The sequence below is a fragment of the Erinaceus europaeus genome, chromosome 1 (genome assembly GCF_950295315.1).
Source record: "Erinaceus europaeus chromosome 1, mEriEur2.1, whole genome shotgun sequence".
NCBI lineage: Eukaryota > Metazoa > Chordata > Mammalia > Eulipotyphla > Erinaceidae > Erinaceus > Erinaceus europaeus.
In genome coordinates this window covers 190,831,189-191,119,546 of record NC_080162.1, presented here as the reverse complement: position 1 = coordinate 191,119,546, position 288,358 = coordinate 190,831,189, and the positions used below count along the sequence as shown (strand labels likewise).

General features: G+C 39.1%; 1 protein-coding gene and 3 pseudogenes across 1 annotated transcript; 1 reads left to right on the top strand and 3 right to left on the bottom strand.

Annotated features, from left to right (window-relative positions):
* Window positions 1-17,529: 17,529 nt before the first annotated feature.
* On the bottom strand, window positions 17,530-19,092 carry LOC132541448 (prefoldin subunit 6-like; annotated as a pseudogene).
* Window positions 19,093-82,015: 62,923 nt separating this feature from the next.
* On the top strand, window positions 82,016-267,965 carry NKAIN3 (sodium/potassium transporting ATPase interacting 3). Its single transcript, XM_060202332.1, has 6 exons — window positions 82,016-82,172; window positions 88,326-88,474; window positions 106,721-106,918; window positions 228,611-228,671; window positions 254,114-254,183; window positions 264,089-267,965. The coding sequence occupies exons 1-6, from the start codon at window positions 82,016-82,018 to the stop codon at window positions 264,096-264,098; spliced, it is 645 nt and encodes a 214-aa protein (XP_060058315.1). The 3' UTR covers window positions 264,099-267,965.
* On the bottom strand, window positions 240,216-241,132 carry LOC103117286 (zinc finger CCCH domain-containing protein 8-like; annotated as a pseudogene).
* An 11,078-nt stretch (window positions 267,966-279,043) lies between the features above and the next one.
* LOC132542608 (U2 spliceosomal RNA) lies at window positions 279,044-279,219 on the bottom strand (annotated as a pseudogene).
* Window positions 279,220-288,358: the final 9,139 nt, after the last annotated feature.

Genomic DNA, 288,358 nt, shown 5'->3' with positions numbered 1-288,358 from the left:
GAAAAAAATTCTTTCACTGATGCTAGGTTTAACTCTACTTGGACTTTTCGTACAAATACAGAACTTAAGTAATTATACAGATATCCTAAACAGAAGGATATCATGCCACTGGTATAAATTTCACTGCGAAGGACCTCATTAGTCAACTCTAAAGTCCACATTAATCTTATGTTTGTACTCCATAGTGATAGCAATTAGTGATGACTAGTTGATGTTTGAAGAGACAAACTATTTAGCAAATTTCATGTCATTATGATGAGCTCTAAACTATGCTTTTACATTTTTTAATTATGCTAAAGTTGATCTTTTTTCTCATGTAGTGAAGTAGTTTCTTATTTTATATCAGCATATAATTTTTATTTATCAGCAAGTATCAGTTCCTTGAGAAATATGAGTTAGTATGCTTTGAAAAAATATGGTTTCAGGGACTCAGGCAGTAGCGCAGCGGGTTAAGCGCACGTGGCGCGAAGCCCAAAGATCAGCTTAAGGATCCCGGTTCCAGCCCCTCTCTCCCCACCTGCAGGGAAGTTTTTTCACAGGCAGTGAAGCAGGTCTGCAGGTGTCTATCTCTCTCTCCCCCTCTCTGTCTTTCCCTCCTCTCTCCATTTCTCTCTGTCCTATCCAACAACAATGACATCAATATTAACTACAACAATAAAACAACAAGGGCAACTAAAGGGAATAAATAAATAAATATTTTAAAATATATATGGTTTCAGGTTTGTGATTATAGTATAAAATACATATAACAAACCAGCTGGTAGTGCCCCCAGCTAATTGCACATACCACTGTGTGCAAGGACCAAGATTCAAGTCCTTTCTTCCCACCTGCATGGGAGGATTCACAAGTGGTGAAGCAAGTCTGAGGGTGTCTCTGTTTCTCTCTCCCCCTTGCTACCTCCCCTTTCCATCTCAATTTCTCTCTGTCCTATCAAGTATTTAAAAAAGTGAGTATATGTGTTTGTGTGTGTGTGTGTGTGTGTGTGTGTGTGTATTAAACTCTAATAAGAAACATAAACAGGCATAGAATAAACATTTTCTGCTAATTAACAGTGTTCATTATTTAACCACAAGACCTGTTCTTCCTTTTCATTGCTTGAATCTTTGAAGGGCGCCCAAGAGACTGCTGCTCAAAAGGTTCAAAGCAATGTTGCTTTGTTATAGAGACCAAGCAAGCTATGGGAGCAAGACAACACCTGGGCAGTAGGTTGTACATGCCAATGAGCTCCCTCATTCTGCAACTCCTGCTGGAGAATGTGGTTTCTGAGCTCGAGTAGGAAGACACTAATCAGATTACTGCTGAGAAATCAGAGGCTCTTTCAGCCTGGAGTTTCCTGCACAAAAACAAAATAATGAAACAGCAATTAACAGACATCCCCAGGGATCTTCTTATCTGCATTTAGTACTCTATCACAAGGAGTCTATAGTCTTTTGAACTACTATTAGATGAGTCTAAATGGAGTTCTCAGCTAACTGTCCTGCAAAGGGGAAATACTATAAGCCCTGTACATTTGTCATTGATTCACTTGAGACAATCAAGATGGATAATGATAGTATAAATAGGACAGGTTGAAGAGCTGTCCTGGTACTCGATTGGACACACTGACTGTCAGGGACTTTGAGAACGAGATCTTCCGCATCTGCACAAGAGTGAACACTAACTGGTAGAGATGAGGAAGATGCAAAGGTCAAGGCTCTTTTATGTGACCTTTTTGCCCAAGACACTGTAAAGTGAGCACCTCAAGACATTTGTTGGATTTAGAATAAAGTTCAATGGAACACTCAGAAAGTGCTGTAGCACTTCTTTCCTTTGCCCTGCACATTACTGTGTGAACGTGCTTTACCCATTGCACATAAACGGCCTGACCATTCCAGCTTTTAGCTTAGACATCACATACCCTCAAAGCTGAAATGGAAACTTCTCAGGACCACAGAGTTGATTCAAGTTCCAAAGCCATTTAAATATGTGGGGTAAGGGGGACACTTGGTCTAAAATCTAAGAAACAAAATTTGTCAGATGTTATCTCCTAGTTTCTTTCCTGGCAGCTAAAACTTCTGACATATATCACATGACATCATTCTGTTTCTCAAGCATAATTCTGTAGGATGCTGGTGTATGTATGTAGTCCATTAAACAAGGACAATATTGTCTTTAATACTTACTGTTATTATATATTCTCAGACCCAGATAGTAGTTGTTACAGTGAGCTATTTTTAGGCTGCCAATTTTACTTTAAATTGGATAATATGGGGCTGAATTAAGACCATAGATCAGATAAGAGTCTTAGCTTTATGATTTAATTTCCTCTTTCTTCACCTTTATTACAATGCTAGATGACATACTCAAAATGCACGCAATGTTATTAATGAATTCACATCCCTTTGCTTTTGTTTGTTTCTGGTAAAACAAATTTGTCCTTGGAAACCCCACCCTAGTTACTTTAAAGCGATGTTGATTTATTTTCTCTACTAAGATCCCCTTTTGTTTCTTTTCTTGCAGTAAAAGTAGGCAGCTTGCTTTATCAAAAGTCATCTTAAAGATAATCCAAGTGTTGGAAGCTTTCTTATCTGGTTTTGGTAATTAAGAAAATCTGCCTTGGAGGCAGGCTGTGACACACCTCCTTGAGCACACATATTACCATATGAAAGGTCCTGAGTTCAAGCCTCCAGTCCCCACCTGCAAAGGGAAGCTTCACAGGAGTGGAACAGCACAGCAGGTCTCAACCTCTCTCTCTCTCTCTCTCTCTCTCTCTCTCTCTCTCTCTCCCTCCCTCTCCTCTCTCTCTCTCTCTGTCTTTATTCTCAATTTCTTTCACCCTCTACCAATAAATAAATAAATACTCAAAAAAGAATGAAAAGACAATGCTGGATGATTTTTTTCAGACAGGAGTACAGAGGGGAGGGGAAGCATCATAATAGTTATGCAAAAAGACTTTTATGCTTGAGGCTCCAAAGCCCCAGGTTCAATTGACATAATCATCATGAGTTTGAGCTGAGAAATACCCTGGTCTCTGTTTCTTATTATCTCTTTTTCTCATTAAAATAAAAAAATTAAATTAAATTAAAACTGAAACAAAAACAAAACAAACAAAAACCAAGCCAGAATGAGAGAGAGTTTAATGAAAGTTTAACTGTTTCTATGCCTGTGATAGAAATACCCATAGGAGTGGTTCTTCTCTGGGTCTCATACTGTGGTATGAAAATGAATAGATACTATTTTGTGCCTTGATGTAAAGAATGGGAAACTTGAATATATTCTTTGAATTAGGATGGAATGAATCATCTCATAGGGTAGTGATCCTTTGCCAAAGTAATGTTTTGAAGGTAGGGTGAAGATAATATTTCTTACCCTAGTCAAAGCATATAATAACTCCCACATACACATGGATATAGACTAAATTCTCTATTAGAATGGCCTTCAAAGCATGGAAGGATTGTTATCTTATTCTTTTTGTTATTATTATTATTATTATTGTAATCATTGTTGTCATTTCACTGTTCTTGATCAACCTCTTCAGACAGAGACAGATAGAGAAGGACAGCAAAGCACCAGAGTGGTGGGTACCGTTCTGGTTCAGTTGGTTTCAGGCTTGAAAGTGGCTGTTATCTGTGGCCCAGATAAACTCTCTTGTTGGCTCTGTCTTACTTTAGACTTGCCTTTTCAGGGTGTTTACTTAGTATATCTGAACTGTATTTCCTTTCTCTAGTTTCGTGTGTGCTGTTTCTTCTCTCCATATTTGCCTTTCCCTAGTAGGTGTCAAGATATACATACCCACATCTCAAGATCTAAAGCAAATACCATCGATTAAAATCAAACTATTATATATTATTTCTTTTTCTATGGCTGCTGTAATAGTGAAATTTAGTGATCATTAAAGAATTATAATTAAATATGACCCTATTTATTTCATAAATGACCTTATTTATTCATGTGAATTATGAGTTTATCTGAAAGGTAAAAAGAATGTCTTCATTAAGAGGTTAGATATATAAAGACAAAGTGATGAGACATACAGTGACATTGTATGTTTAGTATGTTTTGTATGGATAGTAGGTGCATGTTTACTTCATTATCTTTTCTTGTTTTCTGCTATATATATATTTAATATAAAAATATATCATTTTGATTATACCATAAATGTACACTTTTTTTTTTTGGTGCTGCCATCAAGCACTTCCTTTCCCAGTGCAGATTCATGAGCCTTCTTCTATTTTTTTTCCTTTTATTTTAAACATTTTTTCTTTTGTTGGGAGATTAATGTTTTATAGTCGCCAGTAAATACAATAGTTTGTATTTAAAATATTTGGACAGAGATGCAGAGAATCTGATATGGAAGTGGGCGATAGAGAGAGATGCAGAGAATCTGATATGGAAGGGGGCGATAGAGAGATGCAGAGAATCTGATATGGAAGGGGGCGATAGAGAGATGCAGAGAATCTGATATGGAAGGGGGCGATAGAGAGATGCAGAGAATCTGATATGGAAGGGGGCGATAGAGAGGGAGAGAACAAGAGAGAGATACCTGCAGCCCTGTCTGACTGTTTGTGAAGCTTGTCCCAGCAGACGGGCACCTGGAGGTTGAACTCGGGTCCTTGAGTATGGTGACCTGGGCACTCAGCCTAGCGGCCACCACCCACATAGGCACTCAGCCTAGCGGCCACCACCCACATGAGCACTCAGCCTAGCGGCCACCACCCACATGGGCACTCAGCCTAGCGGCCACCACCCACATGAACACGCAGCCTAGCAGCCACCACCCACATGGGCACTCAGCCTAGCGGCCACCACCCGCATGAGCACTCAGCCTAGCGGCCACCACCCAACCCCATCACTGTCACTTTATTTCTACCTGTGCTTCTCTATTCTAGTTTTTCAAGAAATTCAGAATTGTGACTTTTAAGCACATTTTTAAAATTAAGTAAACCAGATGTTTACATAATGAACACTAAAAAAAAAAATTCAACTTTGAATCAGTTCCTTTGTCTTATGATGGAAAGCTAAGTAATGACTTTAGATAAATTTTACATATGATTTTCCTATTTCTTTATGGATTTTTTTTTTGTATTTTAAATGATTCCTTGGATGTTGGTGTGCATTTGGAAAGTCTTTAAGTCTCTATTGTGTGCTATATCTGGCAGAGTTCAAGTACAAAGCCAATGAGTAATAACTGATAAGTGATTGATTTCTTTGCATAACTAACTGTATGTGCAGTCGTCCAGAAACAGCACTGAACTTGTGCATGCAGGCAGACTGCGACAGCTACACTCTTTCTAGAAAACATGCGGTTTGTTGCATTTGCTCATTAGGTACTTTGAAGGAAGGCCCAGAGGGAGATTGTTGTTAAAATTCGGGAAGGCTCTGGCTGGCCGGGCTAGCTTCACGGGCGGGTAACAGAGACGACCAGACACACGGCTGGGCAGGGAAGCTGTATTTCTTTATTCAGGAACAACGATTCATAAACTAAACCAAACTAATCACCAAACAGAACTCTGCTGTCTCTTTGCGGCGGCGCAAGCACTCTCTCTTACTCTGCAACTCAGGAACCCCTCTCACAAGCACTCTCTCTAACTCTCGAACTCTCGCACTCTCGAACTCCGGAACTCAGGAACTCTGTCTAACTCAGGAACTCAGGAACTCTGGCTAACTCTGGCACTCTCGAACTCAGGAACCCTCTCCCTTACTCTCGAACTCAGACACTCTCCAACTCATGAACTCAGGAACCCTCCCTCAGGGTTCCTTGGGGCGGGGCCAAGCAGGCCCGCGAAATTAATTGGACTGATCCAATTCTCTTGGTTTGGGGAGGGCTAGAACAAACCAATGTAACGCATACGACAATTCCCCCTTTTCTTTTTAACTAAATGACTATAGTATCAAGGGTGTGGGGTGAACAGAAACATATATAACCAAAACCAGCATGTTGCCAAGGGAAGGCCTGAGGGGGCCATATCTGAAAAAAAAACATTTCTTGCCTCTGGGGGGCTACTTGCCTCGACCGGGCAATTGCATGGGGGCGGGGAACGGCCTAGGGTCCCACAGGCAGCTGGCTGCAACTTACTTACTATGAAAAAATAATTGTCGTATGCGTTACATTGGTTTGTTCTAGCCCTCCCCAAACCAAGAGAATTGGATCAGTCCAATTAATTTCGCGGGCCTGCTTGGCCCCGCCCCAAGGAACCCTGAGGGAGGGTTCCTGAGTTCATGAGTTGGAGAGTGTCTGAGTTCGAGAGTAAGGGAGAGGGTTCCTGAGTTCGAGAGTGCCAGAGTTAGCCAGAGTTCCTGAGTTCCTGAGTTAGACAGAGTTCCTGAGTTCCGGAGTTCGAGAGTGCGAGAGTTCGAGAGTTAGAGAGAGTGCTTGTGAGAGGGGTTCCTGAGTTGCAGAGTAAGAGAGAGTGCTTGCGCCACCGCAAAGAGACAGCAGAGTTCTGTTTGGTGATTAGTTTGGTTTAGTTTATGAATCGTTGTTCCTGAATAAAGAAATACAGCTTCCCTGCCCAGCCGTGTGTCTGGTCGTCTCTGTTACCCGCCCGTGAAGCTAGCCCGGCCAGCCAGAGCCTTCCCGAAATTTTAACAACAAATGGCGCCCACGTGGATCTGACCTGCGCATCTCTCAGATAAGTAAAGACAATTTGGCTACCTATGCACTATGGCCTTCTCTTCTGCTTGTGGAGAGATCTCCAAAGGCCTCTGCTCTTTCTTCACTAGACTGTTTTGCTGTTTCTGGAACATTTATGTCTGGACCACTCTGTGGTTTCCACTCGCTCGGGCGAACTCAGAACAGCCAGCGGGAATAGCCAGCGGGCGGGAGGCGAGGCGCAGAGCTGCTGTTTCCACCTGGTGGAACAGCCAGCCAGCCGGCTGCGCCCAGACAACCCCACGCACTGCGTCTGCAACCCCGCAGCCCCGCAGCCCGCAGGAGGCCTACGCCACCATGCAAGAGCCCGATGCCAGCACGCTAGAGCCCGATGCCAACATGCTGGAGCCCGATGCCAACATGCTGGAGCCTGAGGCCAACATGCTGGAGCCCGATGCCAACATGCTGGAGCCTGAGGCCAACATGCTGGAGCCCGAGGCCAACATGCAAGAGCCTGAGGCCAGCCCACAGGAGCCGGCTCTCCACCGCGTGGCGCAGGGCACTGGACGCGTGATCCCTCCACACTGCTCGGCCACTGCGAACAGGGCAGCAGACATGGCAAGGCCATGGGGCAGGGCCGCGGCGTTCTATCATGGCCACCACCCCTGGGCACCTAGGCTCACGCCTTCTACAAAGATGGCCTGCCTGCCCTCTTTCTATGAATTCTGGAACCATCCCGGGCCTCCCGGACCCCCGGGCTCCCTGCCGAAACTGGGCACACGAGATCTCCAGCCGCCGGTCCGGTCTGAAGGCAGACAAGCTGGAGTACGCAGAGATTTGTGCAGAGATCGCAACCTGCAATTCCTAGAAGTGGAGCTGTGCGGGAAGCCACCTCCGGATGGTGAACCCCCCCCAACAACTAAGACAGTACAGATTTAAATTCGTGTTTAAAATGACATGTCTTCGTAACATAGGTTTCTCTCCTCGTGTATTAATGACTATGTTTATGTGTATGTTTAAAGTTTGGTAAACAGTAGCTTTAAGGCTAAATTCTTACTAGTCAAAGATAAATGAAAAAGGTTTTCAACGTAATTCTCATAAAGATAAAAATTAACTTACATTTAAAGTTTGAGGTAAAAATTAGTTAACAATCAATATATTTCAACTAAGTTGGTCTAAACAAAAGGTTAAATAGACTTGTTGATATGTAAAACACTACCTTCTCTATTAGAAATGGTAGATCGCACAATGGCTATGCTAATTATTCTCATTCCTGAGGTTTCCTCTCCGGCCCACACCTAGGGTGTGTCTCCATCTTGAATGGGTGTAACAAAAGGTTAAAAGACGTTGTTGATATGTAAAAGTCTCAAATTCCTTCTCTATTAGAAATGTTAGATCGTGCAGTAGATATGCTAATAACAAGTTTTGTTTCATAGTAAGTAAGTTGCAGCCAGCTGCCTTTGGGACCCTAGGCCGTTCCCCGCCCCCATGCAAATGCCCGTCGAGGCAAGTAGCCCCCCAGAGGCAAGAAATGTTTTTTTTTTTCAGATATGGCCCCCTCAGGCCTTCCCTTGGCAACATGCTGGTTTTGGTTATATATGTTTCTGTTCACCCCACACCCTTGATACTATAGTCATTTAGTTAAAAAGAAAAGGGGGAATTGTCGTATGCTTTACATTGGCTTGTTCTAGCCCTCCCCCTCCAAGAGAATTGGATGAGTCCTGTTAATTTCGCGGGCCTGCTTGGCCCCGCCCCAAGGGACCCTGGGAGAGGGTTCCGGAGTCCGAGAGTTCCTGAGTTCCCCAGTGACAGAGTTCCTGAGTTCCGGAGTTCGAGAGTGCGAGGGTGCGAGAGTTTCTGAGTTCGAGAGTAAGGGAGAGGGTTCCTGAGTTCGAGAAAAAAAGAAAGACTGCTTGCGCCGCCGCAAAGAGACAGCAGAGTTCTGTTTGGTGATTAGTTTGTCTTAGTTTGTGAATCGTTGTTCCTGAATAAAGAAATACAGCTTCCCTGCCCTGCCGTTGTCTCCGCGCGTCTCTGTTCACCACCGTGAAGCAAGCCCGGCCAGAGCCTCTGAAAATTTTAACAACAGGAGATTATGTAGCAAGCATTACTGGTAGGAAAGGTCTTCAGCTTTGCCTGATTAGGTTATCACTCACCTAAGTCAAATCACACTAATCCTTTGATCTGATTCTAACTAATTAAGAGCCTCTAGGTAGGAAAAGCCGAGAAGTTGGGCAACTACTTAAAAGCCCACTACTAAAGCAGTTTCAGGTCATAGTGTCGAATACATCAAAATAAGAACAGTTCTAGAGGGAAACTGAATCTGTAATTTTTCTGTTTTTCATACTTTGGACAAACTGAAATTAAAACCTTTCATTGACCTCAGTGTTTTTACTTTCTTTTTATTTTTTCAGTTCTTTCTTTTTGGTTTATCTCATTGCCAGAACTTCACCACTATGAGTTGATATTTCCACATAGAAATAGAAAGACATTGAGGACTGAGGGAGGGAGACACCACAGTACTGAAGTGTCCTGCAATGCACTGGGGTTGTAATTGAACCTGAGTTATATGCATGACAAAGCAAGCATACTTTCCAAGTGAGTTATCAATTCCTCAACAACCCCCAATTTTTATATTTTTTAAGGGGAGAAAAAAATCCTACTAGGTAACACATGAGTGAAAGTGTCTATTCTTGTGATAATAATAATATTGTTCTTCTTTTAGGAATAAGAGTAAAAGAATATTTGGCCTCTCCACTGTGTTCATTTAAATATGAGTGAGAGGGGCCAGGCAGTGGCGCACCTGGGTAAGTGCTTATACTACAGTGTTCAAGGACCTGGGTTCAAGCCCCTGATCCCCACCTGCAGGGGGACAGCTTCCCAAGTGGTGAAGCAGGGCTGCAGGTGTCTCTCTGTCTCTCTCCATCTCTATCTCCTCCTCCCCCTCAATTTCTCTCTCTGACTCTATCCAATAATAAATAAATAAAATTTAAAATAAATTAATAAATAAATATGAGTGAGAGTAAATATCCTTAAAACAACCAAAACCAGGCCAGGCTGCTGTCCATCCAGTAGAGTACACACATCACTATGCACAAGGGCCTGGGTTCAAGCCCCTGTTCTCCATCTACAGGGGGGATCTTTACCTGTCTTGAAGTAGTGCTGCAAGTCTCTCTCTCCCTTTTCCCCTGCACTCTCAATTTATCTCTTTCTCTAGAATGAAGGAAGGAAAATGGCCACTAGGAGTGGTGGACTTTTTGTGCAGGCACGGAGCCCCAGTGACACCCCCGGTGGCAAATAATAATAATAAAATATAAATTAAAATGTAAAATACATGGTGTATATAAGCACACACTGCGTTATAGATCATTCCCCTCTTTTTTTTTTCCTCCAGGGTTATTGCTGGGCTCGGTGCCTGCACCATGAATCCACCGCTCCTGGAGGCCATTTTTTTCCCCTTTTTGTTGCCCTAGTTGTTGCAGCCTCATTGTGGTTATTATTGCCATTGTTGACGTTGCTTTGTTGTTGGATAGGACAGAGAGAAATGGAGAGAGGAGGGGAAGACAGAGAGAGAGGGGAGAGAAAGATAGACACCTGCAGACCTGCTTCACCGCCTGTGAAGCGACTCCCCTGCAGGTGGGGAGCCGGGGGCTCGAACCGGGATCCTTACGCCGGTCCCTGCCCCGACTCCCCATTCCCCTCTTTTTAACAATGAAATTTATGCAAGATTGGATATCTAAAAGACAGTTCGATTTCTATGAAATGTTAGATTCCATGGCATCTCAAAGAGCCACATTGCTGAAGGAGAATTGTCTCAAGTTTATGTAAAGGGATTAACTGCTGAACTTCTCCTTTGCTGGAGACAAAGGTATTCTGCTGCTTCCACTTTCAGTTCTACTCTGTCATTGGTTCACTTTGTGATACAAATAATCTGAGACAAAAAAATCAATTGTTTGCTTCTCTAGACAGTTTTCAGAAGTATCTGAAAACCAATTTATAATTACAATTCATATATAACTTTCCACAATATAACTATTCTTTAAAAGCTACTTTCTTGTCTATAATTAAATCATAAAATCTTCTACTTTGAAATATATGCCAAAATCATTTTAGATGGTATATTAGATATATATGTACTATATAGATGGCAATATATATATATATGGCAATGACCTAAAAAATCAAGTCATTTGTCACTTCTGAGTTTTAAGGCACTTACTCTTACTAACGTATATAGTTACATCCAGAAGTAAGAATCTGTGTTTGTAGAAACTTTTTATTCATTTGCCCAATTCCAAAAATGTTGTTTAGGATACTAAAGGAAATTAATATAAAAGATAATATTCTTACACATAAAAATATGCTTATTGAGTCTATAATAATTTTTCTTTTCTGAGCATAAAACCCATATATACCTTGTGTTTATAGTAAACCATCAAACTTATTTATTTTGAACAGGCCTAGCTTTTGCATGGAGTTGATTTCTTTAGGAATAAATTCCATTTAAAATTTTCCATTTATGATATGAGAACATATTATAGTTTATAACCCTAAAAAAATTCTATCAGCAACTCCTATTCAACAGATAATACACTGTAAACAAAGCAAAGAAATATACATAAAGCAAACATGTCATGTGACTACATAAAGTAGTACAATATAAAATAAAAACATATGAGCCAAAACAGATAACAAAAATATTTTGAAGTTATAATAGATTCAGCCAATCACAAAATGAAAACTTCAAGCTAGAGAGCCATGGGAGTAAACAACAGTGAATATCAGTTGAAAGAAGCATAAATGAATAAAGGGTGATAGGGAGCCCCTAGTCCATACATATAGTTCCTGGATGAAATTCCAGTGAGAACTTAATTTATTCACTTACTGTCAAATGGATTTTCAAAGTGTTTTTTTTTTTTTCTTCAACTTTTGGTAAAAAGGCCTAATTGAAGTCTAAGAAATTTGGATTCACAACTATGTGGTGTTATTATTTCTTTTTTAATTTTAATTTTATTTATTTATTATTGGATAGAGACAGAGAGAAATTGAGAGGGAGAAGGAAATAAAGAGGGAGAGAGACAGAGGGACACCAGCAGCCCTGCTTCACCACTCCTGAGGCTTTCCTCTGCCTGCAGGTGGTTTGGCCTATGTACATGAGGATGTACTGTAATGGGAGCACTTAACCAGGTGCGCCACCACCTGGCCCTTGGTGTTATTAGTTCTTAGAACTAGTCAATAATATATCCTACCCTTTTGTTGTTGTTGTTTTCTGAGCTCTTTCATTTTTTAGTCGAAGGGATTAATGGTTTACAGTCAACAATAAAATAAAGTAACAAAAAACAAAAATACAGTAGGTTCTACATGTATAACATTTCTCAGTTTTCCACCTAACAATTCAACCCCCTCTTGGTCCTCTGACATCATGTTCTAAGACCTGAACCCCAGAGTCCTTTACTTTGGTGCAATACACCAAACCCAGCCCAACTTCTGCTTTATGTTTTCTTATTGTTTAACTTCCTTTTTTTTTAATTTATTGTTGGTGGTTTAATAATGATCGACACGATTGTGAGATAAGAGGGGCACAATTCATAAAAGTTCCACTATCCCCTTCATTGGAAGGCTCCCTATTCTTTATGGTAAAAATTATTTTTTTTATAGGAGTCAGGGTGGTGGTACACTTAACTGAGTGCACAGTGTGCAAGGACAGGGTTTCAAGCCTTTGGTCTCAACCTGCAGCGAGGAAACGTCCCAAGTGGTGAAGCAGTGGTGTAGGTGTCTCTCATTCTCTATTCCTGTCTACATCCCCCTTCCCTCTCAATTTTTCACTCTCTAATAAATGTCTCTATCATGTTTGTCTCTACCCAATAAATGAATAAGTAAGAGTTACTTTAAGGTATATTTATATACTGAAAGAAATAGAATAGGGTGATTTTCAGGCTAATACAGTGACAGAGATCTCACCCCAGGCCTCACATATTGCAAGTCTAGTGCTCTACCTGCAGAGTTTCCTCCCTAGCCATGGACTAATACTGTCACGTTGGACTTTGTAAAGGAAACTGATAACAGACTCCACCTTCTGTACCCCATAATAACCCTAGGTCCATGCTCCCAGAGGGATAGAGAATAGGAAAGCTTCCAATGGAGGGGATGGGATATGGAACTCTGGTGGTGGGAATTGGGTAGAATTGTACCCCTGTTATCCTATGGTCTTGTTGACCATTATTATTAAATCAATTTTTTAACAGAAGAGTAGGCAAGTACAAAACAGCCCACAATAGATGTCTGACACTCAGAGGAGGAAGCACTGAATATTTGGGGACTTCAAATAACCAGAGAGAAAATGTGGCAAACGTTCTCATGGAACTGTTTGAAAAATGAGAACTCCAGTCACTCTGCCAGGTTCTGGGAAAAGCAAGGTAGGTACAGAATTGTGTGGTCTAACTGGTACTACACAATTTAAGTGTTGAGTATGTAGGGAAACTTTGAACAGTAGGTGTTGACCTAGACTGGGGGTGGGGGGAAGTGAAGAGTAAGAAAGGCTTTCTAAAGCAAGTGATGTCTGGGTTGAGACGTGAAGGATATATAGACATGATCTAGATGAAGAAGAGAAAGAAGAGAGAAAAATAATGTGTATGAAAACTTGGGAGTGAGTGAAAATATGAAATCATGAGAGTTAAAAAAAATCAGTAGAGCAACATAGATCCTCCATATTGGTGAGAGGTAAGAAATTAATTTGAAGATAGGAGGCCAGATGGTGGTGTACCTAACTGAGCTCATGTTACCATGTGCAAAGACCGAGGATTAATGCCCTGCTCCCCACCTGCAAGGGGGATGCTTCAGGAGTGCTGAAGCAGACCATTAAGTGTCTCTCTTTCTCTCTACATGTATCATATATCTTCTCCTTTCTAGGAGAGACAGAGAGGGAAAGAGAGAGGAGGGATGAGGAGAGACACTGTGAATGGTAGATTTGTCATGTAGGCACCAATCCCCAGAGATAACCCTGGTGGTAATTGAAAAAAAAAAAATCTGTAGGTAAAGATAAGACAATCTGGTTTGACTTATTTTGCTGGAATATGTAACCAGAAGCTATCTGACTATGACAGAAGCAGTGAATTATCCATAAAATGCAACAGCAGTGGTTGTTGATGTTAGCGAGGATGTTTTCAGTAGAGGGCAGGTAGCGGAATTTGGGGATACTCTTACAGCACTTCACCCTCTTTTCCTCAACCCTTAAAAGGCAATTCCATCTGCTTGTGTAAAGACTTCAGAAAAATCAAACTAATGTTTGGAAAACCCAGAGAGTTACTGGAAATACCACCTGCAACCAGTCTTGCCATTTTTTTTTAAATTTATTTATTAATGAGAAACATAGGAGGAGAGAAAAAGAGCAGAGCGAGAGGGCCAGACATCACTCTGGTACATGTGCTGCCGGGGATTGAACTTGGGAACTCATGCTTGAGAATCCGATGCTTTATCCACTGTGCCACCTCCCAGGCCACCAGTCTTGGCATTTTCAAGCCGTGTTGCTCTGGGCTTCCTCTAAGAACCAGGTGTGCTGTATCAAGTGAGGCTCACCTCTATTGTCAGAATTCAGATAGGCCTTGTGCCAATTTAATCAACTGTGACATCTTCATGATAGTGAATAGGTTTGATCTTAATTTTCTGTTTCCCCCAAATAGTTAACATTGCGCCAGATAGTGAAATTTTGTTAGCTAAAAGTTTTCATTTTAGACGATTAATCTACCTGAGCAAGGAATAGTCCACAAGAACCAAACAGTTTGGAATCTAACAGATGTTAGCATCCTTCTGTCTTTCATAAGACTGAATAAAATTTCATTTTTATTGCAACATCTTATCACTGTAGTGACTATGGATATAGAATTTTATGTAGCTCTTCTTATCTTGCAACTCTTTGCATGAGAATTAACAGCTGTGTCACTGCAGTTTCCATTTGTTTTTAAAATATTTTCTCTTATATACTTGGTGCTCCTTCCTGCCTTCCTTCCTTCCTTCCTTCTTTCTTTTTTACAGAAAGCCACAGACTGGCAAAGAAAGAGGGAGGGGGAGAGGGAGAAAGGAAGAGAGGGAGGAAGAGAGAGGAAGAAAGAGAGAGAGAGAGAAAGAATGAAAGAAAGAGAGGGCGTAGCACTGAACCTTTCTTTGATGTGGTGGGATCCATTCAAACCTGGGTCACACACATGACAAAGTAGCACACTACCCAAGTGAGCCATTGCTATTTTATCAGCCTTTATCTACTCTTCTTTTCTATTCAAAATACACTGCAAAAATCAGGTAGCTCCTGCCCAAGGCTTAGAATAGAATAACAACAACGGAATTTATCCTAGTCAGTGTTTACTCCATCAGTCATCATCTAACCTACTATTAGGAGAATATTGCCAAACTTAACTAAATACTTCTGCATCAATTAAATCATACAACGAAAGACCGCATTCCCAAATATCTATAGTGAATTTCACTTATACTTCTTTAAGAGTCTTTAGCATAATCTGCTCTTATCTTTAGTAATAGTGTATATTTTGATCTTTTCTTCCTGTAGTAACAGAAAGGGACCCTGCAGTCTTTTGTATGTATAGCACCATAAAAGTGTCTCACGGCCCAACACTTTTTCAAAACTATTTTTAAATTAAGAGAGCAGAACAACAAGAAACAGGGAAAGAACACGAGGGAGCCCGAGAGCAAAGTGCTGCTTCAGCATCCATGGAATCCTTGCTGCTCCCGGCTGGTGCTATGAATGAACTCAAGTGTTTGTCATACATTCATTCAGAAGGTACTCTACCACTGAACTACTTCCCTGTCCAATTCTATCGTTCTTTATTCCTAACTCCTGACTTGGTGATAAATTATTTTAAGTCAAGATATTTTCCAGAAGGTGTGATCTCATGGACAAAGCAAGTTAAATAAAGTGATATGTTCTCTTACTAATGACACACTAGTAAACATCATGATGGTATTAGGTGCTGTGTTTCCAGTTGCCACCAATTAAAAACCAAAGTGTAGCCTGTAGACATTGACCTTAGGCTGACTGTTCTTGTCAGTGCAGATAGCAACTTCTTAACATATATATTAGAAATGTAGAGAATAGAGTAAATGGATATCACGGGAGTCGGGCTGTAGTGCAGCGGGTTAAGCGCAGGTGGCGCAAAGCACAAGGACCGGCATAAGGATCCCGGTTCAAACCCCGGCTCCCCACCTGCAGGGGAGTCGCTTCACAGGCGGTGAAGTAGGTCTGCAGGTGTCTATCTTTCTCTCCTCCTCTCTGTCTTCCCCTCCTCTCTCCATTTCTCTCTGTCCTATCCAACAACGACAACAACAATAATAACTACAACAATAAAACAACAAGGGCAACAAAAGGGAATAAATAAATAAAATAAATATTTTTTAAAAATGGATATCGCAATACTGAGGATGTTATAGAAGCTATAGATATTGTAGAATCTATTATAAGAATCATAGTGATTTTACACTGGCTAAAGCAATTTTTATTTTCTATGAAGACTCTTTATTGCTATTGCTACATCACTTTTATAGGATAAGATTTTAATAGGAGTTTTATCTTATGCATAGTCTTAATTGAACTCCTCAAACTTTTTAAGAAATTCAGAGAATGAATAGTAAAATATTTATTTTAATGAGACTTTGTTTGAATATAATCTTTTAAAAAATTTCTTAATTGGGGAATTAATGTTTTACATTTGACAGTAAATACAATAGTTTGTACATGCATAACATTTCCCAGTTTTCCATATAATACTACAACCCCCACTAGGTCCTCTGTCATCCTTTTTGGACCTGTATTCTCCCCCACCTCACCCCCACCCCAGAGTCTTTTATTTTGGTGCAATATGCCAATTCCAGTTCAGGTTCTACTTGTGTTTTCTCTTCTGTGAATATCTCAATATCCCCACAGGGCCCATAAAAAAATAAACATCTTTTTGAAAAGTAGAAGATAATGCATTTGCAAGAATATATTCCTCTGAGAAAAATATGCCCCCCCCCAGAATAACACCATTATATTTCCTTTTTCTTCAATTTGCAATTTAATTTTAGTCACACTTTATGCCCATATCTGCATGACAAAAAGGTGTGACATCTTTCCTTAAGCACCTCTTTATACTTTGAATGCCTGAAGAGACACTTAGGGAACCAAAGAGGGATAACAATTGTCAAGTCTCTTATTATAACAACTAAAATAGCACTCCAGTCTTCACCTCATTAGATCTCATTTGCAGATTGTTTTCTCCCTTGTGGAAGTTGTGGGAGGAATATTAGTCAGCAATTTGCATGGCAGCTCAGTAACACCATCTAGTAGATTACATGGAAGTATAACTATCTAAGGGCTTGTTGTTCTTGTTTGTTTTTTTATTTATTTATATTGTCTTCAATACTAAAGTGGTCTATCCAAATTGGTTCTTACGAATAGTCAGAGGCTCTGCTCACTCAAACCACCCTGTAGTTTAGCTGAAACTCACACAAACACAAGAGATCGTTGTTTTCAAAGACAGATAACTTTTTGAGGAATAATACAAAAAGTATTCTCATTTTCTCAATGTTAAGACAATACCAAAAATTACCCAAAATGTCTAGCCTCTTTTTTTTTAGCCAGACTAAAAGAAAAAAAAAAAAAAAACTCTCATGAGGTTTTAAAGAGACAAAGTTTTTGAGGTAAACCAGGATTAGTCTGATATGTCAGTTGTCTGAATGTTGTATTGAATCTTCCTGTTCTCTCATGATAGCGATAGGGTCCGTGGTTGAGTGTTACAACTGCCATTTTTGAGAAAATAATATCTGGAAAAAATATGACAGTGACTATACCTTTAATTCTCTGAACAACTCGTTGAAGTAAATAGTTACTCCCTTATGAAAGAGAAGGAAACAATCACAAGTAATTATGAATTTCTTCATGGGGTTAAATCTAGTATTAGGTCAAAACTGAAGTCTAATGTGAAAACATGCTCTCAACAGCTGAGCATTCAAAAAGAGTGCCTGAAAGGAAATAACGGGAAATTAGGACTGTCAAACTCTTCTTTTGGGTAACATTAAAACAATTTCCATTTTGCCATTATGATTCTCTACCCAGGGCAATAACTGCACCCAGTTTGATTAAGGATTAAGATTAACATTTCTTATGATTCCTTTCTGAGATAAGTACTGTTAGAAATGTGAGTAGGAAAAATCATGCAGAGAGAGAGAGGGGGGTGGAGAGGCAAAGCAGGCTTTATTAGGGAAAGTCTCTGTGGGACGATGCTTGGCACAGAGACTTCCAGAGAGAGAGTCATGAATTGGGGTGGAGAAAATTCAGGTATATACGGGATGCAAGTTCTGGGCATGTTGGGGATTTGAAGAGAGGGGCAAGAGAATGGGAAAGAGCAGTTTTAGGGTGGGGGAAATTCCATCTGCGTCAGGCCAGGTCACAGGTTGCAGAAGACCTTTCTGTTGCTTGGTCTTCAGTTATCAGGTAGAGCAGTGATAGTCTCTGAAGCGAACACTTCCTTTACTTAGTGTGGTTGGGAGAAAAGTGCCTCCTGACAAGGTGGGTAGGAATTGAGGTGTTAGTTAGAATTCTTTTCCTGTGGCAGGTTTCTACAAATCTTTTTTTTTTTAATTTTTTAAAAATATTTATTTATTTTCCCTTTTTGTTGCCCTTATTGTTTAACATTGTTGTGGTTATTGATGTCATCATTGTTGGCTAGGACAGAGAGAAATGGAGAGAGGAGGGGAAGACAGAGGGGGGGAGAGAAAGATAGACACCTGCAGACCTGCCTCACTGCCTGTGAATCGACTCCCCTGCAGGTGGGGAGCGGGGCTCGAACCGGGATCCTTACGCCGGTCCTTGCGTTTTGCGCCACGTGTGCTTAACCCGCTGCGCTACGTCCCGATTCCCCTACAAATCTTCTTTAAGTACTATGTTGTTCAACTTAGATTACTCTAATGTGATAACATGGAGTGAGGAGGTTAGACAATAGACATCTCTTTCTTTTTTCATTCCTTCCTTCTTTCCTTCCTTCTTTCTTTTCTTGTTTCCATACTTGTAATAAAGCTAAAGTATAGACCCTAGAGCTGCCTCATTCCCTCCCCTCCCCTCCCCTCCCCTCCCCTCCCCTCCCCTCCCCTCCCCTCCCCCCCGACCACCATGCCAGGCCTTCCTTGGATCACCTGCTTTTGCAGCCTGGACTCACTGGAACTCCTGCTGCAGTTGAGCAAAGGGTCGAGGTTCCAGAGTTGATCATACCGCTTAATTTCTGCTGTGATGCAGTCCAGCCTCCTCCCCACTGTGACTCGAGCCTCCCCCAGCTCTTGTTTGACTAACATTAGACCCAGAAATTTAAAGACCACATTGGACCCATCCAGCAAGGTCAGTTCCTCCTTCAGGATATTATTATCTGTTAGTTGTGCTTCAAACTTCTGCCACCCTGACATAGATTTATTTACTCAAGTCCCTCTGTGGTTGTTGGTATTTCTCCACTTCTCCCTGTAGCTTTTTCTGGATCATTTCAGCCATGGAAGGGACGAATACCTGTGGAGAGGGGCTAGGCAGTATCACACTTTGAAAGGACCCTGAGTTTCCTGTTGTGGCCTGTGAAAAGGACTCTTGAGAGGTGGCCTCAAGGGACACTGCTGCGTCTTGGGTCCAGGATATCAACTGTATCTCGACTTAAGGGAGTGGAGGGGCGACAGGAGACCCCGGAAGCCCTCAACCAAAACCCTTCCTACTCACGCTTTCCCTACAATATTCAAACATTTATTTACGTTTTACATGTCACTCATTTCTGGAGGCTGACCCCCAACACACACAGAAATTTTCTCAACCGAAACTGGAGACTTTATTCCACCAAACAAAGAATGACCAAAAAGCCAACAGGTTAAAAAAGGCATGGGGGAACTCACCAAACAGGGACTCTTAAAGAGAGAGGTAATAGAGCATCCCTGAGTTACTGGGATCCCAGCACTGTGAGTACCATCTGACTGTCCAGACTGCCGCACAATGTAAGTGTCTGACCAAGGAACACCCAAGGGTACTACATACATAGTCACTCGCTCTTCTAAAGATCAGATATGACACAAACAAATTTAGGAGTTGCCAATGTTGGCCTCAGAAGAAATGATGAAAGTTCAGCATAAGGAAATAAATAGATGAAGACTATGATGATAAATGGGTTGTTTCTAGACTGTGGGAATGGTGGGGAGGGCATGGTGTTTAGTCTGATATAAAGAAAGTCCAAATATTTACCTCATATGCTTTAACCAGACAAATAATTTTCTACTTCTTGAATTCATTTTCAATATGGAATGAACATTTTCTGGAAAAAAAAAAGTTGCGCGCTACTTTTCCATGTCTCTAGTTGTTACTGAAATATTTTTGACAGTACAGTGATATGATCATATTTGAATTTCAGAACTTTAACTTTGGTTCCAGGATAGAAAAATAGATGAGCAGAAATTAAAACTAGAATAAAAGAGACATTTCAATAGCTATGGTAGTATAGGCAAGTAGTTAATATAGTGACAACAGGAATGGACAAAGTGAAATGAAAAAATATATATCCTTATTAAAAAAAAAATAGGTAGAGAGTATTTCCATGAGTAGAACACGTGTTTTCCATGTGTTAAGACCCTATGTTTAATCACCTGTACCACATAAAAACTCTAAAGACTAAACTGGATGAAATTCCTTGTATGTTCTAGTGGTTCTCTGATATATATATATATATATATATATATCAAGACATAAAATAAGGGAGTTGAATCAGTAGAATTTTGCAGGCAAGAGGAGGTCCTAGGCTAAATCCCTGGTTCTATAATTTTCAAAGTAGCACTAATATGAACTTGATGAGGCAAGGCAAGATGGAATAACAACTCTCAGATTTCTATTTTAGATAATTATGTTAATAATGGTACTTAGTCTACAGAGAAATATTGGAGAAAGAGCAGACTGCTAGAGGATGATGGAGATGACATTTTGGGACATAAACCTTCCAGGTTGCAGGATATATATATTTAAAGTTCAGGAAAAGTTGAGGATGTATAATTTGGTATTCCAAACAACATAGTATGAAAGAAAGCTATTTTAAAGAATATACAAAGATGAACATAAAGAAATGAAATTGTGATGTATCATGAGCAAATACTAGGTAATGGAAATTAGAAACTGAAAAAAATTGCTGTCTTGAAAGTACTGTGTTCCATGTCAAATGGAATTGCAATTACAGAAGCCAGACCTTCCACCTTCTGTGTCCCATAAAGATCTTTGGTCCATATACCTAGAGAAGTTAAATGTTAGGAGATAATACCAGAGGACTTTAAACTCCAATTCCATCAAGACTTCAAGATCCGGAGAAAGAAGAGAGAGAGGGAAAAAAATTAGGACACTCAGAAATAGTAGGTGTGACTTAGAAAGGAAAAGAAGACAGAATGATAGGGAAAAAATGGATATATATATATATGTATATATATATATACACATATACATATATATATGTACATAGGTAGATGGTTATAGAAATAATAGGTAACTCATCTGAGATCTTGGGAAAATTAATACAGTTTCTAGTGGAGGGAATGGGGACACAGAACTTTGGTAGTAGGAACAGAGTATAAGATACACCCGTTATCTTATAATTTTGTAAATCACTAATAAAGTTTTTAAAAGATAATGTTACATTTGAAATAACTAACTTCCTTTAATCATCTTCTTTTTAAATGAACTGATTAAGTTTCCTTATGTTTTATTGGACAGTTAGTGAATGGCTTACAGTACAGTTGTTGACACCTGGATACAATGTCTCATCTCACCAAAACAGGTGTCAACAAACACTCTCACTCATCAACTAGGCCCATCATCTTGTACCTGAAAACCACCCTTCCTCCTCCCCTCTTCCCTTCTTGCCCACCCTCCCCCCAGAGTTTTTTGTTTTGGTGCTACATACCACCCATCCAAGTTCTGCTTTGTGTTCTCTCTTTTATTTGCTTCTTAAATTTTGTTCATGAGTGTGACCATTCTATATTTATCCTTCTCTTTTTAGCTTATCTTGCTTAATAGGATTCCTTCAAGTTCTTTTTTTTTTTTTTTTTTTTTTTTTTTACCAGAGCACTGCTCAGCTCTGGCTTATGGTGGTGCAGGGGATTGAACCTGGGACTTTGGAGCCTCAGGCATGAGAGTCTCTTTGCATAATCATTATGCTATCTACCCCTGCCCAGATTCCTTCAAGTTCTATCCAAGCTGAGGTGAAAAAGGTGACTTCATCATTCTTAATAACTGAGTAGTATTTCATTGTGTATATATATACCACAATTTTCTCAGTTACTCATCTGTTGTTGGACACCTGGGTTGCCTCCAAGTTTTGGCTACTACAAATGGTGCTGCTATGAACATACACATATCTTTTTGAATGGGTGTGTTTGTTTCCTCAGGCTATCTCCCCAAGAGAGGAATTGCAGGGTCATAGAGTAGGTACATTTCTAGCCTTCTGAGAGTTCTCCAGACTGCTCTCCACAGGAGGAAAACAATGGCAAAACTCTTTTCAATCTAAGTTTTTATAGGTGTGTTCAATGAATCAAATCCATTCATAAGGAAAACAAAAAGAAATGGAGCTACATAAAATTGAAAAGCTTTTGCACAGCAAAAGAAATCACCACCCAAGTACAGAGACTCCTTAAGGAATGAGAAAAAAAAATGGTTTTATACCATACATTACACAAAAAGTTAATAGCCAAAATATACAGAGCACAACTCAGCAAAGAAAAAAAAAAGAAAGTGGAAGAGGATAGCAACAGAATATTCACCAAAGAAGAGATCCAAAAGAGATTCTAACACACATATGAAAAAAAAAATATTCCAAATCACATAATAATATAATTTATTATTTGTATGGGGGGAGATAGAAAAGAGCACTGTTAAGTTGACATATTATAATGCTGTAAATAAATCCTGGGCCATTAGGCATACAAGCCCTATCCTCTAGTTCACTGAGATATCTTTCAGCCCTCTAACTTCCTTTAAATCTACAAATAAAACTAGCAAAAGTCATCTGCTCTGCTGAGTTTCATAGACCTGTTTGCCAGTGGAATAGCTCTTAAATGGGCTCAGAAAAGTGACAGCTGAGGAAAGAGCTGACAGCATCTGCCTTCCCAGAGCAGTAGTTTACTATCTTGATAGGCAGCAAAGCAGTCTGGGGCCAAGTTTGCTGCCATTCTGAAGCATGGCTATTGATTTGCCATTACACTTCCTGTTTTCCCATTTAGGAAATCTGATTCAGTAACTTGTTAGAATTTCAGTCTTAAAAGCCAGGACAGCAAGTCCAGTGGTAGCACAGTGGGCTAAGCGCAAGTGGCGCAAAGCACAAGAACCTGAAGAAGGATCCCAGTTCGAGACCCTGGCTCCCCACCTGCAGGGGAGTCACTTCACAAAAGGTGAAGCAGGTCTGCAGGTGTCTATCTTTCTCTCCCCCTGTCTTCCCTTCCTCTCTCCATTTCTCTCTGTTCTATCCAACAACGACGACAACAATAAAACAACAAGGGCAACAAAAGGGAATAAGTAAATACATATTTAAAAAAAGAGAAAATTTTTTTTAAAAAAAAAAGCTAGACTTTCAAGCATGAGAATATGTTATGGATTGCACTATCTTAGCAATAACAAGTTAAGTAAAATAAAATTTTAGCAAACTAAAAATTGAGGTGTATAGGTTTGTAGACGTCTCCATTTGGGGTTCTTCGGTGACTTGGAAAAATCACTCACACACACACACACACACACACACACACACACACACACACACACACACACCAAAAAGATAGAATCTCACTTTGTAAATTGTATCTGTACTTAAGAATAGTCATTCTGCAAAGACTGTATTTCTAGTTTTTTTTTTGAAATTGGAATACAGGCATTTTTCATGGTTATTCTAAAATGTCTAGACACAGCCACTCTATTAATCCTGGAGTTATCTTTAGATATTGGCATTCTTTATTTCTAAGTTACCTCAGCTACATCTTTTTAGGTTATGGAAATCTAGAAACAAAAGAACAATAATGAAATTGGGTAGTGCATATGCAAAATTACTGAAGAATTTCTTTCTTCCTTTCTTTCTTTCTTTCTTTCTTTTTTTGTTTTTTTTTTTTTTTTGTCTCCAGTGTTATCACTGGGGCTTCTCGGTGCCTGCGCTATGAATCTGCTGCTCCTGGAGGCTATTCCGCCTGGAAGACAGAGAGGGGGAGAGAAATATAGAAACCTGCAGATCTGCTTCACTGCTTGTGAAGTGACTCCTCTGCAGGTGGGAGCCGGGGGATACTTATGCTGGTCCTTGCGCTTCATGCCACCTGTGCTTAATTTGTGGTGCTACCGCTCCACCCCTTGAAGAATTTCCTTACAACCTTCTTCTGTAAATTAATATATTTTGAAAACTTTATTGGGGAATTAATCTTTTCGTTCAACAGTAAATACTGTAGTTTCTACATGCATAACATTTATCAATTTTCCATATAACAATACAACCCCCACTAGGTCCTTTATCATCCACTTTTGACCTGTGTCCTCCTCTGCCACCCCACAAACCCCAGAGTCTTTTACTTTGGTGCAATACGCCAATTATAGTTCAGGTTCTACTTGTGTTTGCTCTTCTGATCTTGTTTTTCAACTTCTGCCTGAGAGTGAGATCATCCCATATTCATCCTTCTCTTTCTGACTTATTTAACTTAGCATGAATTTTTCAAGGTCCATCCAAGATCGGCTGAAAACGGTGAAGTCACCATTTTTTATAGCTGAGTATTATTCCATTGTGTATATATACCACAACTTGCTCAGCCACTCATCTGTTGTTGAACACCTGGTTTGCTTCCTGGTTTTGGCTATTACAAATTGTGCTGCCAAGAACATATGTGTACACAGATCTTTTTGGATCTTTCATACTATTAAAAGTATCTCCCTGTGGAGTCGCTTCACAGGAGGTGAAGCAGGTTTGCAGATGTCTGTCTTTTTCTCCCCCTCTCTGTCTTCCCTTCCCCTCTCCATTTCTCTGTCCTACCCAACAATGACGACATTAATAATAACAACAATAAAACAAGGGCAACAAAAGGGAATAAATAAATAAGTAAATAAATATATTAAAAATATGTTGCTCAAAACCCATTCCCTAATTTCTGTGTTCTCCAGTGGGCAGAAAACTGAGAAGAGACAAAGAATGAACCTTCCTGCTTTTCATATTGTACTGTGACCTTGAATACTGTGGAGACCTTTGTGTCTGTAGCACCTAAGTTCCCAGCATACAGTGTGTTGTTCCCAGTAAATAGCTGTTGCTGGAGCAAATGATATCAGTTTGTGAGTGGTTCACCCTGTAAAATACACCAGGGAGGGCCAGGAGCAAGCACTGAGGGTGGACAAAAGATTTTCATACCTTCGATGTACCACCCACCTTAAGAGGAGTAGTGCCTTGGTTTAAGGGGGAGAGGGGATGGAAAAGAAGGAAAGGGGAAGAGAGGGGAGGGGAAAGGAGGGGAAGGGAGGACCAGAAAAATACACTATAAAGATGCTAGAGCAGAAAGAGTCCTGCACGTGGAACAAGGAGTATAAAAACTCTCCTGATTTCTGCTCCTTTGGGTTCACTTTTTGAGAATTGTTTTATTGTTGTTTGTTTGTTTTTACTAAGTCTTTCCCCCTGAGAATTTGAGGTCCTTTACTGAGGTAATGAGGATTGAGGATAAAACTATCTATCCTGTTCCTCAGCAGACATTAAGTGAAACAAATGGAAAAAGCTTTGTAAATATCCAAATAACCCAAAAGACAAAATAAAAGAGAAATGACTGAGGAGAAAACAGATCTCTTTGAAGTTTATCAAACATGTGCCTCTGTATTTATAGTCAGATTTTAATTATTTGCACTAATGAAGGGGAGGCAAGGCATGAATAATCTTGAGCACTTATGCTTGGTTTTGGAATTAAATTTGAATGCACTCTGTGTAGTAGTGTGAGAGCACGTTATCACATAATCATAAAATCACACTACAAAAATCCAGTCCTGTGGCACTTGCTTTGTGTAAAGCCTCTCAATCTCCCTGTGCATTAAAAGATATTTATTAGATTCCCGGTCCTGTAGCAGTTCTCAGGTAAGTATCATAAATACTGTGTGCTATGTACTCTCCTTTGCAAAAATTAACTTGGTAGTGAGGCTGTTTTGCAAGTTTCTTTGGCAAACTTTGGAAGCAGTCATTTGGTTTACTTGTTGGCTTTACTTGGAAAGAAACTTGTTGAGATTATTACTGGGGAACTGAGGCAGAAGTTATTCAAGGTTCTAAGTCATCACTGCCTGGCAGATTATATGTAAATGAGACTTCCCCATCCCGATAATTTCATAGTGCACTTTTGAATAAATGAATATATCATGCCATGGAGATATTGAGTCTTTAAAATAAGTGCAGTGTTCATAGTTTCCCTACCACTTGGTGATTTATCACTGATGAAACATGGGTTTTTGAAATAGTGTTAAAATAATTTATTTGTTTTCTAGCCTATGCATTTCTTGATTTGGTTAGTAATTTTATTCTCCCTGTGCAGCAATTGGCTGGTAAACTATTCCTTGTAACTTCAGGAAGTGAAGTATTACCTACTCGTGTCTTTCCCTCATGCCTACAAGCTACACTGTAATTCTCACCTGTCCTACTTTGCCAAAGGCATATTTTCAAATGTCAGAATCTTCTGGATATTTACACTTGATTGTATATCTGTAGCGAAGGGGTTACTCCTGTCACTTAAAATGGAGCAGGGCTGAGAAAAGGGAGTGCTAAGAAGTGAGAAGACCCTGTCACCCTTTCCTCCTGGTGGAATTCATCATTTCCCAGCTTCCAAGTGTTCATTTCAGTCAGAAATCATTCAAATCTTTGTGGAATTGATTCAGCACTGAGTTTGACTATGGTCAAGGTCACAAAGTTAAATTAATACCACAGTCAAGATGTAGCACAAAAGACACTTGTGACACTCCATCTTCTGCTCCCTTCTGAGTAGACTTCCAACATGATTTACTTGGGTTGTCTCTCCAACCCCCTGAGTAGTCATGACCCACTTTGTCAGAACTTGCCCTCTGTTCCACCTTCTGTTCTAATAATGAATGAAGAATGAAGATGGACCTGAGATTAGAACTTGGAGTCAGCACTCAGTGGTAAGGAAATTGTATACAGATCAGAAGGTTGTGTAAGGATTAGATGGGAAGATGAATGAGATATACTTTAGAAACTTGCTCATTTTAGGGGGTTGGGGATAGTGTAGCAGGTTAAACACACATGGTGCAAAGCGCAAAGCGCTAGGGCGGGCATAAGAATTCTAGTTCGAGCCCCCAGCTCCCCACCTGCAGGGAGGGAGTCTCCTCGCAAGTGGTGAAGCAGATCTACAGGTGTCTATCTTTATCTCCTTCTCTCTGTCTTCCTCTCCTCCCTCGATTTCTCTCTGACCTATCCAATAACAGCAACAGCAATGACAACAATAACAACTACATACAATAAGAGCAACATAACAGTAAAAATAGCCTCCAGGAACAGTGGATCTGTAGTACAGGCACAAGCCCCAGCAATAACCCTGGAGGCAAAAAAAGAAAGAAAGATACTTGCTCATTTTAGAAACTTAGAAAATGGAGAGTTTAATTTTTTGAATAGGTCAATATGGCTGACAGCTACGCTGCCCCTCTGCTTTTGGTGTCTTTGTGACAACAAAGAGTTTATGAGGCTGAGTTGCATGGTTCTCTGTGGAGGTGGGGGTATGTGATGGTGAATTTGTTACCCTGCAGCCTGTTTAATCTGTGCTGCTTAAAGACAAGAATATATTTAGTCATTCAGTACATCGCATTCTTCCTGCCTATCCCAGTATCTCAGGAAGAGATCTGCCTATTTAACTGAACTGAAGTTACCATGTGGATTAGGTAATGGCTAGGTTTTCTGAATTGAACATAGGATCAGGAATCATGGAACCTGGATTTTATTCCAAGTTTACTTTATTCTCAGTTAATTTTGTGAGTGACCTTGGGCAAACCACTTTCCTTTTTTTCCTTTTATTAATGGGAGATAATAGATTATATGGCTACCTCTCACAAAGATATAGTGAAGATCAATGAAAAGTATAGGAAAGACCACAGAGAACATAATTGGTTTTATAATCTGTAATTTAAAATGTGGACTATGATGATGTATTCACATTTAAAAGCTAGTTCTTATTCTTTCTAAAGAAAAATAAAAACTCAATAATGATTATTTTTAAATTAGTAAGAGGATGATCTAGAAAACTCCATTGGGTGACATTATAGGAGTTTTAATACATTAAATATAATACCAAATCTTCTAGTGAAATAATTAAAGGCAGATCAGGTATAAGTTAAAACTGTGATCAGCTCTCCTTGATATACAAAGAGATCTATTAAAGACTGCTAAAGATTAAAAGTTTGGGGTCTTAACCCCATCCTGCTTATGATGTAGATAGTAATTAGTCAACCAAATACCAGAATCTGTCTCACAAGGCTTCTTTCATGTCTGCATCCGTCAGCCAAAGGAAGATGAGGAAGACTCATCACCTCAGCAGTAGAGCTATCCATTGGGACTCTCAGACCACCATCTGGGAGTCTCTGTTGCTCTTTCTGCATCTGTAGACTTTCTCCACCACACCCTCACTGAAAGCTTCAGAATGACACAGGTTGGCATACACAAAGGATTTCTACCACTGTTCTACGAGATCTCAGGTACTCAGCACAACAAACTTAGGACAGTTACGATCCAAAATTTATAATTCTAGCAGAAACTGAGTCATTTAGTGCTAAGCAAATTAGAAGGAATAGAGCCATTTTCCCAGTTCAGTTGACTTTGTTCCCTGAATCTATGAGCTCAAGTTATGATCTGAATGTTCCCATTGTTGTCTCTTTCCCATTTCAAACTCAGCTCTTCTTAGACCACTCTGATTACTGAGGATGATGACACCCTTTTCTGTCTGACTGTATTGTTAACTATTGTTATCCCTTTGGAACTGCCCTCTTCAGGCCCCTGAATCTCCAAATTGAGTCTTAAACTGTATAAAAGCCGTGCTGACGGCTCTATCTTAGCCGACTGGGCTTCAGCGAATGACCTCTCCCTATTATACGATCCCAAACAGCCAGGCTCTTTTCACGGTGCTAGATGGAATAAAGACTCGTCACCCGACCTGTGCTGGATTAGCACAGTCAACGGCCAAGCCTTTCCCGCTATGAGACAAGTTCTCAAGGACTTCCCGCACAGTCATCACCACCCAGCTATCATCCACATTGGTCTCCAGCTCCCACTGATTCTGTGCTCGGAGAAACTAAGATGGAACTTTTGGAAAGCAAACTGGCATCTGTTCAGTGATCTTACCAACAAATCTATTCCTGCAATTCCAATTAACTCTGTCCCCTCTGAAGATTCCTACAGGTGCTTCCGCCAAGCCATCTTCAAAGCAGCTTCCCAAGCTATTCCTCATGGGAGACGTGCTAACTATACGCCTTGTCTTGATGCTGAATGCGAGTAACTACTAAAGCAGTATGATGAGTTGGGCGACCCAGATGCGGCCGACCATCTCATTGCCTCCCTGGATGCAGCACGTCAAGCCCGCTGGCAACAACTCACGGAAAGTCTGAACTTCACCCACTCAAGTAGGAAGGCCTGGAAGCTTCCTCATAGTCTGGGTGCCAGTAGCCAACCCTCTCCCATCTCCCATCCTCCCGTATCTCCAAACTCAGTGGCCAGTCACCTAACTCAAGTTGGACGTGCTAAGATCGACCCAGTCTGGAAAAGAGAAATTTCCCATGAGTGGTCATCCCACTTTTGTTTATCTTGTCCATCTCCAAAACTCTCTCCCTTTACACTGTCTGAACTGGAAGACGCTTTGAAGAGGGTTAAACCGGGAACGGCTGCTGGCTATGATAACATCACCCCAGAACTCATTCTTAACTTGGGTCCCGCGGCAAAGAAGTGGCTCACTACATTCCTGTCCCACATCTTGGAATCCGAATCTATGTCCAAAATTTGGCGTCGTGCGAAGATAATAGCAGTTTTGAAACCAAAGAAAGACCCAACACTGGCCGCCAGCTATAGACCAATTTCTCTCCTCTCCGTGTGTTACAAACTCCTCGAGAGGCTGCTTCTGTCACGAATTTCTCCTCTTACAGAGAAATTCTTATCACCCGCCCAAGCTGGTTTCCGCCCAGGAAGATCTACTTGCGAACAAGTTCTGGCCCTCTCAACTTACATTGAAAATGGATTCCAGAAGAATTTAAAGACAGGTGCTGTCTTTGTTGATCTCACAGCAGCCTATGACATGGTCTGGCACCGAGGTCTCCTAGTCAAGATCTCAAGATGCCTGCCTCCATGGGTGGCCAACACTATATCATTTCTTCTCCAAAACAGAAGATTCCGGGTGCATCTGGGTGACAAGTCTAGCAGATGGAGACTTGTCTCAAGTGGCCTCCCCCAGGGCTCTGTTCTGGCTCCTATGCTATTTAATATTTACATCAATGACCTCCCAGAAACTTCTTCAAGGAAGTTCATCTACGCCGATGACATCTGCTGTGCAACTCAGGCATCCAAGTTCGACATCCTCGAGGAAACACTCACGAAAGACATGTCTCTGATATCTGATTACTGTGAAAAATGGCGACTAATCCCTAGCACTGCAAAAACGGTATCATCTGTTTTCCATCTACACCATGCCTTGGCCTCGCGTGAGTTTAATGTGCAGCTTGACGATACGAGAATCCGGCATGAAGTCCAACCAGTCTATCTTGGCGTTACTCTCGATCGCACTCTGTCATTTCACGAACATCTCATAAAAACTGCAGCAAAGGTGGGCGCGAGGAATAACATCATTGCAAGACTGGCCAGCTCCTCATGGGGCGCGAGCGCTTCCACACTACGATCATCCTCTCTGGCATTATGCTATTCCACTGCAGAATACTGTGCCCCAGTATGGTTCCATAGCCCCCATGTCCACTTGGTCAATTCCAAATTATATTCCTCCATGAGGATAATTTCTGGAACCATCCATTCCACCCCGGTTCCATGGCTGCCAGTTCTTAGCAACATTGCCTCGCCAGATATTCGTCGGGATGCGGCATCATCTAAGTTCATTTCCCACGTCTACGCTCGACCGGACCTGCCAATATACGCGGATATCTTCGCCCACCCTGTCCAATGCTTGACGTCTCGTCATCCAATCTGGTCCCCTACGCCTACACTGAACTTCTCTGTTCCAGACTCTTGGAAACAGAGTTGGCAGTCAGCTGAGGTAAAGACCAAACACCTCATCACAGACCCCTGCAAGCGTCAACCCGGCTTTGACCTAGCACGTTATGACTGGGCCCTCCTCAATCGCTATGGAACAGGCCATGGCCGGTGCGCCGCTATGTTCCATCGCTGGGGACCCAGAGACGACCTGAACTGCCCCTGCGGCTACAGACAGACTATGATCCACATAGTCAACGACTGCCACCTCTCCAGATTCAAAGGAGGTCTTGAAACTTTACATCAGGCTCAACCTGACGCTGTTGACTGGGTACAGATGAAGGGCAAACGCTAGAAGAAGAAAAAGCTAATTAATTAGTATTTTATTTTCTCTAACTTATTTATTCCTTCTCACTAGTCTGCACTTCCTTGGTTGGGGTCAATAAGATAGGGGAAATGGAAACAAAGCAGTCTCATATCTTATTTCAGTCTAGTTTATCTCTATTGGGTAAACAGTTCATTTATACAGTGTATTCTTAACAGACGTGCTTCTTCCTACTCTCCCTGCTCCTTCTCGAACAGTTACTGGCTGAGAGGAAAGCATCTTGTCTCTCTGATGTTTAGAATGGGGAGGTATTCCAGAAGGGCCAAATAAAGTCCTTTGTGAAGTTTTGGGTTCATTCCATTCCCTTGCCCCAATACTGATCCTAGCTGTCTTATGGCTGCTCTTTGCTGAGATGGTATGGATTCAGTCCTGTCTCTGTTTCTTCTCTAACTGTGGCTGATGTCAACTCCTGTTGTATTCATTCAGCCAGATCGTGTTCCTAGAGAACTCAACACATCCCTCTGCTAAGCCAGGTCCCTTTTAGCCCTGACAAGTACCATTCACATTCTAATACACTTCCACATCATGAAAACCCTTTAAATAGGAATATCTTTGGCTATCTTTTGAATCTTTGGATTCAAAAATCACTTAGGCCATGCCCAAACAGCCAATCTGAGGTTCCCTGGTTCTCATAAGCATCCTTTATGCCAATGGACACTCTCATTTCTGATCTCTTCTGTGTAGCACAGGAGCACAGGTTGACTGAGAAGCAGTAGCCTAGCCCACTCATGCTTCAGACACACTGAGCTGCCACCTTTACTTGCTGTCACTTCTGCAAACCACAGTCATGCTACTTGTCACTCCAAATAATCAGAAATAAATTATTCAAAAGCATCTCAACTTAGATTGTCTTTTGTCAAAATTATTGGGTGGCCAGGTGGTGGTGCACCCGGCTAAGCACACACTTAGTACTACGTGCATGGACTGTGCAAGGATCTGGGTTCAAGCCCCCTGCTCCCAACAGCAGTGCTGAAACGTTTCTGCAGCTCTCTCTCTCTCTCTCTCTCTCTCTCTCTCTCTCTCTCTCTCTCCATCTCCCTGTCTTCTCTCAGTTTCTCTCAGTTCTAAATGAAGGAATGAATGGCTGCCTGGGACAGTGGGTTCATAGTGCTGGTACCAGGCCCTACTGATAACCCTGGAAGAAGAGGAAATATATATAGTTTTGGCTGTAACCTCCCCTCCCAGTCAAGGCTAGTGCCCACACCATCTTTCTCAGCTAGTATTTCCCTTAGACACGCCCATCATTGTTGATCCAAAGATAAACAGTAACAATTGTGTTATCCCCCACCCCATTCCTGCCATTTGTGTAGAAGTTGTACTTGCTTTGTTGCTTTTCAAGGACATGCTTTTACCTTAATTGTCAGATGGGCCTGACATACAGGTACTACTAGAATCTTTTGAATCATTTATGCAACATTTTTAATTGAATTGAGCTTTGTTCTTTGTGCTGGAAGTAAAACATAAATAAAAGGTTCCTTACATGTCGTAAAATCTAGTAAGTGGCTCAAAGTTGTTTTTATTTTACTTTCACAAAGTCCTAGTAGCTTAACTGGTCAATGAATTTATGTAAAAACATCTGTGTGCAAAGAACTTTGGGAAATATTCTGTGAATGAACTTAAGAGATACTCTCTGATGGAAAAATACTGTCCCTCCTTCCCTGGGCAGATGGCCTCACCAATGTATCTTGGAACCTCACCTCTCTAGAGCCCTACCCCACTAGGGAAGAAAGAAACAGGCTGGGGTATGGATTGAACTGCCAATGTCCATGTCCAGCGAAGGCATAATTGCAGATGCTAGAATTCTCGCCTTCTGCACCCCAAAGAGAATTTTGGTCCATACTCCCAACCTGGGAGAAATGATAGGGGGAGGATGTCCAGAGGGTTCTGAACTCCAACTCCATCAAGAAGCAGAAAGAGAGGAGGAAAAGGGGAGGGACATTTGGATATAGCCACAGGAGTTTGTGTGACTTGGAAAGGAAGATAAAATGGGATCATTAAAAAATGGGCAAATAGATGCAAATATAGACAGATATTTGTAGAAATAACAGTCAACCCATATCTGTGACCTTAGAAGAACTGCTCCAGCTCACTATGGAGAGAATGAGGAGACAGAACTTTGGTGATGGGACCAGTGCAGAGTTGTACCCCTGTTATCTTGTAATTTTGTAAATCAATATTAAATAACTAATAAAATTTTAAAAAAATAAAAATACTGTCCCTTTTTATAAAAAGTTGATGATTAACTATGGAAATAAACATAGGAAAGTATGTATCACAGATGACACAAGTAATACAATAACCGTACAAGTTAACTTATGTCAAGTGACAGAGAAAGAGCAATTCGTATGATTTAAAATATTTCAGAACATTACTGAGAATATAGAATTTTGGATGAATCCTTGAAATAGTCTGGAGTGCCGAAATAGTTGTGTATCATACTTGAGATTTGGAAAACAGGGCAGGAGAGATGAAATAGGAATGACTGTCCATGAGCAGACATCATAAAGGGCAGGAAGGACACATATCTCTGGGTGCTTTAATGGATAGGAAAAAATATAAGATTTGAAGGAAAAAATATAAGATTTGAAGGTTCCCAATGTCATGTTGATTTCAAACTTTCTTTAAATGGGCTTTTAGGGATATGTTGGATCTGACTTACGATTCAGGAAACATACTTTTTTATCACAGATTACTTTTTTTATCACAGAAATTCAGGCTGTAAATTCTGAGTGGCTGAGATGTTGATGCAGATCTATGTAGAGATGAAAATAAGGACACAAGAGACATCAGTAAAGGTTCAACTGGCAAGAATGTTTAATAAAGAGCAGAAGGAAGCTTAAAGGTCTATTCAGAGGTTCTTGTAGTTAGGTGGATCTTAGCCAAAGAAAAGTTCTGGTGGTGGGAATTGTGTGGAGTTGTTACCCCTCTTATCCTATGGTTTTTGCCAGTGTTTCCTTTTTATAAATAAAAATTTAAAAAATAAAGATAAAAAGACATGTCTGCCTTCAGATATCTCATTTGCATAGTCGCTTTGTATGTCTAACGATGCTGGAGCTGTCCATCCACACTGGGAAAGTTTAAGAGGCACAGTTGATACTCGGACCTCATTTCTTACATCTTCATCATCATCAGTCATTTTCTCTATATTATTTGCCCACTCTTTTCCAGTAAATTCACAAAATCCTCTCAGCAAGTACAATGGAACATTAATCAAAGTAAAAAAAAAAGTTAAATCCAGTAAACCATGTGAAAAAAAAGGTATTTGACACCACCCTAACCCCTTTTGAGAATGTATTGAATAAATGAATGAATTTGAAGCACTACAAGTGAATCTTTATGGCTATATGTAGCAGCCTACGGGATCATAAAGAAAGTTGCAAAGAACAGAAAGTCTAGATCTGAACAAAATCAGAACAGTGTGATGAGGGCCACCCCCATCCTCCATAAAAGAAAAAAGAAAAAAGTTTTCTGTGGGTTGAGTGTTTCTGCTCCCCTCCCCCACCCATCCCCATACACATACACTTTCAATGTATATGTTGAACCTAAAGTTTCGCTGGTGTAAGATTTGGAGTTAGAGTCTTTGGGAGATGGTGAGCAGAGCCCTCACAAGTATAATTAGCATTCATTTCTGAAAAGATGATTTCTCTTTGATCTTGACCGCATGAGTTGCAATGAGGAGATGGTAGTCCACAGCCTGCAAGAGTGACCTTACCAAAGATGCGATCTGCTGATATCTTGATATCCTGGTCTTTGTACTTCAAAGCCCCCAGAACTTTGATAAATAAGTGCTTATTGTTGGGGGTCAGGAGGCAGCGCAGCGGGTTAAGCGCACACGGCGCAAAGCGAGGACCAGTGAAGGATCCCGGTTCGAGCCTTGGCTCCCCAGCTGTGTGTGTGTGGGGGGGGGGGGAGCATTGCTTCACAAGCGGTGAAGCGAGTCTACAGATGTCTATCTTTCTCCCTCTCTGTATATCCAACCTCTCTCCATTTCTTTCTGTCCTATCCAACATCAATAACAACAATTATAGTAACCACAACAACTATAAACAACAAGGGCAGGAGTCGTGAGGTAGCGTTGGTCAAGCGCACATGGTGCAAAGCCCAAGGACTGGTGTAAGGATCCCCGTTAGAGCCCCCATCTCCCCACCTGCAGGGGAGTCACTTCACAAGCAGTGAAGCAGGTCTGCAGGTGTCTGTCTTTCTCTCCCCCTCTCTGTCTTCTCCTCTCCTCTCCATTTCTCTCTGTCCTATCCAACAACGATGACAACAATAATAACTACAACAATAGAACAAGGGCAACAAAAGGAAATAAATATTTTTTAAAAAGGGAAAAGATGGCCTCCAGGAGCAGTGGATTCATGGTGCAGGCACTGAGCCCCAGCAATAACCCTGAAGGCAAAAAATAAATAAATAAAATAAGTGCTCATTGTTTAAGACATCAAGTCAATTATAGCATCTCAAAACTAAGGTGATTTTTCAATTTTAATTAGTTTATAGTAAACCTGTGAATTTTGTACTTAATAGCACAGCTGTAATAATTAATTGTTCAATGTTTACTCTCTTGCCCTGCAGTTTAGGGCTAATCTCTTTTTATCATATAAATGACAATTATTCTTTGACTTCAATCACTGTTTATAACTCCCCTTAAGGAAACAACATACTGATTAGGGGCCAGGTGGTGGTGCACCTGGTTAAGTGCTCACATTACAGTGCACAGGGACCCCGGTTCGAGTCCCTGGTTACCATTTGCAGAGGGAAAGCTTTGCTAGCAGTGAAGCAGGGCTTCATGTCCCTCTCTGTCTCACCCTCTCTGCTCAATTTATCTCTGCTTCTATCTAATAATAAATAAAGATAATAAAAAAAGAAAATATATGCTGCTTATCTGCAAGGAGTGCTGTAAGCTGCCAATCTCCTACAAAATTTTCTGTATCTTTAGAGCCAAGACCTCACTCACACCAGGTGGCCCCCTCAGTGACTAAGTATGACTGAAACACTTATCATTGGCCTTTGCTATCCAACAGAGAACTCCAGTGAACAATACTTGCTGAGCTCCTTATTTAATCAGGCTTGACTGGGTAAGATATGCATTTCAGTTTCAAGTCTAAAGACTTCTATGTTCAGTCCTGTTTCTTTCCTTTTATTGGATTGCTGGAAAATTCATGGTGTATTTTTCTATGCTAAGGAAAAAAATATGTCTTGACTTTTCTGACAACCCAGTCGTTTCACAGACATTAAATTCAGTAAAACTTGTATTTTGGGGGGTTGGGCTGTAGCTCAGTGGGTTAAGCACACATGGTGTGAAGCAAGGACCTGCCTTAAAGATCCTGGTTGGAGATCTCGGCTCCCCACCTGCAGAGGGGGGTCGCTTCATAGGTGGTGAAGCAGGTCTGCAGATGTCTATCTTTTTCTCCGCCTCTCTGCTTTCCCTTCCTCTCCATTTTTCTCTGCCCTATCTAACAATGGCATCAATAACAACAACAATAATAATAACAACAACAATAAAACAACCAGGGCAACAAAAGAGAGGGAAAAAAACTGCATTTTTTACTTTGTCTTGGAATCTGTGTGGCATATACATACAAATACATGTGTGTGTGTGTGTGTGTGTATGCATATATATTTGTTTTATTGCCAAGGTATTATTGTCCCTCCCTTCTCAATTTCTCTCCGTATCTAACAAATAAATAAAACTTTAAAATATACTTAAATAAGAGAAAGAAAAAATGAGGGGAAGAAAGGAAAGAAAAGAGGAGGGAGAGAGAGAGAGCCCTCCAACACTGTCTCTCCACTTATGAAGCTTTCCCTCTGCAGGGGACTGGGGGCTTGAGCCTGATTTATGGTGTTACAGGAGATTAAACCTGAGGCTTTGGAGCCTCAGGAATGAGAGTCTTTTATATATTATGCTATCTCCCTGTGTCCCATATATTTTTCCCTGTGCAAGCATGTGGTAAAATTTTTTTTTCTTCTTCTAGGAATTATAAAGCAAGTAGACCCATGATGGAGGGCACGGCTGATGATTTTTTTAATCCCAGTGATGGGGTTCTAAACAGTTTAACAAAATGGAAGAACGGTTGGGATAAAATCTTTGTGGTTCAGCAGATGACTTACATATATAAAGCCTCAAGTCCCCGAAATCTTCATATACTCAGTTGTATCTCATTAAAAGTAAACAAAATATAATTTAAAGTGAAAACTCTAATATTGGTGTCTTGTCCCACCCTCCGATTTCTTGTTTTTTGTTTTGTTTTGTTTTGTTTTGCCTCCAGGGTTATCTCTGGCACTCAGTGCCTACATTCAGAATCCACTGCTCTTGTCTGGGAGGCCATTTTTCCCACTTTGTTGCCCTTGTTATTATTGTTATTGCTGTTGTTGTTGGATAGGACAGAGAGAAATTGAAAGAAGAGGACAAGACAGAGAGGAGGACAGAAAGATAGACACCTGCAGACCTGCTTCACTGCTTGTGAAGTGACGCCCCTGCAGGTGAGGAGCCGGGGGCTCGAACCAGAATCCTTGAGCCAGTCCCTGCGCTTTGAGCCATGTGCATGCTTAACTTTGGCACCCAGCCCCCAGCTTTCTTGTTTTCTACTTATTTCTAAGATTGGTTCTTAGACTTAGATTCCCCACATTCCAGTCATTTCCACACACACCTGCTCATGACTAATGTCTTTCCAACTAAACCTTCTTTGCTAAACAAGAGCTATTTTCTTTTTCTTATAGCCAAAATTTTTAAGTATGTTCGTGCCATGATTCTGGACCAAGTCTATTTTTAAAAAGCAGAAAAGCAAAACTTCAGCAAGCTGTGCTTTGTCCCTGTTCTCAAAAGCTTAACATTTACAGTTACTTGTGTTGAGAAAGAGTGGCATGTGGAATGTTTTCATGTAAAAAGAAAGGAACTTTAAATCAAAGTTTTTTTAAACCTTAAAAGTGACTTTCAATAAATTCTTATTTTCTTCTAGACTCTCATCTCTTTCAGAATATTTTAAAAAGCTATCTCCATTTTCCCACACTTGAAGTTTTCAAATTTACATGGGAGACAGGTCACTAGGCTGAGACAAGATAAAAATGCATCCTTCTTCTCTTAAATAGTTGAGATTTTTGAGAATCTGCCTGTTAACTCTTCACTTTAAAAAGAATCTATTCATGTCTCTGTTATATATCTTTCAGGTGTTCCTATTTAAATGGCTAAAAGTTGAAAAATTAATATCCAAATTAAGCTTTATAAACATCTCTTCTCGATGACACCAGAAAATTGCTTAAGCTTTTAAAAATTATTTTAAAAACATGAAAGCATATTTTTAAAATTTTTATTTATGAAATGGAAATATTGACAAGACTATAGAATAAGAGGGGTACGTTTCCACACAATGCCCAGCCCCAGAACTCTATGTCCAATCCCCTCCCTTGATATCTTCTCTTCTTTTTTAATTACAATTTATATAATTTTTATTTATAAAAAGGAAACACTGACAAAACCATAGGATAAGAGGGGTACAACTCCACACAATTCCCACCACCAGAGCTCCCTATCCCATTCCCTCCCCTGATAGATTTCCTATTCTTTAATCCTCTGGGAGCATGGACCAAGGGACATTATGGGGTTCAGAAGGTGGAAGGTGTGGCTTCTGTAATTGTTTCCCTGCTGAACATGCGCATTGGCAGGTCAATCCATACACCCCAGCCTGTCTCTCTCTTTCCCTAGTAGGGCAGGGATCTGGGAAGGCAGGCCAAGACATACTGGGGCTCACGTGGAGTAACTCCAGCCAGGAAGGTAAGCTGACCAGTTCTCCCTCTCCGGCTCTAAGGGGTCCAGAGATCAGAAAGGAGACACCGGGAGTATTTTGATATGAACACTCTCAATTTATTCAGGGGGTGGGCTTGGGTTTATATAGAGATATAAACAAAGAACATTCTTCAAATACGTCAGAAATTACAGGTTTCTTAAAGGTCAGCTTGCCCCTATGTTAGGGGGCTTGTATGACAAGAATTGATGCAGATACATAAAGGTCAAGATAATTAGTCGCCTGATTTAGGCATTTAATTACCCAAAGGCATTTGAGAGAATAGGGGTTAAACCAGTTAAAGTGAGATAGAGAGAAGATAAACAAGGATTGATGTAAATTAAGGACATCAAGGGACACTGTTAGGAGTGTGTGATAAGGTGTGTTCTCCTTTGTCATCAGAAGGTGAGGTGAACTTTGATTAAATGAACCTTAAAGCAGGCAGCCATGTGGCCTGCTGCTAGAAGGGATAAACTGTGAGATTTCTGTGGGCTTGAGAGTCTAACAGGGGCAAGCTGAGTCTAGGAGATGTTTCCCTCTTGGCTCATCTCTATGGAGAGAGGCTAACAAGCAGGGTGTCTTTCCAGACCTCCATCCAAGAATGGGAGAGCTCCCCTAAGCTCTACCAAGCTTTCACATAGTCCCACAAAGACATGTGGTGGGGTCCTCTGCCCTGGGAAGTCAAGTTGGCATCATGGTAGCATCTGGAACTTGGTGGCTGAAGAAGAGTTAAAAGAGAAAGCAGAACAAATCGTTGACTAATCATAAACCTAAAGGCAAGAAGACTGTGGATGGAGATCTGGAGTCTCCATTTTGGACAAGCTAGTAGGTCTATTTTAGGTCTATTCCAAAGGGCCCATGACTTTATTAGTTTTTGCCTGGGCCTGACATCTAATACACAGGTGAACTCAGGTAAAGCATATTGTCTAAAATAATACTGAAAAGTTCCATGGTTTATAATATTTAGTGAGGATTTTGTTTTTAAATTTGAGAAAATGAAAACTATTTATGATAATGCAGGAGTGTGTTTTCCTATAATAGAACACTTTGTTTTGCAAGCAACAAAACAACCACCTTATCTTAAATAAGAAAAAAAAAAGAATCCATTGGAACATATAACTGAATGGTTCAGTCTTTAGGCAATTTGATCGTTAGGAATATGATATTACTTGGGTTCTAGTTTCACTTCTTTACATTCTCCTTGGTATTTTACTGTGGCCATGGTGTTTTCTTAGGATAGAGTCTATGGTAGAAAAAAAAAAAAATGATTATAACGCTAGCCAGCCGGATAGCTATACTCCTTATTATCAGTTGCTTTTTCTATTTTTAATTTGTGGTGCATGATCTCATTCATGTGCTGTTTCACTGCTCTGAGATTGATTTTTTCTTTTTAACATTTCAGACATATATATGGAGAGGGTGTATGGTGGGGGTGGGGAGAACAATGGAGTCTTCCCTATTGCCTCACTGTGCACGTGGTTCTGAGGCATGAATATGCTGGGTGAGTTGTCTTCTGGCCCCACCCCAAGAAGATAATTTGTCTCACAATTCTAAGAAGAGCTGAGATTCAGTGTGACTCTGAATTACATCACATACCCACTGCAAACCAGTCACTGCAGACAGAGACATCAAATGCTCTGATTGTGCTGTTTAGGTCATAATTCCATTTCAGAGTACTGATGGTCTCAGCTTTTGAAAAAAAAATAATAATAATCACATGAACTCCCAAAAGAATTTACTGGTAAGTAGGGTGGAGGGGGCACAGTACAGGAAACAGACAAGTCATCCTTATCAGTGTTGCCATAGTAAGTTAGAAGCTGAATATTGTCCCTATAGATGCTACATCCTAAACCCTTGCACCTTTGAACATTACACTGAAGAAACAACACCAAAATAAAATGAAGATAAGGATTATACTTCCCATTTAGGTTTAATCCAGAAGGAAATAAAAGAAGGAATAAAGGAAGGAAGGAAGAAAAGAAAGAAAAAAAGAAGAAAGGGGTAGGGAAAAAGAAAAACACCTTAATCTTTTCTATCTTTATTTATAAAATGGAAATATTGACAAGACTATAGGATGAGAGGGGTACAATTCCACACAATTCCCACCACCAGAACTCTGTATCCCATCCCCTCCCTTGATAGCTTCCCTATTCTTTATCCCTCTGGGAGTATGGACCCACGGTTATTATGGGATGCAGAAGGTGGAAGGTCTGGCTTCTGTAATTGCTTCCTTGCTGAACATGAGCATTGACAGGTTGATCCATACTCCCAGACTATCTCTCTTTCCCTAGTGGGGTAGGAATCCGGAGAGGTGGGATTCTAGCACACATCGGTGAGGTCGTCTGCCCAGTGAAGTCATATTGTCATCATGGCAGCATCTGGAACCTGGTGGTTGAAAAAGAGTTAAGATATAAAGCAGAACAAATTGTCGACTAATCATAAACCTGAAGACAAGAATATTGCAGATGAAGATTTGGGGTCTCCTTTTTGGAAAAGCTAGTAGGTCTATTTTAGGTATATTCCAAGGGGCCCATGACCCTACTAGTTTTTGCCTGAGCCTCACATCTAATATGCAGGTGACCTGAGTTATTGTCTGGGGAGATGTTGTCATAGTTGGAAAAAGGAGTAGAAACCTGGATCAGGGAAGAGAGTAGCTCACAGATATTTGAAAAGTATATAAATATTGTTAACAGTAAACCCCACTGATTTGATCTGGGGCCCATAGTCAGCAAAGGAACCTGTGTAATCTTTGCATCCCTGTGGGCCTGAGCTCACATTCTGTGGTCATGGACAGGAACATTCTAGGTTGCACTAATTTCAGAAACACCTTCATCTTATATCTGCCTCTATCTTGGCAGTAGGTAGCCAGATGGAGACCCAGCTCCCCACCTGCAGGGGAGTCGCTTCACAGGTGATGAAGCAGGTCTGCAGGTGTCTGTCTTTCTCTCCCCCTCTCTGTCTTCCCCATCTCTCTCCATTTCTCTCTGTCCTATCCAACAATGAATAACATCAACTATAACAATAATAACCACAACAAGGGCAACAAAATGGGGGAAATGGCCTCCAGGAGCAGTGAATTCATGGTGCAGGCACTGAGCCCCAGTAATAACCCTGGAGACAAAAAAAAAAAGAAAAGAAAGAAAGAAAAGGAAAGGAAAAAGTTAATGATTATTTTAGCTAGAGTTATTCATAGGACCGAGTAGTCCAGAAATATGACAATACTAAGCCTAAAAATACTTATATAGTGTCATTGTGGTATAAGCCTACTTTCTGTAAGTAGCTTTATTAGCCCCAAAACTGTGAAAAATACTAAATATAGTAAATGATATTTTTCAGAGACATGAAGAAGGGAGGCACCACATGACTACAGAACAACAATTCACTAAACCCTTACTGAATATTCACTAAGCAGCCTTTATAAGGAAACACAGTTTCTAAAATGCATAGAAAATTCCCCTAAAGAATTTGAAGATAGGGGCCAGGTGGTAGTACAGCGGCTTAAACACACGTCACAAAGCACAAGGCTCAGTGTTAGGATGCCTGTTCAAGGCCTTGGCTCTCCAGCCGCAGAGGGGTGGCTTCACAAGCAGTGAAGCATGTCTGCAGGTGTCTGTCTTTCTCTGCCCCTCTGTCTAACCTCTCCTGTCTTGATTTCTCTCTGTCCTATCCAACAACAACAGTGATAACAACAACAATTATAAACAAGGAGAAAAAATAGCCTCCAGGAGCAGTGGATTCGTAGTAGAGGCACTGAGTCTCAGTGATAACCCTGGAGGCAAAAAAAAAAAAAAAAAGAAGAAAAGAAATGTCGGGCTGAGCTTCACTGATGGGAGACAGACGACCAGGGACTCATGGTTGAGCTGTACGCAGTATCTCTTTATTCACGCAGGACGCAGCGCAATCTATACCAAGCTAGACTAAACTAACAACCAATTAAAACGAACAGTGTTGTTTTTATATATACTTCCCAAGTAGGGTGTGAACAGGATGTGACGCAGAGAGGGTGGAGAGAAAAGTGACTGGTGAAAATCAGGGTGTGACAAGGAGAGGATCAGGGTGTGACAAGGAGAGGGGGTGGAGCAGGTGAGAATTCTACCACTAAACCACCAATGCCCTGGAGGGAAGGTGGTGCTTTATGTAAATGTAAAAGTGATTTATGTAAATAGACGGCAGTGGTTATGTAAATAGAATACAGTGGTTATGTAAATAGAATGCAGTGTTAAGCAGGGGGATTTAAACCAAATGAAACAGAAGGGGGTTTTAAAAGCAGAATTAGAAGATACCAACAAAGAAAGAAAATTTAAAAAGAACAAAAATTTAAAAAAAAGAGTTTGAAGGCTAGTTTCAACTATACTGTGAAATAGTGTGAAATGTGACATGGGAAAAGTGCAGAAAAAAGAAACAAGTGTCCAGATGTGGACAGAAATTATTTCCAGACAAGAGAACAAGGTAAAGAGCTATTTGAGGCTAAAAGGGGGACTTCTCTAGGGTGGGTGTGAGGGGCTAGCAAAATATCTCACTTGCTTAGTAAACTATTGTCATGTGTACATCCTGAATTTGAAGCTGGTCCCCACTGCACTGAAGGAAAAAGATTCACTGCTGTGGTCTCTCTCTTTCTCCTTTTCTCCATCCCCCCAAATAGGGCAAAGTGTCAATAGAGACTTTATCTTGGCAAGAAGACTGGGTGGGCTGGAAAAAAGAGATTGGGTGGAGAATCCAAAGGAAATGGGGGGGCAAGGGGTGGATGTGGGGAACCGAGTTTAATAGATCACCTTTATGGCAAGGATCAGGTTGTATTGGGGAAATATTAAATAGTTTTCATTTCTGGGATGACGTATTCATTCAGAATTCTGTTAAGAGGATTTTAAATGGCACAGAATATACAAGGAGAAAACAAACTACAAGGGGAGGTGGTTGCAACAGACCAGTCATAATAAGGAACGGGTGCTTATCTGCAATGATAGCAGTGAAAATACAAAGAAGAAGATGCCTAGTGTTCTGTGTTATGCTGTGAATAGATAGAATTTTATGAGCTTATGTGTTCAAGGTGGAGAGGGAAGGAGAAAAGACAGATAAGGTAAGAGTGATGAAATCAGGATGAGAAAGTGTGTATAAGAATGAAGTCATTGACAAAAACAAAATCTAAGAGGTAGAAATGGAAACTATAAAATTTGCACTTTTATTTTATTTTTGTTATTATTTGCATCACTTCATCTGAGGTGAACTTTCCCAGCCCACACATATCAAGATTCAGAGCAAATGAGAAACTTAATGTATTCTAGTGCATGTACTAAATGTCTATCCTAGACTATGTAATGTGTGTGTGTGTGTGTGTATGTTTCTTATGGGTATTTCCTAGACTATAAATGAATATTAATTTATACATTGAAATCTAAGTACTGAGATATTTGTAAACTCTTTTATTACACTGCAAGTGCCTTGAAGGAAGAACTTGTGTTTATCATAATTGCATAACAATGCATTGCATAAAGGGATTATTTGTAATTTGAGCTTATGAAGTTACATAATATATGAAATAACCTAGTAAGAGATTTGATAGAAACTACTCAGTTGTGGTCCGGGAGGTGGCGCAGTGGATAAATCACTTGACTCTCAAGCATGAGGCAAGCAAATGAGTTCAAGGTCCTGAGTTCAAGCCACGGCAGCAAATGTACCAGAGTAATGTCTGGTTCTTTCTCTCTCTCTCTTCCTATCTTTCTCATCAATAAATAAATACAATCTTTCTTAAAAAGTAACTGCTCAGTTCCACCTAGTTTCTATAGTTACTTCCAAATTGCATAATCACCAATTACCAAGTAGGCTATTAAGTACTACGATATTAATATATCCCATTCAGTTAATCAAATTGCAGAATGAGTTTTTTATAGCCCATTCATTTCAGGCATATTGACATCAGAAGTATGACTCGATTGTAAGTCAATAACATATCCAAAATATCTAAAATTATTGATCTAAGCTGTCTAAACTTTTTTTTCCCCATTAACCTACATCTATACAATTTGGAAAATAATTTAGAAAAAGTATTTTATCCTATCACATAAGATATGGTTACTATTCTTATATCATTACTAATAATGTGGTAGATTTCCAATGAATACATGCTGAAGCACAAACAGGACCCATGAGTCTTTTTTAAAAAAAATATTTATTTATTCCCTTTAGTTTTATTGTTGTAGTCATTGTTGGATAGGACAGAGAGACATGGAGAGAGGAAGGGAGGACAGAGAGAAAGATAGACACTTGTAGAAATTGAACCTGGAATATTAGACCTTCAAACATGAGAGTCTCTTTGCATAACCACTATGCTATCTTGCTATCTCCACCAGACTTTGAAGATACAATAAAGATTAATGAATTTAAAAAGGCACAGGTCCTGGTGCATTCTAATTAATCAAATGGATCTGTAGAAACTATCAGGACAGGATAATGTCCTCAGTGGATGTATGTGATAGCTGTAGCTCGAAGCTTGCGTTTTGCTTGAATGATGTGATGTTAATCTTTTTTTCCTGACACTTATTGATGTAATGGATAAAGGCTGTGTGGAACAGCATTAGAGGAGGAAGGTAGCTAGTGGCAGTAGAGCTGTCATTCCCTCCAGCCTCTTTCTCTCCCTCACTCTGGCTCCCTGTGCCTGCCTGCCTGCCTGCCTGCCTTCCTTCCTTCCTTCCTTTCTTCCTTCCCTCCTTCCTTTGTATTTATTTATTTATTTATTCCCTTTTGTTGCCCTTGCTGCTTTGTGTTGTTGTAGTTATTATTGTTGTTGTTATTGATGTCATTGTTGTTGGCTAGGACAGAGAGAAACGGAGAGAGGAGGGGAAGACAGAGAGGGGGAGAGAAAGATAGACACCTGTAGACCTGCTTCACCACCTGTGAAGTGACTCCCCTGCTGGTGAGGAGCTGGAGGGCTCGAACAAGGATCCTTATGCCGGTCCTTGCGCTTTGCGCCATGTGTGCTTAACCCACTGCGCTACCACCCAACTCCCTCTTTCTTTCTTCCTTTCCTTCTTCCTTTCTTTCTTTCTTTCTTTCTTTCTTTCTTTCTTTCTTTCTTTCTTTCTTTCTTTCTTTCTTTCTTCCACCTTCAGGGCTTTTGCAGGGGATCTGTGCAGCATTACGAATACACTGCTCCTGGTGGCTATCCCCCCCATTTTTATTGGCTAGGACAGAGAGATTGTGAGGGGAGGAGGACATAGAGATGTGGAAAGAAAGCTAGACACCTTCAGATTTGCTTCACCACTTGTGAAGTGAACCCCCCCCCCAGCCCCACAGGTAGGAGCCAGAGCTCAAAATGGGATCTATCCGCACGTCCTTGAACTTTGAACTTTGTACTATGTGTGCTTAATCCAGTGTGCTGTTGCCCACGTATCCCTCTCCCCTCCCCCACCTCCACCTTCCTTTTTCTTTAGCATACTAAGGATCTCACCCTTCTGAGCCATCACCCTCAGCGCAGTGAGCCTGTCTTTTGGGCTGACCCTTAGCCCTGACAAACAATTGTCTTCAGATTTGAAGAGAGGTTAGTGAGATAAGGCACAAGAGGAAATCAGAGTGATTTCAATTCACGCTTGGAACTTAACTCCATCTAACACTGGTGACTTTAAAGATCAAGAAGCCACAAGTCAGGGCTAGATGGTGGTCTACCTAGTAGAAAACACGTGCAAGGACTTGGGTTCAAACCCCCAGTCCCCATCTGCAGTGGGAAGGTTCACAGGTGGCGAAGCAGTGCTACAAATGTCTCTATCTCTCCTTCTTTATCACCCTTCCCTCTCAATTTCTCTCTATATATAAATAAAGATAAATAGGTAAACGTTGAATATAAAATTGTTTTAAAATAAGCTATTACAAAATTAAATTAAGAAGAAGGCACAGATCTGGGTGTGGTAGCTTCTAGTTGCTGTGAGGGGTCACTGGTTAGCATGGGAATTGGGCCTTATCTTATAAGGAACTCAATTCTGCCACCAATTTTAATAAACTTGGAAGGTTTATCTTAGAGTCTCCTGTAACGAGTGAACATCTGTTAGTTCCTTGATTTGGGACTTGTGAGTCTTCAGCGGTCCCAGTCCAATCCATGGACTTTCTGCTGCACAGAGCTATGGCATAATACATTGTTATTGTTTTAAGTTACCCAAATTGCAATGATTTGTTATATAAATCGTAAGAAACTAACGCAAGTATCAAGAGGTAGCTTCAAATTGCTAATATGATTCATTCAGAAAGGATTTGGATTACTGCCTGTTCATTTACTTTATTTTCCTATTTAGGCAAAGATACAAAAATTTCAAGATGACAGAGAAGTCTCCATAACAAATACCAAGGGGGAGACAAATATAGCTTCACTGTTTCATTTAGCATAAGCTGTACCAGTTTCACAGTTTATGTTAGGGTAGGATTTTCCAATCCTTTGGTCGTTGAAATTCAGTGAAGTGACATCTATTGTCTATTGAGTTAGAACTTTTGATAGTTGGGGTTTCATGTTTTACAATGTGTTGGCAAAAATACCATATTCTCATATTAAATTATATTAAATAGGCATGTATCTGTGTAAATGTTCTTTCAGTTGTAACCACTTTTGTTTAGGTTCTAGTCAATGAAGCTATACAATAAATTGATTATATCAATGTGTTGGGTTGACTGGCATCACAAATATTTCGAAGCAAGAGCAACTAAAAATTCACTTATAAAATATAAAGGCAGAATTAATTTAAATAAAGGATAAAGGTCTTAGGACCAGTAAGCCTCTTGATCTCAAATCATAGTTGACCATACCTGGGTCATTTTACTTGTAAAAAGTCATTTAATACACTTAGTGAAGAGTTGTTTGTTTGTTTGTTTTTAAACAATAACATGCTTACTCTGAATGACTGTTGTCGGAGGGAATTCTGATACTTTCTCAAAATTATTCAATACATGTGTAATCCTGCTGTTTTTCTAAAATAGTTTACATCAATGAGATAAAGAGGGGGAGACAGAGACATCAGAGAAAGAGATACTAGAGCACAGCTCAGCTCTGGCTTATGGTGCTTCTTGAGATTGGACCTTGGATCTCAGAACTGCATGCATGAAAGTCTTGTTTAGTGCTGGTGGAGGCAGGGAGAGCTTAAATCTAGTTCCTTGGGCAGAGTAAATTCTATTATTTTTAAATGTTGCCCCAGCTGTATTTTAGAAGCAGTTTTGAAATTATTGGGTGACAGCATGTAGCCTCTAGACTCATAATTCCTTCATCTTCTGGAGAGAAGTATTAGAGATAGCTACTATTCCTGCAAGATTCCTGGTGTCTTTATAGTGTTGTAGATAGACTCATCTTTTATTTTATATACGTTTTTCAAGTGGAATTTCTCCAAAATTTAGTGGTAGGAAGAAGATAAAGCTAATTTTGATCAGTCAGCATCACCCAACAAAAGTTGGTGGGTGAAAACTGGCCCCACTGCTATTAGCATCATGAGCAAAGACTATATGGTAAAAACTTGTGGACTCAGATGTGAGTTAAGGAACATGTAACATCTTTCTGTTCAAGTTTACTAGAAGGACTAGCTAGAAAGATGGTTGTCACAAAGGTTCTGACATCTAGCAATGATCTTTCACTTCCGTGATCTTACAGATATCATTAGTAAGACTGATGAGAACCAAACAGACTGGGAGGGTTCTTAGTATCTTCTTTGTCTGGGGAATATATAGCTCTGACTCAAAAATACCTGAAGGGACAAATTGGAGTCATAAGACTGAGACTCAGGTGAGATCTTTCAGCTACTCTTTTTTTTTTTTTTTTTTTTGCTATTTGGGTTAGAAAAATCTTAATAAGAACTGTTCAGTTCGCTTTTTTTTTTTTTTGTCACTGACTTATAAATTCCCTTCTCCTTTATTCAATTTCATTTAGTTTCTGTTCCATAGGACTGAGGAAATTGAATTTAATATACTATATTATTCCATCTCTGAATTACCTTCTTGGTTCACTCACTTTTGAAAATTAATCAATAGTAATCATTTTAGATAAGTCACTTTGCTAATTCTTTCCTTTAAGCAAAGTAAATTTGAGAGCATTAATTTTCTTTGCTTAACCTTTTACTCAGTGAGAAATTATATATTTTCTAATTTCATTACTATTTATAGTCACAATGACGTTAAAATACTTGCCCCAAGAGAATTAATTGAAATTTTAATTGAACCTACATAATGATTGTCTTGAAAACTGTATGTTAAAAGTTAACATTCCCTATCAAGTAAATGAGAGAAAATGACTCATTCTTACAATGTAACATTAAGTATTTAGAATAAAGTATTCTTAAAATGATTAACAGGTCATGTAGACCAAACACTTCTTGGGGGCGGTGGCACATTGGGTTAAGCGCACAGAGTACTAAGTGCAAAGAGCCATGCAAAGATCCCGGTTTGAGTCCCCAGCTCCCCAGCTGCAAGAGGGTTGTTTTCACAAGTGGTGGAGCAGGTCCATAGGTGTCTCCTACTTCTCTCTCAATTTCTCTCTGTCCTATCCAGTAAAATGGGGGAAAAAATGACCTCCAGGAATAGTGAATTCATAGTGTAAGCACTAAGCAAGCCCCCAGCAATAACCCTGGAGGCAAAACAAACTAAAAAAAAAAAAACTTATTATCTATACTTACAATCTATACTCGTTTGTGTTTTTTATTCCATATATGTAACCATTCAATTAAAATAATTTGCTCATCTCAAAATCATATTTAGATTATTCAGAAAACAAATTTTAAACTATTCTCATTGGAGGAATGTATGTGTATTCACTTAAACTAGCTAAAGCTAGAAAAATACCAGACTAACAGGTGAAGACCTTAAAAGAAATTTTCAGTTAACTCAAGTCTTCAGAACCAATCTTTGGCCTCCCTATCATACTTGTCTTTTTCTGTCAGCATTCTTTCCCTTCCCCAGAGTTGTGTCTGAGCTGGAGGTTGTCGGGGAGGTCTATTAAAGGGATAAAGCCCTTGATCAGGATTGTAATCCTTTCTTCTTAGGGTCACCTACTACTTTGTGAAACTCCTTCCAGATACATTTTTCTGAGTCAACTGTCTACACAGGGTTCTATCTGAAAACAGGTGTGGTTACTTGTATTTTCAAGCACCTCAAATTTCTTCATGTTTGTTCTATATCAATATGTTTCTACTCTAAACAGTGACTAAATGAAATCTCGAAGAAACATCAAGCGCCTTATTTATAACTGAATTCTTGTTGGGGCTCAGTGCTGGCACTACGATTTCATTGCTCCTGGTGGCCATTTCTTTTCTTTTTTTCTTCCTATTTTTATTTTACAGGACAGAGAGAAATTGAGATGGGAAGGGAGATAGAGAGGATGAGAGAAAGATAGAGACCTGCAGACCTATTTTACCCCTCGTGAAGCATTCCCTCTTCAGGTGGGGAGCAGGGGCTCGAACCCAGGTCCTTGTGCATTGTGCTATTTGCACTTAACCAGGTGTGCCACCTCTGGGCCCCCTGACCCAAATCTTTAGCATCCGCCGAAGGCTTAGTCTTTTGCAATGGAAAGTCCAAAAGATAGCTGGCTGATTGATTGCCATTCTGTCCATTCTCCTCCGGAGAACAAGCACAGTAGGAACCATCTGCTTCCAAAGGAAAAGGGGGAAATACCAAGAGAGGAGAAACCATATTATTCTGCCACTTCAGCATATGGCAAGACAGTGAATTTAACTTTTAGCATTGAGAGGAACATTAGAGCTTTTCTAATTTAACCTCCTTTCCCATCTTCTCTATTTTATGTCCCTGACAGATGGTCAACTCAGCTGCATAATTCCAATGACAGAGAATTTAGTTTCTCATAATAAAGTAGATGCCAGAATTGTTAGACTTCCTAGAAGTCTATTCCAGTACTGGGGTGTCATATGTTTCTATTCTGAACAATAGAAAATGTCCATCATTGTTCAAGAGTGTTCTTGGATTTAGAGAGAGAGATAATTCTTACAAAGACTATAGGATTCTGTTTTTCCATCTGCATAATGGAATTGAAAATAGCTATCTTTTTATCTACCAACTATAGGTAAGGATAAAATGAGATAAGCACACATAAATACCATCTAGAGTTATCTTCATGATAGATGTTTGCTGTGTAATAATTGTATCCAGTGACTGTCCAAATTCATTCACTAATTCCCTCACAACATATTAAAGTGGCACTTATCTGAATTTCTCAAATATACCCTAGTAAGAACAGAAAATAAAACAAATACATACCTTGCTTTAGGGAAATATAGTGGACCCAAAATAATTATTGAATTAGAATTATAAGATTTGCTGTGAAAGGGGCCAGGTGGTGGTGCACCTGGTTCAGAACACACAGTGCAATGTGCAGGCACCCAGGTTCAACCCTCAAGTCCCTAAACTACGAGGGTAGGGGAAATACTTCACAAGAGGTGAAGCAGTGCTGCAGGTGTCTCTCTTTCTCTCTTTTTCTATATCTCCACTGTCTACTCACTTTTTCTCTGCCCTATCAGATACATAAATAAATAAATTTCAAAAAGATGATTTATGAAAGAAGACAACACAGTACTACAAGTATATACAAAAATAAAAATAAGGGAGTTAGGCAGTAGTGCAGCAGGTTAAGCGCACGTGGCGCAAAGCACAAGGACCGGTGTAAGGATTCCGGTTTGAGCCCCAGCTCCCCACCTGCAGGGGAGTCGCTTCACAGGCGGTGAAGCAGGTCTGCAGTTGTCTTTCTCTCCCCCTCTCTGTCTTCCCCTCCTCTCTCCATTTCACTCTGTCCTAACAACAACAACATCAATAACAACTACAACAATAAAAAAAAAAACAAGGGCATCAAAAGGGAAAATAAATATAAATTTTTTTTTAAAAAACTAAAAATAAAACACAAATCAACATTATATTACAAACATAAACATACTATTATCTCCTTTTAAGAGTCTTATAATAGTAAAAAATGTGCATTATTTTTATTCATTTTAATTAAATAGAGATACAAGTGAAAGACACACACACAGAGAAAGAGAGAGGGAGAGAGAGAGAGAGATGGAGAGAGATGCTAGAACACTGGGTGGTGCTGGGGACTAAACCTCAGACCTTCAAGTCTCAGCTACAAAAATCTTCTCCACAACCATTATACTGTCTTCTTAACTGAAGAATAAGTGTTATAAGATAGCTTCGTTTTTCTTATTAAAATATGGAGCTGGGAGAGATTCTTAAGTTAACTTTATGGTTAAATCTCCTTTTACCTATCTCTCTTCTTTCTTATCACTGGGGCTCAATATCTGCATGTCCATATTTTCCTTTGACTTATTTTTCTTTCTATTTAATTTGATAAGACAGAAAGGAATTGAGAGGGGAGGGGTAGTTAGAGAGAGAGAGGTAGCTGCCTGCAGTATTTGCTTCATGCCTCATGAAGTGTCCCCCTTGCAGGTGGGGAGCAATGGCTTGAACCTGGGTCTCTCCACATGGCAATATGTATGCTGAAACACCTGACCCCTTAAGTTCTCTTCTTTTTCATCATTTTTTGGGGAAGTTAATGGTTTATAGTATAGATGGTGAAATGTGGATATGACTTCTCATCTCCTTGAAATAGGTATCTGATGAACACTCTTGCTCCCGAATCAAGTCCTTTCCATCATCATGTATCAGAACCCCAATGTGCCCCTAGATCTCCCCCCTCCTTCTAAATGTGTGAAATAACAAGTACATATGTTCTTGTATTGTTAATCCATTCTGTGTAGCAGTTGCTTCTGGAAAGCATGGGGGTGTCTTTTTTTAAATAGAGGCAATGCTGTATTTCCTTTGGGGAATATATTTATTTATTTATTTATTTATTTAGGAAAGGCAATATTAACAAAACCGTAGGATAGAAGGGGTACAACTCCACACAGTTCCCACCACCTGGTTTCCATGTCCCATCGCCTCCCCTGATAGCTTTCCTAGTCTCTATCCCTCTGGGAGTATGAACCCAGGGTCATTGTGGGTTGCAGAAGGTGGAAGGTCTGGCTTCTGTAATTGCTTCCCCACTGAACATGGGCGTTGACTGGTCAATCCAGACTCCCAGCCTGCCTCTCTCTTTCCCTGGTAGTGTGGGGGTCTGGGGAAGCAGAGCTCCAGGACATATTGGTGGGGTCGTCAGTCCAGGGAAGTCTGGTCGGCATCATGCTGGCGAATTTATTTTTAATTATTTATAAGATATCTATATAAAATTTCTAAATTTCTCCTCATTATAAGGCCTTCTGTTATTACAAAGTAGCCAAAAGTCCTTGTGAAGGATGCCTTCCATATAGATTCCAAAAATGAATATATGCCCCAGGTCTTGTGTATATTCAGTCTGGTTGGTGATGTGACCAGATTGCCTGAATGTGAGACACAGAGTGGGTGGGTGTGGAGCCCAGAGACAAGGTTCCCTCATGCTGCCTCCCCTACCCCCATACTATAGTGGAATGCTATTTTAGTCATCAGTCTGATGTCATCTAGATAAAGCATTACTCATTTTCTTTTGTCTTTGAGAAGAATTTATACTTTAACATCGACTTCCAACTTATGTTTTAAGCAAACATAGAGTTCATCTCATCAGATATTCTCAAACAAGGACTTTAGATAACTTACTGTATTGATTCAACAATTGACACTGTCCTTGTAAACCTTCAGTAGTTTTAATGCTTCATTAGCGGCATGTGTGTGTGTGTGTGTGTGTGTGTACACTTAACTAAAGCATTGAACAGCTCTGGCTTATGGTAGTGCTAGAGATTGAACTTTGATACTTTGAAGCCTCAGGAATAAAGTCTTTTTAAACTTTATTTATTTTATTTGATAGAATAGAGAGAAACTGAGAGGGAGGGAAAGATAGAGGAGGAGCAGGAGGCAGAGACACACCTGTAGCACTACTTCACCACTCGTGAAGCTTTCCCCCTGCAGGTGGGGACTGTGGGCTTGAATCTGGGTGCTTGTGCATGGTAATATGTGCAATTAGCCAAGTGCACCAAGCACCCAGTCTCACATAAAAATTTTTGCATAACCAAATAATATCTCTCCATAAATGCCTCCAATAGATTATCTGCTTGTTTTTAAAATACTCTTTGATTTTTATTTTAAAATAGACCTCACTGGAGCTTACTATATCCTTTAATCCCAAGAGCACATTTTAAAAAATACTCCAATTTTCTTATTAACCCTACCCTACCCCCCAAAAAAAATGTCGCCTGAAAATTGCCTGAAATGTACTACTTCTGAAATGTACTACTTCTCTTTGACTCTGGAAAATATAGATTTAAATATAAAAACGAGATTTAGTTATGGGTAGTATGACTATCTCAGTAAAGAGATGTAACCAAGTACCACTTGAGCCTGTAAGCTTGCGGAGGAGAATTATTACATGTTGAATCTCAGTGACCTCAGGTGGTACTGTAGAAAACTTATTTGAATTTGGTACCTGGCAGTTGGAGTGGAAAGCAAACCAAGACAGAAAAGAATAAGCAAATACTACAGGTTCATGAAAGAGATGAGTGAAAAGACTCCTTGACCTTGCTGCATGTAAATGCCTTTTCCCTTCTTGAACCGGCTCTTCCATCCTAAATAACCTCCTTTGGTTCAACTGTCTGGACTATGACATCCATCACTGGGCATCTCCCAGCAGGCTTTGTGTGCCAAATGGGCACTTCCTGACTACACACATTTACCAGCAGCTACAACGACATGGGGGCAGAGTCGTACAAAGCAGGCACTTGTCCCTAAAAGAAGGAAGAAATGTCACCCTCCCTCTGTGAATGGACGTCGTTGTTCTCATAGTCTCCTGTGAAAGCTTCAGTCACTGAAGTACAAGCTATTATACCGGGGCAGATGTACAATCTGGGCAGGTTTCCAAAATCATCACTGAGAAGCATGAGGTATTTAGCTTCAGTGCTTCCATGGAAGTTTCTGTCTCTTGTCTCAGTCTGTCCTGGCTGACAGCACAGAAGAGTAGACAGTTGTCCAGAAGCTGAGAAGAGAGAAACCTGGGTTTGTGATGGCCAGTTTGTCAGTTTATAGAGCTGGTAAGGTTTCTCTCTGACAGCTGTACACATGTCACACAAGCAAAACTTTCCACTGAGGAGGCAGCAGCTTGAGTCTGTCTGAATGAGCTCCACCCTGAGAAAGTCTTGAGCTTCACTGCACTGAGCAACTGGCAGTGCTAGTGCTTCCGCACGGGTGGAGGGTGACACTGTGTTTGTTAACTGCTTTACAATTCCCTTTGAGTTCGCATATACTTGGAATTCTAATTAGAAGCTATGAAGACTAAATTATGAAGATACTGTTTCTGTGCTAGAATGCAAGACGATATAGCTCCCTGGTACTTGCATCTATAATAAAAGATCAAATGGCACAACTGGTAGAAGCCTCTAAAATCACTTGTATATGTTAGAGTATCACAGTTCCAGTTATTAGTTCAGCATTTTTCATAACGAGTGCTTGAAGTCAAGATGCAGCCTGTGCTTTTTGGTCTCCTCTGATCCCCCACCCCCAATCCTCCTCCGTGGAAGTACTTTCAGCACAGAAGCAGGTGTAATTGTAGAGAGTGAGCCATGTGAACCCAAGAGTGAATTCAAGTGAAGCATGAAGAATCTTAAGGGCCTCTGTTCTAGAGTGCATCCTGAGAAAGAGAGGTGAGATGTGCTCCAACATTGCCTCTAATTCTAAGCAGGGTTCCATATGGGCGGTTTGGACTATAAGCTGTGTATGGATAGGGATGGGAGGCTGAGCATAGTGGTTGCTTCTTTCAGGGCCTGTTAACTTGATTTGAAGGAAACGGGGGGCTATTTGGCCTATTGGCTAGATTGCTATTGTTCCAATTACACTCAGACTTAAGAACTTTTTAATATGAATCATAACTTAATTTTTTTCTGTTGATACTTTTGTTTGTTATCAAGGGAAGAAAAATACGTTTGGTATATTTTTTTGAATATTTATTTAATTTACCCCCTTTTTGTTGCCCTTGTTGTTTTATTGTTGTAGTTATTATTGTTGTCATTGTTGTTGGATAGGACAGAGAGAAATGGAGAGAGGAGGGGGAAGACAGAGAGAGGAGAGAAAGACACCTGCAGACCTGCTTCACCACTTGTGAAGCGACTCCCCTGCAGGTGGGGAGCCAGGGCTCCAACCAGGAACCTTACACCGGTACTTGTGCTTTGCACCACCTGCACTTAACCCGCTGTGCTACAGCCCGACTCCCCTCGTTTGGTATATTTGAGAATGTTAGAGCATGGTCCGGGAGATGGTGCAGTAGATAAAGCATTGGACTTTCAAGTATGAGGTCCTGAGTTCAATCCCCCACAGCACATGTACCAGAGTGGCGTCTAGTTCTTTCTCTTTCTTCTCTTCTCTTCTCTTCTCTTCTCTTCTCTTCTCTTCTCTTCTCTTCTCTTTCTCATTAGTAAATAAATAAAATCATAAAGAGAGAGAAAGAATGTTAGAATCAACATTCCTTTATGAGGTCCGTCAGATCTTGCATGTTCTGTGTCATGGATTCCTCTGCTGCCTCATCTTAACCCAATCCCCTCTTCCAAAAGGAAAGACTACTACCTTTTTATTTTCCTAGCAAAACCCATCCTATGGTTTCCTTTGGAAAGTATTTAACCTCTGCTAGATTTACTCCTAGGAATTTTACCTTTTCAAGTTCAGTCGTGAATGGGATTACTTTCTTCAATTCCTTTTCCTCTGACATATCATTTGTTCCTAGAAATTCCACCAGGGGAAACTCCACAAGAGGTGGAGTTTCTGTCTCCCTCTTCCCTCTCAATTTCTCTCTATCCTATCAAAAAAATTTAAAGAAGGGGAAAGGGGAATGGCAGCCGGGAGTGATGGATTCATAGTACCAGCACTGAGCCCCTTAACTCATATCCTGATAACTCAGAGGCAATAAAAAAATAAATAAAATAAAAATAAGGAAGAAGGAAGATTACAAAAAAGAACTAGGCTATTAATAAATAAGAAAAAAAAAAAGAAGAAAGAGAAATGCCACAGTTGGGCTGAGGAGATAACATAATAATTATGCAGAAACTTTCATGCCTGAGGCTCTGAAATCCTGGGTTCAGTCCCACAGATCTCCATAAACCACAGCTGAACAGTGCTCTGGTATCTGTCTGTCTCTATATCTCTCTGCTTCAATATTCTCAGAAGTAATTGGTTCAGTCTATCTACTTCTTCTGTGTCCAACTTGGCAATAGGTATGCTTTTAAGAATGTGACCATTTCTTCTATGTTGTAAAATTTCACTGCATCTAGATGTTGATAATATTTTCATATAAACCTTTGTATTTCCCCATAAGTAGCTGTGATCTCACCTCTCTCATTCTGATTGATTTTTATGGTAGTTTTCTCTTTTTCTCTTGATGAGTCTAGTCAGTGGTTTACTTTATTTATCCTTTCTAAAATCAGATCTTGGTTTCATTGATTTTTTGATGGTCTTTTTGGTTTATATTTCATTGACTTCTGCTCTGATTTTGACTATTTCCCTCTTCCTGCTGACTTTTACATCTCATTGTTTCACTTTTTCTACTAGTATATGGTTGAATTGTGTTATTAGATAGTTTATTTGTGACCTCTCTTCTTAATTAATGTGAGCCTGTATCTCTTTTTTCTTTAATTTTTATTTATAAAAAAGAAACACTGACAAAACCATAGGATAAGAGGGGGTACAGCTCCACACAATTCCCACCATCAGAACTCCATATCCTATCCCCACCCCTGATAGCTTTCCTGTTCTTTAACCCTCTGGGAGTATGGACCCAGAATCACTGTGGGGTGCAGAAGATGGAAGGTCTGGCTTCTGTAATTGCTTCCCCACTGAACATTGGCAGGTCAATCCGTATTCCCAGACTGTCTCTCTCTTTCCCCAGTGGGGCAGGGCTCTGGAGAAGTGGGACTCCAGGACATATTGGTGGGGTCATCTGTCCAAAGAAGTCAGGTTGGCATTATGGTAGCATCTGGAACCTAGTGACTGAAAAATGAGTTAACATATAAAGCCAAACAAATTGGGAGTCAGGCGGTAGCGAGCGGGTTAAGTGCAGGTGGCGCAAAGTGCAAGGGCTGGCATAAGGATCCCGGTTCCAGCCCCCGGCTCCCCACCTGCAGGAGGTCGCTTCGTAAGCAGTGAAGCAGGTCTGCAGGTGTCTGTCTTTCCCTCCTCCTCTCTGTCTTCCCCTCCTGTCTCCATTTCTCTCTGTCCTATCCAACAACAACAACAGCTATTGACAATAATAACAACTACAACAAGCACAACAACAAGGGCAACAAAATGGGAAAAATAGCCTCCAGGAGCAGTGAATTTGTAGTGCAGGCACAGAGCCCCAGCAATAACCCTGGAAGCAAAAAAAAAAAAAAAAATTTGACTAATCATGAAACTAAAGGCTAGAATCTTGCAGATGAAGATTTTGAGTCTCCGTTTTGAAGATAGTTAGTAGGTCTATTTTAGTTATATTCCAAAGGGCCCATGACTATACTAGACTTTTCCTGAGTCTGACATCTAACATGCCAGTAGACCCAAGTTATTGTCTGGGGAGATGATGTCATGGCTGGCAAAAGGGCTAGAAAACTGGATCAGGGAAGAGAGTAGCTCCCAAATATGGGAAAGATGTATAAATATTGTTGACTGTAGACCCCACTGATTTGATCTGGGGCCCATATTCAGCTTTTATATACACACAGGTGCTCCTCAACTTACAGTGGGGTAACATGCTTATAAATCCACAAGAAGTTGAAAATATTGTGAATTGAAATATACTTAGTACATCTAACTAACCAAGCATCATAGCTTAGTCTCACCTGCCTTAGAAATGCTCAAAAGATTTGCATTATCCTACTGCTAGGCAAAAAACACTTCAGGTTTTTTTTTTAATTTTATTTATTGACAGGAAATATTGACAAGACGTCTTCAGTTTTATCTCAAGGGTAATCACCTTCCATATCTTTTCTGCATTAGAAGTAGGCATCCCAGATGGGTATTTTCTAGATATGATGGGATAGGAAAACACAAATCACAATAAGCAAAAATCATTAGCAACACAGTACATTGTAGAGTATTGGTTTCTCACCCTTGTGATGACCTTAGGGCCTGACAGCTGCAGCTGTGGCTTGCTCCTACTGCCCAGAGTCTCAAGAAAGTATGATATCGGGTTGGTGTGAGAAATTATCAAAAATGGAAGATGTGATGCTTTTGAATCATCATAAGGAAAAACAGTTATAGGTCAAACTATTGTGTGATTTGAGTGCTGCCTGTGTACAAATATGCATATATATGTAAATATATTATACATATTAATGTACATAATAACTACATTTATATTGAGAACCCACCCAACTGTTTATTTTTTTTTAATTTTGTTAATCTGGTAAATGATCACGTAGTCACACCCCTGATTTGGTGACTCCCTGTGACTTAATACCTAATGTATATATTTGCAAAGGATTCCATGATAGTATATGAAGTTTTTGTTATTTTTTTTTAATTACTACTAGAATTTTTTCCTTAAAGGTCACTCATTATAGTAGACTAAGAAGGAACCTAAATCTGGATTAAAAGCTTTTGGTGAAGTCAGAAGGTTTTTTTGCCCTGACTAGGAATTAATGACTGAAAACTCCCTGAAGATTTCATATCTACTGGTAACATACACCATCTTGTTGAGTTAAATTCCTAGTGGGAGAATAGATTAATTCTCCATTTCTAATAAGAGAATAATGCCAACAATGATTCTAATTATATCTTGGATTTATAGAATGTATTTCTTCCTAGGAGCTAAGGGAAGGTCGACATCTGCTACTTAATTTACGCATGAGGACAAAGTGACTTAACAGAGGTTACAATGTGTGAAGAGAGTTCCCTTTGTTTATAAATCAGAATGTTTGGCTTTTATATTTAGTATACTTGAGCCTAAATTTCTATGGAAGAGAAGAGGAAGAGAAAGAATGTGAAAGGGAGGCAGGAAGGAAGATAGAGGAGAGAAGAGAGATGAAGAAAGAATAAATCGTAACTCATAGAATAAAGAATTCTAATCTAACACTTCTGAAAGAGACATCTGGGGAGCTCTATAGAGAATGATTTATAAAAAGCTGTGAAATTTCTTATACTGAAAGTATTCTAACACAAAGCAAATTTCTACCCCTAGAAACATTGATTGGAATACTATCTGATTGAAACCAGGTGGCTTCAACATTTCTTTCAGTCCTATCACTGAAAGATTGCTCTGTGATATAGTGTTACATTTTTCCTAGTAAAACTCTAAACAGTATATAGTAAATGCAAAATGACAATGTTAAATTGCTTCCTCTCTTCTTTGCTAGGGGATAAATGAAAGAGACTTATCCTGAATCTCTGCGATTTTGCCTCTCTGCAAACTATTTTTATTTTTTTATAACTTTTTAAAATATTTATTTACTGTTTTGTTGCCCTTGTTGTTTTTTATTGTTGTAGTTATTATTGTTGTTGTTAGATAGGACAGAGAGAGGAGAGGAAGACAGAGGGGGAGAGAAGGATAGACACCTGCAAACCTGCCTCACCACCTGTGAAGCGACTCTCCTGCAGGTGGGGAGCCAGGGGCTCGAACAAGGATCCTTACACCAGTCTTTGCGCTTTGTGCCATGTGTGCTTAACCCGCTGTGCTACCGCCCAACTCTCTTGCAGACTATTTTAAAACCTGGAGTCAGAGTGATCCTTTTAAAACATAGATCAGGCCATTACATTATTCTGTTCAACAGCTACCTATCTTGCCCATCTGCAGAGTCAAACCCTTACTTGCAACAACCTACAGGGCCCCACGAATCTATGGAAATATCCTATCTCAAACTTCGTTACCTCTCTGTCAACACTGGTTCTACCACTGCTGCTCCTCCCACACTGACCGCATAGTAGTACCTCAGCCACTGAGCCTCTGCACAGATTGTTTCCTCTGCCTCCATAAGTTATCTTGAGAACTTGCCTCATTCAGGAGCACTCAGATGTCAGTTTCACAGCTGTTCCTATTTCAAATTGCAACCTTTCTCTAAACCCATCACTTCTAGACAACACTCAATAATTTGCTTGTTGTATTTATTGTATAATACGTATCTGTTCCTTCTCTCAACCTCTCATCATCCAAATTATTAAAACACTTTCTTTGTTAAATTTACATTCTGAGGAAGTTACATTACTTTAAATCTCATGGAGTCATGCAATTGGAAAATTGAAAGTGAGGTGTTTTTTTTTTTCTTTCTTTTTTCCCACATTAAATGGGTTTTTTATTGTTGACTGAGCCAGTGGTAGTCTTGGGTTTGAATTTGTGCATATATTGGGTGGTGGGGGTATGGGGTGAGAATGTATTTTCTGTTATTTCCATGAACTGCTTCTAAAACCTTTGAGGTATAGGCTCTCTCTCTGTACACTTGAAGCTGATACCAGGACCTCAAAACTGCTGTGTAGTAGCAGTTTTCTTCTGTGTGTTTGAAGAAGTCTGATTTAATATTATAATCAATCAGGAGCCATCAGCTGCCAGCTGAAAGAGATCTGTTTGCCTTCCTGTGAATCCACCTTCCTTCAGGGACAGACCACACAACTTCTCCACCAGGTATTTTCCCTGCCACTATGCTGAGTCCTTACCAGCAGTTCATTACCCTGATTCTCCTGAGATCATGGGTTACAAAACCAGAGTTCCCCTCTCTCACAGTTAGCACTGTGTTCCACTGCATAGTTGAAAAGATGAAAAAAGGAAGGTCATTAGGAAGTAGTAATAGGTGTAGGCGTGACTTAAAAAGAAAGAGGGGAGTCGTGTGGTAGCGCAGCGGGTTAGTGCACATGGACCTGCACAAGCACCAGCATAAGGATCCCGGTTCAAGCCCCCGGCTCCCCATCTGCAAGGGGGTCCATTCACAAGCAGTGAAGCAGGTCTGCAGTTGTCTATCTTTCTCTCCTCCTTTCTGTCTACCCCACCTCTCTCCATTTCTCTCTGTCCTATCCAACAAAAATGACATCAATAACAACACCAATAATAATGAGAACAACAACAATAAAACAACAAAGGCAACAAAAGGAGAAAAAATAGCCTCCAGGAGCACTGGATTCATGGTGCAGGCACTAAGCCCCAGCAATAACTCTGGGAAGAAAAAAGAAGAAGAAGAAAGAAAGAGAAAACAGAACCACAAGGAAAAAATGGGAAAATATATATCAATATAGATAGTTATAGAAATAATAGTCAACCTGTACCTGTGACCTTAGGAGAACTACTGCAGCTTCCAATGAGGGGGATGGGTACTCAGAACTCTGGTAGTGGGAACAATACCTCGGTTATCTCATACTTCTGTAAATCAATATTAAATCACAAAGATAATAAAAATGAATATGCTCATAGAAAAATAAATGGCACGAGTTGCCTGTGCTCATAGCTTCTTTTATACCTGACTTCTACCTGGTGCCTCCTCACATCCCTAGCCAATGTGCAAGCACCCACCCAAGGCGAAAGTGTTTCTTCTGATGTCTGAGCTGTAGTTTGAGGAGGTTTGCTGAATTCATCAGTTGTCCTATTCTCCTAAAAATGTGGTTGGGATCTTGATGGGGATAGCATTAAATTTGTAGATGGCTCTGGGTAATGTATTCATTTTGATGATGTTAATTCTTCCAACCAATGAACATGGAATATCTTTCCACTTCTTTGTGTCTTTTTCTATTTTCCAGAGTAGTGACTCATTATTTTCAGTTACAAGTCTTTCACTTCTTTGGTTTATTACTAGATATTTTATTGTTTTTGTTGCTAAAGTAAAAGGAATTGATTTATAGATTTCATCTTCTAACTTAGTGTTTGCGTAGAGGAATGCCACTGACTTTTGAATGTTAATTTTGTAGCCTGACACCTTACTGTATTGTCTGATAATTTTAAAAAGCTTCATGCTGGATTCCTTAGGGTTTTCTATGTATACTATCATGTCATCTGCAAATAGGGAGAGTTTGACTTCTTCTCTTCGAATCTGTATGCCTTTAATTCCTTGCTCCTGCCTGATTGCTATGGCAAGAACTTCCAACACTATGCTGAATAGTAATGGTGATAGTGGGCAGCTCTGTCTAGTACTTGATCTGAGGGGAAATGCTTCCAGTTTTTCACCATTGAGTATGATGTTGTCGGTAGGTTTGCTACATCACTGTCTTGAGGAATTTTCCATCTATTCTCACTTTTGTAGTGTTTTGATCATAAAGGGATGCCGTATTTTGTCAAAGGCTTTCTCTGCATCTATTGATATGACCATGTGGTTTTTGGTCTTGCTTTTGTTGATGTGGTGGATTATGTTGATTGATTTACGTATATTAAACCAACCTTGCGTGCCTGGGATAAACCCCACTTGGTCATGATGAACAGTCTTTGTAATATACTGCTGTATCCAGTTGGCTAGAATTTTGTTCAGTATTTTAGCATCTATGTTCATCAGAGATATTGGTCTGTAGTTTTCTTTTTTGGTTGTGTCCCTGCCTGCTTTTATATTCAAAGTGATGTTGCTCATAGAAGCTGGAAGGCAGTATTCCAGTGTCTTCAATCTTCTGGAAGACTTTTAAAAGTATATGTATTAGTTCTTCTTTGAAGGTTTTGTAGAAATTCCTTTGTAAAACCATCTGGTCCAGGACTTTTATTTTGGGGAAGGTTTTTGCTAACTGTTTCAGTTCCATTAGCTGCGATGGGCCTGTTCATGTTATCTAGTTCCTCTTTACTTAGTTTTGGAAGTTGGTAGTTATCTAGGAAATCATCCATTTTTTCCAGTTTCTCTAGCTTTGTGGCATATAATTGTTCACAGAAGCCTCGCATGATATGTTGAATTTCTGCAGTGTCTGTTGTGATATATCCTCTTTCATTTATGATCCGATTTTTTTTTGAGTCTTTTCCCTTTTTTGTTTTGTGAGTCTGGCTGAAGGTTTGTTGATTTTGTTCACTCTTTCGAAGAACCAACATCTACATTTGTTGATATTTTGTATGGTTTTTTTATTTTCAATATTATTGATTTCTGTCCTAACTTTAGTGATTTCTGTCCTTCTGGTTGCTTTAGGGTTCCTTTGTTCTTCTTCTAGGTCTTTAAGATGTGCAATCAGGCTGTTTATTTGTGCTTTTTCTTATTTCCTAATGTGTGATTGTAAGGCTATGAACTTCCCCCTCAGTGCTGCCTTAGCTGTGCCCCAAATATTTTGATAGCTTGTGTCTTCATTTTCATTAAACTCTCGAAACATTTTGATTTCTTCCTTTGTTTCCTCTTTGACCCAGTAGTTGCTAAATAGTGTACTGTTGAGTTTCCATATTTTGGGACTATTACTAGTATTGTGTTGATTGTTAAGTGTTAATGTAATTCCACTGTGGTCTGAGAAGATGCTTGGGATAATTTCAATGCTCTTGACTGTGCTGATGCTGTCTTTGTGGCCTAATATATGGCCTATCCTTGAGAATGACCCATGTGGACTTGAGTACAATGTGTATTCCAGTTTCTCAGGATGAATGACTCTGAAAATATCCAATAGTTCTAGTTTATCTCCTCATTTAGCTCCCTCAAGTCTTTATTGATTTTCTGCCTTGATTATCTGTCAAGTTGAGAGAGTGGGGTGTTGAAGTCCCCTACTATGACTGTGTTGCTGTTAATATATTTCTGTAGCTCTTTCAGTAGAGTTTAGATGAATTTAGATGGCTTCTCATTGGGTGCATAGATGTTAATAATTTTTAAGTCCTTTTGATTGATTGATCCTTTGAGCATTAAGTTGTATCCTTTATTATCTTGTTTAATTTTATCTATTTTGAAGTCTATAGTGTCTGATATGAGAAGAGCTGTTCCTACTCTTTTTTGTGGACCATTGGCCTATCTGATAGTTTTCCATCCTTTCACTTTGAGTCTGTGTTTGTCTTGTTAAGTTAGGTGGGTTTCCTGTAGATATCATATTGTTGGGTTGTGTTTTCTGATCCATCTTCCTACTCTGTGCCTTTTAATAGGTCAATTCTGGCCAGAAATTATGTTGTCTAGACTAGAGAAGTTCTCAGCTTATGTTCTAAAGAATGCTTTCTTCCCCTCCTTGTCTTTCTTCCTTTGGTAAGCCAATAATGTGTATATGCTTTCTTCTGAGGTTATCCCATAGGTCTCTGTTGTTGTTTTCAGTATCTCTTAATCTCTTTTTGAGATCTCTTACTTCTTTTTAAGTTGTCTCTAATTCATCCTCAGTCTTGCTAATTCTGTCTTCAGCCTCATTGATTCTATTCTTTCTCCCCTTTACTGTTTTCTGGAGTTCATCTATCTTGTTACCCTGTTTATCTTGATACTATTTTAGCTTGTTCAGCTAATTGTGTTCTTAGATCAGCTATTTCAGCTTTCAGCTCTCCAATAACCTTGAGATAATTAGTGTTTTCTTCCAGCATCTCATTGGTTGTTTCTGCATTCTGATGACAATTCTTTCAAACTCTTTACTCACTCCTGTGATTATTTCCTTAGCTAGTGTTTGCATGTTGAATGCGTTATTTTATGCTTCACCCTTTAGGGGGCTGTTAGCTGGACTCTTGTCCTGGTTAATTTCTCCAATATTTTCTCTTGTTGGTTTAACCATTTTATATAGTATGTTATGAGGTCCCTCTCAATACTTTTTCAAATTACTAATCACTATTGCCTGCATTGACTTGTGTCTAAGTAAGGTAATTAAAGCATTTACAGTTGTGGCAATTGACAGTTGTTTCAATAATATTTTAATCCCTGAGTTGGAGCTCAGTGGCTTAAAAGCCTCCCTCTTTTGTTCTTTTTCTTCCCTGTAGGCTATGGGAGCCTGAGGGCTTTTAAACTATTCTTAGCTTAATCATTGATTCCTGACCAAGTGATAAATCAGGGTGTGGCAGAGATAACCCAGTGGTTATGCAAAGACACTCTCACAGACCCACTACTAGGCCACTGAGGTTTAGATCTTCTCCTGAGTTTCCTGGTTATTTCTCTTTTCCCTGGTGTCAGCGCAGGGCCTCCCTGCTGCTTCTCCAGATTCTGAGGGCATTAGAAGTGGAGACTCACAGTTGCATTTGGTGAGTCTCAGGGGAGTCCTCTCCTCCCTTCAGCCATCTCCTTGTTGGTGAAACAGACTGGAGGTGGTTTCTCAACTGGTAAACTGCCAGACTGTTACCAGCCACTTAATCTCTCCCTAGGCTCCTCTCTGTCTACAAGCCACACATGTTTGTACTCTCTGGTGACTTGGTGGGTTCCTGAAGTCGTTCTAGTACTGTCTTGTTGTGTTACCCACTGGTCTCCTTTGGTATTCCTGGCTGACTCAGGAGGGGAGAAGAAAGAAACACAGCTGCTGCCGCTCCATAGCCCAGCCTTTGGGAGTCAATTCATTAGTTGTCAATCCTTATTTTTGAGAAGCAACTTTGTGTCCACTGTCACTATGGCCACATCTTCTGGAAGTTCTGTATGGAATTCAGATCATATGTACTCCCTAATTACAGTTAAATAATAATTTGGTAGATTTCAGTCAATGGCAACATCATGTCAAAAAATTTTAATTCAGTGTATATATTATTATAAAGCCAGACCCCACAAAGGAAGCCTCCTACAATGCTGGTGGGAATGTAAATTGGTCCAACCTCTGTGTAGAGCATTCTGGAGAACTCTCAGAGGCTAGAAGTGGACCTACACTGTGACCCTGCAATTCCTGTCCTGGGAATATATCCTGAGGAACCAAGCACACCCATCCAAAAAGATTTGTTATATCTATGTTAATACCAACAAAATTTCTAATAGCCAATATCTGGAAGTCACCCAGGTGACCAACAACAGAGGAGTGACTGAGTAAGTTGTGGTATAAATTCACAATGGAATACTACCCAGCTATTAAAAATGAGATTTCACTTTCCTCTTAGATGGAGCTGGAAGGAATCATGTTAAGTGAGACAGTCATAAAGGGAAGTATGGATATGGTATGACCACACTCATATACAAAAGTTTAAAAATAAGAACAGAAGGGAAAACACAACTTGGACTGGATTTGGTTGGGGAGAGTTTTAGGCCCTGGGAGACAGAAGAAGACCTTCATAGGTTTGAATTGTTATGTAGATAACTGAGAAATGTTACACATGTGTAAACTATTGTATTTTATTTTACCTTTGAGTATAAACCATTAATTTCACAGTAAATAAATTAAATTAAATTCAGCCCACACTGAAAACTGAGGAGAGTATGCCCTCTGTTTCTCTACTTAAGAAATGTGAGCAACTGAAAAATTACTGAAGAGAACAGGTGAAGAGGTATCATTTTATAGCATGTTCTGGGAACTTCTTTTGTGCTTGACGTCAAGTCAATGATAAGCACCACTGAGATATTATTGTCTCAGGAGTTACTAAGTCACTTATCTGTAACTCATATTTATAATTTTTTGCCTTCTTAAAATTATTACCTACATTTTTACGGTTTAAGAACTAGTCCTGAGCAACTATTTCTCTCCATTCGCTTCTCTCTAGTCCTATAGTAGAAATAAATCCTGACATGCTTTTATCATAACATCTTATGATCTTTCTCACAAATTGTGCATGTATACAACCTTTATTAATAACTTATTCTAAAATCTTTTTCAAGACATATATCAATAATTTGTGTAATTTTGTATAATAAGAAAATAGTTTGCCTTACCAAAACTGTTAAAGAAAGGTCACATAAATTTAGGGATGTTAGCATGCTAAACTGCATTATTATAAAATGTATTGTCAGATTTCTATAACTAAACTTTTTTCTAAATTGATAACATTGAGAACCTATATTAAACCACAAATAAGGAAGTATTAAAAGATCTTTAGTTAGTATTGCCCTTCAAAATGGAAATTGTGCTAATGAAATAAACTGTTTTTTATACTATGGATATTGGATTAAATGGTTACCATTGTAACTAATTGAGAAACTGCATTGAACTCTTCTAAATAGCTGCCTCTTTTCCACTGACTTTTCTACATTTATGTTTTTGGAGGAAAAGAGAGGATAAAAGGAGTCTGGTAGACTTAACATTTTCAAAGCCTTGTTCAGTTGTTTATTCATCTTTCTGCTTTCTTAAAACTTATTTTGTCATTATTGACATTCCTAAAAAAATGTGACCAGTTAATCATGAAATGTGGTCTTTGGGATGAAGTACCACAGAAAAGCAAATTCTCAGTATTTCCTATTAGTCAAAGTTATCTACTATGCAAAGTGGAAAAATAGGCAGCCTATGAACTTTTGCATGAAATATTGCTACTTTTATAACAAGATAATATCATTCAATATTCTTGCTTGGTGGTGACGGTGAAATTTCAAATGACTTTAACTCATGTTGTCTCTACTATGCCAATCAGTCACTTTGGTGAGGAATGAAGAAGCAGAATTTTTTTGGAGGGGTGGTTTGATATTTTACAGCTACTACATATGTTAAAAAGAGCACTTGGCAAAGATCCTCAGTACCACACTCATCCCAGCTCTGTAACTTAAGCTCTGTTGCACTGTAGTTTCCTTAACAGAAAAACAGAGATGCAGTACTTTTCAGAATTGCCTCAGGATAATTTTACTCAAATGTGAATGTTTCATGAACAATGAAAAACTGTGCAGACTCCCAGGAATACCTCTTTCCCTCTTCTACTTATAATTCAGTCAGAATGGTCTATTTGGTAGCCATATATTTTTTTAACACTGAACCACCTATTAATCATTACCTTGGGCAAAGAAAATGGGTAAAGATGCAAAATTAAGTTTTGTATTAAAAACTGAAGTGAGTTATCTGAAATGCATGTTTTGTCTATCCTATCTTAAAACCAGAAATTCACTTAAACATACTTTTAAACTATGATCAATTATTGCTTTGTGTTGTGAACAAATTCTTCAATAAGCAATGTTTTAAGACATTAGATCTTCCCTGTTGGAGAAAGATTTAGAACATCAATTGACCATATTTCTTCAAACTGAAAAAGTATTATATTTTGTACTCTTGTCTTCCATCTGTTTACTTAATGGACCCTATCTGTTTCATGGTATTCTTGGCCAGAATCAAATTATTTCTAAATAGTATATTTGCATTTTGATCCTTTATCTTAACTGTAAAATTACGCTTAGTTAGTCTTTTCTCCTATAAACATATCTGTGGTTGCTGAAAAGTAAATTATTTTGTTGGAGGTCAGCATTAAATACAAGCATATTTACCTTTTACTAATCCCTGTGTGTTGCTTAGGGTGTAAGCTTTTTATCACTGTTCTGTAACCATGTTTTGGCCCCAGAATCATCTTTCAAAATTTGATTTATAATGCAACTCTAATGCAGTAGATGTCAGGTTTTGGACATCTGTGCATTTTAAAACATGGCATCAGACCAATGGAGACACAGTTTGAAATGGTGTCTGATGTTCACCTCTTTACTACTGAGTTTATCAAAAATTTGCAGCCTGTATCAGGCAGTTTACTGTGACCACGTATGCTTTAGTCACACTTTCTGATTCTCAGTTAGAGAAACCTCCATTATGGTTGTTACATGTATCATGAATTGTGGAAACACAGGGGCTTCTTCAAATGGACAGACAGCTGAAAAACTCAACAGACAGGGAAATTATACAGAGACCACATGAAATACCACACAGAACTGAGGTTTACTATCATTACTCTAAGACATCTACCCTTCTCCAAATCTATTATCTACAACTAGGTTATCACCCAAGCTCTGCTGATGAGTGCTTCTTCTCTCCCCACGGTGTTCTGACAGGAAAGAAAGTTGTGACAGTGCTGCTTCCATTCGCCATTACTTTAACTGTATCTCAACTTTTACCTAGAAATCTATCCTTCAAATTTACTCTCAATACAACTGACATAGAGAATGCTTTGAAGAGCTGGTGGTGATGCCCCTGAATGAACGACCTGTTACAATGCATAAGGACTTGAGTTTGAACTCCTAGTCCTCACCTGCAGGGGTAAAGCTTTGCAAATGGTAAAGTAGTGCTGCAGTTGTCTCTCTGTCTCTCCCCTCTCTGTTTCCCTCTTCCCTCTCAAATTTCTGGCTATCTATAGCCAATAAATAAATAAAGATGAAAAAAATAAAGTAAAAGAGTGCTTTGAAAGTTTTAACACTAGCTACATGGAGACTTGCAGTGGACTTGACCTAAAAATGTGCCCATTGTGGTTGTGAATTTTTTTTAGTTTGTTGTATAATTTATACACTTTTTAAAAGCATTTTACATTGTTAAATGTTTCTTTGATCTCCTGGGGCTTTGATCCTGGGGCCCCCAGATCAACAGGAAAAAAGCTCTAATACTGGGCTAGCAGCCTGGCTCTGCTGATGAGTGCTTCTTCTCTCCCCATAGTTTTCTGACACGAGAGACAGCTGTGAAGATGCTGCTTCAATTCACTACCTTAACCTATGTATTAGAGAAAGCTGAATCTAAAAAAAAAAAAAAAACCCTCTGGAAACAATGTGAAAACCACTCTACATTCAGACCACATTGACCAGTATGCTTTTATACCTTGCTTAACACCCTTAAGCACTTTTGGAAGATAGTTCTACTTTGACTTAATTTTACCTACTTGTTTATTAGGAACAGTGCTTTAAATATACTTTCAATCCATTAGACTATAGTAAGTGTTTGAAAGTTTCGTTGCAGAATGATAGGGTATTTTCATTTTCATTTGCTTAAGAAGTCTCCATAATGTTTTCCATAGGGGCTACACCAATTTGCATTCCCACAAACAAATGACTTTTCAAATTCAAATTCATCTCTTCCATGAAGCCTCCTTGCTGGTCACTCCAGGTCCTCTGCCTCCCTGGCCAGTGGCGGTGGGGGATCAGAACAGAACCCTGGGGGTCACAGGGTGGCCCTGGTGTGAAGGGTGATGTGCACAGAAAGGAAGAAGCCACATCAGACTCGTCCAGCTCCGGGAGAAACCTCTGAGGGTCAACTCATTTATTAGGGGGATGCAAGCAAGCAGATATACCCATAGTCCAGAAAGAAGGTTGAGGCAATCATTAACCCAAACACAATGCATAGTTACATCTTGACCTACAAAGTATTTGATCACAGCTGTAAAGTTACTGTACATGAACTCAACAATGCAATTTTCTCGGAGGGTAAATTATAGGCACTTCAGGGCAGGGGGGAAGGGAGCAATTGAGTACACAGTAATTTGTGGCCTTTGTTTTAAGGGGACGGAGTGGCATGTACAGAAAGGGTGCCATATCCAGGGGAGCCATCCATCATTAGTTTACTAGGTCAGGAGGCACCTGCCATTGTCTCTGCCCTGGAAGGGGGAGAACTTGAGGTTGACCTGCTCAGACTCTCATGGAAACAATGGTCTGGACTTCCTGGACAGTGGGCCCATTTCCCACACCTCCTTCGCTACCTAAACTTCAAAATACTGCCTTCCTGGCTAAATCAGTGATGGCACTAGTACCTTTGTGCACAGGATGTACGGACCACAGCTACATCTTTTTTTTCTTCAGATTCCCTGAGGCAGTCTAAGTGCTAACAGTGGTCACCTTTGCTTTTGTGCATAGATATTGTGCATTTTAGAGATTTCCCCATTCTTTTAAAAAATTTTTTATTGGGAGATTAATGGTTTAGAGTATAGCTGTTGGCATATGGGTATAACTTCTCATATTAAGTAGGTGTCTGCAAAACACTATCAACCACAAATAAGTGAAATGGAATTGAGAGTCCAGAAACTCAGTCCCCTTGGAGCTCCAGTGGTGCAATCAGTTAGCGCGCGGTACTTATACAGAAACTCAGTCCCCACACCAATGAACATCTAATTTTTGACAAAGGGCTCAAAATATTAAATAGAGAGTGGAGAGGTATTGAGACAATTGTGTTGAAACCTGCAGAAGAATGAAACTGAACCACTTCAACTCATCACAAACCAAAATAAACTTCAAATGTGCCCTGGCCCGCGGGGTCCTCAAACGGAGACCCTAGGAGGGGGAGTGGAAATGGGGTAGGACAGGAGACGTGAAAAATGGAGACAAGACAGGAGTCTGATCAAGTCTCGTTTACTGAAAATTTTCACGTGTATTTAAGGATGGCCAAGGTTGGGGAGGGTCTCCAGTAAACGGGTTGCTATGGTTACCTAACCTTGGAATGCTCTTTCCTTGCCATCTATGGTCATGCCTGTCCTGCTAATTGTGGAGCTATCCCAGGAAGGAATGCAGCTGCAGAGGTTAAGTAAACATCTCTAGGAGGTGAGTGAGGGGTGGTCTTGCCTGCATACCTGTCAGGCAGGCTTATGGTTGGTGGAGATTTTACACAAGATGGAGTAGCCTGTTCCTCAAAACCAAGGTCCCTGAGGGGGCGGCTTCCCACACAAATGAATCAAGAATATGGTTGTTAAACCAGAAACCAACAACTATTTAGAGGAAAACACTGGCAAAGTTCTTCTTGAACTAACTTTTAAAAGCATTGTCTCCATTATTTTTTTAATAATATAGATTTGCATGTCTGTTTTCATGTATGTTTTCTAAGAATAATCAAGTTAGTGATCATACATCACTCCTATGGGGAATCCTCACATTTCATTTGCATTTGAAGATTCTCAATAAAAAAACATTAAAAGATGAATTGATATGTCTGGTACTAGAACAAAAATAAATGTAGACCAGTGGAGTAGAATCAGAAACCCATAAATAACCCCCCAGACCTACAGGCAACTCATTTCTGCCAAGGCGCACATGGCATTAAATAGAGAAAGGAAAGTTTCTTCAAGAAATAGTGTTTGGAAAATTAGGCTGAAACATACAGAATAATGAAAGAGGACCATGACAGATTGCCACACATAAATGTCAACTCCAAATGGATCAAAGACATGGGCATTAGACCAGACACCATAGGAGGAAATAGTGACAGAACACTTCATGATGTCTGCTTTGTAAATGTCTTTGGAAACTTGAGTCTAACAGCCAGGAAAACAAAAGCAAAAATAAACGGATGGAGTCAGAGATCTATATAAGCCACACATCAGAGAACAGGTTCATAACCAAAATAGGTAATTCATGAAACTCAACATTGAAAGGAAACATTAAAAATGGAAAGATGACATGGGTTATTTTTATTTTATTTTTATTTTTTGGCCTCCAGTCTCTGGGATTCAGTGTTAGTACTACAGATCCACTGCTCCTGGCAGCCATTTTCTCCTTTTTTTCTTTCCATTTTATTTGATAGAACAGAGAGAAATTGAGAAGGAAGGGAGGGAGACAGAGAGAGAGAAAGAAAAGACACCTACAGATCTGCTTCACCGCTTGTGAAGCTTCCCTGCTACAGGTGGGGAGCCAGGGGCTCAAATCCTGGTCCTTGCATGGGTCCCTGTGCTTAGTACTATATGCACTTAACTGGGTGCACAACGACCCAGCCCCTGTGGATAAAATTTTAACCAAAGAAAAAAAGGTAGGGCTAGTGTCACTGATAATCAGAGAATTGCAAATAAAGACAACTATGAAATACCACTTTACACCTGCAAGAATGTCATACGTTAGAAAAGACAGATGCACATGGTGAAAAAGTTCTGGAGGGGAGACCTACACTTCTAGTGATAATGAAAATTTATTTTTCTCAGTGTCAAACATTCTGGAGTTTTCACAGAACACCAGAAATTAACCTATGACCAGGCAATTACTCTCCTGGGGATTTATCCAAAGGAAGCAAAATGCCTATTCAAAGATATGAAAATGCATTTTTCATGTTCCTTGTAGCACAATTTCTAATAACTCCCACTTGGGAACAGCCTAGATGTGCAACTGCAGATGAGTAGGTAAAAGAGTCATGGAATATAAACACAATGGCCTCTGTGCTCGGTCAGAAATGAGAGAGTCATCTTTGTCTCATTTTGGATGGATCTCACAGGACTTATATTTGAAATAAATCAAAAAGGGAATGACAAATGCCAGATGTGGGCTGGGAGACATCATAATCATCTGAGAAAGAGGTTCATGCCTACAACTCTGAGGTTCCAGGTACAGCCCCCAGCACCATCGTAAGCCAGGTCTCAGCAGTGCTCTGGTCTCTCTCTCTCTCTCCCCCAATCTCTCTCTCATTAAAATAAATACAATGAAATATTAGAAACACCATATTTATTGTACTTTATAGTTAGAACTTAAGGAACAGGGACAGAAGTAGAAAAAAATAACAAGGCAAAACCTGGACTGGGTGTGGTCTGTTGCGCCCTAAGAGAGGACACTGGGGGGAGATGGACTGTGGTAAGGTGGTAAGGTGGTAAGGTGGTTGAGGACCCAGTGCACAGTGGTGAGACAGGATCTTAGCAGGATCTTAAGTTGGGTGTGAGAGTGTTTTTTGCAGATGCCTAACACAAGGAGATGAGAAATTGTACCTACGAATTAACAACCATACTATAAACTACCATTACTCCAGTAAAAGTATTTGGGAGAGAGAGAGACATGGAGAGAGAAAGAGAGATAGAGATAGAGGGGATAGTTAATATTGATAGAGTTGGGGGAGGGTATGAAGTGGCAGTGCACTAGATGTGCGTGGGTGAGACCTCAGAGATTTTGGGTTCAATCCCCCACAATCACATATGCCACAGCTGAGCAATATTCTGATCTCTCTCTCTCTCTCTCTCTCCCTCCCTCCCTCACTCTCCCTCTCTCCCTCCTCCCCTTCTTCAATCCCTTTTCCTCTTGCTCTTTTAATCTTGCTCTCTCTCAGAGATAAATCTTTGACAAATAAATGAAATAGGAAATGTGAGTTAATATTGAAAAGCCTGTGGAACTATTCACTTTTCAGTCCTGCATTCCTGCTCATGCTTGTTTTAGAATTTGAATATGCCAGGTATATATTATGTTTTAATAAAACATAACTTCTCCACCAGTACTATGGGTATCGTTCCACTCAGAAATCACTTTAAGAGAGCGTATAATTACAATGTTTAAAAGTAATAGATGGGAGTTGCCAAATGCATTGAGAAAATATTTTAATATGGAAATTTGGGGCATTTTAGATGTAAGTGTAGGGTCATTATGGTCTTGAAAGTTAGATTATTATGCAGGTAGCATACATAGAAAAACAAAATTCCTGTGGAAAAAATGTGTTTTCTAATCAAACCTGTCATTATTTTACTTCTGTTACCAAGGAGGTCTCCTGAGACGCCAAACATGGCTTTAATGATTTCCTTGATTTTTTTTTTTGAATTTGCAATTCAAAGGTCAAAGGTCAGGATCAGCCCTTTGTTTTAATGACTGAATTGTCACCAAAATAACTATATTTAGGGTCACCTCTTACCTAGGTAGATCTCTTATCTTTTCTCTTTATACCATACTTTTAACATTCAAAAATTCATTTCCCTCTTTATGAAACCTTATTCTGACTTCATAGCTACAATATTTTTCCTCCCTGTTATTATTCTTGATGATTGTCTTTTTTTCGTTTTTCTCAAGAAAGAGTTATCTTTGTCATTATGATATTTGTTTCCTCCAAATATTCCATTTCGCTCTCATTTCTTATGATACAGTGCCCATCTTAGTGACTCTATTCAAGCGCTTACATCTTCTTTGTCCAAAATTCCTTTATCATCTTCCTCATGTCCATGTCCATTTCTTTCACTCTAATGTTGGAAATTTAACACCAGTCCTTGTCGTTCCCAACTCCACCCCCCTTTTCTCATTTATTTGTCTTTATTTCATTCTCAGTAAGCTTTTAACTTCTCAATCCTGACTTGTAATATGGGGGATTTGAATCTGGGGCTTTTGCAGCCTCAGGCATGAATGTCTTCTTGCATAACCATTATGCTATTTCTCTTCTCCTAATTCTTCTTTGTGTCTCTAAGTTTCTAACTCTAAATGCTCATTTTGGAGCCTCAAGCACAAGAGTCTGTTTCCATAGCCATTATGCTATCTACCCCCCAAATCCAATTTCTTCTTTTTTTGCTCATTTTGGTTACTTTTGTTATATGAATGTTCCTCATCAAAGATATATTTGTTGGTTTACTTTTGCCTGTTATAAACAATTTGAACTTTTCTTTTCTTCTTTCTGCATAAACCATTTCCTCAGTGTTACTTTTCCTTTGTCTCCTCTTTGTAAGTTTGTGTCTCTACCTTTGAGACCTTTTCCTCAGATATTTTCTACCTTAGCTTTCAGTGCATTATAATGAATGAGGGGGCTGAAAAACCTACTGACCCTACTAGGCATATCAGGAGCCTTCCCTGAACCGCACTGGAACATTGTTAGAGAATTCCAGGTGTCACTGTCTTGGTCTTCTCTGCTTTGAATTAGGTCAATTTCCTAAGAAAGGCTGTTTAAGTGTAGGGGCCAGGTAGTGGCACATCCAGTAGAATGTAAATGTTACAATATGCAAGGGCTTGGGTTTAAGACCCCAGTCACTCCCCACCTGGTAAACTGCCTCTCAGGGTCAGCATTCAGTTTGTGGGATGCCTCTGAGCCTTATTTCCCCACTTGATCCACATGGCCCATGTACAAATTGTGTAACATTTGCTAATGCAACAGTTTCTATTTTCCTCTCTAGTGATTATGTTGGAGGGGGGTAGAGGAGGGACTTATGAGGAACCAAAATTTTCAGACTTTTCTGTTATGCTAGGACATAATTTACTCAGATTAGCTGATTTCATAACTAAAGCCCCCATTCACCACTGAGGGGCCAGGTGGTGGCATACCGGGTTAAGTGCATAAGGGCCCCAATAATACAATTTAAAATAAACTAAAGTTCACTTAACTGTTAGTTAATACCAGCTATACATGGCACTGTTTTTAAGAGCTTTGTGTTGTCTCATCTGATTATCACCACGTATATAAAGGAGGTACCATTATCACTTTTATGTCACCAATTGAAAAGTAAGACATGTTTCTCTCAGTTAAAAAGTGATGAACAAAACCAAGCGACCAAAATTCAACACAAGTAGCAGTACCTATACTCAGCATTAAAATACAACTCTTAAATCACCTAGGAAGTTAATGCTTCAAGTCACAGAAACTCAGAGAAACTCACTCAAAGCTCCATAAACATTAAGGGAATTTACAATCTCACATTCCCAAGGCAAGAAGTAGAATAAATTTTAACTTTGGTTGATGCAACAATGCCATCAAGGACCTGAACATCTATTTTCCACTATGCATCTGGTTTCAAAAGTCAGATCTGCTCCTTAGTGACTGTTAATCAAAGCTAGTTATTTAAATTCACTGAGCCTAAGTATTTTGTGACATAACTGGGAACGACTGTGAGAGCAACTACCTCAGGATCAGAAACAGGAATGTTGGAGCAGTTTGAAGTTGCATAGATGGGTACCTGTTTCTTAATCTATCTAGTCAGAAAAATAAAATCTACCCTCAGGGTTGATGTGAGGATTTATTCAGTTAGAAGAAAAAGAGGGAGAGGAAGAAGAAGAGGAGGACAGGGGCGAAAAAAAAAAGGAAGTGAGAGAAGGAGGGAGAAAAATATAAGAATGTTAACTGCTTTGTAGTAGTTGAGTTTCAAACATTTTCCTGTAATGATCACCAGGTAGAAAAACAGATCTGTAGATAAACCAGGAAGCTACACATCTAAGGGCTGAAACACCTGTTCTGAGGAACAGGGCCCTGCAGGAGTAGAATAGAAAAAGAACAGACCTCAGCAGTCTTTCTCAGTTATTTTAATTTAATGTAGAAGGCAGTGAGCATTAGTGTCCCCAAAGAACTTGGCACTAGCCACGGAGGAGTCAAGACTCAAATCAGTACAACAAGTTTGCTTTCCTCCTATGTCAGATAACCAGAGTTTTGTCCAAACACTGACTCCTCAGTCAGAAATTAGAACTAAGTTATTCAGGTCCTCCCAACTATATATGTCCTCTTCTCTCTTCACCCATTTCTTATATGTTCCTCTAAAGCTGTACAATCAGTCACGACCTTCCCAATTAAAAGACTTCCCTCTCCCCTATTTGTTTAATGATACAAGACACTGTGGTTCCCTGCCAGGTCCTAGGAAGGAATGAAAACAGACGCACATCCTTCTGACTTTAGCAAGCTGCTTTAAGAATCAAACATGGGAGTCGGGCATTAGCACAATGGGTTAAGCGCACGTGGTGCAAAGCGCAAGGACCAGCGTAAGGATCCCGGTTCGAGTCCCCAGCTCCCCACCTGCAAGGGAGTCGCTTCACAGGCAGAGAAGCAGGCCTGCAGGTGTCTGTCTTTCCCTCTCTCTGTCTTCCTCTCCTCTCTCCATTTCTCTCCGTCCTGTCCAACAACGATGATAACAATAAAACAGCAAAGGCAACAAAAAGGAAGAAATAAATATTTTAAAAAAGAATCAAACATAACAGTGTGTGAAAAAAAATTCTGTGTATCTGTGAGACACAACAATAAAGGAGAGGAGATAATTTGTTCCTCCAGGACTTCTGATCCATCTGCTAGGGCAATAGATTAGTTCTTTCCCGATAATGGATTAATGGCAGCTGTACAACATTAGAAGCTATGTGGTTCATTAACCCATGATACTAGAATCTTAGTTATAAAAGTGAGCAACTTTATAGAACAGATATTAGGGAGAACATTAACGAAATGATCATGATTTAATGTTTCTTAATGGGCCATTATATCCCTTTTGTTCTTAAAGTAGATTAAAAAATACATGAATCTTTGGCATAAAGATTAATATCATTTTAAAGAGCTGGCATCAGACCACTAATAGGCATGTGAGGATTTGCTTTGTTTGGCTTGAAAACAAGAATTCATAAGAAAACAAAATAGACCTAGAGGTTTCTAGGAATTCTCTCTCAAAAATCCCAACCAAAATTTACCTGCAATTCATCTACGTATGACATGTAAAATTAGGAAGGAGGTTATACTATCATAGTGTCATTCTGTTTTTGCAATTGACGTAGCAAAAGAGTATTGGATCAGGAAGTAGCATGGAATATTTTCACAAATGGTAAATAAAACTGCAACTATCATGGAAAATGTGGCATGATCACAGTTCAGTCATTATGATGAAACTTATATTCCTAAATAACCATACTCATTTTCCAGCTAAAGTAATTTATTGTATTTTTTTAAATTCCTCACCAGACTATTTTCCTAGAAGCATTAGGATAGATGCTTCAATCTTAATGTGTTCTTTATAACAAGTTAAATATCTTAAATTCACACAGAGATACTTTATTATGTCTTCTTGTGCTGTGTTGAGTTGTTGCCTCATCAATTAGTGTCTTCTATCTATTAAAATGAATGCAGTGTTCAAGATTGTCTTATGATAAAATCAAAGCTAGATGTTGTGTTGTATGATTGTGTTGTGTGATGTTTTTGTAATGAAAATTATATTTTGATAATACAGTGTCTTGATATTCATCACCCAGCTAATTTAATCAAATTCATTATGAATTCTAATTTGATCAAACAATTTTTTTAAATGTTCCATGTATATACACACTGATTAAAACCCTTATTAGAGAAATAGTTTTAGTAATTTCTGTAAATGTGTGTTTCTGTCTGAGAATAGGAAATAAGTTTGTAAATAGGATTTCAGGGCTTTGTGAAATAGCTCACTTGGATAGTAGACTGCTTTGCTATGCATATGACTCAGGTTCAAGCCCAGCCCTCCCAAGATGAAGCAAGTTTCTGTGCTGTGTTGTCTCTCTATCTCTATCTCTCCCCTTGTCTCTATAAAGTAAATGAAATTTCATACCTTTTACATTTACTAAGTAAGTCATTTACCCTCACCAAAAATCTCTTTGGTGGTAAGTCAGATGGTAACTATAGATATAAGAATGAAAAAATATAATTTTTCCAAAACATGACCTTTTAATTCATCTATCTCACAGCTTCCTATAATCATTTTTTGCATGCTACTTATGAAATAATCCCAGGAAAAGTAGCTCTATGAAATAAAAGTACCGTTGTTTTGGGTGGATATCCTTGTGGAGCCATAAAACTGCATATTTTACAACTAAGGAATTATCTAGTACTTTAATCCTGACATCACACTTATGCAATATCAGGTTAACTGACTAAATTAAAAATGAAATGCTTTTAAGCCAATTATTCTCTGGTAAATTTTAAAGGAAATTTAATGCACCTTATTATTTTGTATAAAATCTTGCATTCAGATGTTAAACTAATTTATCCATACAGGCATAATGTTATTTACATGAATATTGTTCACTCTAATGCACAGTTTAAAATAGTTGTGAAAAAGCTGTTTTTCCATCTGGTTTAACATAACACAGGTGGGAGGAAGTTGACTCTTGGTGTCAATGCCAATTCTGTTTCTTTTGAGCTTATCTGTAAGACGAATTTATCATGTCTACACTTCATTCTTTGATATTTTGGTTATTTTGATATATAGTCCTTCCTTACTCTAAGATAAATATTGATGATTGTTTTCTGTAATTATTATATATCTTCTGTTTAATTCTTTAATTCATATGAAGTTGATCAGTGGACTTTTAAGTTTGCTTGTCTTTTAATTTATTTAAGTAATTTCAATGAGCATTTCTTCTTTTTTTTAAAAAAACATATGTAACACCTCTCAGCCCTGCACACCACTTGTATTTTTCATTGGGGGAATTGATGTTTTATAAATACAGTTGTTGATACATGTGTAAAATTTCTCAATTTTCTGCAAAATACTCTCACCTCCAGCCTAGATCCTCCACCATCATGCCCCAGGACCTGAAAGTCTGTTCCACGTGGAATCATTTAGCCTGATGCAATATGTTACAACCAGTCCAAGCTCTACTTTGTGTTTCTCCCTTTCTGTTCTTATTTCTCAACTTCTACCCATGAGTGAGATCATCTTATATTGATCCTTCTCTTTCTGGCTTATCTCACTTAACATGATTCCTTCAAGCTCCATCCAAGATGAGGTGAAAGTGAGTTCATCATTCTTACAAGCTGAGTAGGATTCCACTGTGTATAAATACCACAACATCCTTTGCCACTCATCTGTTGTTGGACACCTGGGTTTCTTCCAGGTTTGGGCTATGACAATGATGCTATGAACATAGGTATATACAGATCTTTTTGGATAAGTGTGTTTGAGTTTACTTTGGTTTGTGGTGAAATGTAGTGGTTCAGTTTCATTCTTCAGCATATTTCAACCCAATTTTCCCAACAACATTTGTTGAAGAAAGAGTATTTATTCTATATCAGCTGTGTATATGACTTTATGTTAGGCACTGTGTTCACAAAGATGAATTCATGCCAGTTGTTTGAAAACAGAAAACCAGTGGGCAAAGCAGATTAAAAAGATAAATTATGTAATGTCAAAAGAGTTCACAAGCAAGGAGGAAACAACTGTGCCATTACTGGTAGCATCTCCATTGACTAGGCTATTGCTTCTTGGTACAGCAAGAATGCTAAGTTTATTACAAAAATAGAACTCATACTCATAGAAGAAACTAGGTGTATTGTTGACTGTGGACTGACTGTATCTATATATAGACAAAGACAATAAACAAATGTCATTGATTAGATACTTATGCTGACACTTCTATTGGTAAGTCAGGAATGATCAGAATATTATGAATGTTATCTTAACATTTGTTGGTATGTTTCTGGATTCTGCTTCTAAGACCCCTTCTGTTTCATTGGTTTGATCTCCCCTGCTTAACACTGTATTCTATTTGCATAGCCACTGTTGACTGAGCACCCCCCTGCCTCCAGACATTGGTTTAATCCTCACTGGTTCGTGCTTTTTTTTTTCTCCCCGCCCCCTATCTTATGTACATCCTTTTTGGACCTGACTCTTCTGCCTCAGGATAGAGAAGGACAAGATTGTGAATAGAGATAGCTTAGATTGTGCTGCGTTCCACATGAATAAAGACTGAATTGCGTACCACTCAGCCATGAGTCCCTGGTCATCTCTGTCTCCCGCCCATGAAGCTCAGCCCTGCATAATGGTGCCCAAACAGGGACTAATCAATGCAAGCTTATGATCCTCACTTACTGGGAATTCCTCGTCCATGGGGAATAATTGCAATCCCCATCACGAATGGGGTTCAACAGGTTACCCGCGCCTGCTGGCGTAGGGTAGGCACACGCTGAGCCAGTCAGTGTAGCGCGCGTGTGCAGCCCCTATTGCTCTATCTCGGGTGGCTGAACGCCACTTGGCCCCTAAGAAGTTGGGGGATGTTGACCGCTCAGGAGTCACGTAACTAGTTAGCATGCATGCCAGAGTCTCATTCGTTATTGGAATTAACCAGACAAATCACTCCACCAACTAAGAACGGCCATGCACCACCACCCACGGAATCAAGAAAGAGCTATCAATCTGTCAATCCTGTCCGTGTCCGTGCTGACCCGAACAGGGACTCATGGCTGAGTGGTACGCAGTTCAGTCTTTGTTCATGTGGAATGCAGCACAATCTAAGCTATCTCTAATCACAATCTTGTCCTTCTCTATCCTCAGGCGGAAGAGTCAGGTCCAAAAAAGATGTATGTAGGATAGGGGGCGGGAAGAAAGAAAAAGCCCGAACCAGTGAGGATTAAACTAATGTCCTGGAGGCAAGGGGGTGCTCAGTCAACAATGGCTATGCAAATAGAATACAGTGTTAAGCAGGGGAGATCAAACCAATGAAACAGAAGGGGTCTTAGAAGCAGAATCCAGAAACATACCAACAAACATTTAAACTCTGTCTTTCATTAATTGTTTATAATACATTAATCTGACCTGTGTGCCCCATAAAATTCTTCCTCTTGGATTCAGTCTATCTTTCACTGACAGCAGCAGAATTTATTTCTTTTCCTCTTTTTTTTTATCTGCATTTCTACACACTGTTTCTCAAAGCCAATGATGAGCAACCCATGCAGTTATCTGGTCAACTACCAGCTGGTAGGTAGCATTTGCTGGATAGCTCAGAGAGGAGCTCCTATGAAAACTTGACCATAAATGGGATGAGGAGAATTGGGAAGAGGAGGAATTTTTTTTTCCTATGCCATCTTCTCCTTTGGGAAAGATAACAGCTGCTATTTTTAGCAACCTTTATCTTCACTGTACTTTGAATTATGTGGTGCTAGTTCTTATGTATCTAAAATGCATCAAGGTAGTATGTGTCCATCAGATCCTATAGGAAGAACTTATTGGCCTCTGACATAATCTAAAATCATGGATAAAAGGTAGTTGGAAATATGCCCCTCACCCCTTACAGAATTAATGCGATTCATGCGATCCAATTTCAGTGGCATCTGTATGGCCCAGCTTGCCCGGAAGTAATATATCTCTTATCACACTTACATATGGAAGCTGGAAATTTAACTACTCCCAGTTAGGATCAGATCTGCTGGACAGTATAACCTTTGGCTGAAGACTGATTGAATTTAAAATAAAAGAATACTTGGGACTAGAATGAGCACTTACCATAGATAGCACCTGCTTTGCTTTGCTTTGCCATGTATGCAACCCATGTTTGAGCCCCTAACCTATATGGGAGGTGCTAGCTTAGCAGAGGAAGCTGCAGTCCTGAAGGTAGGGGTGTGTGTGTGTTTCTTCCCCCCACACCTCCATCTATCTTGAATGCAAAAAATGGCCTAAAGTAATGAGACCCTGGTTGCATTGAGAGAGAAAAACAGAGAGCTATGTGGACTTGGACATTGAATATTTTTAATAAATTCCCTAAAAGTATTATAGTATAGGCACTTAGAACATTGTTCAAAATGAGAGAATATTAAGCTTTTATATGAAAAATTAACTCTATGGCAATGCACATAGTAAGGTCAAGTTTCTGTTCAATTAGCTTAACTATGCTTCAATTAAAATTTTTTTTAAATATTAAACAATAATCTGCTAGGCAAAATGGGATTTTTTTTCCCCTTGGGAGCAAGGTGCTGAATAGAATGTGAGGTAAATCAAGTGTGCAACTGCTGCCTTCAACTACTACAGGTTCTTCTTCCTCATCCAAACGTGATCCTAAGAGATCGTGTCCTTCACTGAGGAAAAATAGACCCGTAGAGAAATGATAGTTTTGACAGTAAAAAGAAAAGAAGACTTCTCATCTTTGATCTATTTGTGGAAAGTCACCAAACTAACTTTTAAAGTGTTAGACTGTCTTAAAAATAAAAACAAAAACAAAAACAAAACCTGCCTAGCTCATTTCCAGACTCAGAGAAAAATGTCAGGCTCGTGACTGATGAGATCTTCCCGCCACAAGGACTGTGCAGTTATATTCTGGTTACCGCAACTCTCCAGCCCATCCAAACTTTGGCCCTTGCACCATGCTTCAGTGTGAACAAACTCCTGATTCAAATGATTATTTCCACATGAAAAAGAGGCCCATACACCTTATCATTGGGTGATGAGATAGTCAAAGCATCACTATTACAGGAAAACTGTTAACAGATTGAATAAGTCACTTCCTATATAAATGGGTCTGAATGATGAGTATTCTAAATGTCTTTGCTCTGTGTTCAGTAGTGTATCTTAATATTGATTATACAATTTTAGATTATAAAGTACTGAATTTAAGATAATAATTTTTGCACTGTGATAAAGAACAGTAATCCTACATCTTCCTTTTTTTTTTTTTTAAAGAGCTGAGTAAGGAAAGTGTATGAATTCATTGTCAGAGACTATTTTGTGTTCTGATACAGTTTAAGCTTTTGTAGTGATCTTTCTATATAGTGAGGTTAGGTTCATAAGGAAGAAAGTTACAGTGCTTGAAGGAAGTGTGTTCGGACAAAGGGAAAATAAAGTAAGGAAAGCAAGGAAAGATACCTGGGGCCTCATACTTAAAGCTTTAGACAGGAGAATACACAGTCTCAGAAACCTGCACCCTATTCCCTGAAGATAGCACCTAGAAATAATCTCAGTCTATGATAGGGTGTTGTTCAGTGAGTAAGTGCAGAATTATGAAAAAGACATTTTTATTTTAGAAAAAAAAAGTATGTTATCGAAATACTTATGAAAACTTTTTTGTCTCCAAGGTTATTGCTAGGGCTCGGTGCCTGCACTATGAATCCACTGCTCCTTGAGGCTCCCCCACCCTTTTGTTGCCCTTGTTGTTTTTATTGTTGTTGGACTGGACAGAGGGAAATCAAGAGAGGAGGGGAAGACCAAGAGGGGTAGAGAAAGACACCTGCAGACCTGCTTCACTGTCTGTGAAGCAACCCCCCCTGAAGTGGGGAGCCGGGGGCTTGAACAGGGATCCTTATGCCTGTCCTTGCTCTTCACACCATGTGCACTTAACCTGCTGCAGTACCATCCGCCCCCCTACTTAGGAAAATTATAGTGAAATGTACTTTTCTAAAAGTTGGTTGGGTTTGTTAATTATTGTATATGCTTTATTTTTATTTTTATATACTTTTTAATTTTTATAATTTTAAGAGTGGCTGCTTTCTATATGGAGAACAACCCAACAGTGATATGACCTGAAAATTGAAAAGGAATCAAGTATTATTTGGTAGAGTTTAAATTCAATTTTAATGGAGAAAGGGGTAAACATAGTCTCTGTTTAGAAAAAATAAAATTATTGGAATGAACAATTCCTAGTAATAATTATACATCCTAAAGTTAATGAATGACTTAGAAATATTGTTAGTGCCTTAAAACACTAGAATGAAGGCCCTAGTGTTTTCATAGAGGAGATGGAATATTGCACCAAAGTAAAAGACTCTGAGGGGATAGTAGACTATCAGGTCCCCCTTAGAGGATAGAGGTAGGGGCACCTTTGATGGTGGGAATGGTGTTAAACTATACTCCTGTTAGATTATAATCTTTCAAATTACTATTCAATATGTCAGGGAAAGTATAGATTGAATAGGTCAAGTTCTTTGACACACACACACACACACACACACACACACACACACACACACACACACTAAAATACCCTTGCAATTTCACAATGGAGTTAAAAAAAAAAAAAGAAATGGTTAACCATAGCACTCATCTTCCAATAACTAAATAGTAATAAGGTAGTACAGAGTTCATTACTTAGATAATTGTTCTGTGGCCATTGAACTTTAGACACTCATGGAATATCTGGCTACTAAACCCTTTTTCTTGATAAGATGAAGAGTATGTAGTCATTTCCATATGATTGCCTATTATCATATTGAGGAATCTATGGAGACAAGAAGAGAGAGAATATTCTCAAAAATGAGTAAGGCTCTAGTAGGCAGGTGTGGGCTTTCGTTGTCTGTTTAGCTCTACCCCTACAGCTGAATGGATGGATAATTCCCACATAAAGGCGCACAGGGCACACTGAAGACACAAATGCAGGATGAGGCAAGGAGAATGGGCCAACATATATCCCATAGCTACAATGAAAATCCACCTACAGTTGCATCTGAGTCATTGTCTCTGAAAATGGCAGACCCCCAAAAGGCTGACTCCTACAAACCATTCAAGCTAGTTGTAACTTGAGATTGACAGTGATGGGTAAGAATCAGCCAAAGAGGTTTTTTACTGCATCCAATTTAGCAGTTCATCACACCCCTTCTCAGTCTTCACAAATATTTTAGTGAAGAAAAGGAAACAATTTAGAAAAACAATTTTCTTTTGTAAAGAGTTTGAAACCACATCTATAATAGCAGCTGCATCCCTGGAAAAATACCAGTAGTGTTCTGTTTACCTAGCTACCATTTTAAAAGGGAAAAACTAAAATGCAACCTATGATTTTTTTTTCATTAACTACATTTTTTTTTCTTTTCTTTCTTCTTCTTTTTTTTTTTTTTTGCCTCCAGGGTGCCTACGCTATGAATTGTTGTGATTGTTGTATTGTTGTTGTTCTCATTGGATAAGACAGAGAGAAATGGAGAGAGGAGGGGAAGACAGAGAGAGGGAGAGAAAGGGGGCCGGGTGGTGGCACATCTGGTTGAGCGCATGTATTGCAATGCTCAAGGACCCAGGTTTGAGCCCCCAGTCCCCACCTGTAGAGGGAAAGCTTTATAAGTGGTGAAGCAGGTCTGCAGGTGTCTGTCTCTCTCCCTTTCTATCACCCACCTCCCTCTTGATTTCTGGCCATCTCTATCTAATAAATAAAGATAATAAATAAAAAAATTTAAAAAGAGAGAGCGAGAGAGAAAGATAGACACCTGCAGACCTGCTTCACTGCTTGTGAAGCAACCCCCCTGCAGGTGGGAATCCTTACATACGTCCTTGTGCTTCATACCATATGCATTTAACCCCTTGCACTACTGCTCAGCCTCCTTAAACATATTCTTTTTAAAATATTTATTTATTCATTCCCTTTTGTTTCCCTTGTTGTTTTATTGTTGTAGTTATTATTGTTGTTATTGATGTCGTCATTGTTGGATAGAACAGAAAGAAGTGGAGAGAGGAGGGGAAGACAGAGAAGGAGAGAGAAAGATAAACACCTGCAGACCTGCTTCACCACCCGTGAAGCAACCCTCCTGCAGGTAGAGAGCCAGGGCCTCCAACCGGGATCCTTATGCCCAGTCCTTGTGCTTTGTGCCACGTGCGCTTAACCCGCTGCGCTACCGCCCAACTCCCAGAAATATTCTTTCAATGAAAACAGACATAATTTTTAAAGAGTTCTCAAACAAGGAACTTTCCTAACCAAAAATAAAAAGAAGTAAGATAAATCCTTAATAGGTGGCAAGTTTAGCAAAAAAAAAAAAAAGCAGTATAAATAGAAACATTTCTTTGTGCAAATGAAGTGAAATGTTTACATGCCTACATGCATATGAATTATGAATATACAAAATTATAAATACAACACCTTAGAGCCAGCATAAAACACAAAGGTAGCACCATTTTATGGTCTCAAAAATCGAAATTTGCATAAAAGGCATCCCATTGTAATCCAATAATTACTTATAAACACAAAGACAGAGAAAGCAGATGTGTTGAATGGGTTTTGTAATTACATAAGTAAACTACAGGTGTTTAAAATTCAGAAACTACAAGCTAAATTATACTTATTTTTCAAAGAATCATCTTCAGGAAAATCTTAGTGCATTCAAGTGCGGCCATCACACACCATGAGAGTCAGTATCTCTGAAGGCACGTTACGCTTCCACAAATAATTATTTTGGAGGTGCTAATGGCATGAAGTGCTTTCAGCACTCAAGTCTTTTGAAGCTTCACGAAGGATATTTTCACAGGAACATTCATGAATCTCACTTGTGAACCTTCTGACATTCATCCTCACTTACGGCATACGTCCAATTTAGACAGACCAGGCAGAAGCATGGTCAGTAGCTGGACAACAACAAAAAAGAAACACAGTTAAGAAGAGGGGAGTCTGAGAATAAAAGTAAAACAAGTCGTCCTGCCAACTAAGTGGTTTTTTATTAACCACTCAGTGTGTTTCCCTGACACTCATTCAAGGTGGCCTTGCAATAAAAATGAGTTTCATCCACAATATTTCTTCTAATAGGACTTATGATTTGCTGCTGTTGTTGTTGTTAGCATGAAATTCTAAAGTCTGTTTAATTCCTTCCAGTGGCATCAAAAGCCACAGACAAACTGATTTAAGGAACTGAACTTGGTCTTTCACCGTGGTTCCTTCCCTTCTAGCCTTGCACATTATTTCAAATGTTTTAATCGCCCATGAGAAGATTGGTGATATTTTCTACATTTCACTGGAGAAATTTGATCAGACTCATGTCGGCTCTAAAATAAATGAGAGACCTTCAACAACTACCTCTTCGACCCCCTACACATCAGTAATCCTGGTGTTAATCTGCATCACAGCAGAGAAATCCTGCCTTTCATAGGAACCCATAGAAATGGGTTCCATGGGAGTCTGGCCATAGCACAGCGGGTTAAGCGCACGTGGTGCAAAGTGCAAGGACCAGCTTAAGGATCCCATTTCGAGGCCCCGGCTCCACACCTGCAGGGGAGTCGCTTCACAGGCGTTGAAGCAGGTCTGCAGGTGTCTATCTTTCTCTCCCCATCTCTGTCTTCCCCTCTTCTCTCCATTTCTCTCTGTCCTATCCAACAAGGAACAACAACAACAATAATAACCACAACAAGGCTACAACAAGGGCAGCAAAGAGGGGGGGGAATGGCCTCCAGGAGCAGTGGATTCATGGTGCAGGCACTAAGCCCCAGCAATATCCCTGGAGGCAAGAAAGAAAGAAAGAAAGAAAGAAAGAAAGAAAGAAAGAAAGAAAGAAAGAAAGAAAGGAAGGAAGGAAGGAAGGAAGGAAGGAAGAAAGAAAGGAAGGAAGAAAGAGAGAGAGAAAGAAAGAGAGAAAGAAAGAAAGAAATGGGTTCCATATCATCTATATTCTGAGTCTAAGCTGTTTCTCTGAGCATCACCTGTGTGAGTTTCAACAATGTTTTTGTGTGTGTGTCAGCCGCAATCACTGCATTCGTAATTCCATACTACATATCCAGGAGTGGGACTAGTATGTCAGAAAGCCTATAAATATCTATATTGATTTATATGTCTATGTTATTTTAGTATAGTTTTATACACACACACAACTCACCACACCCATCATCACAGTTCCACTGTTATTATACCAGAAACCACAACTTGATGTTTTTCTTTTTTGTTAAATGGAAACATTCTAATTTAATAAAGAAACCATAAATCTATGAGAACACTATTTTATTTTAGTCTGAGGAATATTAAAGAATAATAACAAGGGACCAGGTGGTGGCGCACCTGGTTGAGCACACGTTACAGTGCGCAAGGACCCAGGTTCAAGTCCCCACCTGTAGGGGGGAAGCTTCATGAGTGGTGAAGCAGGGCTGCAGGTGTCTCTCTGTCTCTCTCTATCTCCCTCTCCCCTCTCAATTTCTGGCTGTCTCTATCAAATAAATAAAGACGATTAAAAAACTTTAAAGAATAATAACAAAGGACACTTTGTAGACAAAAAGAAGAAATAGAAATATTTCCCATATGCTGTAATACAGATCTCATAAAAATAATTCAGATGAGAATCAGCATTATACATTATAGGCCAAAAGACTGATGAAATATACCAAGGTCTCAAGCTATTCTTACATGAACAAACTTATACATTTTTTCTCTAATTGGGGGGATTAATGCTTTACAGTACGTACAGTTTCTATACATGTGTACAATTTTCTGCAAGGCTATGTCCTCCATCACCATCATGCACCAGGACCTAAAAGCTCCCTCCTCTCACAACTTGATATTTTCATCAGTATATTTGACAAATCTGTTTTGATTTTTTGCTACTTAGTTTATTTCTTTCTGCTTTGCATTGTATCTGATTGCATGGCCACCCATTTGTTCATTTATAAATAGACATACGAGTGTTGCTTCCAAGACATTGCTATTACAAACATCACCGTTGTGATAATTATTAAATGTCTGTGCAATTGTATAGGGAAGCTGGGATAAATGCAGAAGGAGATTGGGGAATAGTGAGGTGCTCATTTTGAACTGCTAGATGTTTAGAATACGCCACTGTCCTTTATGTGAATGGCCGTCAGCCCACACAAGATAGCAGCAATTCAGTTGCCCACTAAACAGCACATCTTTGAGCAGCCTGGTTCCGTTTAAATGTGGATTTTCTTGTGAATCTATGTAAATTTATGGTACTACATGAACATAGTACAATACTGTAAATAGATTTTCCTTGCATATTATTTGCTTAATGACATTTTCTAAAATATCTTATTTATGTATTGGATAAGACAGAAAGAAATTGATAGAGAAGAGATGGGAGAAAGAAAAAGAGACACCTGCTTCACTGCTCATGAAGCTTTTTCCCTGCAGGTGGGGACTGGGGGTTTGAACTTGAGTCCTTGCACATTGTAATATTGCACTCTACCAAGTGCACTATGCCCCACTTGCCACATTTTCTTTCTTTCATCTTGCTGTCATAATAATATACTATATAAGGGGGCTGGATAGTAGCACAAGGACCGGCTTAGGGATTTCCTGGTTCAAGCCCCCAGGTCCCACCTGCAGGGGGGCATTGCTTAGCAAGAGATGATGCAGGTGTTTATCTTTCTCTCCTCTCTGCACTCCCCCCCCCCCCAATTTCTCTCTGTCCTGTCCAACAACAACAAAACAAAGAGAACAAAATGACCACCTGTAGCAGTGGATTCATAGTGCAGGCACTGAGGCCCAGCAATAAACCTGGAGGCAATATATATACAATATATAATACGTGTAAAGTACAAAATATGTCAATCAATTCTGATCAAGTGTAAGATGAGCAAGCTATTGCTACTAAAATTATGAGGAAGTCAAAAATTATACATGTATCATTTGCAAATTTCATTTTTTAATGTGAAGTTTAGCCCTCTCTATCCCATACTGTTCAAGGGTCAAGAATAATATCAGACGTGATCATTCTTACCTGTTTTTTCTTGATTTCATTAGATTTTTAAATATCCATGAATGATCTTTACTGGTACTTTAACTTCCTTTGAATTAGTGCTTGTTTTATTTCTGAAATCCTCCCATATTTTTTCAAAAAACACTTCCCTTCTAAGATGAAATATACTTCTTTTTTGCTATGTTTTATATGATCAATTTTTGTAATATATTGCTATATTTTACTAGTATTTTTACTACATTTTACAACCTCTTTTCCCATACAAGAATGCCAGTTCCACTACAAATGGAATTCTGTCTATTTTATTTATGGATCAACTCAAAATCCTAATAAGGCACAAGCACATAACAATTATTTGTTAATTAAGTCCTATATCCTCTTGTCTTTTATAATATCTGTTGCTTTGTCTTTTTATGCTCTGAAATTTTTCAAACTGAATTTTTAAAAATATTTATTTACTTATTGATAGAGAAAGGGAGATAGAGAAAGGGAGAGACAACCTGGAGCACTGCTACTTCATGAAGATTTCCCCCTGCAGGTGCAGAACTGGGACTTGAACTTGGGTCACTGGGCATTGTAATATGTCCACTATAAGAAGTGCACTGTCGGGAGTCGGGTGGTAGTGTAGTAGGTTAAGCACACATGGCCCAAGCACAAGGACCAGTGTAAGGATCCCGGTTCGAACCCCAGGCTCCCCACCTGCAGGGGAGTTGCTTCAAAGGCCATGAGGCAGGTTTGCAGGTGTCTGTCTTTCTCTCCCCCTCTCTGTCTTCCCCTCCTCTCTCCATTTCTGTCTGTCCTATTTAACAACGACGACACCAATAACAGCAACAATAACTAAAACAACAATAAAAAACAACAAAGGCAACAAAAGGGAAGATAAATAAATAAAAATAGAAAAAAAATAGAAGTGCACTACCACCGACCCCTGAGACTGAGAAGGGGAGATAGCAAGGGAGAGAGAAAGAGAGACACCGGCAGCACTGCTTCATCGCTTGCAGGTGGAGGCTGGGGTGAGATTCCAGGTCCTTGTGGCCCCAGGAGCAGTGGATTCATGATGCAGATACAGAGCCCCAGCAATAACCCTGGAGGCAAAAAAAACCCCTATTATTTTTATTATCATTTTGTAAGTACTGATTAATACTAAGTAAATCATTCACAATGGCAATATGTAAATTAGTAAGCTAATTAATTTCTATAGCCAGCTATTAGTCCTTAAAATAATACAAATTCATTAGACTCTCAGGTTCAAGGTTAACCTTACCACACTGGGGAAAGCTTCTGTGCCACGGTAACCTCCCATATTTGTCTGTCTCTGTCTTTGTCTCTATCTGAATAAGTCAGCTCAGAGCAGTAGAGCTCCAGTGACAATACCTGTTATCTGCCCTTCAATCACACCACATCTTCTAGTTCATCTTCTCCTTCTCCTCCTCCTTTTATTGTGTTTTTTTTCTTTTTTATTTAAGAAAGGATTAATTAACAAAACCATAGGGTAGGAGGGGTACAACTCCACACAATTCCCACCACCCAGTCTCCATAACCCACCCCCCCCCCCGATAGCTTTCCCATTCTCTATCCTTCTGGGAGCATGGACCCAGGGTCATTGTGGGTTGCAGAAGGTAGAAGGTCTGGCTTCTGTAATTGCTTCCTCACTGAACATGGGCGTTGACTGGTTGGTCCATACTCCCAGTCTGCCTCTCTCTTTCCCTAGTAGGGTGGGTCTCTGGGGAAGCGGAGCTCCAGGAAACATTGGTGGGGTCTTCAGTCTAGGGAAGGCTGGCCAGCATCCTGATGACATCTGGAACCTGGTGACTGAAGAGAGTTAACATACGAAACCAAACAAATTGTTGAGCAGTCATGGACCCAAAGCTTGGAATAGTGGAGAGGAAGAGTTAGGGGGGTACTCACTGCAAACTCTAGTGTACTTCTGCTTTCAGGTATATATTATGCAGTAGTTTATGGATACGTGTGAACATATGCTCTCTCTCACAGAAACTGGTGTATATCTAGGTTTTGGGACTTTGTTAGAAAGTGAACCACCTGAGATGGAATTAGAGAATGCTATGAAAGGAAAGGTCTCACCCGAGTAATGAAACTGAAGGGTTGTAATTCCACATGTGAAGTCTCTGGACACAGTCTGAGGTGAAGCATGTTGAGGTGGCAATAATTGCGTTGGTTAGGTTGTGATCGGCAGATGCAATATTATTTGGTTTGGATTGGGAGAGGCATACGGGAAAGTGGGCCCTATCCAAGGTTCCAGGACTGGGGGAAGTAGGGGCTCTATAGTGGAGATGTGAGGTTCCTGCTGTCTTAGGGTTCAAAAAGACAATCGATAGTTAATGTTATAATCACATTATTTGGTAATTGGGTTAACTTTGAAAAGTCCTTTTGTTAGGGTTTGCTGTACAGTACCCAGTATCTTGTATATAGCTGTGCTATTGGTTGCTTCTGATCTGCTTGGTCTAGGCTTTTGAGAGAGTCTGCATATCAATTACACAGCCTATATATTAAAAAGATTCAGTTTGTGTTTTGAAAAACTTTAAGTCATACAATTAATTTTTCCCCCCTCGTATTAATTAACTAGTGATTTATATGACTACATTTTACTACGAGTGTACATAAGCACCATTCCAACCACCAAAAGACTGTGACCCATTCCTCCCACCCACTCCCACCCCCCACTGTCCCAGGAAGCTGCATGTCTACCCCTCACCACTGGGTGTTTACTTTGGTGCCCTACTTACAATTTGGTCAGGTCCTGCTGTTTGTTTTCCTTTCAGATCTTCTTCCTCAACTTCTGTTGATGAGTGGGATCATCCCATAGTCATCTTTATCTTTCTGACTTAGCTCACTTAACATAATTCCTTCTAGCTCTGTCCAAGATGGGTCAGAGAAGGTGGGTTCATTTTTCTTGATAGCTGCATAGTATTCCATTGTGTATATATACCACAGCTCTCTCAGCCACTCATCTGTTGTTGGGCACCTGGGTTGCTTCCAGGTTTTAGCTATTATGAATTGTGCTGCTATGAACATAGGAGTACACACCTCTTTTTGGTTGGGTGTTATGGAGTCCTTGGGGTATATCCCCAGGAGAGGAATTACTGGATCATATGGAAGGTCCGTGTCTAGCCTTCTGAGTGTTTTCCAGACTGCTCTCCACAGAGGCTGAACCAATTTACATTCCCACCAGCAATGTAAAAGGGTTCCTCCATCCCCACAACCTCTCCAGCATTTGTTGCTGCTGTCCTTTTTGATGTATGCCATTCTTTCAGGAGTGAGGTGGTATCTTAGTGTTGTCTTGATTTGCATTTCTCTGACAATCAGTGACCTAGAGCATTTTTTCATATGTTTGTTAGCCTTTTGGCTCTCCTCTGAGGTGAATGTTTTGTTCATATCCTCTGCCCATTTTTGGATGGGGTCATTTGCTTTTTTGGTGCTAAGTTTGCTGAGCTCTTTATATATTTTGGTGATTAGTTTCTTGTCTGATGTATGGCATGTGAAGATCTTCTCCCATTCTGTGAGGGGTCTCTTTGTTTGTTTAATATTTTTATGGATGTGCAGAAGCTTTTCAATTTGATGTAGTCCCATTGGTTTGTTTCTGCTTTAGTCTTCCTTGCAATTGGGTTTGATTCATCAAAGATGTCCTTGAGGTGTAGGTGGGAAACTGTTTTGCCAATGCTTTCCTCTAAGTATTTGATTGTTTCTGGTCTGACATCTAGGTCTTTGATCCATTTGGAGTTGATTTTTGTTTCTGGTGAGAGAAAGTGGTTCAATTTCATTCTTCTGTATGTTACAACCCAGTTTTTCCAGCACCAATTTTTGAAGAGAGCCTCCTTTTTCCATTTAATCCTTTGGGCCCCCATGTCCATAGGTGTGGGGATTTATTTCTGGGCTTTCAATTTTCTGTTCCACTGGTCTGTGTGCCTATTTTTGTTCCAGTACCATGCTGTTTTGATGATGATGGCTTTATAATATAGTTTAAGGTCTGGGAGTGTGATGCTTCCATTTCTGTTTCTTTTCCTTAAGATGGTTTTGGCAATTCTAGGTTTTTTTAGGTTCCAGATAAATGATTGTAGTGTTTGTTCTATTCTCTTAAAGAAGCTTGGTGGAACTTTGATGGGTATTGCATTAAATTTGTATATGGCTCTGGGGAGAATATTCATTCATTTTGATGATATTTATTCTTCCAATCTATGAACATGGGATATCTTTCCATTTCTGGTATCAGTTTCTATTTCCTTGAGTAGCAACTCATAGTTTTCAGTATATAAGTCTTTCATTTCTTTGGTCAACTTTATTCCTAGGTATTTGATTGGTTTTGCTGAAACAGTAAATGGGAGTGATTTTCTATGTATACTATCATATCATCTGCAAATAGTGAGAGCTTGACTTCTTCCCTTCCAATCTGTATTCCTTTGATTCCTTTCTCTTGCCTGATTGCTATAGCAAGAACTTCAAATACTATGATGAAGAGTAACAGTGACAGTGGACATCCCTGTCTAGTCCCCAATCTTAGGGGGAATGCTTTCAGCTTCTGTCCATTAAGTATGATGTTGGCTGTAGATGTGCTATATATAGACTCCACTATCTTGAGGAATTTCCCATCTATTCCCATTTTTTGTAGAGTTTTGAGCATGAGTGGGTGTTGGATTTTGTCAAAGGCTTTCTCTGCATCTATTGAGATAATCCTGTGGTTTTTGGCATTGCTTTTATTGATGTGGTGAATGACATTGATTGACTTACGGAGGTTGAACCAGCCTTGCATTCCTGGGATGAATCCCACTTGGTCGTGATGAACAATCTTTTTTATATGTTGCTGTATCCGGTTGGCCAAGATCTTGTTTAATATTTTGGCATCTATGTTCATCAGAGATATTGGCCTGTAGTTTTCCTTTTTTGTTCTGTCCCTATCAGCTTTTGGTATCAGGGTGATGTTGATGGGTACTATTTCCTGAAAGTTTTGTAGAATTCATTTGTGAAGCCATCTGATCCAGGACTTTTGTTGTTGGGGAGGTTCTTAATAATGGTTTCAATTTCTTTGTCTGTGATTGGTGCATTTAGATTTTGTAGTTATTCTTGGTTCAGTTTTGGAAAGGCATATGCTTCTAGGAATTGTTCCATTTCTTCCAGATTCTCTAGCTTGGTGGCCTATAGTTCTTTATAGAAGTTTTGCAGGATTCTCTGTATTTCTGTGGTGTCAATTGTGATATCTCCTCCATCGTTTACAATTCTATTAATTTGAGTCTTCTCTCTTTTTTGTTTGGTGAGTTTGGCTAGGGGTTTGTCAATTTTGTTTAATCTTTCAGAGAACCAACATTTGGCTTCATTGGTCTTTTGAATGGTTCTTTTATTTTCAATGTTGTTTATTTCTGCTCTAACTTTAGTGATTTCTGTCCTTTTGGTTGCTTTAGGGTTCCTTTGTTCCTCTTCCTCTAAGTCCTTGAGGTGTGCAGTAAGGTCATTCATTTGAGCTTCTTCTTGGTGTTTAATATGTGATTGTATGGCTATAAGTTTCCCTCTCAGTACTGCTTTAGCTGTGTCCCAAATATTTTGATAGGTTGTGTCTTCATTTTCATTTGTTTTCAGGAACATTTGAATTTTCTGCTTGAGTGAATCTCTGACCCAGTGGTTCTTAAGGAGTATGTTGTTTAGTTTCCAAATTCTGTGACTTTTAATAATTTTCTGTTTGTTGTTAAATGTTAGTTTTACTCCACTGTGGTCTGAGAAGATACTAGGGATGATTTCAATGTTCTTGAATTTATTGATGCTGTCTTTGTGGCCTAACATGTGGTCTATCTTTGAGTATGTGTTATGTGGATTTGAAAAGAAGTTGTATTCCAGTTTTTTGGGGTGAAGGACTCTGAAAATGTCCAAGAGGTCTAGTCTGTCAATCTCTTCATTCAATTCTCTTGTATCTTTGTTAGTTCTCTGCTTTGTTGATCTGTCTAAGTGTGAGAGTGGGGTATTGAAGTCTCCCACTATTATTGTATTACTATTGATGTATTTTTGAAATTCTTTCAGTAAGTGCTTGACGTATTTAGATGGTCCCTCATTGGGTGCATAGATGTTAATGATTGTTAAGTCTTCTTGGCTGATTGATCCTCTAATCATTATGTAATGTCCTTGCCTATCTTTTATTACTTTATTTAATTTAAAATCTATTGTGTATGACATGAGAATGGCTGTTCCTGTCCTTTTTTGTGGTCCATTAGCCTGTATGTTAGTTTTCCATCCTTTCACATTAAGTCTGTGTTTATCTTGTTGTGACAGATGGGATTCTTCCAAGCAGCATATGGTTGGATTATGTTTTCTGATCCATCCCCCAATTCTGTGCCTTTTGATGGGTGAGTTTAAGCCATTGACATTTATTGATATTATGGATTTAATGTATTGTAGTGCCATTGTTAAAAAAAATTTTTTTTTGTTTGCTCTGATATATTGCCAGTATTATAGTGATGTTCTTGTTTATAAGAGGTCTTTTAGAACCTCTTTCAGGGCTGGTTTGGTGATAGTTGCCTCCTTTAACTGTTGTTGTCTAAGAAGGTTTTGATCCCTCCATCTAGTTTGAATGAAAGTCTAGCAGGATATATTATCCTTGGTTGAAACCCTTTTTCATTCAGGGATCGATAGATATCTTGCCATTCTCTTCTAGCTTTTAGAGTTTGAGTGGAGAAGTCTACAGATAATCTTCTTGGTTTTCCCTTGTATGTGACTTTTTGTTTCTCTCTTGTAGCCTTTAGGATCCTTTCTTTATCCTTACTTCTTCTCATTGTGACAATGATGTGTCTTGGTGTCTTCAGGTCTGGGTTGATTCTGTTTGGTACTCTCTGGGCCTCTTGAATCTTGATGTCCTTTCTGTTATTCGGGTCTGGGAAGTTTTCTTCTATTATTTCCTCTAGAATGTTTGCTTCCCCTTCCTCTCTTTCTTCCTCTGGCAGGTCAATTATACAAATGTTACTTCTTTTGAGATCATCCCATATGTCTCTGTTGTTGTTTTCTGTGTCTCTCAATCTCTTTTTAAACTCTTTCTTGTCTTTCTTAGTTTTCTCTAACTCATCCTCTGTCTGACTAATTCTGTTTTCTGCTTCTGTTTGTCTGCTTTCCCTTGCCTCAGCTTCTTTCTTCATTATAGCTATTTCAGCTTTCAGTTCTCTAATTTCCTCAAGATAATCAGTATTTTCCTTGGGGGTCTCAACTGTTGTTTCCGTAATACTGCCATTCCTTTCCTCCAATGTTGTTTTCATTTCTGTGATTAATAAGTTTATTATTGCTTGCATACTTTTCTTATCTATTGTTACTTCTGGCTGATTTATAGTTTCTTCTGGGCTCTTGTCTTAATTCCTTGGAGTACCAGTTGTATTTATTTTTGATCTACCCATTTTTTTGATTTATGTGTTTCTTTTTTTATGTTCTGTTGTTCCTCAGCTGTTGTTTCTTGAGCACGAGCAACACTGTAATAGATACCTTTATGACAGTTGCACTCACGAACCTCAGGAATTACAGTGGTAACTGAAGCAAGTATTGAAGCAGTTTAATCACTACCAGTTAGCAAAACAATTTCTCCTGTTCGTGAAAAATAATAACCAACTCCCAGTGAAGAAGAAAGAGAAAAGAAAGAAGGGATAGCAAGAATAGACAGTTATGCAAATCTACTATCCACTGTATATTCTAGGGGTAACAAGAGGGGAAAGTGAACTAGAGCAGAGATACACACATAGAGAGTCCACTCTGAGTCAGATTTCTTCCCCAAAATAATTCACAAATTCAGAAAAGCAAAGAAGAAAGAAGGAAGAAGTGTATGATAAGATAAAGAAAAAGAAGAAGAAAGAGACAAGAGAGAGAAAAGAGAAAAGATAAGAAAAAGAGCTGTAATTAAAGAGCAGTGAAAGGAAAGGGTTTTTTTTATTACTTTATTTTTAATTTAATTTAATTTACTTTTTTAATTAGCTAGGAGGAGGAGCGAGGGGAGAGTCTGTAGAGGAGGTAGGAGTAATGAGACAAGTTCTTCCCACAATAGATAAGATGTCCACTACCTTAGCAATGAAAGTTGCCCTAAGAGTTCATTCTAATCAACCTAAAGAGGGGGGGAAGATATATGCCTTTATATAATATGAATAATAAAATAGAGCAGGGTTAAAAAAAAAAAAAACCCTGTCCCAGATTACCTCAAACCTTGTGATCAAAGGCAGCTGTTTGTTAAGAAAGAGAAAAAAAAAACCTCAGGACTAGAGAAGGATAGCTGAAATAGACAGTTATGCAAATCTACTATCCACTGTATATTCTAGGGGTAGCTAAAGGAGGAAGGGAAGTTGAGCAGAGATACTCGCAGTGAGAGTCCAACTCTGTGTCAGAATTCTTCCCCAAAATAATTCCCAAATGTGTATCAGTGAATTCAAAAAAGCACACTGTTTGGTGGCGTGGGGGATGGGGCCTGTGGCTTTGGAAGCTGTAGGATTAAGGAAGAAAGGATGACAAGAATGAGAAAAAGAAAATAAAAGAAAGAGAGAGAAAAAAAGAAAAAGATAAGAAAAAGAACTGTCATAAAAGAGTGGTGAAAGGAAAGAGTTTTTTATTTATTTATTTATTTTTAATTATTTAATTAGCTATGTGGGGTGAGGTGGGGGGGTTGGCTACTTAGAAAGAAAAAAGTCCAGAGGTTTCAGAAGGGTATAGACTTAGAATGAATGATACTCCCTGGTGGGATAGGAATCTTGGTAAAGAAAGAGGCTCAGCAGGGGAGCCTGCTAGGAGCTGGTTCCCAGGGACTGGTTATGGGCGGGGGGAGAGGGAGGAGGTGTGCTTAATAATTAAAAAGAAAGAAAATTTTTCCCCTTTTTTTCTACTCTTTTTTTTTAACCCAAATTAAGTTATTGTCACCTCCTTAATGTCACTGCTAGGACCCCTTATTGACTGGCCTACTAAAGGCAGAAAATCCTACCGTTTCCAGAAGATGTGGTCAGAGCTCAAGCCACTAGCAGCTTCTCAGTCCACCATCTTCCGGGAACCTCCTTTTATTGTGTTTTAAAAAGTCTTCTATATTTTGGGGGCTGAGTAGTGGGGCACCTGGTTGAGCACACATATTAGAATGCACAAAGACCCGTGTTCAAGTTCCCCATCTCCACCTGCAGGGAGAAAGCTTTGTAAGTGATGAAGCAGGGCTGCAGGTGTCTCTCTGTCTTTCTCCCTCTCTATCATGCCCTTCCCTCTTGACTTCTGGCTGTCTCTGTTAAATAAATAAAGATAATAAAAATAAATAAAAATTAAAAAAACAGAAGCATTTTCAAAAAAAATTCTATATTTTCTAGCTTAACTCACTTAGCTATTTTTATAGTAAATTCATAGTGGAAAGGCAAATCAACTGACAATTTTCTAAAAAAAAACTCAATTTCCCAATGATTAATTTTCATATGTACTTTAACAATGTTTATACATCTTCTAGCCCTTTATCTGTGATGAAATAGCTTTACGAGTTTTTAGGAATCTACAAAGCTTTAATGAATTGATTCATGGTTTATATTCATGTAGGAGGCAGAATAACGATCCCCAGATAATTCCAGAAACCCATAAATATTTATCTTACATGGCAAACTAGTTGCACTGCAAATGTGATTATGTTAAAAAGTTTGACATTGGGCTACTGTGCTGGTGTAGCTAAGTGGATTCAAAGTAATCACAAGGAGACAGAAAGAGATTTGACAATAGAAATGAGATCAAAGAGGGGGAAAAAAACCTTCTGAACAGAGTACACTACTGACTTTGAAGATAGAGGAAGGGTAGAGAAGAAAAGGAATGTGTGTAGAAGTGTAGAAGTCAAAATAATAGTAATAATCTTCTTCTAGCGTTTACCCTTCTTCCGTAGCCAGTCAACAGTGTCAGGTTGAGCCTGATGTAAAGTTTCGAGACCTCCTTTGAATCTGGAGAGGTGGCAGTCGTTGACTATGTGGGTCATAGTCTGTCTGGAGCCGCAGGGGCAGTTCGGGTCGTCTCTAGCTCCCCAGCGATGGAACATAGCGGCGCACCAGCCATGGCCTTTTCGATAGCGATTGAGGAGGGCCCAATCATAACGTGCTAGGTCAAAGCCGGGTTGACGCTCGCAGGGGTCTGTGATGAGGTGTTTGTTCTTTACCTCAGCTGACTGCCAACTCTGTTTCCAAGAGTCTGGAACAGAAAAGTTCAGTGTAGGCATAGGGGACCAGATTGGGTGACGAGACGTCAAGTGTTGGACAGGTTGGGCGAAGATATCCGCTTATATTGGCAGGTCCGGTCGAGCGTAGACGTGGGAAATGAACTTAGATGATGCCGCATCCCGACGAATATCTGGCGGGGCGATGTTGCTAAGAACTGACAGCCATGGAACCGGGGTGGAACGGATGGTTCCAGAAATTATCCTCATGGAGGAATATAATTTGGAATCGACCAAGTGGGCATGGGGGCTACGGAACCATACTGGGGCACAGTATTCTGCAGTGGAATAGCATAATGCCAGAGATGATGATCGTAGTGTGGAAGCGCTCGCGCCCCATGAGGAGCTGGCCAGTCTTGCAATGATGTGATTCCTCACGCCCACCTTTGCTGCAGTTTTTATGAGATGTTTGTGAAATGACAGGGTGCGACTGAGAGTAACGCCAAGATAGACTGGCTTGGCTTCATGCCGGATTCTCGTATCATCAAGCTGCACATTAAGCTCACGGGAGGCCGAGGCATGGTGTAGATGGAAAACAGATTATACCGTTTTTGCAGTGCTAGGGATTAGTCGCCATTTTTTACAGCAATCAGATATCAGAGACATGTCTTTCGTGAGTGTTTCCTCAAGGATGTCGAACTTGGATGCCTGAGTTGCACAGCAGATGTCATCGGCGTAGATGAACTTCCTTGAAGAAGTTTCTGGGAGGTCATTGATGTAAATATTAAATAGCATAGGAGCCAGAACAGAGCCCTGGGGGAGGCCACTTGAGACAAGTCTCCATCTGCTAAACTTGTCACCCAGATGCACCCGGAATCTTCTGTTTTGGAAAAGAAACAATATAGTGTTGGCCACCCATGGAGGCAGGCATCTTGAGATCTTGACTAGTAATAATAAAGTAAGGTGATAGATTCACTTCTAAAGTCTGCAGGAGAAAGGCAGCCTTTGATTTTTAACTTTGAATTTATTTGTTTTCAATTTATTATTATTATTTTATGTTATTGATAATTTCATAATGACTTACAAGGTTGGTAACAAGAGTACAATTCCCACCAGTGTTCCGTATCCCATCCTCTCCATTGGAAGTTTTCCTAGTCTTTATGCCTCTGGGAGTATAAACCAAATATTTTTATGGGGTATGGGTTGACCTGTCAACACGCATGTCCTGTGGAGAAGCAATTACAGAAGCCAGACCTCCTCCCTTTTGCACCCCATCAAGATATCATGAGATTCCATCTTGGTAACCCACTTTCTGGTAACCCACTTTTTGGTCACCCTTTTGATAACCTCTGTTCTGCAATTCAAGTCCGGAGGTCTGTTTTCATTTGAACTGACTTTTCTTCTTGCTCTGTTCCTTTATATACATCATATGAATGATAGCATTCAGTATTTTATTTTTTAAAGTATTATTTATTTATTTATGAGAGGGATAGGAGGAGAGAGAGAAAGAGACAGACATCACTCTGGTACATGTGCTGCCGGGGATTGAACTCAGGACCTCGTAGTTTGAGAGTCCCAACACTTTATCCGCTGTACCATCTCCCAGACCACTATTTTCCATTTATATTGTAAGTCCCATTAGTATGTTTTGTGAGGCAGGCTTAATGCTAATGAATCCCCTTAACAACTGCTTGTCCAGAAAATATTTGTATACCAATTTATCTTTTCTCTTTACCACATTCAACCAGGTGCCTCACTGCCCAGCCCTACTTATTATTTTAAAAACATTTATGTATTTATTCGTGAGAGAGAGGAGAAAGGAAAGGAGGAAAAGGCTCCCCACCTGTATGGGTGTCACTTCACAAACAGTGAAGTAGGTCTGCAGGTATCTGTTTTTATCTCTCCCTCTCTATTCCCCCCTCTCAATTTCTCTGTTCTTTCCAGTATAATGGAAAAAATGGTCACCAGGAGCAGTGGATTCGTAGTGCTGGCACCAAGCCCCAACAATAACCCTGGAAGCAAAATAAAATAAAGTAAAAATAAGGTAATAATAATAAGGAAAGAGTATGGGCTGGGAGAGAGTTCCTCAGGTAGATTACACACCATTCAAGTCCCAGGACCTATTGACAGCACCATGGACAGGACCTGAGATGTTCCATGGATGGTGGAGCTGTGCTGTGAGGTCTCTCTCGCCAGATATATATTTGGTGTGTTTTGATTTGAATTTATTTTGTCCTATGAATTTTTGTTGCTTTGCTGTTGGTATGAAAGGAGAAAAAGACAGGTTCTCTCTATTTTCCCATCTTGGCCCTGCTTCTCTGAAATGACTTTGTAACCGTTAATATTTATTTAACTGGATTTTAAGAGGATGGAAATATTCAGGAACAGTTGTTTTTGTTGTTGTCTAAGTTGTAGTTTGGTGATTTGTTGCGGGGGGGGGGGGTCAGTGTGATAGCTCACCGAAAAGGTGCCTGCTTTTTTGTGCATGTGACTCACATTCAAGTCCCCAGTTCACCAGGAGAGTACTATAGCACTGGGGGAAGGAAGCTTTAATGCTGTGGTGTGTGTGTGTGTGTGTGTGTTTCTAATGGTTATTTTGGTCTCTTTATTTGTTTTGTTTTTGTTGTTTTTGACCTGAACACTGCTCAGCTCTGGCTTATGGTGGTGCAGGGAATTGAACCTAGGACTTGGGAGCCTCAAACATGAGAGCCTCTTTGCATAACCATTATGCTATCTACCCCCTCCCCTTTCTTTCATTCTATCTGAAAAAGTCACTCTCTAAATTGGTAAAAGTCAAGTGGTGACAAAGAAAAAAAAAAGCAATCATCTCTTTATTATAGAAGTTGTATTTTCCTGTGTTGCAGAAAGGTCTAAAATCTAGCTGCTGAATGAAACATATGTCAGACACAAATTTATAATAAAACTTTATTAAATCTAAGAAAATCATAAGCATAATTTATACTATTAATCATCTCATTCAAATTTAATAGGCACTGCCCGAAAATCTAGTTTTTAAGTATGCTGGAATGCTAAAATATCAAGGTACAATTACACTCAGAAAATTTTATATGCATGATGAAAATATATCACTTCATAAATCTGCTTTTGTTTTATTTGTATATTATGAATTTTAGCCAAAGTTATATTTAATGGATGTTACAAAGTTGCAATAGAAAAGGTCACTGGATAAGAATGCTCATGAAATACAATCACTAAGAATTTTGAATAGAAATTTTATGAATTAGATTGAAGCTGAAACTAATAAATGTTTCAAAAATGAGAAGTAATATATACTTCTTCTATAATGATAAGGATAGCTCTAAGATTAAATCTTATGAACTGGAAAGAGATCAGTCAGTGTATAATTCGCCTACAAGTAAACTGTCTTGTGTTAAACTGAATTCGATACCTAAAGCAGTTCTTTCTTTTATAATGATTTTCATTGCATTGCAGCAGATAACTACAAATGGTGCGTGAAGCAAGCCAACAACTAAAAAAAATTATAAAATGTTTTATTATCAATAAAGTGCTTTCTCTGTGAAGGTAACTGAATGACACATGTACCAAACTATCAACCCCCCTAAAAAAGATACAAACTATTTCATTGTTGATTTAGTTTAAATTCCTTTTAGTTTAAGTCCCTTTCGTTGAGGTGCTCTAGGGATATAGAGTAACTTCATCTACTAGAATGAGCTAGAAATATTTCCAAACTTGTGATTCATATGCTATATAAAGCAGAGGGTAAAAGGAGAGTATTTCCCATTGTCTTTGTCCAAAGAACTGTAATCTGGTTAATTTTTGTGCCAGGAAGCAATAAATTGAAGGGCTTTCCAATTCATACAAGATTCTACTGGGTTTTAGAGTTGCAAACTCATTTTCTAACATTTCATTAGAGTATTTTGCCATTGTCAGGGTAGAGGGGAAATTTTTCCTGTACCACTCTAGATTCTTCTAGGCAGGTGAATAATTAGTCAAACATCAAGCAGATTGACAAGCTAGAAAAGAATTTTAATAATAACATTTATTTTTATTAGTGAATTAATATTAATTTACAAAATTACAAGATAACAGGGGTATGATTACATACCATTCCCACTGTTCTGAATCCGCAATCCCTCCATTGTAAACTTACAGCAGTTCTTCTAAGTTTTCAGATATGGGTTAACTATTATTTCTGTAACTGTCTATTTTGTATGTATTTACCCATTTTTTTTAAAGGTCCTGTCTTCTTTTCCTTTCCAAGTCATACATACATCTAGTTACACTGCATCTAAATTATCCTGCCTTTTCCCTTCTCTCTCTCTCTGGGTCCTGGTAGAGTTGGAGTTCAGAGCCCTCTGGTCATCTTCCCTCTATCATTTCTCCCCCGCTGAGAATATGAATCAAATTTTCTTTTAGGGGGTGCAGAAGATGAGAGTTCTAGTTTCTGTGATTGCTTATTCACTGGACATGGTGTTGAAGCTCAAACCAGACCCCCACCCTCTTTCTATTTTCCCTAGTGGTAGGACTCTGAAGAGGTAAGATTGCAAGACACATTGGTGAGGTCATCTGCCCAGGAAATTCAGGATGAAATCATAAGAGAGTCTGCAATTTGGTGGCGAAAAGGAGGCAAGATATAAAGCAGGACAAAAATTATTAATGAACAGAAACACAACGTAAGAATAGGACAGATGAGACTAGGGACATTAGGGTGGAAGAAAGCTGAGAAGTCCATGTTAGGCATGTTCCTAGAAGCCCCCAACTATAATAGTTTTTGCTTGGATTTGATAGCTACCATGGAATTGGACAAAAATACTGTCTGAGAAAATGGTGTCAGTGTAAAGAAAAAGGCTAGAAAGTTGGATTTGGGCAGAGAGTAACTCCTGATCTTGAAGAAAATCTATAAATAAAATTGTTTACCCCATCCACCGGTTCCAGGATATAGATATCTCTGAGGAGCCTGTGTAACTTCTGAGTCTTGTTGATCTGAGCTTGCAGTTCATGGCTATAGATGGAACACTGTAGGCTGCACACATTTCAGGACCAACTTTCCTCAAGTGGCAGGACAGGATGGCCCAGCCTCCCTACAGAATGGGGCCATCCTTACTCTCAGTTTATTTGGAAGTGTAAAAGTTGAGAATTGCTTTCACTGTTCTTTTGATACACTGTGCTACTATTTTCTGAGAAAAAAAAAAAAGCTGTATGAAAAGAACCTATCTTATTTTGGGTAGGAAAGTTAGGGCATCAGAGGGAGAGAAGGTCATTTTTTTTTTTTTTGCATGCTTACTGTGTGCTAAGATCAGTATGTCAGTATTCAAAGGATTCTATCTCCACATGGAATAATTACAACCTGGTAGTTTAGGCATATAATATATCTATATCTACATAGTTATGTTGGACTTTTTTTGTTGTTGTTACTTTTCACTTGTTTTAAATGTTTTCAACAACTGAATCCACCCGGAATTCTTTGTAGGGTATATAATAAGTAAAAGACATACGATATAATTATCTCCCTTTCTTCCCCCTTTCTTCTGCCTTCCTAGGACACAGATTTGATGACATTCAACATCTCTCTACACCGGTCATGGTGGCGGGAACATGGGCCTGGTTGTGTCCGAAGAGTGCTGCCCCCATCTGCCCCTGGTATGACGAATGACTACACATATGTCTCCATCACAGACTGCTTCATAGCCTTTCAGTACCTGGAAGTCATCCACAGTGCTGTGCAAATACTACTCTCCGTAAGTACCACATTTGCCCCGTTATCTGGTCAGCACTCTACTAGCATCTTGTATCTATAAATCTTTTGTCTGCATACACTTGGGTATAATGCCATAGATAAGGATAAGGAGAATAACCATTAAGCAATGGGGAAGCAGTAGTTCTGTTAACATTAAGTATACGTAATTTCAGTTTGCATCTTCTTCCACTTGGTATCCAGTCATTTTGTGTTTAGAACCAGTTAGTTGCGGTAGACTTCCACTACAGTGAGGTGCAATCCATAGGAGTCATTGAAATATAATCACTATCCCCCAGAAGTGGTGTGTTTCATTCATTTCCTACCTCAGGGTCTTCTGCTAACCCACTGTGATTTAGAAGGTCATGACCCACAGAACTATCAGATTATTCAGTCTCCTATTTCCATGCATTTCCTCCTTTCAAAAGGATTATAAATGGGTTTAAACTCTTCTCATTGCTCTGAAGTACCGAAACAAGCAGTAATAGGGTTGAGGTTGCATTCTGAATCATTGCCCTTTCTTTGAAAATTCAGTTTTAAAATTTCTCAGTTTCTTTGCAAAAGAGTTTTTGTGAACAGAATGCTGAGGGTTGCTATCTTTTGTTTAACTCGGTTTGTCAATCTCAGGCCCCTTCATCCCTCTAGGGTCATGTCAGATAGTCTTGCCTCATTTGAGGCCAAGGTTCCATCATCATGAATATTGAACTGTAGACATCCAACAGGAATTTGTCATTTAATTTGAGCCAGTGTAGAATCAATCCATTCTCAGCCACACCTTTCCCATAAACCAAACATTTCAGTTTTTCTGTCCTGCTGGTTAAATGTTGAGTCAGTTTTAGGAAATACAGGATCAATAATAAATGCATAGTTAATATAAATATTAGAGTTGAATGTTAGTAAAGAATGAAACTTGGGATTATTTCTAGAACAGAACTTAAAAATTTTCAGGTTCAGTGATATATGATCTACTACTACTTAGCAGCATATATAATGTGTATAATATAACGATGATTTGAGGTATGTGTATGCATATAACATAGCTGACATAGTACATAGCAGAATGTGCTCTACAGTACTACACCCATATAAAGCTGCTGCAGACATTGTTGAATGTAATGTATGTGCCACCACAGACTCTTCTGACTTAATCACCCAGAGGCTCCATACTGGTGCTACAAATCCACCACTCTTGGTGGCGGCCGTGTTTTCTTTTTCTTTTTCCCTTTCTTCTCCTTTTCATTTGATAGGACAGAGAGAAGATGAGAGGGAAAAGGGAGAGAGAGAGGGAGAGAGAAAGACACCTGCACACCTGCTTCACTGCTTGTGAAGCTTCCATCTACTGGTGGGGAGTGGGCACTCAAGCCTGGATCCTTATCAGCACCCTTGCACATAGTAACTATGTGCACCTAACCCAGTGCGCCACCGTCTGACTCCACTGAGTCTTTCTACTAGAATGAATGAGAACAAGAAATTTCTTTGCTCTCACTTTCTTATTTTTGTATTAGTTTCAGTGACTAGCAGAGTGGTGGTATATCAGTCAGTGAAAGATCAGCAAACATGAGATTCTAAAGCCTGAAGTGGGTAAAAAGGAAAGACATTACTGATCACAAACCTTGCAGGGATGAACACAACAACAAAATGCAGGAATCAGAGTGAAGGAGTCCTACCCCTAGGAAATAAAGTGAATGGAACCAAGTTTTCATACTTAGCACTTGGCACAGCAAGTACTTAGTGACTCTGTCTTAGCTGTGTAGAGAGATGGGGTTGGGTATCTCTTAATGCCTCCTTTAAAGCCTTTATGGACTCAACAGCAAACGGACAAGAGATAGGCTGCTAATAGAAAAGACAAATTTAGTTGACACAAGAGAAACTGCCAAGAGAAGAGGCAAATTTAATTTAATGACGATCAAAGTCTGCAAGGTATGGAAGCTGATGACCAAAACAACCAGATCATAATGTTTTTAGACAAGGAAGGGATATATCTAAGTGAAAAGATAAGACAAAAAAAAAAAAAAGACTTAGAGGTTTTGGTCTAATCAAGTAGCTTAGTAAGACAATCTGAGATTGTTCACACCACTTCTGTTCTCGTCTGTGATCAGAATGGCATAACAAAACGGTGCCTTTGTACAGAGATACAGGCTGGCGACCTTTCACATAGAGATGAATTTTCTTCTTTGAGGGTGATCAGAGAAAAAGGTCAAAGAAAATAGTTGCTTTTAGGAGAGAAAGAGAACTGGGTGTCATTCCTTCACTGAGTGTTTCTTTCAATCAAAATAATCAGTATGTTACTTTGACATATCTTTGGGTTGCCTTGCCTGAAACCCAAAATTAACACAGCTGCTATTATCACCATTCTTCTTTACCTATATCTCCTCTGTCAGACCTGAAGCTTCTTCAAATGGTAAAGGGCTCCATTCTGATGGTGTTCTACTTACTGAAACCATGGTTCTTTAATCCTCTACATGACAATTTTTTCTAGATGGAAATACTTGTCATTCCTCAGATTTTCATAAGATGCAAAACCGGAAATCCCATTTTGCTATTTAATATACTTCCACTATACGAGGGACAGACTGTTATTTGGATTAGCCCACCACCCTTAGGCTAGTTTCCCAGATCTCTACCTGTAGTTCTCAAGAACATTTGTCTGACTGAATAACCTCATATTGTCTTGAAAGCATTCAGAACTTCTACAGTGAAACAAGGAATGAAGTTGACAGTTCTAAAAACAATAAAGCCCTGAAGACCATGACTTTGACTCCTTCTTTGTCAGCCCTAAGACTGTGCATAGCCTAGACTCACTCAGAATGGTAAAGCAAGTTGGCATATAAAGTTTCTGAACTGAGGTCTATAAAATACAAAATGAATATTTTTCAACAGCCACTGTGTTAATGAGATTATACCAGTATTTGTTTCACATCATTTGGCAACACAAACCTCTCTAGAAAACATACTTCTAAATTAGTTCTGATACAGCTGTCATTTGTTTGAATGGATGAGTGTAACCCAGGTGCTTATAAAAGTGAAATCTATTTCAAAATCACAGTTCTACTTTGAATTTCTTTTTCTGTAGGCATTTATTTGTTTATTTTGACCAGTAACATCACATGTTGCACCTATGTGGCTTGCTTTATTCCTAGTAAATAGAGTTTCAACGGGGCTGAGCACTGGTTCAAGGGGCTGAACATGCACAAAGCTCTGGCTTAGAGCCCCCACTCCCCACCTATAGCGGGAGGCAGGGGGATGCTTCACAAGCACTGAGGCAGGTCTGCATGGGTCTCTTTTTCCCTTTCCTTCTTTCCCTCTATTTCCCACTTCCTTTCAATTTTCCTCTGTCCTATCAAAAAAAAAAAAGAAAAAAAAGAAAAGATGAGAAAAGAAAAATTGGCCAATAGGAGATTCATAATGTTAACACCGTGCCCCAGCAATAATCCTGGTGGCATTTTTTTAAAAAAAAGAAATGGAACCATCTTTCAGGAGCCCTGCCCCACTAGGGAAAGATAGAAACAGGCTGGGAATGGGGCCTGGTGATAGGTAGCTCATTGGGTTAAGCGCACATGGCACGAAGTTCAAGGACCAGCATAAGGATACCTGTTCAAGCCCCCGACTCCCCATCTGCAGGGGGGTCTCTTGGTGAAGCAGGTCTACAGGTTTCTTCCAGTCCTCTCTCAATTTCTCTCTGGAAGAAAGGAAAGAAGGAAGGAAGGAAGGAAGGAAAGAAAGAAAGAAAGAAAGAAAGAAAGAAAGAAAGAAAGAAAGAAAGAAAGAGGAGGCTGGGAGTATAGATTGACCTGCCAACATCTGTGTTCAATGGAGAAGCAATTAAAGAAGCCAGACCTTCCACCTTCTGCACCCCATAATGATCCTGGGTCCATGCTCCCAGAGAGATAAAGAATAGGAAAACTATCAGGGGAGGGGATGGGATATGGAACTCTGGTGGTGGGGAATGTGTGGAATTTTACCCCTCTTATCCTATGGTTCATCAATATTTTCTATTTTATAAATAAATTTTAAAAAATAATAATGTACTGGAACATGATGGCAAAGGAGGAACTAGTGGGGATTGAATTATTATGTGGAAAACTGAGAACTGTTACACATATACAAACTACTGTATTTTATAGTCAATTGTAAAACAATCCCCCAATTAAGAAATTTAAAAAAAATAAAAATATCAAAACAGCATCTTGTCAAATTGTTGAACTTATGTAAATTAAATTCCATATTGTACTGTGCTTATTTTCAAATTAGTTGCTGATTCTTAAAAATTAATACCAAAGACTTTACAAGGGCATACTTATATTTGATGTTATATAATACTACCCAAAATAGAGCATTTCTTGGTGAAAGAATTTATTATCAATTTTGTTATGCAGTGCTATTTCACTCAGTTAATTCTAAGGCACTTAAGCACTTTGTAGCATTTATGTGTGGAATATCACAAAACTAAAATAAAATAAGTAACTAGATTTCTATTGGCATTATCTGATGGACAAAGAATCATTATTCACATGGAGATGTACTCACCAAGTCAGTATAGAATATAAACAAATGTAATTACATAAGAAAAAAATCCAAAAGTACACAATAGTCTGCAGTGAGTCAGTATAAAGTTTATAATAAATAGTGTCTATTTAGACTTAGATATCCTCCTCACCTATTTCCTATTAACATGTCCCTCACTCACACCAAAACTCACCTTATCAAAGCAAGGACTGCAAAAGCTAAATAAGGGCAAGAGACTGGCAGACTTTAATAATGACTCTTTAGTCACTATCAGGCCACCCCATCAGCCGGGGCCCTATTCAAGGAGTCCTGAGATACCCAAACAGACATGATGGGCCTAGACCTCGAATAAATCCCTCTCTCCATTGTTACCAGTCATCTATATCAGGAACAATACAATAGACCCCTTTGTGGACCCACACAGAACCTTGCCCTCAACATGGACCAACAATGGTAGAGAATGTTACATCCTCCGAAGGAAGGCTGGGCAACATCTCTGTGCTACACCTGAGGAACATGGGTTTTAATATTGGGACAGCTTGGAATGTTCCTACTCATGACCACAGAATTTGAGCTCAGATCTGCAGGGCTGCAGAGGTCACAAAGGCTCCTAAGCTGAATATGGGCCCTAGATCAGATCAAATCAATGGGGTTTACAGTCAACAATATTTATACACCTTTCCCATATTTGGGAGCTACTGTCTTCCCTAATACAGCATTCTGGTCTTTTTTCCAGCCATGACGTCATCTCCCCAGACAATAACTTGGATCCACAGGCATATCAGATGTCAGATGTCAGACTCAGGGGAAAAAAAAAAAAACACCTAGTATAGCCACAGGCCATTTGAGCCTTCAACTTTACTCCTGAAAAATAATACAAAAGAGACAAAGAGCTACCTGTGTTGTCTGGGAGGTGGTGCAGTGCCTAAAAGCAGAGAGCTCAAACTTGATCTCCAACATCATATGTGCAAGAGTAAGTCTCAGATTTTTCTCTCTCACTATCATTAATGGATAAGTATAATTTTAAAAAAGAGGGCAGGGATAGATAGTATAATGTTTATGCAAACAGACTCTCATGCCTGAGGCTTCAAAAGTCTTAGGTTCAATCCCCTGCACCACCATAAGCCAGAGCTGAGCAGTGCTCTGGTAAAAATAAATAAATAAATAAATAAATAAGTGACAAAGCAACACACTATCCAAGTAAGCTATTTTAAAAGAGAAAGAGAGCTCTGTCATGTTCTTTTTAATTCATTGACCATAGCAAACATCTACCTGTCAAAACGTACTATTAAAACATAGTATAGTAATATATAGTATTGCAACATTAAATAGCTATTTAACTTTTAAGCTATCTATAAATCATGAAATTTTATGTTTAAAATAGGAGGTATGGGAAGGTAGTAAACGTGAAAGAATGTAGAATGATGTGTATGTTATTTTTTTCTAAAATAGGTTCAAGTACAGTACCACATTTTTTTTTGTTTACAGTACCACATTTTTAATAATGATATAATTATCATCGCATGATTTGTATAGAAGAGTGACACACAAAGTGTTAGATTTTTCTTAATTACTTTCACATCTCAAAATGTCTACTTGATTTTAAATCTTAATTATTAATAGTTATTCCTTTTTAGTAGACTGTATAATTCTGAGTTAAATAGGTCAATGAAAATAAATGTGCAATTCAATATCCTCCTAACATTTCAAGATAAAATGGTTTGCTTGTGTATACATATACATGTATATACTCATTTTATTACTAGTAGAAAAAAATTGAAAGACATCTTAAAGTTTGTCTTATCTCTCTCCTTGAAAGTAATTTTAATATACATTGTCTTGCATCCACACTGTCAAGGTATTATCCTTCCTATCCGATAGGTAACAAGTCTCATTTTTAACGTCTTTGGAGATTGTCACCCTCGTCAAAGCCAGGGATCAGAGCTCTCGGAGAATTGGTTTTCCCTCATCTTGTTTTTGGCATTGTATATATCGAGTCACATCAACATTCATTGCTGTTCTCTGTCCTTCATATCAGATGCATTCAGCTTAAAGATAAATTCGAATTCAATAGAGAAGGGTGAAAGGTAACATTACACGACAAGGTATCCGGCATGATCTTTGGTCTCAGAAGGCCAGCCCATTATCTGTTCCATCTTCTTTGAGTAAATGACATAGTGACAGATAACACTATTTCAATTCAGTCACATGTTCAGTCAGTGTAAGTATTCAGGTTAAGATGCGAGTTTTGGAAACGAATCCCAGTCACTATCAGTCGCACCCCTCCAAAACTGTATATTGTTGCTTGTTTTATTTCAGTATTAACAGCTACATTTGTTTATTTAACAAGCTCTCCCTGTGTACATGGAGATGCTCTTAGTACTTGCAAATATGAACTCATTTAATCTTTGAAATGGCCTAAAATGGGTAACATATTATTCATTTTATAAATATAGAAACAGAGATACATAGTGGTTAAGAAGTTTGTCCAAGGGAGTCGGGCAGTGGCGCAGTGGGATAAGCGCATGTGGCGCAAAGCGAAAGAACCTGCGTAAGGATCCCGGTTCGAGCCCCCGGCTCCCCACCTGCAGGGGAGTCCCTTCACAGGCGGTGAAGCAGGTCTGCAGGTGTCTGTCTTTCTCTCCCCCTTTCTGTCTTCTCCCTCCTCTCTCCATTTCTCTCTGTCCTATCCAACAACAACGACAATAATAACTACAACAATAAAACAGCAAGGGCAACAAAAGTAAATCTGGGTCACACACATAAAGCAGGCACCTTTCCAGGTAAGCTATCTTACCAGACCCAAGTGTGTATTAAAGTCTACTGAATTTCAAGCTAGAAACACAGCATAATGGTCCAGCAAAAGACTTTCACGTCTGAGGCTCTGAGGTCCATGTTCAATCCCCCGTACCATTATAAGCCAGCGCTGAGCCGTGTTCTGTCTCTCTGTCTCTTGTTAAAAATAAATGAGTAATAAAATAAGTTATTCTTTAGAAATTTACTCTAAGTCTCACAACTCACTTTTGCTTTTAATAAAGTGTTTAGCAGTTTATTTGAAACATCTAGACCAGTAACAAATATATCTAGGGAAGTTATAAGTGTGTATACCTTGGGAAACTGAATTCTGCTGTTTGTATTGGGTCTGCAATTTGTAATTTGAGATGAATTGCAAGTGAAAGTGATTCATGTATAGTATAAAGTCTAATAATATACATACTATTAAGGATATGGCATGGTATTAAGAGGAACTTTAAATGTTCGTGTTTTAAATTCTTAAAACTCAGAGATTTTTGCAAGCCATAGACAATGTCAGTATTAGATTTATATATTATCAAAAAACCTATATACCACAGAAAACTTATGAGTTGCATGGTGGTGCACCTACCTGGTTGAGTTCACACGTTACGTTGGGCAAGGACCCAGGTGCAAGCCCCTAGTCCTCATCTGCTAGAAGAAAGCTTCACAAGTGGTGAGGAAATGCGACCAGTGTGTCTCTCCTTCTTCATCTTCTCTTTCCCTCTCAGTTTCCAGTGTATCCAATAAATAAATATTTTTATAAAATATTTTTAAAAAAGAAAACTTGAACAATTATGTAGGCAGGCAAAGGAAGTAAAGCAAAACAAATATATGGAAAAGAGCTTCAGTTAGAAACCCTGAGCCACTAATTCAGTTAGAAAGGAAGCTAGAACTGGTTTTTTTGTATCATACTAGAATGATAGTCCCAAAGATGACACTAAGTTGTTGAGCCCAGCTGACAAGTAAAATGATAGTAACATTCCAGAAAGAAGGAAATCATGACCACTAGAGGTCAACTTAACTCATTTTATCTATAACAGAACAGTAAGCTGGAGGAGAATTTAGCTTTAATTTGTGGAGTAAAAATTGATCACTGGCAAACTATGAATTTGGTGAATGCTTGGAAACATGAAGTCCTTGGATCCGGTATGAAGGGGGAAGGATGGCTAATTCCAAATGTTGTTTCAGATGCTGCTTAACACTTGACATCTACTGCTTACTGTTATTGTTTACTTTCTATTACCCTAATAGCTTTGTCTTAAAATACAATATGCATGTGGTATTTTTTTAACCTATGAGGTTTGGCAACACGCCATGGGTATAACAGGCTCTCAATGCATATTACATAATTGCTACTTATGAAGCATTTATGTGTCGGTCAGCAAAAGTGAACAGGATAATTGTAGAGACTCAAAAGTCACATGAAGAAAAAATAACTGTGCTGTGGAGGAGTAATTTAGGGCATATTAATAATATCTCTGTACTTTAGTTTAGCGCTTGTGCTAGTTGTGCATATCTTATTACACACATTAGAAACACAAGCTATGGGTGGGTCTGTCAGGATGGCTTTACACTACCAGTGTCCTGATCTGAAGGGCAATTTACATTTGAAAAAAAAATTAAATTGGACCAGCAAAATAATTCAGTTGGGTAGTGTCCTCCTTTGCTCTGTGTGCGATAGCATCTTTGCCATTCTCTCTTACTGTCTATTTTGCTTCTCTATCTGAAAAAAAAAATAGAGAGAGATGTGAATATGTCAGAAATAGCTTCCAAAAGCCTTTAGAAATTTTCTATGATCAATGCCAGAAATAACTAATTTAGTATACTTGATTTTAGAATTTTTTTTATTGGTCAAATAATTGGTTCTATGTTGTTATTTAACTTAAAAAGTGAGGCTGGCTGGGGTGTGTGAAAGGATTCACAGTGGAGAGGTGGGAACTGGTTTAAACAATACAAGGTTTATTAGAGTGAAACAAGTAAAAGGCAAAATAAATAATTATCATCAAGGGTTAAGAGTATGCTAGGTCCATAAAGTCTGAGTATAGTTATCAAAAGTTTAGTCCCATAAGATAAACAATTATCAGCTGAGGTATAGATTGCTCATGGCTATAGAGGGGTCTTAAAAGTTTACCAGCTAGCAGAGTCACATGTGTTCAGTTCCCAGGAGAAGTAGCCATGGCAGATACCTGGTGCACCTCTGTTGAGATGCTTCTCACCCAGAGAAGCAGTGGCAGCCAAAGAGAGGGACATGCTTAAAGTCCCTTTCTTTCATAAATTCTCTTCTCTGACTCACCGCTTCAGATTAACATCATTTGTATGCTAATAATCCCAAATTCCTGTTGGGGTCACAATAGTTCTCAAGTTATTTGAATTTATTAGAAGCATTCTTCTAGACTGCATTAGATGTCAGAGGATGACAACCTAGTGAACTCACTGGTCCACACACTCTTGACTGGTCTCTAGGGTTGTTTACCCATCTGCTCACTGATCAGAAATGTAGATTCTATTGCCTGACTTCAGCTTGAAGTAAGATTTCATCTTGCTACTAGATATTGCTAGAAGTAGTTTTCCAGGTGTCTGAAAATCCAGAGAGCTTGAACTTCTTTGAATCTTACAGGACAGGTGCTATGACTGGTTCAGTGTTGTTTGCTAGTAACCAGTAATTGGTATCCACGTGGTAATATACAAGGAGACTTAACTTGATTTTTCAGTAGTAAGCCTGTAGAAGAGGGGGAAAATATTACCCCTCAACAGCTTCTAAATATTTATATGAGGGCCAGGAAGTAGCATACCTGGGTAAGCTCACATAGTATAAAGTGCACAAGGACCCATGCAACATTCTGGGTTCAAGTCCCCATCTCCCCACCTGCAGAGAGGACACTTCAGAAGTGGTGAAGGAGGCCTGTAGGTGTCTATATTTCTCTCTCCCTGTCTTCCTTCTCCCCTTCTCAATTTCTGTCTGTCCTATCTAATAATGACAACATCAATAACAACAACAATAATAACTACAACAACAGTGAAAAACAACAAGGGCAATAAAAGGGAAAATAAATAAAAATTTTAAAAAAGGTCACATTCTGGACATTTCGTTCCACCAATAGCTCTCCCCTCTTCTCAACATTAAGTCATTACAATCTGACACAGATTATTTTTAAATAGTTTCAGTACTTAAAGATGTGTTTCTAGACTTATCATGTAATGTAAATAGAGGCCCTAAAATCAACATGACCTATTTAGAATAACTATGCCTGCTCATATTGGAGTGTTCTTGCATCCTAGTAGTTCAAAATTGATAATCACTTTATAATAGATTAAAGCAATTAGTGTAGTACCAAACAGTCCCACTGACCACAAGTAAAATTGACGGTAAGTAAGCTAAGTGGAAGTGGTTTTATCTATTTACATTGATTAATGTAAATGGCTCTTTTCATTTAAAATTAATTTGTATAAAACTCAAGCAAATATTAGCAATGCATAATTATTACTTAGTAGTGAAGATAATCAGGAAGTCCCATAGACAATGAAACATGAACAATTAAATTCTCCAGGAGTCACAATGTCTTTTAGTTAATCAGCTAAACTAATCCAAATAAACAGAAAACAATTTTGTTGCAAGGCTTGTTTATGAAGAAGTTTAAAGTCAATAATGAAAATGAAAATAGTCATAAGCTTTACTTATGAATGTTCATGATGGTTACTGGTAAATACTTTTGAAGTTTCATTTTTCATAAACTTCTCAAAGGTAAGTCAAGTTCAGTTTTATTAGCTAATGTTTGTGAAGAAACTGGAACATAAAATAATTTTACAGTATATCAATACTCATTCAGCATATAGAGCACAGAGACTATTTCCCAACTCATTTTAAGTATTTATTTTATTTTATTTTTTATAGGACAGAGAGAAATTTCAAGGGGGAATGGTAGAAAGGAAGAATGAAAGAGACACATGCAGCACCACTTCACTGCTCATGCGGCTTCCCGCTTGGAAGTGGGGACTAGGGCCTTGAGTGGGGGGGGGGTCCTTAAATATAATACATGGACTCAAACGGGTACACAACTGCCCCACCAACATTTTTTAGTAGGCTACTACAAAGGACATTAACAAAATCACACAAAGTCAATACAAGAAAAAAATATTTCTTGTGAACATAGACAAAAATCCATTTAAATTTCTGTCATCACTTCACAGCTCTGAACTATCTGTGTGAGCTATTTTGCTAACTCTAGACACAATCCTCACAATTTGACATGCTTAATCCAGTAACACAGAAAATGTACTGTTTAAATAGATAAACAACTTCGATCCCCAGAACCATGAAAAGCCACAGCTGAACTGTGCTCTCCCCTGTGTGTAAATAAATAAATAAGCAAACCAAAATAACATGTTCACTACACCCCAACTAACATATATATATTCTTTATATTTGATAGTGATTTAATGTTGATTTACCAGAGTATGAGATAACAGGGATATAATTTCACACCATTCCCACCACCAGAGTTTTGTGTCCCCATCCCCTGCATTGAAAACTGTAATAGTTCTCCCAAAGTCATAGATATGGGTTGACTTATTTCCATAATATCTATCTATATTTATATAAGTTTGCCCATTTTCCCCTATGACCCTGCCTCCTTTTCCTTTCTAAGTCTCACCTGTACCTTTTGCTACTTCTGAATGTCCTTCCTTTTTCCCTTTTCTCTCTAAAAGTCTTGATGGAATTAGAGTAGACTGACAATAATAATGAGCCTTTTTTTTGATAATATGGATAAATTATAATCCTGATACACTGTTGGAAGAAATATAAAGTGTACAATCTGCAAAGTTTGTAACACGTAGAGTTCTGGTTTGCATGTACAAGGTTCCTACTTTGATCACTAGCACTGCATATGTGTCGGGCACCCCCCCTGCTCCATCCTCCATTGCTGATAGTATGGCCTATTTACATAATCATTGTTTTGCCTGATCTGTCTTCTTTCTACCTCAAGACCCGCCCTGCCTCAGGGTACATTAATCCTGCCAGTTAAAACCCTAGCAACCGTGGCTACGGAAGCTTTCTACCTTCCCATTCATTCTTTTCTCCACCCCCTTTCGCAGCCATCTCCACTCCGAGTTGCCACTTCTGGTTTTACCCTATGAAGCCCACTTCTGTTCCTGGTTTTGTTCCCTTTCTCTCCCGCATCCAGACCTGGAGAAGGGCTGGCGTGAAGAGCAGGAGGTGGCCATTGTGGTTTGGTGCCACATGGCTTAGCCTGCTGAGCTCACACCTAACTCTGGAGCTCATGCACGAATCAAGAATTGTATTACCACGCTGCCACAAGTTCCTGGTCTTTCTCCCATAACGCTAGCCCAGCACATATGGTTCTCTCTCTTCCTCTCTGAAAAATAAAACTTTAAAAGTAAAATCTTTAAAAAACATAAAGTAGTGCAACTGTCACGGTGTAGTGTAAATGCTCAGAGAACTATTAACTATGTTGGTCCTTGTGACAATCATCACAGAATTGGAGATTGACACATAGTAAGTAGTTGGAAGCAAAGAGTTTTATTTCAGTGCTAGGAAGCAAATATACAATCGAAAGCAAATATACAGTTGAAAGAACGAGAGGGCTCACCTATAGAAAGTAAAAGAGCCCAAGTACAAAGTCCAAGGGGTTTTAAAGGCAAAATTTTGGGAGGAGTTTAGAGACTACACAATTGATTGATAACCTGGGTGTTATATAATCAGTAGTACTCTGCACTACCCATAATGATTACAGAAAAACCCACATAGGATGGGGGAGTACAATGCAAATTTATTGCTGTGATATTATAGTGAAGCAGGGGTCACCTTTGGTCAACCTATCTCCTCACTGACTCTGCTCCACCTGTGGTTATTGACAAGCAGGTATCATTCTTCATCAATAAGCCAGGGAATATTTAACTTCAGCTTCATCATTCATGAGTATGACAGGTGTGAGACAAGTTAGCTATCCTTGGCAGAACATACCCAGCCACAAGTTCTGCCGCCTCATAGTCGGTTCTTTATGCGCTTCCTGAGTGATCTGACACCTTTCAGCTGGCTGGCTTGCAAATGGTCACATCGTGCTCTTTGAAGGATGGGTCAGGAAAATCCTCCTAAGCCTTTATCAAAGTAATCAGTATTTTTTTCTATCTTACTGCTAGCCTACTATAACACAACTGCTTTTGAGAAACTGTCAATAATTTCTTGTCATATTAATATACAGTTTCCATATAAACCAATTCTTCTTCTTCTAGCATTTGCCCTTCTTCCATAGCCAATCAACAGCGTCAGGTTGAAAGCTGTCAGGAGCTGCTTGTTGCTGGCTTTGAAAGTGACTGGGATCCATGTGGATTCAGTCGGCTAGGAAGGATCGTCAGTTTCCCCAATAAATGGGTACTCACAGGATGCACCACGAGAAGGTCGATCCAATGCATCCCTATAAACCAATAATGTTCTTCATATATGTGGAGAAAAAAAAATGAAAACACATCTGTACAAAAGATTGCACATAAATGCTAAAAGCAGCTATAATTATAACATCCTAAACTAAAAATAATATCTGATAGAATAGATGATGGATTCCATACAGTGAGAACAATTAGTTAGTCATAAGAAGGAAATAAGATACTGGACACATGGGTCCATATTCCCAGAGGGTTAAAGAATAGGAAAGCAATCGAGGTTGTGGAGCAAGTATTGATTAAGAAATTTCTTTGGGTAATGGTAAGAAAGCTTTACTATTAAATAGTAGTGATAGTGAGCTGCTCTAAAATAGCTAAAAAGAAAAACAAAAACTCTGAATTGTGTAATATAAATGAAAGAATTGCATGCTATGTGAATTGCATCTCAACAAATTATTTCACGTCTTTTGTTATTCAATTTTTAGTACTTGAATAGTATTCCAGTATGCATACCATGAACTCTTTTTAAATTTTTTTTTTTGGTTATTAATACTTTTTTCCAAGATTGTAAGGATACAATATGTAGTTCCAGGGAGCCGGGTGGTGGCACACCTGGTTGAGTGCACACGTTACAATGTGGAAGGAGCCAGGTTTGAGCCCCAGGTCCCCTCCTGCAGAGGGAAAGCTTCACAAGTGATGAATCAAGGCTACAGGTGCCTCTCTGTTTCTCTCTCCCTCTCTTTCAACCCTTTCCCTCTCAATTTATGGCTGTCTCCAATAAACAAATAAAGACAACAAAAAATTAAAAATAAATAAATAATTACGAAAAGAAATTAAAAAAATATATATATGTAGTTCCACACTACACCTACCATCAAAGTTCTACAAGCATCTTTTTCATGTTGGCCTTGGTTCACCAACACTGGACTGTGTTAATAATATTTTGCTCTCTCCTTTCCTGTGTATGGTTTTCTATTGTCGTGTTTCTGGTTCTATTCTAACATGGATCATCATATTAAAATTTAGAATTCTTTTGTTTCTTCTCTTCATATGGAACTCCTCGCAGTAGTTCTTGCAAGGCAGGGTTAGTAGTGGTAAGTTCCTTCAGTTTCTCAATGTTTGCAAAGACATTTATTTCTCCCTCATATTTGAAGGATAATTTAGCAGGATAAGAATTAATGACTGGCAGTTCTTATCTTTTAATACTTTGAATATGCCGTTACTTTTAATTACTTTTAATACTTTGAATATGTCCTTTTTGTCTCTGGGGTTTGTGATGAGAAATTTGAGTTCTGCCTTTCTATGTGACTTTCTTCCTTTCTCTGAGAGCCTGCAATATTTTTTCCTTATACGTGGTTTTGAATGGTTTTACAAAATGTGTTTAGGTCTGTGTCATTTTGGATTCAAAAGTTAGGTGTGCATTCACATTCCTGGATTTCTATATTTTGAACTTTGTTTGAGTATGGGAAATTCTCCATTCTCTATTTCCCCCTACCACCCCATGTTCTTCCTCAGGGATTCCAATAACTCTGATGTTCATTTTTCTGATGCAGTCTGTTATTTCACTAAGAAATACTTCATTTTTTCCTAAACCTTTCTTCTCCAAGAGTTTTAAATTCACAGTGTGGTGACTATGTCTTCTAGTATTGATATTGTCTCCTCCACCTGATAACATCTACTTCCAAGGTCTCTTATCTCAGTGTGAACTGCATTAAAGTGTCCAAGGTTCCCTGAGTGTCCTTTAAGTCCCTTTTAGCCCTCTTTTGCCTCTTTTCTGTCCATAAACACATGACTCTGTACTCATCTGTGGCTTGTTGATTTTTTTTTTATATTTATTTCCTTTTTGTTGCCCTTGTTTTTATTGTTGTTGTAGTTATTCTCATTGTTGTTATTGATGTCATCATTGTTGGATAGGACAGAGAGAAATGGAGAGAGGAGGGGAAGACAGAATAGGGGAGAGAAAGATAGACACCTGCAGACCTACCGCCCAACTCCCTGCTTGGTGAGTTCTTTAAGAGATCCTGGTTGTATTTTGTTAGGTTTTCAGGTGATTTCCATTACTTTTCCTAGTTGATCAGGGAGAGAAAAATGTGGCTGCTGTTATTCCAGAGTCATGCCTCTGCTTCACTTCTTTTAAGTACTCTAGATTATGGCCATAGGTTGGTCCAAGACGAGTTATCATCCTCAGCTCTGGTCCTTACCTATATTATTCTCTTTTGACCTGCTCCGTTTCCGACCTGGGCCGGTTCACCCCTCCTTAGGCAACCTGGTGGTCCCCCGCTCCCGGGAGGTCACCATATTGATGCCGAACTTAGTGCGGACACCCGATCGGCATAGCGCATTGCAGCCCAGAACTCCTGAGCTCAAGCGATCCTCCAGCCTCAGCCTCCCAAGTAGCTGGGACTACAGGCGCGCGCCACCACGCCCGGCTATTATTCTCTTTTGAAAGTTACTTTTGAGAGTCGGGCTGTAGCGCAGCGGGCTAAGCGCAGGTGGAGCAAAGCACAAGGACCGGCATAAGGATCCCGGTTCGAACCCTGGCTACCCACCTGCAGGGGAGTCGCTTCACAGGCGGTGAAGCAGGTCTGCAGGTGTCTATCTTTCTCTCCTCCTCTCTGTCTTCCCCTCCTCTCTCCATTTCTCTCTGTCCTATCCAACAATGACAACAACAATAGTAACTACAACAATAAAACAACAAGGGCAACAAAAGGGAATAAGTAAATAAAATAAATATTAAAAAACTAAAAAAAGAAAATTACTTTTGCAATAAATAAAGGTGATATCATTTTAAGAGAACTTCAAAAATCAAACTCAACACTCCTTACTGAGTTTAAAATCAAGAAAGAATGTACTATAGAAAAGAGGCAAATGAAACTGATAATATAGTTTTATTCCTCATAAAGTCGATTGAAGAGGACTTTAGATAGGCAATGAAGTGGATTTTATGACCCACTAATAATCCCAAATTAGTTATCCTTAAAATTGTGACAGTCAACAGTGAATGTTTTGTACAGGTTGGCTAACTCTCTTGTCTCCACCTCCACAATAGCTAACAATGAGAATAACTAAACTAATCCCCCCCTTTACAGCCAACTCACTAGAGATAATACACAAATGGGAGCTATAAATGCTTCACTAAAATTCAAGTAGTTTGGAACATCTGCTTACACTGGCAAGGTGAAAATCATGGTGAAAAGACCTTTTCACTATATGTGATTGTGGAATGAATAAGTGATTAATAATCATTTTAAATTGATTATATCAAATTGTTTTAATACACTAGAATACTATTTGTAAAAGAATAGTCCCTTTTTGGATACTGAGGAATAGCTAGCTGTTTGGAAATAATCAGGACTTTACACTAAAACTATCCCCATTCCAGTACCACTAAAGGGTTGTCACCTGTTTCTCAAAGTGAGTGAAATCAAATACAGTCAATAGGGTAGCCAAGTTCTGCTTCACAATTCGTAGAGAGAGAAGAGGACTGAGTTGTTTACTTAAAGGTAATTTTTTCTAGGGCTGGGGGATGGCTCACGCTTCACTGAATTCCAGGATCCTGGTCCAAATACCCAGATACCACATGAGAGCACCTGAATAGGGGAAGCTTCATATGTGGTAGAGCAGTGCTGTGGTATCTCTCTCTGTGTCAAGAAAAAAAATACATAGTACAAGCAGTGGCATTACTCTGTAAGACACAGCTATATACAAATAATGTCAAAGGACATAAGTTATGGTGATGTTGTGTATGGTACAGAAAATCCTAACAAGGGATTTTCAAAGTTAACCCAATTTTCAAATAATGTGATTACAGCAGTAACTATTGCCTTCTTAAACCCTAAGACATCAGGAAACTCCCACTTCCTCTATAGAGCCTATATTTCCCCCAGTCCTGGAACCTCTAGGGTGGGGCTCACTTTCCTGCATGCTTCTCTCAATTCATAACAACTTAATACTGCATCCGCCGATCCTAACCTAATCAACACAATGTATACCACCTCAGCATGCTTCACTTCGGAATGTGTCCACAGATGTCAGGTGTGGAATGTCAACCCTTAAAATAGATAAATAAATAAAATATATAGTAAATAAACCTTTTATTTATGAAATGCACATAACAGTATATTATTATTAAATTCATATAATACTATTATACATTGGTCACATAAGAAACTCTCTCTCTCTTTTTCTTTTTACCAGAGCACCCATCAACTCTGATTTACAGTGAAGGAGGGGATTGAACCTGGGACTTCAGAGCCTCTTTGCATAACCATTATGCTATTTACCCCCACCCTAGAAGGTGCAGTCTCTTAATGGAAATAATGACAGTTAATTGGATGTAGGTTATTTTAAATGGGATTTTCTGTTGCAGTAAAAAATATTTTCAAATCAAGATATTAACATATCAATATTTGAAAAGTTGAAGCAAACACACACATGATGGGTGATCTAGGGAGCAATAACAGAAGGACATAAAAAAGAGAATTTATCATGTAATTGTATTCTGTCAACAGCTAGATTTGCATTACAATGCATTTGGTTATCCCATTTACAATGGGCTGGAAATCCTATAAATATTTATTGCTTAACTAAAGAAAGAAACATAAGCTTTCACCCTTTGAGAAAGCTCTGCAACCTGTACAATGCCAGTGAGGTATGAAACCCTGATGATTGGGCTACTTCTTCATGTGCTAAAGTCTAGACTGTGTTTGGCACATGTGAATGCTGTCCATGCAGCTGTCAAACACACACACCTGGAGGGCAGTTTTAAGCATATGCTTCATTGGGTGAGATATCAAGCCCACAGCTACTCTCCACCCTTATCTGAAGCAGGCTAATGTAGAAACCCATGGATTAACAGATTTAATCTTGAATGGTTAGGAATAAGCATCAGTCCCTTAGGAATTTACTGGACAAGAACAAAAGGATGAAGGGGGCATGTTTTCCTTCCTTGAGATAATTCTGTATCTGCGCGCATTACATAATGTTATTCCTCCACTGTGGCTTGGAGAAAATAAACCAATCCTTTCTTTGAATAATATGGCATCACTGGGGTAATAAGTACATTTATTTATACTTCTACATGTTGCATGTGTAGAATAAACAAAATTTTAAAATATCTCATTTCTTACATATATCTATAGCTTTCTTTCAATTCAAATAGCATGTTATAGAGGAAATACTGACTTATAGGACTTCTGTTGCCACAAGGGTATATTGGCAAGACAGCTATCAGTGCATTTCACCCTCATCCCAAACCATCATCTTAATCCTATCGTAGGGACTTAGAGAAGCCCCAGCCTTCACCTAATAAACCCCCATCTTATAAGTCCCTAAATCTGCTGCAATTAAAGATTCACCCTGTATTAGCCTTTGTTAGGTTCTTTGGAGCCCATCTGTGAGTGAGATTATTTGCTATTTATCTTTCTCCTTCTGTATTATTTTACTCAGCATGATTCCCTCTTGTTTGATTCATGGTGTAGCAGAGAAGTCTGTGGCATTGTTTTTATTTCCATTAAGAGACAGCACCTTCTAGGGTGGGGGTAAATAGCATAATGGTTATGCAAAGAGGCTCTGAAGTCCCAGGTTCAATCCCCTCCTTCACTGTAAATCAGAGTTGATGGGTGCTCTGGTAAAAAGAAAAAGAGAGAGAGAGTTTCTTATGTGACCAATGTATAATAGTATTATATTTTTTTAAAAAGAGAGAGGTGCACCACTGCCTGGCCCCTTGTCTTTCTCTCTCTATCTCCTCCTCCTCTCTCAATTTCTCTTTCTTCTGTCAAATAAAATAGAAAGAAGAAAAAAAGAAAGAAAGAAATGAAAAGAAGAGAAAAGTATGGCCACCAGGAGTGGTGATTACCACCGAGCTCAGCGATAAACCTGGTGACTAAATAAATATAAAACAAAATAAAAGAGGAAAGGTAGAGGCCAGGGACATAGCCTAGTAATGCTGGAGGGTACTTAAAAGAAGTCTCAGGTTTGACCCTCATAACCAGAGATGAGCATATTAAAAAAAAAAAAAGATGGAAGGGTAAAACGATAAAATCTGATGGTTGAGAAAGCCAACAGTAATTCCACATAATCATGAACATCCTGCAGCCTGAAAGAGGAAATTCCAAAGAATAAATACCATATTCTATTTATTTAAAAATCCCATAGTACCTTGTAAATGCATCCATCAATAAACCATTTGTTTCTTTTGTTATGTTGGTGTGTTGAATATATACTAATAAGCAGTGAACAATGACTTCATTTTCTCCAAGTTGTGCGTGGGGGGGTATTCTCACACATGTATGTAGAAACAGTACATAGAGAATTTTAATTAACAGTTGAAGTGAAATTTCAGAATCTATTTACACATTTGAAGAGTGGAATTTTAATGCAAAAGTACTAAAATGGAAATATTAATTCATTCTTAAACATATGTTATATCTGACAACTTTCCAGACATTTGGAATACACAGAGAACAAAAGAAGCATGGGGGCTGGGGAAAAAGCATAATGGTTATCCAAAAAGACTTTCATGTCTGTGACTCCAAGGTCCCAGGTTCAATCCCCAGCACTATCATAAGCCAGAGCTGAACTGTGCTCTGGTAAAAGAATTTTTCCAATAAATAATGAATACCTCTCAGCTATCAGCTGCTATTGTATTAAGAAAGACAGAGTTCTATTAAGAAAGACAGAGTTCTAAACAAGTAAATTTTTTGTAATTTAAATATCTTTAATGTATTTCAATGTTTTATTTTATATCTATTTAAGAGAGTAGAACATGAGCAAAGTGATAGGATACTGAAGTAAGAAACATGATAATATAGACCAAGAAAATGATCTATATCATATGGATTTATTTCTTTTTAAAATTTCTTTATTGAGGAATTAATGTTTTACATTTGACATTACGTACAATAGTTTGTACATGCATAACATTTCCCAGTTTTCCATATAACAATACAACCCCCACTAGGTCCTCTGTCATCCTTCTTGGATCTATATTCTTCCCATCCACCCACCCCAGAGTCTTTTACTTGCAATTTGCCAATTCCAGTTCAGGTTCTACTTGTGTTTTCTCTTCTGATCTGTAAATAAGTAATTTTAACTCTGATAAGAATCACTCAGAGAGATGAATGCGTACTTCTCTTACCAAGAGGACTTCTGCATTGGGCTTAGAAATACAGATGATTCTGGAGTCAGAATACCTGGATTATTTAAATCTTAAACAATGGTAAGTTTCAAAGACCATGATCAGCTCTATAATGTGGCTCTCTATGCTCCAAGGTCCTCATCTTTTCTTTCTTTCTGCTTCAATTCAGTGTCAAGACTTCCTTCATACAGTTTATTCAGCCCAGGCTTTTCATTCTTTATTAGAGAAAGAGAAGAGAGACATAACAGCAACAACCCACCCAAGGAGCAGCTTCCCGTGCCATCCAGTGTTGTTAGGTAATTCCAGACCTCAAATCCCGACTCTTGTGCATGGAATCCATGCACTCTACTTAGTGATCACTTTCCTGTCCATCATTTTTGAAGGAGGGATGGAAGAAACTCCTATGCTCTAAGCCGTAATGTGAGTTTGCGGCAGGAATGGGATTTCTCATGGTAGCAAGAGCATGCTAGCAAAAACTACAGGACCCCTTGAGTTCTAGTCTTGGAATTCTTCAAATTTCACTTCTGTGGCATTTCACTGGTCATAGCTAAGTCACAAAATCAACCTAGATTTAAGGAATGGAGAAACAAATTTCATCTTTTATTGCACAGGGAAGGTAGTTGAAAAGTTTGCAGTCATTTTTGTAATTACCTAATTGATTATGGATGAAAATGTTTTTAGAATGTAGGATGAATAAAGCTTAATGTTTGTTTGGAAGTTAGGAAGAAAAAGGATTAAGAGGGACTGGTGATGACACCAAATTTTCTGTCCTGAGAAGCTAGGTGGATATATATATATATATATATATATATATATATATATATATATAGCAAATAACTTGGTACAGAATTAAGAATTATCTCACAATTTAAACTACATTTTCAATGTTTGTTATTATGTAGAATTTCCACAAAGATACTAAGCACCTCATGTGGCTTTGAAAATCATAATAGTCAGTGTTAATTAAATACTGTTTGACTATTTGTTTTGATTTTGTACTTCAAAATCAAAAAATTATTCTTCAGTATGCCAGTTAAGATATATAACATATGAATTTCATTGGGGAAAACTGTATATTTGGGCCAGCAAAATAGCTTGCTAGGATGTGTACCTTCTTTGCCATATACACACCCTAGGTTCGAGCCCAGCCTTCACTTAATGGGAGAAAGCTTTCTTACTATCTGAGAAAGTCAGCCTAGAGCAGTGAAGCACTAATGGGGGGAAAAAAACCAAAACTTCAAGATACCAGGCAGTGATGCTCCAGGAGAAGCACACTTGGTACAAAGTGCAAGGATACATGGGAGGAACCAGTTATGAGCCTCCAACTCCCCACCTGCAGGGGAACACTTTTTCCAGTTTCCAGGGGAACACTTTTTCCAGAAGGTCTGCAGGTGTCTTTCTCTTTCCCTCTCTATCTCCCCTACCCGCTCAATTTCTCTCTGTCCTAGCCAGTAAAAAGGAAAAAATGACCACCAAGAGCAGTGGATTTGTAGTGCAGGCACTAAACCCCATCGATTATCCTGGTGCCAAAAAAAATAAATACTTCACATATACCCACATATGCCATTTTTAGTTATTGTTTATAACCAAAATGTGAATATATGACTTTCTTTAAAATATAGATAAGAAAGTTATATCAAAAAATATTGTGATGTGGGTGGGGGAGACAGCATAATGGTTATGCAAAGAGACTCTCATGCCCAAGGTTCCGAAGTCCCAGATTCAATCACCTGCACCACCATATGCCAGAGCTGAGCAGTGCTCTGGTGTTTCTCTCTGTGTCTTTCTATATATATCTCAAAGATAAATAAAATACTTTAATTTTTTAGAAAATATTGTGATGCTGTCTCCATATTAATAATGCCATAGAAATTTCAGTAGGAAACTTTGACATCTTTCTTTAACATAATTCTCTCTAATAGTGTAAATGCCCATTCTTCATGTATACAAATTATTTCATTCTAAGCATATGTTTGGGGGGGTGGCAGTAATAGTGACTAAAAATTTACTTTGGTAAAGCTATTATCTCTATACAAATATAACACAATTTCCAGAAAAATTAAGATGATTAGTTTTTCAAAAGGTAAATTGAAAGTAATATCATTATTTAAATACACACACACATACATACATACACACACACACATGCAGATCCAACACACACACGTAGGTCCTATACACACACACACACACACACACACATGCAGGTCCTACACACACAAGTAGGTCCTATACACACACACACACACACACACACACACACACACACACGCAGGTCCTACACACATACACACACAAACGCAGGTCCTACACACACACAAGTCCTATACACACCCGCATGCAGGTCTTACACACACACACACACATACACACACGCAGGTCCTACACACACACGTAGGTCCTATACACACCCACACGCAGGTCCTACACAAACACATACACACACATACACACACACACAGGTCCTATACACACCCACACGCAGGTCCTACACACACACACGCCGGTCCTACACGCACACACACACAGGTCCTACACACACACAGGTCCTGTACACACACACACAGGTCCTACACACACACACACACACACACACACAGGTCCTATACACACCCACTTGTGGGTCCTACACACACACAGGTCCTATACACCCACACGCAGGTCCTACACATACACACACACACACACACACACACACCTGACTTCACATCCACTACTCTGGAGATACTACCATTCTGAAAGCATTCCATTAGTACTTTCAGCCTGATTTACTCTGACATGCTGATCTTCCCAGCAGAGAAGAGTTTGTCTGTGAAGGTCACTGAGGGTTCTCTGAAGAGAGAATAAAGTGCTCTACAGAGCAGTTTGTTTAAAGATTGAAAGCTCTACTGTTAAGCAGTGGAAGGTGAATGAAAATGGCTTCAACCTATTGTTTTCTCTGTATTGTTCGTTTGAATCATTCTTTAATTTATTCTCTGGGAAAGGAGAAATGTTTGTTTCAGAGGTGGACCCCTCCCTCCTCAGATTAAAATTTCTTTCTTTTTTTCCCCCTCATTTTTTGTTTGTCTTTGTATTGTTTTGTTTTTTGTCATTGACAGGGGTCTATCACTCTGGGCCAATTTCTTTTCAGATAGCGAGATAGTGAGACAGACACCCAGCAGCACTGATGATGATTCTTCCTGTGGTACAGTGGGGGGGGGGGTGTCAAAACCCCAGTGAAAACCCTTGGTTGGGGGGAAAAATGACTAAAAGAAAAGATAGAGTAAGGAAAACAAGAAATGAAAATGAAAGAAGCAAATGGCATTGGGGAAACTTGACAGCAACATTCAAAAAAATATAATTCAATCAATAACACCACCTATAAGAATATAATGCAAAATAGAATAAAGATTTGGTTATAAGGCCTGAAACTGTAAATACAAAGAAGAAACAACAACAAGGGAAACAAAAAATAAACAGGTAGGGTGTCATCAAACTCAAAAGCTTCTGCACAGGGGAAAATTATTGAAGCAAAGATAATATATTAAAATAATTTGGAAAAATATTTACATCTATACAAATATATATCTGAAAGGAGGTAACACCCAATATTTAAAAACAATTCATTTAACTCGTCAACAGTTCAAATGACTTTTGACTAATATAAATAGTAAAAAATATGAATATGCACTTCTCCAGTAAAAATGTACAAATGGCTAATGTACAGGAAAGGAAAAAATAAAAGCTGTTTCAGCTGGAGAGATAGCATAATTGGTAGGCAAAAGACTCTTATAACTGAGACTCAGAGGTCCCAGATTCAATCTCCAGTACTACCATCCCCCCATAAAACAGAGTTGAGCAGTGCTTTGTTGTCTCACTCTCTCTTATTTAAAAATTAATAAATGGGGAGTCGGGCGGTAGTGCAGCGGGTTAAGTGCAAGTGAGCAAAGTGCGAGGACTGGCAGAAGGATCCTGGTTCGAGCCCCCAGTTCCCCACCTGCAGGGGAGTTGCTTCACAAGCCGTGAAGCAGGTCTGCAGGTGTCTATCTTTCTGTCCCCCTCTCTGTCTTCCCCTCCTCTCTCCATTTCTCTCTGTCCTATCCAATAACAACGACATCAATAATGACTACAGCAATAAAACAGCAAGGGCAACAAAAGGGAATAAATAAAATTGTTTAAAGTAATAAATGAATAAAATATTTTAAAGGTTGTTTCTCATCATTTATATTAGGGAAGTGGTAATTATAATGATAATTATTATTTCATATTCATCAAAATGGCCAATATCAAAAGGGTAATAACCATCAAATGTTGGGTAAGATGTGAAGAAAAAGAAACCCTGACACATATTTGTTGGAAATGTAAATTGTTGGGGCCGGGTGGTGGTACACCTGGTTGCGTGCACATGTTCTAATGAACAAGGATCAGGATTTGAGCCCCCAGTTCCCACCTGCAGGGGCAAAGATTTGTGAGTGGCGAAGTAGTGTTGCAGGTGTCTTTCCTTCTCTCTCTCTCTCTCTCTATCTATCTCTCTCTCTCTCTCTCTCTCTCTCAATATCTGTCTATCTATCTATCTATCTATCTCTATCTATCTCTATCTCCCCCTTCCCTCTTGATTTCTGGCTGTCTCTATCCAATGAATAAAGATGATAATAAAAAAAATTAAGTAAATTGTTGCAGCATCTATGAAAGCAGTGTGGGGTTTCCTCAAACATTTGAAAATAGATCTAATATATAATCTAGCAATTCTACTTCTATGTATCTGTCCAGAAAACAAAAACACTAATCAGAACAGATATATGACATCAGTATTCCAAAGATACAGAAATCATCTCAGAGCCTAACAATTGATGATTGGGTAAATATGTTTTTATATATGTATGTGTGTATGTGTATACATGAAATACTACTAAGCTATCTTCTTCTAGCGTTTGCCACTACTAAGCTATAAAAAAAGATAAAGACTAGGGTGTCGGGCAGTGGCGCAGTGGGTTAAGCGCATGTGGCGCAAAGCGCAGGAACTGACATAAGGATCCCGGTTCGAGCCCCCGGCTCCCCACCTGCAGGGGAGTCGCTTCACAGGCGGTGAAGCAGGTCTGCAGGTGTCTGTCTTTCTCTCCCCTTCTCTGTCTTCCCCTCCTCTCTCCATTTCTCTCTGTCCTATCCAACAACGAATTGCGTCAACAAGGGCAATAATAATAACCATAACGAAGCTACAACAAGGGCAACAAAAGGGGGGAAAAAAAAGGGCCTCCAGGAGCGGTGGATTCATGGTGCAGGCAATAACCCTGGAGGAGGAACAAAAAAAAAAGTTAAAGACTTAAAAAAAGATGAAGGCATACCAGTTCTGTCAATAAGTAGAACTTAAAGAAATTATGTTAAAGAAACAAAAAAGTTAGAAGGAGAAAGACAAATACCAAATGATTCCACCTATATTTTGGGGTTTTTTTTTAATTTATTTCTTGTTTTTTTTTTTTAATTTGAAAAATGGAGATATTGCCAAGACTATAGGATAAGAGGTATACATTTCCACATGTTGCCCACCCTCAGAGCTCCATATTCAACCCCCCCCTTGACTGCTTCCCTATTCTTTATCCCTCTGGGAGTATGGACCCAGGATCATTGTGGGGTGCAGAAAGTTGAAGGTCTGGCTTCTGTAATTGCTTCTCCTCTGAATGTAGGGAAATTGTGAGGATGTGGTTGAGCTTGGCAGGGCTTTACCCAAGGGGTAGGCATCTATGCTGTCAGTCTCTCTGGAAAAGCAAGGAAGGACACGAGACACCCCCCCCCCCAAGGTTTGCCTCATCTTATCAGATTCCCTGCCTCACAAAGCACCCTGCATTTTTCTGCCTCCAGGATCCTGGCATTCCTTAAAACATTAAACCAGCTCCGCCTGCTCCACCCTGCATTCCTTGATACTATGGCCTGCCCTTTTATTATCTACATATCAATCTTCTGCTTTTTCTTACAGATGACTTAAGGCCACTCATTCTGCTCATTTAATATATTCTTTTCCTACCCTCAAGACAGCAGGGTATTATAAATCCTGCCAGTTAAACCCCTACCAACAGTTGCTAAGGAAGTTCCTACCTTTCCCAGTCCCTTTTTACCTTTCTCTGCCCCTTTCCTAACCATGTATTGTATTGTCAAGCCACTTCCATTTCCAACTTGCCTCTTCCCTTTTCCGGCCTCGAGAAGCTGGTGAGCAGACCAACAGGCTGATGCTGGCCATTGCGGTTTGTGTCTCATGGCTTAATCAGGTGTGCTACCTCCCAACTCTGGGGCACTTGGATGAATAAAGATTTGAATTGCCTCGCCGCCATGAGCTTGGTTCCTGGGTCATCTCTCGCATCACTAGCCCGACTAGCCCGACATCTGAACATGGGCACTGGCAGGTGGATCCATACTCCCAGCCTGTCTCTCTCTTTCCCTAGTGGTGCAGGAGTCTGGGGAGACACATGGTGGGGTCCTCTGCACAAGGAAGTCGGATTGACATCATGGTATCATCTGGAACCTGGTGGCTGAAAAAGAGTTAAGATATAATGCAGAACAAATTGTTTACTAATAATGAACCTAAAGGCAAGACTATTTCAGATGAAAATTTGAGGTCTCTGGGAAAAAGCTCGCAGGTCTGTTTTAGGTATATTCTAAGGGACTCATGACTATTAGGAATTGCCTTCACCTGACATCTAATATGCAGATGGATCCAGGTTATTGTCTGGGGAGATAATGCCATAGTTGGTAAAAGGACTAGAAAGCTGGATCACGGAAGAGAGTAGTTCCCAAATATAGGAAAGTATATATAAACATTGTTAACTGTAACCCCCACGAGTTTGATCAGGGGCCCATATTCAGCACAGGAGCCTGTGTAACCTCTGCATCCCTGTAGGGCTGAGCTCGCATTCTATCGTCATGGCTAGGAACATTCCAGGCCCACCTGTATTTTGTAATAATTCATTCTAATATATTGAATATCCAACTAAGGTTTTAGGCTTTCTGTCTGAATCTCAGATCTAAGAAATTTTAGGGCCTGCGAAATAGCTCACTTCGCCATATGAATGACCCAAGTTAGAGTCCAGCCCCTATCTCAATGAAGGAAGCTTTGGTACCCATGGTCTCTTTCACTCTCTTTTTCTGCTTCTCTGCCTCTGTTTTAAAAATACAGGAAATTTTATTAGCTCCACACTTTATAATGATGCTTACGGTGGTCAACTAACTTGCTTTTGATCATACAGCTAGTAAATGACTTTAATGGTATGCAGATCTAGTTCTGATTCCTAATCAATATATTTGCCTATGGGCTATTTGATTTTATTCCTTAGAAATAAATGAATAATAATTAAAACAAAACATCCTTGGCCGTTGTCATTTAATGATCACATAATCTATGATGTTGATTTCCTCAGGGGATTCACCTGATTCCAGGGAAGGAAGTCAGTCCAGTAGATTCAAATATCAGAAGCCTCCAACAATGTTCTTGTGGCCTAAAGAAACAAATTAGCTTTAGAAGGCTTAAAATTAGGAACTGGTTGTTTGCTTGTGTGATCATGTTTGTGAGCTTTAGATTGAAGATAGGTTCCCTCAGCCACATGTTGAAAAATGGTAGAAATTGAAAAATAAATGACCTTTGAAATACAGAAGGACATTTACTCTATATAAAAAAAGATATAATTCGCTTTTCAGACACATTGCATTTCTTTCATGTTTTGAGAATCTCATATTTGCCAGCAAGTCTAATGGTATATATTTGGTAAAATCAGTCATTTCTAGGGGAAAATTTCTATTTCATTATATATATCTATAGCATTCAAGCATGGTACTTGGAGAGCCTAGGTCTCCAGCTTAAACCCAATCTGCTTCAAGAATACCCACAAGCCACTTATAGCCTGTGTACCTCAATTCTCTCTTTTATAAAATATGAAGTCTGAAGGAGACATGCATCTTTTAGCATTTGAGATGAATTACATTTCTATTTACTGGAAAAACTTTGATTTTTTTAGTTTCTATTTACTATAATATATGTATATGTATGCATGTAAGTAGGTATGTAGATATCTAGGTTTTTTTTCTTCAGACTTCTATTCGAAGTTCTAGCTAGTCTTTGTCTTATGTATTTAACATTTCTGTATGTGGATGTATGTATGCATGAATTTCCTAATTTCTTAGAAACTTCACAGATATGAGGAGTGGCAGGTAACTCATGGGTAAAACATACATTGTGGTGATGCAATATACCAGCAACCATGGATGGAAGTCCTGGCACTGTGCTGACATCAGCCTTGGCAACAGAGCATGCAGTGCTCTGCACAGGCACATGGTGGACTGTGGGTGGATCCAGTCTGTGCTGGTGTACAAAGCATTGTGGGTGGACTGAATAGACTTAAAAGTACAGCCAGCCAGAAGTCACACTCTCTTTGGCTACTGCTTCTTTTCCTGGTCAGAAGCATCTCGACAGAGGTGCACCAGGTATCCGCCATGGCTACATCTCCTGGGAATTGAACACGTGTGACTCTGTTAGCTGGTAAAGTTTTAGACCCCTCTACAGCCATGAGCAACCTTTACCAGAGCTGATAATTGTTTATTTTATGGGACTAAACTTTTGATAACTATACTCAGACTTTATGGACCTAGTGTACTGTTTACCCTTGATGATAAGTGCTTATTTTGTCTTTTACCTGTTTCACCCTAAAAAACCTTGTATTGGTTAAACCCGTTCCCAGCTCCCCACTGTGAATTCTTTTACGTGCCTCAGCAGCCCCCACAAACCCCCCTTTTAAGTTAAATTACAACAACACATTATCACACCGGAGGAGCCAGATTAATGTCCTCAGCAACTACATAGGAGCACCTGCATAAGAGAAGCTTCATGAACAGTAGAGAATCACTGAGTTGTCTCTCCTTTCTCTGTCTCTCCCTCTCTCTTTGTCTCTTACATTTCATTATAAAGAAAAATATGGCTGCTGGAAATGTCGGAGTCATATAGGCACTGAGTCCCAGCAATAACTATAGTGGCAATAAAAGTAGGGAAAAAAGAAGAAGAGGGAGGAGGAGGAGGAGAAGGAGAAGAAAAGAAGCTACACAAGTATTTTCTTCCATTATAGGTTATTATTCAAGGTTTTTATTTTTAATTAAAATTTTAAAGATAAATATTAATATAATAGACTTGTAAGAAGCTATAAAGTAAATATATACCTTTGCCTAGTTTTTCCCAGTATAATTATATCCTGCGAAACTATAATACAACATCCCACCAGGGTATCAAGACAGTTATTTTCAGTCAAGAAACAGGGTATTTCTACCACCGTAAGAATGAGGTCTCAGTTGTAATTCATACACTCTTCGCCACCTCAGTCCTGATACCAGCAGTCTTTAATCTGTTCTCCATCGCTGTTGATGCTTTCTGAGCTCACAGTATGTAAAGCTCTGAGATTGGCTCCTTTGTGTTGTTTCATTTTGCCTTTTCAGTTTTTTTTAAAGATTTTGTTTATTTATTTTCCCTTTTGTTGGCCTTGTTTTTTATTGTTGTTGTCATTGTTGGATAGATAAGGCAGAGAAAAATGGAGAGAGGAGGGGAAGACAGAGATGAGGAGAGAAAGATAGACACCTGCAGACCTGCTTCACCACCTGTGAAGTGACTTCCCTGAAGGTGGAGAGCTGGGTTCCTTAAGCCGGTCCTTGCGCTTTGCACATGTGCTTAACCGGCTGCGCTACTGCCCAATGCCTGCCTTTTTGGTTTGTTTTTGCAAAGCCAGTGCCTCACACAGAGAAGTCTCATCACTACTGAACTGTTTTTTCATTTAGATATAAAGAGAAAAAGGAAGCAATACCAAAGCACCAGAGAGTTCTCCAGTTCCACGGAACCTATCCTATGATGCCTATATCTCTTCTACCTGAGGTTATGTCGTGTGTGTGTGTGTGTGTGTGTGTGTGTGTGTGTGTGTGTGTCTTCTCTCTCTCTTGCTTTTTATCTCTTCTATGAGAGATTGCCATTGTATATCAACCTTGTATGAATAGTCTTTTATATCAGTTATTCATTTTTTGTATTAATAATATTTCTTTTTTGAACCTATAAGATTGACTTAACTTCCTCACTTGCAGCGAGAGCTTGAGAACTGGTGAAGCAGGGCTGCAGGTGTCTCTGTCTCCTTCCCTCTGTATCTTCCCCATCTATCTCAATTTCTTTCTGCCCTATCCAATAAAATGGGGAAAAAATGGCCAGCAGAAGCGATGAATTCATAGTGCCCACATTGAGCTCCGGTGAAAACCCTGGAGGAGGAAATAAAACAAGAATAAAAAGGAGACAAAGGGGGGAGGGGGGAGGAGGAGGAAGAAGAGGAGAAGAAGATTTACTAATATTTTGTATTTATAAGAGAGAAAAGTAGAATAAGAGGAAGAGTTAATAATAAAATAATTATTATTAATTAATATTTATATTGTAAATATTATAATTATAATAAATGTTATGATTATTAATATTACAATAATAACAGTTATGTTCATCTCAGTCACAAAGGTGGTATCTGAATGTCAGGGATTGAGCCTATGGCCTCTGGGGTCTCAGGTATGCAAGTTGGTGCTTTTAATATACTGAGTTACCTCTCCTGCCCAGAAATAGTTCCTTTTTCCTATTTTTTATTGATTCACTGATTTAATAATGACTGACAAGACTTTGGGATAAGAGGGGTACAGTTTCACACAGTTCCTGCCACCAGAATTCCATCCCCTCCATTGGAAACTTTCTTATTCCTTTTCCCTCTGGTAATATGGACCCAGGAATATTATAGGGTGCAGAAGGTGGAAGGTCTGACTTCTGTAATTGCTTCTTCACTGGATATGGATGTTGACAGGTCAATCCATAACCCCAGCCTGTTTCTATCTTTCCCTAGTGAGGCAGGACTCTGGGGAGATGGGGTTCCAGGACACATTGGCGATGTCATCTACCCAGAGAAGTAGAACTGGCATCATGGTAGCATCTGCAACTTGGTGGCTGAAAAGCATTAAGATATAAAGCAAACAAATTGTTTAGTAATCAGGAACCTACAGGTAAGAAAATAGCTAATGAGATTTGGAGTCTACTATTTGGAAAAAGCTAGGAAGTCTATTTTAGGTATATTCCAAGGGTCCAATGACTTTGCCAATTTTTTTCCTGAGCCCAACAGCTAACATGCACGTGGGCTAAAGGTACTGTCTGGGGAGATGGTGTCATAATTAAAAATGGTATTAGAAAGCTGGATCAGGGAAGAGAATAGCTGTCAAATCTTGGAAAAGTGTATAAATATAGTTAACTATAAACACCATTGATGTGATCTGGGATCCATATTCAGCACAGGAGCCTGTGTAACCTCTGCCTCCAAGTCAGTCTGAGCTTACATTCAATAGCCATATCTAGGAACATTCTAGGCTGCACTCATTTCAGGACTCATCTTCCTGAAGTGGCAGAGTATGTTGACCCAAGCCTTCCTTTGAGACTGGGACAGTCCCTACCACTGTTGTTCCGCATTGAGGGCAAGGTCCTATAAAGGCCCACAGGAAGGTCCACAATGCAGTTCCTGGTGGAGATGAGCAGTTATGGTGGAGAGAGGGATCTGTTAGAGGTCTGGCCCCTCATAACTATGTAGGAATCCCAGGATTCCTTGACGAGGGCCCAATGATGGAGTGGCCTGATAGTGACCAAAAGAGACATCATTGAAGTATGCCAGTCTCTAGCTTCTATAGTGCTACTTTATCTGACAGGGTTGTACCTAGAGTAATTGAGGGATGTAAAACAGGAAGTAGGTGAGGAGGGTATTTATGTCTAAAATAAACTATTTGATTAAGTACTTTATGGTGTTATTTTTAGGTCTTTCTACTTGCTTGCAGCATTTATTGTGTCACTGCATACTATTATACATTTTTACTTAAATATTTCTTAATAAACATACAACATGCTTTGTTTAACCATTTGCTGGTGGAAGGACATACTGTTTGACTACATATTGGAGCTTTTACAAATAAAGCTTCTGTGCACATTAGTACAGATTTTTATATGAATACCTAAGATAAATGTTCAAGTGTAATTGCTAGGTACTTTTTTGCTAGGTGTATGTAGTTTCAAATGTACCTTCTCAGCTGTTTTCCAGAGTAACTATGCCATGGTACATTCTTACTAATAGTATCTGCATCCTACTCAGAACTTGAATTCTCACCACTTGGGGAGGGGGGGTGGTCAATTTTACTATTGAACAGAATTAGCATAAGCATTACCTTAACAAATTAAAGAACATGGGGAAAAATGTTTAGGAAATCCCTCTCAAAAAAAAAAAAAACACAAAATGGGCATGGAGTAACAGCTACTGAAAAATCATAATAAAAACAAACAGACAAAACAAGAAAAATGGGGCCGGGTGGTGGTGCACCTGGTTGAGTGAACATTACAATGTGCAAGGACCCAGATTCAAGTCCCCATCCCCACCTGCAGGAGGAAAGCTTCATGAGTGGTGAAGTAGTGCAGCAGGTGTCTCTCTCTGTCTCCCTTCCTCTCTGTCCGCCCTTCTCTTTTGATTTTTGTCTCTATCCAATAAATAAAAATAATTTTTTTTAAAAAAAGAAAAAGTAGCCAGAATGTTACAACATCATAATGCAAGGTTTGAAGAAAATACTAGAGCCACATGTAGCTATTCTTCATGGAGGGGGAAGTGAGGGAACTCTACAAACAAAGTTTACCCTGCAGGAAGTTGACATGGGGCAACTGGTGCCATTCTGAGGAACAGACAGAACTCACAGGCCAGTCTCCAGAAAGCGGAAAAAGCAACACACTCTTCTGAATCAAAAGCTATGTTTCTGCTCAGAGGCTAGAAGTGGACTGCCAGAGTCCACAATAAAGTCTGCAATAAAGCAAAGAAATTACTGAATTCGTAGGATTTGGGTAGTAACTTAGAGAAATACTGACCTTAGGTTTTTGTCTTTTTTTTTTCATTATCAGATTAAAATAAAAAGTGGACAAATTCACACAAAATCCTCAAGGAAGATGTGCTGGGGAATTATGCAGATACAGTCTTTGCCCTCAGGCTTTGCCACTTCCCGTGATATTCTCAAGTGCCTCTCCCAACCAATCCTGTCCCGACACTTCACTCCTGGCTGTTGCCCTATGAAAAGCCCTCCTACTTCTCTCTCTCTCTCTCTCTCTCTCTCTCTCTCTCTCTCTCTCTCTCTCTTTCTCTACCTCTCTCTCTCTCTCCCGTTTTTTTTTACCTCGGTGGCGGAGGGGTGGTGTGCATAGCAGGGAAAGGCCATTTTTGGCTAGCTCCACATGGCCCGAACCACTGCACTCGGACCCAACCCTGAGGGGCCTGCAGGAATAAAGGATTGTGTTCCCTCTGCACTTGGATTCTCTCTCCTCCACGTCCCACCGCCACAAAGCGACAAAGATGTTGCCAGCAATTTAGAAATAGAAAACCTGTGCTATCCTCAGGTGAATGAGAATTCTGGGGGAACTACCCAGCAGTCATGCTGGAGGGGGAAAATTACACAATATTCTAAGAACTGAAAGGTATTAAAACAACAGCCTCAATGACAGGGATGCCATAAAATGGCTGAAGTCATTGGTAATCCAGTCTATTTGTTGAACGGCAGAAAAACTAGGATGCCAAATAGATATGTGGCAAAATCTCATTATGGTTTCACTTGCATGTCGCTAATGGCTAATGAGATTGAACAGTGTGTGTGTGTGTGTGTGTGTGTGTGTGTGTGTTTACCATAGCTATATACTTTTCAATAAAATATCTATTTGTGTCACCCACTTTTTAATATGTATTTATTTATTTTCCCTTTTGTTGCCCTTCTTGTTTAACAATGTGTGGTTATTGATGTTGTTGGTGGTGGATAGGACAGAGAGAAATGGAGAGAGAGGGAAGACAGAGAGGGAGAGAGAAAGGTAAGACACCTGCAGACCTGCTTAACCGCCTGTGAAGTGACTTCCCTGAAGGTGGGTAGCCGGGGGCTTGAACTGGAATCCTTATGCTGGTCCTTGCGCTTTGCACCACATACACTTAACCCACTGAGCCACCGCCCAACTCCTATCACCCACTTTTAATGAGGCTTGTATTCACTTTTGAGTGTCACAGTTTTTGATACATTTGGTATTCCTCCTTTAAATATGTGGCTGGCAGCTATTTCTTTCTCACCAGTTGCATATCTTTTCATCCTTTTAACAAGGTCTTTTAGCAAGCAAAGTTTTACATGTTCACTAGGTCCAATTTATGTAACTCCTTTCCTAGAGTACAGTGTCCTGTATATATAAAAAAAAATTGTTTCCACAAGTGTACACTCCAAAGATGTGTTCCTATATCTTTTTGTAAGTTTTATGTTTTTTCATTTTACAACAGTGTTCATCTCTGTTCAGAACATTTTTAATAAGGTATAGAAAAAACACTTCTAGGTTTGAGACTTTATGGTTCAAATCATTTAAAAAGTTATTTATTTAAAAAAGGAGATATTAACAAAACCATAGGATAAGAAGGGTACAACTCCACACAATTCCTACCACCAGAACTCTTGGTATCTCATCACGCCCTCCCCTGACAGCTTTCCCATTCTTTATCCTGTTGTTTTCGACGGGTTATGTTGTTTTCACCGGGATAGCTTCACGGGCAGGTAACAGACGACCAGGGACTCATAGTTGAGCTGTAGGCAGTATCTCTTTATTCATGCAGGACGCAGCACAATCTAAGCCGAGCTGAGCTAAACTAAAAGTAAAGTACAGTACAGTACTCTAAAACTCACAATGCTGTCTTTATATATACTTCCCAAGTAGGGTGGAAACAAGATGTGACGACGTAGAGAGGGTGGAGAGAAAAGTGACTGGTGAAAATCAGAGTGTGACAAAGAGGGGATCAGGGTGTGACAAGGAGGGGGGGTGGAGCAAAAACATATCATGAAACAGTGGGGATTGAACCAATGCCCTGGAGGGAGGTGCTTGTTAACAGCGGTTATATAAATAGAATAGTGTTAAGCAGGGGGGATTTAAACCAAATGAAACAGAAGGGGTCTCATGCATACCAACAATTCCCCCTTTCTTTTTAACTAATGGCCATTGCGGGGTGAACAGAAATGTATATTGTACAGGCGTTTTCAAAAGAACTGGCATATGACATGGAAAACAAAATAGGCGAGCAGCAATAACCAGTGTGATGCCAAGTGGAGCTTTTCTTGCCTCAAAGGGCAAGGCCTAGCAGGCGAAAGGGCATTTCTTGCCTCTGGGAGTGCTTCATGCCTCTGGGGGCATCTCTTGCCTCAAAGGGCGATTTCTGCCTCTGTGGGCATCTCTTGCCTCTTGGGGCGCTTCATGCCTCTTTGGGCATAACCTAATAAGGAGGGGGAGTTTTCTGCCTCTGGGACAGAGCCTGCAGGCGAGGGGACATGGTCTATAAAGTCTCAAGGCAATTGGCTGAAGTTAGTCTTTGAGAAACACAGCAGTGTGTACCAGTAAGTCCAATGGAGGTGTCAGTCCAAAGTAGCTGACCACAGAAGAAAATGCCAAGGGATGAAACGCTGTATGTCTGTCTCGATGGGGAATGTCGGCCACCTGAATTCTGCTTTTCTGTAGAGAGTGATCTTTGGAGTCTGTGAATCTGTTTCTTCAGGTCGTGCCAGGTCTCATCATTGGTTTCCGGGGGTGATGTCAGAGAACCGAATCCAAATGGATTTCCAGGAATTCCATTTGAGTAGATGCTTTTTCATGTGAAGACTTTGACAGCTGAAATTCACTTACTTGTTGAACAAAACTTGTAGCAGATTAGAAGTTTACTATAATTGATAACTCCATTATAATTGGAAGTCTTTTCTAGTATGATTTTAAGGTTGTTTAAACAGTTTAAACTCAATAAAATGTGGAAAGGTAAACAGAAGAACCACGGTTAAAAGCCTCAGGCATGAGAATAATTAACATAATCATTGCACTATCTGCCCCACCCATAACTCATACAGTTTTCAGGATTAAACGTTTCAGATTCATGTCAAGATGTAAAAGAAAAATCAAAGGAGGAAAAAAACAACTTTTTGCATTGTTTCTGGATGTCTCTAGAAATCATGGCTGCGTCCAGCATTTTTTTTTTTTTAAGTCAATGTCAAACAAAAATTCAGTCATTCAAATCATTCTCTTATGAAACGCAACTTGAACCAGATTATCAAGATCTCACCATGTAGGATTAAGAATCCCCGGAGGGCGACCTAGTCCAAAAAGGTCCTCGAAATTCCATTTAGGGTGTTTCTGACTGTTCCTGCTGGATTGCTTCAGGCACCCATTTTTAAAAGCGTCTTCTCATTGAAGAAAGAATCCAATCAGGAGAGTAGAACTAACCACATGTCTCCATACTTGGGAACTGCCAGGGTACTCGAGAATGTTCTTCAAATTAGAGTAGTCCTTCTCCATGGGAAACATTCGAGAAGAAGTCCAGAAAGTTCCAGGGGAAATCCCCATGCATATCCCAAGGTCTACGATCACGGTCATAAAGAACCAAACTGTGGCCTGGAGCAAAATGTAGTTCTTTTCCTCAGGAAACATGGGAGAGGGAATCCAGAAAGTCCAAGGAGAAATCTCCGTGCATCTCCCAAGCTCTATGATCCCGGTCATAAGAAACCAAAGTTCCCAGTCAGGGAAACAAAGTTTGGCCCAGAGCAAAATGTTCCAGAGACAGAGTAACTGTCTCATGATGAAACAGTAGAGGCTTTGGCAAACCTCTTCATAAGTAGAAAGGCAACCCATGGTGGATGGGTAGCCAAGTTTACTTATCTGGACGATGGGGGGGTAGGGTCCCACGTTGATGCCGGTCCATGTTTCAGGGCTTATTTCAGTCCCTGTTCGGGCACCATATGTTGTTTTCGACGGGTTATGTTGTTTTCACCGGGCTAGCTTCACGGGCAGGTAACAGACGACCAGGGACTCATAGTTGAGCTGTAGGCAGTATCTCTTTATTCATGCAGGACGCAGCACAATCTAAGCCGAGCTGAGCTAAACTAAAGGTAAAGTACAGTACAGTACTCTAAAACTCACAATGCTGTCTTTATATATACTTCCCAAGTAGGGTGGAAACAAGATGTGATGACGTAGAGAGGGTGGAGAGAAAAGTGACTGGTGAAAATCAGAGTGTGACAAAGAGGAGATCAGGGTGTGACAAGGAGGGGGGGTGGAGCAAAAACATATCATGAAACAGTGAGGATTGAACCAATGCCCTGGAGGGAGGTGCTTGTTAACAGCGGTTATATAAATAGAATAGTGTTAAGCAGGGGGGATTTAAACCAAATGAAACAGAAGGGGTCTTATGCATACCAACATTATCCCTCTGGGTGTATGGACCCAAGGTTATTGTGGGATACAGAAGGTGGAAGGTCTGACTTCTGTAATTGCTTCCCCACTGAATATGGGCATTGACTGGTCAATCCATACTCCCAGCCTGCCTCTCTCTTTCCCTAGTAGGGTGGGTCTCTGGGGAGGTAAAGCTCCAGGACACATTGGTGGGGTCATCTGTCCAGGAAAGTCTGGTTGGCATCATGCTGGCATCTGGAACCTGGTGGCTGAAAAGAAAGTTAACGTAGAAAGCCAATCAAATTGTTGACAATTGTTGTATGCTTTACATTGGGTTCTAGCTCTCCCCCTGCCAAGAAAATTGGATCAGTCCTGCTAGTTTCGCGGGCCCACTTGGCCCCGCCCCAAGGAACCCCGAGAGGGTTCCAGAGTTCCAGAGTTGGAGTTCCAGAGTTGCTTGGTGCCGCCACGGGGGAAAGAGGCAGCAGAGTTCTGTTTGGTGATTAGTTTGGTTTAGTTTATGAATCGTTGTTCTTGAATAAAGAAATACAGCTTCCCTGCCCAGCCATATGTCTCTGGTCGTCTCTGTTACCTGCCCGTGAAGCTAGCCCGGCCAGCTGGAGCCTCCAAATTTAAACAACAAATGGCGCCCACGTGGACCTGACCTGCGCATCTCTCAGATAAGTGAAGACAATTTGGCTACCTATGTACTATGGCCTTCTCTTCTTCTTGTGAAGAGATCTCCAAAGGCCTCTGCTCTTTCTTCACGAGACTGTTTTGCTGTTTCTGGAACATTTATCTCTGGACCACTTTGTGGTTTCCACTCGCTTGGGCGAACTCAAAACAGCCAGAGGAGTCGGGAAGAGCCAGCGGGCAAGAGGCGAGGCGCGGAGCTGCCTTTTCCACCTGGTGGAACAGCCAGCCAACCGGCTGCACCCAGACAACCCCGTGCACCATGACCGCAGCCCCGCAGCCTGCAGGAGGCTGACGCCAGCACGAAGGAGCCCGATGCCACCACATAGGAGCCCAATGCCAACACACAGGAGCCTGATGCCACCACGCAGGAGCCCAATGCCAGCACGCAGGCCAGCCCACAGGAGCCGGCTCTCCACCGCGTGGTGCAGGGCACTGGATACGTGATCCCTCCACGCTGCTCGGCCACTGCGAACAGGGAAGCAGACATGGCAGGGCCATGGGGCAGGGCCGTGGTGGTGTATCATGGCCGCCACCCCTGGGCACCTCAGCCCGCGCCTTCTACAAGGCTGGCCCGCCCGCCCTCATGCTATGAATTCTGGAACGATCCCGGACCTCCCGGACCCCCAGGCTCCCTGCCGAAACTGGGCACACGAGATCTCCAGCTGCCGGTCCAGTCTGAAGGCAGACAAGCTGGAGTACGCAGAGATTTGTACAGAGATCGCAACCTGCAATTCCTAGAAGTGAAGCTGCCCAAGAGACCACCACTGGACAATGCACCCTCCCAACAACTAAGACAGTACATATCTAAATTCGTGTTTGAAATGATATGTCTTCGTAACAAAGGTTTCTCTCCTTGTGCATTAATGACCATGTTTATGTATATGTTTAAAGTTTGGTAAACAGTAACTTTAAGGCTAAATTCTTACTAGTCAAAGTTAAATGAAAAAGGTTTTCAACGTAATTCTCATAAAGATAAAATTAACTTACATTTAAAGTCTGAGGTAAAAAACAAAAGGTTAAATAGACTTGTTGATATGTAAAACTCTCCATTACCTTCTCTATTAGAAATGGTAGATTGCACAATGGCTATGCTAATTATTCTCATGCCTGAGGTTTCCTTTCCTGCACACACCTAGGGTGTGTCTCCATCTTGAATGGGTGTAACAAAAGGTTTAAAAGACGTTGTTCATATGTAAAAGCCTCAAATTCCTTCTCTATTAGAAATTTTAGATTGTGCTGTGGTTATGCTAATAACAAGTTTTGTTTCATAGTAAGTAAATTGCAGCCAGCTGCCTTTGGGACTCTAGGCTGTTCGCCACCCCCATGCAAATGCCTGTCGAGGCAAGTACGCCCCCCAGAGGCAAGAAATGTTTTTTTAAGCTGATAAAGTTTTGCCCACAGAGGCAAAAAAAAAGGCCCCCTCAGGCCTTCCCTTGGCAGCACACTGGTTCTTGTTACTTGCTTACATGTTTCTCCATGTTTGTGCCAGTTTCTTTTTAAAAAAATGCCTGTACGATATAGGTTTCTGTTCACCCCACACCCTTGATACTGTAGTCATTTAGTTAAAAAGAAAAGGGGGAATTGTTGTATGCTTTACATTGGGTTGTTCTAGCTCTGCCCCTGCCAAGAAAATTGGATCAGTCCTGCTAGTTTCACGGGCCTGCTTGGCCCCACCCCAAGGAACCCCGAGAGGGTTCCAGAGTTCCAAGTTGGAGAGAGTGCTTGGTGGCGCCGCAGGGGAAAGAGGCAGCAGAGTTCTGTTTGGTGATTAGTTTGGTTTAGTTTATGAATTGTTGTTCTTGAAAAAAGAAATACAGCTTCCCTGACCAGCCATATGTCTCTGTTACCCACCCGTGAAGCTAGCCCGGCCAGCTGGAGCCTCCGAATTTTAACAACAGACAATCATGGACCAAAGGCTGGAATAGTGCAGGTGCAGTGTTGGGGGGTCCTCCATTTTGTAGATATCTAGTGGGAATATTTTAGTTATATTTCAAAGGGCCTCTAGAGACACTAGTTTTTGTTTGTTTGTTTCTTTGTTTTTTCTCTGAGCCTGAAATCTGATATGCAGGTGGATCTAAAATATTGTCTGGGGAGGTGATGTCATGGCTGGAAAAGGGACAGAAAGCTGGATCAAGAAGGAGAGTAGCTCCCTAATATGGGAAAGGGGTATAAATAATGTTGACTGTAAACCCCATTGATTTGATCTGATCTGGGGCCCATATTCAGCTTAGGAGTCTATGTGACCTCTGCATCTCTGTAGATCTGAGCTCACATTCTGTGGTCATAAGTTGGAACATTCCAAGCTGCCCCAATATCAACCCATCTTCCTCAGGTATAGCATAGAGTATGTTTTCCATCCAAGTTGAGGGCAAGTTCCTACATGGGGCCCACAAAGGGTCCTATTTTGTTGTTCCTGATAGAGATGACCAGAAACAATGGAGAGAGGGATTTATTCAAGGTCTAGGCCCATCATGTCTGTTTGGGAATCTCAGGATTCCCTGAATAGGGCCCCAGCTGATGGGGTGGCCTATAGTGACTAAAGAGTCATCATTAAAGTATGCCAACTCTTGCCCCAATTCAGCTTTTGTTCTATTCTCCTAAAAAATGTTGTTGGGATCTTGATGGGGATAACATTAAATTTGTATATGGCTCTGGGTAGTATATTCATTTTGATGATGTTAATTCTTCCAACCCATGAAGATGGAATATTTTTCCACTTCTTTGTATCTTTTTCAATTTACTTGAGTAGTGACTCATTATTTTCAGTATACAAGTCTTTCACTTCTTTGGTTAGGTTTACTCCTAGATATTTTATTGTTTTTGTTGCTAAAGTAAAAGGAATTGATTTCTGGATTTCAACTTTTTCTAGCTTAGTGTTTGCATAGAGGAATGCCACTGACTTTTGAATGTTAATTTTGTAGCCTGACATCTTACTGTATTGCCAGATGATTTCCAAAAGCTTCCTGCTGGATTCCTTAAGTTTTTCTATGTATATTATTATGTCATCTGCGAATAGGGAGAGTTTGACTTCTTCTCTTCCAGTCTGTGTGCCTTTAATTCCTTGCTCCTGCCTGATTGCTATGGCAAGAACTTCCAACACTATGTTGAATAGTAATGGTGATAGTGGGCAGCCCTGTCCAGTACCTGATCTGAGGGAAATGCTTCCAGTTTTTCACCATTGAGTATGATGTAGGCTGTAGGTTTGCTATATATAGATTCCACTGACTTGAGGAATTTTCCATCTATTCCCATTTTTTTGTAGTGTTTTAATCATAAAGGGATGTTGTATTTTGTCAAAGGCTTTCTCTGCATCTATTGATATGACCATGTGGTTTTTGGTCTTGCCTTTGTTGTGGTGGGGGATCACGTGGATTGATTTATGTCATGATGAAAAATCTTTTCAATATACTGCTGTATCCAGTTGGCTAGAATTTTGTTCAATATTTTAGCACCTATGTTCATCACAGATATTGGTCTGTAGTTTTTATTTTTGGTTGTTTCCCTGTCTGCTTTGGTATCATAGAAGCTGGAAGAAAGTATTCCAGTGTCTTCAATCTTCTGGAAGACTTTTAAAAATAGAAGTACTAGTTCTTCTTTGAAGGTTTTGTAGAATTCATTTGTAAAATCATCTGGTCCAGGGCTTTTATTTTTGGGGAAGGTTTTTGATAACTGTTTCAATTTTATTAGCTGTGATGGGCCTGCTCATGTTATCTACTTCCTCTTTACTTAGTTTTGGAAGTTGGTAGTTATCTAGGAAATCGTCCATTTCTTCCAGGTTCTCTAGCTTGGTGGCACATAGTTGTTCATAGAAGCCTCACATGATAATGTTGAATTTCTGTGGTGTCTGTTGTGATATCTCCTCTTTCATTTAGTATCCGATTTATTTGGGTCTTCTCCCTTTTTTGTTTTGTGAATCTGGCTAAAGGTTTGTCAATATAGTTCACTCTTTCGAAGAACCAACATTTACATTCTTTGATCTTTTATATGGTTTTCTTATTTTCAATGTTACTGATATCTGCCCTAACTTTAGTGATTTCTGTCCTTCTGGTTGCATTAGGGTTCTTTGGTTCTTCTTCTAGGTCTTTTCAGATGTGCAATCAGGCTGTTTATTTGTGTTTTTTCTTGTTTCCTAATGTGTGATTGTATGGCTATGAACTTCCCTCTCAGTACTGCCTAAGCTGTGTCCCAAATATTTTGATAGCCTGTGTCTTCATTTTCATTAAACTCACAAAACATTTTGCTTTCTGCCTTTATTTCCTCTTTGATCCAGTAGTTGTTGTGTAGTGTACTGTGGAGCTTCCACATTTTGGAACTATTACTAATCTTTTGTTGATTGTTAAGTGTTAGTTTCATTCAACTGTCCTCTGAGAAGATGCTTGGGATGATTTCAATGCTCTTGAATGCTGATGCTGTCTTTGTGGCCTTACATATGGTCTGTCCTGGAGAATGACCCATGTGGACTTGAGTAAAATGTGTATTCCAGTTTCTTGGGATGTATGTCTCTGAAAATGTCCAATAGTTCTAGATTATCTATCTCCTCATTTAGCTCCCTTATGTCTTTATTGATTTTCTGCCTGGATGATCTGTCAAGTTGAGAGAGTAGGGTGTTGAAGTCCCCTATTATAACTGTGTTGCTGTTAATATATTGCTGTTGCTCTTTCAGAGGATGTTTAATGTATTTAGATGGCTTCTCATTGGGTGCATAGATGTTAATAATTGTTAAGTCCTCTTGATTGATTGATCCTCTGAGCATTAAGTAGTGTCCATTCCTATCTTTTTTAATCTTATCTATTTTAAATTATATCATATCAGATATGAAAATAGCTGTATCTGCACCTTTTTGTGGGCCATTGGCCTGTATGATAGTTTTCCATCCTTTCACTTTGAGTCTGTGTTTGTCTTGTTGAGTTAGGTGGGTTTCCTGTAGACAGCATATTGTTGGGTTGTGTTTTCTGATCCATCCTCCTACTCTGTGTCTTTTAATAGGTGAATTCAGTCCATTGACATTTATTGATATCAAATATTGAAGATATTTTAATGCCATTCTTGTAGAGTTTTAGAGTATTCTGATATATGGCCTATTTATGGTGGTCTGACTGTGTATAGGAGACCTTGCAGAAGTTCTTTCAGGGCAGGCTTGGTGATAGTTGATTCTATCAACTGTTGCTTGTCTGAGAAGGTTTTTATGCTTCCATCTAGTCTGAATGACAGCCTAGCAGGATACAGTAGTCTTGGTTGAAAGCCTTTCTCACTGAGTACTCGATAGATACTTTGTCATTCTCTTCAGGCCTGTCGTATTTGTTTGGAGAAATCTGATACTAATCTTATGGGTTTTCCTCTATAGGCAACTCTTTGTTTTTCTCTTACAGACTTCAGGATCCTTTCTTTATCCTTATTCCTTTCCATTCTAAATATGATATGTCTTGGTGTCTTTAAGTCTGGTTAATTCTGTTTGGGACCCTCTGGGCTTCTTGAATCTTTATGTCTTTGATGTTGTCTAGACTAGAGAAGTTTTCAGCTCTTATGGCCTGAAGAATGCTTTCTTCCTCTCTCTTTCTTTCTCTGGTAAGCCAATAATGCATATTTTGTTTCTTTTGAAGTCATCCCTTACATCTCCGTTGTTGTTTCTCTTAATCTCTTTTTAAGATCTCTTACTTCTTTTTAGTTGCCTCTAATTTATCCTCGATCTTGCTAATTCTGTCTTTAGCCTCATTGATTCTGTTCTCTCTCCCCTCTACTGTTTTCTGGAGTTAATCTATTTTGTTACCCTGTTCTGATACTGTTTTAGCTTGTTCAGCTAGCTGTGTTCTTAGCTCAGCTATTTCAGCTTTCAGCTCTCTTATAACCTTGAGATAATTAGTGTTTTCTTCCAGAGTCTCATTTGTTGTTTCTGTATTTCTGATGACAGATCTTTCAAACTCTTTACTCCTGTGATTATTTCCTTAGCTAGTATTTGGATGTTGACCTCATTATTTTGTGCTTCACCCTTTGGGGGGATTTTAGCTGGACTCTTGTCCTGGTTCATTTATCCAATATTTCTTCTGGTTTAACCATTGGTTTAACCATTTTATATATTATGTTATGAGTTCCCTCTCTCAGTACTTTTCAAATTACTGATCACTCTTGCCTGGATTGACTTGTGTCTAAGTAAGGTAATAAAAGGGTTCACAGTTGTGGAAGTTAACAGTTGTTTCAATAGTATTTTAATCCCTGATTTGGAGCTCAGTGGCTTAAAAGCCTCTTTTGAGCTTTTTCTTCCCTGTAGACTATGGGAGCCTGAGGGCTTTTAAACTATAAGTAGGCTTCTTAGCTTAATCACTGATTCCCGACCAAGAGATAATCTGGGTGTGGCAGAGATAATCCAGTGGTTATACAAAGAGACTTTCACAGCCCTACCACTATGCCTCCTCCGAGGTATAGATCTTCTCCTCAGTTTCCTGGTTATTTCTCTTTCCTCTGGTGTCAGCCCAGGACCTCCCTGCCACTGCTCCAGATTCTCAGGGCAGTATCAATGGAGACTCAGAGTTGCACTTGGTGAGTCTCAAGGGAGTCCTCTCCTCCCTTCAGCCGTCCTCTTGTTGGTGGAACAGACTGGAGGTGGTGTCTCAACTGATAAACTTCCGGACTGTTACCAGCCACTTAATCTCCCCCTAGGCTCCTCTCTGTCCACCAGCCACATGTGTTTGCACTCACCAGTGAGTTGGTGGGTTCCTAAAGTCATTCTAGTCCTGTCTTGTTTCGGTGCCAGGTGGTCTCCTTTGGTATTCCTAGTTGATCCAGGAGAGGAGAGGAGAAGAAAGAAAGAGATCTGCTGTTGCTCGTAGCCCCATTTCTGGAAGTCTCCTCTGAATAAATATTATTTTAACGTGATATTTTATTAATAGAATATTTTCTTAGAATGGGAATAAACATTCTGACTTTTATTTCTTTAAGGATCTTCACTATTTCCAAGAGGTTTGCACCAATCTGTCAGCTCACCAACAGTGTTGCATACTTTTCTTATCTATGACATATTTGGAGGTTCTTCTGGGCCCCTGTCTTTATTCATTGTGGTAGCAATTTTATTTGCTCTTGATTTGACCACTTTTTTTAAATTGATGTGGTTTGTATTCTTCTGTTCTGTTGTTCTTCAGTTGTTGTGTTTTGAGTACTAGCCATGCTATACTAAAGACTTTTCACAAATGCAGTCACAAACCTCATAAATTACAACAATATCAACTGAATCAAAGATTTATGCACTTCAACCAATACCAGTTAGCCAAAAAACACCTCCAGTCCAAGAAAAAATAGCAAACAGAATCAAAAGAAAAAGAAAGAGAAAGAAAAAAAAAAGCAAGAGTAGACAGTTATGTAAATCTACTGTCCAGTGTAAGTTCTAGGGATAACAAGAGGATAAAGTAGAAAAGACTCACAGAGAGAGAGAGAGAGAGAGATATCACTCCAAGTCAGATTTCTTCCAGAAAGTAACTAAAAAACAAGTGTCAGTGAATTCAGAAGGCAAAAGAAGGAAGAAAAGAAGTAGAAAGAGGAAGGAAGCAGTGAAAGGAAAGAGTTTAGAGGGGTTTTTTGTTGCTATTGTTGTTGGGTTTTTTTAATTAACTAGGAGGACAGAAAAAGGAGGGTGGAGGGGAGAGGGAGAGAGAAACAAGTTCCTCTCACAATGGATAGGACATCCAGTCACCTATCAGTATAAAAGGCAACAGGAGGGAAGAGGAAGTGAGAAACAAGTTCCTCTCACAATGGATAGGACATCCAGTCACCTATCAATGGAAAAGGCTACAGCAGTTAATTTTGGTCACCCTCAAGAGGAGGGAAAAGGGACACACATATATAATAATAATAATAATAATAATAATAATAATAATAATAATAATAATAATAAGATAGAGTAAAAAAAAACCCTAACAGTCAATCTACAGCTTGGATCATTCCAGATGGGCTGCATGCAACCTGAGCAAAGACAACCAATTATAAGAAGTATTGAAAAAAGAAAAAGAAAAAACCTCCAGGTAGTCTTTCCCAGGCAGGGCTGAGGCTCTGATTGGTCATGTATTTTGTCACTCAAATAGAGCTCCAGCCACCTAACAAAAAAAGAGAAGGAAAAGAAAAGGAAAAAGGTTTGTAATGACACCCCTGCTGTGCCAGGAATCTTTTTTTTTGGAGCTCACTCCACCAGGTGTTGTTTCCAATTCCCTATCTTGGCTCTGCCCACTTGCAGGCTAATTTTTTGTTTCCTCCAGGCTTATTGCTGGGCTTGGTGCCTGCACCATGAATCCACCACTCCTGGAGGCCATTTTTTCCCCCTTTTGTTGCCCTTGTTGTTGTAGCCTCCTTGTGGTTATTATTATTACCATTGTTGACATTGTTCATTGTTGGATAGGACAGAGAGAAATGGAGAGAGGAGGGGAAAACAGAGAGGGGGAGAGAAAGACAGACACCTGCAGACCTGCCTCACCGCCTGTGAAGCGACTCCCCTGCAGGTGGGGAGCCGGTCTGAACTGGGATCTTTACACAGGTCCTTGCACTTTGCTCCAGGTGCACTCAACCCACTGCACCAGTGCCCGACCCCCCCCCCCAGGCTAATTTCTTAAAGAAGAGGAATTGGGTAGATTAGTATAGGTTGAAAGACAACTATCAATCAAAAGTAATATATTTGAATATATTCATTTGAATAAATTAATGGTTAAAACCACTTATAGATAATCAATTTTTGAATCAGATTGGATGAAATAGAGAGGAATTTTTATCAATAATGATTTCATAATAATAACATGGCAAGTATATCAATAATAGTAATTAGGGGGCCGGGTGGTAGCACAGTGAGTTAAGCGTACATGGTGCAAAGCGCAAGAACTAGGAAAGGATCCTGGTTTGAGCCCCAGCTCCCCACCTGTAAGGGGGTCACCTCACAAGTGGTGAAGCAAGTCTGCAGGTGTCTTTCTCTCCCCCTCTCTGTCTTCCCCTCCTCTCTTCATTTCTCTCTGTCCTATCCAACAACAGTGAAAGCAATAACAACAATAATGATAGCAATAACAACAATGATAGCAATAACAACAATAATGATAACAACAACAATAATAAACAACAAGGGCAACAAAAGAGAAAATAATAGCCTCCATGAGCAGTGGATTCATAGTGCAGGTGCCAAGCCCCTGGAGATAAAAGTATAATAATAATAATAATAATTAAAGAATCATCAAACGTGTTCACCTTGAAGACCTGCAGAACATGTAGGCAGAGCAGATAACAGAAACTAGTACTAGAATTAGTTGGCATTTGTAAAATAAAAGTTACTGCCCAGGGAGAACATGTAGGACAAGAAGACAAGATCAAAAGCAGAATGTCTGTGAACCCACAAACTAATGTGTGACAAAAGGAGGTACGAGTTAAAAAGCAATAGGCAGAGAATTACAGAAAAAAATGCTAACACTTTAAAAAATTCATAGAGTATACAGTCTGAGGAAGTCCTTGATTGTGGAAAGATATTCATTAGTGAACTATAACAATCATTGAAGAAGAAGCTCTAAGTAAACAAACATAAATATGAATGTGAAAATACAGCTAAATATTTTGAAGCAATTCTAATCCAGAATGTCTTTGTTTTTGCTTCATTATCTTCGTAGAATTTATTTCATGGCAGTTTTTTTTTTTTTTTATTGTTCTTCTCCTGAATTTATCACAGAGATAATTACAAGGAGTATTTTAATGAATGATGATTGCATTTTATCTTGAGACACCTGCAAAATTAAAAATCTAAATCATCTTTTATTAGAATGATGCACTACAGACTGTAGGCTCTTGGTTTTCATAAAATGACAGTGTAAGTAGGAATGATACTAATATTTATGGTTAATGTTTCCATTTCCTTTATTTCTTTCCCCATTTTATTCTTTTTTCTTTTCATTTTATGTTGGGTAGTTGCCACCTCCCCCTGGCTTCTGCTTAACCATATGCCTATATAGGGATTTTACTGATCCAAAGCTTTGGTCTATTTACATAAATCACTTTTACATAAAGCACTCCAGGGCATTGGTGGTTCTATGATAGGATTCTCTCCTGCTCCACCCCCTCCTTGTCACACACTGATCCCTTCTTTGTCACACTCTGATTTTCACCAGTCACTTTTCTCTCCACCCTCTCTATATCACATCCTGTTTCCACCCTACTTGGAGAGTATAAAAACAGCTGCTCTTCTGATTAAAGACACTTGGAAATTGCTTTCCGGCTCCGAGAGTTCCAGAGTGTATCTCCTGCGGAAGTTGGTGCAGCACGAGTTCCTGATCCCTCTCCCACACAGCAGCCTAGATCAGCTCCAGTTGAGTTCTCTCCAACCCAGAGAGCACTAGCTCGGGAAGAAGTACCCTCAGGCTATCCCGGCAATTTTAAATGACAGAGAGACATTTAGAATGGAGAGGAGATAAAGAAAGGGAGATAAGGACACCTGCAGACCTGCTTTAGTGTTCATGAAACATCCCCTGTACAGGTAGAGAGCAAGGGCTTAAACCTGTGTCCTTGCACTTGCTGATATGTGCACTTAACTGGGTGTGTCATCAGCCGACCTGGCCCCTCTGTTTCCTTGTACGTAGTATGGTCAGCTCTCAAATATCTGATTGCCAAATACATGATAATATTTGGCATATATCAGAACTCATTGAAATACAAAAAGCTTCATGGTGAATGTTATTTTTATTGTTTATTTTTCTCCTTTCATGACATCATGATTAGCACCTTGTTCCTATACTAGAAATTAGCTTTAATCACCAAACATTCAACTGTTTTTCTCATCATTGTACAAAAATTCTGTCCAGATAGATTGTAGCCTTAAAATGAGACAGAACAGGAGATGACTTGCTGTACCTTCCATGAGTGCCATAGATAATTTCATGTGGAATAAGGAGGATTTTTTGAGCAAGAAACAGAAGTGAAAAGATAGCATAGCTTCCTGTCTCATTTTGAATCATCTCATTACCTTTAAAATGATCATGTATTTCTGGTTCATCCATTAAAGTTAAGAGCACAAACCTATATATCCTAATAAAATTCCTATATATCCTAATAAAAATCATAATAAAATTCCTATTTTCTGAATAGGAATTTCACATTTTCAGAACATAGGCTTAAATATTAAGACAAAAGACAATGCATATTCACTTGCTCACAAATGTTCTTTCTGAGCTCCCATATTCACCTCAGTTAAAGGAAACAGCAGAGGGCCAACAGTATAGGTGGCCAAGTTCACTGGGATAATGCACTACTTTTTCATGTGCACAATCTGGGTTTGAGCCTGGCCCCCACTGAAGGAAACTTCAGTGGTGTAGTTCTCTCTGTGTGTGTCTCTCTCCCTTTCCCCATCTCTATCTTTTTCTCCACCCCTCTCTTCCTCTCTGTCTCTATCTGGAAAAAAAAGGGGTGGGGGAACAATAACAGATTTCCTAAGATAGCCACAGTATCACCGTATTATGTACTTGCATTACTCATGTGCCCATTAATTACTGCACTTCATTAGTGTAAGATGACATTGGGAAAACATGCTTTGGGTCATAATAAAATTCCTATTTTCTGCACATTGGAAAATAAAATCCATAGAAGCTATACTTTTGTAATACATTTTACTTAAATCCTTGCTATTAAAAATCCACTATACAAAGGATGATGACCAAAGCTATAGTTGAGGACTTGGGGGAGAAAAAAAAAAAGATCCCTTTGGGATGTAACTATGAAAGTTTTTCATAAAGAGTTTACAGCTTCCTCTGTGAAGTTTAAATTGGGTTGAGCAAGGTGGCCAAATCCTTCTGTTATCAAAATGAAGCATATTGTCAAAAGAAAAAGGCATCACTAATCTATAGAAGCTCTTCTCTTGCTGATTTTATCTCCTTGATTGTAAGGTATAATTTATTTCTTCTCATGCAATGGAAGAAAATATTTGAAGGATTCTAAGTAGAAAGACAAAAGGGAAATCCTATTGATAGAAATAAAAAATAGTTGCTTCTCTTTATTTAATGTGTTACATAAAGAATCTGCACAGTTGAATATGCTATTGTGGGGGTAAATCACATGCTAACCAATCTTTAAAGCACTTCATTAATCTATCTTTTATTTGAACAATATACATAGCAGTTTTGCAGGGTTAGATATTACATGGAAAGTATTACAGCATTCCTATATATCAAAATTAATTAAGCTAGATGAATCTGAGTAAGGACAATCAAAGAAAAAGTTATGTTAAAATCAACTTTGGCAAATGATTCTCAAATCATATAGACATGAAAGTCTTTTGTTGTGCACTTACTATTCTTGGACTATTTAATTTATTGTATAAAAGTCCCATGTAGGCAGTCTGAAAAGGGTCACATTAGGAGACATATTCTATTGGATATTTTTTTCAGTGATCAGATGGATACACTTGAGGAACTGAGAATCCATCAGTCATCCCCTATACAGATTACTTGCCCACAATACTAAACAGAAAAAAACTCAAACAATTTTATTCAGTGGCATTATGAAATTGAAGCAAATTTATGCAGAGTATCTATGGAAAGAATCATTCTTAAATTTAGTTTAAAGACTCATGTCATATTAAACTCTGTGAGCTTCGGCAAAAATACTGTGTAGAACTGGGAGATAAAAAGCCACAGATTTATTGGGAAAGCCGATCATAATCTGGCACCAAGTCTGCCTTTATACTTGAAGTCTGCCACTGGCCTTTGTTCAGCTCACTCGTCAAGCACTATTCAACAGAAATGTGCCTTGAATCTTTATAGTCACTGTAGGTTTATACAGTTAGGTCAATAACTTTCTGACAAATGAGGAAGGACAACTCCTCCTAATTCCCATAAAGATGTCATTTGGGTTTAAGACATGGTCACTCCAGACTTATCCTCTATAGTTCTACAAATTAAACTCCCACACCAGATTTTTTTTTTTTCCTCCAGGGTCATTGCCTGCACCATGAATCCACCGCTCCTGGAGGCCATTTCCCCCACCCACCCCCCCTTGTTGCCCTTGTTGCCCTTGTTGTAGTAGCCTCGCTGTGGCCCTTATTATTACCATTGTTGATGTTGTTCGTTGTTGGACAGGACAGAGAGAAATGGAGAGAGGAGGGGAAGACAGAGAGGGGGAGATAAAGATAGACACCTGCAGACCTGCTTCACCACCTGTGAATCGACTCCCCTGCAGGTGGGGAGCCAGGACTCGAACCGGGATCCCCTCGCCGGTCCCTGTGCTTTGCGCCATGTGCACCCAACCCACTGTGCCACCGCCAGGCCCCCACCAGATGTTTTTAGATTAGATTCCTTGAGAAGGAGATTCTGAGGTGGAAATTTGCATGTCTGTTATTTGATGGGCTGTGCCCTAAGCATGAACACGTAGGGGAATGGAAAGACGTAGAACCTAAAGGAAGGGAAATTGCATTGCAATGTAATCTCAATAAACACATAAAGTGCTACTGGGAACTCTTGAGCTGATTATCCTTTCAAGATAGCTAGAGGAAAAGGAAACTGAGATGTTATAATCTTATGTTAACCAATCTTTGAATATGGGCCCCTCTTAAGGAGAGTATTAACTTGGGGTAAGATGGCTTTCTTCAAGTGAGAGCAAGATATAGGAAGTAATTGAATAGAGAGTCATCAACCACCAATCTTTCCTACAGAGGAAATGAGTCCTAAATCCACTGTGAAAGACTAGGGTGATGTATCATAGTATTGGCTACACCAGTTGTGCCTCTATATCATTTTATTGTTTGTTTTCCTTGTCTAGTCATATGACAGATATTTATTAGATAACCTACTGAATGTAGGGCATCTGTTGAGCTTTGGCAATACAAAAGTGAATGGAAATAAAACTGCAGAGTAAGTGAGTAAAATACAAGAAAAATAATCAGTTTTGCAATGGTAGTTTCAACATGTTTAGGAGAAGCAAGAGAGGAAATTCTGTTGTGGGGTAGGTAATTCAGTCAGTCTTTCTCTGAGAAATCATGTGTATGCAACCTCCATGTTTCCCCCTTGGTCTGGAAGGTCCTCTCCACTCCTTGTTAGCCTATTTAAATATCCTATTTTCAAATGGCTGTAATCTAATTATGCTGCTACCCCAATGCTGGTCTTCATTCATCAAGAACCACCCCCTGTCATGATCTTGGAGACTTCTGTATGTCAATTTTATAGCCTGATACCTTACTATATTGTCTGATAATTTTCAAAACTTCCTGCTGGATTCTTTAGGTTTTTCTATGTATACTATCATGTCATCTACAAATAGTGAGAGTTTGACTCCTGCCTGGTTGCTATGGCAAGAACTTCCAACACTATGTTGAATAGTAATGGTGATGGTGGGCAGCCCTGCCTATTACCTGACATGAAGGGAAATGCTTCCAGTTTTTCACCACTAAGTATGATGTTGGCTGTAGGTTTGCTATATATGGACTCCACTATCTTGAGGATTTTTCCATCTATACCCATCTTTTGTAGTGTTCTGATCATAAAGGGATGTTGGATTTTGTCAAAGGCTTTCTCTGCATCTAATGAGATAATCATGTAGTTTTTGGTCTTGCTTTTATTGATGTGGTAGAGCATGTTGATTAATTTACATATATTAAACCAACCTTGCATCCCTGGGATAAACCCCACTTCATCATGATGAACAATTTTTTTAATAAACTGATGTAACCTGTTAGCAAGGATTTTGTTCAATATTTTAGCATCTATGTTCATCAGAGATGTTAGCCTGTAGTTTTCTCTTTTTGTTGTGTCCCTATCTGCTTTTGGTATCAGGGTGAAATTGGCTTCATAGAAGCTAGAAGGAGTATTCCTGTGTCTTAGATCATTTTGAAGAGCTTTGAAAGTAGAGGTATTAACTCTTCCTTGAAGTTTTTGTAAACTTCGTTTGCAAAACTATCTGGTCCAGAAATCTTATTGTTGGGAAGGTTCTTGATGACTATTACAGTTTCTTTGGCTATGATTGCCTATTCATATTTTCCAGTTCTTCTTTTTTAATTTTGGAAGTTTGTAGGTATCTAGGAATTTGTCCATTTCTTCCAGGTTCTCAAGATTAGTGGCATATAATGTTCGATCTTAGAGACTTCTGATCTTCACTGCGATAGTTCTTGATTCTGAATGATTCATACAATTTTCAATTCACCCAAATAAATAATAAGTACCAGTATGACTGTATTAAATTCAATACTGAAAGTTGTTTGATAGATGCTTATAATCACAGAATATAGATCTGAGTGACTTTAAAGATAATCTTGAATAAGCATTCCAAATTGGGAAAAAAAAGCCAAGAGAGGTAATATTTTACTTTCTTAAAGTTTCTTTTTCTTTTTTTTCAAATGTCTTCATTGGGTTAATTCATTGTCTCCTATACAGTTATTGATCCATAGTTACACTTTTTTATTTCCCTGTCATGTGTGTCTGTAAACATTCTTACACTAACTTAGGTTCCTTTTCACCATCATTCTACAGGACCCCAAGTGCTCCTCCATTCTTTCCCTTGCTCTCCTTTACTGGAGTCCTTTGCTTTGTTGCAATACATTACACCCAGTCTGAATCTTTGTCTGGGTTTCCCCTGCCCTTATTTCTTGAGTTTCATCAATGAGTAAGATCATCTGGTGTTTATCCCTCTTTTTGACTTATCTCACTTAACATGATTCTTTCAAGTTTCACAGCTAGAAAAGCAAAGATTTTATATTAGAATCAAGTCTTTGAAACCCCATTCCATACTTTACAGTGTTTCTTTCAACAAGTGAAATTACTTATTAACCTCAGTATTGGAAAATTTATTAGAAATTAGTTATTTCCTAAAAATGTGTTATCACATTTAGTAATCTTATAATTCTTATGTTACCTAGTTTTATTTAGTCAAAGATTATAAGTATCTTTTATTATAGACCAAGTGGAGCTTTGAAGAAAACACATAGTATTATGCATATGTATCAAATAAACTTGTATAAACAGATGAGAATACAGACGAGTGTGTGTGTGTACATTTGTTATCTTTATATACAGTTCTTTTTGAATTAGTTAACAGAGGGTAACAGGGGCCCTTCAGTAGATCTGACAATCAGAATTAATTTCTGAACACATTCACTAAACATATATGAAAAATCTGGACATACAAATCCAGAGATATGCATATGAAAATCTCTCCAGGTAATCTCATATACAAGCAAGTCGTGTTGGCAGTCGTGTTGTGTCACATAAAGTGTGAGATGATAATGTGTGTCACTCTTTCAACTGTCACAGAGGACAAAGTCATTGAGTGCCAGTTTCAGGTACTGCCACTAGTCACAGAGAAAGGTCTAGAGTAAGAGAATCAAGAATGTAATAGCAATCTTTCCTCAAAAAGCAGCAAAAGAGACATATTCTCCATACCTTACCAGTAAATACCTTTGAAGGTGAGTTGTAACAGATGTTTCACTCTTTTTAGAAATACCTAACCCTGGTTCAGCGCCCTCTGTCTCTTCCCCCAAGTTTAACCCCTCTTGTGTCATCTCTCATTCTTATATTAAATTTGTTCAAATAGTTACTTCACATCAATGACCTATGTTACTTGAGTTTCACTTCCAAACTCAAGAACAGATCATTGAAAAGATCTCAGCTGCTTTTGCTGCTCTTAATTACATGGATATCATATCAGTGACTTATTTTACTCTAACAAATATGTGATGTAAACTTAAATTTTGTCCAAGAAATAAAGTGAACAATTTTTTATTTATTTAAACTTCCATTAGTAACACTAATTTGTCATTTTAGTGGTAAACAATGTCAAGCTCAAAAAAATGTGCTTGGCCTCTCTGCTAAATTCTTTATTTTATTTAATTAAGAATTATGAAGTTCTCTATGTTATTATGGTACATTTGAAAATTTCCTCAGAGCAAGTGTTCTTTTTCCCTAACTTTGTTAAATAAGATCCCTCATGTAAAAGAATTATATCCATTCCATAGTAACAAGGTTGATTTGAAATGGGTGAACCCCAAGAAATTGAGTTCCATTCCCTAAGCACACTGTAAATTGCCAAGTAACAGGAACTGATTGCTCCAAGACAAAAACCTGATCTCATTAGTACCTACTGTTTTGGTAGAGAGAAGACAATTATATGTGAAGGGAACTCTGCTTTTGGAAATGCTAATTAATTATACATTATTTATTGGAAATACAATGCGCTCCTTATAGGGACATAGAGGAAGTAAGTGGGATCTTAAAATAACTGAGACAGCTGAATGGTAATGAACTGTAGCCATTTGTTTCAGTTCTGGGTTTTTTTATATCCCTCCTCTGGCTTTTTCCTCTTAGTCTCTAATGATGGGTCATTAAGGTCTAAGAAATCAAAAGAAAAAGAACTTGTCCTCTAGTAGGTTTTATCCACACTTGAAGGATCTAGGTGGTTTAATTTTGCCTTTACAAGGAAAACAATGACTTAAAGTAACAAATAACAAAAAATAAACAATTCTCAACACAAACCCAAAGGTCAATGACAGTAAAAAGGCAGCAGCTTGGCATATGTCAGTTTTTTATCAGTTAAACTTCATTATGAAGTTGTATTGCAGAATCTTATTCATGCCCATCTTCATCCATTGTTTGTCTACTATTGCTTGACATTCACTTCTTTTTTTTTAATTTACTTTTTATTTAGGAAAGGATAAATTAACAAAACCATAGGGTAGGAGGGGTACAACTCCACACAATTCCCACCACCCAATCTCCATATCCCACCCCCTCCCTTGATAGCTTTCCCATTCTCTGTCCCTCTGGGAGCATGGACCCAGGGTCATTGTGGGTTGCAGAAGGTGGAAGGTCTGGTTTCTGTAATTGCTTCCCTGCTGAACATGGGCGTTCACTTCTAAGGATAAGGAAACAACAGTATCCATAGGTAAGGAGGAGAATGAAAACTTTCAATTCTCATATGTTGAGTAATTTGGTTTCTCTGTACTACACATGCCTATCCAGCATAAAAATAAATAAAACAAGAGCAATGTCAGCCGGTTGTGGCCTGCAGAGTGTACACAGTGCTGTGTGGGCACCAGGATTCAAATCCCTATTTCCCACCTGCCGGAGGGAAAATTTCTCAAAGGTGGAGCAGTACTGAAGATGCCACTTTCTCTCCCTTTCTTCCCCTTTCCCATTTCTTATTGTCTCTATCAGAAAAAGAAAAAAACCAAAAACCAAAAAAGGAGGGGGAAAGAAAAGGGGATGAGGAGAGGAGAGGAGAGGAGAGGAGAGGAGAGGAGAGGAGAGGAGAGGAGAGGAGAGGAGAGGAGAGGAGAGGAGAGGAGAGGTGAGGAGAGGAGAGGAGGAGAGGGTAGGGGATGGGAGAGGAGAGGAGAGGAGAGGAGAGGAGAGGAGAGGAGAGGAGGAGAGGGTAGGGGATGGGAGAGGAGAGGAGAGGAGAGGAGAAGAGAGGAGAGGAGATGAGAGGAGGAGAGGGTAGGGGATGGGAGAGGAGAGGAGAGGAGAGGAGAGGAGAGGGTAGGGGATGGAAGAGGAGAGGAGAGGAGAGGAGAGGAGAGGAGAGGAGGAGAGGGTAGGGGATGGGAGAGGAGAGGAGAGGAGAGGAGAGGAGAGGAGAGGAGAGGAGAGGAGAGGAGAGGAGAGGAGAAGAGAGGAGAGGAGAGGAGGAGAGGGTAGGGGGTGGGAGAGGAGAGGAGAGGAGAGGAGAGGAGAGGAGAGGAGAGGAGAGGAGAGGAGAGGAGAGGAGAGGAGAGGAGAGGAGGAGAGGGTAGGGGATGGGAGAGGAGAGGAGAAGAGAGGAGAGGAGAGGAGAGGAGAGGAGAGGAGAGGAGAGGAGAGGAGAGGAGAGGAGAGGAGAGGAGAGGAGAAGAGAGGAGAGGAGGAGAGGGTAGGGGATGGGAGAGGAGAGGAGAGGAGGGGGGAAAGGGAGGGGAGGGGAGAAGAGAGAGAAAGAAAAAGAAAAGTAAGAGAAGAAAGGAAAGGGGAGGGAAGGGAGGGGAGAGGAGAGGAGAGGAGAGGAGAGGAGAGGAGAGGAGAGGAGAGGAGAGGAGAGGAGAGGAGAGGAGAGGAGAGGAGAGGAGAGGAGAGGAGAGGAGAGAGGAAAGGAGGAGAGGAGGAGCAGGAGGAGGAGGAGGAAGAGGAGGAGGGAAGTATTCTGGGCATTGTGAAGTCATTATACAGACACTGAGCTTAACGGTAACCCTGATGGCAAAAGAGAAAGAAAACAAGAGGGAAAGAAAGGGAGAAAGTATAGTATCATGAAGTGTCATCACGTTCAGGGACTGATAATATCAAAACTGAGTTCCCATATGGCACCCACCACTGCCCTGGCAAGCAGTACTGTATTGGTGGGCTGCTGCTGCTATAACCATCCTCTTTACAGCTTTCAGTTTGTAATTTGTATTATAAGGTTATAGGAGTAGGACTGGATTTTCAGTATAGCCTGCCCCTTGCTCACAAGACTAGTGTTCCATATCCTTTTTGCCCGTTCTTTTTTTTTTTTTTTTTCATTTTTATTTGTGATTAATAGTGGATTACATGGTGGTGAGATTACAAAGTATAGCTTCACACCACACCCACCACCAAAGTTCCCACCTCTGTCTCCACCCTCCCATCTCCCATATCTTATAGATATCTTCCAGTGAAATCAGTTGTTAGATTTGTTTGTTTGCGGGAGTAGGGCAGTAGCACAGCAGGTTAAGCACAGGTGGTGCGAAGTGCAAGGACGTAAGGATCCTGGTTCGAGCCCCCAGCTCCCCACCTGCAGGGGTGTCACTTCACAGGCGGTGAAGCAGGTCTGCAGGTGTCTATCTCTGTCTCTTCCTCTCTCTTCCTCTTCTCTCTCCATTCCTCTCTGTCCTACCCAACAACAACAATAATAACTACAACAATAAAACGACATAGGCAACAAAAGGGAATAAATAAATATTTTTTAAAAATAAAAAAAATGTTGCTCTAGGGAAGTTTTTATTATTTTTTTTCTCCCATGGGAGGCAATTGTCTATATTCTTCTGCCTAGATGTTGACCATTATTTTCTCATGGAAAGTTGATTTCGGGCCAGATGGTGGCGCACCTGGTTGAGCACACATGTTATAATGCTCAAGGGCTCGGGTTCAAGCCTCCAGTCCCCACTTGCAGAGGGAAAGCTTTGCAAGTGTTTAAGCAGGTCTTCAAGTATCTCTCTCCCCCTCTATCTCCCCCGTCCTCTCAATTCCTGGCTTTCTCTATCTAATAAATACATTAAAAAATAAATAAAAAGAAAGTTGATTTCTCTGTGACTTTTCCCATGTATTGTGCTTTTGCTATTGATGCCGGGAGGAGGGAAAGTCAAGTTTTCTCTGTCTGGCTATCTTGGCACAACCCCAGAAGAGGTTTTCTTTGAGGTTATAAAGCCATTCTTCTTCTTGGCTGTAGAAGTCGTTATACAAATATATACATCCATTAAGAATCGTGAAATTCTCACTTGCCTGTGAGAAAGTTCAAGTTTGATCCCCATCACCACACAATGCCACAGTGAAGCAGATATTTGGTCTCTTCCTCTCAAATCATTTTTTTTTTAATTTTGAAAATACTCATAAAATGGACCAGGGTGATAGAGAAGTTATGTCAGGGGTAGGTGGGGCTCACAGGATATATCAATCAGGATAATTCAGCATCCATTCTAACATGGAGGAGGGTGGGTCGGGGCACACAGATGTCAATTAGGCTCATTCAGCACCCTGAATAGTAATAACCACAACTTTCTTAGCCAATCATCTCTCCTTGGATATCTACATTGCTTCCAGTTTTGAGTTATCATAAGCTGTGCTGCTAAAAAGAAAGGAGTACATGGGGGAGTCGGGCAGTAGCGCAGTGGGTTAAGCGCATATGGCACAAAGCTCAAGGACTGGTGTAAGGATCCTGGTTCGAGCCCCCGGCTCCCCACCTGCAGGGGAGTTGCTTCACAAGCGGTGAAGCAGGTCTGCAGGTGTCTGTCTTTCTCTCCTCCTTCCCCATCTCTCTCCATTTTCTCTCCTCTTCCCCATCTCTCTCCATTTCTCTCTGTCCTATCTAATAACGACGACATCAATAACAACAACAATAAAAGAATAAGGGCAACAAAAGGAAAAATAAATAAATATTTTAAAAATTATTTAAAAAACAAAAAAAGAAATAAAGGAGTACATAGATCTCATTGAATAGGTACTTGGTTGTTTTTTTGTATAGATCCCTAGGAAAGGAACTACCATCATAGGGTAGATCCATGAGGGAACCCTAAATTGTTAATGACAACGGCTGTTAAGATAAATAGCAACGTACTACTTAATTAAGTAATCAAATAATAAATGGGAGTTCTCTATGTTTATTCTTACACAGAACAAGTGTTTTGTTAGGGCAATGTTCCTTAAATCCTTCTGAAGTTAAATATATTCCCTTTGGGTCTTCAAATCTCTATTGTTAAATATATTCTGTCTCTTAATTAAGTTTTACTGTCATAGCTGGATACAGCTAGAGTAGTAGTCATAAATACAATTACAAAAATATTACTCAGAGCATTATACTAGAGAATTAAGTATAAAGTTATCACTTAACCCCATACCTAAAGTTAATGTGTTAATATAAAATTTCCTTTTTTGTAAATACATAATATTCTATAACAGTAAAGTGTTTTCTCAAGTTATCAGATTTTTAAGTTTAATTCTGTTTTTCACTCACCAATTTCAAGTTGCATAATGTTGGTCTAGCCACCATTAAGATTCTTTTTTATTAAAACCCAGAAGACATGGCAGCACCTGGTCTTGTCAAGTACCTAGAATGGCATAGATTTTTCTGACAGGAATGATATCATAGAATAAAACCACTAGCATGGTAAACTCAGATCACAGATGGAGGTAAGCAGGGGTCTCTCTGGACATTTACCTCTTGTGCTTTGTGCCTGGTGGTTTCTAGTTCTCCAACTGAGGTTCTTATTGGAAAAGATTTTGGCAATAAGCAATGCCCATTGATAATTAAGAAGTAGTAGTGAAGGTACTCACAAATAAAATTAAGCATCATTTAGTGAATTCAAGATGTTAAGATCATAAATACTTATATGACAAGTGGAACATAGAGCAAAACTTAAATTTTTTCATAAACAAAAATTTAGTTTGTCTGGAAAGTTCAAGTGTGGGAGGTACATTCATCACATAATAGAGTAAATGCTGTTTCTGTAAATTCACTCTCAGAGAATACTAGGTTTAATAGTCCTGTCTTCACTTAGCATTGCCACAAGATTTCACTATTTGTTTTCTAAGAAAGCATTTGTCAGGAGCGAGCAGCTTCCCCAATGTTAGGACCTTGTAAATGACATTGTGTAGAATGAACTGGCATTTATTTTTAATGATTGTTATCTTCTTTCTGTCTTCACAAACCTGGAATTTATTTAAGATGTTTGAAGTCAATTGATTCTATGCATCTTCATGAACTAGGTGGTCCTCTATCTTTAAGTTTAAAATATCATTTTGTGATATTTTTAAATCAGTGATTCATGATTTGACAATGATAACAACTGCTGAAATCAGCAACAGCTGTTCAGTAATAGACAGAAAAGACCTCCATAATCAGTATCAGGCATTTGAAGAATCCCCTTCCTCCCCAAAGTCACTTAAAATTTCCAGTAAAATGTTAGAATCACTTTAAAATGACTATTATTGTTAGATACAAATGTTTATTTTGAATATGAAAATAACATATAAGAAATTGTTGTGTAGTACTCAAGATCAATGGCATTTCTGGTGACCAGGGAATAGTGTTCTATTCTAGCTCTATGACTGAGTTTACTGATTTCTAGTAGCATAAAGTTTTAAATTTTTGATTAGCTAAATTTGACAGAATGTAATAGAACAGCAAATAATAGAAGTGCTATTTTTCTTTTCTAAATTCATCATGCTTTGGTACTGGTGAGAAACAAAAGACATTGAGTTAATTAACTTTGCCTCTCATGCCAAAACCACCTTGAAATTATTATAAAGTCAGTTTTCTTTAAACATGGTTCATTATATCACCTCACCAAAGGGAATCCTACTGTAGGGAGCTACAAGATATAGAGGGTTGTGTTCAGGAAAGAGATCATATTTAGTAGGTTCATTAATTAGTTTCATTACATAGATTGTGTGTTTATTGTCAACTCTGCAAAGTGCATTCTAAGTTAACAAGGAAAAGTAAAGTATAGATGAGTTCTCCACCAAAACTTATCATGAAATACAATATAAGATGAGCAAAATAGCTCACTCAGATAGTGTGAAACTTTGTATGTGTGAGACCCAGCCAGGTTCAAGATCAGCCCCTACCACTTGAAGGACGTTTGGGTGCTGTGATCTATCATCTGTCTGTCTGCCTGGCTATCTATCTATCATCTCTTCTTTCTCCCTCTCTGTCTCAGAAAAGGAAGAAAGGAAGGAAGGAAGGAAGGAAGGAAGGAAGGAAGGAAGGAAGGGAGGGAGGGAGGGAGGGAGGGAGGAAGAAAGAAAGAAAGAAAGAAAGAAAGAAAGAAAGAAAGAAAGAAAGAAAGAAAGAAAGAAAGAAAGAAAGAAAGAAAGAAAGAGGGAGTCGGGCGGTAGCGCAGTGGGTTAAGCGCATGTGGCGCAAAGCGCAAGGACCGGCATAAGGATCCGGGTTCCAGCCCCCGGCTTCCCACCTGCAGGGGAGTCGCTTCACAGGCGGTGAAGCAGGTCTGCAGGTGTCTATCTTTCTCTCCCCCCTCCGTCTTCCCCTCCTCTCTCCATTTCTCTCTGTCCTATCCAATAACAACCACATCAACAACAACAACAATAACTACAACAACAATAAAAAAAAAAGACAACAAGGGCAACAAAAGGGAAAATAAATAAAATTTAAAAAAAAAGAAAGAAAAAAAGAGAGAGAAAGAGAGAAAGGAAGAAAGAAAATAAAAAGAAATACAATATGTAGAGAGAGTAGTTAAATCCTATAACAAATATAAAAGGAAGTACACTTTTTATTACTTTTCTGAAAACCACAGCAGATTACTGGGGCCTTTAGAAAGAGACTTGGAAATGTGGAAATAAATGAGAAATGAAATATGCAAAAAGTAAAATCATGTAACCAGTACAACTCTCAAGTTATTCCATATATGTCTTTTAGGTTCTGCCTTCCCCATGAGCAATCTATATATGTTTTAAGAGAAGAAATTCTGTTCTTTATATCTAGAAGTGGTTGTATTGGTTACTTGGGAATTATTTACTATATATGGGAAATTTTGTATATATAATATACAATTATTGGATATAAGAGCTAGAAATACCATAGTTTATTTAATCTACTCAAAGTAATCAATGAATTTACAATAATTAAGATATGGAAGCAACCTAAATATATATCAAAAGATGACTGGCCAAAGAGTTGTGGAATATATATATATATATATATATATTAAATTATTAAATTGTGTTTAGGACAAAATAGAGAGAATTGAAGGTGATTGAGCTTAGTGAAATAAGTGAAGAGGTGAAGAAAATCTATCAGATAGTTTCAGTCATGAGGAATATAAGTGAGATAACTAAGGGAAATGAACTTAAATATTAAACAAAAATTATAAACAAACTGTCTCCTATACTTTGTGAGAGCTATGGCACCTATCAGCATAGTGGAGAGGATACAGGTACTTTGGTGATGTGAGTAATGAGCTGTACACACAAAATGGACTAACTATAGTTATGAAATCATTTATATTAATGATTTATATAAATTATTTAAATATAAATATACCTAATATTTTGAGATTTATTTTATTATTAATTTAATGAAACCATGGTTATAAGATTGCAAGGTATACTCATGAAATATTATACTGCTGTAAATCAATGTTGAATCACTAATAAAGAATAAAAACGGGGTAGGGGTAAATAGCATAATGATTATTCAAAGAGACTGATGCCTGAAGCTCCAAAGTCCCAGGTTCAAGACCCTGCACCACCATAAGCCAGAGCTGATCAGTGCTCAGGTAAATAAGAAAGAGGAGATGAAGAAGAAGGAAGAGGAAGAGGAGGAGGAGGAGGAGGAGGAGGAGGAGGAGGAGGAGGAGGAGAAGGAGAAGAAGAAGAAGAAGAAGAAGAAGAAGAAGAAGAAGAAGAAGAAGAAGAAGAAGAAGGAGAATGAAGATGGAGAAAGAAGAAGGAGGAGAAGGAGGAGGAGAAGGAGGAGGATAAGGGGCTGGGTGGTGGCACAGCTGGTTAAGTGGACACATTACAGTGTGCAGGAACTTGGGTTCAAGTCCCCAATCCCCACTTGCAATCGGAAAGCTTCACAAGCAATAAAGCAGATCTGTAGGTATCTGTCTCCATACTTCCCTATCTCCCTCTTCCCTCTAAATTTCTCTCTGTTGAATCAAAATAAAGTTTAAAAAATAAAATTGTAAAAAAAGAATAAATAGTGATCGTTTCCAAAGAATTAGAGGACTTGGTGTGTGTAAAACTAGACCCCAGTTATTTCAAAAAATGTAAATATGCAATGAAATCCTACAACTACAGTCAGAAAAATATGTTTCTGTATTCACCAGGATAACTTGATATTATCTAATGGGAAGGAAGTGAGTGATTTGTCATACACACAACTTTGGGACACTAGGAAGAAGGTTTTAACAGGCATGGGATTCTCCTTACTCCTGAGTACAAGGGTGACAGGGATGTTGCTTCATACCTCAGCACCACAGAATGTAGATATTTCCATAGAATTACATCTCCCTTCGTGTTGGTATGCTTCTAGTTCTGCTTCTGGGATCTAGTTCTGCTTCTGTTACATTGCTTGACATTGTGGTCTATTTACTTGGTCTTTTCTGTTACATTGGTTTGGTCTCACTACCCCTGCCTCCGGGAGATTTGGTTTAGCCCTTGCTAGTTTCAAGCTTCTTCCTTCTCCCCGCCCCCTATCCTACTACTTCCTGAGTTCCTGCCGCTGCCAGAGGAGGAGAAAGATGCAGGACAGATCTGTGTGGTGATTAGGTGTTGGACTGTTTGCCTGCTCATGAATAAAGATAAAACTGCATTCTCAGCTCAGCCATATGTTTCTGGTCATCTGTTACCCGCCTGTGAAGCCAGCCCGGCGAAAACAACACCTTTGAAAACAGACATTCCAATTTCTTTTTTCTTTGACTAGCTTTTTTAAAATTTTATTTATTTATAAAATGGAAACACTGACAAGACCATAGAATAAGGGTGGTACAATTCCTACCACCAGAGCTGTGTATCCCATCCCCTCCCTGATAGCTTTCCTATTCTTTAACCTTCTGGGAGCATGCATCCAGGGTCATTATGGGGTGCAGAAGGTGAAAGGTCTGGCTTCTGTAATTGCTTCCCTGCTGAACATGAGTGTTGGCAGGTCAAGCCATATTCCCAGCCTGTCTTTCTTTCCCTAGTGGAACAGGGCTCTGAGGAAGTGGAGCTCCAGGACACATTGGTGGGGTCATCCAGGAAAGTCTGGTTGGCATCATAGTATCTGGAACCTGGTGGCTTATCCCAGGCAAGACTGAGGCCCTCGACATTCCCATTTCTTTTTCTTTTTCTTTTTTTTTTGGTAGGTTTAGTCTCTTCTTTCTTTTTTTTCTTTTCTGATTTTTTTTTATTGTGGAATTAATGTTTTACATTCAACAGTAAGTACAATAGTTTGTACATGCATAACATTCCCCAGTTTCCCATATAACAATACAACCCGCACTAGGTCCTCTGAATCCTTCTGGGACATGTATTTTCCCCACCCACCCACCCCAGAGTCTTTTACTTTGGTGCGATCCACCAATACCATTTTAGGTTCTACTTGTGTTTTCTGATCTTGTTTTTCAACTACTGCCTGAGAGTGAGATCATCCCACATTCTTCCTTCTGTTTCTGACTTATTTCACTCAACATGAATTTTTCAAGGTCTATCCAAGATCGGCTGAAAACGGTGAAGTCACCAAATTTTACAGCTGAGTAGTATTCCATTGTGTATATATACCACAACTTGCCCAGCCACTCATCTGTTGTTGAACACCTGGGTTGCTTCCAGGTTTTGGCTATTACAAATTGTGCTGCCAAGAACATATGTGTACACAGATCTTTTTGGATGGATATGTTGGGTTCCTTAGGATATATCCCCAGGAGAGGAATTGCAGGGTTATAGGGTAGGTCCATTTCTAGCCTTCTGAGAGTTCTCCAGACTGTTCTACACAGAGGTTGGACCAATTGACATTCCCACCAGCAGTGTAGGAGGGTTCCTTTGACCCCAAACCCTCTCCAGCATTTGCTGCTGTTCCCTTTTCTGATGTGTGACATTCTCACAGGAGTGAAGTGGTATCTCGTTGTTGTCTTTATTTGCATTTCTCTGACAATCAGAGACTTGGAGCATTTTTTCATGTGTTAGCCTTTTGGATCTCTTCTGTGGTGAATATTTTGTCCATGTCCTCCCCCCATTTTTGGATGGGGTTATTTGTTGTGTTATTGTTGAGTTTGGCAAGCTCTTTATATATGTTGGTTATTAAACTCTTGTCTGATATATGGCATGTAAAGATCTTCTCCCATTCTGTGAGGGGTCTCTTGGTTTGGGTAGTGGTTTCTTTAGCTGTGAAGAAGCTTTTTAATTTGATGTAGTCCCATATGTTTATACTTGCCTTAGTCTTCTTTGTAATTGGATTCGTTTCATTGAAGATGTCTTTAAAATTTATGCAGAAAAGAGTTCTGCCAATATTTTCTTCTAAGTATCTGATAGTTTGTGGTCTAACATCCAAGACCTGGATCCACTTGGAATTTACTTTTGTATCTGGTAAAATACAGTGGTTCAGTTTCATTCTTCTGCATGTTTCAATCCATTGTTTCAAACACGATTTGTTGAAGAGACTCTGGTTTCCCCATTTAATAGTCTGAGCCCCTTTGTCAAAGTTTAAATGTCCATAGGTGTGGGGACTCACTTCTGGGCCCTCAATTCTATTCCACTGGTCAGTGTGTCTATTCATGTTCCAGTACCAAGCAGTTTGATGACAATGGCCCTATAGTACAGTTTGAGATCTGGGAGTGTGATGCCTCCGGTTCTGTTCTTTTTTCTCAAGATGGTTTTGGCAGTTCTAGGTCTTTTCTGGTTCCAGATAAACATTTGTAGAATTGGTTCTATTCTCCTAAAAAATGTGGTTGGGAACTTGATGGGGAGAGCATTAAATTTGTAGATGGCTCTGGGTAGTATATTCATTTTGATGATGTTAATTCTACCAACCCATGAACATGGAATATCTTTCCACTTCTTTGTATCTTTTTCAATTTCCTTGAGTAGTGACTCATAATTTTCAGTATACAAGTCTTTCACTTCTATGGTTAGATTTACTCCTAGATATTTTATTGTTTTAGTTGCTATAGTAAAAGGAATTGATTTCTGGATTTCAATTTCTTCTAGCTTAATGTTTGCATAGAGGAATGCCACTGACTTTTGAGTGTTAATTTTATAGCCTGACACCTTACTGTATTTCCTGATGATTTCCAAAAGCTTCTTGCTGGATTCCTTAGGTTTTTCTGTGTATACTATCATGTCATCTGCAAATAGGGAGAGTTTGACTTCTTCTCTTCCAGTCTGTATGCCTTTAATTCCTTGCTCCTGCCTGATTGCTATGGCAAGAACTTCCAACACTATGTTGAATAGTAATGGTGATAGTGGGCAGCCCTGTCTAGTACCTGATCTGAGTGGAAATGCTTCCAGTTTTTCACCATTGAGTATGATGTTGGCTGTAGGTTTGCTATATATAGACTCCACTATCTTCAGGAATTTTCCATCTATTTCCATTTTTTGTAGTGTTTTGATCATAAAGGGATTTTGTATTTTGTCAAGGCTTTCTCTGCATCTATTGATATGAAGCAACCAAAAGGACAGAAATCACTAAAGTTAGGGCAGAAATAAATAACATTGATAATAAGAAAACCATACAAAAGGCCAACAAAAGTAAATGTTGGTTCTTCGAAAGAGTGAACAAAATCGACAAACCTTTAGCCAGACTCACAAAACAAAAAAAGGGAGAAAACCCAAATAAATCGGATACTAAATGAAAGAGGAGGTATCACAACAGACACCGCAGAAATTCAACATATCATGTGAGGCTTCTATGAACAACTATATGCCACCAAGCTAGAGAACCTGGAAGAAATGGGCGATTTCCTAGATACCTACTAACTTCCAAAACTAAGTAAAGAGGAAGTACATAACGTGAACAGGCCCATCACAGCTAATAAAATTGAAACAGTTATCAAAAACCTTCCCCAAAAATAAAAGTCCTGGACCAGATGATTTTACAAATGAATTCTACAAAACCTTCAAAGAAGAACTAGTACTTCTATTTTTAAAAGTCTTCCAGAAGATTGAAGACACTGGAATACTTTCTTCCAGCTTCTATGAAGCCAAGATCACTTCGATACCAAAGCAGACAGGGACACAACCAAAAAAGAAAACTACAGACCAATATCTCTGATGAACATAGATACTAAAATACTGAACAAAATTCTAGCCAAGCGGATACAGCAATATATTAAAAAGATTGTTCATCATGACCAAGTGGGGTTTATACCAGGCAGGCAAGGTTCGTTTAATATACATAAATCAATCAATTTGATCCACCACATCCACAAAAGCAAGACATTCCCATTTCTAAGAGTCAGAAATAAAATGGTGAAATATGTGCTGTTGCTATGCTTCACATTGGTTTGGTCTCATCCCCCCAATGTGCTGTATCATATTGCTTTTGGTCTATTTCTTTCCTCCTTCTATAGACTTGTTCATAGTAATTCTTGTTTCTCATGAGGCTTATCTTCTTTATTCATGCACAATCTCAACTTTGTTTCTTTCAATTTCAAATATGCTAAGTTATGCTATGCTAAGAGACCTATAAGCCAAAAGGAGGCCACTACTTTAGTAGTATTAAAATACTTGAAGAACTTCTTTCAGATATATACGTAAATATCCATGGCCTAAACTCATCAGTCAAAATGCACAGGGTTGTGTAATGTCAAATACTAAAACTCACCCTTCCGTTGCCTACAAGAGACCCATTTAAGCTCTAGTGGAAAACACAGATTCAACATAAAATGCTGGGGGGGTTATCACACAGGTAAATGGTAGTGCCTCCCCATTAAAAGAAAAACAGGAACAGTCAAACTTGTATTAGAAAAGACAGACTTAAAGCTAAAAAAAAAAGAGAGAGAGAGACAAAGATTGACTCTATATAATCATAAAAGAGTTGCTCAGTGAATAAAATTTAACACTCATTGACTTACACGTTAAAATGAAGGGGTATCAACCTACTCAAAGCAACATTTAACTAGAGTTGAAGTAAGATATGTAATAGGAACTTTAATAACCTACTCTCACAAATGAATACATCAACAATTCATAAAATCAACAAGTGAATGGCAGTAACTAAACATTTGGAACACTTAGGAATAGTAGGGTTCGGTTCTCTAACCCCCAGAGTTGAATATGTATTCTCTCTAGTGCTCTTAGGACACTTAAACAATAGGCCACATATTAGGACACACAAGAATTCTCAATAAATTCAAGACGCCTAAAAATAAATAAATAAGTAAATTCAAGAAGACTGAAAAATATATAAAGTTTCATTTCAGAAAACAAAATGATAAAACTAGAAATTAACCACAAAAAAGGAAACTGGAAAGAACTCGAGCATGTGGAGACTAAATTATATGCTAGTGAATAACTAGGTCAGTGAGAAAGGAAAAAGATTCCTGGAAAAGAAAATAAGAACATTAGCTACCAGAACATATGGGCCACAATAAAAGCAGCACTAAGAGGTCAGTTTTATAGCAATACAGGCATATATTGGGAAACAAAAAAAATTCTCAAGTAAGTAATCTAACCTCCCAACTACAGGAAATAGGAAAAGAAACATAAAACCTCATCAGCAAGAGAGAAATTAAATAAAGATGGTTGGAATGAAAAAAATAATGAAATGAACATTAAAAATGCAACGTCAAAGGGGCCAGATGGTGGTGGCACACCTAGGAAAGTGTACATGTTACAAAGCGCGAAGACCCAGGTTCAAGCCTCTGGTCCCCACTTGCAGGGAGGCAGCTTCATAAGCAATGAAGCAGTGCTGCAGTTGTCTCTCTCTCCTTCTCTAGCTCCTCTTCGCTCCTGACTTCTCTCTCTATCAAATAAATGAATAAGTAAAATATTTTTTAAAAATGATTAAATGATGGGAGCAGGGTGGGGATGAAACCTTTTTAGTTTGGTGTAGTCCAACTGTTTTTCTTTTCTTTTTCTTTTTCTTTTTTTCTTTTTTTTTTTGCCTCCAGGGTTATTGCTGGGGCTCAGTGCCTGCACCATGAATCCACTGCTCCTGGAGGCCTTTTTTTTTTTTTACCCCCTTTTGTTGCCCTTGTTATTGTAGCCTTGTTGTAGTTATTATTGTTGTTATGGATGTCGTTGTTGGATAGGACAGAGAGAAATGGAGACAGAAGGGGAAGACAGGGGGAGATAAAGACACCCGCAGACCTGCTTCACGGTCTGTGAAGCAACTCCCCTGCAGGTGGGGAATCGGGGGCTCCAGCCAGGATCCTTCCACGAGTCCTTGCGCTTTGTGTCGCATACGCTTAAGCCGCTGCTCTACAGCCGACCCCCCAACTGGTTATTTTTAATCTTCTTTTCTTTTGAAGACATTTGCAAAGCAGACATCATGAAAAGTTCTGTCAATGTTTTGTTCTATGTATGCTGTGGTATCTGGTCTAATGACCATGTCTTTGATCCACCTGGAGTTGAGATTTGTGCATGGTGATATGTACTGGTCCAGTTTCATTTCACATGCTTCCTAACACTTTTTGTTCAAGAAACTCTCCTTTCTCTATTTAATGCCTTAGGTCTCCTTTTTAAAAAGTAGTTACCCATAGATATCAGGGATTATTTCTTGTCTGTCAGTTGTTTTCCACTGGTCTATATGCCTAAATTTATTTTAGCACTGGGCACTTTTGATCACAATAGCTTCTGAGACAATCAGAAGTCATGAAGTGTGATCTCCTCATCTTTGTCCATTATTTTTCAATATTTCTTAGCTTCTTACCAGCAAATGGAACCACCAACAAAACAGAAAGATACACCATGAAGTGGAATATCTTCCTATGCTATATGTCAGAGAAAGAGATGATAACCAAAATATAAAAGAACCCAGCAATTAGAAAACCAATTAGCTCCATAAAAAAATAGGGAGAGGACATGGACAAAATTTCATCAAAGAAAAGATCCAGAGAACCAACAAACATGTGAAATAAATGCTCAAAGTCACTGATTATCAGAGAAATACAAACTAGGCAGAAATGAGATAACCCTTTACATATGCAAGAATATCATATGTCAGAAAGGACAGAAGTAACAAGTATTGATGAGGGTGTGGAGAAAAAGAACCCTTTTATACTGCTGGTTGGATTTTTAAAATATCTTTATTTTTCTTATTGGATAGAGGCAGAGAGATATTGAAAGGGAAGGGGAAATAGAGAGGGAGAGAGGCAGAGAGACACCTGCAGCCCTGCTTCACTACTCATGAAGCTTTCACCCTGCATGTGAGGACAGGGGACTTGGACCTGGGCCCTTGCATGTTGTAATGTGTGTGCTCAATCAGGTGCGCCACCATCTGGCCCCTTGCTGACTGGATTTTAAACTGGTCCACTACCTGTGAAAAGCAATCTGTAGATTCCTCAGAACACTACAACTTGACCTACCCTATAGTCCAGCAATTTCCCTCTTGGGTATTTATCCACATGAAGTAAAAACACTTATCCAAAGATATCCATCCATCCATACCTATGTTTAGAAGCACAATTTGTAATAACCCAAACTGGAAATCAACCCAGATGCCTGACCACACATTAGTGGATAGTCTTGCTTATAGATGAAACTTTAGAAATAAGGATACAGAAAACATAAAGGGAATCTTGGACTGGATGTCTTGAATTCACCAAAGTAAAGGACTCTGGAGACGAAGGGAGAAGAAGGGGGTTGAAGAGAACCTTGGAGCTCAGTTGCATGAAGTTGGGAAAAGACTTAAACTAGGAATGAGAGTGTTCTACAGACAGGTAGATGAAAAGTTGTAGCCATGTACTGTGCTGTAAACTAGTAAAACTTTCCCCAATAAAATGATTCATCAAAAGATTAATAATGCCAAGATCTGGGTTTTTAAAAAATATATTTATTTATTTATTCCCTTTTGTTGCCCTTGTTCTTTTATTGTTGTAGTTGTCGATGTCATCATTGTTGGATAGGACAGAGAGAAAGGGAGAGAGGAGGGGAAGATGGCGGGGGAGGGGGGGAGAAAGACAGACACCTGCAGACCTGCTTCACCACCTGTGAAGTGACTACCCTGCAGGTGGGGAAAGATCTGGGTTTTTAAAGGCATAAATAAAACTGATTAAAACAATTAGCTAGGTACACTACATAAATTTGTGTTGCTTCCAGTAGCTAAGTTTGTTATAAAATATCACAGCAGGGAAAGGAAACATAATTATTCAGCATCTTTCTTTAACCTGGGTTTTCTTCTGAAATGAGCCACAGTTATTAGAGTTCTGCTCGACATGCTGGCCTCATGCCTCTCCTTTATGGTGTTTACAGTAATACATGACCTTTCCTTTCTGTGGAAATAAATGCCATATGAGAAGTGAAAATGCTTGAGAAATGTCTCATTACATTAGTAGTTCAGGACTTAATTGAAAAGGTCTTAAAACCTATAGCCACAGAGTGATTTGAGGCACTTTGCAACATCATATTTAAAGGCTAATTGTACACCAAATTCATAGTGAATGGTCAGGGCAAATTGATATGTGAACTTAAGATGTCTCAGAAATGCAGATCATTGGCCTGGTTCATAACACAGAGCATCTTGGGAAGTGTGGGCTGGAATCCAGGCCCTTGTGCACGGTAACGTGTGCACTCAACTGGATACACACCACCCCAGTGTGAGCCCCTTGTAACTACTTTTTGGCCTTTGGAAATTAAAATCCCAGTGCATGTTGAGATGACTGTCTCACAGTAAACTAACACGGAAGTTAGCTTTTTTGGTTAGATGGTGAGTACTCTAATACACTGTTGTTTTTTCTGTTTTGTGTTTTTTATTGTTGTTGTTGTTTTTACCTCCAGGGGTCTCAGTGCCTGCGCTAGAAATGCACTGCTCCTAGTGGTCATTTTATCCATGCTATTGGACAAGACAGGGAGAAGTTGAGAGAGAAAGGGAAAATAGAGAGGTGGAGAGACAGATAAGTACTGCAGACCTGCTTCACCACTTGTGAGGCAACCCCCATGCAGGTGGGGAGTCAGGGTCTTAAACCGGTTTCCTTGAGCAAGTCATTGCACTTCATTTTATGTGCGCTTATCCTGGCGTGCCACCGCCCTGGCCCCTAATTAATTTTTTGTACACTACTTTCAAGCTGTCTGTGGTGAAAGCTCAGTTTTCTCCCTTTCAGTCAACCATGGACTAATAATATGAAATAACAATTTTTAAAAAGTCATGAAGAAGAGTTTTAGCACCTTGACCTATTTGTATTTTTACAGACTTGAACTTAAATTTTTCCCATTATTTATAGAAGGCACAGTGGAGTAGCTCTCCAGGGTTATTGGATATAAACTAGGACAGAAAATGAATATATTCTCAGAATAAAGGCATTCATTAGAAACTGTCTGTTCATATGTCCAAGAAGGATAGCTTATTTCTGGTGGTAGCCGGATTTCATACTCCCTTCAGAAAACTTAAGATTAACTATTTATACTTAGGATAGCTGCTGAAGTGTTAAGTTGGCACAAAAACATATAAAATTAAGACTTAAAAATACTTTTAATCCAAGAATGGAGTAGAGGATCTTTTGTTAAATAAGAAGATCATTATCCTATTGCTTTTACCAGATAACATTTAATTCTCTCTGATTTCAACAGGTATTCAAAGCCAGACCTTATTGGAACACTATTTTTTTTTATCCTTAATTTATTTGAGACAGCCAGAAATTGAGAGGAAGAAGGTGATGGGTGATAGAGAGACACCTGCATGTGGACTCAAGCAGGCACACCACTTCCCAGCCCTCACTGGAACACTCTTTATTTTTTATATTAATTTTATCAATAAAATATGCAGATGCATTAGAACTGAATGTGGATTTCTTGGAATTCAGATAAGAGGAAGATTGAAGCAAACAAGAAAAAGAATAAAGTATTAGTAGTAAAAGGAATTTGTTTCATTTTTGGAAACTGTCGGTATTTGAATTCCACGGGGACATTGATCACTGCAAGAACTGTTGAAGGCCAAAGCACTGAGTCTGGGCAAGTGATGAATCATGGTGGATCTGACAGCCCGTGAATTACACCACCATCACCCAACAGGCAAACACTATCTAAAAAGATTCTCGTGGTGCTTTCTTTCAAGTGTCACTTGAATGCATGTTCCACACCAGAAATGAAATTTGGATGAAATATGCCAGATTCACCCACAAGAACATTGTATAATAGCTGTAAATTATGATGAGAACTTTTTCAAAAGTATTTTATCATCTGTTGTATTATTTTACAGTTAACACAAAGGCAGGTTTTCAAATGTAGTGTTTACATACTTTTGCTTCTCTTTTCTCCTGCACTGGTGACATGATTTATAAGTATTATTCTATGTAATATAGTTTTTTTTGACCTGACAGTTGATTGATAAAAGTCAATACAAGACCTCATGGCATGACTTCTTACTCTATATTTATTTACCATTCCCCAACCCCAGTCACTCCTTCCTCAGACAAGAAGTTCAATAAAAGAGATTCACGACTTCTTTCTCATGAGAGCTAAGCTGAGTCCTGTCCAGGAGAAATACTGGAGAGGAACAGAGTAAATATAGTGTCAGAAATGAGTGGTGAAAAAAATATTGAGACAGGATTTAAAACCTTTTTATTTAATTTTTTCTTTTTTATTGATTTAATAATGATTGACAAGATTGTGTGATATGAGGGCTACAATTCCCACCAACAGAGTTCCATATCCCACCCCACCCCCCATAAAAAGCTTTCCTATTCTCTATTCCTCTTAGACTAGAGATCCAGGATCATTATGGGGTACAGAAGGTAGGAGGTCTGGCTTCTGTAATTGCCTCAACATGGACATGGACATGGACATTGGCAGGTTGATCCATACTTCCAACCTATTTCTACCTTTCCCTAGTGGGGCAGGGGTCTGGAGAGGTAAGGTTCCAGGACACATTGGTGAGGACATCTGCCCAGGGAAGTCAGGCTGGCATCATGGTAGAGTCTGAAACTTGGTGGCTGAAAAGCATTAAGATATAAAGCAGAACAAATTGTTTAATAATCAGGAGCCTAAAAGTAAGAATATAGAAGATGAGATTTAGGGTCTTCATTTTGGGAAAAAAAAAAGCTAGAAAGTCTATCTTAAGCATATTCCAAGGGTCCCATGAATTTGCCAATTTTTGCCTGAGCATTCAGCTAACCTGCAGGTGGGCTAAAGGTACTGTCTGGAGATAGGGTGTCAGAGTTGGAAATAGGACTAGAAAGCTAGAACAGGGAAGAAAGTAGCTCCCAAATATAGGGAATGTGTATAAATGTTGTTAGCTGTAAACCCCGCTGGTCTGATCTGGGGCCCCTATTCAGCACAGGAGCCTGTGTAATCTCTGCATCCCTGTAGGTCTGAGCTCGCATTCCATGGTCATAGCTAGGAACAGACTAGGCTGCACTCATTACAGGACCTGTCTTCCTCGAGTGGCAGAGTATGTTGACCCAGTCTCCCTTTGGAGAGTAGGGCAGTTCCCGCCATTGTTGTTCCACATTGAGGGAAAGGTCTTGTAGAGGCCCACAAGAAGGTTTAGGAAGTTGTTCCTGATGGAAGTGATCATTGATGGTGAAGAGAGGGATCTATTAGAGGTCTAGGCTCATCATATCTATGTGGGAATCTCAGGATTCCTTGTTCTGAGCCCCAGATAATGGGGTGGTTTGGTAGTGACCAAAAGAGCCATCATTAAAGTGTTCCAGTTTCTTGCCCTTATCTAACTTTCATAGTCCTTACTTTATCTAACATGGTTGGACTTAGAATGATTGAGGTAAGTGCAATAGGAAGTAGGTGAGGAGGGTGTCTAGGTCCAAGTTGCAACTATTTGATTAAGTACTTTATGGTGTCTCTTTTGGGTCTTTCTACTTGCCTGCAGCACTTACTGAATCAGTGCAAACTATTGTGCGCTTTTACTTTAAGGTCTATATTTTCCCCTAACTTATGGATACATGTGCACGTATGCTCTATCTCATGGGCCCTGCACCACCTGAAATGTAATTATTGAGAGGGGTAAGGGAAATATATATAGAGAAAAGTGACACCTGCAGCTCTGCTTCACTATTTATGAAGCTTCCCTTCCTAGGGGTGTGGACTGAGGGCTTGAACCCAGGGTCTGGAGCTTGGTGACATGTGCACTCAACTGGATGTGCTCTTGGATTTAAAACTTTCTAAGTAGCACAGGGAGATATCATAGCACTTTCAGCAGCAGATTTCATGCCTGAGGCTTGGAGGCTCAGGTTCAAACCCCAGTACCACTTTAAGGCAGAGCTGAGAAGGGCTGTGGTCCAAAAAATTTTTCTAGGCATTGATACTTTCAACGTTTGGTTATCACAGTTAGTCTAGAAAATATAAAATGGGGAGTTGGGCGGTAGCTCAGCGGGTTAAGTGCATGTGGCGCAAAGTGTTAATGGACCAGCGTAAGGATCCCGGCTCCCCACCTGCAGGGGAGTCGCTTCACAGTGAAGCAGGTCTGCAGGTGTCTATCTTTCTCTCCCCCTCTCTGTCTTCCCCTCCTCTCTCCATTTCTCTCTGTCCATTCCAACAACGACAACACCAAAAACAACAACAATAATAACTACAACAATAAAACAAAGGCAACAAAAAGGAATAAATAAATAAAATAAATTTTTTTTTAAAAAAAAGAAAATATAAAATGAAACTAGACAAGGTGTGGTAGCTACCTGGAATGTGTGTGCTCTGCATATATGCAGCCTAGGTTCCGGCCTCCACAGCAAGGACAGAAGCTTTAGTGCCGCAGCGTCTTTCTTTTTCTCTCTGCGTGTCTGTCTGTCTTTATTTGAAAAAGTCAATCCAGAACAATGAAGCATCAGCAAAAAGAGAAACTAAGGAATTAATGAAGTCACTCCAAAGGAAGATTTTGACAGTCATTTATATGTTAAGGCCCACAGACACCTTTGGTAAGCAGGCACAATATTCTAAAAGGCATGGCTCCCAGCAAGAGGAAATGGGTATTGGTTAAATAGTGGTTGAAGAGGCAGTGCGGCAGTACACTGGGTTAAGCATACACATTACGGTAGATGAGGAGCTGGGTTCCAGGTCCGGCTTCACGAGAATTAAAGTAGCACTGCAGGTATGTCTCTTTCTCCTTTTCTATCTTGCCTTCCCCTCTCAAGTCTCTCTGACCCATCAAATCAAAATGAATAAATCCAAAAAAAAAAAAATAATGGGTGAACAGTGTGTCCTGGGGTGACAGTTCGCAGGAGAGGACAGGACTTGTCCATAAGAGCTTCAACCCTCTGCACCACAATTCCTGACCCAACTGATATACCGATTTCTCTCGATCTCTCATATAACTGAGTACTTTAAAAATGGATCAACTGAGAGGTGTTTTTTTCATATACATATAGAAGAATGATTAATGAATGAGTGAATGAAATATATATATATATATAATGAATGAAATATGTAGTATATAGAAAGAAAATTACTGAGTAAATACACATGAATTTACTAGATGTCCGACATACAACAAGATTCAAATTCATCTTGCTAAATAGAATATTCACACTGTCATCTGTCCTCTATTGTTATATTTAATAAAAATATGCCTGCTTTAAAGTCCTTACCAACACACAGTTAACCTGAATTCCTTGTCCAATTATATAGAATGAAGTCTATATGTTGATTCAATAGAATGAAGTCTATATGTTGAATCAATCAATGTTGATTCCAAAACTTGACTGTAATCCAGAACATAGAAAAATCTCACTCAGTGCTTGGCATCTTTTGTAATTTTGTTTGTTTTCTTGCATAGCCAGTGTCTTGTGCCTAAGGGATTTCACTGTTCTGGGACACTTTCATGTTCAGAAATAAGAGAGATACGCCACAGTCACACCAGATCATTCTCTCTTCCTTCCTGCCTATTGCTCCATCAGCTCTTCATTTGCCTCTATCCTATCAAGTAATAAGTAAAATTTTACCACACCCACAACCAAAGTTCTGTGTCCCCCCTGTCCTACCTACATAAGATAACTACCATAGTCCTCACGAGACTTAGTTTTTCTTACTTGCTTTCTTTTTTTATTATTTTCAAGTTTATGTATATCATGTCTAGATTCCACAGATGAGTGAAACTATCTACTAGTTTTCTTTTATCACTTTACTTATTTTGCTAAACATAATCACTTCCTGTTCCAATCACTTTGTCCCAAAGTACGCAACATCATCTCTTTTGATTGCAGAGAAGTACTCCATGAAATATATATCCCATAACTTTTTTAGCCAGTAATCTGTTGATGAGCTTTTTGGCTGCTTTCATTCTTTGGCCATTGTAAATAATGCAGATATGAACATAGGGGTGCATATGTCCTTTGAGTTAATGTTTTTGCATAATTTCAATAAATGCCTAAGAGTAGTATTGCTGGAGCATAAGGTCATTCTATTTTTATTTGTTTACGGACTCTCAAAACAGTCTCCCAAAGGAGCTACACAAGTTTGCCTGCCAATATTCGTTAGCAGAGTTCCTTTTTTTTTTTTTTTTCCTCCAGGAGACTTGGTGCTTGCACTACAAATCCACTGCTTCTAAAGCCTTTTTTTCCCCTTTTGTTGCCTGTGTTGTTTTTCGTTGCTGTTATTATTATTGTTGTTATTGCTTTTGTTGTTGTTAGATATGACAGATAGAAATCGAGAGAAATGGGGAAGAAAGAGAGGGGGAGAGAAAGAAAGACCCTTGGAGACCTGCTTCACCACCTCTGAAGCAACCCCCTGCAGGTGGGGAGCTGGGGTTTTGAACCAGGATCCTTAGGCTGGCCCTTGCACCTCGTGCTATGTGCGCTTAACCCTCTGCACCACCACCCAACCCCCAGAGTTCCTATTTCTTTTCTGCCATGTGCTCTGCTGGGTGGCTCCCACTTTGGTAACAGTCATCCCTGAGTATGGTATTGTGAGTCCCCAGAATCTCTTTCTTACCCCTTTTCCACTCACTAAGCACAGGTGTCTTCACTCACCTGTGGCTTAGTGAGTTTCTGAAGAAATCCCGGTTATATTTTGTTGAATTTTCAGATGATTTTTCATTATTATTGACCAGGAGAGCAATGTGAGACAGCTATTACTCCATAACCAGGCCTCCAGAAATCTCCAAAATAAATAGATTCTTATGGGGGGGGGAGAAAGTATAATTTTCTTGCTGTCTTTTTTCAAAATTGAAAGAATGTTAATCTACATTTAAATAACAAGATTTCTTGTACAAACTTGACTTGTTCTATAATCTTATTTCAAGTGCAATTACAGTTAATAGAAGGGATATAGTATAGTTAACCAAAATAAAATATATTATAATGTAGATGGATGCCTATCAATTTGAATGATTTTAAAGATGAGAAAGTCAGAGTTCTTGTGTTCCTATTTTTGTCCCCTTTCCAAACCACAATACAGCACTTACTACAGCCTACCTACCAGTCTCTAGTAAAAATACACTGTCTGTGGGTCTCCCTCTAGTTAGACTTACATTTCCAAAGCTGCTGATTTTCTCTAGTAATGGTACGAGATATTACTTCCAGTAGTGGTGATTTCAGTGGCCTAGAAGAGACAGGCCAGTAAATGGAAGGGCAAAGGAGAAATAAATGTGTAATAGCTTTGCTCTCTTTGGTACTTTGTCTGAAAGAATCACTGTTTCACTTGACATTTGTTGCCATTTTCCTTTTTCCTTTTGAATTGTGAGGTAAGAATCATCTGTGTGTAAAAGGAAGAGGTGACCCCAGAAATGTCAGAAGTATGTCAGAAATGACAGAAGTAGAACAGTAGGCTATCAATTTGGATTGGGGGAGAGGGGAGTAGTTTTTCCTCAATCCAAATGAATGCTGGTTGTGGGTTAGATGCTTAAACAATGAAAGAAGCTATTTGAATTCTGTGAGTAGGAAGGCTTTGAAGATAGTATAATGTTTATGCAAATGACTTTCATGCATGGGGCATGAAAGGTCCCAGGTTTAATCCTCAACACTACCATAAGCAAGAGTCAAGCAGTACTCTGGTAAATAAAGAAGAGCTTTATTTTATTTAAAAATACATTATTCAAATACATTCTGTGAGAGGTAAAATATATGATATCAAAGATGTGACTCTTTTTCATCACAAGTCATAAAGTAGAGTAAAACAAATGCCTTTCAGGTATGATGAGGAAAACTTAGCATGTGACCTCAATCTGCTCCTTCCTACTCATGACCTCTTGCCAGGTCCACATCCTTTCTGAATTTTACTTTTTTCTTCAATAAAGTGAAATTCTAACTACCTGGTAGGACTATTGATAAGATTAATGAAATAATGTATGCAAAGGACCATCCTGTATAAATGCCAATTTGCCTTTCCACCTCTCCTTCTGTTTTATTTTAACATTGTGTATAATTTACACTAATACATGAATAAGAACTTGGCTCAAGGTCTTTTGTGAGAGCCTGACCCAGTAAGCCTAGCAGAGAGCATCTCTAACTCCCTGAAGTGGATTTCCTCCAATTTTTTTGTTTTTGCCTGCTTAAGAAGTTTCTGTTCTGAACTAGAGAAGTTAGAATAGATGCTGGAACTAACACATATTTATTTGACTCTGGATTTGGTGTTGGTAGTCTGAATTCAAAACAATACCGTCAAATGAATTTCTCTATCTAATGCAGATTGCTTGCCCTTGGGTTGAAGTGGTGGCAAGGGCTGTTTGTACACCTCGCTTACAGCCAACAGCTACATGATAGTGCGTAAACCCAAGATGTGTATCTAGATATTATTTACAGTTGATTTCTCCTGGAGGGATTGGAGATGTCCTATAACTGGGTCACCAGTCTAGCTTCAGTTCAGGAAAGACAGCAAGTATTATGCCAAATGTCTACTCAAGGTCTAATATTGGCAAGGTGAGTAGCTTTCATCTTGAATAACAACTCCTCTTTGTAGTGACTGCCTAGATAGTTGTGTGTAGAAGAATCCCCAAGTCTCTCCCTGGCTCTGAATAAATGTGGACCTTAGTCTGTGAGTATGTGTGTTATTACCAGGGCACACATATCATAGTTGGAGACCTTATCCCTTGGGAATCCTCAAAGTATTGCTTTAATTCAAATTGGACTGGGGAAGGAAGATGGCTCACCTGATACAATGCACACATTACCATGCACAAGAACCCAGTCACCAACTGCAAGGGTGGGAAGCTTCAGTGAACAATTAACCAGGGCTGCAGATATCTCTCTCTCTCTCTCTCTCTCTCTCTCTCTCTCTCTCTCTCCCCTTCCCCCTTCACTCTCAGTTTTATTTTATTTTATTTTATTTCCTCCAGGGTTATGACTGGGGCTCAGGTGCCTTCACTATGAATTCACTGCTCCTGCAGTCATTTTTTCCCATTTTTATTGGATAGGGCAGAGAGAAATTGAGAGGGGAGATAAAGAAGGGAAGAGAAAGACACTTGCAGACCTGCTTCAGCACTCGTGAAGCAACCTCCCTGCACGTGGGGAACTAGGGGCTCAAACTGGGATCCTTGTGTGGGTCCTTGTGCTTTGTAGTATGTGATCTTAACCTGGTGTGCCACCGCCCAACTCCCCGACTCTCAATTTCTTTCTGTCTCTGTCAACCAAAAGGAAAAAAAATGGCCTCCAGAAGTAAAGAATTCATCATGCAGGCACTGAGCCTCAGAAATAACCCTGGTAGCAACTGAAAAATAAAACTCACAGTGAGCATAGACCATTAGCCAGTAAATTCTCAGATCTTCACAAACAGGGCACTATGCAATGGCTAATTCTTTCAGCTGGGTGAAAATACCATGAACTCAACAACCAAAGCAGCCTCTGTCTCTAGTCAGCACTACAAGAGACGCCAGACCCCACTAGTTAGTTTAAATGCCACTAGGAACATGAGTCCCTGGATACTACTTGACCTTGATTAATCATATAATTCCAGGGATGTAGGTTTGCCAGTGCCACTGAAAATCATTGGAAACCAGGACAGCCTTCTAATGTTTTCACCACTGCATCAAGCAGCCTCATCTACACACACACACACACACAGGATTACAAAAGAACAGAAAATGTGCCGTTCCTAACAAAGAAATTTCAAGCCTTTGAAGTGGCTTTATATTTTTATAGCCAAACTCTCTGCTGGGGCCATGGGTCTTCTTCCAGGTATGTATATTCATGATCAGTCAAAGATGGCATCCCACAGAGATTTTTTTTTTGCGCCCCTCCTCCCCCACAGAGATTTTAATGAATAAAATCTATGTAAGGATCCTATCTGCCCACCTACTGCCTCTCCTCCTTGTTAAGAAGAGAAACAAGCATCACATCTATGCAGTGAACACCTGGTGTTCAATAAAGTCACCATCCAAAAATCAATAGCTTCCCATGGACTCCTAGCTTGCTATATGAGCATAAATGAACTGCAGTTTATGCTAAACAGAGACTCCAGAGAACATATAACTGGTCATAATTGGGGGAAAGACAGAACTCTCTTTTGAGCTTTAGCATGGACATTTTGAATCCACATTAAGGCCATTCAGTCTTTCCTAGTTATGGTTTTCATTGACTATTACATAATCGATCATCGTTGGGTTGCATTTTGGTTTTTCTTCTCATGATTTATCCAGGGTGTATAATACTACCTCCTCTAAGTGGTAGAGCTAGTTAGTGGAGAGATAGTTCATAAAGTAGGTAGGACACCGGCATTGTCTCGTACGCAACCCAGGTTTGAATCTAGACACCACCTGAGAGGCTCTATTGCAATGGAGTAAACTTCAATGCTTGTGGTGCCTCTTCCATTCTAACTATCATCCATCCCTCTATCATCGATCCACCTGTCTGTCTGTCTGTCTATATATCTGAATGAATGAAAAAGTGGCCCAGATGAGGAGCTAGCATAGTGGCTATACAGAAAGATTTTCATGCCTAAAGCACCAAAGATCCAGATTCAATTCCTAGCATGACCAGAAACCAGAATTTAGATGTGCTCTTGTAGAAAAGAAAAAGAAAAGAGAAATACATAACTGTGTATATTTTATAATAATAAATTAATTTAAGGACTGTGGAGATAGCATGATGATTTTGCAAAACATTTTGATAACTGTGGTTCTGAAGTAACAGGTTCATTCCTCAGCACCACCACCAGCCAGAGCAGAGCAGTGCTCTGGTGTCTGTCTCTGTATCTATCATCTATATCTGTCTCATTAAAATAAAGAAAATATTTAAAAGAAAGAAAGAAAAATTGCTCCAGAACAATGAAATAACACATGCACAAAATTCTGGTTCCACACCCTTCCTGCTTAAAAAAAAAAAAAGTAACAGGAAAAGGTAGAGGAGGGGGAACACCAACTTGATGCTCACAAAATATGTAGTGGTGTTGCTTTTGGTTTCTTTTATGTTAAGAGCTCTACAGTACAAAACAACAGAAGCAACCAGACGATTTGACTGGATCCATCTTTGTTTAGCTCAAAAGTTTTAACAGCTTTTTTTTTTTATTTTTTGCTTTTGCTATTAATAGTTTGTTACAAGATTAAAAGATTACAATGCAGAGTTCCATACCACACTCACCACCGACGTTCTATATCCCCACCCAGTTTCAATCTTAAAATCTTTGTTTTCTTCTGCTTCTTGTTTATTCTATCAGAGTTATCATTGGGATGTGTAGTGCTAGTACTATTAATCCACCGCTCCCAGAAACCTTATTTTTTTTAGCTATTTATTTAGTTAGCTAGTTGTATTTTATTTAATAGGACAGAGAGAAATTTAGAAGGGAGGAAGAGATAGAAAGGGAAAGAGACCTATAGATATATTTCACTGCTCATGAAGCTTCCTCTCTGGAAGTAGGGAGTGGGGGCTTGAACTTAGGTCCTTGCACATAGTAATGTGTACACTCAACTACCATACGGAAAAGTCATTGTGATTTTTTAATGACATTTTACAAAAAAATCTTTCACTAGTTTCCCAGGACTACTACAACAAAGTATCCAAAATTAAATGAATTGAAAATCAGTTAATATATGGCCTGGGGAGGCAGCATAATGGTTATTGCAAAATGACTTGCATGCCCAAGGCTCTGGGATCACAGCTTCAATTCCCAGCCAGCATTGCCAGAACTGAACGGGCTGTAATATATATATATATATATATATATATATATATATATATATATATATATATATATATATCTCCCTCTCTCCCTCTTCCTCCCTCTTTCCCTCTCCCTCTCCCTCTCAGAACTGAATGGACTCTAATCTCTCTGTCTCTCTCCTTCCCCTCCTCCTTCCCCTCCCTGTCCCCCTCCCCCTCTCCTCCCTCTCCTTCTCTCTCTCATCTCAGAAATGAACAGGCTTTAATCTCTCTCTCTCTCCCTTTCCCCTCTCCCTCTCAGAACTTAACAGGCTCTAATTAATATCTCTCTCTCTCTCCCTCCCTCTCTCTCTCTCTCCCTCTTCCTCTCTCTCTCTCCCTCTTTCTCTCTCTGTCTCTCCTTTTTTTTCTCTCTCTCTCTCCCTCTCTCCCCCCCCCCCTCTATCTTGCTACATCTTTCTTGTTAAAATAAATAAATAAATAAAATTTAAAAAGAAGAAGAAGAGGGGCTGGGCAGTGGCTCAGCAGATTAAGCACACATGGCACCAAGCACAAGGAACAGCATAAGGATCACGGTTCAAGTCCCCGGCTCCCCACCTGAAGGGGAATTGCTTCACAAGCATTGAAGCAGGTCTGCAAGTATTTATCTTTCTCTCCCCCTCTCTTTCTTCCACTCCTCTCTCCATTTATCTTTGTCCTACCAAACAATAATGACAGCAATAACAACAACAACAATAAATAAAAAAGGCAACAAAAGGGGAAAAAATGGCCTCCAAGAGCAGTGGATTCATAGTGCTGGCACTGAACCCCAGCAATAACCTTGGAGGCATAAAAATTTTAAAAAAGTAAATTAAATTGAAGACGAAGAAGAAGAAGGAGAAGAAGGAGGAGGAGGAGGAGAAGGAGGAGGAGGAAACATATGTTAAATAATAGTTCTGGAAGCTGAACACTCAAACTCAAGGTGTCATCTCTACCTTCATTTGCAGAAGGCTTTCTCCATGTGCGCATCTGTCTCTGTGCCAAGTGCTCATATTTGTAAGGATATTGATCATATTATATCAGTTCTCTTTTTTAATATTCTCCGTGACTGTATGTAAATGCCTCATTTCTAAAAAAGTTCACAGTCATAAACTAGGGATTAGGTTTTCAGCATCCTTTAGGGAATGCCTTTTAATCAATATTATAAAATGTTAGTGAACCTGTTTACCTTAAAATGGTAGGAAGGATCTCTCCACCTGATAGACTTCCTTTTCTCGTTTATTTCTGCCTTTATTCTCTCTCTTGATGTCCTCCAAAGTAACCTGGGTTATTCAAAATAGAATTTAAAAACTCGGAGTCGGGCTGTAGCGCAGTGGGTTAAGCGCAGGTGGCACAAAGCACAAGGACCGGCATAAGGATCCCGGTTCGAACCCCGGCTCCCCACCTGCAAGGGGGTCACTTCACAGGCGGTGAAGCAGGTCTGCAGGTGTCTATCTTTCTCTCCTCCTCTCTGTCTTCCCCTCCTCTCTCCGTTTCTCTCTGTCCTATCCAACAACGACAACAATAATAACTACAACAATAAAACAACAAGGGCAACAAAAGGGAATAAATAAATAAAATAAATATTTTAAAAAAAAGAATTTCAAAACTCACTGCTCAGAAAAGAGGAGGAGGAGGAGAAAGAAAGAAAAGAAAACAGAAAAGAAAAGAAAAGTGAAAATAGAAGAAAAGAGAAGAGAAGAAAAGAAATGAAAGAAGCATGCAACAATAAGATCTTTCATTTATTGTCTCAGATCTATGAAAGTTAGGTCTTAGGGACTGGGCGGCATCCCAGCGGGTTAAGTGCATAGGGCGCAAAGTGCAAGGACCCTGAAGGATCCCAGTTCCGGCCTCCAACTCCCCACCTGCAGGGGAGTCGCTCCACAAGTGGTGAAACAGGTCTGCAGGTGTCTATCTTTCTCTCCTCTCTGTCCTATCCAACAACAATGGCATCATTAACAACAATAATAATAACCATAACAAAGATAAATCAACCAGGGCAACAAAAGGGGGAGGGGGAGAATGGCCTCCAGGAGCAGTGGATTCGTGGTGAAGGCACCAAGCCCCAGAAATAACCCTGGAGGCAAAAAAAAAGTCTTGCCATAACCTCTCATTTGAAGGAATATGTGCACCCCTATGTTCATAGCTGGATTCTTCACAATAGCCAAAAAATAAAAGCAGCCTGAATGCCCATCAGTAGACGACTGGCTAAAGAAGTTATGGGATCTATATACTCCATGGAATACAACTCGCAATCAGAAAAGGTATTGTGTCCTTTGGAATAAAATGGATAGAACAGGAGGTGATTGCAATTGCGCTTAACAAAAATATGACATGAAAGACAAATACTGGATTATATAACTCATGTGGCATCTAGAGCTTTGAAAAAGAGAGAGAGAGAGAGAAAGGAAGAAACCAAACTGATTCTATTACTTTTTGAGAACTACGAACTATGGTGCTTATCTATCATCTCTGGGAGGTGGGAAAGTGGGGACAGAGAACCTTGGTGGTGGATGTGGTGTGAAACTATACCCTATAATCTCCCAAACTTGTAACCCAAGTTTAGTCATTAAAAAAAAAAAAGGAGGAGGGAGTCAGGCAGTTAAGCTCACATGGCACAAAGTGCAAGGACCAGCTAAGGATCCCGGTTCGAGCCCCCGGCTCCCCACCTGCAGAGGAGTCACTTTCACAAGCAGTGAAGCAGGTCTGCAGGTGTCTATCTTTCTCTCCCCCTCTCTATCTTCCCCTCCTCTCTTCATTTCTCTCTGTTCTATCCAACAACAATGACAACAATAATAACTACAACAATAAAAAACATGGACAACAAAAGGGAATAAATAAATATTTTTTATTTTTTTGTTTATAAAAATGAAACACTGGCAAAACCATAGGATAAGAGGGGTACAACTCCACACAATTCCCACCACCAGAACTCTGTATCCCATCCCCTCCCCTGTTAGCTTCCCTATTCTTTATGCCTCTGGGAGTATGGACCCAAGATCATTATGGGGTGCAGAAGGTGGAAAGTCTGGCTCCTGTACTTGCTTCCCCACTGAACATGGGCATTGACAGGTGGATCTAATCAATGCACTCAGTACCACCTCAGCATGCTTCACTTCAGATTGTGTCCAGAGACGTCAGGCATGGAATGCCAACCCTTCAGCCCAATTACTTAGCTGAGACCTTTCCTTTCATAGGATTCTCTAATTACATTCCAGGTGGTTCACTTCCTAACAAAGTCCCAAAACCTAGATATAGACCAGGTCCCATGAGATAGGACATATGTTCACATGTATCCATAAATTAGGGCAAAATATGCCTAAAGCAAAAGTGCACAATAGTCTGCAGTGAGTCAGTATAAAGTCCATCACGAGAGCTTCTCTGGAGGTTCTAGCAGGGGACCGGTCTATCTCTACTCGGGGAAGTCCGTCCTCTTCAACTGAGAGCACAGCTTCAGGAGGGACGCACATGGAGCAGTGAGGGAGGAAGGGGACACCCGCCTAGTCAGCCAGATCGGCCGAATCAACCCTGGCGATCAATGGGGTGACAGATGTCACAGCCAGGTCACCCTCACATCCATAAAGTTCATAATGAACTAAATAAATATTTTTAATTTTTTAAAAAATATTTATTTATTTATTCCCTTTTGTTGCCTTTGTTGTTTTATTGTTGTAGTTATTATTGTTGTTGTCGTTGATGGATAGGACAGAGAGAAATGGAGAGAGGAGGGGAAGACAGAGAGGGGGAGAGAAAGACAGACACCTGCAGACCTGCTTCACTGCCTGGGAAGCGACTCCCCTGCAGGTGGGGAGCCGGGGTTCGAACTGGGATCCTTATGCCGGTCCTTGTGCTTTGCGCCACCTGCGCTTAACCCGCTGCGCTACAGCCCGACTCCCCCTAAATAAATATTTTTTAAAAATTTTTTAAAAAAGAGGAAATGTTAAGTCTTGCAGTCACCTCATTATATAGCTTTCACAAGAATAATGTTACATGACAAATATGTCTCAATAAAGCTGGAAAAATAAAAAAATGAATCAAAGCATTAAGATCTGCAAACTCCCATTTAAGACTAACTCAGTCAAAACAAATGGGACCAATGTTTTGTTTCCACTGTGGAGAGAAACTCCTATGGGCAAAATGTGCATAAGAAGACTGAGAACTCACGAGACAGGAGACCAGATGCAGTTGTTCATTTCATGCTAACTTGGGACTAGCTGACTACAAAACTCAGAGGAAGTCAGCTTCATCAGACTTTTTTTGTGGGGGAGGGCAAAGGGGATCCAAATATTGCCTTCTCCAGGAATAAAATCTAGCTCCCAGGTAACCTCATGGTTTCCCTCCTATTTTCTATTTCTCTTTACATGACACTGAGCTGTTTATGGAATTTTCTGCTTGATGTGTTAATCTACTCAATGTACAGATGCTGTTTGGGGGCAGGGGTTGAAGAATGATTAAAAACTATCATATGATCTGGTATATAACACAAAACTCTCCCTGTGGAAAAGTCGAATTTGCTCAGATATACAGTCACAGACATTGAGGATGAGATTATAGTCCTTGCTAATAGCAAACTAGATCAACCATAACAAAAGCTAGACTTCACTTGCTTGAGCCTCTCTTTGGGCTGCTTCCAAAGAGAAGAAACTTGCTTCTGACCTTACTCTGTGCTATTTCCCCACAAAGCTAACCAGGATGCTTCAAATGGCCTCAACTCTCTTGCAACTTGTTTCTCTCCTCCCATGAATTACTGTTAATGGCTCCGTTTCTTCTTTGCCGGACTTTTGTATTCTGCTGTCAGACCTGACAGTGTAGATCACACCATTCTTAACCTGTCCAGAAACCCTGCACACCTACTTTATCTTGTTGCTAGTCATGTTGACTCTGTCTAAGCTCCGTTTTCACAGCTAATGTGCTGGCATGCCAATACTGCTGGTCTCACTGTTGACTCAGAGCCTTTGATTTTCTCCCTCACCACAAACTGCATCTTCAGGTGAGACCCCATTAAGATGACAGAAGTGGTATTGCCCTGAGTTATGAGCTCAAAAAGGATTTGATAGAGTCTGTGAGACAGACAAGAGGAGAACCTCATGTGAGTTTCAGCTTGGAGCTGTGAAGATACTGATAGAGCAGGGTGTGTGTCTTGGCATGAATGAGAAGCAGATATGCATCCCAGCACCACAGGGGAGTACCACGGCACTGGTGGGTACTACATGGTATCTCCTCCTCTTTCTCTAACTCTCTGTCTCTCTGTTTCTCTAGCTGAATGAAAATGTCAACCCAGGATCAATGAAAAAGTTCATATGTGAGTCCACAGCTCTGAAATACATAAATGAATAAATATTTCAGTGTTCAATATTTTCAAAATATTATCTAAATTCCTTTTATTATTTTGGAAGAGCTCTGTATTAACTGCTCAGGTGAAGCATGGCATAGACGTTTTCTTTCCAAATAATGTCAATTCTAGTATGTAAAATCCAATTATACTGGGATATTAGTGTTTTTCACTAATAATCTCTATTTCTATTTCCATTAGTAGTGTGGCATTTTTGGTTTGTTTGGTTGGTTGGTTGGTTGGTTGGATGTTTGATTGACTGGTTGGTTGGTTAGTTGTTTTTTTATAAGATTTTATTTATTTATTTATTTATTTATTTATTTTCCTCCAGGGTTGTTGCTGGGCTCGGTGCCTGCACCAGGAATCCACTGCTCCTGGAGGCCACTTTTCCCCTTTTTGTTGCCCTAGTTGTTGCAGCCTCGTTGCGGTTATTATTGCCATTGTTGACGTTGCTTTGTTGTTGTATAGGACAGAGAGAAATGGAGAGAGGAGGGGAAGACAGAGAGAGGGGGAGAGAAAGATAGACACCTGCAGACCTGCTTCACCGCCCGTGAAGCGACTCCCCTGCAGGTGGGGAGCCGGGGGCTGGAACCGGGATCCTTAACGCCGGTCCCTGCACTTTGCACCACGTGCGCTTAACCCACTGCGCCACCGCCTGACCCCCTTATTTATTTATTAATGAGAAAGGTAGGAGAGAAAGAACCAGGCATTACTCTGGCATATGAGCTACCGGGGATTGAACTCAAGACCTCATGCTTGAGAGTCCTTGCTTTATCTACTGCGCCACCACCCGGACCACGGTTGGTTAGTAGAGGCAGAGTATAAAAGAGATACAGCACTAAAGCTGTCTTCAGTATGTTTGGGGCTTGGTTTTAACCTAGGTTACACATATGAGAACACAGCACACTATGCAAGTGAGTTAGTTCACCAGCCCAGTAGTAAGTAGCATGGCATTTAGTCAGTGCGTGATAATGCAAGTTATTATAGGATTAAATCATGGATAAATTTGAAGCATCAGTCTTACCTTCATATTTTAAAATAACCTTTAAAAATGAAAGGAAAAAAAGGAGATGAACTTATCTCAATATGATCTGAAAAAAAAAAAACTAACCTAGGAGCATCCTACACTAATTCTCTGGTTTCACTTGTAGGGGGGAGAAATGATTCTTTTGATACCCATATGGTACATTTTAAGTTCCATTGTTTCTTTGCATTATAAAGTTGTGCTTGTCCAAACAAATGTTCTGCATTGCCACGTTGTACTTACTACAATCAGTTTAATCTGCAGTTGATTCTGACTATTGATGCTGGTTTCCAAAAAAAAAAGAATTTACCATCAGTAATCCAAGGATAGAGAAAAAACATTAATAAAATTAGATAAGTACCCTTACACTTTAAAATAATATATATATATGTTTTAATTTATATGTCAGTTACAAGTCTGCATGCACAACACAGTAAAGAAAAGAATTTTTTCCATGTAGGTGATGGATTAAAACAGTTAATTTCCAGAAAGATGACTAGTAAGTTGGTGGGGTGGAGAGAGATAAAATTAGGTAGAGAACGTATGCTATGGGATTGATAAACAGTAACAAAGTTAACATAGTAAATTATGATTCTTTGCAGTTGAGACAAGGAGCAAGTCAAAACATTTTAATGTTAAAAATGAAAGATTAAAAAACTACCCAAAAAATCTTGATATAAAAGATACACTTGAAAAATCATTTCATAGAAATTTGTAGCATTTACTGTATCTGAGTTTTCATTCCATTATGAAAAAGAGTGCTGGAAATCATGGGGAAAAATAGTTCTAAATAAAATACACTCAAGAGGTTTTAGTCACTGAAATTCATTTCAGAACTGAAGATAATTTTGTGTTATTTATAACTTCGCAGAGACAGGATAGAAGTCAATGACTTAAAGAAATGGAAAGAATCAAGATACAAGACATAATTCAAAAACTGAAAGGAATAAGAATAGTCCATTAAAAAAGAATAAAAGTGCAGCTTTGGACTCTCAGATAGGTGGAAAAGCCGTAGGAATTATTCTTTCACAAAATCTAGAAAGCCTTACAAAATGTTTCATCCTAATTGTAGGAGTGAGAAGCCCTAAGTATATGCTTGTGCATACATGTGTATGCCCTTCCTATCATACATCTCTGAAGCTAAATAAGGAATTAAGCAAAGAAAGAGAAATTATAGGCCTTTTGTATGTTATTAAGCAAATAAGATTAATGTATTTTATTCAGTAAACTTAGTGCTTAAAAAATCACAGTTTGTAGTCATAAACATTTAGGTTCAAATTCTAGTATGCTATCTCTACGAGGTTACAAGAAGAAATTTAATTAGTCATCTGGTGGTTTAGTTTCTTATTTACAAAGTAAGAATGGTGGCAAATTTCTTCATAAGATTATTTTGAGGACTGACTGAGATGATGTATAAAACCCTCATTTGTAGTGCCTAGCATAAATATACATTAAATCAATACACTATATTCATTATTTTATCAGTAAACATACCAAGTGCCAAGGAAGAAAACAAATAAAAAGGAGATGGAGGAGGAGAAGAAGACAGGAAGAAAAAACTAAGAGCTGACTGGCCAATATGTGTCCTAAATCAATGGACTTCATCAAATAAACCTAACGTTCTCAACTAATTTTTAGATCTTATGTCCTAAATCACTCTCTTCTGAGTAGCTGGTGACTACAAATTCAACTTCTGATGGGACCCGTTAGACTTGAGAAATAGCAAATTCCATTAGTAAATCCTGTGTTAAAGCTCATTGCTTAAAAGCAAGAAATATTAGAGGATGGTGACAAGTCTAATAGTGTAGTTTTTCATTTAGATATCTAAAGCAGTATATTGCATACTTTTAGTAATTATCCTCCACTCACATTCTAAAAGCACAATTTAAATTTTTCTCTTTCTGTCAGCACCCAAACTGAAATATATCACTTAGTACTACATGAATGAAATTATTTACACTGAAAGTATATGCATATACTCACAAACACATGTACAGAGAAATGTGGTACATCCAAGTGTGTAAGAATAAAATGACTGTAGGGGCCGGGCAGTGGCGCACCTGGTTAAGCGCATGTATTACAATGCACAAGGACCCGGGTTCGAGCCCCTGGCCCCCACCTGTAGGGGGAAAGCTTTATGAGTGGTGAAGCAAGGCTGCAGGTGTCTCTCTGTCTCTCTCCCTCTCTATCACCCCCTTCCCTCTTGATTTCTGGCTGTCTCTATCCAATAAATAAAGATAATAAAAAAATTTTTTAAAAAAGAATAAAATGACTGTAAGACTTAACAGCAAATCAACAAAATCATTGAACTGACAGGAAGCCTTGTAGGTGCTTCTCACATCATTCTGAAAAGAATATACAGAATCTGACTAGAATACACTAAGACACCAGGCTGTCTGGAGTTTGAAAACATCCTTAAAGGAAAAAGAAATAAGACTATTAGAAAAGGAAGCAGATGTTTTCACTAGAACAAAATACCCAATTATTGGCACTTGAGCTTTTCAAGTCTCAAATAACTCTCTTTTTAAATTTTTATCAGCTATTAAATATTGTTTTACAAAATTGCATGTCAACAGGAGTATAATTTCACACTGTTCCCAAAACCAGAATTCTGAATCCCAAGTCCCTCCATTGTAAACCACCACAGTTCTCCCAAGCTTGCAGACATGAGCCAACTGTCATCTCTACAGCTACCTGCCTACATTTGTACATAATTGCTCCATTTTCCTTCCAGGTCCCGTTCTGTCTTCCCCTCCAAGCCACACATAACCCTACTACTACATCCACATATCTCTTCCCCTTTTGTCCTCTCTCTCTGGGACCTGATGCAGCTGGAATTCAGAGCCCTCTTATCCTCTTCCTCTTATCACTTCTTTCTCACTGGGATTATGGATCAAAGTTGTTTTGGAGGTCCAGAAGGTAGGAGTCTGCCTTCAATAAGTGCTTCTCTGCTGGATTTGGGTGTTGATAGGTCCATCCATACCCCCAACCTGTGTCTCTTTCTCCAGTGGGGTAGGGCTCTGAAGAGGTGACACATGGGTGAGGTCATCTGCCCAGAGAAGTCAGGATGGAATCACGGTAGCAAAATGGTGTCTGGAAGGTGACAGGACATAAAGTGAGGCAAAATGGTTAATGAACAGGAACCAAAAAGTAGGAGCAGAGCAGATGAGATTAGGGGTTTTAGGCTGGAAAAAACAAAGGAAGTCCATTTTAGGCATGTTTCTAGGGGCCCACGACTATGGTAGTTTTTGCTTCAGTTTGACAGCTGGATAAAAATGTTGTCTGAGAGAATGGTGCCAAAGTAGAGGAAAGGACTAGAAAGTTGGATTAGGGCAGAGAGTAACTCCCATTCTTGAAAATATTTTGCAGCTAGAAATAACTACTTACCTCCATCCACCCTATCCAGGGCATATATATATATGTATATGTATATGTATATGTATATGTATATGTATATGTATATGTATATGTATATGTATACATACATACATATATATAGCACCAGAGCCTGTGTAACCTACTGGTCTGAGCTTGCAGCTCATGGTCACAGCTGGGAACAGTGCAAGCTGCACTTATTTCAAGACTAGTCTTCCTGAAGTGGCAGTGCAAGATACCAGCCTCCCTTCAGAGACTGTGGCAGTCCCTACCATAGCTGCTCCATGGTGAGGGCAAGGTCCTGAGAGAGCCCACAAGGGGGGCTTGTGATGACATTCCTGTTAGAAGTGATCAAGGATGGTGCAAAGAGGGATCCATTAGAGATCTAGGTCCATCATATTTGTGTGGGAATCCAAGAATTCCATCACTGGGGCCCCAGATGGTGAGGTCTTAAATAACTATAGTCATTAATGAAAGAAAATCATTATATCTTACTGGTAATAGACTATCTTTCTTTTTGTGTTTGCTCTTCATTCATCCTTGAATTCTTCTAATTGTTTGCCTGGGAACCTACTGGACCATTAGCAAAGGAGCTAAACTGAAAGTAATAATCGAATCTCCGTTTATTTACTGTAAACAAGAGATCAAAATGGTGCAAGCATGCCCCGACCACATCTTGTACATATTAATATACATAGATGGGGAGAAGGTGACATCTCACTGTCAAGGCAGCCCCAGATCAATGACCCCTGCCATTTGATGTTTGTTTATTGATGAGTTTATGTTGGGGTGAGGCAGATTTCACCACTGGGGTTTCGTTGACTGCTCTTTTCTAAGTAGTTTATGACCACAAAGTCAATTTTGGAAGGCAACATAGCATTTCCCCCTAAGATGCCAGGGCTAGAATTTGAACATCTGCAGTCAGGTAATCACTCTATCTGCTCATCTACCTCTCTGAACCTGATCATTCTGTAGATGCAGAGCCAACGGGGAAGTAAGAGGAAGGGAGCAAAGAAGGGTGGGGCCGGGCAGTAGTGCACCTGGAGAAGCACAGGTAGAAGTGCTAAGCGCAGGAACAAGAGCAAGGATCCAGTTCCAGCTCCTAGCAGCCCATGTGATGAAGCCCTGCTTGTGTGCTTCTTTCTCCCTCTGCATCTCCACCTGCCCTCTCAGTTTCTCTCTGTCCTATTCAGAAACATGGAAAAAATAGCTGCCAGGAGCAGTAGATTCACAGTGCCAGCCCTGGGCCCCAGCGCTAACCCTGGAGGCAAAGAAAGAGAGAGAGAGAGAGCTAAGAATGCAAAAGTATTGAATACTGAATCAAAGTTAATTATCTTCAAACACCTCATCACAGACCCCTGCAAGTGTCAACCCGGCTTTGACCTAGCACGTTATCATTGGGCCCTCCTCAATCGCTATCGAACAGGCCATGGCCGGTGCGCCGCTATGTTCCATCGCTGGGGAGCCAGAGATGACCCGAACTGCCCCTGCGGCTACAGACAGACTATGACCCACATAGTCAACGACTGCCACCTCTCCAGATTCAAAGGAGGTCTCGAAACTTTACATCAGGCTCAACCTGACGCTGTTGACTGGCTACGGAAGAAGGGCAAACACTAGAAGAAGAATCTTCAAGCTCTTCTCTCCCCGTAAGACTTCTACCAATAGCTGCCCAACAGCTCCTGATGGACATGCTCAGGAGTGCAAATATGCAAAAGACCATGGACAATGGGGAACATTTAAAGAGAGTAGTCTCTGTCTATTAATCCCTTCAGAAATCACAGAATACTGATTGATGAGAGGAGGGCAATATTTCCGGTGAGACCTGCTGTTAGGGCTTCGTGCTCGCTTGTAATCAGACTGAGCAGACAGCAGTGGATTTTGAACTGGGACCAGACTCCTCACTTCCTAATTAAACATTTGAATACTTAAATTCCAAGCTATTTAGTCCCACGGAAATCAGACATGTTTGAGCTCACAATACAATATCCTCAGTTTTCCTACAGGATAAACCAAAGACTTTTTTTTTCCTGTGAAATAAGGGTATTGATAGATCGAGAGGTACAAGGAGAATTAATAGAGGATGTTGCACTTCAGCCATTGATCAATTACTTATCATTCTATTTATTTATGTTTTATTAGTTCACATATTAAATAGTGAGAGTAATCAATAGAGAACAGAGAGATAAAGACATCTGCAGCACTTGCTTCCCTGCTTGTGAAACTTCTCTTCTGCAGGTAAAGACTGCAGCATGACCCGGGGCCTGGGAGCACTGTTAACACATGCACTGCACTGGGCACACCACGACCTGGGAGCACTGTAACACATGCACTGCACTGGGCGCACCACGACCTGGGAGCACTGTAACACATGCACTGCACTGGGCGCACCACGACCTGGGAGCACTGTAACACATGCACTGCACTGGGCGCACCACGACCTGGGAGCACTGTAACACATGCACTGCACTGGGCGCACCACGACCTGGCCCTTTATCATAATTGCGTTCTTTTTCCTCTGTTATTTTAGAATATGATAAGAATTGTTTTATCTTGAAAATTCTGAATATATTCCTTAATTAGTCATTTAGTAGTAGCGTGCAAACTTGTAAGATTACAGGGATATACATATAATAGTTGCACATCCCACCCACTAGCAATATTCTGTGTCCTAACCCTTAAGATCCATAGTCTGCACTAGACAATTTAGTTACCCCTTTTTCTGTCTTTCAAGTTCACATGTTTCAATTCTCTACACTTCACAAATCAATGAGACTAATTCTGGGGAGGTTTTAGCAGAATAATGAATGTTTGAAGGAAAGAATATATTATTTCTTAGTTTTACATTTCCAAAGTGCAATATACCAGTGAGCAACCATGTAGTTAATCCATCATTTTTTTCCCTTTTGTTGGCCTTGTTGTTTTATCATTGTTGTGGTTATTATTATTGTTGTTATTGATGTCATTGTTGTTGGATAGCATAGAGAGAAATGGAGAGAGGAGGGGGAGACAGAGAGGGGAAGAGAAAGATAGACACCTGCAGACCTGCTGCACCACCTCTGAAGCGACGTCCCTGCAGGTGGAGGCCTGGGGGCTCACACTAGGATCTTTACAGGTCTTTGTGCTTCGTGCCATGTGTGCTTATACCCACTACACTACCGCCTGACCCACTGATCAATCATTTCTTAAGTTAATATCTATAAACTCACAAACAAAAAAAAAACCCTAATACTTGATTTTTCTGCTTTAACATGAGTCCTCTTGCTAAATAATGGTCAACAGTGCCAGACCTTTTAACGGTGAAAGTACCTCAACTTTCCTTGCCCTCAGAGCTCACCATCCTTCGCAACAAAAAGATAAACAACATTCAACAGTGAAGACAGGATATAGAGAGAATATTTACTAAAAAAGAGATCAAAAGACCAGTAGACATGAGGAAAATGCTCAGTCGCTGATGCAAATTAAGACAATAATGAGATACCACTTCACTCCAGTGAGAATGTCATACATCAGAAAAGACAATAATAACAGATATAAGAGAGGTTGTGGGGGTAAAAGAAACCTCCTGCTCTGCTGGTGGGAATGTAAATTGGTCTAACCTCTGTGGAGAACAGTCTGAAGAACTCTCAGAAGGCTAGAAGCAGACTGACTTTATGACCTGGCAGTTCCTCTCCTGGAGATATAGCCTAAGAAAAACACACCTATCCAAAGAGGTCTTTGTATACCTGTGTTCATAGCAGCACAATTTGTATTAGCCAAAACTTGGAAACAACATATGAGTGCCTAAGAAAGTTGTAATTTATATACACAATGGAATACGACTCAGCTATGAAAAGTAGTGATTACACTTTCTTCACCTCATCTTAGATGGAGCTTGAAGGAATCATGTTAAGTGAGGTAAGTCAGAAAGAGAAGGATGAATATGCAATTATCTTGCTCATGAACAGAAGTTGAAAAATACCACCAGAGAGATAAGACTAGGAAAGCTTCCAGTGGAGGGGATGGGATATGGAACTCTGGTGGTGGGAAATGTGTGGAATTTTGCACTTCATATCCTATGGTTTTGTCGATATTTTTTATTTTTTACTTTATAAATAAACTAAATTAAAAAAAGAAAAATACTACCATGATGCCAACCTGACTTCCCTGGGCAGATGACCTCACCAATGTGCCCTGGAACCCCACCTCCCCAGCGCCCTGCCCCACTTTGGAAAGACAGAAACAGGTTGGGGTATTAATAGACCTGTCAATGCCCATGTCCATCGGAGAAGCAATTACAGAAGCCAGACTTCCCACCTTCTTCACCCCATAGAGATCTTTGGTCCATACTCGCAGAGGGATAAAGAATAAGGCAGCTTCTGATGCATGGGAGGGGATATGGAACTCTGGTGGTGGGAATTGTATGGAATTGTACCCCTTTTATCCCCAATCTTCTTGGAATATTACTCTGCAATAAAAAAAACATGATATTGTGTTTTTTGAAACAAAGTGGATGAAGCTGGAAGTGATTATGCTTAGCAAAATAAGTAAAAAGGTGAAAGACAACTACTAGACAGTTTCACTCATGTGTGGAATCTAGAGATATTATTTACGTGCACTTGCAAAAAAAAAAATCCAGTCAAAACAGAAACAAGCAAATTGGAAGACCTGTGAGAACTATGGTGGGTATCTTTAGGAGGTGGAAGATCGGGTGAGGATATGGAACTTAAATAGTGAGTTTAGTGTAGAACTGTACATGGTAATCTTACAGTCTTGTAATGTACTATTAATAATAAATAAAAAACATATAAATTGTTTAAATAAATAAATAATTTGGGGTTTTTACAATAATGTTTTCGAACATTATGTGGCAGAATTTTTTTCCCTTAGATATGTGTAATAGACAAAGTGTATCCATTTTAACAAGGATTACAATATTTTAACAGTTCTTTCTTGCACAGACATTTAATTGCTTTTCTGAGATAAAGCACCTCTAAGTAATAAGAAAGCCTTTTGAGATAATTTTTTTAAAAAAAAAAAAAAAAAAGAGGAAGAGAAGCAGTATGGTATTCAAGATTATATTTTTTTCAGTCAGAGCCAGGCATATGAAGGTTCACATTTCAAATGACAGCTGCAAAATCTCTTTCCAAATCTCATTTCACCCTGGTCTTAGATTAACTTCACTTCACATTAGCACCATAGGGAAGAAGGCAGATGTTTTAAAAACCATCTTCATCCCATGTTAAAAAAGTTTCTTTATCTAATGAAGTGTGAATAAGATTTATCTTTACAGTTTCCAGTCTGTGATTATGAGCTCCCTCGTGAAATACTAAAATCATTCACTTGAAAATATAAATACAAATACATTGCCAAAGAAAATAAACATACAGAGCCAGGTTTGTCACTATAATTCAAGTAAAAATAAATTCAAATGTTAAAAGGGTAAGATATTAAAAAGAACTCTCATGTCAAAATTCAAGATTAGTTTAGTACAAATAAATACTCACATCTGTGTATATATTCATATATAATATGTATATATAATATACATATTCTATATGTATGATGCTATGCATATATTCATATAAAATATAGTATATATGCACAATATATCTGTCATTAATTTGGAAAGGTAAGACATATCAATATTAATTGACGAAGTGACAATAAAGTGTATTAAACAAGCATAACTAGTTCTGTAACTCAGTTTCCCGACCTACCAAAAAAAGGGACCCTAATCCTCAATAACTTCATTCCACTTTAAAAATGTACAGTAAACAGTTTACTGAATAAAAAGAAAAAGTAACTTCAGTTATCTCATGCAACTGTAAATGCAGCACTCTCTAGATAAGTAATTCGTGGATGTGAATGTGATTAGAGCAATGGATTTTTTTCTCTGGGTAAGTATAAACATCAATAGTTAAAAATGTTTACATAGAACTTAGTACTCAGGTCAACTAATTCACCTCATCCACTCATACTTTCATGTCCCACGTTAAGTTCTTCCATGTGGAGGGGTGAAGGAGGGAGTCTCAAATGACTCTTAAGCCAGTCTATAGAGAGTGTATTTCTCTAAAAAACAAAAAACTGAATTATCTCATTTTTTATATTTATTTATTTTCCCTTTTGTTGCCCTTATTGTTTTTCATTGTTGTTGTAGTTATTATGGTTGTTATTGATGTCGTTGTTGTTGGATAGGACAGAGAGAAATGGAGAGAGGAGGAGAAGACAGAGAGAGGGGAGAGAAAGAGAGACATCTGCAGACTTGCTAAATTATCTCATTTTTAAAAGCAACAGTTATTCAATTGTTCTTGAGGAACTGACTACTGATGTGAAGGATTTTAGGTTCAGTTTTTCCTCCTGTTTAAAAAGAGGGGGTGGGATTTTTGTAACACATCTGAAAAATTATTTTTAGCAGACATCTTAGTATTTTTTGTTTGTTTGTTTTTTATTATTGTAGTTATTATTGTTGTTGTCGTTGTTGGATAGGACAGAGAGAAATGGAGAGAGGAGGGGAAGACAGAGAGGAGGAGAGAAAGATAGACACCTGCAGACCTACTTCACCACCTGTGAAGCGACTCCCCTGCAGGTGGGGAGCTGGGGTTCGAACCGGGATCCTTATGCCGGTCCTTGTGCTTTGCGCCACCTGCGCTTAACCCGCTGCGCTACAGCCCAATTCCCCACATCTTAGTATTTCTTAAAGATTTATTTTCTATTGGTTACATTTGAAAGAGAGTTTTATGTGAGACAGAGAAATGAGAGACCAGACAGAGTACACTGTGGTACATACAACACTGGGAATTGAATCAGTAAGCTGAAGCATTCAAGCCTAGTCTTTATCTGTTTAGTCATATCTCTAGTCACCCGTGTTACTATTTTATAGAAATAGTATATGAACCAGATGAAATGTATCTATGAACTGGATGTAAACATTATACATAAGTTTGTATATCTACTCTAGCAACTGAGTGTGGATTGGAGAAGTCTGGAAAGGTCTGTAAGGTTTATTGGCAGGCGCCCTCAATATGTGTGGAGTGTGTGTGTCTTGGAAGGGATAAAAAACAATGGGAGAAGTAGCCATTCAAGTCCTGATAAAAACTACAATCAAAGAATTAGAATGGTGAGAAAGAATGCAATGTTTGGGCACAAGAGATTGTGTTTTTCCTAACTAAGCAACAAAGATTGTCTTTGTGATAAAGCAGAATCTTGACAAGCTAGGAGAACTTTTCAGATAAGTCGAATGGTCTTGAATGATCTGATCGTGTTTAGATCACACATAAGGATTTGTGCTTCGTGAGACAGTTGTGATTGACTCTATCAATGTGCACCCAATAACGCATTAACTAAATTAGCTAAATTGCATGGAGACAAAACAAAGACATGCTCTCAAAACAAGCTCTTCCTCAGTCATTTTATTCCATTGCTTTCAATTACAAATATGATTCAAAATCTTGGAGAGCTTATTTCTATGGCAAAAAAATAAATCTGAAGTTTTAATTATTTGGTTAGTAAGTTATCTGGATATGAAATTCTGTAGAAGGCAAGATAGAACATCAGAGTTGAGTTGAATGTCAGTTACGCATGCTAGTTTCCATTCAAGTACAAATATCTGTTTAAATTTATACAATACAACTGGGTCTAGTTTCATCTTTTTTTAAAAAATTAACATTTTATTTATTTTATCATTTGTTTTTAATGAAAGAAAGATGCAAAGAGAAAGATACAGATAGAGAGACCTGAGCACTGCTCACCTCTGGCTTATGGGGATGGGATCTAGAATCTCAGAGCACTAACCATAAAAACCTTTTGCATGGGAGTAGGGCGGTAGCGCAGCGGGTTAAGCACAGGTGGCTCAAAGCGCAAGGACCAGTGTAAGGATCTTAGTTCGAGCCCCCGGCTCCCGGCCTGCAGGGGAGTCGTTTCACAGGCGGTGAAGCAGGTCTGCAGGTGTCTTTCTCTCCCCCTTGCTTCCTTCCCCTCCTCTCTCCATTTCTCTCTGTCCTAACAATGATGACATCATCAACAACAACAATAATAACTACAACAATAAAACAACAAGGGCAACAAAAGGGAATGAATAAATAAATAAATTTTTTTTTTTAAAAAAAAACCTTTTGCATAAGCACTGTGTTGTCTCCTCAGCCCCTACTTTCATCTTAAAAGAAAAGAAAATATCACTCAATAGATGTGAAAAAAATGATTGAAAAATTCAAAGTATGCTTTACTTGAACAATCACAAAAAGTCAAGGTTCACATGCCAATATTGTTCTTGCTTTGTTTGCCTTTTTTTCCTTTGTTTTGTCATTGCTATTGGTTATTTATTGCTTTGTTATTGTGTGTGTGTCTGTGTGTGTGTGTGTGTGTGTGTGTTTCTATCTTCTTAAAATGAAAACTCAAAAACAGTAGGTCATATTGTATAACTTTAAATTCAGGTATGTCTGTTCCCCTCCTCATACGTAATGGTTGCCACCACCTCTGTGGCTAACATTCAAGAATTTTTTTCTGTCCATAATACCAATTATTAACTGAAATAACTGTGTAAAAATGAATAGTTTAAATAACAGTTATTTAGAAAGTATATTGTAGGACTGGGTTGTGATGCAGCTGGTAAAGTGTGCATATTACAGTGCACAAGGACCCAAGTTCAAGCCCCTGTTCCTCACCTGCAAGGGGGAAAAGATTTATGAATGGTGAAGCAGTGCTGCAGGTCTCTCTCTCTCTCTCTCTCTCTCTCTCTTTCCCTCCTTCCACCTTTCCCCTTTCCCTCTCCCTCTTCTTCTCCCTTTCCCTCTCCCTCTCTATTTTTTTCCTTCTTAGTTTCTCTCTGTCTGCATCCAAAAATAAGAAATAATTCATTAAAAGGCAGTGTATTTTTTTCTCTCATCTAAGAAAGGCTGGAGGCAGGCACTGCAGACCTATAACTATGTCTCTGTGTTCATCAGAGACTCCAGTCTTTCAGTCTTTTTTTCTTCATCATTCAAGTGATGCAATAGCATCTTCAAAATCGCCTCGTAGTTATAGTGTGGTAACTAGTCTGAGCTAGTGTGTCAGTATTCCAGCCAATCTGAGGTTACAGTCTCAGTCCTCAGCACAACCATAAGCCGGAGCTGAGCAGTACTCTGGTGGTAAAAAGAAATTCAGTATTCCAGCCAAGAAGGAAGAACTAGAGAATATGTCTGTCAGAGCTCAGCTATCAACACAACATCTAATGACTGGCTCTATCTGAGGCGGTGGATTATAAGATGGATATTTTGACACTTCTTTTTTTTTAATTTTTGTTTATTTATTCCCTTTTGTTGCCTTTGTTTTTATTGTTAATATTGTTGTTGTCATTGTTGGATAGGACAGAGAGAAATTGAGAGAGGAGAGGAAGACAAAGAGGAGGAGAGAAAGATAGACACCTGCAGACCTGATTCATTGTGAAGTGACTCCCTTGCGGGTGGGGAGCTGGGGGCTAGAGCAGGGATTCTTATGCTGGTTCTTGCACTTTGCGCCACGTGTGCTTAACCCGCTGTGCTACCGCCTGACTCCCATTTTGACACTTCTAAACAGGTATTCTGTTGTAATAATAATAATAATGGCAGAAAGGATATGAATAGGCACTAGAATTTAGTACAACATATAAGTCTCTCACACACAGTTTGAATCTGTTAAGTAATTGGAATACAAAGCCACATAGCTTTTTTTTTTTCTTCCAGGGTTATCACTGGGGTACTGTGCCTGCACTACAAATCCACCACTCCTGGAGGCCATTTTTTCCCATTTTTGCTGTCCTTGTTGTTGTTATTATTGTTATTGCTGTTATTGTTGGATAGGACAGAGAAATCTAGAGAGGAGGGGAAGACAGAGAGGGGGTGAGAAAGATAGACACCAACAGACCTGCTTCACCACCTGTGAAGCGACTCCCCTGCAAGTGGGGAACTGGGGGCTCAAACCAAGATCCTTACACGGGTCCATGCACTTCATGCCTTGTGCGCTTAACCCGACGCACTACCACCCAGCCCTCCTTTTTTTTTTTCTTTTTTGTCATCAGAGTTGTACTTGGGGCTCCATGTCTGCACAACTACATTACTTTTGATGGGCACATATTTTTTATTATTATTCAGAGGGTAAGAGTCAAGAAGAGAGAGAAAGACAGACAGAGACACCACAACACTGCTCCAGCACTCATGAAACTTCCCTATGCAGGTGGTGTCCAGGGGCATATGGTCAAGTGTATGCTGTACTGGGGGAGCCAGCTCCCAAGCTCTACCACAATCATTTTGACTTTATCTACCCCATTCATGAGATTTTAGTAAGACCAAAGACAAAGGATCAAATCTAGGACTTATTTCCCTAATAAAAAGGCAAGTTCATTTCTGGTCTCTCTCTCTCTCTCTCTCTCTCTCTCTCTCTCAGCAGATAATGATCTACAAGACAGCTATTGTCATATGAGTAGACTGTCTTTGTTTATTTTCGTATTGCCAGCAGGGTTATTGCTTGGGCATGGTACCTTCATGAGAAATTCACTGCTCACTGAAGCCATTTTTTTCCTCCTTTTCTTTTTATTTGATAGGACTGACAGAAATTAAGAGGGAAAGAGGAGAGAGAGAGAGAGAGAGAGAGAGAGAGAGAGGGAGACTTGCAGCACTCCTTCTTCACTGCTTGTGAAATGTCCTCCCTGCAAGTGGGAACCGGAAGCTTAAATCTGGACCTGAGTAGAATTTATCTCCCCGTGACTGACATCTGCCCACAACTAACTTATGAAGTTCTCCTTCACCGTCAGCAAGTTCTTTCTTATCATAACTTCTCATAAAAGCAATTACTTCTTCTATGAAGGTTGTCTTTGGGAAGTGGCAGGTTGGACACACAGAACTTTGGTAGTGGCTACAGTGTGGCAGTGTACCCTACAACCTTATAATCTTGTGAACCAGTATAAATCCTACATTTAAAAAAGTTAAAAAATAATTTGCTTCCTGCGACGCTCACAGTGTACACTAGCAGGGACACTACCCCCCAGGAGCTTACCAGAATAGAGATGCACCTCAAGTCTGAGAAATCAGTTTTCAGAAATCAGAAATGTGCCTGAAAACTTGAGTTTGTGAAGTCACGAATGCTCTCAGATCTCCTAAGAGCCAAACTCAGTGCTAGTCGGGTCTGATTGTATATTAGGAACTCTCACAACTTAGAGTGTGGATGTAACTCCATGTTCTGAGATGATTTCTGTGAAACTCTGGAGTGCCCCAGGGACAGAATGAGCACCAAACTGTGCATTTACCAATCTGTTCCTAACTGAACCATCACATAGCAGACAGATTCTTTTGCCCTAATATCTTGGCCTGGATTCCTTTCTCCAAAGAACACCCTCTCCTAAATAGGTGGAAGACTTCAGCTGACTCCCTACATTCCTTTTTCTTTTCTTTTCTTTTCCTTTTTTTTTTTTTTCCTCCAGGGTTATCGCTGGGGCTCGGTACCTGCACTATGAATCCACTGCTTCTGGAAGCCATCTTTTTTCTGTTGTTGTTGCTGTTATCACTGTTGTTTCTGTTGCTGTTACTGTTGCTGCTGCTTCTGTTGGATACAACAGAGAGAAATTGAGAGAGAAAGGCAAGACAGAGAGGGGAAGAGAAAGATAGATACCTGAAGGATCTGCTTCACTGCTTGCAAAGCCACCCCCCTGCAGGTGGGGAGCCAGGGACTCAAACCAGGATCCTTGTGCCAATCCTGTGCTTTCACACTGTGTGATTAACCCAGTGTGCTACCACCCAGCTCCTTCTACATTCATTTTCCTGATGGAACTGTCCTAACTACCAGACTCCTTAACTCTTCTTAAATAGTCCTCACTGATTTTTAATCCATGAAGCCAAAAATGGTAAGAATGTGTAACTACCCAAAACTTGACCTGGACTTTATTTGCTTTGTCAAATATAAACAAACTTGAATGATGACCAGAAAAATGATGAGATACTTGCCTGAGAGAGAGAGGGAAAGAGAGAGTGTGTATCCTTTCTCTCAAGATTCCAGAAAGTTTTTCCCTCCCTACAGAGTCTACACCTGGATAGTGAGTGCTGCTTGTTTTCCTTTTCTTAAGGGAATTCAATGAAGTATGTACATAAAACCATGCTGCCATGAAAAAGGAACTTGTTGCTGAATCCCACTGCGGACTTAGCATCTTTCAGGCCCCCCTTACCATGGCAATAATTGCTTCTAGGTACAAGGGCCAAGCTAAAACAGAAGCACATAAAGTATTTCTAGCAGCGATGGAAAGGTGGGAGCCAGGAAGCCTAATATGCAAGGTCTAGTTGGGTGTAATGGCAGTCCCAAGTGAACTGAATGGATAAAAAGGTCATTTTATTTGACAAGACATAGGTTTTTTAACCTTTAGAAGAGCAACTTCAGCAAAAAAATAGGGCCAGAAGCCAAATTGAAGTGATGTAAAGAAAGAAGAAAAAGCAGAGGAAAATCAGGCAGCTGATAACAACATTCATTTCAGACATTTGTGGAGGAAGAAGTTCAGATATAACAGAATCAGGTGACATTTTTGTAAGATAAAAGAGAACTACTAAATATTTTGAAAGAAAAATAGTTTATGAAAAAGGAAATATTTTCAGAGGAACTCAAAGGAGCAAAATAATGGCCTTTGAAAACTATCAAGATTAGCAAGGTAAGGAAAATTACCTTATCCTCAGACACATAGAAAATGAGTGACATGCATGTGGCGCAAAGCATAAAGACTGGCATAAGGATCCCGGTTTGAGCCCCCGACTCCCCACCGGCAGGGGAGTCACTTCATAGGAGGTGAAGCGGTTCTGCAGGAGTCTATCTTTCTCTCCCCCTCTCTGTCTTTCCCTCCTCTCTCCATTTCTCTCTGTCCTATCCAACAACAACGACTACAACAGGAAAACAACAGGGCAACAAAAGGGCATAAATAAAATAAATAAATATTAAAAAAGAAAGAAAATGAGTGACATGATAAATATAGAAAGATCATATGCTGTGTCTTTGGATATATGACCTGCCTCACTTTAATAACCTTACATTCAAAGAAATAATAACTAAGAGTTCAGAATATGTTGAGCTATAACTGGGATTTTCACTGAGTCCTATCATGTTTATTGCAGGCAAAGCTTATGGAAACAGTCTATTCGTATAGTCTCTTCACCTGACAGGATGGAAAACTGTGAAGCCCAAACTGATTTGTCAAGATGAGTTGAAAAGAATATAGTAACTGTTAGGACTTGGTATTATCTATAGGAATCCCTAAAGATGATGAGCTAGAGAAAAAAGGAGGCAGCAGCTGGGCCTGTGTTTTCTCCCCTGAAAAAAGCCAGCCCTAAGAACAACTATTGCTACTGAGAGTTAGATCTGCTACAACAGAAATGCAAATGTTCCTCTGAGAACCATAGTGAATCTACTCTAACTAGGAGTATGTTGATCTGTTTGGAATACTTAAAACTACAGGAGCTGCTTTCCTAACCTAGAGCCATCTTCCAGAAATCACCCAACTGAATTCCGTCTCTGGAGTTATCTCAGAACTGGGCCACGGTATCATTAATCTCATTCTGACACCTGTTCAAGGAGACAGAATCTACTGCGCACAGCTTCTACCATATTTCACTAGGTGGAGCTGTCAAATATAACCCTTGAGCAAACGAGATGACCCATAGAAGCCCCATTTAATCAGAGTGAATTCCAAAGACACATGCACACAGAGGCACGCTGATCTTTCTTCCTCTGTGGTTCTCCTGAGAGCTGCACCTTTATATATTCACATACAACTCCATCTGCGGTAAGGGGTGACAGTCTACTAAGGTCGTGTAACAGTCACTGAATGACAGAGGCAGTGTGCACAGTACAAAGGACTCCAGACATTGTCATTTGTAAATGTCTCTTTTTTCACTCCATTATTGCCTGTGACCGCTCCTTATTGAGAAGCAGAAGAGGGCCAGGGAGATAGCATAATGAATATGCACACAGACTCTCATGCCTGACTCCAGAGTCCCAGGTTCAATCCTCTGCATAATCCCTACCATAAACCAGAGCTGAGCAGTGCTTTGGTAATAAATAAATAAATAAATAAATAAATAAATAAATAAATAAATACAGAGGGACAGTGGATAGATATGTGAATATTTGTTCTGTGTGGCTAAACTTGGGGCTCAAAACATAATCATTCTTCCACCTGTAGCCTTCCACCGGGCATTCTGAGAATTTCAGTTCTAAGAAAATTTGAAGTTGGATGCATGTCCATTGGCATGCTAGATTGAAAGGCACAGGAGCAGAAATGTCTTTTCATGGAAAACGCATTTAAAAAGTTACTAAGCAGGGCCAGGTGGTGGTGCACCTGGTTGAGTGCACATGTTAAATGCACAAGAACTCAGGTTCAAAGCCCCACTTTCCACCTACAGTGGGGAAGCTTCATGAGTGATGAAGCAGGCTTGCAGGTATCTCTCTCTTCCTCTCTACCTCTCCCTTCCCCTGTCCAATTCTGGCTGTCTCCATCCAATAAATAAAGAAAGGTAAATTTTTTAAGTCACTAAGTTTTACTAAGCTAGGAAAAAGATTCAGAATGAGTTGTGATGATAAGAATAGTGAAATGGGAAAGTGAAGTCAATGTCTCAAGAGGCAAACAAAGTATTAAATAGAAGAAACAAACCAGGCTAGACTGGGTGGAGATAAGCAGAAGTCACTGGCCCAAACCCTGCTTCTCTCCCACTACCTTTACCAGACTTCATTGAAAGGCTCAGAAATGGAGGAGGCAGAGTGAGCTATAATGCAGATTATTTTTAAGTGCCCACAGACACAGAGGTGTACAATCACCCCAAATCTTAACTGCCACATTGTGACACCATCATAAACCAACTCTTTGTCATAGCCAGGAGGTAATACAATGACTAAAGTGCTGGACTTTTGTGCTTGGGGTCCTGAACAGGATCCCCAACATGTATTTGTGACAAAGTAGTGCTTTGAGTCTTTCTCTCATTAATAAATAAATATTTAAAAGTTCCTTATAAGGTTGGGGAGGTAGCACAATGGTTATGTGCCAGTCCCTGTTCAGGGCGCCATTTGCTGGGCTAGCTTCACGGGCGGGAGACAGACGACCAGGGACTCATGGCTGAGCTGGGAACACAGTTCAATCTTTATTGACGAGCGGGGATGCAGTTCAACAATTCAATCTCTTCTAATCTCTCTTCATTAGAAAGGCCTGTCTTTTATGTCTCCTGAGGTGGAAGTGTCAGGAAGAGGAAGTACATAGGATGGGGGTGGGGAGAAGGAAAATAGCGCGAACCAGTGGGGATTAAACCAGTGAAAACAATGATGATGTAAACAGACCACATCATAATACAAGTGAAACTAATGTGATGATCAAAACAGAAGGTCTTATAAGCAGAATTTAGAAGCATACCAACTGTTATGTAAAAGGACTTTCATGTCCAAGGCACCAAAGGCCCAGATTCAATCCCCAGTGCCACCATAAACCAGACCTGAGCCATGCTCTGGTATAAATAAATAAATATAAAATTCCCAATCCCCTAAACTCTTTATCTCCAAACTATACTTATGCTAATCTCACAGATTTTCAAATTCTGTTTAGTTTACATGTAGGATTATAAAACGGGTAAAAACTAGGTAAAAGTTTTCTTTACAGAAGCATTTTCCATAATGAACTCCTAACAATCAGACACTGCAACTCTACTAAACCATTTGCATCATCTGTCTGAAGAATTACTGATTTTCACAGTGAAAAACTCATAGGTAGAAGGATCTACTTAGATAATAGCTTCATTTAAATGTAGTTCTTATTCCAAAATAACTTGCCACTGAATATGCACTGAGAACACTGTTCTCTGTGAATTAGAATCGTGTTTTCAAGGTTTAATGAAAATGTTCATTTTTAAAGTTCTATTTATTTGCTTTTATGGGAAAAATAAAGGCCAAAAAAATCACTGATCTGCCCTATTATAGTGTCAGGGATAGGACCTGGGGCCTCAGGCATGTCAGGAATGAAAGTCTTGTGTTCAAACACTGAGCTTACTCCTCAGCCTCAGAGTGACATTTGTGTCCTCTTTGACATTGCTGAGCTGGTGAAGCTGTTTGCATTACAAAAGCCTGTCATTAGAAGGCTTATCTCCTTTGGAAGAAGCCAGCAAGCCATTTTCTTTCCATTTTGACTGCTTCCCACACCCCAAATGGCAATAAATCTCCAAAACCAGTATAAATATAAGGCTGTTGCTGTTGCACATTTTTATGGTTATCGTGGAGAAAAAAGTGATTTCCATATTCATTGGTACATTTGGTGCTCAGGGTACCAGTGGGATTCTTGAGACATTGAAGCAAATGTCTTCAAATAATTTCAGGATTCACTTGGCATAGGATGCTTCCATAAATTGATAAAACTCTTAAGTCTGGACTCATGAAGGAAAAGTATGAGCAGCTTGATTGGGAACAGCAGATTAGCAGTTACTAGTGTTCACACTCTCCCCAGAGTGACACAAATAAATAGGAAGCCAGTTCCTCCTAGGACTCCATCCCCTGAGAATGCTAAGATCCTAGACTTGTGCTGGGCACTCAGGAGAAAACAGATGGTCATCGGTTACAGTTGTAAGAAAAGACCCTTTGGGGAACCATAGAAATAGAAATATTCTGACAAAGTACTGCAAGATGAGATGGTCCACCTGCTGCCTCTTCTTCAGTCTTGAACTTTTTGATAAAACCCTAGAAAGGGTCGCTATACCTGTTACCCAGTCCGAAATGAGGGTCTGCTATTGCCCAAAGCCAAACCCTGGCCTCTTCCAGAAGCAGGAGTCAAAAGAGTCCCAGACTATGAAGTGCTTATTAGGTACCTAAGTATACTGTTGTCTGCTCTCTTGACATGGCAAGAGAGCATACTAAATTCAGGCTTGCTAGGAGAGTTGGAATATTACCGTTCCTCATGGAAATCACTCTATTAATTTAGTATTGAGGTTGAAAAAATCGTTACTCCCTATTATATCTACTCTTGCAAATGAAGGAATCAGTATACATTCAGGAAAACGTATAGCTATTTTTAATATACTTCAAATATTTGTTTTTATTTTTATCAAACACTGGCCCAGAAAATGATGTAGTGGATAAAGCTTTGGACTCTCAAAGTGAGGTCCTAAATTTTATGTCCAGCATGGGATGTGACAGTGATACTCTGGTGTCCTGTCCTGTCTGTCTATCTGTCTGTCTGTCATCTCGATCTCCATCTCTACCTCCTCCTCTATATCTCTATTTTTCTTTGTTCGTTGTCTCCAGGGTTACCATTGGAGCTAGGTGCCTGCACTATGAATCCACTACTCCAGGCAGCCATATTTATTCCACTGTTATTGTTGCTGCTGTCATTATTGTTGGATAAGACAGAGGGAAATGGAGAGAGGAGGGAAAGACAGAGAGGGAGAGAGAGAAATATAGACACCTGCAGACCTGCTTCACCACTTGTGAAGAGACCCCTGTAGGTGGGGAGCCAGGGCTCCAACGGGGATCCTTGCGCTGATACTTGTACTTTGCACTCTGTGTGCTTTATCCAGTGTGCCACCGCGCAGCCCCCTATCTGTACCTTTCTGTCTCCACCTGTCTCTCATAAATAAATCTTTTAAAAAGTCAACCAATAACTCATAGGTGGAAATATCTGAATATATCATATCTTTATACTTTTTTTAGTTTCCTAAGAAGGCATGATCATAGGTTTGTTCTTATTTATTTATTTATTTGGGATAGAGACAGAAAGAAATTGAGAGGAGAAAGCAAGAGAGAGAGGGAGTGAGAAAGAGAGACACTGCAGCACTGCTTCATCACTCGTGAAGCTTTCCCCATGCAGGTGGTTACTAAGGACTTGACCTCAGTTGCTTGTGCACTGTAACGTGTATGCTCAACTGGTGCATCCCCTCCCAGCCTTGTTTTGATCTTGTGCTTATTTCATGGTTCAGATAGTATCCAAGAAGAGCAGGAAAGAAGATCTATAGAATTTACCAGCAAGACAGCAGTTTCTGAGGCACCTACACAGAGCTGGTGTTTGCTTTGCCTAAGTAACATGGTGACCTACATGGCAATTTCAGGGTTGCTGATGTGTTGAAATCCTGAAAGCCATCCATTTCATTTCAGCCACAGTGTTTTCACTACTTTGCTTCAGAACGCAGTGCTTCTCATTACTTATTTATTGAAAAAAAAAATTTAATGAGTATCTTCCTTGTCTAAGACTTAAGTGCCCCAGAAATGTAAAGTTGAGCTATGAAAAGTTTCTCAACTTGGAAGACACTGGTGGTGGAGAGGGATTCAAATATATGGACATAATCATGTGATCAGAGTCATATGCAAGCAAGATGGGACAGTTACAGTGGAGGAGAAAAGCAACGATTCTTCCTTAAGGAAACGAGACAGAATCTCAGAGGAAAAGTCCTTTACTTCAGCTGTCTCAGACACCTACTGGCAAGATAAGAAATGCACACAGAGTTATGACACAAAGCAGTGCTGGGGAGTACTGTTCAAGATTTGAGAAGAAAATGCTGAGATAGTTCAGTCTAGAAGAGTACCCACAGGCAGTCTCAGAGAGACAGTTACATCAGAGCTTAACGAAGGACAGGGTTTGTGACAGCAGAGATGTGAGAACAGGTCAGGAATTTCTGGGCAAGGAAAGAATGGGTGTGCTCAGTCAATGGAAATACTTATAATAATGGAGGACTGTGAAGGATAAATTGTGGAAGCTTGGTAGAATCAAGATTGTACAGGTCGTCAAAGTAAATTTTAAAATGTGTGTGTCATTTGAACACTGTGACTGCTTTACAGTGAGCCACTGAAGTCTGAGACTGACCGCCACAGGACTGGAGGAAATATCCGTGCGATGAGGTCTTTCTCCCTCTGTCTCTGGCTCGCTCTTTTTTGACCAGAAAACATTGGCCTGGAGTGGTGAGACCCCAGCTATAACAACAACAAAATGCATTTGTGCCTGTATAGGTGGAACACTTTTTGTTCTCTTGTACCACAAATTGTGAATCTTGATTTCAAGTAAAGTGTATGCCCAACAAAATACATATACAGTGTAAGGAGCCCATCTTTAAAAATAAACTCTGGGGACTGGGTGGAGACACTCAGTAGAATGCACCTGTCACCATGCTCAAGAATCCATGTTCAAACCCCCTACCCCCACCTGTTTGGGAGAAGCTTCAAAAGCAGAAAGGCAGGTCTGCAGGTGTCTTTTTCTCTCCCTGCCTTCCACTCCCCCTCTCAATTTCTCTCTGCCCTGTCAAGTAAAATAAAAATAAAAGGGGAAAAAATGCCACCAGGAGTAGTGCCTGCATGGAGCCCTACTGATAAACTTAGTGGTAAAATAGCTACATAAATTCAGTAAGAGATTGACATTGGGCAATACAGTGGTTCACCCAGCTGAGCTCACACATCAGCACATACAAGGACCTGGGCTTGACCTCTGCTTCACCAGCCGCAAGGTTGGGGGTTAGAAAGGAACTGTGTGAGCAGTGAAGCTCTCTAACACCTCAAATTATGAATCTTGATTTCAAGTAAAGTTTATTCCCAACAAAATACATACCCATTATGAGATGTGTATTTTATTTTTGCTTTGTCTTTCTAGTTCACCCTACCCTCTCGAATTCTTTCTATCCTATCAAATAAAATAAAAATAGGGGGGGAGTGAAATAATGACCACCAGGAGTGGTCAGGTTAATTATGTAGGCACAGAGCCCCAGAGATAACCATTGTGGCAAGAAAAATAAAATAAAATAAAATAAAAATAAACTTAAGGGGTTGGCTGTTGGCATAGTCCATAGAAAGCACACATTGTCATGCATATAGGCCCAGGCTCAAGCCTCTCTCCCCTACGCTGAGGGAGCAGTCTCAGGATTAGTGGAACAAGGCTGCAGATGTCACTCCTTCCCTCCTTTCATCTCTCCCTCTCTACCTTTTATCCTCTATAGAAAGAAAAAAAAAAGGTCACTGGGAATGATAAAGTCATGCAGACACCAAGCCCTAGTGACAACTGATAGTTAAAGAATAGTATTAATCAATTAACCAGTTAATTAATCAAAAACTTCTTGGGCTTATATCTTACTCTATCTACTATGCCATTTTTTAATTTTCTTTTTGGTAAAATTCTATTAAAAAATCACTGTCATTCCATTTTCCCTTCAACCTACTCTGATCAGATTTTTGAGCCTAATCTCTATCCAAACAACAGCCATCAGTGTTACCCATATGCTCAACATTGCCAAACCTCTTGGTCAATACTCAGAGCTCATTGTCCTTGACTTGTCAGGGGTCTTTGACACAACTGATTGCTTTCACTTTTTTTTTTATTACTCTACCTCTCTGTTTAATCCTTTTTAAAAAGTCTCTACCCTATGACCCGCAATCCCTCTCCTGGGAATATATCCTAAGGAACTCAACACATCCATCCAAAAAGATCTATGTACACATATGTTCTTGGCAGCACAATTTGTAATAGCCAAAACCTGGAAGCAACCCAGGTGTCCAACAACAGATGAGTGGCTGAGCAAGTTGTGGTCTATATACATAATGGAATAGTACTCATCTGTAAAAAATGGTGACTTCACCATTTTCAGCCGATCTTGGATAGACCTTGAAAAAATCATGTTGAGTGAAATAAGTCAGAAACAGAAGGATAAATATGGGATGATCTCACTCTCAGGCAGAAGTTGAAAAACAAGATCAGAAAAGAAAACACAAGCAGAACCTGAAATGGAATTGGCATATTGCACCAAAGTAAAAGACTCTGGGGTGGGTGGGTGGGGAAAATACAGGTCCATGAAGGATGATAAATGACATAGTGGGGGTTGTATTGTTATATGGGAAACTGGGGAATGTTATGCATGTACAAACTATTGTATTTACTGTTGAATGTAAAACATTAATTCCCCAATAAAGAAATAAATTTTAAAAAATAAATTTAAAAAAAGTCTCTTTTAATGGCTTCTTGATTTCTCTTCAATCCCTAAGTATCATAATGTCCCAGAATTTCATCTCTTTCTTCTCTACACTCACTTCCTTAAGTGATCCAGAAACCTTTAATTTAGTGACACCTTAGTGTCAGAAAACTTTTAACTGCCAGTGGCAGATACACTGATAGCCTCCAAATCACTGAACAATTGCTCAATTGCCCCCATCCTACTCCCAACAAAGAGAAAGCTTTCTTCCTCTTGCTATAAGAGGAGGTCATTCTTTCCCTTCAGAAGTATGACCCAAGTACAGAGTCTGTAAGAGCCCATGGGACTTGGGGAATGCACTACATGAAGTTCACGCTGCTTCTTGTGCTATATGAGTAATGAAGTCCTTTGTTACTGTCCTAGCATCCAGAAAGCATCAGTAGGCTAATTTGGTCACTTATAGTAGAGTAAAACAGTTCTTAACATTAGGTAGCTGCAACATAGTACCTTAGCCCAATTACATACAGAATATTTTTGCTCTCAGATGTTGAATTTAACCACTTTCTTAAGGATAAACCTCTGCTCAGAGAGAACCCTGTCAGTCTCTGTCTGTCTCTCATGGCTTTGACTAAGACATTTTATAGTTATTTCAAATTTGAAGGGGGAAAATTGGCTAACAAAGAAACCTCACGGGTTTAAATAGAGAAGCTTCTTTTTTTCCTTAAGGATTCTCTTAAGCCTTAAGGCTTAAATGCCAATGTGAAAGCTGGAAATTTAAGGAAGTAGTTGAGTAGTTATTTTCATTTAAGGATGCTTCTGACTTCCCTCAAACACACCCCCTCCCCAATTCTTTCACCCTAAGGCTAGGCCCAAATGAGCTCTCCTCTCCAAATTCCCTGGTAAGATTTTTTTATCCTTCTGTCTCACCTAAAAGCTATCCCTTAAGATACTCACACTTTCTTAGGTAACTCATTTCTTTGATTCACTCTTAGTAAGATCACACTGAGCAGCACTTACTGCCAGTGGTTGTCATGCTAGCATCTGCCTGTGTGAAACTTAATCCCTTCAATCCCTGTACAAGGCCTGCAGGCCAAAGTAAATCAATCTCATATAAAAATCCTACTTGCAAAAAAACAAAAACAAATCAATTTCAAATACAAAAAGTGGTGCTGGTAACTAGTTTTATGCCATTTGCTTTGATTTAAGATATTGAAAAGATGGAATTTATGCAATCAAAATTTACAACATAGAGGAAGAATTTTTATGTAACTAAAATGAGTCTTTCAAATTTTTAATAAAAAAAAATGAAGTAATCAGAATTGTCATTCCAGCATTATTTATTGTGTGCATGTTTGCTGCTGGTAAGAATTTAATTTATGACATTTCTTAGAGATAAGCAGAAAACCACAGGGACTATTTATACTCGTATAAATTCTTGGAAACCAAGAATTAAACAATAGTCAGACATCTAGAAATTGGTGACTAACATGATGTCTAAAAAGGTTCTCATGAAAATAGCATTATTAATTAATTAGCAGTTGGTTAATCATAATAGCAAAAGCAATTTTGAGAATAAATATTTTATCACTGTGCCCATCAGTAAAGCAAAAGTAAAAGGATCTATTTTAATTAATTCTCTGTTATAATATAGAGATCATGACTGACAAATTCCATCTAAGAAGATAGAGAATAGATCGCTATTACTAGTATATCATGTCTTCCCTTACTGCTTTCAGCTAGTGGTAGTATATGTTTCAATTACTAACCAAAATCCCTTTCTTTTTATCTGTCAAGATACTATTAAGGTCCATTAGAGAACAATTGGATCTGACAACTTTTCTGTTGCTAGATGTTGTTCTGCTCACTTAGAAATGAGCTTGCTCACATTTTAGTATTAAAATTTTTTTCACTAAAAATGGAAGGATAAGGTGTTGTCACTCTGATTAAAAACCTAATACTATTTTCTGTCACTCAAAAGATTCACTTAGCAAAGGTAAAATAATGGTTTGAACAGTTCTCCTTAGCACATGCACAATGAATCTTGCAGAAAACATAGCTAACTCAATTTTTTAGCATAAGTCATCACCCAAAAACTATATAAACATGAAATGCAAAATAAGTCCTTTAAGCAAAAAATATATATATATATGAAGTTATTCAGATGAGCTTGCTCTCTTTTGCCTTTATAAAAGTGCATGTCTCAGGGCCAGTTAGTTACACACAGGGTTGAGCCGCACTTTACGTTGCTCAAGGGCCTGGGTTTGAGCCCCTGCTCCCCACCTCTCAGGGGGACACTTCACAAGCAGTGAAGCAGGTCTGCAGGTGTCTATCTTTCTCCCTCCCTGTCTCCCCTCCCCTTTCAATTTCTCTCTGTCCTATTAAATAAAGTGGGGGGGAAAGTGGGGCAGGGTGTTGGAAATGGCCACCAGGAGCAGTGGATTCAGTGTCAGCACCAAGCCCCAGTGATAACCCTGGAGAAAAGAAAGGAAGAGAGAAAGAAAGAAAGAAAGAGAGAGAGAGAAAGAGAAAGAAAGATAGGAAGGAGATAAAAGAAATATAAATTTGGCAAATATATGTATCTGATAATAATTATGCTTGTAAAATAAAGTTTTTATTAGTTAAGGAAATGATAGACCTCTCATGTTTTTAAGTATTTTTTTTATATTTTGTTTAATTCATTTATAAAATAAAAAACAAAATATCGACAAAACCATAGAATAAAAGGTGTAAAATTCCACACATTTCCCACCACCAGAGTTCCATATCCCATCTCCTCCATTGGAAGCTTTCCTATTGTTTATCTCTCTGAGATATGGACCCAGAATCATTATGGGGTGAAGAAGGTGGAAGGTCTGGCTTCTGTAATTGCTTCTTCACTGAACATGGGTGTTGACAGGTGGATCCATACTCCCAGCCTGTTTCTACCTTTCCCTAATGAGACATGGGTCCAGAAAGATGGGATTCCAGGGTAGATTGGTGAGGTCATCTGCCCAGGGAAGTCAGGTTGGCGTCATGGTAACATCTGGAACTTGGTTGCTGAAAAAACATTAAGATATAAAGAAGAATGTATTAATAATCTGGAACCTAAAGGCATAAATATAGTAGGTGAGATTTGGGGCCTTCATTTTGGAAAAAGTTAGTAGATCTATTTTAGGTATATTCCAAGGGGCTCATGACTTTACTAATTTTTGCCTGAGCCCCATAGCTAACATGCAAATGGGCCACAGGTATTATCTGGGGAGATGGTGTCAGGGTTGGGAATAGGACTAGAAAACTGGGTCAGGGAAGAGAGTGGCTTGCAATTCTGGGAAAAGTATATGAATACCTTTAACTAAACCCCATCGATTTGATCTGGGGCCTATATTCAGTGCAGAACCCTGTGAAATATTATTTATTGTTTGCTTATTTACTAATAGAGAAATCAAGAAGGGAGGGAAAGATAGAAAGGGATAAACAAAGGATATCTTCAGCACTGCTTCACCACTTGTGAAGTACCCCTCTTTCTGCACCAGGGGCTTAAACCTGGGTCCTTGCATGTTGTAACATGTACAGTCAACTAGATGTGCCATCGCCTGTCCCCTTGGGAAATCGGATGAGATAGGTGTGTATAGACTTGGTGTAATATCATCAAAAAGAAAATTTATTCTTTGACACACTGCATCTTAAGGTACACTGTGTACCCTCAGTTCATCTTGCCTTTTGGATCACAGATCAATGGAGACTTACCACTGTGATATTAGATATTAAAGATACATAACATTTTCTTCACTTAAGAACTTTTCTCCATAGCTTGAGCCTGGTTTTAATGTGTAGAAATACAGTGAAGGAAGGGATTCGTAGCAATTTCCCCTTTCCTCACTCCACTTCTCTGTCAACTGCTGCCTACTTTTTGGAGTTAATTGCAGGGTTAAAGTGGGAGGAGGAATCATGGGACAAGAGATAAGGAACAAAGTCTTACATGACGTGCTTAGTTCCACTCTAGCAGGAAGTGTTCTTTGGATGTAAAATATTCCAGTGTGAATGTTTCCTTTCATGGGTTGCTTTTATGGATTCTTCAGAAACTTATCCTTCTAGGTTTTTTTTTTTGTTTTTTTTTTTACCAACATGTTTCTCTAGCTGATCAGTCTCTCTAGCCATATAACATTCTATCCAAAGTGCTACCCCCTTTTTTCTTCCACTAGGGTTATTGCATGGTCTCCAGCATCTACACTAAGACACCACCTCTCTCAGTGGCTATTCTTCTTTATTTTCTTACAGAGAAATAGAAACAGAGAAGGGGAAGGGGCAGAGGAAGGGGGAGAGAGAGAGAGACCTGCAGCACTGCTTCATCACTTGTAAAGCTTTTCCCCTGAAAGTGGGAACCTGCAATCCTCACACATGGTAATATGCATGTTCCACCAGTCCCCACTAGTGTTATGTTTCTGAGGTCATCCGCACTTTGTAGGGAGACTTCTTGGGTGGTGCCCTACTCCAGAACAGCACGGCCAGCAACCTCAAGAGGGCTTTAGCTCCTATGCTAAGGGCACACATAACGCAGCCCTGCCCTATCACACCATCATACCCGCCCAGTCCTAGCCACACCGCGACACCAAAATCTCCTCTTGACACAAATCTTCACCATTTGACTCTTCCAAATGTGAGTAATAGGTGAAATAATCACTGCTGTGAAGTACATTCAGAGTTTAAAAGAGAAGTTTATTAACACGTTTAATAATAGCCATACTATGGGTGCAGACCTTTAGAATAAACAGCCAATCCACCTGTTTAAAAGCCCAAGTTCAGGGGGTCGGGCGGTGGCGCAGTGGGTTAAGCGCACGTCGCGCAAAGCGCAGGGACCGGCGTAAGGATCCCGGTTCGAGCCCCCAGCTCCCCACCTGCAGGGGAGTTGCTTCACGGGCGGTGAAGCAGGTCTGCAGGTGTCTATCTTTCTCTCCCCCTCTCTCTCTGTCTTCCCCTCCTCTCTCCATTTCTCTCTGTCCTATCCAACAACAAAGCAACGTCAACAATGGCAATAATAACCGCAACGAGGCTGCAACAACTAGGGCAACAAAAAGGGGAAAAAAATGGCCTCCAGGAGCAGTGGATTCATGGTGCAGGCACCAAGCCCAGCAATAACCCTGGAGGAGAAAAGAAAAGCCCAAGTTCAGTCTCAGTTCACACCAGTAAATTACCCATAGGTCCAGAAGGTGGACCAGTAGATCAGAAAGTAACCATTTTGGTTAGTTTCCAACATTTTCAGTGAACTGGAAGAGGTTAATTTCTTAATTCTTAGCTAGTGATAAATAAGAAGCATCATTTATAAATTCAAAGTGATTGCTTGCTTTTACAAAGTCGATGCAGTCAGAACTGTATACAAGTTGTAAGGGTAAAAGATTTTTTTTTAACCCTTGTACCCTGAGAAGTCCACCCTACAGATGTGAAAGTGCAGTCAGCTCCTTATCTCCTACAGCCTTCTTCTGGCAGCTTGTGAACATAGGCCTGATCAGATTCAGATTGTGAACTTTACAGACATTTTCTTTACTTTTCACCACAGGGTTCTTTATATTTGCATCATTGTCTTGCTAACCTCAGCCCCTGAGGTCATCCCCTCTGGTCAGAAAGACTTTTCCACAAAAGCGAAACGTACCATTTTCTTTTTATTATTCCCTACACACAATACCTCTGCTAGCCTCAGCTTAACAAGTAGCTTGCCAAGCTCCTCCAGCGGTTTTCTGAAGTAGCCCCTGCTTGGTGTGAGATATTGAAAAAACCCTCACAGGGTGATAGGACCTTACAGCACTTGGAGAACTGTCTGGTAGACTTCACACCCACCTTTCACTTAGCAATCTCTTCATCTTAGTCTAGAGAATCTTGAAGTAGATGAGAAATTCAGGGTCCTAATCTATTTGGATTGTTGAAAACACCAGATATATTGTTTTCTGCATTGGAACCTCTCAGTCTTTCACAATGGAATATCAGAAAATTTTCCTTCCCAAATGTTATTTTATTATGTGAGGGAAGTGGAACAGACAGATTTTAACAATGATGAGAAAGACTGAAGAGAGATGATAAATGCTGTTGAGCAGTGTTTCTACTTTTCTTCAAAGTCTACTGCATAATTTTAAACTAGACTAGATTCAATAACAATATCACCCTCTAGGAATTACAGTAACTCTGGCTCTAAAGACTAAAATTATCTTTTTGTGTAAGTGCATACAACAAGATGATAGAAAACTTACATTCTGGGTTACATCTAGTCTGCAAACCACTGGTATCCACAATATGAATTATTTTTTTCTATTTTTTGTTTGTGAGTAATGATCTTAAAGTTCGGTAATGTATTTTTACAGTATAATTCACAAATTAACTTATGGTTTAAGTAGAACTTAGATTGTTGGACCATTTAAAATAATTAAGTAGATTGCTATTTAATTTACAATTATCACATTGTTATTCTTCTTGTGGCTATTAAAAACTAAAATGGACTGGGAACAGAGCATAACAGTTGCACATCAGACTTTCATGCCTGAGGCCCCTAGGTCCCAGGTTCAGTCCCCAGCCCCACCATAAACCAATGTTGAGCAATGCTCTAGTCCTTCTCTGTCTCTCTCATTAAGACAAAATAAATACTAAAAATATGTTTTAAATTAAGATAGTTATAGTTATAATGAGTGCTGATGTAATTTGTTTTAGAGTCAAAACGTAAAGTTACATGCTCTGAATAAATATTTGGCAATTTTTGTTAGTACCTGAGTAGTATTAATATTTGGTTATTGTAAAATATAAGAACTGAAAATCTCAAATCAAAAAATTGTCATTCCTGCAAACTTTTTTAGAATACTACCGAAGATAAATAAAATTAAAATGACTCCTTAAAATTGTAAACTGATGAAACACAACTTTATTCCTAGTACAAATTCATAGCTGTAACTACCATAAAATGTTCATCTCTGCCTGCCTACTGAACTGCACAGGTTTTATATTTCAATCACAGACATTTGGCATAAATTCTTAAAGTATGTTTGTTTTCCTTTCCAGTTGGTTGGCTTTGTGTATGCCTGTTATGTGATCAGTATGTTCATGGAAGAAGAGGATACCTGTAAGTACTGTTCCATCAATCTGTTGGTTTATCTGGCATGGAATATACTGCAAAAACAAATCTAACAGTGCAATGAAATCTCTCACATTTAGAATACAAAATGATTAAGTAGTATAGCAAAATTACAATCAGGCGTTTACGAGATACACTTCACAAACAAAATGACATTAAGTATTAAAAAAAAAAAAATCTCACGCTAATTAACGGGAGGATGCCCAGAAACACAGACACCTGCTGACTGGCATCATATTATGTCTTAGTAACGAACTTGTCAACAGAGATTGAAACTATGCTACCAGCAATTTAGGAACTGTTTTGTCCTTCACTAATGGTAAGTATATTTGCTACAGAAATTTGGAATTTAACTGTTTGTAACAACATCGATATAGCACACTATAGCAAGTCAATATATAAACTATATGAAATTCTCAGAAAAAGTAAATAACCCTGAAAATGACAACCTTAAGGAATGTGTTGGATTATAAAGATTGGAACCTACATTGTGGGTTATTAGTTCATCAGAGAGGATGAGCTGTGACAGTTCTGTACTGGCTTACATCGGTGTTAAGAATCACACATTTTTCTGGGTACTGTTGGGAGGAGTGAGCATAGAACTTTGGTAGTTGATGTGGTGTAGAAATACTGTCTTGTAATTTTACTGTCATGTAAACCAATATTAAATTACTGAGAAATATATATATATATATACCTAGGGCATTGAGAAGAAAGAAATGGTGACAAACAAACTTAAATTGAAAAGTATATTTACAGTATTGTCATTTCATTATCTTAGTAATTTGTATTTAAAGATTCTCCAGATTCAAAAAGTGGACTTGACAACAAACTTAGTGTTTTAGGAGGTAAATAGAATATTGAACCTGAAGGATCACGACTCATCTCTCTAATTTTTTTTTTTAATTTTATAAGATTGTAACCTAAGATATAGAAACATAAAAAAAATTGACCAAGGAGAAAAAGAAGGACACTTAAAATTTTTAAATTCACATAAGTTTTTTAAATTTATGTGAATTTAAAAAAAAAGTAACTGGCAACATTCATCCAGTAGGGAACATGTCTTCACTATGTGTGAGGTCCGGGGTTTGATTCCTGACAACATAGGGCAATACATGGACGGAGTCCAGGGGAGCTTCTTGGATATTGCTCTGGTATCGGTCCTCATTCTCTCAGTTAGTCTCTCCTTTTCAACTTTCTCTAAAAACAGAAGAAAGAGAAAAGTCACTCAGGGAGTACCACTAAGTAGTAATATGCATGTCTGTTGCCCCACCCAGTACCAGCTGAAGGGAAAAAAGAAAAGTGCTACTGAAAAAAAAAAAAGCTAAGGAGTTAAGATTGATGTTTATTACTTAACCTGAAGTTAAGTGGGTTTGAAACTTACCCACATAACTAAATAACTGGTGTTTATTGGCCATTTGTTTGTATATAAGGCACTTGTTGGGACAACATTGTTTGTTGTTGGTTTATGTACTAGTAGAGAATGTGCTGATAACTTGAATTATAACATTATAGGCAAATAAATCCATTGGAGCATCTTAAATCTGTGGTTATAACATGGTAATTAGTCTCTGCTTATAAGTTGAGATCATTGTCTACGTAGCCATTATTACTTCTCTATAAAGCACAACTCCAAAGGGATGTAATTTAGAGAACATTATTTGTAATGTGGATAAACAAATACTTTTAAAAAAAATGGATATCTTTGTAAATCCCGGCTTAACACCTTAGAAAATAGTGTGAATGTGTGTGGCACTGGGACCTTATGCATGTGCAGTGCCACTGCTTTCCGTCAAAAGGAGAGGGGAAGAGATCACAGCGCCAGCCCACCATCTGTGCCCTGATGTTCATTTGTGACATCAGGGCTCAAACTCAGGGCCTGATACATGGTAAGGCCCATACTTTCACAAGTTGACTATCTCCAGGCTGCCTAGGAAGTACATTTGAAAATGTACCAAGAGTCTTTCTTCTTTACTTTCTCTTTCTCTTTCTTTCTTTCTTTCTTTCTTTCTTTCTTTCTTTCTTTCTTTCTTTCTTTCTTGTTTTCATTTATTTATTAGATAAAGACAGAGGAAATTGAGAGGGATGGGGAAGATTGAGAAGGAGAGAGAAAGAGAGATGCCTACAGCACTGCTTCACTACTTGTGAAGCTTTCCCCCTGCAGATGGGCACTAGAGGCTTGAACCCAATTCCCTGTAGATGTTCATTCAACTAGTTGTGCATTGCTTGCTCCCCAGGTCATTTTTGCTTTTCCTCTTCACTAAACTGATTGTAATATGCTAACATTTGGCCCTAACTTCACTGAACTAGTTGTAGTGATGGCATTTAGACCGAAATAGTACATTTAAATGTAGTATAGGCACTACACTAAATGTAGTGTAGGCATTTAGACCTAAATTTTTGAAACTAAAGTTATAGGCCCCTAGGAACATACCTAAAACAAACTTCCTAGCCACTTTCCACCCTAGTCATACCTTTTGTATTCTTACCTTTTAGTTTCCTGTTTAATAAACATTTTGTCCTGCTTTATACCTTATTGCCTCTTGGCCAGCACGTTGCAGATGCTACTATGATTCCATCCTGACCTCTTTGGGCAGATGACCTCACCAATGCTTCCCCAGAACCCCACCTCTCCAGAGCCCTGCCCTACTAGAGAAAGATAGAAACAGGTTGGGGATATGGATCAACCTGCCAACATCCATGGCCATCAGAGAAGCAATTACAAAAGCCAGCAATCACGTTTTCTGCACCCCAAAAAGAATTTTGGTCCATACTCTCAGAGAGGTAATTAATAGGGGAAGATAACCAGAGAACCCTGAACTACAGTTCCACCAGGACTCAAAATATCTGACACCAGAAATATTGTTTTGATACTACCACTAAAAGGGAGGTGAATTTGGAAAACACCGAAAGAAGTCAGGTACTGTTTCTTTTATCTGAGAGAGAAGAGGGAAAAAGGAATAATGCTTGGAAGTAATAATAGGTATAGGTGTGACTTTAAAAGAGAGTAAAGGCAGGTCTGTAGAAAACATTATATATATATGTATATATATATGACATATATATATATGACATATATATATATATATATATATATGATGTATATACATAGTGGCAGATATAAAGTCAAACCTTATCTGTGACACAGATGGAGGGAATGGGGACACAGACCTTTGGTGTTGGAAACAATGTGGAATTATACCCCTATTATCTTATAATCTTGTAAATAAATATTAAATAGCATACAGGGAGTTGGGCGGTAGCACAGCGGGTTAAGCACAGGTGGCACAAAGCACAAGGACCAGCATAAGGATCCCGGTTCCAGTCCCCAGCTCCCCACCTGCAGGGGAATCGCTTCACCGGCGATGAAGCAGGTCTGCAGGTGTCTGTCTTTCTCTCCCCCTCTCTGTCTTCCCCTTCTCTCTCCATTTCTCTCTGTCCTATCCAACAACGACGACATCACTAACAATAACTACAACAATAAAAAAAAAAACAAGGGCAACAAAAAGGGAATAAATAAATACATGTTAAAATAAATAAATAACATACAAAATTATTTTTTAAAAAAGATCATTTACAATATAGTAATCTTTGCTTGAGTTTGACAGCTAACATGGAGGTGGACTACAAATATTGTCTGGGAAGATGGTGTCAGAGGTCAGAACAGAACTACAAAGCCAGATTAGGGCAGAAAATAGCTCCAAAATTTAAAGAAAATACATAATTACAATTGATTATTTACCACATAAATCTGATCGAGGGTGCATATGTATTTATATTTAGCACAGAAGCCTGTATGACTTCCAAGTCCCTGTCAAGCTGAACTCACAGTCTATGATCACAGCTGGAAACATTCTAGGCTGCACTTATTTCAGGACCAGTCTTCGTGGAGTGGTGGAGTAAGATGACCCAGCCCCTCTCCCTCGGAGAGTGGGGCAGTTCCTACCACTGCTAGTTTATAGCAAGAGCAAGGTCCTAGAAAGGCCCACAGGAGGGCTTATGATGGTGTTCCTGGTGAAAGTGACCAGTGATGGTAGAGGCAGAGATCTGTTAGAGGGCAAGGTCCATAGTATCTATGGGGGAACAAAGATTCCCTAATAAGGAAATTATTAAAACTATTGGATATCATTAAGTGAGCCAGTCTCTTACCCTTTTCCAGCTTTCTTTGTCTTTGTCTGACAAGCTTAGACTTTCTCCCATTTGTTAAAGCATCAAGTACCATTTGTCTTACCCAAGGTGGTCTGGCATCAGTTTAGGGAGGAAATAGACCTAGGACTATCGTAGGGTCTAAGTTAGCTTCAAGGTTTTTGGGGTTTTGTTTTTGTTTTATTTGGGGGGGCTTGCATTTACTTGTTTGATGATTCTAGTAAGTATGGTCATAGGGATCTTTATTATCCTTTACTTAATATATATATTTTGCAAGTATGTCTCTTGGCCCAATTGTATACAGTGATTCTTCTAAAGATTATTACAATTATGCTAATACCCTGTCAGAAGAGATTAAAAGATGGAAGAGTATATATTACTATCTTTTGTATAATTAATTGACTAGGTAGAGCGATTGAAGGAAGTGAAATAGTGGGTAGGAGAGGAGGGCGTCTAGGTCTAAGTATTAAATATTTAATAAGGGAATTTATGGTGCCTCCTTGAGGCTATTCTACTAGGTTGCCAATCTTAGGTCTAAGTCTAGTCACAGAGGACTATTAAACACTTTTGCTTTGAGGTATATAACTGTCCCTAACTTGTGGATATATGTGTAAGCCCGACCCTATATCTAGGCTCTTTAGCTTCGTTAGAAAATGCACCATCTGAAATGGAACTAGGTAGTCTCATGTGATAGGAAAGATTTGAGTAAATGATCTTTAACCGACTTGTCAGTCTTCTTTCAGAGTAATGAATGGCTGCATGGATTGTGTTGGTACTGGCAGATACTGTAGTGCCATTGACTTTAGTGTCCTTAATTAGCTTAAGACTTTCAATAGAATCTGCATCAGCTGTTTTAATATTTATCAAACTAGCATTTGTATCAGACGCTAGTAGCCTATTCTAGTAATAGTTTCATTCTTGTGTTATTAGGCTTATATATTATGTTACTGAGAGACATTTGGATAGTGTAGCTGTGTTACCATCAATTCAAATGATCAGTACAGTCAAAAGGAGCCTTGGGTTCTCAAACCAAAGTAAACTATATACCCAAACCAACAGGGTATGATGATTTGCTAGAAGAGAAGACAGTGAAAAATAATCATAAGGCCTTTAGCACCACAGTTCTCAAGTGAGGGCAATTTTTACATTCTTATTAAAAGAAATAGGACTCAAAACTGCAGATGTAATTAAATTGTACCAGAGTCTTCAGAAAGCCTATGTGAACAAAAAAGCAATGTTTGCAATTAATTGCAGTGATCTTGTGGGCTTGTGCCAACACTTTAACTTATCAATATAATAGTGAACTGCACTTTGGATGTTACATTACTGATTCACAGTCAGGAAGACACATCCTTTAAATTGTTTTTCCAAAATGTAAATATAAAATAAGAAAATGATACTGGTAGCCTTCCAAATTGTCTAAGTATACTCCTGGAAAGCTTATTCTGAAGACCAATTGAAAATATCTAATGTAATGTCACAGTATTTTGGCAGACAAAGTATCATTTATTATTTCTGTTCCTATTTTAACTAAAGAGAAATGTCTGCATTATTCAAAATGCAAAATTAAGCCTTGGTCTTGAACTGAATGATGTCAACCAACCTTAAAAATTAGTAACAGCTACCTACTTCTCTCCTGGACATTTTTGAAAGGTATTAAACACTTAAGAAAAGATTTTTTTTTTCCCAGCCGCCATACATCTTCTTAGTTACCTCTGAGTCTCCTTTGCTAACACTTTTCAGAAAGACCCTGACTTCAGATCAAAGGCAGTGAAATAAAAATAATAATAATAAATAACTCACAAAAAAGAAGAGTGCTTCTAAGTGAGATCAGTGATTTCCATAATTTGTTCTAGTGTGTGTGTGGGGAGCCCATTTTTACCTCTTTGTTTCGTTTTTTTCTGTTTTTTTTCCTTTTTTTAATTTTTAATCTTCATTTATTAGATAGACAGCCAGTAATTGAGAAGAAGGGGGAAGAGAGAGAGGAAGAGAGACAGCAAGACACTTGCCACACTGCTTCACCAGTCACAAAGCTTTCCCCCTGCAGGTGGGGGATAGGGGCTCAAACCTAGGGCCTAGCACATTGTAGCATGTGCGCTCAACCAGGTGCACCACCACCCGGCCTCCTTACTGTTTGTTGTATCTATCAGTCTCCAAGGATGCTTTTGTAAGACCTGGATATTCATAATTTACAGAAGCCTATCAGCATCTCTTGTATGTGAATTATCTACTACTACACATGAACTTGTGGACTTGCTATCAATTTGTCAGAATCAATAAACTCAATGATTTTTAATTAATGGGAGGAGGGGAGCTAGGTAAAAAATAGTTTAAATTAGCATAAGTTTTATAAATATGACAGCACTTTTTGAAGGCTCTGTTGCCAGCACAGTGTCTGACATTAGGCTGCAGATTGCAACTAAGACAGTTGATTGTGTTTGCAAAGGTCAGTCTAGGTTGCATATGCTAAATGAGGCAGGGAGTGAGGGCGAAGTATACTGAAAATTGTAGCTTTTTTTTTCCTTCTTTTTTAGTAAATGAATCCCCCAGGTGCAGTTTCTATATTTGGCATTGAGAATCTCTAAACAGCTCTTTATGCAACCATGCGACCCTTGTTAGAATATTTTTCCACAGGAAAGAAGTGTAACATTCAGGAAAAGAAATCGATTTGTCCCTGTCCTTGAGACTACCTACAAGTTAGTCGTATATTTGTCTGCCTGCCTCTGAATTTCTCCTAAGAGGGTGAGGTAGTATTATGATAGTAATGGTGTAAATTGGAAATGAAAATCATCCTGGGGGGAGGGGATAATGCATGGTGGTGTGCCTGGTTGAGGGCACATGTGACAGTGCACCAGAACCCAGATTCAAGCCCCTGGTCCCCACCTGCAGGAGGAAAGTACTACAGCTCGCTCGCTCTCGCTCTCTCTCTCTCTCTCTCTCTCTCTCTCCCTCCCCCTTCTTTTCACCCCTTCCTTTCAATTTCTGATTGTCTCTAATCAGTAAATAAAGGTAATAAAAAATCAAAAATAAACTAATAAAAATCACCTCTGCCTCCTAAGAATTTACTGGGAAAGCTAGTGGAAAACAAATTAACTAACCTTCTCTCTGCCTCTCTCCCTCTCTATCTCCCGCTCCCCCCTCTCAATTTCTAACTATTCAATAAATAAATAAAGATAATAAAATTTTTTGTAAAAAAAAAAAAACAGAAAAAGAAAGAAAGAAAGAAAGAAATTAACTAACTTGACTTTGACTGTGAATTTCCAAGTCTGAAATGTATGGAGAAGCCTTAGGAAAGTAAAGTGACCCAAAGGGCAGGTGTTAGGAAAAGTAGTGAAGTATCAAAGACAACGGTAACCTTTAGAACAGAAAAATCACTCACTGCCTTTTGAACTTTTCAATGTACTGTATTTCACAATAGAGATATGGGAAAATTTTCTGAGTCAAAGATAAAAAAATCAAATCAAATTCAGACTAGGGTGATCCTAGAATCAGAGTCACCATGTCAAAAGGGTCATAGTATTTATCCAATTATTTATCCATGATCTACTGGTTCCCACAGACTATGTAATTCTTTTAAATATTTTCTAGTGAGTTCTATGTATATATTCAATAACTAATTTCTCTTGTGCATCATCATAACGTAGATGAAAAACCCACAACTTTTTCTTTAATTTGCTGAATAACGATGTCAAATAATTACAAAATTACCATAAAATCTATAAATAAAAAAACCACTTTTGCCCTCTGAGGTAAAGCTGAAGCCTAGAAGAATACTTTGCAGATAATATCCATAAAGAAGTAATTGTTGAGTGGGAGACAGCCCATTCAGTAGAGCACACAAGTTACCGTGTGCAAGTTCTTCAGTTTCAACCTGGGCACCATAGCAAATGGGAGAAATTCCATGAATGGTGGAGCAAGGATGTGGTGCCTCTCTGTTTCTCTCTCTCTCTCTCTCTCTCTCTCTCTCTCTCTCTCTCTTTCTCTCTTTCTCTCCCTTATTTTCTCTGTTAAAATATCAATAGAATGGGGAAAAAATTTAACCTAGGGACAGTGAAATCACAAATGCACAAGGCTTAGGTACCAAAATCAAAATAAGAAGGAGGAGGAAGTGGAGGTGAATGATAATAATAGCTATTGTTGTCTCCTACTCTCTCGTCCACCAAATGAGACACTGTCACCTCTAGTCAGGTAACTGTCATCTCTCTTATGTTCTTTCATTTTGACAAAGGTCTCTAAATATTTTATTTATTCATTTTTAATGAGAGAGGGGGCAAACGCTAGAAGAAGAAGAATGAGAGAGGGAGAGAGAAATAGAGAAGATTGGAGCTCAGCTCTGCTCCGACTTACAGTGATGCCAAGGACTGAACCTAGGACTTTGTAGTCTCAGGCATGAAAATCTTTTGCATGACCATCATGCTGTTTCAAATCTTCCTTTCATCTGTACTTTGACATTCTTCTTAAGTGCACTCTCATCCTTATGCCTCAGTAAACTCAGAGCAGGCTGAACCTGTACTCATTACTTTTTTAACTAGTTGAATTCTCTACTTTCAGAGGGTAGGAATGATACCTTAGCCACCCATGTATGCTAGACCCCATTCAGAACCTGGGACATGGGAAATCAGTGAAATGCCTGTTATGAAACTGGATTGTAGGGAAAATGCCACCCTGCATTAACTCTCATAACTTTCTTCACACCTAAGAAAAGTTAGATACCTTCTCCTATCAATTGTGCACACACACAATGAGATTGCGACTAATTCACAATAAGATAAAAGATTTTTGTGCACTTAAATTCACTGAATAAAAAATTTTAATTGGCTACTTATTCTGGTCTGATTTGACACCAGTAAGCAGAAAACACCTCCAGCCCATAAGGATGAATGGGGGTGAGGTGGGGGAAATTTAATGTTCTGTTTCCACTTGAAAATAGACAGTGGAAGTCATTCAAATAAAAACAGTTCTAACTCTATCAATGCCCTGTTCTGTGCCCTTGCCACACTGATTATTACCTATCATGACATCTCTGTATCTCTGTCATTATCTTTCTCTCATTCTATGTCTCTTCCTTTTTCTCCCTCATTTCTGCCCAGTTTATGGCTCTTCCCACGTTTTGGTCACTGTCTACTTTGCCCTCATAAAATTTTTCTCTTCTGGGTTCTCACTTTTTTTTTTCCACATCTATTGAGTAGTATTTGTTTCACTAATTGAAAGCTACTTCTAATACCCTGTGCAAACTAAGAATATTTCTGATGCAAATACAAGTAACTGATTTTCAAGTACTTACCCTTCTGTCTACTTAGGAGATGATGACTTGTTATCCCATTCTTTGTTTAGTGTATGCTTATGCTGATGCATTTAAGTAAGATCAGACAATCAAACAGAAACATGTGAAAGTAAGACAGGACACTAAAACAGATGTTTAGCCCTTTTATATAACAAAATAATTCAATATTCTTGAGAGCTATCTGCTTGAATTAAATATTAGTGAAGATACAATTTTATAGTTGTTTTGAAGAATTGTCTTACAAGTAATACAGATAAAAGTCGTAAATGGAACACTTATCTTCACATTCTTTACACTAAGTACTTTCCTGCCCACAAAAACAAAATAATGCAGTGTTCTTTCAAGGAATAATATTTGACACTGGACCATAAATGAAGTATTTGGGAACATTCATTTAACTTGAATACCAATATGAAAATAAAGTACAGAGCAGGTAAAGCACTTTTTTTTATATCCTAGACTGAGAAACATAAAGGTCCAAAGTCAACAAGTTCTACATTATAGCTAACTTTTGAGTATGTTCATATTTTTGTGTTATTTTACCAACCGACAATAACTGAGCTTTATTGTAACATGGCTCTTAGCAACTGATAAAAAAAAATTATAGGAAAACTGTCACATAAAATGGACAATCTTGTCCAGTCTTCTTAATGTATTCAGTAATGAAGACCTACATAAAAATGTTTTCATGAAATCATTATGAAGAGAGATTTTTGTCCCCTACTTTCTTGTAACATAATTTTAGCCATAACTCAGAACTGTGAGCAACCACTAAAAATATGTTATGAGACGAGGGTATGGATCGGAAGCAGAGCATAGACTTTGAATGGATAACGTCCTGGATTAGGTCCCAGGGATCAATATTTAAAAAAAATAAATATGATTACTGCTGATGTTGTAACTAGATACTTAAGGGGCTTTGGGCTGCAGCACATGAAGGATTCACTGCAGGGTGCCGAGAAAGGGTTTAAACAATTAGAGGCTTTATTTGGGTGAACTGGGTAAAAGGCAAATATTTAGGTGCTGCAAAATAAGCAACTCCATTTAAAGTTAAGCAAAAGAGAGGTTTGTTCAATAAAATCAGTGAGAATGTGAGGGGAGAGGTCTAGCTAGGAAAATGGGCAAAAGTCCAAAGTCAGCAAACTAAGTTACCCCAAAATCGCCATGTGAAAAGACCAGGATTAATCTGTAGCCAGGGCAAATGGTGAGCTGTTCTGCAAGTCCCCGCCATTTACACATTCCCTAGTGAGTGTGCTCTGCCTCAGGCTGACTCTATTCGTATGGTAATTGTCCCAAACTCCTTTTGGGGTCTAAACAATTCATTGCCCCACCTGCAGGGGGAAAGCTTCACCAGTGGTGAAGCAGGGCTGCAGATGTTTCTGTCTCTCTCCCTCTCTATCTGCCCCACCCCTCTCAATTTCTATTTCTAACCAATAATAAATAAAAATAAGTAAGTCATTGCTTATCTATTATTAAAGACTTTTCTTTAAAAAGGTAGCAGTTTGGAAGTTGGGCGGTAGTGCAGCGGGTTAAGCGCACGTGGCGCAAAGCCAAGGACCGGCTTAAGGATCCTGGTTCGAGCCCCTGGCTCCCCACCTGGAAGGGAGTCGCTTCACAAGCAGTGAAGCAGGTCTGCAGGTGTTTCTCTTTCTCTCCCCCTCTCTGTCTTCCCCTCCTCCCTCCATTTCTCTCTGTCCTATCCAACAACGACAACATCAATAATAACTACAACAATAAAAAAGGACAACAAGGGAATAAATAAATAAATAAATAGCAGTTTTCCTCTTCAAATCTTGAACCCCTACTCATGCATCCTCAGTCCAACTGAGAAAACTCAGTCTATCAGAAGACTCCTGCTATTATCACATTTACCTACCAGCCAGCATTTGTTATATATATATATATTCATCTCATAACTCTTTGTGAAGACCAACTCCTTTACTTACATACTAAATTCTGTCTCTAAACCATTCACAGAAGATGTTGCACACTGTCATGACTCAAGAGGGCAGTTTAAATAAGGATTCAAACCATTCCAAATCACCAGCCTTTAACAATCTTGAAGACATACGCACGCTTCAGTTTTTTAATGTAGTTCATTTTTATGGTGACTTCCTTCCTGAATTTAAAACTTTAGCCAACAGTTCTTGTGTAAACAGTCAGTGGATCATGAGAAAACTTGCAAGACTCTCCCTGATAACATTTTGTTCCTGTATCGTAAGACTTGCAAGGCTATATTCATTATGCAAATACAGACAGTTTTCACCTCTGGTATAATATCCTTGTACATAAAACTTGCACTCTCCTTTTTTTCCCCCTCTCTATCTCTGCATCATGATCAAATTTACGCTGGTCTCTGTAATTCATTTCCTTCCAGAAAATATCTACAAATGTTTTCCCCTGCATTCCACTGTATGTCCGTTGATGGATTCTCACTTGCTGTGGCTCCCCAGTTCACCATCCTATTGCTGTGAATTGCTCTTCCTTAATGAGACATTATATCCTTTGTCTCCAGAGCCCAGAGGCCCTTTTCACTTTGTTTTCTTCTGTTTACCATTCTTATGAATAGTTTTAATGTTTTTAGTATTTTGCTTAGCAGCTTTCTGGGTAAACTTTACTCTATCTTCCTTCATAGATTCTTCAGGAGGTGGGAAAGATTGAAATGCATTTGCCATTTCTTAAGCCTGTATATTCTGTTGAAGTTCTTTAGCAAAATGATTTTGTAAGTCCTGAGTATAGACACCATTGTCACTATATACACATCACAGTCCTTACTTCTTGATTTGCTATGTTACAGTCTTCAGTGATGTCAGGTTTCTTAAGTGCCTAAACTTGGTGTGTTTTTTTAAATTTATTCACACTCCAGTTGTAGTTCACATTTTATTTTATCTTCCTGTGCTCCTTGAACTTCTGTATCATATCTATTTCATCACTGATTATTTCATCAGAGTCCATGACCCACTTCCTGCCAAGGATGGGGTTGGGGGTGGGTGGAGAAGATATTCTCAAAGTCCACCATCTCTCCAGAACCCAGCTGTTTACATTTTTAATAGGAGGAAACAACTATCTCTCTCTTTTTTATTATTCTTGTAATTAATGTCATCGTCATTGGATAGAAACGAAGAGGAGAGGAAGACAGAGAGGGGGAGAGAAAGATAGACACCTGCAGACCTGCTTCACTACCTGTGAAGCGACTCCCCTGCAGGTGGGGAGCCGGGAGCTCGAACCGGGATCCTTGATTGGTCCTTGTACTTAGCGCCACCTGCACTTAACCCGCTGCGCTATCGCCCGAAGCCCAACAATTATCTCTCTTAACACCGCCAGTCCATGCATCTGCTCCACCTACTGTGTTCTTGCTTTTACTCTCATTCTCTCTTTGACTGTAAGAAAATCAGAAAATCTAAGTTAGAATTAATGGTGTATGCTAAGCACAACTCTTTTTTTGGCCAAAGTTCAACAATTGCAAAACTTGAGATATTTCTCAAACCTTGTTTACTTAATACCACATTCACAAATTTTATAATATCTACATGCAAGTTTGTGTTAAGAGACTAGGCAGCTGTTCTTACTAAACTCTTTGTCAGCTTATCTCCTGAACATACCATTGGACTGAATTCCACAGCTTCCTGGGAGTTAGGTGCTCCATTCAGTTCCATTCTAGGCCATGAATTTTGGGCAAAAGATGTGCCCACTTGGTGGCCTCACTCTCAAATAACTTTCACATGTGATTCTATATCCTGTCATTAAAAAATCACAGGAATAAATGAAGGGAAAAGAAGGGGATTCCAAGCTAGAAAACAATTTAAGTTAGTAAACTTGTCTCCACACATAATCAATAGAGAAAGCTTCATAAAGAAAAAGTGGGGTGGGGGGAGCAGGCGGTAGCGCACCATATTACCAAGTGCAAGGACCCCGGAGCAAGGACCCCAGCTCCCCAGCTGCAAAGGGGGGGGGTCGCTTGACAAGTAAAGCAGGTCTTAAGATGCTTTTCTCTCTCCCTTTCTACCTTCCCTCCTCTCTCAATTTCTCTCTGTCCTATCCAACAATGATAACAGGGGGCCAGGTGGTAGCTCAGTGGGTTAACTGGCACAAAGCACCAGGACCAGCGGATCCCAGTTTGAGCTTCAGGCTCCCCACCTGCAGGGGTTCGCTTCACAAGCGGTAAAGCAAGTCTGCAGGTGTCTATCCTTCTCTCCCCCTCTCAGTCTTCCCTCTTCTCTCCATTTCTCTCTGTCCTGTCCAACAACAATGAAACAACAGTGACAGCAATAAGAACAACAATAACAATAACAACAATGATAAAACAACAAGGGCAACAAAATGGGAAAAATGGCCTCCGGGAGCAGTGGAATGCAGGCACCCAGCCCCAGTGATAACCCTGGAGGCAAAAACAAAGAAAACAATAACAACAACAAAAATAGAAAAATAGTCACCAGGAACAGTGGATTCATGGTGCAGGCACCGAGGCCCAGTGATAACTCTGGAGGCAAAAAAAAAAGTGGATGTCACTTAAGTAGAAGTCTATACATATTTAAGAATTTTCCATGAAAAGCACTGCCATTTTCTACTTGATTTTGAAAAATCATTCAGAAAGCAAATGTGTAACAGATGACTGAATAACAGAGTTATTGGTGATATATTCATTGGAATGCTACTCATTCATTAAAATACATGTTATTTTTTGAGACAAAAATGAATGAATAGTAACTGATGTTGTATAGAAAAAAAATAAAACTTCCATTGGGCTTTTGTTGTAGGGCTTAACATAATGGGAATTTATTGGATACATAATGACACAATGGAAAAATAGGAGGCAAAGGTACTTAGAAATATGGCGGGAATCACGAATCCTTAAACTTAGTTCACCAGCATTCAGCTTCAACACATGCAGGTCCTGGGAGAAAGAGTATCCTTGGTTCCAGAGAAGATCAGACAGAAAAGGAAGCAGTGAAAAGGAAGATAGGATAGCTGAAAGAGCAAACAGGAAAAGGGCCGAATTTCCAGCCCCTTGGTTAAGTAAGTTCCTATACCCACAATCCCTTGTGAGGTTACGTACGTGCTTTTTTTTTTTTTTAATGTTTTTGAAGTCTTTTTATATTTTATTTATGGATAGAGACAGAGAGAAATTGAGAGAGCAGGGGGAGATAGAGAGGGAGATACCTGCAGCCCAGCTTCACTGCTTGTGAAGCTTTCCCCCTGCAGATGGTGGCCAGGGGCTTGAACCCAGGTCCTTGTGCACTGTAACATGTGCACTCAACCAGGTATGCCACTGCCTGGCCCCCAAACATGCTCTTGACATCAGTCTGATATCAGACATATTCAAATTATGTTGTTGTCCCATAATCTCTTTTGCTCACCATAAGTAAATCAGGTGTTCCCAGCAGTGTTGCTAAGTGGGATAAATAAAGAAGTGAAAAATATTTACCAGATGGTTTCACTCATATATGGAACAGAAATCATTTGCAAATAGGCTTGCAAATCATCAAACAAAAAAAAAAAAAAAAAGAAAGAAAGAAGAAATGTGGCAGACTAATCAGTTTCTCCTCCTCAAAAATATTCATTGACTTTCCAAGTAAGAGCAACTCAGGCTTGGATACAAGTTTATTACAAACACCATGAGAAGAAATACTTCTGGGGGTTAGTAGAAGAGAATGTTAAAATTCTCAAAAGTCATTGTCCTCTGAAGTATTTCCAGAAGTAAATACTTGCTGTAAATGCGTTCTAAGAATAAATTGAATATGTAAACAATGTCTATGACCATCTACGGTTAATGCAATGTAAACAATGTCAATGACTATCTACGGTTAATGCAGAAATGCACTCCATGTGTGCCAGTACTCCATGGTCCCTTTCTCCTCCAAGGTGATCATAATGGGTAGCACTTGGCAGTAGCCCTTGGGTAGCACTCATTATACTCATTTTTCTAGAAAAGTAAACTGAGGGGCTAGGTGGTGGCACACGTGCAAGGGGAAAATTTTGCAAGTGGTGAAACAGGGCTGCAGGTGTCTCTTTATCTCTCTTCCTCTCTAATCTCCCCCTACCCTCTGGATCTCAAACTGTCTGTATCCCCTCCCCCCTCCCCTCCCCCTCCCCTCCCACTCCTTCACCCTCTCCCTCTCCCCCTTGCTCCCTCTCTGCTTTTCTGTCTCCCTGTCCTGAAAAAAAAAAAAATTTTCCCCCTCCAGGGTCATCACTAGGGCTTGATGCAGGCACTACGAATCCACTGCTCCTGGCAGCTATTTCTTTCTTTCTTTTTTTATCAGATAAGACAAAAGACTGTTGAGAGAGGAGGGAGATACACCTGCTTCACCCCCTTGTAGGTGGGGAGCTGGGGGCTCAAATTTGCTTCCTTGCACAGGTCCTTGCAGATATTACTATGTGTGCTTACCGGGTGTGCCATCTCCCAGCTCCACCCTCAAAATCAATTTTTTAAAAGAATTTATTTATTTATTCATGAGAAAGATAGGAGGAGAGAGAGAAAGAACCAGACATCACTCTGGTACATGTGCTGCTGGGGATTGAACTCAGGACCTCATTCTTGAGAGCCCAATGCTTTATCCATTGTGCCACCTCCCGGATCACCAAAATCAATTTTTTAAAAAGGTTTTTAAAAACGAATAAATAAAATAGAATTCTAATGAATATAGGAAATAGACATGTTGTATTATACTCAATGAGCTTGCTCCAAATAAGTTGTCTTTTTTTAGCACAGAACGTACAAAATATGAAGCTTATTATTTCAATGAATGACAAATTTTCAGGATCCAATTCACATACAGCAAAACTATGAAAACAAGAACTCTACACACTTTTTTTTTTGGCCTCCAGGGTTATTGCTGGGGCTCAGTGCCTGCGCCATGAATCTACTGTTCCTGGAGGCCATTTTTCCCCCTTTTGTTGCCCTTGCTGTAACCTTATTGTGATTATTATTTGCCTGTCTAGCTTCGCGGGCAGGAGACAGAGAGATGGCCAGGGACTCATGGCTGAGTGGTACACAGTTCAGTCTTTATTCATGTGGAACGCAGCACAATCTAAACTATCTCTAATCACAATCCTGTCCTTATATATCCTGAGGCGGAAGTGTCAGGTCCGAAGAGGATGTACCTAGGATAGGGGGTGGGGAGAAGAAAAAAATGTGCAAAACAGTGAGGATTAAACCAATGCCCTGAGGCAGGGCGGTGCTTAGTTAACAGTGGTTATGTAAATAGAATACAGTGTTAAGCAGGGGAGATTAAACCAATGAAACAGAAGGGGTTTTAGAAGCAGAATTAGAAGCATACCAACAATTATTGTTGTTGTTGATGTCCTTCATTGTTGCATAGGACAGAGAGAAATGGAGAGAGGAGGGGAAAGCAGAGGGTGGAGGAGAGAAAAATAGACACCTGCAGACCTACTTCACCTGTGAAGCCACTCCCCTGCAGGTGGGGAGCCGGGGCCTTAAAAAATACTTTGATTGGGCTCCGGGCTGTGGCACAGCAGGTTAAGCGCACATAGCTCAAAGCACAGGGACCTGTGTAAGGATCCTGGTTCGAGCCCAGGCTCCCCACCTGCAGGGGGTTTGCTTCACAAGCAGATCTGTAGGTGTCTATCTTTCTCTTCCCCTCTCTGTCTTCCCCTCCTCGCTCCATTTCTCTCTGTCCTATCCAACAACAATAATAACAACAATACAATTAACAACAATAATGATAACAGCAACGATAAACAACAAGGGCAGCAAAAAGGGAAAACAATAGCCTCCAGGAGCAGTGGATTCATGGTGCAGGCACCGTGCTCCAGAAATAACCCTGGAGGCAAAAAAAAAAAAAAAAAAGTTTTGATTTCAGAGGCCAGGTGGTAGCGCAGCAAGTTAAGTGCACATGGCACAAATCTTTAAGGACTGATGTAAGGATACCAGTTCAAGCCCCAGGCTCCCCACCTGCAAATTGGGTTGGTCGCTTCACAGGTGGTGAAGCAGGTCTGCAGGTGTCTTTCTCTTCCCCTCTCAGTTTTTCCCTCCTCTCTCAATTTCTCTCTGTCCTCTCCAACAACAACAGCAATGGCAACAATAACATTAACAACAACAACAAGGGTAACAACAAGGGCAACAAAATGGGAAAAATGGCCTCCAGGAGCAGTGGATTCATAGTGCAGGCACCAAAACCCCAGCAATAACCCTGGAAGCAAAGGAAAAAAAAAAGTTTGATTTCAATAGCTACAAACTCCTTATGACTATACAACACAATCAGAAGAATTCAGCATTGTTAAAGTTGGTTGATCAGCAGAATGAAAGAGACTATGAAGTAAGAAAAATGTTGTGGATGGTGGTTTTAAATGCAAACACAAAAAATATAGTTTTTCTGATTTTCATAAGGCCATACTAACCATTTCTTCCCTGTGGTAGTTACTTCTAGAAAATGCAAACATTTCAGTGACTTCTCAGTCACTTTCTGTGTTAACATAGGAAGTGCTTCTACTTTCTAGCACTGATTCTGAGGTCAAGGTCCATGTGGTAGTAGGTTGCTAAGGGTAGAACTGAGAATACAATTTGGCCATCTTTCCATTGGCATCCACTAAGCTGTGCAATGCTTCTCTAGTGGTCTTCAATGTCAAGCATGTCTCATTTTCACCCATCAGCACTCAGTGTGCAAGCTATAGTAGAGCCTGGGGCCTAAGACCAACTTGCTGAACATAATTCTTGCTACTTACTTTTGCCTTCCATAACTCCCATAAATGTCTTTTGTGGGCAGTTCTAACTCAGAAGCACAGAAAGAGGAAACATAATTCCAACTGAGATAAATTAACACACAACATAGTCACTATAGTTAAAAATGAAACTGAGGCATTGTTCTTTTTATTAGTGACTTAATATTTAATATTGATTTGCATTTTTATGTAAATATTATGAGATAATAGGGGTACAATGCCACACCATTCCCATCAATAGAATTCTATGTCTCCATTGCTTCCATTGGAAACTGCAATAGTTTTCCCAAGGTCACAGATATGGCTTTGTATCTATAACTATCTATCTATGTGTCCTTTTTTTTTCTCACTTTTTTCTATGGTTCTGCCTTCATTTCCTTTCTAAAGTCACCTCTATATCTATTACTACTTCTGAGTGTCCTTTCTTTTTTCCTCTTCTTGGTAAAATAAACAGTGCCTGACTTCCTTTTATGTTTTTCCAGATTCCTATGGCATCTTTATTTTTTATTAGTGATTTTATATTGATTTATAAAGTTGTGAAATAACAGGGGTATAATACCACACCATTCCCACCACCCGAGTTCCGTGTCCCCATTCCCTCCACTGGAAACTGCAGTGGTTCTCCCAAGGTCACAGATAGGAGTTAACTATTATTTCAATATATATAATATATATATATGTACATATATATATATATTCCCATTTTTTTATGATCCTGCCTTCTCTTCCTTCTAAGTCACACCTACACCTATGACTATTTTTTAACGCCCTTCCTATGTTCCTCTTCTTGATGGAATTGGAGTTCAGAGCACTCTGGTTATCTTTCCCTAGCATTTCTCCCTCTCTGAGGGTATGGACCAAAATTCTTTATGGGGTGCAGAAGGTGGGAGTTCTGGCTTCTATAATTGCTTCTCTGCAGGACATGGGTATTCTCAGGTCAATCCATACCTCCAGCCTGTGTCTAAATCTTTTCCTAGTGGGGTAGGACTCTAGAGAGGTGAGATTCTAGGACATATGGTGAGGTCATCTGCCCAAAGAGTTCAGGATGGAGTCATAGTAACATCTGCAACTTGGTGGCTGAAAGACAATAAGATATAAAGTAGGAAAAATTATTTAATAAACAAGAACCAAAAAGTAGGAATAGAGCAAATGAGAATAGGAATCCTAGAGTGGAAAGAAGCTAGAAAATCTATTTTAGGTATGTTGCTAAGGGTCCATGACTTCAGTAATTTTTTCATGAGCTTGATAGCTAATATGTAAGTCGACTTAAAATAATATCTGAGAAGCTGGTGTCAGAGTTGAGAATAGAACTAGAAAGCTGGATTAGGGCAGAGAGTAACTCTAAAACTTGAAAAAAGTATATAAATACAATTCAGTGTTTACCCTATCAATCTGACATTGGGCCCATATATTCACATTTAGCACAGGATCCTGCACAGTCTCTGAGTCCTTGACAGTCTGTGCTCACAGTTCATGGTCACAGCTGGGAACATTCTAGGCTGCACTCATTTCAGGACCAGTCTCAAGTGGCAGAGTAGTATGACCCATCCTCCATTCAGAGAGTGGAGCAGTCCCTACCATTGCTACTTTATAGTGAGGACAGTGTCCTGGAGTCCCACTAAAAGGGCTTATGATGATGTTCCTGATGAAGAGGATTGAATCAGAAAAAGAAGGGGCAGCTATGTATAAACATGGACAAATAGTTGTAGTGGTGATGATTGGCCCATGTCTACAACCTTAGGGGAACTGTGGTGGTTTGCAGTGGGGAGACTGAAGATTCAGAACTCTGGTGGTGGGAATGGTGTGGATTCAAACCCCTGTCAACATGTAATTCTGTGTCAGTCCAAGTTCAGGGCGCCAGTATGCTGGGCTAGCTTCGCAGGCAGGAGACAGACGACCAGGGACTCATGGCTGAGTGGAAAGCAGTGTTTCTTTATTGACGTGGAACACAGCGCAATGTAATCTATCTCTACTCACAATCTTGACCTTCTCTATCTTTCCTCTCTCTCCTCCGGCAGAAGAGTCAGGAACAAATGAAATACGTAGGATAGGGGGTGGGGAGAAGGAAGAAGCGTGAACTAGCAAGGGCTAAACCAAAATCTCCCAGAGGCAGGGGGAGGGAGACCAAACCAATGTAACAGAATGACCGTGTAAATAGACCACAACATCAAGCAATGTAACAGAAGGGATCCCAGAAGCAGAACTAGAAGCATACCAACAATTCTGTAATATATAAATACATTTAAATAAATAAATAAATAAAAAGATATAGTCATTAGTAAATAGCATTAAATAGCATACATCATGGTGAGGTCAAGTATAGTGTGGTGAATCCTAACCAAGGGATTTTCAAAGTAAACCAAGCTCCCAAGTACCTTGGTTATAATAACAATTATCTATTGCCTTCTTAAACAGTAAGACTGTGAGGAACCTTCTCTATTCTCTTTAAATCCTTATTTCTCCCAGTCCTAGAATCTCTGGGACTTTTCTGAGGGATTATTCCTAGCAATTTCTCCACTCCCACTTCCCGCCTCTTAAAACCAGAGACCTGGTCTTTTACTGTGTGTTTCTGTGACCAACTATTTTCTTTAGTTTATAATTACACTCATTACCTATCAATATGATAGAGCAAAGGGAGACTTAAAAAAAAAAGTCTTAGTGTGATGCAGTCACATTTATTTATGTTTGCTTCTGTTTCCTGGATCTTTGAAACAGTCTCCAAAGTCCTCTCTAAAACCAGTTATCATGGAGTGTTCCATCATATCTTCTTAGATATGTTTTGTGGTTCCAGGTCTTAGACACCAGTTTCTTTATCTACTTTGTCACTCAATTATTTTAATCCTTTCCTTCTCCTAAATATATTCAAAGCCCTACTCATGCTATTAGAGAAAGTTCTGAGGGGGCAGAAGGTCTCGAACCTATCTTAAAAAAGTTAATGCAATAATTATCATAACAGACACAATTTTTAATTTCCTGGATCCATAAGAACAACAACAACAACAAAAATAGCTACAAAGTTGACACTTGGGTATTGTCCACCTAAGAGTTTGAACAGCTCTAAAGGCTTATGAAACTATTTTGGGCAAGAAGTAGCATGGACCAACCAACCACCACCCTCTCTGAACATCAGCAGTGTTTCAGGGCACCATCAAGCTCACTGTACCCAAGAGACACATGCTGGCCCCCCCAGAAGCCACTCAGTGTGCTGTGAGGAACCTGACCAGGGCCTGCAGTTTGGCACAGCTGGTCCTACTCTCTGAAAGCCCAGAATCTGCAGAGGGCAGAGGCAGCAGGTGAGTGACACTGCAGAGTAGTTGGTTTCCTAGTAACACCAGGCAGAGTTTAGTCCCTGGCTATTTCTGAAATAGCTAGTCTTTCCTCAAAGCCTTCATTATCTGTGGGGTGCTGCAAAATCCTCTCTGTGGTCTTTTAAGGGTTTCTCTGCATGAGCTCAGCTGATGTCAAGCCTCTACCCAGGTTTCTCTGTTATGAATTCATATCATGGAACAAGTAAATCACAATGTAATAGTCCCAATATTTGAATTCTTTAAGGCCTTAGCAATGCTTCTTTAAGACATTATTGCTGGAAACTAGTAAAAAAATAAATACTTGTCAGAACAGCCTAATAACTATATACCAGGAACAATGATAGACCAGCAAGCCAGTTCGGTCTTTTTCATTTCTCTGAATACATGGCAATGTGACTGTGCTTCTGTTACTCCTTTTTTTCTTTTCTTTTTTTATTGTATTTATTTTATTTGTTGGACAGAAACATAGATAAATCAAAATCAAAGGGGGAGATATAGAGGGAGAGGGGGTGACGGCATAATGGTTCTACAAAAGACTTCGTGCCTGAAGCTCTTGAGGTTCCATGTTCAATCCTCAGCCCCACCCTAAGCCAGAGCTGAGCAGTGTTCTGGTATTTCTCTGTTGCTGCCTCTCTCTCTCTCTCTTTCTCTCTCTCTTTCTGTCACATTAAAATAAAATAAATATTTAAAAAAATATATAAATAGAAAGAAAAGGGAAAGAGAGACACCCATAGCACTGCTTTACTACTGGAAATTTTTCCCTGTAGACGGGACAGGGGGTTGAACCTGGGTCCTTGAGCACTGTAACATGTGTACTGATTAATCCAGTGTACCATCATCCACACATCCTCACATTTTTTTTTTTGAGAAATTTTATTTGATAGGACAGAGAGTTAATTGAGAGAGAAAGGCAAGAGAGAGAGAGAGAGAGAGAGAGACCTGCAGCCCTGCTTCACTGCCTGTGCAGATATCCCCCTACATGTGGGGCACCTTTTTTTTCCCCTAAAGTTTGCTTTCTTAACGCAAGCTAGAGACAGAGAACCAGAGGCCCACTCTAGTTTGTGAGATGCTGGTGGTCAAACTCAAGACTTCATGCTTCCAAGTTACATACTGCATTAGCTCTTGGTCCCTGCTCCCCTGTTTCTCTATTCAGTGATAAGACAACATGCAATATAGCTGGATCAGAAACAAAACAAATCTATAGTCTGGCTAAATATTTGGTGAAAATAGTTAAACCTGGGACTCAAGTATTTCAGTGTTCTCTAGAAAGAATATGTTTAACTCTAGGTCAGTCAGGTTTCAATGTGAGTGAAGAACTTGATCTGTTACCTTCCATAATATTTAGGGAATTTCACTTTTTTATCTAAAGTTTCTTGTAGTCCTGTAAAAAGACAAATTTAATTGTTTGCCTTCCACAGATAAAAAAAAAAAAAACCTACATTTGTATGCTAAGATATATTGCTTCAAATTTAAAGTAGTTCTGTAATTTTGCTTCTAGCAAAATCCTTATCCGGAATCTGCAAGAGCAAGTAACGAGGAAATTGCTCAGAGGTACCATATTTCTAAGGGCTGGGCAGTGGCACAACTAGTTACCATGTTCAAGGTCCTGGGTTCATGTCCCCAGTCTCTACCTTCAGGGGAGAAGCTTAATGAGTAGCAGAACAGTGCTGACAGTATCTCTTTCTCTGTCTCTCTTTCCTTCTTTCTCTCTCTGTCTCTCACCTCTATAAACAAAGAAAAAGAAATGCCATATTTCCTTCCAAGAATTTTCTTGATAGTGTTATTGGAAGTTAAATACAATTTAAAATACTGCAAAAAAGAGAGAGAGAGAGGAGATCCCATTACTGTACTAATATTTCATTTGTAGTAACACCTCAATTTCTGAAAAGATGAGGAAAGAAATACTCTGTATCACTCATTTTTCTGCACAGTTGATGCAAGTTCTTGTGTGGAACTTTTTTTTAATTTTTTATTTGTAAAAAGGAAGCATTGACAAAAACCATAGGATAAGAAGGGTACAATTCCCACCACCAGAACTCTGTATCCCATCCCTTCCTCTGATAGCTTTCCTATTCTTTATCACTCCGGGAGTATGGACCCAGAATCATTATGGGATACAGAAGATGGAAGGTCTGGCTTCTATAATTGCTTCCCTGCTGAACATGGGCATTGGCAGTATGGACCCAGAATCATTATGGGGTGCAGAAGGTGGAAGGTCTGGCTTCTGTAATTGCTTCCCTGCTGAATATGGGCATTAGCAGGTCCATCCATACTCCCAGCCTGTCTCTCTCTTTCCCTAGTGGGACAGGGATCTGGGGAAGCAGGGCTCCAGGACACATTGATGGGGTCATCTGCATAAGGAAGTCTGGTTGGCATCATGGTAGCATCTGGAACCTGGTGGCTGAAAGAAGAGTTAACATATAAAGCCAAACAAATTGTTGACTAATCATGAACCCAGAGGATGGAATAGTGCAGATGAAGAGTTGAGGGTCTTCGTTTTGTAGTTAGTAGGCCTATTTTAGTTAGATTCCAAAGGGTCCATGACTAAACTTTGTTTTATGTTTCAAGACTTTAATAACAAGTACAGAATTAAGGTTGGTGTGTGAGTTACCTAGCAACCTGGCTGTGACCCCACTCCATCTTATAAGCATTAGGTTGGTGTGTGGGTTACCTAGCAATCTGGCTGTGACCCCACTCCATCTTAGAAGCATTAGGTAAGGAACTCCTGTGTCCTCCCCCCTGCTGAGCCTCTTCATTGGCCACAGAGAATAATTTTGTAATGAGGTTGACATTGAAACCAACAGGAAGAATGTTAAGATTACAGAAAACATTTTCCTTCCTTGCTTCCTTCTGTTCTTCTGCAAGAGTTATGGATATTTCAACCTCTAATTAATTACTGTGTAAATGGATCCAAGTTTCCCACAATGGTTTGTGAGCATTACTGCAGAGACTTCTACACTTTGATTGCATTGCATGCAAGCCCCATTGGAAAAATTAAATCAAACCAGTCAACAAATGAAGCACTCCCTAAATTCATCTTTTGAAACCCTTGGTAAGTGGCAATAATTGAAATTATAAGAGGAAAATATTAAAGTTTTAGTAAACCAAAGCTGCAGATGTGAACAAATTAAACAATGTGTGCTTACATGTTATACAAGATTTAAATCTGTAGTTTTGTCATTTCCTTTGGAAGTGTCTAAATTTAAGAAAAGACTCCTTTGACCGAACTCCTGATTTTAATTGAACAAACTATTTTCTACGTCAAAATGAAAATGAATTGACTTGAGTAGCCCTAAGAAAAATGCAGCACTTATATTTGATGGAAGGAGTCATAGATATATATAATTTATATTTTATATCTTATAAAGTTTTGGGAGAAAAATGCTGAATGGAGTTAAAATTCCTAGAAAATATTTGAACTACGCAACATTCTATAGTTGTCAATAGTTTCAAATTTAGTAACTATGAAAATAGTTATTATATAGTTACTCTATGCAGGCTATTAGTCAAGTATGATGCTCTCAGAATAGAGATGGAATCTTCTTTGTGCAAGACAGATGCCTATTTGTTAAGGATGGCTTGTGGGCAGAGAGTGTGGACATAGATTCTCAAAGGTCTTTCTGATAATGCAACAAATATTCTTTTAGAAATGGATTCTGGCACCAAAACAAGAAGGTATATCTTTTGAAATATAAGTGGAAAGGGAGTATCTGTAAGCCAGAGGACAAATACATTATTTAAAATTTTATGTAATTTAATGTTACTTCATTTTTGTTTTTCACTAAAACCAATTACTACAGTGATTTTTCACCCCTCAAAGAACTAAAGGTCTTTGTTTCTTAAAAGTTTACCTTTTGTGAGTCATTGATAATAATTTAGCAATACAGTTTCCATTTTGTGATCAACAGATACTTGTGTTAATAATTGTTTCTAAGAATCCTGTTTTAAGAACCTATTAAGTGTGTCTTTACTTACATATTTATTCACATTGGGCTGTGTTGTATTTTCAGTTGATTTCATAGGTGGACTTGATGCACACTCCTATTACCAGGATCATATTGAGTTAAAGCCTGTTAACCTGTAAGTAAAGGTGTGATGAGATGGAAATATTAATCCTTCTAACTGGGCCCAAACTAACCAAACCTGAAAGAATTTGGACCTGCTACTAATCACTGGTTTAATTTTCCACTCATATTTAAAACACACCTTTCACATGTAACCCAACATTATCATTATTATTTTCCATTCCAAAAAAAAAAAAGATTTAAAGTAGGTATTTCTAAAATGCTATTTTAACTTTCTTCCTTTCAGTAGTTGATAGCCAATTTGGGAATGAAGGGGGGAAAGTCAGTTTTGATCCAAAGAAAAAAGAAGAGTGATTTGCCTTGGGGTTGGCACAACACAGAGAATAATGTTGAAAGATGAGCTTAGAATTTAGTCTGCCAATATAGTGTCAGGGCCCTTCCTTGATTTCACTGAAACTTAGCTTGTGTAAGTATTATAGGCAGCAGAGGTAGGGAGAAAAATTTAGATGAAATGAGGTATCTATAGAAGTATATAAAGTACTTGTTATTATGCTGTATCTTTAAATATTATATAGATATCCATAGATAAAATATCCGTAGATAAAAGGAAGTCAACAACAACAAACAACTGAAACCGGACAAGATTCAGTTGAGGGGGCTGGGCGGTATCGCAGTGGGTTAAGCACACATGGTGCGAGGCACAAGGACTGGTGTAAGGATCCCGGTTCAAGCCCCCCATCTCCCCACCTGTGGGGGGGGCGCTTCACAAGTGGTGAAGGAGGTCTGCTGGTGTCTATCTTTCTCTCCCCCCTCTGTCTTCCTCTCAATTTCTCTCTGTCCTATCCAACAACAACAATAACAGTAATAACAACAGCGAGGGCAACTAGAGCAGCCAAAATGGGGGCGGGGGAGAGATGAGCCCCAGTGATAATCCTGGAGACAAAAAAAAAAATTGAATATGAGGAAATCTTGGTCACCTTATTGATAAAATAAGACAAGATTGAACATGCTCAGGGTGCTATGGCCATGACAGTAAGATACTAGACGATAATAAAATAGATACAATAACTCTAAGTAGTAAAAATAAATAAATAAAACAAACTATATGATATAACATCTCCCTTGAGTGAAGCACTTTGAATTTATCATCTCACTTAATTATCTGGAAAACACTATGCTGGACTAGTTGGCAGGCCCACTTTACAAAGAAGGAAGGACATGTGGTTCCTAGAGTAGAGCTAACTTTCCCATCCTTCCCACAATTGTTAAGAGCTACAGCTTTCTTGGCTGATGAACCACCACGATGCCTATGATGTAGACTGATCCAGATGACTTAAGTTCTGCTATTTAATTATAAAGGAGCAAACGATGTAACATCCCCACCCGCAAACCCTGGGTATAAGAAGCACATAGAAAGTTCTTACCTGCTGCCTGTTTGCCACAGTGGTTCCTGCCTAAACCTGCCTAATATGGGGGCTGAAACCCTAAAAAGTCTACACTGATTCGTCCATCTCTCCAAATTACATTGACTTTTATTCTAGTAGAATGATCTAAAGAAAGCACCACTCACCGACTATACAAATCAGCACTGTGCCTGTCACGTGATAAAAGCTTTAATGTATGTCAGTGTCTTAAAACAAATCTAATTAGAAAAAAGCATTCATCCTATGTAACACTCTGAGGCTAAGTAGTCGCTACCTCCTGACTCATGCTACTGAATCCCAAGGGATTCACTTCAAAAGTTGATCATTGGAGATCAAAAGGAGGGTACTTGGCAGGAACTGTGAAAATAGAAGAGATCATTAATGTACTGACAAAAGAAGAAAGAGAGAGAGAAAGAAAGAAGAGAAAACAAACAAAAAAAAGAGATGGAGGGAGAGAGGAAGGAAGGAAGGAAGGAAGGAAAGAAGGAAGGAACGAAGGACGAATGAAAGAAGCAGGGCCTGGTACCGTGCAGCAGATTAAGCACACATGGCACAAAGCACAAAGACCAGCATAAGGATCCCTGTTCAAGCCCCAGCTTCCCACCCGCAGGGACTCGCTTCACAAGCGGTGAAGCAGGTCTTCAGGTGTCTTTCTCTCCCCCTCTCTATTTTCCCCTCCTCTCAATTTCTCTCTGTCCTATCCAACAACAACAACAATGGCAACAACAATAACAAGGGCAATAAGACGAGAAAAATGGCCTCCAGCAGCAGTGGATTTGTAGTGAAGGCACCGAGCCCAAGAAAGAAAGAAAAGACTGGCAAGGGCAGGTAGCATAGTGGTTACATAAAAAAAAAAAAAAAAAAAAAAAACTCTTGCCTGAGACTCCAAAGTCCCACATTCAATCCCTGTCATCACCATAAGCCAGAGCTGAGCAATGTGCTGGTAAAAATAAGTAAATAAGTAAACAAGACTGGAACAATGTCTCATGGCTATTTGGAGTTATATATACACAGACACATACTGTGTGATAAAGAGGATGGAAAGTGACAAGTAAGCTGAGAAATTGCAATATGAAAAATACTGGTGATAATAAAATCTTTCCTGAATGATAAGTATATCCATGTACATGTGCCAGAGGCAAGTTCCTTCCATCTAAGCTCTCTGAAATTCCTTCTATCTATGTAAATAAGGAATACCTGAACACTCTACTAAGAATGCCTAACGGGCTTTGATGAACTCCACTTCCTTCTCAAAGGGTCTTCTCAGCTACTGTGTTCACTGTAGAATTCACATGCCTTTTTAACTGAATATAGCAAGCACTACAGACAGACTGCAGAAAGCAATAGAACAAGTTTCTGCTTTGACAGATCATGCATCTTATTATGTCAGATGAATACAAATGCCTTTCACCCATGAAGGGAACAAGATTCTGAAAGATCAAGTTAAACATGAATTTAAATCATTGTGCAGGAAACAGTTTAAGAGGTCAGAGTGTGTGTTCTGAACTGGTAGGCAAATACTGCACTTTAACTAGCATCAGACAGCCTATTTGATTTCTTTCTATTGTGCCTAGTGCAGGTTAGAGAAAAAGAAAAAAAAAAAAGAAAAAAACAGTCTTGTGTTGGTTGTTAAAGAGGGGAGTGCAATCTTTTTTCTTTAGCTTTCATTCAGTAGCTTAACTTTCATTTAATGTCCATGTGTATTAAATCAAGGTTCTTGAAGAATCCATTTTATTAGGAATGTAGAGGCAAAGAAAAAAAAATCTCCTTTCTGCTCTCAGTTCTTCTGGGACTGATGGAAAAGTCAAATTAACATCAGACATACTAGTAAGAAACTTTCATTATAAATGATAATTTTTCTTATATACACATGGCAAATCTTCATTGACTTAAACTGCAAAGTCAATGGGACGCCTATATCCTAAGCTAAGGAATAGGATAGGGTCCTGGAAATTCAACACTAGAGGACAATAATGTACATTAGGATGGAAGGTGACTCATGTGAAGACTGTGAACGTCCTACTGAGCAAATAGATCATTTTAGCTCCATTTAGAACTATTTCTTGATTATTTACTATCTAAGTTCTAGATATTAGGCTGGGTGCTAGAGATATAAAAATGAGTGTTATTTGATATTGACCCTCCAGCACCTGATACTCTGGATAAAGGAGACCCAGTCATAAATAGGAACATGGCAATGTCCTCAAAGAAAAATTTTGTAGAAAGGGAAACAGTTACTTCTCACTTGGAGTGGAAAGGTTCCAGAGAAACATGATGCCTGAGCTGACTTTAGAAAAAACAATAAAATTTTTATCAAAAGCAGAAGAACATTTAGGACACTTTTCTTGACCTTTCTGCTTAAGATAAAGTTACAATTTATCACTGTCCAAACTGGTGTTTGTCATAGTTCTCATATATAAAGTTAGAAAGCTATGAAGAAGCTGGTGGTTTAGCAGAGCGGGGAAACTTGACAGCTTCTGGAACATCTGAGCATGTATGACTCACCTCTGAAACAATTCCATTCATTATGTTATGCCTAAAGCTAGAGAAATGCTCTCAATAGTTGTCCTTAGGGTCTGAGTTGGGATATATAACACACAGATCAGGGAGTAGCCTGTAGGAATCCCATTATCTCAGTACTACCAGTCAGGGCAAGTAATTTACAACCTGCATTTCCACCAGGATTTTCTAATTTGTTGTATTCCAGGGTGTGGGTACTTAGCATAATGGTTATGCAAATAGACTTCATGCCTGAGGCTCCAAAACCCCAGGTTCAATTCCCCCTGTACCACCACAAACCAGAGGTGAGCAGTGCTCTAGTAAAAAAAAAGAAAAAAGAAGAAAAACACTAGGGTTGCTCCAATGAGGTTTTATATACAGTGGCTTCTCATGCAGGCAGCTGTGACGCCACACAGAGTGAAGAGAGAACAAAATTAGATTTACTCTCAGAAAGTAAAATAGCTTGGCACAACCCAGTACAGCTATGAAACACTGAATAACATCATTGCACCTTTTGATAAATTACTTAAAAGTCTGTCAGGTTCAAGAAATGGTTAGAGACTGGGCAGTGGTAAAATGAAATTTCTTACTCTAATTCTTTTACCAAATAAATAAATAAAAAAGGAATAAATTACAACAGGGCAGTTTATCAAGAAAGACAGCAGTGGAATTTCAGAATGGAATTTCACAATAAAGGTGGGCAAATATGGTGGGAGGAATTTCCATGATTTTAGTTATTCTTTTCCTAAGGTAAGACAAATGAGAACTTGACTTCTCTCTGTATCTTTCCTTCTGATTGCCTTTGTTAGTGGCTAATTTTTCTTCACAAAAATCACTCCATGATATGTGGCCACCACTGATTGAGTGGCTGTTATTGTAACCAAGTACAAAAAAAGACTTAAAAAAAAAAAAAAAGCTAACTCTCATTTCAGGCAGGCACTGTAGTCATCCACCACCTGCATCTTCTTTTTCTGTTCTCTAACAGTCCAGACTCAGAAAATTCACCTCAGAGAAAGTGGTTCATTCATTTTCTTTTTTCCTGAGGGTAACTGTTTTTGTATTAATGTCTTAAGATGATAGTTTTTGCATTGATAGCCTTTAAGTTAAGAACCAGAAAGAAGAACAAAATATAAGGGAGTGTGTGTGTGTGTGTGTGTGTGTGTGTGTAATATAGAAGGTGATATTAATGTGTTTTCAATCAATAACTTTAAAAGAAATAACTGAGGCTTGAAAAATGACTCAGCAGTATGCTGAGGTTTACATGCAAAGAGGTTTGGGGTTCAATCCCTGGTTGTGTTTAAATGAAGAAATACAGGGGACATGCCCAGTTAAGTGCACATAGTACTACCCAGAAGGATACCCTCAAAGACTTGGGTTCAAGCCCCGGCTCCCTACCTGCAGGGGGACACTTCATGAGTGTTAAAACAGGTCTGCAGGTTTCTTTCTTTTTCTTTTTCTCTCTATCTCCCCCTCCTCTCTCAGTGTCTCCCTGTCCCATCCAATAAAGGTGGGGGGGGGAGAGAGAAGCCATCAAAATAGGTGGATTCGTCATTTCATCGTCATGGCAACACCAAACCCCAGTGACTAGAGGCCAAAAAAAAAAAGAAGAAGAAGAAGCAGAAATACAAAGCCAATGAAACAACATAAATGGTGAAGTGGTGCTCTGGTGGTATTAGCAAACTACACGCTACATTTCCCCATCATTCATTCCTCTTAACCCATAACCTAAAGACTAATAAGATGATAACAGTCTTTACCCTGTTTTCATTTGCCCTTGATTGGCTTTCCCACTTTCACATTCATCTATCTGTGTGGTCCATTCCCAATAGCAGCCAGGGACAGGTGTCTCTCATCTGAGGGCCTGCTCACTTTTCCCGTTACTAAGCGTGGAGTCCTAAAGGCTTCCATCAGTCTCTGGAAATAGTAGGCATTTACAGAGGCATTAGCTCTCTAGGCTGTCTCATGAGTTCAAGAACCCTACAATTATAATCCACTCAGTGTCTTTTTAGTCGTCCAAAGGAAACTCAGGTTTCTCTGCATGACTGTCATACTAAGCAATGCGGTGGCTGTACTTGGGGCTCAGAGATTTGGAGTTCTTTCCTCTGTAGCTGACGTTAGGAACTTTTTTGATTCATCCTAAAGAATAAGTACACCATTTTAAGAGTTGTCTCCCTTGACACGTGACCTCACTCACAGCCCACCAGAATTCTGTGGATCTTATTTCTCAGGCTGCCTTGTGAAACACAGGAAGATTGCACAAAACAGGAAGGTCTGTATTTGAATGGTGGCTTCCTGGGAAGATGTCAGTCCCTGTTTTTTGCTGGATCTTTCAGGAGTCTTCTCAGTAACTATTGGTGTTAAAGGCAAGAAAATAGATTTATGTAATTGTTAAAAAGATATAATGCAGCTTCTCTCCACTCCCAAATTAAACAGTATTTGTAAAAATGACTTTTTATCTTTTTTTCCAAAAGAAATTATACTCTAATTTTAAAACTAAAGACAAGAAGCAAAGAAACATATATTAGGTTAACTGCATAATATCTGATTTTATATTCACAGTTAAAATTATTTAGGCCCTATATCATGTCAAATTCTGGAAAGAAACAAGACAGGAAAGAACATACAATACACAGATGAAAACAGACACACACACACACACACACACACACACACACACACACCACAGGAGTGACACAAAGAGACTAAGAAAAGCAATAGAAAAAGAGACAATGACAGGCCTATCAGGAGACATACTTTGAAATAGCATCATTATCTTACTATTTGATCTTATGAGGCCTTGAGGGTATGGAACCTGAGGAAACTACTAACATAACTACAAACATCAGTCAAAAGGTTTTTTTTTTTTTTTTTTAAGATCTTAAGAATCCCAAAGCTCAACCTGTTCCATCCAGACACATTGATCAATCATAGCCTTACCAAAAGAATGACAAGTAGATACTATGCATCTCTGAATATGATGTGAAGACACAGCAGCACCTAGGAAGTGTCTTGCCACAAAGTTAAGCTTGATCTTGGACTGGAAAAGTAAAGAATGATAACAGACTATGTTAAATGTCAGCACAAAGAAGCAGTCACATAAATCTAGAATGTGGGAGGTAGGTAGGATAGGAGAATATGAAAGGAAAAAAGAGGGGTAGAGATTGCTACTACTGATTACAAGAGATTTAAGAGACATACTAGTGAAATGTTATTTCCTTACCATATTGAAATTCTGATTTCCACAAGCCAATTAGTAAGAGTTGTTTAGATAATTTGAGAAGTATGAATAGTGACTAGATAGTAAAAAAAAAAAAAAAAAAAAAAAAAACAACTATTAAGGAATTGTTTATTGGATCGGGCAGTGGTACACCTGGTTAAGTACCTTTGTTATCATGTGCAAGGACCAAGGTTCAAGCCCCTTGTACCCACCTGCCAGAGGGGACCGTCACAGTGGTAAAGCAGTCCTACAAGTCTCTCTCCCTCTCTCTCTCTTTCTATCTCTCTCTGTCCCTTCCCTCTCAATTTTTCTCTTATCAAATTTTTAAAAATAAAGTTTAAAAAGTAAAAGAAATAGTTTATTTAGTAGCACCTTTGGCCTATATTCACTAGATGCCAGTAGTACCTCTTTCCTGACAACCAATTAATAAGTGTATCCTACTTAACTTATCACTGAGGTTGGACAGTATGACATTTGAAATGCTTTCCATGCACCATAATAGGCATATGAAGAAGATATTATAGAAAGATCAGGCGTGAGACCTGATAATCTCTAACTATTGAGATATGGAAAATGGAGAATAATTTACAGCTGCATAGAGGTAGATGATAAATTCTGTGTCATAATGGCTAGACTTTTCTTTTAAGTACTCTAATAAAAAAAAAAGAGTATTGTAGCATATAGAAAAAACTTGATAATATTAATTTTACTTTAGTTGAAACTGAATGGTATGTTAGAATTCTTAATACCATACTCTCTACTACTATGTATGTTTGACTTAAAAAAAAGAAAGTGTTAGTTAAATTAAGACATTTTCCAGTAAGTTTTTCTTTCAAAATCTCTCCTCAAAGTTGCTTCACTGTCTTCTTGCTGGTATATTTCCTCATACCTGAAGTAACAGTTCCAGAATTTCTACTTAGTATCATAGAAGCAGAGTCAGTCTGCTGGGCTTCACTGCTTTACCAATCCATGTTGCATAACCAAAAAAAAAAAAAAAAAAGAGAGAGAGAGAGAGAGAGATTATATTAGAGATCATACTAGCTATAGGCAGAGCTGGCAATAAAAATAATGTCCTACAAGCCCCATCAACACCACCACCAGCAGCAAGTCCCTTCCTCTATTATCTTACTCATTACCTGTTGAATAAGTGAATGAACTTCAGCCATCTTTATTCTCCCTACAAACTGAAAGACTATATAAAACTATAAAGTCTACTATTATCATTTTATCCTTTTCTCTTTCAGTTTAAATTCCTATAAAATATTGAAATAAAGGGGGGAAATGGCCTGCATGTAATTCAAAATGCTTTACATAGAGCATGATAGAAGGATGAAAAGAATACACTAGAAGAACAGGCAAAAACTGACAATCTCTAACTCTTGAGATTTGAAAAAGAAAACAATATACCTGGAGAAAGAGTGGCTAACAAAAAATAAAGTGAAACTAAAAACTTGAAACATTTTTCAGCTCTTTCAAATTTTGATTAATAAATCCTTTCCAAGTCATAGTCACTGAATTAATTAATGGGAAAAATTTTTCTATGAAAATATAAAATTAGTGTGAAATGTAATCTCTACTACTGTGATGCTTAAAATTTAGTTGGAAAGAGAAAACCTACCTTAATGCAATAATCAGAGCATAATTAATTAAAAGTTGGATGTCAGTAGTTCCATATGAGATACAGCTGACAATCTAAAATTAGGATGTTGAATGAGGATGTGGTTATGTTAGAAGTAGAAGTCTTCGCAGAAAAGGAACATTTTCAACTCAGAATCAAAGATGACTAGAATTGGGATCACCTAAGACTTTTCACATCCGTTCACATTAGAGAAACAAAGAGAGCAAAAGTATTCAATATATATCTAAATGACATATATGTGATAATGTAAGAAATACTAGCTAGAACCCTCACTTAGAACAAGGAACATAGAGAGTCTTTATTATTTAACCTGTGGAGGTACAGGTAACTGGAAATGAGAGGGTGTGTTTTAGGGAAATGTAACAAATGGGTGTGTGTGTGTGTGTGTGTGTGTGTGTGTGTGGGTGGGTGGGTGGGTGGCTGTGTGTAGAAAGAGATATTTAAAGAAATTAGTTCATATCTGATAACTATTAAATCTGACATGAAAGCTGGTCAACTGGAGAAGACCAAGGAAAGAATTAATGCTGCAGTCTTGACTTAGAAGGTAAACCTTAAGCACAATTTCTTCCTCCTCCTTAGAGACTCTAGACCTTTTGGAACCTTCAACTGATTAAATAAATAGCACTCAAATTATGGAGACAATCTACTTTACTCAAAGATGTAAAGGTCAAACTCATTTAAGAAAAGTATCTTCAGTGGCATATAGACTATCATTTGATCACATGTGTAGATGGTATGGCCTAGTCAAGTTGATACATGTAAAAGATACAGGTCAAATATCAGATGGTTTGAAAGCCAGACATGTGATTCTTGAGCAGTTAACCAACAGAACCCTGTAGGAAAATTAGGCTAGAGATCTATCTAGTAATTTAAAGAACCAGTAGTATTATATCATTTCTATGCTGAGACAGCCAAAAGTAATGTCTCCTGTGTACTTATGTGATTGGCACTTCTTTTCAAGGAAATTAATGTCATACTCTGAGGTTTCTATCTGATTGCCACACCCTAGTCTGAAAATCAGGAAGCAAACATTTTTTTTAGCTTTCCCGTTGTTGGAGTCATGTACACAGACAGCTTGAGGCACTGAAGCTATTTTGCATTTTGAGAAACTGGATGAATAGAAATGAAACGTAAACTTCAGTTTTGAGTTCTTTTAAAGCAATTCGTATTTTCTGTTTTAGGTCGAAATAAGTAATCACATTGACTGTGAAAACTGGCTGCTGAACTGGACTTAGGATTCAGAGCACCACTGACAGCCCCTCTTTGAATCAACACGTCTCACCTTCTTCCAGAGGATGGACCGTGTCTCCCCACTTTCCCATGAATCACCGAGTTCTTCAGTCATGTAGCACTACCATTGTTCACTAGATAAGTTGTAGGTGTTTGACTAGGGTTTTTTTTTTTCTGGTTGTTTTATTCAAATGCAAATACTTGTACATTGTAGATCTATGATTTTTAATTGTTTGGCAATGTTTAATGTAGGGCATGAGAAAATGAAAAAGCAATTCTGTGAAAACCTTCTACAACCAAGTCCAAGAGAAATATTGATGTACACTGTTGAGGTGTTAAGTCAAAATTGCTGATGGAGTTCAAGTTAGCCATTATTACCTGTAGTTACTAGATATAGAATCAAATGCTGTGAAAGCTTATATAAGTGGGTACGAATAATGGGTATACTTTCAGGCTGAGTATGTAGATTGTTTTCTCGAGACCACAAGAGAACTTATGCAGTCTCCCTTCTCAGCTGTCTAAAACCCAGAATGATATTATGGCAAACTAAATTTCCAGATTCACATGAGAAATCTTGGCCTTTCTATCTTCTGAAAAATATATCTAATGAGTACGTAGGACATGCCTTTTCCCTGTTGGAAGAAATATAAGTGTCTTTGAGGTTCTTATTTCCTATTCCTTTCTCCCTGTTCTAAGAGTGGTGTCACACCTAAACATAGAGCTTATGGTCTTCTGCCATAATGTACAACTAAGAATTCTGCTCTTGGGATACCCAAAAAGAACATGGGTATGGTGTATGGGTGGAATTCTTTACAAAAACCTCTCAAGAATGTATTTATATTTGTTCTGCATTGACTTTTGTTTCTCCTACCCCAACCCCAATAACCAAGAAAAAAGTAATATGGTAAATGTACCTTTCCATGGAAAAATGAATTGTTTTGGAAACTGAACACAACTTTTGCCATTTGTACCTTTCAACTGTTATCTTCCATATGAATGTAAGTCTTGCTCACTTTTTATAATAACCACCGGTCTTTTCCTCTTCTACAAAACAGCTATAATCTCTACTTCCCATGAGTAAGGGCAGGACTAGATGAAAAAATTCAAACTATTCTGTAAACTGAATCACTCCCTAACAAAAAGAAGCAGATGTTACTGTGACATCAGAGCACTAATGTGGAGCCTTTCTTGGGCTCTTCCTACACACATGTCAAGTCCTATGCAAAATTCATGGAGATATACTAAATTTCCAGAAAATCAAATGCTGAGGCTAAAGCAAGTATAAATAATTCAAATTAAAACTTCTTTCCATAATTAAAAATATCTCACATTAAAATTCCAAGCCTAACACATATGGGGAAAACTAACCGAATATTTTAAAAAACATAGAAAATAAATAACACCATATTAAAAAACACCTAAACTTTTGCTTCACTTTTCTCCAACACATGCGCAAACAAAACACTGGTAACATTTCACTTCACAAAATAGCACCTACTGACTTTTGTTGCCATTTCATCTTCATGTAAAATTCTACATACGTCTAAGATACAAAGCAGAGTCCTACAACTTGTCTAAATTCCAGATAACATGTTAGAGGAATCAGGACTTACCTCAGTAACTTCTCATGAGTACTCAATAGAGATAACTACTCAAGAAAGTACATAGATTTTTACTACTTTCTTCACATAGATAATTGAGTGTAACAGTTTCACTCTCTAATACCAGCAATCTAAAAAAAATTTCTGAATTGGAGGAAAATTGTGACTCATCAGAAAAATTCTGATGAATCTCCCACCTCCTGCCTGTCCCCCCCTGTCTTCTCCCTGTGTCTCCTTTCTTGGTGACAACAACAAAAATAATTCAGTATTTCCAGTTCTTACAGCTTTTGCCTCCTGCTTTATGGGATCTATTATGCACTGAGCACTATGTAGGGAGGTTTTCAAGAAAGACATGTTCCCTATATTAATATTTTTGCCAAATCTTGCTCCTCTATATTCAGGGTTGTGTCTGATCAGAGTAACAAAAAATGAACCTGCCTCTCTGACTGTACTTGTTTGCTAGAAACACGTCCTCCTAAGAACGGCATAAATACAGGTTCAAGGGTTGTAACCTGAAATGGTTCTGCAAAAGCTGAAGACAGAATACTCACCCATTAGAGTTGCAAGCCCCCCTGTTGCTGACTAAAGTGGATAAGGGGAAGTGAAAGCCAACTTTTTCCCCCTCTCTGAGTTACCTTGGAACTCTCATAAACTTTGGCCAACTCTGTACAAGGCCATGTGTTCTATTTTGCATCAACAACTTCAACTTTCCTAAGTGTCTGCTGCTAACATTCTATGCAGCCACATGAAACTACAGTGTTTTCCCAATGGGATGCTATTTATTTTAGATTTCAGTAATGTTTCAAAGCTAACAAAAGTTAAGTGGGGGTTAGACAATTTCAAGGCCCATAATATGTGTTGTGGTATAGAACACATTCTTTGTTTTTATCTTTTTATTGAGGGAGCTAATGCTTTATAGTACAGTCCTTGACATATGAGTATAATTCCATTATGCACGAGGACCGCAAAGTTCTCTTCTGCCCCATCCTGCCTTTTCTTCCCCAGAATCCTTTGCTTTGATGAAATACACTATGTGCAGTCCGTGTTTCATTGTGTGTCCCTTTTCCCTGTTTCTATTTATTAAGCCCCATTTATAAGTCAGATCATTTGATATTTTCCCTTCTCCTTTTGGCTTACCTCACTTAACATCTTCAGGTTTCGTCCAAGATGGTGCAGAGGAGATGATTTTATCATTTTTAATGGCTAAGTAGTATTCCATCATGTAAGCATACCACAATTTTTAAACACTCATCTGCCATTGGACCCTCTGGGTTGCTTCCAGGCTTTGGCTGCTACAAATTGTGCTACAATGAGCATAGGTGTACGTGAATCTCTTCATATAGGTGCTTTTGGTTCCTTTGGGTTAATCCCCAAAACAAAAATTGCTGGATCACAGGGTACATCCATTTCTTGTATTCTCAGAAATTTCCAGACTGTAACAGTCTATTTTCAAACACCTCTTTGGAAAAAAGCCGTAAGCTAAAATCTGAGCAACTCAACTTCCTTTAAATATGAGATAACTCAAGTTCGCATTCCTAAAATGAAAATGTATGTCCACACTATTTCAAATCTGAGAGGCTGTTGGCATAGTTGTTTTGAATATAACATAACATCTTGCACTGGCAAAATATTTACTTTTTTCTTCCTAAGGAAAAAAAAAATAAGTCCTATTTCCTACAGACCTAAATAAGGGAGGCAGCCTGCTTCAAGAGACTAGATCTAACAAGATATACCAAGGCTGCCATCTGTCTGGCTTAATGAATGGGATGCTCCTGATTGAGAAGAATTTGTCTTCATTAGAATGAGCTGGAGTGTAAGTTGCAAATCTGAGGAAAAGCATCATGACTCTGCTAAATGTTGAAACATATAAAAACCAAAATTGCTCTTTTCAATCTTTGCAAATTAGATAGGAATCTTGCCAAGAATAAACAGATCTTTTTTTTTCTACCTAATTAGAAAATTTATAGTATCTCAAAATGTGAACTCAAAAGAGAGGCAATATTCTGAGTAATTATTTCTGAAAGCAAATATCCACTTAGCATCTCAGAGTTACTTTAGTTTATAACTGGGAGGACTTTCACAGTTGACTAGAATTCAAATGTTTTGATGGCAGCTTAGCCCCTGGTAGCTGCTGCTGCTTCTTTGAAAAGGATAACTGAAGAGGAAAACATACTAATATTTGACGTATTCAAACTCAGAAACCTTGATTGTTGGTTTTTCTTCTTTCCTAACCATCTAGGAGTTCTTTTTCAACTTTGCTTGGTAGTCTGCGGCAGTATCTCTGAACTTAAGGACATTATATCCAAAAGGAGAACTAATGAAGTGCTCGTCCTGTAAGCACCAAACTTCCCTCAGTGGAGCACAAGCCAGGATCAGACCTGGGCTGCCCATATAGCAAAGCCTGCATCCTGCTCAGGAAGCTCTACTGCTGGTTCTTCATCCATATGAAATGTTAAAAAATATATATACATATTAGCACAGGAGTGTTTTAAGTTAATTATTAAAAACACACAATTTATATGCAGCAGTTCTCTTTTCACCCTGAAGATGATTAGCTTCTTTATTTGAGGGCTATGAAAAAAAATACCATTTTGTAATTTAGATAAGATTTTTAGAAAAAAAATGTATGCTTGTTAAAAAAATGAATCATCTTCCTTGGACAGTCAAGTATATAAAAAATCATATTAAGTGCTAATCATTCTAAATGATATATTCAAAAATCCAAAATATGCTTTGACTTAAACTTGAAAGCTAAATTAGACTAAAAGGAAAGAATGTAGGTAGAAAAGAAGGAAGAAAAAGAGAGAAAAAAGTGAGGTTAGTGGGTTGGACACCGGTGAGTGCACCGATTCCTATGCTACAAGGACCCAGCTTCAAGTCCCCACTCCCCACTTGTAATGTGGAAGATCCACAAACAGTGAATCAGGTCTGCAGCAGCTTCTCTATCTCTCTTCCTCTCCTTTCAGTTTCTCTCTACCCTATCAAATAAAATACGAAACACAAAAGGGGGGGATGGCTACTGGGAGTGGTGAGTTCAGAGTGCCAGCACTGAGCCCCAACAATAACCCTGGTGGCAATAAAAATGAAAATACAATTTTTTTCAAAGTGAAGAAGGGGAGGGAAAAAATGACAAAACAAAAACGGAAGATGAGAAGTAGGAAGAATGAACAAGTAAAAGTCTACCTCTTTCAGTCTGGAAAGCATCAGTCTTTAGCTCAAAGTTGTTGTTTCTTTGAATGACTACTATCATTGGTCCGTGACTCATTTATAGAGCACTCCTTCTTAATTCTGTACAGTTTACTTTTTCACTGAAGAAATCAATGGTCTAGTTAGTTATTCTATTCATAGAACTGCTTTGATGGACAACTATATGGGCTATTATCAGTTAGTTAGGTTTAGCTACAATTCACTTGAAAAATTGACAATAAAACCAGCAGAATTTAACACTTGGGTAATATGCTGCTTTCTGTGTGTGTCCTCCGCCATCATTCTGATGTGGTCAGCCTCTCTCCTCCTCCTCCTTCTTCCTCCTCCTGCTCTTCCTCCTCCACCTCCTCCTCCTCCCACTCCCCCCACCTCTTTCTCTCCCCCCTTCCCTCCCTCTTTCTCCTTCCTTCCCTCCACATTTCTAGCTTGTTCTTTCTTTTTTTAAAAAAAATATTTTTTATTTAAGAAAGGATAAATTAACAAAACCGTAGGGTAGGAGGGATACAACTCCACACAATTCCCACCACCCAATCTCCATATCCCATCCCTTCCCCTGATAGCTTTCTTATTCTTTATCCCTCTGGGAGTATGAACCCAGGGTCATTGTGGGATGCAGAAGGTGGAAGTTCTGGCTTCTGTAATTGCTTCCCCGCTGAACATGGGCGTTGACTGGTCGGTCCATACTCCCAGTCTGCCTCTCTCTTTCCCTAGTAGGGTGGGTCTGGGACAACCCTTCAGTTTCATTACTCGGGTGAGACCTTTCCTTTCATAGTATTCTCTAATTCCATCCTAGCTCTTTCTTTCTATCTTAAAAAGTCAGCCCAAGTGGTAAAGCCCGGAAGATGATGAAAAAAAGATAAGTTCAGCGGGGAAGTAGTGACAGAAGCCAGACCTTCCACCTTCTGCATCCCACAATGGCCTTGAGTCCAGACTCCCAGAGGGTTAAAGCATAGGGAAGCTATCAGAGGAGGGGAGAGGATTACAGAGATCTGGTGGTGGGAATTGTGTGGAGTTGTACCCCTCTTATCTTTTGGTTTTGTCAATGTTTCCTTTTTATAAATAAAAAAAAAAAGGATAATGTCTTAAATAAGATGAGATCTTTTCATATTCTAAGCTTCTGGAAATAGCAAAAACATTGGACTTGGGTCCCCCAGAGGCCAGCTCCTTCTCTCTTATTGTGTCTTTACATCTGTGGCATTGTCAAGGTCACAGGAAAGTTCTAGCCATTGCTTTTGTATTCTTGAGAAAGAAAGAAAAAGGAAGGGAGAGATAGAGAGAGACAAGTGACAGAGAAAGGTGTTTCTTTTATTTAAAAGCATGTCTCAGAACTTGAATATACTATTACAATTTTGGTTCCATTAGCTAAAACTTTGTACATCACAAATTTAGCTACAAGGAAAGCTGATAAGTACAGTCTTCATTCATAGTGACCTTGTGACCACCCAAAAATAAGAGATTTATTAAAGGCATAAATATGTATTGAAGAAGCCTTACTAGTCTTTGCCACAAAGGTCAAACTAGTTGGCATGATTTTTTAAAAGAATATTTCACTTTTAAAAAATTTATTTCCTTTTTGTTGCCCTTGTTGTATTTCACTTTTATTATACTACACTAAAGAAAAATACATATATTTTTCAATTCAGTGAATTGACCATCAGCTCTATGAAATGAGAATTTCTACCTCACCTTTCTTCCTTTTCTTCTTAGAAAAAATACAAAATAAATCTTATGTTGCTATATCTGTCTGTGTTTCACATAATTCTACAGAGTATATTTTAACCTTCCTTTTCTAGAAATTTAATTTAAATCTAGTCGTTCTATAGTATTAGTTGTTCCTCACTGGTTTGCTACAACAATAAATTAGTTCTTTAAAATTTATAAAGTCATAGTCTTTGGCTATTTTATTTGGGCAGCATTTTAGCTTCTGAGTTGATTAGTAGTGTCTTTTTCTTTTTATTCAATTCAACAAATATGTAATAGACATTAGTGCTTAGCATGGTGGGGCAGGACATATAAGTGAAAAGCATATGGTCTTTCCTTTTTCTATTATATCATCTTGTGAAGGTTGGCTCTGTGGTTCCTTTTGTCTGTTTATTCTTCAGTATTTTGAACTATTTGGTAGTCTGTTCTAAGAAACAGTATAATTGGAAGATACCACAGTTTTTTGTGTTTTTTAAAAAATATTTATTCCCTTTTGTTGCCCTTGTTGTTTTATTGTTATAGCTATTATTGTTGTTGGATAGGACAAAGAGAAATGGAGAGAGGAGGGGAAGATAGAGAGGGGGAGAGAAAGATAGACACCTGCAGGCCTGCTTCACCAGCTGTGAAGCGACTCCCCTGCAGGTGGGGAGCTAGGGGCTCCAACCGGGATCCATATGCCGGTCCTTGGGTCCTTGTGCTTTGCACCACCTGCGCTTAACCCATTGTGCTACCACCTGGCTCCCAATCACAGTTTGTTTGTTTGTTTGTTTTTAACTAGATTTTATTGTATATTTCTTCTTTGCCAGTTATACTTCTTTGCCACTTTGAGGTACCACTTATTCAACAATCTCCCATGAAGTGACTTCAACTTCTGGCAAGTGTTGGTTATATTTTCCAAATACCTTGTGCTTCCAAATCTGTCACTATCACTGCTGATAGAGTCAAGATGGGTTTACGTAAGTATATTACACACACACATCCATCATACACAAACTTCAACATTTCTGTATACATACTATGAAGATGTTTAACAAGACCCATTTCCTCACATGATAATGTGTTTCATGGAATGAAAGTGAAAAGAAATATGATTGCTAGTATGATATGTGATTTCCCTGCAGGATACAATTCTAGAGTTGTAAAGCACCTCAGCAATCTATTTGTTTCTTTACAGATGAGGAGACTGAGATGGGTTGCTGCAGTAACTTGTTCCATATCTTGTGAAATATGATCTGCAAGTATTCAGATCAACTTTCTTTAATCTGCATTTAGTGATTGATAACGAGTTGTCACAAGTTCCAATCAAACCTGTCCTCAGCTTCTAAGCAGTCTGATGCTTTCTGCCCTGTGCTCAGGACAGGTAAGGAAGAAGCTTGCTCTCTTCACCTTCCTTCTACGTGGACATGAGAATCAGAGAGCAGCTTCCAGTGAACTTCCATCTGGTCACTTTGTCTTCTCAGACCAAAGAAGAAATTCTGGGACTCAGATCACTCTTCTCTGGCTCACAGCAGAAACTTGTTCTTTCTTTGTTTTTGCTTTAAAATAAGGATCTGCCCCGTCAAGCCTTTTCACTGATATTACTCATCTGCTAGCAAACATAGTTTACATTTCAGGATTTGTTTCTGAGGGTGTGACTTTGCAAACAGTTGCTTGGCAAGTCACCTTTTAACTGCTTCATATGGCAGGGTTTGGTTTTTTTTTAATCTCTTTCTTAAAGGGAATTACTCTCTTCCTTTTTGGGGTTGTCTTTCGGACTTTCTTAAATTTATTTTAATTTAGACTGACACAAGTTATAGTTTTACCAAGATCTGCTTGGTCTACCTATACTATTCAACACTCTGAGCCTAATTCACTGGAATAATTTGCATTTGTAATAATGATAACATAAAAAGTATGATTTGTGTTGGTGTTAATTAGCTTTCTAATTCCTTCATTAGACCTTTTGCCACATAGCCTCTTCTTTATACTGTCCAAAGTTTTTATTATGAAAAACTGTTATATCTAACTCATTTATTCAGTTAATACTTATTATAATTTATTTAGGATACTTTATAGCTTTTAATTTTTGTCATTCTAAAAAAAGCATAGTCCCCTGAACAAGACACTTTTTGGTAAAACTGACTGTATATAGAGATCCAAGTCTAGTAACTTCACTTATTTTATCTAGTAACTTCACTTATTTTATTAGTGATTCAATATTGATTGAAAAAATTACATGTCAACAGTGGTATAATTCCACACCATTTCCACCACCAGAGTTCTGAACCCCAAGTCCCTGCATTGCAAGCACTACATTCTCCCAAGGTTGCAGATATGAGCTAACTGTCAGCTCTACAACTAACTGCCTATATTTGTACATAATCCCCCACCCCTTTTTTTCCAAGTCCAATCCTCTCTTTCCTTCGAAGTCACCCATAACCCTATTACTACATCCAAATATCTTTCCCCTTTTTGTCCTCTTTCTGTGGGACCTAATGCAGCTGGAGTTCAGAGCCTTCTTATCTTCTTCCTCCTATCACTTCTCCCCCATTGGGAGTATGGATCAAAATTGTTTTTGGTGTTCAGAAGGTCAGGGTTCTGGCTTCTGCAATAGCTTCTCTGCTGGATTTGGATGTTGACAGGTCCATCCATACTCCCAATCTGTCTCTCTTACCTCACTTGGATAGGGCTCTGGAGAGGTTAATAGGACACATTGGTGTGGTCCTCTGCCCAGAGAAGTCAGGTGGAATTACAGTAGCGTCTGCAACGTGGTGTCTGGAAGATGGTAGGACATAAAGTGAGGAAAAATGGTTAATGAACAGGAACCAAAAAGTAGGTGCAAAGCAGATGAGATTAGAGATTTTAGGCTGGAAGAAAGCTAGCAAGTCCATTTAAGGCATGTTTCCAGGGGCCCATGACTATGATAACTTTTTGCTTGAGTTTGACAGCTAGCATGAAGTTGGATAAGATATTGTCTGAGAAAATGATGTCAGAGTAGAGAAAAGGGCTAGAAAGTTGGATTAGGGCAGAGAGTAACTCCCATTCTTGAAAATATTCTGTGGGTAGAATTAACTATTTACCTCCAGCCACCCAACCCAGGACATATATATTTGTATTTAGCACCAGAGCCTGTGTAATCTCTATGTTCTACAACTCATGGTTACAGCTGGGAACAGTACAGGCTGCACTCATTTCAGGACCAATCATCCTCAGGTGGCAGGGTGGGATACCCCTGTCTCCCTCTGTAGACTGGAGAAGTCCCTACCATAGCTGCTCTATGGTGAGGGCAAGGTCTTGAAAGGGTCCACAAGAGGGCTTGTGATGATGTTCCTATTAGAAGTGACCAATGGTGGTGCAGAGAGGGATCCATTAGAGGACTAGGCCCATCATATTTGTGTGGTAATCCAAGGATTCCCTGACTAGGGCCCCAGATGGTGAAATAGTATGATGTTGACCAAAGGGGCCTGTCTCTTGCCCTGATCCAACGTTTCTAGTCCTTTCTTTATCTGATGACCTTAGACTTTCTCCCAGTTGTTAAGCATTGAGTGTAATTTGTTGAACTCAACCAGAATTGTTTTTTAGGGAACTATCTTCTTTGGGCCTTTCTGTTAGATTGCTAAGCTAATTTGGTTTAAGTCTAATCAATTAGAGAATTTATGTCTTCTTTAGGCACTACAACTAGGATTCCAGGTTTATTAGAGCTAAGTCTAATCCTCAAGGACTACCGAATACTATTAATTAAATTGCCCCTAATTTATGGCTACATGTACACCTATACCTAGTACCCTAAAGGCTACCTCATACCTAGTATCTGTAACTTCGTTAGATGGTGTGCCGTCTAAAGTGGATGTAGGTAGTCCCATGTGTTAGGAAGCCCCAGGTTTGAAGAGTTACAAGGTTGACATCTCAGACTCCATATCTCTAGTTGCAGCCCACCCTAAGAATTCGTAGAGGCATAATGTGGGCTAGCAGCACTGAGGCTGCAGATCTTTCAGCTGTTGGTTATAAGTTGAGTTGGGTCTCTTGTTGTATTTACTTGTTGTTTTTCTGGTAGGGGAGGGATGATCCAGTCAATCCCTGTTATTCCATGGCCATGACTCCCAGAAGTCCCCTCTCTAGTAACTTTAAGGAATACAATTTTGTGTAGTTCAATGACATACTTCCCTCATTTCTATAAGACAAGAAAAGCTCATTATCTCCGTTTCACTTATTTTTAAACCACTTATTAAGTGTAGGTTTTTTTTTTCTAAGTCAATTGATCGATCTATGGCTTTCTAGGATGACAGAGAAAGACCATTGATTATGAAAGTCACCATCTAAAGTTCACCTAGAAATCAAAATTGCTTGGACCTTTGTAAAGTTTTCTTTATGTTCCTGGGCCTACAAAGATTTTACTATAAAGTATCTGGGCCTGAGTGACATTGGTTGCATTAATCTCTGCCAACAAGAAAGTTTGGGGGAAGGGTGAGAAGGTAAACTTCTGAACCTGTTTTATTCTTCCCTCATTTGTTTCAGGGCCAATGACCATCAAACCTCCTTGATTTTATTCTGCCTAAACTCCACATTTCTATATCTAAAAATATGGAGGAACCTGATAATTACAACCCTTGGAGAAAATAGAGATTTCATTAAGGTTTCCCTACAGATATAAGATGCCATGATACTTATTGCTATTATAGACTGTTATTAACACCTATGATAACTGTAATAAAATTATGTCTCATTTTCTTTTGATACACAGATGTTTCAGTTTCATCCTGTAAAACTCAAAGGAAACTTAGATGTTAACACTTCAAAACACTTTTTAGGTCTTAAGGGGGTATCTGAAGTGAGAAGAATTAATTTCTGCATCAGTTTCTATAGCAAAATGCCTGCTTCAAAATCACAAAGTTGTTTCTCATCCTGTGATTGAAATATATAGGTGATAACTCCCACTGAGCCTTTACGATCTGGAAGCTCTGAGAAAGTACTGCAGGTGAAATTACAAAAGTAAAACGTCTTCTCAATGTGCTTACCTTTGTTTCTTTCTTCCTTTCTTCCTTAGTTTCTTTCTTTTCTTTTTGAAAAAATAGCTCTACCACCTGGTGACCTCATCTATCCACAATAGCACTGAAACCCAGAAACAAAAAGATTTCTGACTGTCCCTGTCAATGCTATAAAATTCACACTCTGAAAATCCTGAGTTTTTTTTTTCATGAAAGAATTATTCAGTCTCTTACTGAAATACCATTTACCCTTAATTTATACACAATTCTAATTATCTTAATGACAGTTTTCACTCACATGATAACTAGAAACTTGGAAAAGTAAGCATGATATACAATACAAAGGAATCCTGACAACAGTGTAACAGACTGTCTCTAATTAAAAGAATAGAAAAACATAAAAGTCTGTTGTACAACTGAGCAGAGTATTTAAGGAAAGAAGGAATATACTTAGCAGAGTCTACGGACATATACTGCTTCAGAGAGGAGCATTTTATTCATATTATGATGAATCTAAATTATCAATAAAAACATTTCTGTGAATTAAGAACAGGAATGCTTTACTCCAAATACTTTCCTTTTATCAGTCTAAGCATTATAATAACTATCTTGATTTAAGTAAGAGATATTATTGTTACCTGATGGAAATTATGTTTTAATGGTTTTCCAATCACAGTCCGTTTGTCAATATTTGTATTTATCTATTTGCTTTTTTAATCTTTGTGTTTTATGGGACAAAGAGAAAATGAGAAAGGAGGGGAAGTTAGAGAGGAAACGAGAAAGAGAGACATCCACAGACCTGCTTCACCATTTATGAAGCTTGCCCACTACAGGTGGGGTATGGACCCAGGTCCTTGAGCCTGGTAACAAGGGTGCTCAACCAGGTTTACCACTGTCTGGCCTCATGGAAATTTTTTAACCACCACACTGATCTTCAATGTAGACATTTTAAATAGAATTTAAATGTAGCGATTCTGTGTTTATGTAACCTGCAAAACGTTACCAGTAACCCTATAGTCAGTGTGATCTTCTTAACTAACTAGGTATTCAATTTTCATACTAGGGATCTCCCTGTCCAAAAATGGTCTAAATAAAGGTGCTTGGATATTTAAGTGGTTAAAATATCAGTCAGAATAAAAAATATCAATCATAACAATGGTATAACCATATTATAGTGAAAAGCTATCTCTGAGAGGGGGGGACATTGAGTATATTTCCAAGATGTCAGGCCCTGGCACTAGATCACTAGAATGTTCTCCTTTGATAAGTTTACTTCACCCCCACATCTCACAGTTGCCCAAGTAACTTGTGACTGAACATTGTTTCAGCTTAAAAGATATCAGAATCTTGAAATAGTTCAAATAAAGGGGGGAGGGCAGTGTTCTTAGAGAAGAGGAATACAACATACTCTTTCTATGTGAAACAGTTACTCTCCTGCCTACAGTCACCAACAGAAGCTTGCTTCCTGGCCTATTTTTGGTCTACTAGCTCTCTGTAAACAAAAACCTCTTCCTTCCTCATAACAGCAGCTTCTATAGACTAGGAAGTATGATGTCTTCCTCGTTTATGAGTAAGTCTGATTTGTTCTTTGCTGTATAAATCTGAAAATGCCCGGGATAATTCTAATTTTAATGTTTTCCAGCCATACTAATATTTGGTAAATTAGTTAAACAGGATGGCATGACCTCCTTCAAGCTACATTAAGTGGCAGCATCCCCTGGTGGCAAGTTATGGCCACCGTTTCTCCCTTCAAAATACCCTACTGTGTGGCTGCTGTATGAGGCACCTTGCAGGCAAGATGGAGAAAGCAAAGTAATGACAGGAGTTTGACCAGGAGGAATTCACAAATTATCTGTGAAGAGGTGTAGGAAGCTCACATTTCAGGGACAATGTCTGCCAGTGTCAACTTTCCTTCTTTCCAGTGCAAGTAGTACCTTCCTGTCTCCCTAGGCATTCAAGACCTACTGAGCTTTGTTTGCATACAACGAGCAGTTATAAACATAAAATCAATCAAAAATAAGATAATACAAACTAGATACAGTTATCCCTTGAACAATAAACTACACAGGCAAGTCCATTTCTGTGGAGAGTTTCTTATACAAAAATGACATAAGCTTGTAGTATTGATAAATACAGTACTATATTGTGAATGTACTCACCCTTAAGAATTTTTAATATTGAGGGTCGGGCGGTAGCGCAGCAGGTTAAGCGCACATGGCGCAAAGCGCGAGGACCGGCGTGAGGATCCCGGTTGGAGCCCCCGGCTCCCCACCTGCAGGGGAGTCGCTTCACAGGCAGTGAAGCAGGTCTGCAGGTGTCTATCTTTCTCTCCCCTCTCTGTCTTGCCCTCCTATCTCCATTTCTCTCTGTCCTATCCAACAACAACGACATCAAGAATAACCACAACAATAAAACAAAATGGACAACAAAAGGGAATAAATAAATATTAAAAAAAGAATTTTTAATGTTTTTTTCTCAAGCTTTCTTCATTGCAAGAACACAGTATATAATACATGTAGCGTGCAAAATGTGTTCATGTTTATGTTACCAGTATAACTTCCAATTAGCAGCTGGTTATAGTTTTTGAGAAAGTCAAACAGTACATGGGTTTTTTTGAATACATAAGTATTGGATCCTTGTGTTGTTCAAGAACCCACTGTACACATCGTTGCTTTGAGATTGCTTGTGAAAGACATTCTCACATCTTTCAGACTGTCGATAAACTGCTTCCTTTTGAGGCCACCCTTTGGAAACGACATCTATGTTCTCTATGACACAGTATCTTCCTGAAGTCCCTTTATGTGAGTAGACCTGTGTCATACATTGTTCTGTGACTATAGGAAAAGGCAAAGCGACGAAAATTAGCCATCGGTTACTCAGAACCTAAAGGGCAGATGCTAAAACTACAGTGACTCACTGCAAAGAAACAAAATTAAGACTGAAGAAGCTGAAACTAAATAATCTTTAGTACCTTTTTCTTTTCTTAAATATTTTATTTATTTTTTAATGAGAAAGATAGGAGGCGCGAGAGAGAGAGAAAATATTAAAAAATCAGACATCACTCTGGTACATGTATTACTGGGGATTGAACTCAGAACCTCTTGCTTGAGAGTCTAATGCATTATACACTGCATCACCTCCCAGACCTATATCTTCAGTTCTTAACAAGTAAAGTCAAATCATGAATCCTACTTACATCAGGAATATCAACAGTTCTTGTTAACTTATCACTACACTTTCTGACAATACTCTTGTTGTTTTCTCTCTGAAAGTGATGCCAAAGACCTAGATTTATGGGTCATGTTTAAGTAAATCCCAGAACAGACATGTAAGGGAATTTATTAAAGGAGAGATGGTAGTGCTGAAAACAATCCCCATATACCATGGATATCACTACAGAGCTTACACAACACTAGAATGAGTTGGTGTTTTTTGAAGCTTCATATACTTTATATGAATAAATGTAGTGTTATTGTATAGATCCACATAAAGCTTGCTTTAGCCAGAGTATTCTAGATGCAGGAAAACATAAACCCAGCTTTCCTGGCTTTTAAACTAATAAGAACGGATACTACACTTGATCTTTTAGCCAAAAGGCTGAGAAGTGATCTCTTCCTGGTTTTTATAAAAGTGAGAACCTATTATTTCCATACTAGAGAAAGCAGAGGGAACCTGGGTTTGGAGACGTAAAGTATCAGGGTTTTTTTTCTCTGCTCCTGACTGCTCTCTCTTTTCGCTTATTTAAATCCTTTTTTTTTTGGGGGGGGGGGGTGTTGTTTTTATCAAACTAGAAATTATTATTTGTTTTATTATTATTATTCAAACTATAATAGTAGTATTTAAATGACTAGTTTGTTCCTATGATCAATAAAAATGGGCTCACGTTTGTTCACATGTTTGTAATACCAACTCTGCCATCTTATGGAATATATTGGAAATACCTAGAGCATTTTGTATTATTTCAAAGGCAAGAATCTGCTGGTAAGAGAAAGACAATAGCAATGTGTACCTCTTCTATTTCTACTTGTTTTTAACCTTTAACATTTTTACCAGTAGAAGTTGTTTTTAAGAAGTCTTTCAAAGTTGAACAATTTCTAGATTGCTTGCCAACTAAGAACTGTCTCAATCGTGATACTACAACTTAATGTAAAGATCTTGAATGATATTTTATACCAATATGAATTTCTACTGCCCTCTAGCACTGTGTAGTGACTTCACTGTATATTAACTTATTTTCTACAGATTTTTTTAAGCTGCCAGGTCAAGTTAAAAATTTTGAATCCTGTTAAAAACTATCTGATGTTGGCAGGTTGTGGAAAATGAATGTCTTTTTTCTTGTATAAACTAGCAACAAGATTTTTTTTTCACAATTCCTTTTTAAATGTTTGTGCATATAATACCTGTGTATTATACTCATAGTCTAAAGTGACCAGAAAGTGTTATTTAATATAAACTACATACATTTTATGTCTCTACAAATCCTTTTAATTCTGCTTACATTTACAATGATTTAGCTGTATAATAATCTATCTTTTCAATTATGAATAAAGACATACATTGAAATAAAAGGTGGCTACTGTTTTTAATAATTTTTTGCCCATTGCAGTATTTATTTATTTATGTACTTATTTATTTTTGCCACCAGGGTAATCTCTGTGGCTTACTGATTGCTCAATATGTTCATTGCCCCTGGCAACCATTTAGAAGAGAGAAAGAGAGAGAGAGAGGCTTGCAGCATTTCCTTCCTCTCTCTCTTGTGAAGTCTCTCAACCTGCAGGTGGGAACCAGGGGCTTTAACTTGGCTCCTTTACGTTAGGCAATCTGCACTCTACTGAATTCAACACCACCTAGACCCACTCACACTATATATTTATTATAGTAAACTTGTAACAGACACACATCTTGAATGTTCCTTCACTCTTCAGATTTCCAGGGATTACCCTGTACTTCCCAAGTAAATTCAAATCAATGTCCTTAAACAAATAAATATGTAATTACCTTATGATCCTGTAATACCACTCAGGTATTTATCAAAAGAAAATGAGAACACTAATTTGAAGGGGCATATGCACCCCTATGTTTATAGATGCATTATTCATAATAACTAAAGAGTGGAAGCAGTCTAAATGCTCATCAACAGATGACTGGCTAAAGAAATTGTGGGACTTATGTTGTTTTCGATGGGCTGGCTTCACGGGCGGGTAACAGATGACCAGGGACTCATGGTTGAGCTGTATGCAGTATCTCTTTATTCATACAGGACGCAGCGCAATCTATCCCAAGCTAAGCTAAACTAAAAACTACAATCTTGTCCTTATAAATATACTAGCCCAGTAGGGTGGGAACAGGATGCAATGCAGAGAGGGTGGAGAGAAAAGTGACTGGTGAAAATCAGGGTATGACAAGGAGAGGGGGCGGAGCAGGCAAGAATTCTATCACTGAACCACCAATGCCCTGGAGGGAAGGTGGTGCTTGTTAACAGAGGTTATGTAAATAGAATGAAGTGGTTATGTAAATAGAATGCAGTGTTAAGCAGGGGGGATTTAAACCAAATGAAACAGAAGGGGTTTTTAGAAGCATACCAACAGACTTATACTTCATAGAACACCACTCTGCAATCAAAAAAGATAATACTGTGTTCTTTAGGACAAAATGGATGGTACTGAAGGTGATTATGCTTAGAAAAATAAAAGGTGAAAGAAACCCATTTGGATGGTTTCACTCATGTGCAGAATTCTTAACCTCTGATCTAAGATACATGCTCGGGGTTCCAGTCCCCTGCCCAAGTATCTCCAAAAGCAGTGAATGCATTTGTCTTGAACCAATGGATTATAACTTCACAGCAGGCTCATCAGGAAGAAAGAAAGAAAGAAAGAAAGAAAGAAAGAAAGAAAGAAAGAAAGAAAGAAAGAAAGAAAAGGAAAGGAAGGGAGAGGGAGAGAGGGAGGGAGAGAAGAAGAAAGAAAAAAAGAAAGAAAGAAAGAAAGAAAGGGAGAGAGAGAGAAAGGAAGGAAGGAAGGAAGAGAGAGGGAGAGAGGGAGGGAGAGAAAAAGAAAGAGGGAGAGAGAAAAGGAAAGGAAAAGAAAAGAAAAGAAAAAAGAAAAAGGAGGGAAGGGAAGGGAAGGATAGAGGGGAAAAAATCATTAACTCTGCTATCTTATGGAAATATTGGAAGTGTGACCAAGAAGGTAAGCCTGTAGGCTGGAAACTGGTATATCATATACCTCCACACCTGAAAAACAATGAAAGGTGATTTGCTTAAGATGTGTCAGCCTGCTGGCCTGGGAACTAGATGCTTCCAATCCCATATAAGCATCTGGAAAAATGAATAGGTGAGTCTCCTGGAATGCCCTGGGAAATGAACACTTGCAAGGAAGAATTAAAGGACCTTGGGGCTTGGAAAAAAACATTTGCAAAAAAAAAAAGAAAGAAAGAAAGAAAAGAAGCAAAATGACCTTGACCTGAGCTGTGAGGACTGGAACTTTCAAACCACAAACTTGTACACCTGCAAACAATAAAGCAATGTAAGCAGGGACATGGGACGGGTAAACGCAGGGATATGGAGTAGAAACCTGAGAACCTTAAAGAAGGGAAAGAAAAAAAGGACTTTGGGGAAGGTAAATTTGGGGTGGAATATTTGCAACTTCCATTACACCACAATGTTTACGATTTTCTATTTTTAATAAACAAAAAAGTAATTGATCAACAAATAGCACAGATGAGATGATAGCATTCCTATGTTAAGTGAGATAAATCAGAAAGAGAAGGATGACTGTAGGATGATCTCGCTCACAGACAGAAGTTGAAAAACAAAGATCAGAAGGGAAAACACAAAGCAGAAGTCGGACTGGAGCTGGTGTAGTGCACCAAAGTAAAAGACTGGGGTTGGGGGAGAAGGTTCAAGTCCTGGTTCATGATGGCAGAGAAGGACCTAGTAGAGGTTGAGTTGTTATGTGGAAAACTCAGAAATGTTACACATGTACAAACTTGTATTTTACTACCAACTGCAAACCATCAATCTCCCAATAATGAAATTAAAAAAAAAAATGGCCACCAGACACAGTGTATTTGTAGTATAGGCCCACAATAACCCTGGAGAGAAAAAAAATTTTTTTTACCCCATCAGCCTGACCCAAGGCCCATATGTATTTACATTTACCACAGGAGCCTGCAGACCTGGCATAATGAACAACACTGTGTAACCTCTAATTCCCTGTCAGTCTGAGCTCACAGTCATGGTCACAGCTGGGAACATTCTAGGCTGCACTCATTTCAGGACCAGTCTTCCTTGAGTGGCAAAGTAGGATCATCCAGCTTCAACTAAGAGTGGGGCATTCCCTACCATTGCTACTTTAAAGGGAGGACAAGTTCCTGGAGTGACCCTTGAGAGGGCTTATTATAACATTCCTGATAGAAGTGACCAGTGGTGGTGGAGAGAGGGATCTATTAGAGATCTAGGCCCATCACAGTTGTGGGGGGATCCAAGGATTCCCTAACTTACCTCTGCTATATCTACATGTTTTTAATCTTTTTTTATATTTCTTGTGGGATTAATGGTTTAGGGTTGGAGGAAAAATACAATAGTTTGTACATGGGTAACATTTCTCAGTTTTCCACATAACAATTTAACCCCCACTAGGTCCTCCTCTGCCATCATGTTCCAGGACCTGAGCCCTCCCCCCACCTCATCCCAGAGTCTTTTACTTTGGTGCAAAACACCAGCTCCAGTCCAAGCTCTGCTTTGTGTTTCCCTTCTGATCTTATTTTTCAACTTCTGCCTATGAGTGAGAGCATCCCATATTCATCCATTTGTTTCTAATTTAAGATGATTCCTTCAAGATCCATCCAAGATGAGGTGAAGAAGGCTGAATTCAAATTTTTAATAGCTGAGTAGTATTCCATTGTGTATATAGACTACAACTTAGCTACTCATCTGTTGTTGGAAACCTAGGTGGCTTCCAGATTTTGGTTACTACAAATTATAATACTATGAATATAAGTATACAAAAATCCTTTCAGATGGGTATGTTGGGTTCCTTAGGATATATCTCCAGGAGAGGCATTGCAGGGTGATAGGGTAAGGTAGGGTAGGTCCACTTCTAGCCTTCTGAGGGTTCTCCAGACTGCTCTCCATAGGGGTTGGACTAATTTACATTCCCACCAGCAGTGCAGTCCCCACAACTTCTCCAGTATTTGTTGCCAGTACCTTTTCTGATGTATGACATTCCCACAGGAATGAAATGGTATCTCATTGTTGTCTTTATTTACACTCCTCTTTATATATATTTTGGTTATTAGCCTCTTGTCAGATGTATAGCATTCAAAGATCTCCCATTCTGTGGGAGGTCTCTGTGCTTGGGTGCTGGTCTCTTTTGCTGTACAGAAGCTTTTTAATTTGATGTAGTCCTTCCACTGATTTATTTTTGATTTACTCTTCTTTGTAATTGGATTTGTATCATTGAAGATGCCTTTAAAATTTAGATAGCTAAGAGTTTTGCCAATATTTTCCTCTAAGCATTTGATAGTTTCTAGTCTAGCATACAAGTCCTTGGTCCACTTGGAATTTACTTTTGTGTTTGGTGTTTTTAATCTTTTTATCAACAGGGGGAAATGCTGGGAGAAGGAGTGAAGTACAAGGGAATTCTATTTTTGCAGCTTTTCAATATTTTTAAAACTAATTTTATTACAAAGAAAAATGGGAATGGCTTGTTTCAATAGTATATCTGGACTCTTCTCTTAGATATACAAATATGGAAAGATAAAAAGTAGACATTTCCTCATTTTCATTCAACAATTGCAATGTAATCTTAAAACATCCACTTACTTACAAAGTAAAGAAACATTTAAATTGCTAATCATACTGCTTATTCCCTTGAGCAGACATTTGTATTCCTATGCCTAGTTGGAGAAACAGGAAGTTATATGGATACAATCTAATCATGGTTATGAATTTAGCAAAGGACTAGCATACAGTCTTTCCCTACTCTGCATTATGTTGAATGTTAGGTTTCTTCTGCTTTTTTACTTTTGTTTTGTTTTTGTCAGAAAAGTTTATTTATCACAAGAACAGAACAATAGTCACAGTGAAAGTGTGAACAACAGCAATGCTATGTAAGAATAAAAGCTACATATGGAGGAGAATAAAATAGATATATGCAGGCTAGTCAAGTTACTGTGCATAAGAAATAAATGTCTGGGGGGGTTCCCAGAAGATGGTGGACTGAGAAGCTGCTAGTGGCTTGAGCTCTGACCACATCTTCTGGAAACGGTAGGATTTTCTGCCTTTACTAGGCCAGTCAATAAGGGGTCCTAGCAGTGACACCAAGGAGGTGACTATAACTTAATTTGGGTTAAAAAAGAGTAGAAAAAAGGGGGGAAATTTTTTTTCCTTTAAATTATTAAGCACACCACCTCCCCCTACCCCCCCCTTAACCAGTCCCTGGGGACCAGCTCCTAGCAGGCTCCCCTACTGAGCTTCTGTCTTTACCAAATTCCTATCCCACCAGGGAGTATCATCCATTCTAAGTCTATACCCTTCTGAAACCTCTGGCCTTTTTTCTTTCTAAGTAGCCAAACCCCCCACCTCACCCCACATAGCTAATTAAATTATTAAAAATAAATAAATAAATAAACTCCTGTCACCGCTCTTTTATGACTGTTCTTTTTCTTATCTTTTTCATTTTTCTCTCTCTCTTTTTTTCTTTTTCTCATTCTTGTCATCCTTTCTTCCTTAATCTTACAGCTTCCAAAGCCACGGGCCCCATCCCCCACACCACCAAACACTGTGCTTTTTTGAATTCACTGATACACATTTGGGAATTATTTGGGGGAAGAATTCTGACTCAGTGTGGACTCTCACAGCGAGTGTCTCTGCTCAATTTCCCTTCCTCCTTTAGCCACCCCTAGAATATACAGTGGATAGTAGATTTGCATAACTGTCTATTTTAGCCATACTTGTCTAGTCCTGAGATTTTTTGTTGTTTTTTTTTCTCATTCTTAACAATCAACTGCCTCCGATCACAAGGTTTGAGGTAATCTGGGACAGGTTTTTTTTTTTTTTTACCCTGCTCTATTTTATTATTAATATTATATAAAGGCATATATCTTTCCCCCCTTTTAGGTTGATCAGAATTAACTCTTAGGGTATCTTTCATTGCTAGGGTAGTGGGCATCTTATCTATTGTGGGAAGAACTTGTCTCCTTACTCCTACCTCCTCTAAAGACTCTCCCCTCCCTCCTCCTCCTAGCTAATTTAAAAAAGTAAATTAAATAAAAAATAAAGTAATAAAAAAAAAACCTTTCCTTTCACTGCTCTTTAATTATAGCTCTTTTTCTTATCTTTTCCCTTTTCTCTCACTTGTCTCTCTTTTTTTTTTTTATCTTGTCATATACTTCTTCCTTCCTTCTTCTTTGCCTTTCTGAATTTGTGAATTATTTTGGGGAAGAAATCTGACTCAGAGTAGACTCTCTATGTGTGTATCTCTGCTCTAGTTCCCTTTCCCCTCTTGTTACCCCAAGAATATACAGTGGATAGTAGATTTGCATAACTGTCTATTCTTGCTATCCCTTCTTTCTTTTCTCTTTCTTCTTCACTGGGATTTGATTACTATTTTTTCATGGACTGGAGAAATTGTTTGGCTAACTGGTAACGATTAAACTGCTTCAATACTTGCTTCAGTTGCTACTGTAATTCCTGAGGTTGGTGAGTGCAATTGTCATAAAGGTATTTAGTACAGTGTTGCTTGTACTCAAGACACAACAACTGAGGAACAACAGAGCATAAAAAAGAAACACATAAATCAAAAATGGGTAGATCAAAAATAAATAAAACTGCTACTCCAATGAATGAAGACAAGAGCCCAGAAGAAACACCAAATCAGCCATAAGTAACCATAGATAAGAAAAGTATGCAAGCAATAATAAGCTTATTAATCACAGAAATGAAAACAACATTGGAGGAAAGGAATGGCAATATTAGGGAAACAACAGTTGAGACCCCCAAGGAAAATACTGATTATCTTGAGGCAATTAGAGAACTGAAAGCTGAAATAGCTGTAATGAAGAAAGAAGCTGAGGCAAGGGAAAGCAGACTAACAGAAGCAGAAAACAGAATTAGTCAAACAGAGGGTGAGTTAGAGAAAACAAAGAAAGAGATGAAAGAGCTTAAAAAGAGATTGAGAGACACTTAAAACAACAACAGAGACTTATGGCATGATCTCAAAAGAAGTAACATTCGTATAATTGGCCTGCCAGAGGAAGAAAGAGAGGAAGGGGAAGCAAACATTCTAGAGGAAATAATAGAAGAAAACTTCCCAGACATGAATAACAGAAAGGACATCAAGATTCAAGAGGCCCAGAGAGGACCAAACAGTATCAACCCAGGTCTGAAGACACCAAGACACATCATAGTCACAATAAGAAGAAGTAAGGATAAAGAAAGAATCCTAAAGGCTGCAAGAGAGAAACAAAAAGTCACATACAAGGGAAAACCCATAAGATTATCTGCAGACTTCTCCACTCAAACTCTAAAAGCCAGAAGAGAATGGCAAGATATCTATCGAGCCCTGAATGAAAAAGGGTTTCAACCAAGGATAATATATCCTGCTAGACTTTCATTCAAACTAGATGGAGGGATCAAAACCTTCTTAGACAAACAACAGTTAAAGGAGGCAACCATCACCAAACCGGCCCTGAAAGAGGTTCTGAAAGACCTCTTATAAACAAGAACATCACTATAATACTGGCAATATATCAGAGTAAACAACAAAAAAAATTTTTTTGAACAATGGCACTACAATACATTAAATCCATAATATCAATAAATGCCAATGGCTTAAACTCACCCATCAAAAGGCACAGAGTGGGGGGATGGATCAGAAAACATAATCCAACCATATGCTGCTTGCAAGAATCCCATCTGTCACAACAAGATAAACACAGACTTAAAGTGAAAGGATGGAAAACTATCATACAGGCTAACAGACCACAAAAAAGGGCAGGAACAGCCATTCTCATCTCAGACACGATAGATTTTAAATTAAATAAAGTAATAAAAGATAGGCAAGGACATTACATAATGATTAGAGGATCAATCAGCCAAGAAGACTTAACAATCATTAACATCTATGCACCCAATGAGGGACCATCTAAATACGTCAAGCACTTACTGAAAGAATTTCAAAAATACATCAATAGTAATACAATAATAGTGGGAGACTTCAATACCCCACTCTCACACTTGGACATATCAACAAAGCAGAGAACCAACAAAGATACAAGAGAATTGAATGAAGAGATTGACAGACTAGACCTCAGAGACATTTTCAGAGTCCTTTATCCAAAAAAACTGGAATACAACTTCTTTTCAAATCCACATAACACATACTCAAGGATAGACCACATGTTAGGCCACAAAGACAGCATCAATACATTCAAGAACATAGAAATCATCCCTAGTATCTTCTCAGACCACAGTGGAGTAAAACTAACATTTAACAACAAACAGACAATTATTAAAAGTCACAGAATTTGGAAACTAAACAACATACTCCTTAAGAACCACTGGGTCAGAGACTCACTCAAGCAGGAAATTCAAATGTTCCTGGAAACTAATGAAAATGAAGACACAACCTATGAAAACATTTGGGACACAGCTAAAGCAGTACTGAGAGGGAAACTTATAGCCATACAATCACATATTAAACACCAAGAAGAAGCTCAAATGAACGACCTTACTGTACACCTCAAG

Coding starts and splice junctions, on each gene's coding strand:
- NKAIN3 (XM_060202332.1), top strand. CDS start 82,016: ATGCCAGAGTCTCATTCGTTATTGGAATTAACCAGACAAATCACTCCA. Junction 88,475..106,720: donor CTTCGACCCCCTACACATCA/GTAATCCTGGTG, acceptor CTGCCTTCCTAG/GACACAGATTTGATGACATT. Junction 228,672..254,113: donor CATGGAAGAAGAGGATACCT/GTAAGTACTGTT, acceptor TTGTATTTTCAG/TTGATTTCATAGGTGGACTT.